The sequence below is a fragment of the Calypte anna genome, chromosome 11 (assembly GCF_003957555.1).
Source record: "Calypte anna isolate BGI_N300 chromosome 11, bCalAnn1_v1.p, whole genome shotgun sequence".
NCBI lineage: Eukaryota > Metazoa > Chordata > Aves > Apodiformes > Trochilidae > Calypte > Calypte anna.
In genome coordinates this window covers 2245245-2517575 of record NC_044257.1, presented here as the reverse complement: position 1 = coordinate 2517575, position 272331 = coordinate 2245245, and the positions used below count along the sequence as shown (strand labels likewise).

At 51.8% G+C, this 272331-nt stretch overlaps 16 protein-coding genes and 2 non-coding genes across 37 annotated transcripts; 12 read left to right on the top strand and 6 right to left on the bottom strand.

The window, feature by feature from the left end:
- Positions 1–7612: 7612 nt before the first annotated feature.
- CCDC102A (coiled-coil domain containing 102A) lies at positions 7613–14396 on the top strand. 3 transcript variants are annotated; one of them, XM_030457719.1, is made up of 9 exons: positions 7613–7666; positions 9373–9946; positions 11184–11386; positions 11497–11605; positions 11865–11981; positions 12059–12268; positions 12537–12707; positions 12784–12887; positions 13923–14333. In XM_030457719.1, exons 2-9 carry the CDS (start codon positions 9431–9433, stop codon positions 14047–14049), a joined length of 1557 nt encoding a protein of 518 aa, XP_030313579.1. In that variant the 5' UTR covers positions 7613–7666; positions 9373–9430; the 3' UTR covers positions 14050–14333. The 3 variants fall into 3 exon arrangements, with proteins under 3 accessions (XP_030313579.1, XP_030313578.1, XP_030313581.1); XM_030457718.1 differs by lacking the exon at positions 7613–7666 and adding an exon at positions 7793–7846 and having other exon boundaries at positions 13923–14396; XM_030457721.1 differs by lacking the exon at positions 7613–7666 and adding an exon at positions 8486–8657.
- Positions 14397–15257: 861 nt separating this feature from the next.
- DOK4 (docking protein 4) lies at positions 15258–20302 on the top strand. Of its 5 annotated transcripts, none has more exons than XM_030458037.1 (9): positions 15258–15396; positions 16128–16334; positions 17101–17208; positions 17446–17560; positions 17663–17782; positions 17874–18063; positions 18368–18503; positions 18588–18711; positions 18793–20300. In XM_030458037.1, exons 2-9 carry the CDS (start codon positions 16269–16271, stop codon positions 18915–18917), a joined length of 984 nt encoding a protein of 327 aa, XP_030313897.1. In that variant the 5' UTR covers positions 15258–15396; positions 16128–16268; the 3' UTR covers positions 18918–20300. The 5 variants fall into 5 exon arrangements, with proteins under 5 accessions (XP_030313897.1, XP_030313898.1, XP_030313893.1 ...); XM_030458038.1 differs by having other exon boundaries at positions 15289–15396; positions 18600–18711; positions 18793–20302; XM_030458033.1 differs by having other exon boundaries at positions 15289–15396; positions 18588–20300.
- Positions 20303–21264: 962 nt separating this feature from the next.
- Positions 21265–26367, bottom strand: POLR2C (RNA polymerase II subunit C). 2 transcript variants are annotated; one of them, XM_030458066.1, is made up of 9 exons: positions 26178–26367; positions 25948–25997; positions 25671–25739; positions 25537–25589; positions 25318–25446; positions 24628–24679; positions 23984–24152; positions 22267–22341; positions 21265–21740 (listed from the first exon to the last, which is right to left on the bottom strand). In XM_030458066.1, the coding sequence occupies exons 1-9, from the start codon at positions 26261–26263 to the stop codon at positions 21596–21598; spliced, it is 828 nt and encodes a 275-aa protein (XP_030313926.1). In that variant the 5' UTR covers positions 26264–26367; the 3' UTR covers positions 21265–21595. The 2 variants fall into 2 exon arrangements, with proteins under 2 accessions (XP_030313926.1, XP_030313927.1); XM_030458067.1 differs by having other exon boundaries at positions 25948–25976; positions 26178–26307.
- Positions 26368–26388: 21 nt separating this feature from the next.
- Positions 26389–35459, bottom strand: COQ9 (coenzyme Q9). The gene is made up of 9 exons (XM_030458062.1): positions 35361–35459; positions 34345–34507; positions 33654–33789; positions 33156–33298; positions 32811–32895; positions 30954–31058; positions 29104–29259; positions 28499–28552; positions 26389–26523 (listed from the first exon to the last, which is right to left on the bottom strand). Exons 1-9 carry the CDS (start codon positions 35422–35424, stop codon positions 26488–26490), a joined length of 942 nt encoding a protein of 313 aa, XP_030313922.1. The 5' UTR covers positions 35425–35459; the 3' UTR covers positions 26389–26487.
- On the top strand, positions 35459–43297 carry CIAPIN1 (cytokine induced apoptosis inhibitor 1). Of its 3 annotated transcripts, none has more exons than XM_030458065.1 (9): positions 35459–35552; positions 37593–37768; positions 37862–38014; positions 39288–39364; positions 39617–39779; positions 39989–40062; positions 40338–40453; positions 40975–41044; positions 41986–43297. In XM_030458065.1, the coding sequence occupies exons 2-9, from the start codon at positions 37612–37614 to the stop codon at positions 42094–42096; spliced, it is 921 nt and encodes a 306-aa protein (XP_030313925.1). In that variant the 5' UTR covers positions 35459–35552; positions 37593–37611; the 3' UTR covers positions 42097–43297. The 3 variants fall into 3 exon arrangements, with proteins under 3 accessions (XP_030313925.1, XP_030313923.1, XP_030313924.1); XM_030458063.1 differs by having other exon boundaries at positions 39617–39788; XM_030458064.1 differs by lacking the exon at positions 35459–35552 and adding an exon at positions 35698–36795 and having other exon boundaries at positions 39617–39788.
- Positions 43298–46090: 2793 nt separating this feature from the next.
- On the top strand, positions 46091–59925 carry GFOD2 (glucose-fructose oxidoreductase domain containing 2). Its single transcript, XM_030457970.1, is given in 4 exon segments — positions 46091–46174; positions 50075–50383; positions 50386–50415; positions 57690–59925. Coding segments are annotated over 3 exon segments (1155 nt in total). The 5' UTR covers positions 46091–46174; positions 50075–50157; the 3' UTR covers positions 58589–59925.
- A 6735-nt stretch (positions 59926–66660) lies between these two features.
- ENKD1 (enkurin domain containing 1) lies at positions 66661–80749 on the top strand. 2 transcript variants are annotated; one of them, XM_030458047.1, is made up of 9 exons: positions 66692–66808; positions 70976–71087; positions 71372–71593; positions 71931–72103; positions 72543–72644; positions 76559–76720; positions 77859–78028; positions 79285–79421; positions 79918–80749. In XM_030458047.1, the coding sequence occupies exons 2-9, from the start codon at positions 71003–71005 to the stop codon at positions 80076–80078; spliced, it is 1212 nt and encodes a 403-aa protein (XP_030313907.1). In that variant the 5' UTR covers positions 66692–66808; positions 70976–71002; the 3' UTR covers positions 80079–80749. The 2 variants fall into 2 exon arrangements, with proteins under 2 accessions (XP_030313906.1, XP_030313907.1); XM_030458046.1 differs by lacking the exon at positions 72543–72644 and having other exon boundaries at positions 66661–66808; positions 79918–80748.
- A 2023-nt stretch (positions 80750–82772) lies between these two features.
- LOC103530623 (partitioning defective 6 homolog beta) lies at positions 82773–87953 on the bottom strand. Of its 2 annotated transcripts, none has more exons than XM_030458117.1 (3): positions 87848–87953; positions 86586–86808; positions 82773–83843 (listed from the first exon to the last, which is right to left on the bottom strand). In XM_030458117.1, the coding sequence occupies exons 1-3, from the start codon at positions 87908–87910 to the stop codon at positions 83059–83061; spliced, it is 1071 nt and encodes a 356-aa protein (XP_030313977.1). In that variant the 5' UTR covers positions 87911–87953; the 3' UTR covers positions 82773–83058. The 2 variants fall into 2 exon arrangements, with proteins under 2 accessions (XP_030313977.1, XP_030313979.1); XM_030458119.1 differs by having other exon boundaries at positions 82773–83840.
- A 2338-nt stretch (positions 87954–90291) lies between these two features.
- HERPUD1 (homocysteine inducible ER protein with ubiquitin like domain 1) lies at positions 90292–97455 on the top strand. The gene is given in 11 exon segments (XM_030458116.1): positions 90292–90488; positions 91297–91338; positions 91340–91375; positions 91465–91539; positions 92169–92278; positions 92875–92997; positions 93588–93639; positions 93641–93854; positions 93857–93934; positions 95154–95260; positions 95871–97455. Coding segments are annotated over 11 exon segments (1068 nt in total). The 5' UTR covers positions 90292–90347; the 3' UTR covers positions 95961–97455.
- Positions 97456–102923: 5468 nt separating this feature from the next.
- Positions 102924–113404, top strand: CETP (cholesteryl ester transfer protein). The gene is made up of 16 exons (XM_008496197.2): positions 102924–103096; positions 104061–104175; positions 104939–105073; positions 105912–105982; positions 107000–107087; positions 107195–107264; positions 107539–107599; positions 108216–108307; positions 108534–108713; positions 109121–109171; positions 109487–109654; positions 111095–111162; positions 111287–111329; positions 111415–111484; positions 111814–111899; positions 111996–113404. The coding sequence occupies exons 1-16, from the start codon at positions 102952–102954 to the stop codon at positions 112068–112070; spliced, it is 1518 nt and encodes a 505-aa protein (XP_008494419.2). The 5' UTR covers positions 102924–102951; the 3' UTR covers positions 112071–113404.
- Positions 113405–122865: 9461 nt separating this feature from the next.
- Positions 122866–168590, top strand: CPNE2 (copine 2). Of its 4 annotated transcripts, none has more exons than XM_030457905.1 (17): positions 122866–122974; positions 129834–129913; positions 133186–133390; positions 140518–140697; positions 142508–142582; positions 145496–145567; positions 150114–150197; positions 153664–153753; positions 153997–154095; positions 154464–154550; positions 155263–155322; positions 157400–157533; positions 158147–158201; positions 162764–162815; positions 163367–163500; positions 166976–167212; positions 168023–168590. In XM_030457905.1, the coding sequence occupies exons 3-17, from the start codon at positions 133223–133225 to the stop codon at positions 168128–168130; spliced, it is 1635 nt and encodes a 544-aa protein (XP_030313765.1). In that variant the 5' UTR covers positions 122866–122974; positions 129834–129913; positions 133186–133222; the 3' UTR covers positions 168131–168590. The 4 variants fall into 4 exon arrangements, with proteins under 4 accessions (XP_030313765.1, XP_030313764.1, XP_030313762.1 ...); XM_030457902.1 differs by having other exon boundaries at positions 122936–122974; positions 129829–129913; positions 168023–168581; XM_030457903.1 differs by having other exon boundaries at positions 122943–122974; positions 129837–129913; positions 168023–168581.
- Positions 168591–171826: 3236 nt separating this feature from the next.
- On the bottom strand, positions 171827–185443 carry FAM192A (family with sequence similarity 192 member A). The gene is made up of 7 exons (XM_030457867.1): positions 185357–185443; positions 183306–183451; positions 183025–183123; positions 179225–179346; positions 175469–175590; positions 173592–173656; positions 171827–172566 (listed from the first exon to the last, which is right to left on the bottom strand). Exons 2-7 carry the CDS (start codon positions 183433–183435, stop codon positions 172349–172351), a joined length of 756 nt encoding a protein of 251 aa, XP_030313727.1. The 5' UTR covers positions 183436–183451; positions 185357–185443; the 3' UTR covers positions 171827–172348.
- Positions 185444–185791: 348 nt separating this feature from the next.
- Positions 185792–221157, top strand: RSPRY1 (ring finger and SPRY domain containing 1). The gene is made up of 16 exons (XM_030458043.1): positions 185792–185937; positions 198170–198329; positions 200573–201065; positions 204877–204929; positions 206024–206136; positions 207763–207889; positions 209284–209342; positions 209693–209759; positions 210425–210556; positions 211336–211451; positions 212295–212438; positions 214605–214716; positions 215659–215761; positions 217169–217321; positions 219371–219475; positions 220354–221157. Exons 3-16 carry the CDS (start codon positions 200722–200724, stop codon positions 220448–220450), a joined length of 1725 nt encoding a protein of 574 aa, XP_030313903.1. The 5' UTR covers positions 185792–185937; positions 198170–198329; positions 200573–200721; the 3' UTR covers positions 220451–221157.
- A 1956-nt stretch (positions 221158–223113) lies between these two features.
- ARL2BP (ADP ribosylation factor like GTPase 2 binding protein) lies at positions 223114–231598 on the top strand. Of its 6 annotated transcripts, XM_030458053.1 has the most exons (8): positions 223415–223548; positions 224555–224674; positions 225080–225247; positions 226775–226836; positions 227850–227956; positions 228384–228469; positions 229727–229823; positions 230986–231598. In XM_030458053.1, exons 3-8 carry the CDS (start codon positions 225243–225245, stop codon positions 231064–231066), a joined length of 438 nt encoding a protein of 145 aa, XP_030313913.1. In that variant the 5' UTR covers positions 223415–223548; positions 224555–224674; positions 225080–225242; the 3' UTR covers positions 231067–231598. The 6 variants fall into 6 exon arrangements, with proteins under 6 accessions (XP_030313910.1, XP_030313913.1, XP_030313909.1 ...); XM_030458050.1 differs by lacking the exons at positions 223415–223548; positions 225080–225247 and adding an exon at positions 223114–223403; XM_030458049.1 differs by lacking the exon at positions 225080–225247 and having other exon boundaries at positions 223415–223546.
- Positions 231599–247372: 15774 nt separating this feature from the next.
- On the bottom strand, positions 247373–251521 carry PLLP (plasmolipin). The gene is made up of 4 exons (XM_008495273.2): positions 251387–251521; positions 248568–248741; positions 248069–248188; positions 247373–247976 (listed from the first exon to the last, which is right to left on the bottom strand). The coding sequence occupies exons 1-4, from the start codon at positions 251507–251509 to the stop codon at positions 247863–247865; spliced, it is 531 nt and encodes a 176-aa protein (XP_008493495.1). The 5' UTR covers positions 251510–251521; the 3' UTR covers positions 247373–247862.
- Positions 251522–252677: 1156 nt separating this feature from the next.
- TRNAL-CAG lies at positions 252678–252760 on the top strand. Its single transcript has one exon. It is a non-coding gene; the product is annotated as a tRNA-Leu (tRNA).
- Positions 252761–252892: 132 nt separating this feature from the next.
- Positions 252893–252975, bottom strand: TRNAL-CAG. The gene has a single exon. It is a non-coding gene; the product is annotated as a tRNA-Leu (tRNA).
- Positions 252976–261565: 8590 nt separating this feature from the next.
- On the top strand, positions 261566–267434 carry CX3CL1 (C-X3-C motif chemokine ligand 1). The gene is made up of 3 exons (XM_030458060.1): positions 261566–261782; positions 263107–263227; positions 264549–267434. The coding sequence occupies exons 1-3, from the start codon at positions 261716–261718 to the stop codon at positions 265657–265659; spliced, it is 1299 nt and encodes a 432-aa protein (XP_030313920.1). The 5' UTR covers positions 261566–261715; the 3' UTR covers positions 265660–267434.
- Positions 267435–272331: the final 4897 nt, after the last annotated feature.

Here is a 272331-nt window from a genome sequence, read left to right as displayed (position 1 = left end):
AGCCTTTCACTGGCCTCCTGCCTGATAAGATGCAAAGGAAGGTGAACTGGAAGGTCTCCTTGGGAAGGTCAGATGGGCTGGCACTCACTTCTCCTGCTCTCAGTACGAGGGGCTGGGGGCACTAAGAGTGATGGGAGCCCACCTGCACACCCTGGGGACCTCAGGGGGTGTTTTGTTCCCACTCCTGGCATGGCAGAGTAGGAAAAGTGCCTTTGCTGCCCCTGGTCCCCAACAACAGGACAACAGGCTCAGCACCCCAGGGACCACCATGTCCCATGGGTGCCGTGTTCCTGGTGCTGAGTTCCCACTGTCGGGAAGCAATCAACCTAGCAATTGTTTTCCAGACACCACCAGATACCGGAATAAGATGTACTGGTGTGTTCACAGGCACCGGAGTGATTCACACCTTGAGTTCTGACATCTTGAGGAGGAAGGGGCATGGAAAGCACATCCGGAGTGTAACTGGGGGATGGAGCTGCCTCCAGCAGGATGTGACTGTCCCGTGGTGGGGCTCATGAGGGACAAGACAGGCCCCTGGCAACTTGCCAGCCTCCCAGGCTTCCCAATGAATAGCTGAAATCATTCACTGGAACGGTGAGACATGCATGGCTCATGGCCACGCAGCAGGACCAGCTTTTGTCCTGGCCACTGGCAGGAGGGATTGGAGCTTGGTGGCACTGGCTGCCCTTTGTGCATGGAACAAAGAACAAGAGCCAGCAGCTTCCTTTGCTGTCCAGAACCAGGCCCAGAGAAGCAGCTGGAAAGGGAAACACCAGGCAGAGTGGCATGGGAAGGTGGTGACAGGCAGTGTGTCACCCTGTGGAGCCCAGCCCCTGCCACCAGACCAGAACCAGGCAACACCAGTGAGCTACCAGCATGGAGCTGCCCTGCTGCCACCACAGGCAGACTCCCAGCCACGCCAGCATCACCACAGTGCAATGCTGCTCAGTATTCCAGTAGGAAGAGCAGAATGCCCAGCTCCAAAATCCCAGGCACCACGAAAGGAAAAAACACGGGTACAGCTCCAGGTCAATCTTGGTGCATGGGGATGCACTGGGGGCTCAGAACTGACTCATCACCTCCAACCAGTGCTTTGAATTCCCTCTATTTGTCCTTGCTATTTATTTCCCATAGGCTGCACTGCTTAAACCCCAATAAAACATTTGGTCATGTTGAGGAGCTCAGGATTTGCCTTCCCGGGTAAGAGTAGGGGGAAATCTGCTTTATCAGTTCATTTACTCACTTCCCACCCTCTGCTCCACTCCAGCATGGCCACCCAATGCCAAGCCAAAGTCCTGATCATCCCTTTGTCAGTAACCAGGGCTTTGTTGGACTCCATTCCCCTTCAGGGCAAGCAGGAGGGATTCTGGTGGGGTGCTGTGGTGGTTGAAAACCTGGGGTTAGGAGGGGTCAGGAGGGGTTGGGGGTGCCAGGGCCACAGTCTCCAGCCTGCAGATGGCACCAAACGGGCTGGGGGGATGTAGCCAGAGAGCCCCCACTTCTACCTGTCCTGCATGGGATGATCCAGTGACAGGTCCCCAAGAGGGGTCAGGTGTCCCTTCATGGCTATTAGGAGCTCCTCTACACTGTAACCAACATCACTAACTGGCACTGCTAACCAGCAAGGCTAACCAGAAGCACTAATTGGCACCACTAACCAGCAGCCCTACACCAGCACTACTAACCCACAGCACTAACCAACAGTACTAACCAGCAGCCCTACACTACCAGCGCTAACCAGCAGCACTGACCAGCAGTCCGGACCCTCCCGCGGGGCTCCTCTCGCCATCTGCTGGCAGCGCTCGGCCGCGCCGTGGCCGCGCCTCGGGGAGCGGAGTGCCCGAGGGTGGGACCCCGACCCTCCGGCACAGCCGCAATGAGCTGGGGCCTTAAAGAGATTTTATGTCAGCTCAGCAGCAAAGTCGGTGCTGATGGCCCGTGGTGGGGTACCTGAGGCTGGCAAAGGGACAACGTGATCCCCAGGGAAGGGTGGGGCTCTGGGTCCTGGCTGCACTCCCCCAGCAGTGGGAAGTCCCCGCTGCCCAGAAACCACCTTTGCAGCCCAAATCCTTACCTGGAAGTCACCCACACGGTCGGCAGCATCAGGTGCCCATACCGAGGAACAGGATGAAGCCCGTGCAGCCCAGGGTGTTGTAATGGGCCAGCGGTCTGGTAACCAGCATCTGAAGGAGGGGACTCTTCTGGGGACAAGGGCCAGCACTCCTGGGCATAGGAGGGGCCCAGTGGCGGGTGCCCCCATGCACAGACAGATGGAGATGGGAAGCTGGCAGACCTTGGGTCACCCTAATGTGGCACCTGGCAGAGCAGTAGCTGGGTCCTGCTGGCCCTTGGGTCAGCCCTGTGTGCCCAGGGTGCATGAGGTGCTTGAAGGGAGCAGGATGCACGGCATGCCCAGGGTGCACGGTGTGTCTGAGGAGCTGGCAGTCTCACTCACTCACAGAGTCACATCCCTGCAGCCTTCAGAGGTGCTGATGCTGCAGTATTTCACTGGCAGACAAAAAGAGCCACCATAGCCAGCACAGGTAGAACAGGGGACAGGCTGTGTGGGACTGTGCTGGGACAGCTGTACAGGTGACCACTCACCAGGTGAAGGAAGAGCTTGAGGAGGATGGAGACACCATAGACCTTGATGAGTGTTGGGAGTTTTTGGAAGAAAACGGACATGAACAATCCTGACTAATTAGCTTTAGCCAGAGTGAGCTACGGGCCTTGAGGCCCAGGTGCAAGGTTGTTAAAAGATCAGCTATGTGCAAAAGATAAGGGAATTGGCAGCTGAAAAGGAGAATAACAGGATGGGAAAGCATTGCATAGACAGCATATAAACAGTTGTATTTAACCAGTTCTCAGCCCGTGAGAAGAAGAAAGTTAAGGCAGATAAAAAGGTGCAAACAGGATGCCTGTGATCAACAAAGCAGGACAAGGATGATAAGCAGCACCCTATCTCAACATGACAACAGGTGTGTGAACAGCTACACGCAGCCAATAACATGAGCCACAAAGGCGCTAAGACCATATAAATGTAACGCTTTGCTTAATAAAATGGAGCTTAGTTGCTAACTCATATTGAGTCGTCTCTTTGCTCCACAAGCCCGCACCCTCTGACAGATGGGGAGGAGAAAGGCTTCTGTGACCATCCAGGCCAGGACAAGGAGAAGGCCAGTGTGCAGCTGGGTGGTGGTGACCAGAAAGGTGCTGGGCAGGAGCAGCACAGCCAGGAAGTACATCTGGGTCTTTGTCAGATTTTACCTCAGACACTTCCTATGAGAAGGGGAGAGCAAAGAATGCTGGATGCCATGGCACAGCATGGCACAGCACAGAGTGGCATGGCACAGCCCAGCATGGGACAGCATGGCATGGCTTGGCATGGCATGGCTCTGCCTGGGAAGCAGCAGAGCAGGAGGGTGCAGAGGGATCAGATGGTGGTGCTGGTGTATGTCAGCAATGTCACCAGGCTCTGCTCAGGGTGCCTGCCAGGACCTACCAAGAGGGTGTCAGAAATGGGAGGGAGGGGAGAGCTGGAGTCCCTCTCTGCTCTTTGGGGACCCCAGAAACTTCTGGTCTCAATGCAAAGAGGTGACACTTTCTTTTTCCCCAGATCCAGGGGAAATAACTGGTGCTGGGACCCTACTGGGTCATGCCCACAGCAAAGCCAGATCTCAGGAGGCTTTGATGGCATAAAGCACCCTTGGAGAATGATGGAAAGGATGAAGGACAATGTGAATAAGCTTCAGCCACCACCACAGTCCCCAGCACCTCCCACTGGGGTGGAGGGACAGAGGGGAAAAGGGGGTACCAACATACCCTGGGAACAGCCCCAGCAGTGTGGGGGTTCCAACCATCCTGCTGCTGAGGTTTAACCCCTTGAAGGGCTTGGTCGTTAACTTGAACACGTAGCTCTCTATCACGCCACCTGTGGTCCAGCTTCTTTTCCATGGGAAGGGTGTTTAGGGCAGGGTGCTGCAGGATTTGGCCCCTGTGGGTCTATGAGAGCACAGAAAATGATGGGAGATGTGTGGGCCTGGGGTCCAGCAGGGCAGGAGCCAGCATTCACCTCTCCCTGGCATGGAGAGACTGTGGCAGCCCTGCTGCAGCTCCTTCTCCAGGGTGTCCACCTTGATCTCCAGCTCCTCCAGCTCTGACATAGCCATTTTGGGAGCCACACTTGGGAGTACAGCACCCTGCCCCACTCCACAGACCACCTCAGCCCAGGGAGCTCCCATCGGCCCTGAGAACACCCAGCCCAAACCTGGGGTGGGTGACAGAGACCTTCCACTACTGTGATACCTCCTGCACCCAATAGGGCCAGGGAAGGAGGGTACAGGTTGAGCAGTGCCAGGCACAACCCCAATGTACAAATGGTTTTTCCTGTGGATCCAATGGTGGAGCTGATGCTTCCTGACATGTGGAATCCCCTTTGAGGTCTGGTGTAGCCAGAGCCCTTGGGGCAGGTGCAGCAGAGCAGGGGGCAATGCCATGGGCAGCTCCCTGCACAGGTCACCCTCTGACCCCACAAGGGACAGCTGCCACATCACTTTTAAGATGCTTTGCAATCAATAACTCCTTTACTTCTCATCAGCGTAGCACTCAGATCCCCAGGGAACCCAACATGGGTGCTTGCCCCAACCTCCCCTGACATCATCCCTACTGCCTCAGAGCCAAAGAGGACATCATTTCCACACCATGCTCTCCAAGAATAGTGCAGGTGTCACTTCAGGTGGGTTTTGTCTCCGTGAGGAGAAGCTTTGTGTCCCATTGAGCCTCCAGCATCCCCCCCCTCATTCCAGAAAAGCCCCTGCCCCTGGGACAGGAGCAGCTCTCAGTGCCAGCACCACCATGGTGGGGTCAACTGCTCTGGTGCTGCCTGTAATGTGGCAGGAAAGGAAGTGTTGATATGGAGATAAGCAGATTAAATCAAGAGAGATTTAAAATTATCTTTTTCTTACTCTTTTTTGCAGGCCAGTGAGGGACTGGGGTCAGAAGTAGCCCTGGCACCACCTGAGGACATGGAAGACAGCAGATTTCAGCATGGCCCAAAGGCAAACTGCTGTCTGATATAATTAATCTGCTGCCTCTGAGCTTCTTCCCACCACCAGTTCACCAGAAACCCCTGCTCTCCCATGGCAAGGAACCTGGATGACAGCTGCAGCAGCACCACAGCAGCAGCACCCAAGCTGATCATCACTGGCATGGTTTAATCAGTCTGGGAAGTCTGAGGGGGCTAAGCAGGGATCTGTTCAGATGGAAAAGGAACATGTATGGACACAAGGAGCAGGGAGAGGCAATGCATCAGGAAGAAAGTACATGTAGCCACAGCTTAAGTGTTCGAGCCAGCTATCACTGTCAAGGATGACAATAAGGCTTTCTAAAAATGCATCAACAGCAAAAAGGGGGATCTGAGATAACATTAGGCCATGGCTTGATGAGGTTGGTCACCTCAACAACAGGGACATAGGCAAAGTGGAGATGTTTAATGCCTTCTTCATCTCTTTCTTTAACACCAGCGATGGCCCCTGGAACCCCCTGTGTTGGAAGACCATGAGCTGGGGGGTGAGAAATTCCCAGCTGAGCCTGAATTTGTTCAGGACTTGTAGCTTCAGCTGGGTGTGCCCAAGTCTATGGAGCCCAACAGGGTACCTGAGGTATGAAAACAGCTGATGTTGTTGTGGGGCATTTGTCCATTTTCAGTGGTCTTGGGAATCTGGAGAGGTTTCAGGCAATTGGAAGCTGAGAAATGTCACAGTTTTACAGAAGGGTAAGGAGGAAGGCCATGGTGGTAACAGGCCTGTCAGTCTCACTGCAGTGCTGTTAAATGATGGGGAGAGTTCTTCTGTGTGCTACTGAAAAATATTTGAGCGACAACATGGTGATTGGTCATGGCCAGCACAGGTTTTTGAGGGGAAAGTCCTGCATGAGCAGTGTAATTTCCTTTTAGGACAAGGTCACCATTGAGCAGAGCATAGGAAGCTGGTAGATGTGGTGGGTTTGAGTTTTAGCAAAGCTTCTAATACTGTCTCTAACAGCATCATCCTGGACACCTTGCCCAGCACCCAGCAAGGCCGAGCAACTGGCTGAGGGGTCAGGCTCAAAAGGTGACAGCAACTGGGGTGAGAGCAGGCGGGTGACGGTCACAGTGGGGCTCCCCAGGACTCAGTGTCAAGAACAGTGCTCTTCAGTGTTGTTACAAGGGACGTGGATGTGGCAGTGTAAACAATACATTAATTGTTTGCCAGTGATAGTAATCTTGGAGCTGTGGGCTTTCTTGAGGGCAAAGAGGTCCTGCAGAGAGATACAGGCAGACTTGAGAGCTGAGCAACTACCCATATGACATTTGTCAACAGCAAGTGCTGGAGTCTCCACCAGGGATGGGGTAATCCTGGTTACTCAGACAAACTGGGGGAGGAGGGTCTAGGGAGTGGTCCCACAGAAAGAGCTCTGGGTGCTGGGGTTGACAGGGAGCTGAACTGGGCCAAGGTTTGATTGGCAAAACCAACAGATCCCAGGATGCTGCAAGACACCCTGAACCTGCCAATGCCCCTGAAATACTCACATTCATAAAATAGTAAAGATGCATTTGGAAAAAAACTTTTCCAGCTTTCAAGGCCTGGTTTTAGTCCTGGGAGCAGGTTCAACTCAAACCCACCAGCACACCCCAGCAGCTCTCGTCAAAGCACCTTCAAAATTGCTTTACTGGCTACAAATGAAGCGCCTGGAGCAAAATGCAGGGATAGGGGTGTGGGAAAGTAAAACATTCCCTGCCTCCAGCTTTTTGGAATTGTTTCCAGTGGGAAAATACTGGGCTTGGAGAAACATGCACGGGCATTTACAGTTTTGCTCTAATTTGGTTTATTTTCCCATGCTTTGCTTACTGCTGGAGGAGAAAAGGGTGTTCACAGCTCGTAGCTCACAGCTCCCCATCTTATGGAACACAAACCCTCTCAGACGCTTGTATTTCTTGATATTTTTGGCTAAAAAGCATCTGGAAAACAGGAAGTTACTGGGGGAGAATGGTGGGTTTGGGGCTTTGCTGTTTGGCTGGGAGCAGGACAGTCACTGAGATGTGTGGGGATGCAGGGGTAATGCTGTGTGACACCCGAACTCAGGGGCTGTGCTGAGGTCTGGCAGCTGCAGTCCCACGTGCATTCATTCCACTTACGCGCGGGCACACGCCAGTGTGCAAACACCCATTAAATGTATGAGCACGTACGTGTGCAAGCCCTGCTACCACCCTTGTGTGCAAACACGTGAGAACAGGAATGCTCCTGGGCACTCATGAGCAACCGAACCCCCGTGCAAGCAGCAGCGTTCAGCCCCTCACGTCCAAACACTTGTGTTGTCCCCAAACGACATCACTTGGGCACCACACTCGTGTGCAGGCCATGAAAACCCCCGCTACCGTGCACGCATCGCTTGAGGCAGCCACTTGCGGGATCCCCGGCTGCAGATCCCCACCACCACGCACGCCCCACGGCGGTCGGGCCCCACCCGCACGCGTGTGCCAGCCCCGCCAGCGCTTAGCGAGATACGCGTGCAACACGCACACCCCGAGCACGACTGCCTGGGAACCCACGCGTGCAAGCACGCGCCCACGAGCACCCCACCCTTTCCCCGGCGCTAAAAGCCCCCTTGGCATCCCCCGCAGTCACCGGTAATACACCGCGCACACGGGCCCGGCGTCTGCGGGACGGGCCCCGGCCCCCCCAGGGCGCGGGCGGGGGGCGGGAGCGGCGGGAGGAGGAGGAAGAGGAGAAGGAGGAGGGGGCAGAGGAGGAGACTCGGAGGCAGCGCCCGGACAGCGCGGGGTCCCTGCTCCGCCGCGCCGACACCGGTGAGGGCGCGGGCTGGGCTGGCGGCGGGACGCGGCACCGGCGGCACCGGAAAACTTGCGGGAAACTTTGGCGGGGGCAGGAGAAGGCGACCGCACCGGGCCGGGCCGAGCGGTACCGGACTGGGTCGGGCGGTACCGGGGAGGGACAAGTAGAGTGGTACTGGCCCTACCGGGCCGAGCCGGGCCGGGCGGAGCGCGACGGGAGGGGAGGAATGTGGCGAGTCCCGCCGGCCCGGGCGCGTCACCGCCGGCGGCGGAGTGGCAGCGGCAGCGGCCAATGGGGGAGCGCGGGGGGCGGGAGGACCCTCCCCCGGGGGGCCTGGGGCGAGACGGGGGGTGCTGCGGGACCGCGGGGGTTCGGGGGTGCCCTTGGTCCGCCTGTGTTCCCCGGGGTGTTGCATCGGAGCCGGATTCCGGGGGCACTGCATGACTGTGGGTGCTCCCGCGGGTGCTGTACGATGTGGGTGCTCCGTGCGTGCTCCCGTGGGCAATACAGAGGGAGCGGTGCTCCCGTGGGCGCTGCAGGAGGCCGATGCTCCGATGGGTGTTCCAGAGGTGCAGTGCTTCCACGGGTGTTGCACGGTGCTCCCCGTGGGCACCGCACAGCACACCCGTGCTCTGCAGGTGCCGGCTCCCGCCAAGATCCGGGTTTCCCCCCGCGGAGCGCAGGCCAAGGCTCGCCTCGAAGTTTTACCCAAAGTTCAGCATTCCAGCAAATACAGAGAAATTAATTTTTACCCCCACGCGCCACCGGCTGGTGCTCCCGTTGCTCTGGCACCAGCTCTCACTGCCGGGCCGGATTTGGCAGCAGGTCGGCTGCCCCCTCCGAAAAACCTGCCCGAGGCTGCGGGTTCGCCCAGCCGGACTCTGTACTTATCGAATTACGGCGAGGCAGCCTCGCATTAGGGTTTCCTGGGGCGGTTTGGCCGCCTTGGCCCAGCTGGGGTGCTAGGGCTGTGCTGGGCCTCGGCACACATCCTGCTGCTGTGGGGTGGCTGGATCCGGGCTTTAACCCTCGATGGAGCTGTCGAGGAGCTGGTTCCCCTCACCACAGCACCAGGGATGGTCTTGGAAGCCTGCAGATGATGTCATCCGGATTACATCATCCGAATGACATGTAGACGTTGTTGTCTCCAGTGTGCTGTCAGAGGTGCCCTGGGCCGGGATGGTGCCTGCTGCAATGTCTAACTGGGACAGCTGGCCAGGCAGGGGGCTGCAGACTGGGATGGAAACCCAGCTGGGGACCTCACTGCGGACCTCACCTCTGCAGACCTGGCTGGGGCCATTGCTTATTGCTGGGGTCATCATCAAGAGTCTCACTGGTGTTATCACCAGAGTCTTCTGCGGGGACCATGATGGGGCCATCACCAGGGATGTTGCTGGGGTCCTCACTGGGAGCCTGACTAGGGTTCACGCCAGGAACCTCCTCACTAAGTGTGGCACCCCAAAAACAGGGGCCATGTCCCCCTTCCCCCCAGCCACCTCCTGCAGCTCCCTGGCCCCCCTGACCCCGCCTCTCCCTACAGGTCCCTGGGCAGAGGTGCTGCCCCAGTGGTGATGGCCGTGCCCTAGGGAAGACCCACAATGAACCCAAGCGGGGCCTCACACCTCTCCAGCTCCTCGCCTCTGCCAGGGGGCTCGCTGCTGGCCCTGCTGGCCCCCGAGCCCTCCCCGTCCCCCCCCAGCGGGACACCTTCTCCCGGGCCCCCCCCAGCCCTGCTGGAAGGGGACTGGGAAGGGCGGGAGGAGCTGCGGCTGCGGGAGCTGGAGGAGGCACGAGCGCGGGCGGCCCAGATGGAGAAGACAATGCGATGGTGGTCAGACTGCACGGCCAACTGGCGGGAGAAGTGGAGCAAGGTGCGAGCCGAGCGCAACCGGGCGCGCGAGGAGGTGCGACAGCTGCGGCATCGCCTGGAGGCCCTCACAAAGGAGCTGGCCGGGCTGCGCCGAGACCGTGACCGCCCCGAGGAGCACCTGCTGCCCCAGGGCCCCTCTGGTGCCCATCAGGGCCCCGCCGGTGCCCAGCAGGCCGAGGGAGAGGCTGATCCCGAACAGGAGCCCGTGCGGGATGTGGGGGCTGAGGCTCCCCAGAGAACCAAGGTGAGGGCAGGGGCTGCTCGAGGCACCATGAGGGGCTCCTCACCCAGGGGTGCAATGGGGATCTGCCTGGAGCAGCTCTGGGGGGTTGCCCAGGGTGCTGTGGGGGACTCCTCACTTCAGGGTGCCATGAGGATGTAGAGCACCCACAGCAGCTGCCCCAAACTGCTGCTGCCTGTGGGTGCCTGTGGCATCACTGCCTGCCCCACAGACTGTGAGTCTGACCCCTCTGGGAGCAGCATGGGTGGGTGGAATTTGCCTCTCTCAGAGCAGTGTAGAGGGTCAGACTCTGCTTGACCCCTCAGAGCAGTTGTGGCATCAGGCTCCTCTTGGAGCAGTGAGGGGGTCACACCCTTCTTGGAGCAGGAGTTTAGGCTTAGGCCCCTCTCAGACCTCTCAAAGCAACCCTAGGAGTCAGACCCCTTTCAAAGCAGTGTGATGGGGTCACACTGACTCCTTGGAGGAGCTCCAGGGGTCAGACCCCTCTTGGAGCAATGTGGAGGGTCCCAGGTCCTCATAGCCCTAGGCAGTGAGATCACCTCAATGCCAGCGATGGTCCCTTTCCTAGGCCTTTCCCTTTGGATGTATTAGGCACAAGTCAGTGTGCTGGTAAGGAGATGGTGACTTTGGCACTGTCAGTGACATCTCCCAGGCACAGCTCGAATGCCAGCAGGTCTGTGCTGGAGGAAGGAGGACAAAGGAGGGGACACCAGAGCCACCACTGGGGTGCTCCCAGCTCCTCTATCCATCCCCTCTCTGCTGCCATCAGCTCTTGTCTTGGCACGTAAGTCACTGTTTGGGATGTCATCCTGTGCCAGTTCAGTGCACCTGAGGGCATGGTTGCCAAGCAGCAAATCCAAGCCTAATCCAGGTCTCTCCCACCATCTTCCAGCAATCTGTCAGTTCAGTCCCTGGGGACTTCCCATCCCCAGAGAAACCCTTGAAACTCAATTACCATGGGCTCATGGAGCCTGGTAGAAGATCACCCACATGGTGGTCCCAAATTCCCAGCAAGAGCAGGGAGCCAGCAGCAGAACCTGGTGGAGTATAGGTTCTCCCTGTGAGGATGGGTCCCTCTCCATCTGTCTTGGGATGTCCTTGGGGACCAGAGAGTTTGGCTGAAGGGACACTCTTGGTTATGGGGTGAAGTCTGGATGCCAGAAGGGGTGGGAAACCAGGGTTGCCCCTCACCCATGGGTAACTCCATATTCTCTGTGCTGGGCCACCTGTGGTGCTGCAGGAGCTGGAGCTGATGGAAAATGTCTTGACAAGCAAGCAGGAGGAGAGCTGGGAGCAGCGGGGTCCCCGAGCCTCCCTCACCCGCCAGGAACGGAGCCACTTACTCTGGGAGGACATCAGCATCATGAAGGAGGATGCCACCAAAGTCACTGCCCTGAAGCTGAGGCTCGATGAGTCCCAAAAAGTGCTGCTCAAGGAGCGGGAGTGAGTGCTCAGTGCATCATCCTCACAGGGTGCAAGCCCAGCCCAGTCCCCACTGGGATGAGACATCCCATGGGGTCCTCCTGGTTATCCCCAGCATTGCCTCTCCCCAGGGACAAGCTGGCACTCAGCAAAAGCATAGAGAAACTCGAGGGTGAGCTCAGCCAGTGGAAGATCAAATACGAGGAGCTCAACAAGAACAAGCAGGAGGTGGTGAAGCAGGTGAGCGTGGTGCCTGGGGACCAGGAGTGTCCTGGGAGGTGTCCTGTCCCCCACCATCTTGCATGTCTGCATGGCTGGACACGGTGACCCATCTCTCCATTACCAAGGTGCTTAATAAGGGTCTTAATTATTAATTATTTCTTAACTATTGAGCTGGTGGGTCCATTTGCAGAGACTAGGTGGGCGGGTGCGGGCAGGGGTTCGGCGGCACAGGGTGGGTGCTTGCTGCCCGCCTTGGGTGCTGTGTGTCCCCCCCCAGCTCAACATCCTGAAGGAGATCCACCAGGACGAACTGGGACGCATCTCTGAGGACCTGGAGGATGAGCTGGGCGCCCGCTCCAGCATGGACAAGAAGCTGGCTGAGCTGCGGGCAGAGGTGAGGCCGAGCTCCAATGCAGGGGGCGAAGGGAGTGGCGAGGGGGTGCCCCGTGCCACCCCGTGTCCCTGTCCCAGATGGAGCGGCTGCAGGAGGAGAACGCGGCCGAGTGGGGCCGTCGGGAGCGGCTGGAGACGGAGAAGCTGAGCCTGGAGCGGGAGAACAAGAAGCTGAGGGCACAGATAGAGGACCTGGAGGAGGTGCTAGCTCGCAAGCGGCGCCAGACAGCCAGCACTCTGGACACAGACTTCAAAACCATCCAGGCTGAGCTCTTCGAGAAGAACAAGGTGCTCTGGGGGTGCTCCTGTCCGCTGCCGCCCTCCCCCTGGGTGACCCTGTGACTTTAGCGGTGGTTCAGCATCTCCCAGGATCTCCTCAAGGCCAAACTCTGCCACCCCCCTTCACCCAAAGGGTGGTTGTGATTCCATCCTTGCTCCATTGTGTCCTCTGTCATGGGGTGGTGGGCATGGTCCCTGGGGAGGGAGAAGGGGGCACCCAGCAGTGGGGAGGGGAGGGCTTTCATGTGCTCAGCCACCCACTCTGTCCCCACCACAGGAGCTGGCTGACCTGAAGCATATCCACACCAAGCTGAAGAAGCAGTACCAGGAGAAAATGGCCGAGCTGGCCCACGCCAACCGCCGCATGGAGCAGCATGAGGGTGAGGTGAAGAAGCTGCGCCTGAGGGTAGAGGAGTTGAAGAAGGAGCTGGCCCAAGCTGAGGATGAGGTGGGAAAGGGGGCAGGGGTGGGCAGCTCCCCTCCTTCTGCATCTGCTTATGGCCCCACCCTATCCTGTCCTGCAGCTGGATGAGGCCCACAACCAGACACGGAAGCTGCAGAGGTCGCTGGATGAGCAGACAGAGCAGAGTGAGAGCTTCCAGGTGCAGCTGGAGCATCTCCAGTCCCGGTGAGCAGGGGACTGGAAAGGTACAAGAAAGGACCCAAGGGTGGGATTATGTTCTCCTTACTACCAGCCCTCAACCAGCATCTCCCTGGTTGAACCCCAGGTTAAGCGTGGCCAAAGTGCCTCCAGCATCTTCGGAGGGTGTGCAGCCACCCTTGGAGCATTCTTTGTCCCACTGCAAGCTGGTTGGCATTCACCTCCCAATTAAACCAACACCAAGCTGCCAACAGACCAGTAACCCCAGTTCCACACCGCTTGGGTTTTCCCACACCAGTACCCAGGGCCAGGGCAGGCCCCAAGCAGCCCAAGCTGCTGGAGAGGTGGGAGGTAGGTTTTATAGCCCTAGAAAATTTTTCTTGGTCTCAGTTCACCTCTCCTGCAGTAAAAAGCTGAAATGGCCATGGGAGATCAATACTATGTCTCCTGCAGGCAGAGGAGGAGGCTGTGTTTACAATCCTCCTTTATTTTATTGGGACATCTTCATTAAATCATAGAGGAATAATAGAGGCTCCATCTTCCACCACCACCACCCCCTAGCCTCTCCATTCACTCAGCTTTAAATAATTTATCTTTTCCAGTAAAACACAGCAAACAGGTCACATCTGATCAGGTCCTTTTGGTTTCGTATTGCCTTCAAAATTTTTCATCGAACTTTTGTGCAAGGGCGAGTGAGGAGCTGAAATCACCACAGGAATGGGAGACTCCTGGGTACTTTTGGGGGGAATCCCCATTTTGGGGAGATGACTCCCTCCTGCTCTGCACTCTCCCTGGTTCCAAGGTTCCCAGCATGACTGTGTCTGTGTACAAGACTGTATTGTACCCAGCAGCCCCCTTGTGCCAAGCATCATCCAGGGCTCCCTGGCCCCATGTTGAGGGGGTTGGGGGGCTGATCCTGCACCTTGAGCTCAACAGGGGCCCCAGGAATGAGGTCTCACTAGAGTGCAGCTGTGCTGGGGGAGTGTGGGAGGACTGGGATGGGCTTTGGCACCCCCCTGGGGCTGCAGCAAAACCCCCTACCCCAGCAGCTCTCCCTGGCAGGCTGAGGCGGCAGCAGAGCACCCCTCTCTTTGGCAAGATGTGCAGCGCCCGCTTCAGCCCTGATGACACCGGGGACGGCACCAGCGACCCTGATGAGGATGAGGACCTGCAGATCCAGGTGCCCTAGAGCCCAGAGTGCTGCCACTATGGAGACATCCCATGGCACTCTTCTGCCCTCAAGTGCCTGTCACCAGAGGACCCAGCCATGCCGTGACCTTTGTTTAGATGGGAAAACAGAGGCATTGCCTTCTGGACAGTATCCAATGCCCCTTGGCCACCAGATTTTCCTGGGACACAGATGTGGCCACCAAAGCTATCACCAGGCAGCCCAGGAGGAGCAAGAGGAGCAGGAGGGCAGAGAGGGGCAGTGGGCCCTGCTGCCAGCCACACCCTCCTGCCTACTTTTCTATATGTATTATATATATGTATGTATTTGTATATGATTTTTTTAATGAAATACAAAACAAGGAGGGGCCTAGGCTCTGGTGGTGGCTTGAACTCTGCTCTGTCCCCATGCAGGGAAGACATGCAGGACAGCACTGGGGAGACACAGCAGGGCTGTATGAGTGGCTGCTGCCATCGCCCTGCTGCCATCACTGTCCCCATGCTTGGGGACAAGGCTAGCTTGTGGGTGAGCTAGAAGCAGGGGCTGTGGGGTAGCTCCTGGTTGCAGGGGGGAGGCTGTGGCTAGGCAGGCATCAGTGTGTACCCACACGGGTGAAAGGGTGCTCACCCCTGGGTGCAGGGTGCTTTTCTGTGAGTGCAGGGTGCTCACCCCTGGCAGCTCTCCTGGAGGTGCTGACCCCCAGACCAGTTCTGCAGATCAGGACCTCCTGGGGTCCTAGAGGAGCTCAGACACAACCTTATTAAAAATTAATGCTGCAGAGAGCTGATGGCCTCACTCTGCCTGTAAGTGCTGGGCTGGCCACAGGTCTCTGCAGTGGGGGGGGGGGAGGTTAATGCCCCTTTATTTGTAGCGATTATTTATTTATGGGCCAACAAATGAGGCGGCGGGGGTGGAGGTGCCTGCAGGCAGCTTCAGTGGGGACCAGAGTTTTAGGGGGAACACAGAAGGGGAGACAGGGACGAGGAGACATCTGCCTGATCCCGGGGACAGCCCGGGCCAGCGCTGCCCTGCGGGAAGCACTCGCCGCGGGGCGTTCACTCCGCAGCCTGATGATGTGCGGGCGGGAAACCTCTTGGCAGGCAGCGGGGATGTGGCTCTGTCGGGGCCGGGCCGGGGGAAGCTGGTACCGAAGGGACGGGTCAGGCAGCCCGGGGTGGGGTTACCGGGGCGGGAGCAGGGCCTGGAGGGGCGGGGCCGGGGGGCGGGGTGGCTCAGCGGCGGAGCCGGCGGTGCGGGCAGTGCCGAGCAGCCCGGGTGCGGGGTGCTGAGCGCCCACCGGGGAGAGAGGTGTCGGGGGGAGCCGTCCGGCAGGTGACAGCGCAGGGGGGACGATGCCGGTGAGAGCGGGTGAGACTCGGGGCGACGGAGGGGCCAGGGGTGCCAGGGTTGGGGGTGGCCGAGATGATGGGGGCGGGGGGCAGGAGTTATCTTCCAACATCTCTGAATTCCGTCATGGAATGGCCGGGGGGGGGAGGGGGAGGTTCCCAACGGAGGGGAGCGCTGCCCTCAGTCCTCAGGGTGACACTTCAGTCCCCATCACCCCCACTCCCCCCTCCAGGGGCCACCCCACAGCAGCCCTCGTGCTCCTGGGGACACAAGCCATCCCGGTGGCACCCAGACGGACCGTGGCAGTGGTGGCATCCCTGGGGATGTCCCCATTCTTCCATAGGGGACTTTTCCAGCTGGGAAACAAACCTGGTCCCTGCTTGGTCTCACCACCGAGGGCTCGGGGTCCTCTCACATAGTGTGTCCAAGCAGGGACACAGCTGAGTGATGTCGAGTTGGCAGAGGGGCTGAAGAGAGAATGGGCTGTGCCGAGGAAGATGCCACAGCCAAAAAAGCAGAGAGGCAGGTCTGGCCGGGCAGGAGGTTAACACAGAGGCCTGAGGCCAGGGACATTCTGTGTCCTGAGGGAGTAGGCTGGGAGGAAGGAGGGGTGGGGATGGAGACCACCGCCGGCAGGCAGGGGTTAACGCTGGACTGTTCCACTTGGGTGGTTCAGACAGCAAAGGGAGGAGGAAGAGGAGGAGGAGGCAGAGGAAGATGTCACCCGTTGATCCGTCATTTCTCTCTCCCAGCCAGGATGGGGGACACCAGTAGCACCAAGCTGGGCTGGCCGTGAGGCAGTGGGGGTCCGGAGGAAGAGGATGGCGGGGGGGGGGGGGGGTGAAGGTAGCCCCCCCCTCCCAAAATAGCCCCCGCCCCATCGGACCATCACCATGGCGACGAATTTTAACGACATAATTAAGCAAGGCTACGTGAAGATGAAGAGCAAGAAGCTGGGGGTGAGTGCGGGGTCTTGGGGAATTGGGGGGATACCCATTGATTTGGCACTCTAGCAGCAACCAGTCCCCCTGATTTTGGATAAATAAGTGGCATTTTGGGCACTGCGGGGGCGGGGCAGGGACAGGCCACTTGTTGGTACCCAAATCATCCAACAGTCCCAGGGGGCCAGATCCTGCACCAGGTGGCACCCCCACGCCTGACACGTGTCACTGCAAGGATTAAAGGGGGGTGTCCCTCAGTACGTCCCCTCCCTCCCGTGCCCCCTCCACACCCAGTTTTGTCACTGGGAATGCCCAAGTTGGGGGGAGAGGGGGGGGGGCTGCTGGGTGCAAATTAAGGGGTGCTGAAGTGCAGCACCTGTAGGTGGGGGTCAGGTGAGCTGGGCTCTCACCTCCATTGCTTGGAGCGAGCAGCAAGGAGCATGCTGGGTAATTTACGCTAATTAGGGAGAACAAAGAGGTAGCAGGCTGGGGGGTGGGGGTGGGAATGGGAATGCTTTGGGACTGTGGACCTGACACACCCCAGAAGCCAGGGTTGCAGGAGAGGGCACGTCAGGATGGGGGTTCCCTCACCGATGCTCATTAATTAAGTTCTGTAATTAGTGTTGGCAGAGGTGGGAGGAATGATGGCAGCCCTGGGATAGCCCTGTCCCCAGAGTCCCCTGTGTCAGCAGGACTTGGCACAGGGATCCTGGGGGTGGTATGGGGACAGAGTGGGAAGAGGGAGCAGCACCCCATGCTGTCAGCTCCCTGCTCTGCCCCGCAGATCTACCGGAGGTGCTGGTTGGTTTTCCGGAAATCCTCCAGTAAAGGACCCCAGCGCCTGGAGAAGTACCCAGATGAGAAGTCAGCGTGTCTGCATGGCTGCCCCAAGGTGGGGGCTGCACATGAGGAGGGGGGGCTGTGCTGCCCGAGAGCTCCCTGTGGCTCACAGGGAGTGGAGCTGGGGTGGAGCTGGGCAGCTGGTGTGCTCTGGTGGGTGCAGTGGGGTCGGGGTGCAGCTCTTGGTGCAGCAGGGGCAGGAGGAACAGGTCTGGGTGCCGCCTGATCTCTGGGTGCAGGGGGCTGGGTTCAGGTGCAGCTCTCCATGACCCCCCCACCTCCTCTGCAGGTGACTGAGATCAGCAATGTCAAGTGTGTCACCCGTTTGCCCAAGGAGACCAAGCGACAGGCCGTGGCCATTGTGTTTACTGACGACTCTGCCCGCACCTTCACCTGTGACTCAGGTGTGGAACAGTGCTGGGGGGGAGCAGGGCTTAGGGTGCTGGGGCAGAGGGACCCCCTGTTTTGGGCAGGGTTGCCCAGGGGCTGATGTGGTTGCCTTGCAGAACTGGAGGCAGAGGAGTGGTACAAGACGCTGTCTGTGGAGTGCCTCGGAGCCTGCCCCAACAATTTAGGCCTGGGGGAGCCCGACCTGCTGGCACCCGGTGTGCAGAGAGAGCAGACAGGTGAGGCAGTGGAGCACTTACCTGGGGCTTAGTCCTCCTATGTCGTCCTAAATTATTGCTTTTTTTTTTTTTTTTTTTTTCCCCTTTCTAGACCGGTTTAACGTGTTCCTTCTCCCCTGCCCCAACCTGGACATTTATGGCGAGTGCAAGCTGCAGATCACCCACGAAAACATCTACCTCTGGGACACACACAACCCCCATGTGAAGCTGCTCTCCTGGCCCCTCTGCTCCCTGCGCCGCTATGGGCGCGATGCCACCCGCTTCACCTTTGAGGCTGGACGGTGAGATCTTACCCTGGCTGGGAGGGGCATCCACTGCTGGGTGCCTTTATCCTGCTGGGCACACCCCAGGAGTAACCCCAGGGCAGTCTGAGGCCAGGGTGATGGCCACAGCCCACATGAGGTGCCCCTCAGACAGAGGTTTGGGGCTGGAGCTGGTCCCAGCTCAGCATTTTGGAGGGGACACGGGGACAGCACTGAAAGGTGTGGGAGTGGGAAGATGGGTCAGCTCCTTGGTGGGGGTGTAGTATTTTTTTCATCCCTCAGTTTGGGGACGCTGGTGAAGGCCTGTGCCCTGTCCCTGCAGGATGTGTGATGCAGGTGAAGGGCTCTACACCTTTCAGACACAGGAGGGTGAGCAAATCTACCAGCGCGTGCACAGCGCCACGTTGGCCATCGCTGAGCAGCACAAGAGGGTTCTGCTGGAGATGGAGAATGTCAGGGTGAGCTGCAGCATACCCTGGGTACAGCTGGGGTAGGGCTCAGGGTACCCTGTGCCACCCTCACCCCCTTCTTATCCTCTGCAGCTGCTGAACAAGGGCATCGAGCACTTCTCCTACCCCTGTACTCCCACCACCATGCTGCCCCGCAGCGCCTACTGGCACCACATCACAGGCTCCCAGAACGTGGCCGAGTCCTCCAGCTATCCCAGTGAGTGTCCTTGCCCTCCACTGAGGAGCCCTCGGGGTGTCCCCTCTGCCCCCAGGAACCCACCCTCTGCTTCATCCCCAGGGGAGGTGTACGCCGGCGTGCAGCCCAGCTCGGACACCGACCTCTTCAACAGGTTCATCTTGCTTCAGCCAAAGTCCTCCAAAAGGGATGAGCCTGAGAGCAGGGAGCCCACAGTGTCCCCGTGAGCTGGCCACGGGAGGGACTCTGCTGGGGGTCACCGTTTTCATCCCCAAAGGGGGGCAAGGACACGAAGCTGTCTCTTGGAGACCCCAGGGAGATGGGGCTGGTGCATCCTCTGTGCCCGGAGCTCTTCGGGAGCAGGCACCATCTCATGCCCTGGCCCCACATTTTGGGAGGTGAAGGCTGGCTCTGCATTGACTGACCTGGAATATTATATTGAGTATCTATTATAAGAGATTTTTGCCTTCTCCCACAAATGCAAACCTCGTGGCTGCTGAAGAGCCCTCGGGCAGAGATGCTCAGAGTGGGTTTTTTGTTTGTTTTTATTTTTACTCCTGGCGATCCAGCTGAGAGGTGGAGAAGAGAAGGGGGGAGATGAAATTGGAAGGTGTTTTCTGCAAAGGAGGGGAGGCTGGAGTATCACCCTGCAGAACATGGAGCAGTTCTCGGGGAAGTGGCTGTGCCAGGCTTGAAGGTGCAGGGCCCTGGCATGTCACCCCCTCTGTGCAGAGCAGGGTGCTCCTGGGGATTCCCCCCTGGCAGCTGATTTTTGCACTTCTCGAAGCTGTTTAAACACTCGCTGTGGAACTGAGACGTCTCAGGAGAAATTGTTCCCCTTTTGGAGGGCATCAGCTGGGGCGAGTGGCCAGGCAGGGCTGAGCCCCTCCCTCCTTTACCCCCCCTGCCACCCCTCGGTCCTCCACCTGCAGCCACCAGTTTATCTGTTGGTGGGCAACTCAGACACTGGTTTTGGCCAGTGGTGTCCATCCCTCAAGGCTGTGTGGATGTCAGAATCCCTGGGCAGGGGAGCCCGTGCTGGTGGGGAAAAGCCCCAGATGTCCCCATCCTCACTGCACTGAGGCCAGGGAGGAGCTGGGCTTCATGTGCTGAACTCGAAAGCAATTGATTTTTTTCTAGTTCTCCTATTTATTGACCTCCTTTAGAAGGGCTATCTTTTTATTGCCACTCAGACTTGGTGTTTCTTTGGAGTCTTCTTTTGGTTGGGGTTGGGCAGTCGGTGGGTTTATTTCTGCCCTCCAGGCCTGTGCTTTGGGGACAGGGAGTGTCGTGATGTGGGGACCTGTGGACTGTAAATAATACTGTGTCTTGGATTTGTGTAGCTTGTGGCTGAGCCAGGGGAGCTGCTGGGGAGGCGGGGAGGGGGTGGGAGAGGTAAGGGCTGTTCCCCACAGCATGGACAGGCATGGAGGGGAAGCCAGCACCCCAGTGCCACCCAGCAGCATCTCCTCCCCCAGGTGAGAGGTGTAACCCACACTTTCCAGGCTATGCAGCTCATCTGGAAAATATTTAACATCTGTTACCAAAAATGTTTGGGGTTTTTTTGCTTTTTTTTAAGGAGCTGCTCAATGAATAAACAACCCTTATCCACCCTTCCTGTTTTCCTGTTCCATCCAAAGGCACTTGGGAAGTGTGAGTGGGAGTAGAGTCTGCCAAGGAGAAAAACACTGATGGGAGGAGATTTCCCAACATTCCGGCAGTGCTTGGCTCGAGGCTTTGTTCTGCCACCAGCCACAGCCAGAACGTTTGAAGTGAAGCCCTAAAACTGCTGGGGAGGGGAGAAGAGTGGAGGAAGTTGCCATCTTCCATCACCCCACCCCAAGTGAAGCAGAATGCCAGCACCTCACGTCACCCTGCAGCTCTCGGAGCATGCCAGGGCACTGCTGACTCCAAACACTCAGGCAAAGGCATTTCCAGGCGCCCCATCTCCCAGCTCTTCCAGAAATGTTCCAGTTATCCATGCCATGATGTCCCGTTGGGCACTGGCCTCTGAGACAGCTGTGCCTTTGCTCTCAGGGATGGGGACAGCTCTGCCACAGCCCCTGGTGACACAGCAGGGACACAGGAGCAGCAGCCTGGCTCCTCCCTGGAGGGGAAGGCAGAGCTGACTGAGGCTGCTCCCTCTGGCTCAGCTCCCTGAGCCCTTCCCATGCCCTGTTGTCTGCAATGGGACAAGCACAGTGGCACTCACACCTCCCCCTCCCTGCTGCCAGGAAGAGACAGATCCCTCCAGGAAAGCATTGGGAAGCCATCCCAAGTCCTGCCAAGCTGACAGAGGGGAGGAAAAGGGGTGAGCAGGGCAGTGTGCCAGGGGTTATTCCTGACAGACCTCTGCCCTCCAGCTTCTACCATCCAAACCTGACTCACCAGCCCAGCCTCCAACACCTGCCTGGACAGCAGTGCTGAGAGGGAATGTGCTCAGATCCCTGCTGGAAGGGGTCTGTCTCCTCAGGAGATGGTGCTCCAAGAATAATGAGGTCTGCTCTGAAGGGAGCATTGATTTAATGTCTATTGGAGAGAAGTAAATGATGCAACATCTCCTGCAGCCCCAGAGGAGGTCTCAGGGATGACAACACAGCAAGGAAGGCTTTATTCAGCACAGAAAGGAATGGACATGCCAATAAGATAGGTACATGTAACTGGGTACGTGCCTCCCAACCCTGTGGCCAGAATCCAGAACTCTGGCCTAAAACTCAAGGATTACTTGGATACAAAGCCTGTTTCACTGACTCCTTCCTGCTTCACCCCACACATCACGGTGGCTTTCCCTGGGAAGGATGGCCAGGGAGAGGTGGCATCAGCCAGAAGAGGTGTTCAGGAGAGGCAGAGGGAGGAACCTGCTGCTGCACTCAGTCCCTCCCAGGCACTCTCACAAGGGGCCACCTCAATTGATGGTGAGGACATCACTCTGGATCTCGTGGCTCAGCTGGGTTTGGAGGTCACTCAGTTTCTTCTTCAAGCCAGAGAGAGCAGAGAGGACGATGGTCTCTGGGCGCAGAGAACCACAGGACTCCACGTTGTAATAAAACCTGAGGTCACAAGTTGGGGGGATAAGTCACCATTTGCCCTGTGAGGAAGTGCCAGCACGGTTCTAACCATCCTGACCCAGTGCAGGGAGCTCTGCTGGGAATCCCAACCACCAGCACCATTCCCCTCCCAACTGGGGACAGCTGGCACTGCCCCTTAACAACTGTGACCCAAACACTTGGGCCTCCACAGGGATTTTGGGATTTCCACTGCACTTTGGGATTTTGGCACTTTGGGATTTCCTCTGCTCAGTGCTGTGTCCTGCAAACCATCCCAGAGCCCCACCCCAGGAGAGGGGGCACCACCAGAGCCCCACTCAGGTGTGTGTGTCCCAAACCATTTTCTCCCACAGGCCTCACCCCTCACTGAGTGCTGCACTGCCCTGGTTGGTAACACAAACTCAGGAGATCTGCCAAGTATCTCCCGAGGGGAAAACTGCCAGGTCTGGGAATACCACCTGTTATCCCTAGCTTCTGCTCTGCTTTTCAGGGAACCTGGGCTGACAAACTCCAGCATTCAGCTCCCTACCTCTCTGGCTTCCCATTGGGGTCATAGGGAGCCTGGGCATCCTCCTCGTCGATCTCTGAGTATTCACTCTTGGGCCTGGAGTCAAAGAGCAGAGGAGTCAGCAGAGTCTGGCAGGCAAAGGAGCAGCCATCCAACAAGTCAGGAAACAAACCTCAGCCCCACGGTGCCCTTCCCCAGCTCCTCACTAACACCACAGAGTGACACAGCAGTGCTGGAGGAAGAGGAGCAGCCCTGCTGCAGGCACTGTGGCTCCATCCACCCCCAGCACCAGCACCATCTCCCAGCTTATGGGGCACAAGGGCTTGAAGGGACTTTATCCATGACCCTGGGCACTCTCTGGGGAGCAATGGACCTCATCTTTTTTTTCTACTTCTCTCTGGGCCAGGAAGCCATGGGAATAATGCTCCAGCAGTGTCTGTGCAGCACAGCTGAGGGGAAGGCCCAACCATCATGTGCCCACAGGAACACATCTCCAGTGTGTCAGGCATCAGCTGAGCCCCATCCTGCACCTCCTCTCCTCTGCACACCCTGCTACCAAACTCACTGTGATCCCCATCCATCACCTTCCTACCAACTGCATCCCTCAGCTTCCAGAGTCCATTTGACTGAATCCATGTCAGAAAACCCAACTCTCAGGGCTGTCTGAGAAACCAGAGGGAAAAACCTTCTCTCCTTGTCAGGTCTCCTGGTAGCCTTCCTCACCCCCAGCAATGCCAGCACAGCCTGATCCCAGGATCCCATGGGCTTCCTCAAATAAAATCACACTCCTCAAACAAACCCTGTCCATAATAAACCACTGTAACAGAGCAATGAAGCATTAACAGAGCTGGGTCTCCTTGTTACTTGCAAAAATATCCTTAAGTGAGAACAGGGCAGAGGTTTCCAACACCACAACAGCTGCTGCCAGAGCCCAGCTGCCAGCAGCCTCAAAGCACATGAGGAATCAAGCCAAAACTAACAGGCAGCCTCTGAGAGCAGGGGCCTTTGTTCATCTTCCAGATGAACTTGGAAAGACAGATATACCACCAGGGAACAGGCAGCAACAGCAGCAACCTTCCTTGGGGATTTTTCCAACTTTTAGATGTATTTTGCCAAGAACTTCTCAAAAACTGTTTCCAGGTACCCAACCTGTTGTACAACACACCAGGGGCCTGAAGATGCAGCAGACTTTGCCACTGAACAGAAGAATCCACATCAGCAGCTGTCTTGGGCCCCCAGCCTGGGAAGTACCTCAGTGCAGAGGGACAAGCACCCAGCCATGCACCCAGGGCTGTTCTCCCTGACACCAATATCTCCAAAGGCTCAAACTTCCCAAAATTCACACTGTGACATTTCCTGTCCAAAAAGGGCTCAGCTGAGCAGCTGTCTGTCCACCAGAGGTTCAAAATGTGCCTGTCACTCCATCAGTGCCAGAGACTTACTATCCAGCACTACAGAAATTAAAACAGAATTTTTACAGTGCTAAAATAAAGCCCAAATTTTTTTTTTTTTAAATTCCATGTTGGAGACATTCTTTCTTCAGCACCCAATCCATCACCCAGACTGAACTTTGGGTCAGCTTGCCTGCCACAAATCATTTGCAAACAAACATCAAACCTCTCCAGTTCTGCCCCCAAGCCCCCTGGTCACCCAGGACAGGACAGGCCAGCACCTCAGCTGTTGTGGCACAGTGCTGACCACCCACCCAAGAGCCAAGCAAGCAGACCCAGGGACATACCACTCCTCAGGCTTGGGGTACACGGTGTGCCTCAGTGCATTGTCTGGGTCGTACTCAAAGGCCACTCCTGCTGTGGGGTTCCACTTGGCGTGCTCCTTCCCAAAGCCCTTCTTGGCGTAGGCTCTCAGCCTCAGCTCCTGCCCCTTCCGCAGCTTCACGATGAGGATGTCTGCAGGGACACACACCCCTCAGGGGGCTGCAGGGAGGGGAAAGTCTGCAGGACCCCACCACAAGGACAAAGGCAGGGAATTTCCGCAACCCAGGAAAATGTCAGGGCTTGCCTGGAGGAGCTCATTTGTGTCCCCAGAGTAGCTGGGGAGAACATCCTGCTAGGTAAGGAACTGCTGATCAACCCAGAGGCACCTCTGAGCCCCTGAGGCAGCAGACACCAGCCTGTCCTGCACCTCTGCTGTCCCCAGGCTCCCACAGGGACACAGCAGCACTCTGACACAGAGCCGTAGTTCTAGGGACAGCCTTCAGGAGGCATTAAGACAGAGTGTGAACTCCCTGCCACAGTGATGAACCAACTGCCAGATGTAGAGCTGCCTCATGGTTACAGCCAGAAAGGAAGAAGGAGCTGAAGGAGCCTGAAAGAAAACTTCCTTTCCTCCTCCAGCTCTTATTCCCAGTGAGCTGCTGCTTACCATCCTGCTCCACATAGTCATTGGGGTCATTGTCTCTGCTCCGAGATGTCACCTGCAGAGAACAAAACTGAATTAATGGGAAGATCATTAATGGGAGAAACCCCCACATCAAACACAGATCAGAATGCAGAGACAGCAACAAATCCCCCATCAGCAGAAGACCCCATCTGGATGTGACCTCAGCAGCATTTTAACACATTCCCCATCAAGTCCCTTTGCTTCGTTCTGCCTCGGTCTCCCCATGAGCCCCCCATGGTCACTGGGTAGGAGCAGTTTGGCAGCTCTGACACTGAGAGCCAAGAACCAGAAACTCAGAGAGCCTGGGGCTGCCCCTGCCCACGGCCAGCACCAGGCAGGAAGGAGAAGGAGCAGGGCAGGGGGATACAGTGAGTGTCTGGGCTGGGATGGAGGGGATAAAAGTAATAAGTAATAAGGGGGGGGTAAAGTATACAAGTAATAAGTAATTAATGAGTAATAAGGGGGATAAGGTGCCCCTGAGCTGAAGATGAGGGGTACAGGATGAGGCTTTAATGAGGCTGCTCCAAACAATGGGCAATGAGGTGAGGAAGAGGAGGCAGTGGCTGCTCCTGCTTTGCTCCCCCACTGCCTGCTCAAGGAAAGGTGCTGAAGGGCTTTGCCCACCCCCCTGGTGTTTGGCACCCAAGGGATGCAGGAGGGGACAGCACGGACCGGGATGACACGGGGGTTGTTGGAGATGAGGTCCCTGGAGGTGACGTGTCGGGTCTGATCCTCGTTGCACCTCACGTCGAGGGTGAACTCCACGGAGCACTCAGGGCAGAACTCGTCACAGGTGCAGTCCTGGGACAGACAGGGGGCAAGAGCTTCCAGCTTAAAATCAGACACCAGCCACCACCCAAACGAGCAGCCCCAACACTTCACTTGACTCACTCTGGAATATTGCATCTTATCCACGATGTCATCGCTGGTGAGGGGAATGAGACCTGTGGGAAGCAGGAGATCAGTGCCCTCCTCCTGCCTCCCCACCCCGACCCCGCCGGCAGCTCTGCCCGCCCAGCACTCACCCAGCCTGTGGGCAATGAACTCGTCATGGAGCACGGAGGAGTTGGCGTCAATCTGGACCCAGTCGATGGCTGTGGAGAGGAAAAAGTCACAAACTGGGACATTTCCGTGGGGAAAAGGTGACAGAGACCACGGGGAAGCTGGGGCAGCACCCGGAAGGAACCGTGCCGGTAACCGGAGGGTCGGGTGAGCTGGGAGCAGCCCGGGGGACGGGAGGGGACAGGGGTGAGAGCAGGGGGAGAGCATCCCGAGACCCCGATCCCGAGGGTGGGGCCGTACCTATGATGGGGACCTCGGCGATGAACACCCTGCGGATGGAATTTGCCACTCTGAGGAAAAGAAACAAGAAACACACGTGCTGAGGCGTCAGGGCCCCGGGACCGCGCATCCGTCTCCCCGCCCACACCGACCGCGACACGGCCCGCAGAGGCCGCTCCCGGCCCCGCACGGCTCCCGCCCGCCCCGGTCCCGCCCCGGTCCCGCCCCGGTCCCGTCCCGGTCCCGCTCACGCCAGGTCCGTGTTCTCGATGATGAACTTGACGTTCTCGTCCGTCAGCTCGGTGATGCGCACCGTGGGCTGATTGGCGTACGGCATGGCCGCTCCTACCGCACGGCCGCTCCCGCCGCCCTCCCGCCGCCCCACGCGCGCCCCCTGGCGGCCCGGAGGACCCGACCGGACCGGACCCGCCCCGCCCGGTGCCCCCCAAAAAGAGTCCGTGCTACTCTGTGAGCGGGTTTATTGGTGCCGGGGAAAGGTTGGGCCCGCCCCGGCTCCTCCCTCGCCCTCGGGTTTCTCTTCTCTCGCCCTCGGTTCTCTCCTCACCGGCGCTGGTTCATCCCCGCCAGGTTCTTGATCTGCGGGCAGAGGGAGGAGGGGGTTGAGCGGTGCCTGCCCCATCCCTGGCGGTGCCTCAGGCCGGGCTGGGTGAGGCCTGGAGCAGCCCGCGAGCTGCAGATCCGACCCGATGGGCCCCAAGGTCCCGTCCAGCCCCAACTGTTCAGTCCATTCCCCCGTGTGCACAAGAGATTTGCTTTAATTCCCGGTTCTGTGCAGAAGAGGGAGCAGGGAGGTTTTCCACAAAGCAGTTTCCCAACTCGCAAGTGCTACTTTTATACCCAAAACAGTGGGAAGGATCTTTTCTCTATAACACTCTCCTACCAGTCACACCCACAGTTGTTTTTAACTAATCCCTCCCTTCCATTTAAAGTGTCAGTTCCCAAAAATTCCCGTGTGTGCCCTGGGGCTCTTTGTTAGCAGGGGTCCCTCCAGCCTCTGGGTGGGGATTTTAGGATGTTAATAGCTCATTAATGCAGTAATGAATGTTAATACAGTGAGTCCAATTACTCAATGTTTTTTCTACCCAATGCTCAAGGCTGTAACCAAGGGAAGTTGTAGGGAGTTGTGGGGACTGCTCCTTCCAATCCCATTCCTCCCTTCCAGGTCTGGCTCCAGGCTATGGACTGCCTGGGATGTGTTTTTCTCCAACTGGAATCTGGATTTTATCTCATTTCTGCTGTTTCACTGTTATGTGAGCCCTATTTTTATTCTGCATGTTTCCTTTGTTCTCTTTTATGTGATTCCCCCCCCCCAAATATGATTTTTTTCCCTATAATTTTACTAATTTCAATTAATAACGGACATAAAAACCAGTCTGGGATTCCATGAGCTACTGGTGCCTGGGCCAGAGGCTGCACTCCCCTGGGCCTCTCCTTCCCCCCAGAGGTCTCATGGCTGCCAGGCATCCAGCCCTGGCCTGGCAGAGCCCTGGCTCGGGCTCAGCTCCACACTGGGAGCAGGGGCAGGGGGGTGGCAGAGGAAGGGGCCCAGGAAGGATCCAGGAAGGATCAGAGCCCAGGACCCACCACGAGTCCCCCCTGTTCCCCTGGTTCTGGAGCCTGGTTCTGTTTATGTGGCCCCACAGCCTGTGAGGGGCTCAGCTGAGGCCTGGGGAGCTCGGCACACCTGCACTGCCCCCTCAGACATGGAGGGAGCGTGGTGCTGAGGTGCCAGGGCACCCGTGGAGCAGGGGGATTTCTCTGGTGCAGAATTCTTTCTGCATATGCAAGTGTGAGAGCAGAGAGAGGCTGAGAAATGCTACAGACATGGAACAATTCGACCATAACTGCAGAGGGATGGAGGGGGGGCAAAGCTCTTGGGAGCTGCTTCATTCAGTAAAAGATATTTATGTTCCAGCCTGTTTGCCTGGTACTGCTAAAAGGAAAATGGATTTCTGATAACCAGGAAAAAAAACTTTGCTGCTAAGTGCAATTAAAGCTCTAAAAAAATAAAACCCCAGGGAGGCCTTGAAGCCCTCACAAACATTCCTGCACACACAGCAGACTGTTTTCTACCCCAGAGAACATGCAGCTCCTCCTGCACAGACACAAAGTCCAAGATGCTACCAAGAAGTGAAGGATTTCTTGGAAGGACACTGCAGTCACCTGGAACAGCTCAAGGACAGAACTCTGCTGTGTCACCTCCCTCCCAGAGGTCCATGGAGGCACAGACCTCCTGTCAAAGGGCTGACAGAGGAAGAGATCTCATTACAAGTGACAGGGAACACTCTATTTGTTCAGATCACCTCCATCTCTCATCCCTAAAGCTCACCCTGAACCTTCAGACTTCGTTTTTTACTCTTTTACAAGTCATTCCTCCACAAAACAGCAAACCAACCCAAAAGCCCCCAGAAAGCCATCCCTACATGTGGTTACGTTCTGAGGGAATATTCTTTTCCATGCTGTCCTCAGGATTTCAGAGGACAAGGATGCTGACATTCATCCTGGGAGGGAACAGAAACAACTCTGCCCTGCTGGTTTCAGCTTTACTCACAGTAACAGCAGCTCCCATCAGGCCCTGGACAAGCGCTTCTCCAGTTGATTGTACCTAAGGGACACAAGGGGACATCACCTTCTGCAAACACTCGTTTGCTACAGAAAGGTGCTGACAGAAGCCAAGCACTGCTGACAAATGATACCCAGAAACAAAGAAGAGGTCTCCTAGGAACAGAGGTCTCCTAAGCACGGGGCCAGTCGTGACAGAGAAGGCACCAACACCTCATTTTTTGAGAAAATAACATCAGCACTTATTGATGTCACATCACTGCACTCAGGCAGTTGCTGACCCAGGGGTGTTCTTGGTGGTCTGTGTGATGGAAAAGCCAGCTCAGGCTGCACACAGAATCGTCATAGAATGACAGGCTGGGCTGGAAGGGACCTTAAAGCTCATCCATTGCCACCCCCCTGCCATGGGCAGGGACACCTCCCCCAGCCCAGGTTGCTCCAAGCCCCATCCAACCTGGGCTGAGACACTGCCAGGGATGGGGCAGCCACAGCCTCCTTGGGCAGCCTGGGCCAGGGGCTCAGCACCCTCGCAGCAAAGAATTTCTTCCTAAAGTGTTAATCCTGGTGGATAAGGAGTTCAGGGGGAAGCAGTACCTGGTTTGCTGTGCTGCCCATGTTCATCACATCAGCCACTCTGTTCTCCAGGAAGCGCCACGTGTCCTCAAAGTCTGGGGATGAGTCCTGCAGCATCACCAGTTCTGTGGTGTTGTAGACACCAGTGAGCACAGCCCGGCGTGTGTACCAGTTAAACTGCCAGGGGAGAGAGACAGAGAGAGAGCTGGGACCTGAGAACACCTCAGCAGCCAGGAGAACAGCAAGGGCAACCTGCACAGCAGTGGCACATTCCCTGCACCCTTCCCCTCTGTGACACAGTGGCTGCCACTGACAGCTGGGACCACACGTGGGGACCCAGGGCACCCACACAGGGCTCAGAAGTGTGGCACCCAAGAGTGCTGAGCTCCCAGCTGCTCTGGCACCTGCAGCAGGCAGAAGGGACCCTCTGATGGTGCAGGAGGTGCCCTTGGCTTTGGGGCTGCCAGCCAGCAACAAAACCCTCCCAGTATGAACCTGGGGAGAGGGGGAAGCTTAGTAGTGAAGAAAGGGAGGGAATAGAGAACAGGACACCCTGTGCAGATGAACCTTCCCCAAATCCTGTCACTGCAAACTGTATGCTGAAGCACCAAACACTCAGAACACTGCAGGCAGCATTGCTGCTGAAATTGGTCACACTGCAAAGATGCACAAATAACTCAAACTCAGCAGTTTTTCCAGTTGCACTTACAAACTTTTTTTTTTTTTTTAACTTCATGTGCTGCTACCACAGGGATTAACCTATTTGGCTGCCTGAAGAAAATCCTGGTAGCTCCATTCACAATTACAAACCAACAGAGTACTGAGAACACTGGCCTTGATTTTGAAAATAACAGTTGGCTGGAAAGCTCTGCACAACAACCTGGGAGGTTTTGAGAAGGGGGAAACTTTGCTGCTTGCAGCTGGATCTGTCACGTGCTCCAGACCAAACTCTTTCTGATAATTCTTCTGCTCAAAAAAACCCCTACCCAAAGTAGTACCTGAGGCATGGGCACACCCTACCCAGCTCCAGGGCTGCACTGTGGGTAACATTAAACCCCTTTACTGGGAAAGTGGGAGCAGGTTCAGCATTCCAGCTGCCCAGAAAAACTCTCCCCATCTCTTCCTGGGAGAGGCAGGGGAGCCTTTAGGACCCTCTCAGTGCAGACACCACCTCTCACACACTGATTTGGCTTTCGTATCCCATAAGGGACTTGCTGTTCCTCACACAATCACAGCTTCTCAGTTCTCTTCTAGTTTATTGCTTTAATTTTTCTGTGACCTTATTTCTCACTGCAATAGCTTCTCTAGTATACTCAGACACAAGAAGCTTATCAAAGTAATTTGTTAAAATGGTTCTTTTAGCTTTCCCCATCTCTCCCAAGATTCATCTCTCTAGAGAGTTAAAGTAATTTCTTAATTGCTTTAATTAAAGTTGTAATTTTCTTTTATTTCCTCCCAGAAAGATGAAAGCTTTAATAAGCTACTGGTATTTTTAGACAGATTCTTTCAAAGTTTTCAAGCCACATGTTGCTAACAGTGGCAGACACAGCTGCTCCCTCAGAGCCTTGTGCTTGCTCACTGACTGCTGCATCAACTGCTTCATCTCAAAATCTCAACAATCTTCTCTGTGTCTTCAAAAAAGAAAATCTAGGAAAGCAAGTCTTTTTAATTTGCACTAATCCCACTGACACTCATTTGTGTTTATTCCCACTAGCTCCTAAATCTCTTTGGAAATAAGACTACAGCTTACAAGAGTGCTGCTGAAAATGTTTTCCTCATTCAACAAATGCCTTGATTTGAGAGATGTGACCAACACCTCCTGACACCCAGCACTTGGCAGCAGTGCCCACGTGGCAGGCACCAGGACTTACATCTGTGGACTGGTCTCCAGCATAGTGCCAAATGTCATCAATCATGCTGGTGAGGAGGTTGAGGCTGGATGGGATGTTGTGTGGGAGCAACAGGATGCTCAGAGCCTGTGAGGGAAACACAGAGACATGGGAGGGGGGAGCAGAGAAGGACCAGCAGTGTTCTGTTCTGTCACCTCTTCCCTCTTGCTGTTGATGTGCCCCCAGTGACAAGTCCTCTCTGCTCTTTCCAGCTAGCACCCATCTTGCCAAGCAGCGGGGGATGGCAGGCAGGGGATGGACAGGGCTGGAGCACAGAGCTTCCCACTCATGTCCAATTCCACCACACTGTCCCTCCTGAGCTGCCTCTCCATCAGGCAGCAGCTCAGGCTGGGCTGGGCTGGCAGACACTTGTGCTGGGCCCCCACTGTCAGGGAGTCAAAGCCCTCCTGAACTTCACCTGGAGCTCAAAGCAGAGTAGCCATAGAGGCCCTCACAGAATCATAGAATTATCCAGGTTGGAAAGGAGCTCTGGGATCACCAAGTCCAACCCCTGATCCACTCCCCCAGTGGTTCCCAGCCTGAGGGGAACACAGTGCCACATCCAGTCTCTTCTTAAAAACGTCCAGGGATGGAGAATCCACCCCCTCCCAGGGCAGCCCATTCCAATCCCTGATTGTCCCCTCCCAGGACCCTACAGCCTTTGAACCTAAGAACAACATGCCAAGGGAGTCACAACCCCACTACATCCTTCCAGGACATAAACAGACATAAAAGACAGGAATATAGTCAGGAATCCTGTCTTGTGTCTCTGTAGGAAGTGCTGGGTGCAGCTGCCCAGAGCCTGACAGTGACTGTGGACCACAGTGACCCCAGGCAGCCCAGAGTTGGGAAGTTGGGAATTCTCTGATTGTCACCAAGGCCACAATTCAATTCCCATCCCAACCCAGAAGAAAGACTGGAGACTCAGATCTGAATTTCAAAGCACAGAGGCTCCTCAGCTCCCAGATCTGCCCTCAGGTTGCCACGGGACTGTCATTCTCAGCTTCCTGCAGCAGAGCAGCAGGTCTGTGTTTTCAGGTACCATACAATATGGGTGTGGGCACTGCATGGAGCCTGACCTGCAGTGACACTGCCACGGGTTATCCCCGGGGATTCCAGGTGGGTGCAGTGAATGGCAGAGAGGTTTGTGTGCCCAGAATGGCAAGAAATAGGATGTCTCCGACTGCTGCCTCCCAGAGGTGCTCTCCTCTTGAGGGGTGTGAACCATCTGAAACCAGTGAGGGTTTCATTTACAGCTGCCATGGTTTGAGTGGACCAGGCAATTTTGGGTGCAAGGATCTAAAGAGAGGATCCCTAGGACTCGGAGAGATCCGAGAGGGACAGAAAAGTCAGTGTTCCCTCCCATTTCCTGCCCATCCTCTATAATATAAAGTCAGGAGGATGGGAAGCTGACCCCTTTTTCCTGCTCTCTTCCCTGTCATTCTCCTGTGTTCCTTTACCCTCCCCCCCAAGGCTGCCCCTGCTCTTCAGAATCCACATCCACTGCAGGGCCCTCAGGCACCTGTCCCTGCCCCCATCCAGATCTGGTTTGGAATATTTGTTCCTTATCCCATGTGTTGCAGCTCTTCTCCTGTCCTGGCAAACCTGTTCCAGTTTTAGTTTCCAATTATTAACTCTTTTGTCCTTATTCACCTTTCCTCTTCCTTCAAGAGGGTGGAAGGGAGTAAAACAGCAATTCCCCCCTCTGGTTTTTGGCCTGCCCAGACTGCTGAACTGTGACAACAACCTTCAGCTGCTCTGCTGCAGAGACTACATCAAAGGCCACAGGGTGTTCACCTTACAGGAGACAAGGAGACAATCTTGATATTCATTTTATACCTGGGGCCATTTCTCAATGTATGGAATCAGCATCCTCAGTCTGGCTTCCACTGCATCTCTCAGGAACTGATCCATAGGCTTCTTCCTGAGGGAGAGAAAATCAAAATGCAAATTTAAAGTACATCCAAGTTAAACTCCATTCTCAACCTGAAAGATTACTCTCCTGCCTGCCTCAGCTATAGATATGCAAGGTACATTTCATGCCTCCAGTCCAACTCTATATCTGGGAAAAGGGTTTTATCTGTAAATTACATTTTTTACTTGATCTGTGGCCCCAGTGGCCCCTCTGCCTATCCAGTTCCCCAGGTCCACCCACAAAGGTGCCTTTTCATGCCAAATACTCACTCTGCTTCACCCAGCTGCACCAGTTTTTGTTCCTGCTCCAGCATCTCGGACAGCTTGGTGTTGCACTGAGACACAAAGTGCAGGATCAGCTCACTGCCATCACTGTGAAACATCCCTGCAGCAGCACTGGAGAGACCCAGGGTCTGCAGGGGAGAAGGGAGATGACCAGGTCATCCACTGCTAAGCAGGATCCAGCTAGGAAATAAATTGTGTGTATTTTGTGGATTAATTTATATTACTTTAAACAAAGCAACGCTGCATTAAAAAGTTCATCCTGTACATATTTTGCTCTCTTTGGGATCACTACCCTACATTGTGCTTGTTTATCTCCAACAGGGTTATTCTGGAGCAGCTGGGAGGCATTCCTGCCCACTACCATTTGCTGAGTAGGGGGCATCACCCAAGAGTGTGTGTGGGCAGCATGCAGGCCTGGGGCTGTCCCTGGGACTTCAGCTCCATCCATTTTTCAAGGGGTTTGTTGCTTCTCTCCTCACATACCTTGGCTCCCTCTGCAATGGCTTCTGCAGTCCAGCCATGCTCAGGCACAAACTCCAGGGCTGCTGTGAGGATTCGATGCTGCAGCTGCTCCTCACTCTCAAAGTCCTCAGACTCCTGACCACCCTGCCCGGTGTAGCTGTGAGAAGGTGTTGGCACAGTCAGGGGAAGGTCAGCACCAAACATCACCTGCCTGGGCTCAGCTGCTCCCTGCCTGCAGGCACACCTTGAGAGCTCCTCACTTAGCATACACCTCTTGCCTCCTCCTTCCCTTTCCAGAAAAAGGATTTTTAACAAACTTTTGCCATGAGAGAAATATTAAAAAAAAAAATAGTAAAAGGAGGGCTCAATCTAGGTGCCCTTCCAGAGCACCATCAGCCTCTGATTCCCCCTCCTTTAAAGAAAAGCTGAACTATAAGCTATTCCAACAGGGGTTATACAGTTCCAGGCACACGGACAAAACATTGTCCAAATTTATTTTGTGCAGATTTACACAAAAATCCATCAGGCTTGCATTTTGCATACCAGAGTGGTTCCCTCTGGAACACAAGTGCCATCCTGTCTCCAGAGCAGCCACTGGAATTTGCACTGTCACAGCAAACAGCTGTGGATCAGGTTGTGTCCCAGCTTCACTGTGACTCTCAGGAAAGCAAAACCTCCTGGTCCTGCTGCTGGCAGGACAGCTGTGAATTACCTGGGGTGAGGGCCCCGAGATTCCTGCTCAGGCAGGGGACCTGGACCTGAATCAAACTGCGAGGAAGCTGCCCCCGGCTCCTTCTGCCGCTCATCAGAGGTTCTCCTCAGCACAACTGAAGCGTGGAGAGGACGCTGGGGTGGGGAGAGCGGGAACCTGAGCACTGAAAGGGAAAGCGGGAGAGTGAGACGGCTCCTCTTGACAGGGGGAAACACAGAGGGTCAGGGGGAAGGAGAGAGCTGCAGTAACGCAGCCGAAACCAACAGGAATTCGTGGAGTCTTTTGTTACACCCCCAAAAAGCACAGCCCTCTGCTGAGCTCAGCTGTGGTTAGTGGGAAAAAAAGGGAAAATGTTCTGTGAGGGGAAAATGGTGCAGATGGCAGGTACTGAAAACCGAACCGAGTTTCCCAATCCTGAGCTGGACTCCAGGCAGACAAACTCCCCCCAACACCCCCTGACCCAGCACCCCCTAACCCCACACCCCTTAACCCTAACCCCACACCTCCCTGCCCCTCTGTCCCTCAGGAAGGAGCTGGGGAGGCACCGGCCCGGAATGAGCACCCATGGGTGCTGAGCACCCCGTGATGGGCCCACAGCTAACGGGTGCTCTCTAAGAATTGTTAATTTAACCTTAAATTGTTAATTTAAGGTCTGGGGTTTGGGTTTGGTTTTTTTCACAAGCTGGGGTTGCACGGCCGGTACCGAACACCCCCTCTGCTTCCCTCACAGGGCAGGTCCAGGCCCTGTGGGCAAGGGCACGGCTTAGGGGGGGTTCCGCATAGTGCCGGGCGGCCCCGCCTGAGCCCCGGGGCGGGGCAGTGGAACCAGCGCCGAACCTGGGACGGGACCGGGACCCCCCAGCAGCGCCCCCTACCGGCGCCCCGCCCCTGCCCTTCACCTCACCTTCCCCCGCCCCACCCCGCGCGGCCCCGCCCCTCCCCGCCGGCTGCGCGGACGGCACGGGCACGAGCACGGGCACGCCCCTCTCGCGCCCCGCGCGCCCCCCGCCCCTCACCCGCGCGGCCCCGCCACAGCCACCACCCCGCGTGCCGCAGGCCGCCCGCCACCGCCGCCGCCATCTTGGAAGCGGGCAGGGGGCGGTGACGTCACGGGGCGGGAGATGACGTCACGGGGCGGTCGGTGTCGGTGACGCCGAGGGCGTCAAAGCGAGCGGAGCCGGAGGGAGCTGCGGTGTCGGGAGGCGGAGGTGAGCGGGGCCAGGGAGGGGGCTCCTCCCGCTTTGGGCCGTTGTATCCTTTCTCCTCTCAAACACCTCGGGGCCGCCGCTGGGCTGGGGGGGTTCCCGCCTGCAGTCCGTGTGCCCGTCCCTCCCGCTCCCGGCTCCCGTCCCTCCCGCTGGGTCTCTCAGGGTTTGTGCCGCCCTTGCCGGGGGAGGTGTTGAATGCGGTCGGTGCCGCAGCCCCAGGGGCTGTCCCGCTGTCAGGGTCGGGGATCTCCGCAGGCCTGGAAGGCTCCGGCACCGTGGGAAGCTCCTTCCGTGCCCCGTTCTGGGCAGTGCTGTTCCTGGAGGGCTGCTGAACGCGTGTGAAATGGAGATAAGGTCCCCGCTCCCCACATCAGCTCCCGAGCTTCCTCTGCCGCGGGATGAATCCCCCGGGACAGTTCTCCTCGGTGGGCATGGCGGAGGGCCGGGTGCCACGCCAAAGCTTCCCTTTTAATTAATTTCCACTTTATGCTGGAAATACAGAGCGAGAAAGGCGTCCCTGCCGTCACCACCCCCTGCACACGCTGTGCTGGCAGCAGAGTCCCGGCCTCTCCCTGGCCCAGGGCAGGGCTCACGTCTGGAGCACCACGGCAGCTTCTTTCTTTCCTTACATTGCATCCAAAGGGGCTGACGGAGGCTGCTGGGGTAGTTTGGGCTCCAAGTGCTCTTGAAAAATCACACCCTGGTGGCCTGAAAGCAAGATGTGACTGGATTTATTTTTTTTTTTTTCCACGTTAGTCCAACAACTTAGGTATCTTTTGAGCTTTTCAGCCTTCTTCCTGGGAAAGTTTCATTTCAAATGGGATTAATATGTGTGCCTATTACTGCTGTTACCTGTCGTAGTTGCTTAGCTTGCATTCCATGGCCAGCTGTGAGATGCTACAGCCTGCAGTGAACGCCCAGGATTTCCCCCTCCTTGCCTGGCTGGCGTGAGCTGCCTTAGCACTCATTCCTCCACCCTGCTGTGCCATCTGAACTTGTCTGCAGTTCCCAGCAGAGGGCGATCCGTGACACACAGAGTCAGAGGAACAGCAGCTTAAACTCTACTCCCCCCGTGACTGCAGGCAACCGAGTTAAATTTGGTTCAGCAGATCTGTGAGCCCTGCTTTGATGACACTGTGATGGCAGTAAGGCATTATTCAGGATGTGCAATATAGTGCAGAAATCAAGATCTTGCTTACAACAGACTCTCCTGAAGCAATGTGTGGCTTGAAGCTCACTGAAGGTACAGAGTGTGCTCCCGGTGCTCTCTGTGTCATGTTAAATGAGAAAAAAAATAGGTTTGTACTGGATGAGCAGAGTGAAAGAGGCTCAGAAATTTGTTTCAGTACCTGGTGCTGCTGTGAGGACAGGTGATGGTGTGATACTATTGTGACACTTCTGTAGTGCAGATTTTCTTCAAGCTTTGTCAGAAATGCTATCTTTTATAAAGTATTAGTGCAGACAGGTTTCTGAAAACTTCACCACTCTTCCCTTCCCTCCTACAACACCACAGATGACAGGAGCTAAAAGAGCCTCTGTCTGGAATTCTGAGAAAGCCAGAAGTTCCTTTCTTTTTTCTTCTAATGTACTGTAGGAGCAAACTCTGCTAGCTCACGTCCTAAGTAGGAAAAACAAGGCAGGATTTGATGTCAAGTAGTTGTCACTAGTCTGGAAATCCAGAAATCTGCTGTTTGTCTCTATTCAAATCTTTAAACAAATCTTTAAGGAAAGCAGGTAAGTTTTCATGTTTTTGTTTTCTTTTGTTTTCTTTCAAGCATGGTTTGCAGTCACTTTGCAAAACTAGTCTCTGAGCTAGAGAGAAACTGCATGATGTGTTTGAATGTAGGAGCTTCTTAACCTGGTGTTTATGCACAGCTTGTGGGAAGTCTGTGCTGGCAGTCCCCAGAAAATAATCCTCACTTAATGAAAACAAGTCAGCACTCTCATTTTAGAGTCCCAATCTGCAGAGGTTTGTGCTGTGCTTGGCTCTCACCCTTCCTCTCTGTCTTCCCACCCCTTTCCTCTCTGTGCTGCTCTCAGGTTTGCTGCTGCTGTGGAAATGGGGGAGTATGGAGTTGTGCCAGGGCAGCGTGTGGCCATCATCTGGGACAGCACTCCCCCGGCAGAAGCCCTGAAGGATCTGGTGGAGAGAATCCAGGTGCTGGTGGGAACTGAGAACCGTGTCTGCGTGGAAAACATCAACCAGCTGTGCCAGTGTAATAATGAGCTTCATTTCCACTCTTAGAGAGTGCTTCTGTTGTGTGAGCTGACCTCAAGCTGTACTGTTTTTCCTCTCCCTTTCTTCCCAGCGGCTCACCAGGAGTCCAGTGTCGATGTGGTTCTCTCGGGTGTGGTGCCAGGCAGCACCGGGCAGCACAGTGCCGAGGTTCTGGCAGAAATAGCTCGGATCCTGAAGCCGGGGGGACGTGTCCTCCTGAGGGAGCTGGTGGTGACAGAGTCAGGTGAGAAAGTCCCCATCAGCTTCACCTGCCTGGCAGTACAGCAGTTCTGTGGGGATTCAGCTGAAATTGAGAGGTCAAGAACTCATACCAACAGTCAGAGATTTTAATTTTCCTGACACGCTAACTGAACAGCAAGGCTTTAATCCTGTGTTCCAGCTGGTCAGTGTCAGCAGTCACGCAGTCCTATCAAAAGTGATGGATAGGCACTGGATAGCTGGATAAGCTACTCTGAAAAGCTCAGTGGACACTGATCTTCTCCTAGGGCATGTGATGTTAAATAGTTGCAGATGTGTTCCTGAAGAGCTTCTGAAGTTATTTTGAAAGCAGGTGACAAATGCTGAGAGAGGCTGTCCCAGGAGCCAGCTAAGAAGTAGAGGTCCAGAAAAATGTTAAGAGTGAAGACCACTGAAGAGCTGGAGGAACACTTGAGGCAGTGAATGCAAGGTTATTCTTCTGTCTTGCACTCAGCCGTCAGTCAGACCTTGCTGGCACAGGGAGCTGGTTCAGGATGGAAGAGGGAAAGGATTCGCCACCTGAGGAGAAGCATCTGTACTGCCAGGGGTTTTGTCAGCACAGGCTGCAGGGCTGCTGAAGTGGCAGCATCTTGAAGCTGGCAGTGGCTCTGTGGTGGAAGTGGTAGCACAGGAGCAGGGGGGAAATGCTTCTGCAACAGAGCAAAGAACATGCAGAGTCTGGGGCAGGGGAGGGTTCTGTTTTGCAGAGTCATGTGTGACAGGCTGGAATTTGGTGGACTTGGAATAAAGTGCAGGTGGGACTGGTGAGAGAGGATGAATGGGTTGTGTTCAGAATATTCTGAGTCCAAGTTAAGAAGCCTGTCATGAGTTCCTGATTAAACTGGGATCTTGCTTTTGCCTATGAGAAGAGGGCTCTGGAATGTTCCATTTTTGAACGTAATAATTTATTTAAGAGTCCATGTCTTGAAAATTTCCCAAGTTTCACTTACATTTGTGAAAATACTTCGGGAGATTTTGATGTCTGGGGTGATTTTTTTTCCTGTTTTTGAGGGGTGTAAATTGGGTTGAGGAAGGTTTTGCCATATATAGAAGTGATCTGGAGCTAGAATGGCTTTGTGAGCCCAGGCTGTTAATTAAAAAGCTGCTTGTGGTTTGTTGGTTTTTTTTATTTATTCCTGCTGTCAGCTAGAAAGAACCCACTTCTAAAGCAGAGGCTTGGATCAAGAATTTCTTTCTAAAGCTCTTATGCTTCTAGGTTTCTCTTGTTCTTCCCTACTTCCTGTTTTTGTGTCTTCCAGGAAAGAACAGCAGCATCAAGACTGCAGCTGAACTCCCCACAGCTCTGACCCTTTCTGGTTTGGTGAAGGTGAAAGAGGTTGGTATGTAGTAACCTCTTCCAGAAACTTCCATGAAACATAAATGGTGGTTCCTGGGGACCTGCTGGGTGACAAGGTGTTCAGTTGCCCCAGTTTGCTCTGAATGTACGTGGATACTTTCTGCCACAAACTGTTTTTACTGCAAAGATTGTGTTTGTCTTCAGAACTGAAAACATCCATTGTCTGTTTGCTGGAATGGGTGTGGAAAGAAGGGGTTCTGCATGAGGGTAACCAAAAATTTTCACTTGCAGCTGCAAAAGGAAGCACTGACTCCAGAGGAGGCACAGTCAGTCCAAGAGCATTTGGGTTACCAAGGCAATGACCTTCTCCTTGTCCAGATAGAAGGCAGAAAGCCCAATTTTGAAGTGGGATCCTCAAGTCAGCTCAGACTTTCTCTTGGCAAGAAGCCTTCAGGTCCTTCAGGTAAGGAGTGGTGCATGGCAAATGTCTGAATGCTCTCTGTTGGGAAGCATCCCTTGGAACAGGGGGACCACACTGCGGAGAAGAGGGTTACAGTAAAACCCTGCAATGCTGGGCTTGCCAGAGTTGTTTGAACTCTGTTCACTGGGAGCAGTTGGGGCAGACTGAAGTAACTGCTGTTTCTTCCTCTGTTTTGGCTCCAGGAAAGGCCTCTGTGGATCCATCTGCTGCCAAGCTTTGGACACTCTCTGCCAATGATATGAATGATGAAGAGATGGTATCTGGTCTTGTTTGTGAGGCTTTGCTATTGTTCCTTCTCTCTCCTTTTCTAAATCGTTTCAGTCAGAAAAACATCCCCAGGGCAAAACATGCCATGTGCTGGCTGAGGTCTTGAGAGCAGGGGAGGAGAGGAGACATGGATTAGGGGGCAGAGCTGCAGCACTTTAATGCTGGCACTACAGATAGCAGCATTTCTTTGGGCATAACAGAACAATGTCACTCCCTAACGACCAATCAGTTTCCTGCGTCTTATCTGCCTGGGTATTTTTTCAGGATTTGCTGGACTCTGATGAGCTGTTGGATTCAGAGGATTTGAAGAAGCCAGATCCATCTTCCCTCAGAGCCCCATCCTGCAAAGAAATGGGCAAAAAGAAAGCCTGCAAGAACTGGTCAGTGCTGGGATTAGCATATCAGCAAACCTCTTAACTGTTAGTTTAAACCCTTAGGGTTGAACAGTTTTAAAAGATTGTTGACACTTTGCTGTTCCTCAGAGCAGAATTCTTTTGCTTCACGTCCTTTTCATACCTTAAGTATTTGAATTTAAATCCAAACAGAAAGAGAACTGACTAGCCATGCCAAAACTGCTACAGTTCACCACACTGATGTGACCAGCAGCCTTCCTGAAGGTGGCTACTTAGTTTATGCAACCTTAACTAAAACCCTGGTTCCCTAGACTTCATATCTGGGAATAGCACACAATTTCCCTCTCAGTTGAAACCTGAGGAGTAAGTTGCAGCACTTGTTACACAGGCTGTGGTATTGAAGAATAGAGGGAAGAGCTTGAAAGTTCCAGTGTCAGGTGTGTTGTGTGACAGTGGGAGCTGTTGCCCGTGAGTGGGGCTGGAACAACTGTTGGTGACTCACAACCTTTAAGCAGAAAGATGCAGGTGGCTTCTTTATTTTTCTACAGCACGTGTGGTCTCGCTGAAGAGCTGGAACAGGAGAAGAGGAGCTCACAGCCCAAATCTGCCTGTGGAAATGTAAATAGTAATTTTTGTTTCTATACTACGGTTGGTGGTACATGATTTGTGTCCAAGAACTGTGTGCTTTGATGACTGCTCCTTGAGCTGGCTGACTGCTCCCAGCTTTCTGCAGCTTCTGCTGGGCTGCAGCCTGCTACCCTGTGCCCTCATGCTCACACCAGTGTGTGCTCTGCTCCAGCCCAGGTGCTGCTCTGCTAGGAGTCAGGCCAAACAGCAAGCCTGCTCTGGTACTCACCAGGGCTCTGCTCAGGAAAGTCACCAGATGGGGGCCCAGGCAGCATCTGCTGGGGTGGATCTTGATTTTCGGCTCCCCAGTCCAAGAGAGAGAGGGATCTACTGGGGAGAGTCCCATGGAGAGCTGTGAGGATGATGAAGGGACTTGAGCATCTCTGCTAGGAAGAAACTGAGAGCCCTGGGGCTGTTCAGCCTTGGGAAAAGAAGGATGAGAGGGGATCTTATTAATTTTTATAAATATCTGAGGGGTGGGGGGCAAGAGGAAGGGGCCCAGTAACAGGACAAGGAATCATGGGTTTAAACTGGAACATAGGAAGTTCCACTTCAACATGAGGGGGAAACTTCTTTCCTGTGAGGGTGAGGGAGCCCTGGCCCAGGCTGCCCAGAGAGGTTCTGGAGTCTCCTCTGGAAATCTTCAAACCCCCCCTGGATGCATTCCTGTGTGGCCTTCCCTGGGTGATCCTGTTTTGGCAGGGGGGTTGGATTGGGTGATCTCCAGAGGTCCCTTCCAGCCCCTCACATTCAGTGATTCTGGGGTCTTCCCCATGAGCACAGGGCCCTGCACAGCCCTGCTGAACAGGCATGTTGGGGAGTGTACAAGGGAAGCAGTTTCTGTGCTGCTACATGCTGAGGAGCACAGCATGCATCAGTGAAAACTGAAAGTTGACCCTGATGACAGAAGGTGCTTTTTTTCCTCTTGCCAGTGCTACCTGGGAGATGCGTTCCGCTGTGCCAGCTGCCCCTACCTGGGGATGCCTGCCTTCAAACCTGGGGAGAAGATTCTTCTGAAAGAGAACCAGCTGCATGATGCCTAACAAAGACATCTTGGGATGTCCTGTGAAGGACTTCTCTGCTTTTCCATCAGTCTGAGGTTCTTGCAGTCCTCCTCATCCTCAAAAACTCAAGTTCTCTGGCCAATATTCCTGCTGGGGAGGGACACTGCTGTGAGCTCATAATTTGTAATCAGTTTTGGGCTACCAGATAATCTTTGGTGACAACTGGTGTGGTGTTAGACTGTGTTAGACTTTGCATTGCACTTGGTTTTAGCTGGCTTGCCTTGATCCTGGGACACTGACCATCATCACGGCTGTCCCACCAGCAGAGGGGAGTAGAATCAAGTGTCAGGCTGACTTCGGGTGCCTGTGGCAGGGTCTGTTCTTCTCCCTGCCTATGTAGTACAGCTGTAATTTGCCTTGGTTTCCCTGATGAATCAGCAGCTCTGGCTCAGCTCTCCAGGTGGCTCTGAGCTCCTGCCCTGCTTGAAATTCGAACCAGCAGCTCTTTACCCCATGTTGCAAGCCAGGAGCTGTGAGTACACTTACCAGTACCTACTCTTTGCAGATTATGTGAACTCTTGTTCTGGTAGGCACGATGAATTTCCAGGTGCTTTGCGTTCCTGCCATTGATATCCCCTGCCCCCACCCAGTTCCATCCAAAATGACAGAGTCCCACTGAGAAAACTCCTACCCTTAAGGCAGGGAGCAGATTTAAGGAGATGTGTCTTGTCTCCCAGACCCTTTTGTCTTGCATGAGCTGGAAGCACAGAATGGCTTAGGTTGGAAGAGCCCTTAGAGATCATCTGCTCCAACCTCCCTGCCATGTGCAGGGATGCCTCTCAACTAGACTAAATTGCTCAAGACAAGGGAAAGCTGAGACTGTCACCTCTCCTGGTGGTTACCAAGTGAGTTACCTGCAGTGCCCAGTAAGTAAGAACATAGCAATAACTTGATTTCTAGGTGATCTGTGGTCACCATCTGCTCCTGCTCTGCAAGATACTGGTAGCTGTTTATTTGTGTAATTAATAGTGAAGCATCTTCCCAGGTGTTAGATGCAGGAGCTGTTGGAGGGAGAGGAGGCAAAGCCAGTGTCCCATGCTGCTTTGTTTAGAGCTCTTGCTCTGCAGGATGCCACTGCTTGGTGTGCCGAGTTACACACTTGCCTCATGGTTGGAGCTGGGATGAAAGGCTGTTCTTGAAATAAAAGTGACCAGTAGTAAAGTATGTGTTTTAAGACTGATATAAGTGATGTTCTAAGTGCAGTCCTCCTTCCATCAGCAGGATTCCACAGCCAGGAGGCTCTGAGGCTGCTCCCAGGGCTGGTGTTGAGGCTGGAGCTGTCAGTGGAGCTGGTCACCATACTGCCACCCTCCCAGCAGGGTGAGTGCCGGGCCAGGTACTGGCACAGCTTCTCTGCCCACAGCTCTGTGGCAATGGCCATGGGCTGCCACACAAAGGTCTCTGCACTCCCTGGCAGGCAGCTCTGCAGCTCCTGCACCAGCACCTCCTCATCCAGCCCATAGCTGCACCAGCAGGTCACAGCCTTGCCCTCTACCACAGCCAGGTCCCAGCAGTCACCCTGCAGCAGCCTCTCAAGTGCCCATGGCACCCACAGCAGCAGAGCTGTGATGTGAATTGTGGCACCCTGGAAAAAGTGTGCCCAGAGATCCAGAGGGAACTCCATCACCTGAGACCGAGGCACTGACTCCGCAGCCTTCTGCTCCCCTTCAGCCCATGGCTCTGCAGGGCCTGGGATGTCAGACATCAAATAATCATTATCTGACACAACGGAGAATGGGGTGGTTGTCTGGGCCCTGCACGTGGGGCAGGTTGGGTTCTGCTCCAGCGGGGACAGGCAAGACATCTCCTCTCCATCCTCACAGCTGAAGGAGCAGCTCCAGTGTCTCAGTGGCCATGCTCTGTGGGCAGCAGCTGGGACGAGGAGCTGCCCCCTAGCGTGCTGTAAAAGGGAGAGAGGCTGTGGTCACTCTGTCCCAGGGAGGGCAGAGCAGGAAGATGTGCCCAGGTTCCTCAAGAAGGACACCCTCCCGGCCTCACGGTCTCCCCAGCATTCCCAGGGCCATGCTGGTGCTCTGGGGCTGGCAGAGCCCTGAGCCCCCTCACTCACCTCCTGCCTGGCCTGGGAGGACCTGTCCCCACTCAGCTCACCTCCCTGCTGCAAGCACACCCGTGGGGCCCAGCTGCCCAAACAAGGCCAGGGAGACACAGGGATGGCTCTGGGATGGGCTCTGCCAACAGCAGCCCCCAGATCACTACCAGCTGCAGGAGAAGCCTCACTCAGCCCTCCAGACCTCACAGGCACACTCAGTCCTTGTCCAGGCACAAACCAGAGCGAGGCACCTGAAGAGAAGCAATGAGGGATGTGATGGAACCATAGCCCACCTGCCCCTGCAGCACCTGCCTGGGCAGTGATGTGGCCATCTTCCAGGGAAGGACTGTTCCCATTATAAAACCCACCATCCTTACAGAATCATCAAATCACAGAATTGCTTGGGTTAGAAAAGACCTTCAAGCTCACCAAGGCCACCACTAAACTGTGTCCTTCAGCACCACATCTACAGGGTATTGAAGTCCTCCAGGCATGGAGACTCTACCACTGCCCTGGGCATCCTGGGCTGGGCCCTGACAATTCTTTTGGGGATGCAATTGTTCCCAATATCCCCTCTAAACCTCCCCTGGGCAACCTGAAGCCTCTTCCTCTTGTCCTGTGATGTGTTCATTGGGAGAAGAGCCTTCTCCAGGGAGCTGTAGAGAAGGAGGTTGCAGTTTCTCAGCATCTCCCTGCTCCCTTGCACTGAACCAGGGAAATGCAAAAGATGCTCAGGAGCACTTGCCTGACATCCTGCGACCTAGGTCTTCCTCTCCTGACTTCTGCAGCACCATGCAGCTTGCTGGGAGCAAGGGAGGAGCGTCCTGTGCAATGCTGGGAGAGGATGAGCAGCAGGAGGAGTAGGCCTTGTCCACAGCTGGAGCCTGGAGGCTGTACAGGGGCTCTTCTTTGGATACCTTGTACCTGGGCTTTTTTGGGTGGACCTCTTGGGAGCAAGACACTAACAAGGATCCAAGGACTAGAGCACCTCTCCTGTGAGGATGGGCTGAGAGAGTTGGGGTTGTTCAGCCCGGAGAAGAGAAGGCTGTGGGGAGACCTTACAGCAGTCTTTCAGTACCTGAAGGGGCCTCTAAGAAAGATGGGGACACACTTTTGGCATGGCCTGCAGCAACAGGACACAGGGTGATGGCTTTAAACTGAAAGAGGGGAGAGTGAGGTATTAGGAAGAAATGTTTTACACCGCGGATATTGAGACAGTGTCCCAGGGTGCCCAGAGAGGCAGTATCTGCCCCATCCCTGGAAACATTCCAGGTCAGGATGGGCGGGGCACTGAGCAACCTGATCTGCTGCCTGCAGAGGGTTGGGGCAGACACCGTTAAAGGTCCCTTCTGCCCCACGCCGTGCTGGGATTGAACAAGGAGAGGTGCCATGTGCTGCCCCTGGGGAAGAACACCAAGAGCCCGGGACACGCTGGAGCCCACGAGCGAGCGCTGGGGTGCGGGTGGGCACCGGGCCGGGCAGCAGCTCCCGAGCAGCCCCGCGGTGCTGCTGTACCGGGGGAGTGAGGCTGCTACTGCCGGTTAACCCCCCGGGGAGCGCTGGGGACGGGGATCCCCACTCCGACCCCGTTCGCCTTGTACCGGGAAGCACCCCCAAAGTGGGAAGGGAAAAGGCGGGGGGCAGGCGGCTGTGTGGCAGAGGCTCGGTACGCGGCGGTGCGATGACGACACATCGTGTGATGACGACACACCGTGGGATGCCGACACATCACGGGATGAGGCCCCACCCCATCCCGCCCACCTCCTCCCGGTTTCCGGCGCTGTCCCTCGGCCGCAGCCCCGGGATTGGCCGCCCTGCACGCGGCGGGAGAAGCCGCTCCGGGCGCCGCCATTTGGGAAGGGGCGGGACCGCTGCGCTTGCGCGGGCCGGGCCGGGAGCGAGCAGCGGCAACGGGAGCGCGCTCGGTGCGGGGATGCGCGGGGGGCGAGGCGGGGCGGGGTGGAGGCGGCAGCTCCTGTCCCCTTCCGCTCTCCCGGCCGGCGGCAGGTAAGGGCAGCCCGGAGCGCTCCCGGCACCCTGCCCCGGCTCGGGGCGGCGGGGCGGGTGTGGCCGGGGCGGGGCGCGGAGGATCCCGGTGGGGCCGGTGCCTTGGGGTGAGGTGCGGTGAGGTGACGGGGGGGCTGACCTGTCCGGCCCACTGAGGTGAGCTGGAGGCTGCTCGGGTCGGGTCGGATGAGGGGGATCCTGCCTGTTCCAGCCTCGTTAGGGTCCGCACTTCAGGAGCAGCCGCCCCAGTCCCGCACCCAGCTCTGCAGGGAGCACCGCGGCCCTGCCCCGAGCTGTGCAGCACCGCGGAGCTGCCCTGGGGACCGCTCGGGTTTCCAGGCAGGGTTTTCCCGCTGCTGTTGTCTCTGGCACGGTCCTCGGTCCTCGTCGCCGCCTTTGCCCTCGGGCGGTCCCTGTGGAGCAGTGCCGGAACCGGGGCCTTTGCTGCGACTCCTCGGGTGCCCGGAGGACGGATCGCTGGGAGTGGCGGGGTTTCTGTGGGTTACGGCTCAACCTGCTGCGCTTCCAGTACTGAAAGCGGGTCGGTCCGTTTGACACCGGCACCTGAACCACGTGCAGGGGAAGCGGGACACACAGAGGTTCGGTATTGTGTGCCAGAAGGCTGCGAGCAGTGTGACCGGAGAAAGTGACACCACGTCTGAGGTGACCTCCAGCCTCTCGGGGTGATCCAGGGAAGTTCCCCCCCTCGGTTCCTGCGGGGACCTCACTGGGTCCCAGAGCACTCCCTGCCAGCATCGCTGTCACCTCTCCTGGGGTCCCTGCAGAAACCAGTCCTGGTTCTCCCAGAGTGAAAACCTCAGTGATTCTTATCTTGGTTTTGTCTGCAAGATTCAAAAGATTAAAACTGCTGATTTTGGCTTCAAACTCACCATGAAATTCAGTAAGAATGAAAATGTTCTGTGTCCAGAGAAAGGACTGGCAGCTAGCAACAATATTAGAGAGCTTTAAGTGCTTCTCTTTGAAAATATTGAAAATATAAGTTAAGACTGCTGCTGCAGGCATTGATTATTTGATCTCTGGGAAAAGGAGATTGATTTGTGTCTCTTGACATGCATTTTAGGCTTGGTGGGTCCTAGAGTAAATACATAAACATTGTACCCAGTTCTTTGCTGGTGCTGGTTGCAGTTCCAGGTGTTTCTTTCAGAGAGCTGCTTCCATGCTCTGCTAAATATGATTTTCACTAGTTTTCAGCTTAGTGACTTGTACTGGATGTGACCCTCAGGGGTGTCTTTGCAAAAGTGGTCTTTCTGCATCCTGAGTTACTCATGGCTTTGTGACATTTCATGACATCCCTCTTGGTTGCATCTTTTTCAGACTGAGGACTCTGCTTGCTTAGCTCATGCTTATGTAGATTTTGGTCACTTTTGTGATAAAAGGTTCTGCCTCTCCCCACCCCCAGCTTCTCAGAAATGCCAGTAGAGCTCCAGAGGACAGGACCCTGGGGACTTCTGTGGTGGCACAATGCTGTCATTTGGGGTTTCTGTTCAATCTCAGCAGACTGTGAATTACAGCTGCCTCTCTCCTCAGCTCTGGCCTCTCTGGAGTGGATTTTGAGATTGCTTCCCTGGGTTGGCCGAGTTTGGAATGTCTCAAATGCCAGCACATGAGTGTGTCTGGGAGGTGGGTGAGGTGATATTGCAGTTTCCAAAAGCTCCTGTTGGACCTCCTGTTACAGCTCCAGTTTACTCCAGTAAGTCCTGGGTGCTCTGTGACTCTGTGTGCAAGGACCCTGTTTTTGCTGCCCTTCAGAGAGCATCCACATCCATCCCACTGTGCCTGTCCTGCCAAACCAAGGCTTTCCAGTTGGTGAAATGCTGGGGAGGGGATGAGGGGCTGTGCACAGCTCTCAGGTGAAGGTGTTGAAGCAGTCCTGGCCAGTTCTGTTCTCTGCAGAGCCTGCTGGCTGCAGGGCTTGGATGTCACCCATGTCCTGACACCCCGAGACCCAGTGACTGCTGGGGCTGGGCCTGTGAGTTCTGCTTCGTTGTGGCACTCCCGGGGAGCTCCTGTCCTGCAGTTGTTTTACCATCAGGAGCTGTGGTGGGTTTGTGCTGGTAGCTGCTGATGATACCGGTGCCACAGCACCTCACACTGTGGGAATAAGTGAGTGAAAAAATAAATCCACCTGACTGAGATTCTTAAGAGGCAGTTGAATGGAAAATGGAAAAAAGTAAAGCTTAAAATGAGTGAGTGTGACAGAAATCATCTCATCTGAGTAGCAGGAGTCTCCCCTTTGCCCATGTTAAGTGCTGCAATGTGCTTGTAATGGCATTTTTGAAGATTTCAATCTTTTCTAAATTCTGTCGTGTAATTTTGACATGGTTGAGGACCTCGTCCTAGTGGGAGGTGTCCCTGCCCATCATGTTGGCATTAGATGATCTTTAAGGTCCCTTCTAACCCAAACCACTCTGTGACTCTATGGTGGTGCCATCTGGTGCAAGCAAGCAGACCCTCACCTGGTCTCTGTCTCACCCTGCTCAGTCTGTGTTTGCTCAGAAGATGGTGGTGCTTTACTGCCAGTGGTTTTTCTGCTTCCAGCTTGTCACCTGCCCCATAGAGATGGGTGAGGGAGCAGAGCTTCGGCAGTTGTACTCACTGTCCTTCCAGCTGCAAGGCTTGCTTTTTGGATTTGTTATTTATAGGAAACAAGCCCAAACATAAGGCATCCTTCCTGCCAGTAAATTACACTTTCACCTAGAATAGTAAATATTTTACTTTTAGTGAATGCTTACCTATTTGGTACCATCCTTATTTGAGTGTTCTGCTACAAGTTAGGTAAAAAGGAGTTAATTAAATTTTAAATGAACTTTGTTCGTGTTTTTAGAGACAGACCATGACCATATCACTGCAAACCTGACGTTGCAAAAACCATACTGAATTAGTTCAGTAGACACTTCATCAGGTGTTTTATTGCATCTGTAAACAGTTGTGTGTGTTTTGCAAAATAAATATTCACAAGCACTGCTGTTTGTTTCCCAGTGTCATGTGTGTACCACACAGACACCTGGAAGCTCAGGTGGGGTTGCAGCTTTGTACTGGTCAGTACTGGTCAGTATGGGCACTGCCAGGCTGAGGGAATGCTGGTTGCACACAAATTGTTCGAGGTGTGGGAGGTTTGATGAAATGGCATGGGGAGAAGGAGGGATTTGTGACTGTTCTGAGTTGAGTGGAATGTTTACCTCCCCACAGTGGATGTAGAGGAGTGCCCTGTCACTTTTTGATCACAGTTTTAAGGGCTGACATTCTGTCTCCTGCCCAGGCTGACCAAGCTCTCCCCCACAGGAAATGTTTCCTCCATGTTCTCTGGAGTGGCTGAACTATTTGCTCTAAAACCACTGAGCTCCAAGTAGCTGTATTCAGTTTGTGTATTTAGTTTGGAAGAAACATTTATATGCCCAAATCTTGCTTATTATTTGCAGCGATCTCAGTTGCTCTCACCAATGATGCCTCCCAAGCCTTTATCTCATTTAGGGACTGACATCATCACAACTAATTGCTTTTACTGCTGGTGCAGTAGACTCTGTGTACTTTCCCCTGGGTGCTTCCTGTTACTCCCAGTTTGTGTCTTGCTGGCTCTGGTTTCTCCTGGGATGTTTGTGTGTGTTTCTGTACATGCACACTGACTTTTGAAGCTCAGGAGATGCTGGTGACTTTGTCAAGCTGCTTTTGTACCATCCTCCTGCAGCAGGCTTTTTTGACCTCTCCCTTAATATGATTTCTGTATGGATTGCAAGTTTTGAGGGTTCTGGGTTTTTTTCATTAGAATCCCTGAAAATGTTGACTGCCATGTGAAGGACAGCAGCTGGCATTTGGGCTGGACTCATTGGATTTCAAAACATGCCTTTGGTTGAAACTGACTTGTAACTTTTCATGTTTTAGGATCTGCAGATGGGAGGGAAAGCTGAGGAGCTGAACATGAGACTGAAGACTTCTGTGTAGACCCTGATGCTGAGTGAACACGGATGAAAATGCTTCCTGGAGTGGGTGTGTTTGGGACTGGCAGCACTGCCCGGGTGCTGGTGCCCTTGCTGAGAGCAGAAGGCTTCTCCGTGGAGGCACTTTGGGGCAAGACAGAAGAGGAAGCCAAACAGCTTGCAGAGGAAATGAACATCTCCTTCTACACCAGTCGGACTGATGATGTCCTGCTGCACCAGGATGTGGATTTGGTTTGCATCAACATTCCCCCCCCCTGACCCGGCAGATCGCTGTCAAGGCTCTAGGTACATTTTTATCTTTGGAGTTGGACCAGAACCCCATAGCTCATTGGCAGGTTGAAGTTTGAAGCTGTTACCCCAGCACAGTTCTGGTTGCCCCAATGCACAAATGCAGTGCTACAGGGTTTGTGTGGAATTGGTAGCACCATCTATGAGAATGGTTACCTAGATCTCTTTGTAAAAATATTACTTATAATTGCTTGTAGCTTTGCAAATCTTGAACCAGTTGGGCTAAAACATTCCATGTCTTCTTCAGACTGAATGTGGGGAGCTTTTAATAAAAATGAGCTGTTGCAGAGATGATGAGGGGAAGAGTGTTCTTATGCCTGTTTAAAAAAAACAAAACCAACTTACGTTGCTTAATTAATTTCAAATCTTCCCATATTTTGCAATAGGAAACTGATATTTGCCTGGCTTAGGGGGTTTCTTCAGGTCTGTTTTCTTGGTTTTCCCACAAATAAAGCCAAGTTTGAAAGTTAAAAGTCTTTGAAAAAATGTTTGCATGCACTCAATGGGACCTGGTGAGTTAGGACCAAAATTCTCTGCAGCTTCTGCTTTTGGGCAGAGTGCTGTGTCCTGGCCACTCCTGAGGAGCAGCTGTGTCATAGCAGGCTGGGGTGGTCCCAGCTGCTTCCCCCTGCAGCAGGAGGGCAGTTGTTGGGGGAGAAGGAGATGTTGGGACAGTGGGGGGAATCCCACAGGATGGTCTGTGTGTGGATGTCCAGGACAGGATGAGCAACCCCCCCAAACTGGGAGGAGGGAGCCAACTGCTTGGCCCCCCTGAGGATTCTGAATTCTCCAGCATGGGAGTTTGTAAAGGGAATGTCCTCTCACAGAGTGCAGTGTGGGGCTGAGTGTGTAATTCTCTAAGTAACGAGTGTGATATTTTTATGGTGTTTACAGGACGTCCACAGGAGTTAATTTTAGGAAGAGTAATGTTCATCCCATGTGAACCAGGGTGGTTTGTTGTTCTCAGACTCTTTGCTACAAGCATTCCTTTTGGAAGGAAGCAACTTTCTGCCGGACATTTGCAGTGCCACTTAGATTTGCAGAGAGAGATTTCAGGCTTATTTTTCTTTCTTTCTTTCCTTCTTTCTTTCTTTCCTTCTTTCTTTCTTTCTTTCCTTCTTTCTTTCTTTCTTTCTTTCTTTCTTTCTTTCTTTCTTTTTGTTTTGGGTTTTGTTTTTTGGTTGTTTTTTGTTTTGTTCTTTGGTTTTTTTCACTGTTAGATTTGTTTCTTTACCTTGTTAGAGTACTGTCCTTTGAATTTAAGGAATTCTGAGTTCTTAATATTTGAACTGCTAGTTAGAATTGATCTCTTTAAATATGTCAAGAGTTCTTGTGATGATCAAATGAACAGAAGAGAGAGGATGGAACCTTCTCTGAGTTATTTACTGAAATGGATTGAGCTGCTTTCTTTGAAGGCTGGGTACCCCTAGGGTGGCATTGTCCAGAAGAGGAGAGGGGGATAAAGGTGGTGTAGAAGGATAGAGGTGATCTGTGTACTTGGCTGGAAGCACAGCTAAGTGGGAAGCTGAAACGGGAAGTAATGGATGAGGGAGCACAGGGTGGTTGAGTCTTCACTTCTGTCTGCCCTGAAACATTCTGATCTGCAAACTGACGCAGGCATCTCAGAGCCAGGGCTGATGCTGACCTTGGCTTCCAGCTCTCTGGGTTTGCCACAGTGGTTATAGAGTCACTGCTGGGTCTGTCATGACATATTGTCAGCAGGTGTTGGGGGGTTTGCTGTGGCTGGGCATTAGGGAGGAACACAAAGTCAGGACAGGGCCCAGGGGGGCAAGTATGTTTTCTCTGAAAGTTCAGATTGATGGAGTGATATTTATAATGGGGGAATTGTTGGCTGTGAATTGTATTTAATAGATTGGTGTTTATAAGCTGAGAGGCTGGGCTGTAGGAAAGATCAAGTGGGGGGTAGTCATAACAGTCTTGTGTGTTGTTGGGGTTTGTTTGTTCTGAAAGTGTTCTGAAAAATACACTATTATTACCTGTCTAATTTTTCACACTTCCTTTTTTTTTTTTTTCCTATTATTTTAAAATACACCAATATTTTTATGTATGGCAGGGAGGAGTGAGAGCCCTAGTTTTTCCAGGCAGTGCAATTTGCTTGTATGTTTTGTACTGACAGACATCCCTAAATGAGCCTGAGCACAGCTTGGGCATGAGAGGCAAAGTTGTGATGTTGGGTTGAGTTCATGAACCAGACAGATCAAAGCCTAGAGGGCAATGCAAATTAACACCAGAGCAATCTTATGGTTTATTTCCACAACAGGCAAAGCAAGTAGCTATTTTAAAATCTGTGCTTCTTTTGATCTTGGAGGTACTAAATTAATTTCACAAAATGTCTGTGTTGTCGTTCTTCTCCCACAGTTCAAATGTGTCCAGCTCTGCAGTGTGAGCACAGAGCAGAGTTCCTGGCTGGAGTGGAATGTAAAACATGGGAAGTTTGTGTGTGAGGTAGAACATGGGAAGTCCTCAGAGTAAAATTCCTTCAGGCTGCTGAAGATAATGATGCTGTGTGCACTGAGCCTGGCTGCCAACCAGACATTTGGTGGAGGGGCTCCAGAGGAACCTTTTATTTGTCTCTTGGTTTATATTGGTTGATTGCGATTTTTTAAGATCTCTTTGCAATGTAGATTGTTTGACCCCTTGATTTTGTGGCGTCCATACAAATTATACTATGTGGATATTAATTATGAAGGAGTCGGGATGGGTTTTATCGCTGCTGTGGGCTGGGACAAAGGCAGATCTGCTCTAGAAACAGGATGAACAAGCATGCTGTGAGTGCTCTTTGCATGCTGTCTCTGAACAAGTAGTGTGGGTCTTTTCAAACCATAGGCAAACAAGAAGTGGGGTGAAGGAGTGTGGTTTGGAGTGAGCTCACTGGGAGGCTCCTGAACCAGCAGGTTCTTTGGGAGGACTCCTCAGACTCTCCCAACTCCGTATGGTGAGCAAAGCAACATCTGGTGTGCAGCTGGTTGTGCATCTTCCTAGGAGCAGCCTCAGGGATTTGGTGCTGCTCAGGGACTGAGAAGAACTGGAGCTGCAGTTCAGTGGACACTGAACATGCGGTAAAGAGATGTAATGGTTTGAGTCAACATTATAACTGGTGCAGGGAAGGGGCAGGAGGTGGCACTTCAGCTGCTCCTGGCAGTGTCAGATGGGCAGCTGTGGCTCTGATAGCCAGGCAGAGCAGCCAAAGAGGTGAAGTGGTGGTTGTCCCAGGAGCAGGCTGTGCCAGCCCAGCACAAGCTGTGTGGCACATGGCCCCTCCTGACCCTGTCCCACAGGGACACGGGATGGCAGGACCTGTGCTGCCACCCTATTCCAGGCTGCTCCTGGGATCCCCTGGGATAGCGAGGACCTCCTCGATGGAACCAGGGAGCTGTGGTGTCTGTGTCCTTCCTGTGGTGTCCCAGTGCCTGTCCTCAGCTGATGTGCATGGTGATTGCAGAGAGAGCCAACTCTTTGGGTTTGGGCTTCACTTCTCCCCTCTTTTTATGCATACTTCCTCTCCCAAGGCCCCATCAGGATGCAGGGTCCCTTCCCCTTGCTCCTGTGCACCCTGGGACCCCCAGCCAGGAGGAAGGGGCAGGCTGGAGGCTCCTGGCAATGGCTGGGGCCTGTTCCATCCCTAGCTCCTTTCATGTCCCTGGGCAGCATCAGCCTGGTAGCAGGAGGAAGCAGTGAGTGCTCTGTGATTGCATTTTATCACCCAGGGCTGTAAAATATTTCACATATGGCAAGTTTGGGATGTGGTGTGGCTAAGGTGCTGTGGGAGAAGCCAAAGCTTTGTTGCTGATGGACAGTGGGGATCTGACTAGAAACCTAAGATTCCTGTAGGAGAAAATAGTCTCATGTAAGCTGCTGCCAGACACGCCTCATCTTACCTCTTGTTTTGATTGCTTCATTAGGGTGAGAACACACTTAGAATCTGGTATTTGAGTGAAGCCATGATTGGGCTATATTACATCAATGTGAGTTAAGAGACCTGCTTTCAGATGTCAAATTTATTTACTAAATCTGAAAAATCTTGGAATCCATCAGGTGCTTTTTCCCCTGACAAAAAGGTTAGGTGGGTTAGGTGGTTTGTGTAAGGACCCCTGGCAATAGTGACTTTTGTCTCTTGCTTCCCTCTTACTACAACAAGCAGTTAAACAGACAGAGGTCAGAATAGTTTCTCCAGTTTGGATGGTGAGTTAGCAGTCACTGTTGGGAAGTGTGGACCTGCCTGGAGGGGTGGTTCCTGTGTGCTGGGAGCAGAGATCAGGCTGTTGCAGGGTGCTTTGGGCAGGGGCTGTAGGTCAGGCTGTGTGTCCCACACGGGGCTGGCAGCCTTCTGACCCTCTGGGGACAGAGCTGCCACTGCCCTTCTGGGCTATGCTGAAGGCTGAAGCCATCCAGGTTTAATTCCAGTCATGAGAAGCCCAAGAGCTGGTGGAGAGCTGCAGAGCTTCCTGGAGCTTAGCTGCTTGTGTTAGGTGCCTTGTTACATCTTCAGCAATAACAAAAGCAGCACTGGGAGCAAGCAGCACTTCCCAGGAACTTAGAGGAGCTCAAGGGTGGTCCTGCAGGGTGGGCTGGCAGAGAAATGTCCATCTTCAGGACATGCAGCAGCACTGGCTGTTGTGAGGGAGGGCAGACACCCTGGACATCTGGATAAGGACAAAATGAAGTAAGTTCTAGGGAGGAAGATGGTCTCTTTCTATCATCTTGGGAGGGCCTGATTGGAGTGCTGGTGTGCAGCAGCTGATGTGCACCCAGGGTTCACTCTGAGGGCCATGCAGAGCAGTCCTTGGTGTAGGTTGCTGGGACAGCTTTCCATCAGCAGAGCTGCTGCTGTCCTTGCTTCCTGACTCTGAGGGGGGGAACCCAGCTCCACAGATTCACCTCCTCCCAGCAGTACAACCCCTGCTCTGGGCTCAGCCTCACCTCTGAGCTGCTTGAACCCATCTGCTCGGGAAGAGAAAGGTTCCTTTGCTGAACTGGCACATGTGGGGAGCTGAACTGGGGGCTCTGAGGAGCACCCCAGGTGCCTCTTATGTCTCCTGGCTGGTGAGGACCTCAACAGAAAATGTTGCAGCAGTGGTTTATGGTATGGAGTTCAGGTCATTAACGACCAGGAGTAATGAGGTGAGATTTCAAGTTGCTCTGCCTGTGGAAGCAGAAGGCTGAGCCATGGCATTGATAAGGGATCTCGGAGCCATCTCCAGCTCCATCCTCGTCCTCGCTGTGTGGCCTGGGGATATCCCCCTGCAGGATTATCCCAGGAGTGTGGTGTACCCAGCCCAAAGCAAGTGTGAGCTCAGCCTGCACTGGCAAACTGAGGTGAGGTGAGTTGAGTTGAGGTGAGGTGAGGTCAGTTGAGGTGAGGGTGGCAGAGCAGGGGCAGCTCAGAGGGGGTGGCTGTCCCTGTCCCCAGTGGAGGCCTCAGCCCACTCTGCCCTGGGTCCCCAGAGCAGACACTGACTGGCTCCTGGAAGAGCCAACTCAGGGCAAGAACCTGCCAGAAACAGAGCCAAGATGAATGAATATTTCCATGCCAGGTTTGCAGCCTAAGCTGGCTTCTGTGCCTCCAGCTCCTGTGGAGGGCAGTGGGGTTGGGTGAGGGGAAAGCAGCACTGGCCAGGCACTGCCTGCTGAGTGAGCTCTGCCACCTGTGTACCTGGATCAAGAGCTGGTTTGGGGTTTTGCCAGTTTTGAGAGCTGCAGATCTGCTTTAAAGGATGCTGGGAAGATCCTTTTGTGCTTTTTTTTCCCTGTTTTTTTAAAATGTAACCTGGCTTGGTGTCGGTGCAGTTTTAAACCTCTGAGTAAGGAGAAGGCAAATAAAGGATTTCAAAATGCTTCAGCTGGCCCTGCAGGGTGCTGACCAGAGCAGGGGTTATGAATAAGAGTCACAAATGGTCCCCAAAATAGGGGGTTACCCATTGGCAGCCAAAATGTTCCCACAAGTTTGACCTTCATCTTTGCTCTGTTGACTCACCTCTATTTAGGGGATTTCTTTGTAAGAGACAAGTAAAACTGCAGTCTTGTCCTTATCTGACTGAATTTTGGTCATTGCAATTAGAAATAGAGGCTTAGAGTTTTCTGTAGCTGTCATATGAACCCTGCCTGAGGTGGCCCAGGGACGTGTCATGGGAGCTCAGAGGGTTCCTGAAAGGCCTTTTGGGTGCAGCCAGGAGGTGAAGTGACAAGAGCAGGAGCTGCAGGGTGGGATCTGGGTCCCCTTTCCATTTCAGGGCCCCCTGAAGTTCTGGTACTGGTGTGACTGGGGATTATCAAGTGTTCTGACCAGGGAGCAGGCTGATCCTGGGTAAGGAGAAGCAATCAGAGATGTCCCTGCCCTCCTGTGTGGTGATTCCATCAATTCTTGGGCGGAAACTTGAGTATGGTGTGACCTCCAGGTCTGACTTCTCCAGGTAGTGTCTGGAAACTTCAAGGTATACTTCTGGCTGTTGTGTTTCAAATGTGTAGAGACTTATTTTATCAGCACAGATGTATATGGAAAAGTAAAGCCATGGCATGAGCAAAGGGTAAAGATAGGGGAGAAAGAGGGAAAACCAGCAGAGCACTGGGTGTAGGGATTTGCTTTGGAAGCTTGCACTGGGATGCCCTTTTGTGTTACTTTAATTCTGCTTTAAACTAAAAAAAAATTAAATACTGACTGCTGACATTGATTCAGGAGCACAAGATGAAGTACTTCATCAGCAATAAAACCACTGTTTTTTTAAAACAATCCTGCCAAAGCATTGTTTCTAATCCTTGTGTTCTGTTCAGAGGTCATTAAGTATCTTGTATGTCCCATTTCTATTAACCTATTTAAAATAATAAATTCATAATGATGGTGAAATGCAAAGTGAAGATAAAAACTCTCCTTTGCTAATCTCTTCCCTGCAGGGTATGTGTTGGTTTGGTTTGGTTTTTTTCTGGCTGTACAGGCATTAAAATAATTTCATAGCTACAGTATGGAAATTATATCTTGGTTTGATGCCAAGTTATGCCATTTGGCCGCTCATTTTTCATGGTGTAAAAATCCTCTCGTTTCAAGCCTCTTACTGTGGGAATCAGCCAGCTCTGCAACTGGAGCATCTTAGAAGCAGCTTGGATTCTTGCTGCACTTGATGTTCCTATTCTAGTTACCGGATCTTTGCCTTTGAAGCTGCAGCTGGACAGCCTGACTCTTAAGATCTCCCTGTCTTGACAACCTCTGGGGTGTGCTTCACTTGTGTGCTGTGTTACTTACTTATTTTTTTCCGCAGGAATAGGGAAGAACGTGATCTGTGAGAAAGCTGCTACCTCTGTGGATGCCTTCAGGATGGTCACAGCTGCCAGGTACTACCCCAAGCTGATGAGCATCGTTGGCAACGTTCTGCGTTTCCTGCCCACCTTTGTGAAGATGAAGCAGCTGGTGGAAGAGCACTACGTGGGCAAGGTGATGGTCTGTGACGTGCGAGTCTATGGGGGCAGCCTGCTCAGCCACAAGTACAACTGGATCTGTGACGAGCTGATGGGGGGAGGTGGTCTGCACACCATGGGCACCTACATCATCGACCTCCTCACTCACATCACCAGCAGGAGAGCAGAGAAGGTCCATGGCTTGCTCAAGACTTTTGTGAAGCAGAACACAGCTATAAGTGGGATCCGCCACGTCACGAGCGATGACTTCTGCTTTTTTCAGATGCTGATGAGTGAGGGTGTCTGTTGTACTGTGACTCTCAACTTCAACATGCCCGGGTCCTTCATCCATGAAGTCATGGTTGTTGGGTCTGCCGGCCGCCTCATAGCTCGTGGGACAGACTTGTTTGGGCAGAAGAACACTGCACTTGAAGAAGAACAGCTGTTTACAGACTCTCTGACTGTCATGGAGGGCCTCTTGGACAAGGGGTTTAAGGACATCCCTCTGCTCTACCTGAAGGGAATGGTGTACATGGTCCGAGCATTGCGTCAGTCTTTTCAAGACCAGGAAGACCACCGGACATGGGACCATGAGCCCGTCCGCATGGCAGCCTCTTTTGAAGATGGGCTGTACATGCAGAGCGTGGTGGAGGCCATCAAGAAATCCAGCAGATCAGGAGAGTGGGAGGTGGTGAAGGTGATGACTGAGGAACCAGATGCCAATCAGAACCTCTGCGAGGCCCTTCAGAGAAATAACCTGTGAACATCCTGTTTGGGGAGGCTGCAGTTCACACTTCTGGCTGTGATGTAAAAAACTTCTCTATTTTTAAGATATGTAGGTTCTTATTTAATAACCTGAGCTCCTTGGTTTTTTTAAACTTGTAAAATGTGTCATGCTACGATAGAAGCTGTTCTGATTTAAATTGTTTAAAGAGTTTTAAATGTTTCTGGGTTTGCAAATGTTTAATTTTTGTTTTGGAGACTGGTAGGAAAACTTGAATTGCCCTTTGCACTTGCAGTAGCTGAAGTGACACTTGGGATCTCTGCCCTTGCATGGCTCAGAACTGGGACACAACTCCTCTTGCACAGGTTGCTTATTTATTTTAAAATGAGAGCATGCAGAGCAAGATCAGGGAGTATTTGTTATTCAGATGCATTTTCATTCTCTCTTGGAGACTAAGTTTTACTCGACAGTTTGTAAAATTTTATAAAAGGGTTTAGTGATGTAAGGGGCCTTTAAACTCCTATAGGACAAAAAATAGAAGGAACAGATTAAAGCTTGTAACATAAGGAACAGCCTTTTGGCTTCCTGCAGGTGACAAAAGTCTTTCAAAGTAATTTAAATTAATATTTTATTTAAAAGATTATAGGAATTTTCTGTTGATGGTGTCTTGGCAGGAAAATGTTAAGGAATTCTGTGATGATTTATGCAATTCCACCCTATCTGTAGACATTATTCCTTCTACTCAAGAGGCTGCCTGCATCCAGCAGCTTTTTTCTCTAAGTTCTGTGTCTGTCAGTTGTGTTTACTGCCTGGCAGCACCACCACGTTCTCACTTCTGTGACTGGTTACAAATCCCTCTGGGGGTCCCAGGGTTTCCAAGGTGTTGCTGGTGACCAAGTTGTTCAGCATTAACCTCTGGGGGACCTTCAGGTGGGAGTAAGGAGATATTTCATACCTCTTGGAGCTCCCTTAACATGCTGGCTGGGTAATTGTCACACTACATGTGTCCTGGTAGTTGAGAGAATAGGAACTGAACTGTCCTGGGGTAAGTCTGCTCTTGATCTCAAACACTGGATATTAATTAGCCCTCTGGTCCTGCCCATCCTCATGTCCTCCTGCAGCTTGTGGAGAGATCTGTTGGCAGATCAGAGATGGAAGTTTGTTCTGCTTCCAAACCATTTCTCTCTGAGGCAGGTATGCAGAAGGGATATTCTAATTTTATCACATTTATGTTGTGTACTTGAAAGCTTTTTTTAAATGTATTTCCCACTAGATTGTAACCCTGTGTATTTATGTACATTAACATGCAAACTGCTGTTTCATAAGCTGGTCCTTCCTGAAAAGTATTTTTTTCTACAGAAATAAAATGTTGTGTTTGTTGAGGGCATTCTTTACGCAGCTGTATGCTTGGGTTTGATTTGGGTCATGCTGGAACCATCCTAATAAATAAAACCAGGAGACTCACAGCTGGGACTCGGCACCCCTTGAGTCCTTCCCTGCTTCTCTGCTCTGTTGCTGCCACCTGGAAAACTTCGGTGTGGAAAAAGTAGGAGATAGCTCTGTGCTGTCCTAGCAGATGTCTCACAAGAAGGTCTATTTCCCACCTCTTTGCTGTTTCTCTTGGACTGCCACTGTTGAGCAGCTGGTTTGGTGGATCTTGTTGCCTATCTGAGACTGCCTATGACAACTTCTGTGGTTAACAGGATCTTTATTTTTCTGCCTGACTCATTTTGGAAGTTGCTGGAAGATGCCAACTAAGCAGCAAAATCTCCACTGCCTGGCTGGGACAGCTTGCTTTGCTCAGTGTGTAAATCACATTCTTACCTTTGGGTGTTAATTTACTTTCAACATGGTAAAAGTGACAGAAACAAATCTACAGATGGGGTTTAAAGGGTCAGAGTATGGCTGATCCTGTGTTCTGTGCAATTTCATCTCTGCTGTGACCTGAAGAAGGAAGCAAAGGGTGTAAATTTATTCCCTGGCTCCAGCTGTAGCAGGTGGAGCAGTGGAAGAAGCAGCATCTCAGCAAACCTTCCTCTCAGGGTAGAGCACTGGCATTCCTGCCATAGCTTGAGCATCTGATGTCTGTGATGTCTCTGCTGTGAAAAGCAGGTGAGAGAACTGAGATCACCTGGAAATTGCCACGTTCATTCAGCAGAACAGCTCTGGCTTATTTCAGTCCAGTCTGGGATGTGTTTTGAAGTTGTCCTTGCCCTGAGACCTTCCCTTTAGTGCCTTTTTCAGTAGGTTTGTACTGGGCAGAAACGACTCCTTCTTGGGAGAAAAAGGAAGCACAAAACATCTGCAGGTGATTCTACCAAAGGAAGGAGGGTGAGCAAGAGACACAAGGGCAGAAGTGTCCATAGAGGTGAAATGTGCTTCTTGTGGGCTGGATGCAGCCTCCAGCTGCCCTGCACAGGCAGAGTGGGATGGTGACTAAAGGAGCACTCCTTTGGATAAGGCCAATCCCTGGGATAAAGCTCAGATTCCCCCATGGATCCCTGTTTGGGTAACACGGATGTGGTGTAAATGCTTGCATGCAAGCAGTGCATGCAGAGAGGGCCTGTGCCCCATTCTGCTGCCTGCCAGGCTGAAAGGCAGCACCAGTGTCCCTCCTGCAGCCCCTGCACAGGGTCATCCCCAGCAGCTGCTCTTGAGGCCACTGCTTTTCACACATGAGGAAGGTGTAACAGCACACATGTCCTAAGGCCAAGTGACATGCAGGTATGTTTTATAATGAAAACTGCCTTTTTTTAAAAATGAAAATTGCCTTTTTTTTTTTTTTCCTCAGGCAAATCAGGTTTTCTGCAGCCAGAGTAAAAAAAAAAAAAAACAACCAATCAAGTTGTCAGTGTGGGTGAGGGCACAATCACCACCCTTCAGGTCAGGCTGTAGTGGCCAAAAAGCAGAGAGCTGCATGGTTATTTATACTGAGGGAAGAGTGCTGGCACCAGGTGAGCTGCATATCTCAGCATCTTGTCGATATCGACCTCCACGGAGTTGCCACTCTGTCCTGGGGCTGGGACCTCCAAAGTGCTGCTGACCCAGCTGTCTGCAAGAGGAATAAGTGCATCAGTGGCCCAGCCACCTTCTGGGATGAAGGAAGTAGTGAAAATGCTAATATTTGGCAGGTGAAAGTCCAGCTGTAGCAATGACAATGTCATTCACAGTTTTCTTGGAACAATGAGTAAAGTGTGGTGTTCTTCCTAAAAAGAGGAGAGCATTACAGGATACAGTCTGCATCCTTCCAGTACATGAAGGGAGCCTACAGGAAAGGTGGGGAGGGGCTTTTCACCCAAGAGGATAGGGGCAGGACAAGGGGGAATGGTTTTAAATTGAAAGAGGGGAGATTTGGGTTAGATCTTAGGAAAAAATTCTTCACCATGAGGGTAGTAAGACACTGGAATAGATTGTCCAGGGAGGTTGTTGATGCCCCAACCCCGGAAGTGTTCAAGGCCAGGTTGGATGAAGCCTTCTGCAACCTGGGCTAGGAGGAGGTGTCCCTGCCCATGCAGGGGGGTTGGGTCTTGATGATCTTTAAGGTCCCTTCCAACCCAAACCATACTAAGATTCTAAGACTAAGGGCCCAGGGCCCACAGCATGGATGGGATGGCTGCTTTGGTTCTCCAGCCTGACCTCCTGCTTGGAGCAGGCCTCCAAGTTCAGGCTTTGTCCCACTGGGTTTTGGGAAACAGCTCAGGACCCTGGAGATTGTGGAGTCAACTGAGGAGTGCTGAGTGCTGTCCTAGAGCAAAGGGTCCTGCTGTGTTTGGCTGGGCCACCTTGGAGCTTCAAGAGAAAATCTAAGGGCAGAGCTGCTGCAAATGGTGACCCAGAGACATCCAAGATGCTTCTTGAAAAGCTAGGGGCAAGGGTAGAATTAAAAAGAACAAGGTGACAAAACCTGCATGGGCAAGGGCAAAGCTTCCATTTCTGGGGAGACAAGCTGTGGGGACCAGCAGGTCCCTGGCAGGACAAGCTCAGTTCCCTGGGGATACAGGAGCTGGGTGAACCTTGTTGGAGCTCACCCTCCATCTGTGGAGCAGGTGCCACTGTCACAGGGCCTCCAAGGACCTGGTTTGGCTGTGCTGGAACTTCATCTGCTGCTGCTGGCTGTGTCAGCTCTGGCATGTCCAGGTTGATGTATTCATACAGGGGTCGCAGACGTGGCCGTTGTCCTGGAGAGGAAGAAGAAGAGCCCTGTGCTGACACCTTCCCTTCCCTTCCCTTCCCTTCCCTTCCCTTCCCTTCCCTTCCCTTCCCTTCCCTTCCCTTCCCTTCCCTTCCCTTCCCTCCCCTTCCCTTCCCTTCCCGGCTGTGCTGTAGCTCAGGGGCTGCAGCAGCCCTGGAAGGATGGGAAGAGCCTTCCTCCTGCCAGGAGGGGGGAACTGTGCCCATGAGCTGAGGCTGAGGTGGCCAGGTATGTGTGGCCACATCCCGGAGCCAAAGAGCAGCCAGAGGAGCCCTGCTGGGCACCACAGTGCCTGGATGGAACCTCCCCAGTGGCAGTCACCAGCTGTGCTCACCCAGCCTGTCCTGGGATGTGGCCCCTCTGAGGAGGTGCAGGCTGTTCACAGGTCTCTTTCTCTGTTTCTTTTTCTTCTTCACCTTGGCAGAGGGGCCACCTGGCTCCTCGGTGGTGGAATGCACCCCCTGCAAACCTGGGAGCTGCAGCTGGAGCACTTGTAAGTTGACCCTGTGGGACAGAAACCACCTGTGGGGCATGGCCAGCCCTGGCTCTGGTGGGAGATGGAGCCCTGTGGCACTGCAGGGAGCTCTATGCCCTGGCCCAGGAGACCTGTCCAAGTCCAGCCTGTGTTCTGTGCCATGCTGTGCCCATGCCTGAGGCTGTCCAGACCCTGCTGCTCTTGGCTCTGCTGGTTCAGCTCCCTGGCTGGACCTGGACACAGCTAATGGTCACTGACTGCAGCTGATGGATGTCTTGGGGCTACTGCATTGCCACAGGTGCAGTTTCCCTTTCCACCAGGAGCCTCAAGACTCCCTGTCCATGCTTCTCTGGTTTATCTGCTCTTTTCAGCTCTAAGCACCTCTCAGCATTACTACAAATAGCTCCATGATTCCTTACAAAATTAAACCCAAAGCAAAACAATGTCCAGCCACAAATCCTGAATACTGTTTTCTTCCATCCCACACTCATCCCTTCCTCCCAGCTTTGTTTCACCCTTGTGCAATGCAGCTTGCCCAGGGCAGACCCAGGCCTCATGGCAGCTGCTCTTGGCATGGTGATGCTGGCTGGTTTGCAGCCTGGAGCTGGTTTGTAAAGGAGATGTGGCAGCTTACTTTGTTCCCTTGGGTTTGAATCTGTGGGCCAGCAGCCAGGCCTGAAGTGCTGAGACACAGACAGGATCTGCCAGCTCTGAGAAGAGCTCTTTGTTCTTCCCCATCTCCTCATACAGTTTGGTGTGAACAGGGACACCTTTCCCATCATCAGATCACTGGAGTGGGCAGGGGGGCCAACACTGATGAGCAACATCCTGCCCTCCCCTGCACCTGCTTTCCTCAGGCCCTGGCATGGGTGACTTTGCCACTGTGGCTTGGATTTTGCTGGCCATTGATAACCACCTGGATTTAAGTTTTATGTCCAGTGTGTTCCCATGCTCTTGCAGGCCACCTGCTCAGCTGGTGAGTGCAAACATCCTGTACTGCTGCACTGTCGGGTGGGACCACAAGGCCAGGTGGCCTCACGGGCTCTCCTGGGCTTCTTACTACCAACTTGCCCCCCATCATCCACAATGGCATCACTAAGCTGAGAGCAGTGGCTGAGGACGCCCTTGAGCAGGGTGCCACCAGGGCAGAAAACAGCTCCACAAGGAGCTGGCTGGAAATTATTCAGCTGCCATTTAATGCCGCTTAACTAGAAGCTCACAGATGAGTATTTGGGCTTGTTTACTCTCATTTGAGAAAGATTTGGCACTCACACCATGCCTTTTGTTTCTTTGGAGCAGAGCCAGTCTCAGGGACATCCACTCTCTGCAGAAAGGAGCTGTTCCCATGCCCTCCCCCTGCCCAGCTTTTGGCACACATTGGGACCCCCTGTTTGCACACAAAGCTCACACACGTGCAGGTGCTGTGCTCAGGGCACCTGGGAACAAAGCCTGTGGTCACTGTAACTCCCATGTCCACTGCAGCATCATCTGTCACCTCCAAAGCTTGACACTTGGATTCCCCGGGGCTGCCAACAGCTGAGTGCCCAAGCTCCTGGCTGCCATCCGGCCCCTCCTTGGGGCTCCTCACCAGGGCAGGAGGTTTGGGCATGGCAGATGCTCCAGGCTGCTGCTGAGCCCTGCAGACCTACATCCCTGTGAGTGTTTGGTGGTGTGAGGATCACTGTGACACACAGTGCTGTGCCAAGTGTGTTCCCTTCAGAAGGGTGTGAGCCCTGGCCACCTGCCCCTGCTGAGCTCTTACAGCTGCAGCACTTCCCCTCCCACTCCTCTGGGTCGTGGCTTTTCGGGGGCTCAGCTCTGCCCACCACAAGCCCCCCATCAGCTGCTCCAAAGCAGCTGCCCCAAGGAGCTCTCCAATGAGTGGGAACCTCCCAGTGCTGATCCCAACCATCTCCCTGCTCCTGCAGGAATCCAGCGGCCAATGCTCTCCCCACCCTGAGCAGACCCCATCTGCTCCAGCACACCTTGCACTTTGTGCCTCCTCCAGCCCATCCATTGCCACCTGGACCCTGGCTGAAGTCCTGGTGTTGCCTCCCCTTTCCCAGAGGAAGCAAAGGGGTGGTTTTTCTGTTTAACAGACACCCCAACGTGGTTTCAGCATTTCCACTGCCCAACAGCACCCCTGAGGAGCTGCAGGCACTGACTCCCCACCCACTGCTGCTCCCTGCACATGCACAGGACACTGAAAGCCACAAAACCCAACTGTGGGTGTTTTGGGCCATGGCAACATGATGAGCTGTGCCAACCCTCCCCTCTTTGGGCCTCCCCTGGGATCAGCTCTGGGGGACTCCTCTGAAGGTGCCAACTGGGCAGGAGATTCCAGAAAAGTGTTGATCCTGGGACCAGCAATGGATCCCCTGCTCTGGACTCCTGGATGAGGAGGAAGCTGGAGAAACCAGAGCTGGCCCAGAGATGGCTCCCTGGCACTGGGGGATGCGGTGGACCTGGGCCCATGGGGCTGGACATGATGGTGGCAGAAGTTCAGGGGTTCTGGGGAGGTCACCAGAAGGTGAGGAGTCTCTGTCCTCGGGGACAGCAGGGCTCAGTGGGACATGGCTGTGGCCACAGCAATCCAGCACTGGTGAATGTACATGGAGTGTCAGGGGAGACTGTGATGAGATCTTAGGAAGAAATTATTTCCTATGAGGATGGTGAGACACTGGCCTGGACTGCCCAGAGAAGCTGTGGCTGCCCCGTTCCTGGCAGTGTTCAGGATCAGGTTGGATGGGGCTTGGAGCCACCTGGTCTATCAGGATGTGCCCTTGCCCATAGCAAGGGGATGGGACTGGATGAGCTTTAAGGTCCCTTCCAACCTAAACTATTCTGGGATTGGATGACTACCAGAGGGATGAGGGACTTGTCCCCACAGCCATGTCTGTGAGTCTCTGAAGGCCAGCACCAAGTCCCATCCTTCATCTAACAGCCTGTAAAAAGCCAGGATTTTGTTTGGCTTTTGCACCCTGGAGCACTCAGGAGAGGTTGTCTGTGAGGGAAGGAGCTGTCTGCATGTCTTCATCACACCATGGCAGGAGGAAAGGGCTCCTGGCACAGCACCTCTGAACACCATGGCACTGCCCAGCCGGGAGCTGAGGGGTGACCCAGCCACCCACCTCCTCTGGTGAGCGGCAAACCCCTGAGATGTGTTCAGACACCCGGGTGGGGCAATAGCACCGAGAGGAAACGCGGGACAGGGACACGCTGCGGGGACACCCAAACACCGCGCTGCGGGGCTGCGGATGCGGGGGCACGGCCCAGGGGAGACGAGTCCGCCCGACAGCAGGCAGCTGAGCCTGGACTCGGACCCGGACCTGGACCCGGACCCGGACCTGGACCCGGACCCGAACCCAATCCCGGACCCGGACCCAGGCCGGTCTCGCGGCAGGCCCGCCCCCGCCCCGGGTCCCTCCCTGCGGAAGCGGTGGTTGCCGGGGAGCGCTGCGCGGCCGCGGCTCCGGCTCCATCCCGGCGGCCTCAACCCCAGCCCGGGGCGCGGCCTGCTCGGCTCGGCTCGGCTCGGCTCGGCCCGGCCCCAGCCCCGCGCCCCGGGGCAGCTTCCCCGCCGCCTCCCTCGGTGAGTCCGCTGGGGGAAGATCCTTTCCATGGCCCCAGCGCCGGGGTTTGTCTGAGTCTGCGGGGCAGGGGAAGGGCAGAGCAGGGGCCGGGGGCTGCCGTGCCCTTTCTAGGGCCGAGGGAAGGCCTGGGGGTTCCTCCCTCCCTCCCCCCGCGGCTCCGGGCAGACCCGGTTCCGACATCCCCGGGTCTGCCGTCCTGGCTGCGCTTCTTCCTCCTTCACCCCCTTCCCAGGAGCGAAGAGGCCGAAGGTTTCCTGGGAGGAGGTTCCAGGGGTATGCGGTGTTGCTCGGCGGGGTGCGGGACCCCAGCACCGGGTCTGTAGTGATGTCCCAGGGCAGCGCAGCTGCGGCTCCATGGCTGGGACCAGCATCGAAGAGCAGGGGGTGAATCCGGAGGGGCCTCTTCGGGGTTCTTCCTTGCTCTCTGAGCAGACCTGGCTGCAGCTCTGCGATGCCCGCACCGGGATCTGCCCTGGAGCAGCACCTGGGCCTGGACCTGGACCGGCACCAGCACCGGCACCAGCACCCGCCCTCCTTCCCCTCCCACTCCCGGCTGCTGCTGCGGGACAAGCCGGTTTGTTCCTCGAGGGCTGATGGTGCAGAAGTGCCCAGCTCCTCGGGAACACCCTCTGCATGCAGACACCAGTGTTAAACAGGGCCATGCCTTGTGCCTCTTTGGCTGCAGAGAGACAAAAGAGAAAATGTGTCTTGCAGACAGGCAGGTGAGGAGGAGCTGGTGGTGCCTGGGGGAACCTGCATGGGCAGTAGGATTAAAAGGAGAGGACTGATTCTCCGATTGCAGTTTGCAAGGGAAAAGTATAGGCATGGACCACTGGGTGGGTTCACAGCATCCTGACCTTGTTTCCTGACCCCCAGCTCAGCTGTAGGTACAGCCCCGGGTCCCAGAAGTTATCCTGGTGCTACTCTCCATTTCAGCTAAAACTATTGAGGGAAGAAGCAAACAGCCCCTGTCAGCTGCACAGAGTTTAGCCCTTTGATTTGCTACTGCTGACTTTCTCTGCTTATTACAGCTTATCACAGCTGCTGAATTTACTTTTTCCACATGCTTTTTGCAGAGGTTGGCTCCTCATAAAGGCATGAAGCTGCTCTTGCCTCAGCTCTGTCTGTGGTAAGAGCTGCCTGCCCAGGGACCCAGGCACAGGGAAAATGGGATCTCTGAGGAAGAGGAGGTGCTTCAAAGTCAGATGCAGCAGGTGCAGGGCTGTGACAAACACTGCCAGACACTTGTCCCTTCCCAGTTTCCTAAACTGCAGTGCTGAAAACAGGTCACAAAAGGAAGCTGTGGCTTGTGTGGCTCTGAAAGATCTGTTTACTGGGGGGATAAGGAGTGTTTTTACCATTTGGTAAGCAGGGGCAAAGGACACAAAGAGTCAAATGAATGGTTCTGAAACTGACAGAAACATTCTGGGTGGGGTAGGATTGGAGCTGGCATTGCTTGAATTCTAGGCCAGGATTAAGCAGTGGTCCTGGCAGGGAAGTGAGCAGCCAGTTAGGCTCACACAGTAGGAGATTGAGCAGTGCCAAAGTCATTGGGTTACTCTGGACAGTGCCCTGCACCTCTCCTGTCACAGGGGAGCAGGAAATGGGGTTGGTGGGAGCAGCATCCCTGCTTCCCTAGGGAGTTGTGCAGCCTGGCAGAGGCTCAGAGGAGAAAAGAATTGCACACACACCTGGCTGGTTACCTGGGCTTCACCAGGCTGTATCATAGCCTGAGAGCGCTCTGAACTTTTTCTGGCAGGTACCAACAGGTCAGGGACCATATTCCTGATGTTCAGGATTTTATCGGAGTGATAGAGAAGGTGCAAATGAAACAATGTGGCTGAGCCAGCGGCTGGGTCACTGCTGGGAAGGGCTGGCCCTGGCCTGTCTTCTTTCCTCCTCTGTTTATACACATGGGCTCCTGCTTGGTTTCGTTCCTGCTTGTGCCAGTGCTTCTCTGGTGCCCCCAAGGAGGTCACAGCCAGGTTGCTTTTGGACAGAAGGAGAAGCCAGCAGAAATCCATCCCAGCAGAAGGGACTCATTGCCTGCAGGGGCAGGAGATGAACCAGCTCAGCACAGGAGCATTTGCACTACAGAGGCACCACAAGAGATGACACAGAAGGCTGGGAATGGCAGGGACAAGGTCTGCATGTCCACTTATAGCAGAAGGGAGCCTCACTTCTGTCCCCTGGGTGCATCCCTGGTGCAGGAGCAGAGCAGCAGTTTGGGCAGCCTGTACACATCTTTGTGACTGAGGTTTAGCTGCTGCTTCTCAGGGCCAGGGGGTTGGTGCTGGGGGCTTGGGTCCCATCTGGGTGGGATCACTGGAGGAACCTGGAGAGGAAGGTACATGCTGATGATGAGGTTGCCTGATCTTGCAAGATCCCAATCCAGAGGCCATGTGACTTGTAAATCAGGGCGTGGGTGTCATTTGCAAATTCCCTGCAGCAGGACAAGGTGCTATTGGGATGTGAGATGTGTTTTGTATCAAGGGATAAAGCAAGCCTTCCATCCCCCACCTCCCATCAGCCTTTCCTCCTTCAGTCTCCCACACTAATTGCCTGCTCTGTTACAGATCTTGATTTCAGCCTCTCATTTTTGTGTGTAAATTAGTGGGCTTGAACATGAGTTTAGATCAGATGTGAATCTTGAGGCCAGTTGCTTTTCTGGAGTGATCTCATGGCAAACATTGTGTTTTGTTCTAGAATATGAGGGCCTCTTCTGGCTTAGTTGGAACCATTAGTAAGGAGATTAAATGATACCAAAACAATTTCCTTTTATCTCAGGGTGAGAGTCTGTCTGCTCTTCAAAAACAGCTTTTCCAGAGTTGCCAGGTACAGACCATGAGTACATGCTGGTGTGCAGTAGTCAGCATTGCTTATCTTGCCTCTACAGTCATGTCTGGGAGATGAATAACAGCTTTTTGCTAATGGGTCTCATGCCAACAGGGATTATTTAGCTGGAAAGGCTGCAGTGCATTAGTTGCTATGACTGGGCCTAAATCAGCCTTGTGCTGATCATTTATTGGTTTATAAATTAAACTGCAGCTCCTGCATCCCATCAGTGCTGGCATGCCAAGGATCCTGAAGGGGGTTGTCTCTGAAATCTTTAAATGACTACCTCAGGAGTGAGGCTTTGTTGGCTGTAGCCTCAGCTCTTACACTGTTGGCCCTGGTGCTTGTCAGAGTCATGGTGTGGCTCTTGTGAGGGATCAGGGGTGCTGGGGCTGTGTTGGGGTGGGCAGGGGCAGCATCCTGCATCCTCACTTTCTGCATGGGGAGCCACTTCAGCTTTCTTGTAGGCAATGAAATACTCCTCATGTTCTTGGTGGGTATGGTTGAGAAATAGATGCTGGCAGCTCCTGTGCTGTCAGAATCTCTGCTTCTCCTGCCTTGGGGAGGAGAGAGGCAGCAGGGACTGGTTGGTTTGGGCCAGTGCAGGGGTTTGTGGGTCTGTGCTGGTCCCTGTTGATCTGCATGGAAAAGTTATTTAGAAATGAGAGGTGATTTTTCTAAGCAGGTAACTTTACATTCTCCTGGAGAGCAGGGAGACAGCTGGGCTCTTTTACCCAGAAATTCATCATCTGCCCCTGCATGGTCCTGGAATGTTTTGTGTTGTGTCCTCAGGCTGCTCAGGGTGCTTGTGGCACTTGTGGGTGTTCCAGCAGAGGGTTCCTTGTGGCAGCATGCTGTGGGCTCACCTGGAGCTATTTGGAAATTGCTCAAGATGCAAGATAATTCAAATGTAAGGGTAAAATGTGTCAGGTGATGTCCAGCTACCCCTTGTTTCCTGTTCACTGAAGGCACAGCTGAGCCCCACCTATCTGTCTGCATTAAAGGTTTCCCTATGGGAAAGCCAAGCCAGGGAAGATTTTCTGTACAGATCTCAGAACTGCAGCAACCCTGTACAATTCAGGGTCAACACTGGTAAAAATGCTGCTTATCCCCACAGCAGGGACAGTGCTGCTGGATCCCTTGTCTCACCTGCATGGATTCCAGGGTGAGGTGGTTTCCTATCTGTAGGTCATCTCTGGAGGTGGGTGTGAGCTTTCTAATAAAGGTCAGGAGTTCACACACACACACACACACACACACATATATATATATAAATATAAATATGTTAAATGTAGCTTTTCAGTGGCTCAGCTGTTCATTTCTGTTCTCAGTGGTGTTGGAGGCAGCGTGACAGCAGGATGTGTGAAGGGCCGTCCTGGATTTCTGGACCCATTCCTCCAGACCCTACACTCTTTCCAAACTATTACAAACGCTCCTTCTCAGGTGAGTCCTTAATGCTTGTTAGGGATGTGTGGTTTTGCCAGACACAGTTTGCCTATTTGATGTCCTTCCTCTTTGGCATCTTTAGTGGTCTCCACTCACGCTGGTGCAGGTGTTTCTGCTGCCTCACAGATGGTGATCCTAAAAGTGTTCTGTACCAACGGCTGAAAGATGGGAAAGCATAAGGTGGAGAGAGGGTCTTTGGTGCTGTTCACAGGTTGTGGGTGAAGATAACCATGAGGTAAGACAATTTTCTGATAAATCTCCTCCTCTTTCTTTCTCTGTAGCTCGAGGGAGGCTGGAAGAGAATGCTCGGAAGCAGGATTTTACCTCTGGCTCCTTCCCAGTTCCCAGCCCATCCTCCACTTTGAGCAGTGCCCGTCAGGTCCAGCCAGGCCCTCGCATTCGCCCCAGTGGGAAGGACTTTCTGGAGAGAGGACAGAAGGGGACCCTCAGTCTCTTGCTACAGCTCGAAGGGATCTCCCTTGATGGGGGACTGCCAGCCAGGAGTGAGTACAGCTGAGCTGCTGCCGGCCTGGGTTGTGTTTGGGGCTGGGGATGGAGGATTTGGGTGGATTGCTTAGGGCTGCTACCTGAGGAGGGCTTGAGCTTCACAGGGATGGCACCTCATCTCTGTTTGTCCTGGCAGTGGTGTCCCATGCTGGAACCAGTGCTGCTGTGGCCACCCTGACTCACCTGGCACAGGTCTGGAATGGGAAGAGGTTGTCCAGCCTGCAGGAGAGGGGAGAGCTTGTGATTTCTATGGGTGGTTTGGAGCCAGTGCTCCCAGACCCTGCATCCCTTGTCAGTGTCTGAGGGGGGGCGGTGTCTTCCCTTGCTGTGCAGAGAAGGAGCCCAAGGACCATGAGAAGGAAAATGTGAAGCGAATAAAAGAGATTCAGAAGAAATGCAAAGAGAAGGAGCGAGCCCAGATGCACAGCCAGCCCAAGCCTGTGAAAGCTCTGTGGAAATCCCAGAAATATGAAAATGTGGAGTCAAAAGTGAAGGCCAAACTGCAGGTTTGTCCCAGCTGAGCTCCTGAACTCTCCTGGCCTGGGGTGTGGGTCAGCCACGATGTTCTGTGGGGTGGTGGAAATGAGGATGTCACAGAACCTCTAAGTCTGGGGCAACTCAGCACTGAAGCAAAGTGGGCAGATGTAACAGTGAGGCTGTGTGCCAACATTTGGCTTGGGTCTGGAGAGCAATTGCTGTAATAGTCAGCATCCTGCCTGACCAAGTACAGTTCCCCTGGAGGGGGACCTGATAAGAGGAAAATCCCATCTCTGACCTGCCCCTTCACTTGTTAGGGAACTTCAGGCTGTTCCTGGGGGTACAGAGCAGTCCTGGAAGCTGGATTCCCTGCCTAGAGGTACATCCAGCTGGCTTTTCGTCTTCCCAGTGTGTGGGGCAATGTTTGTCTGGGGTTTGTGCCAGAGGCCATGGTATTCTGCCCCACAGGTCAAGGTCCTTCAGGATGCCTCAGACCTCAGTCCAACTCTTCCCACCCTGTGGACCACCAGCAGGCCGTGTATCTCCAGTCATCCCCAAACCATTGTCCTGGTGAATAACCCCTGCACAGAGACAGGTCCAGGCAGTTGGGGTGGGGACCTGGAGCTCCAGCACAGCCCACCAGGGTGTCCTTACCTCCTGTGCTCCCATGCTTGTGGGAGGAGTGTGGGGCCCAGCCTTGTATCCTCAGCTTTCTCCACTCCTGAAACATTAATGGCTTCAGTTCTGAGTTAGTGTCTGGCTTTGTGAAAGTTTTAGATTGCTTTTGACTTTTTTTATTTTTCTTGCTGATGTTTTCTGCCCTGGTGGGTTCCTGGTGTTTAAATTATGTTTTGGTCAGAGAGCTTTGTAAAATGCCCTGAAGCAGCTGCCTAAGTGTACCTGTCTGTGCAGAAGGTGAAGTTAAGGCCCATGGGAAGAGGGAAGGAGAGCTCCATCAGTGTCTTTGGGTGGATCTAGTAACCATTTGATCTGGGAGAACCCTGTCATCCAGGTACCTCTGTGTTTAGTTGGCCTTTTCCTTCTTTTCAGAAGTAGGTACTGCAGCTCCCATTGACGGGGTGGGATCCCAGCACGTGTCAGGTTGTGCTCTCCATGATAATCACCTCCTGGGGCAGGGGCCTTGGGGTTCCTCTCCAGCTCAGCCTCAGGTGGGGGAAAGTCCCTGAGGATGAGGAGGTGCAGGGCTGCTGCTCTGGCAGATGAGCCTCTGGCTCTCTCTGGAGTAGCCTCACACTCTTGGCTTTGTGACCCTGCATTCCCATCAGGATTGTCAGCTGTGAGTCCCTGGTAACCTTCACACTTTACATCTCTCCTCTGTCTTTGCAGCCAGCCAGGCTGTGTGGACAGGAGCAACACAGGGAGCTGCTGCTTGTGCAGACAGTGGGTGTGAGATACCTCCAGCACTGCCATTTATTTACATGGGCCTTCTCTTAGTGCTCCCTTCCTGAGCAGGAGCCTTCAAGTTCCCCCTCTGCATTGCTTCCTGATGGTCTGTTGCCCTTAGGCCAATTTTGGACACTAAAAGTTATGTGTGTGTACATAACTGCAAAACTTGGTGAAATGGTGGTTCCAAATGCTGTGTCCCTTCTTCCCACTGTGCCACCAACCTCTGACATCTGTGATCCTGTCACACACAAAGCAAACCCACGCCTATCCTCCTGTTTGGCAAATTCCCTGGGTTAGAGGGAGATTGAGACAGTTTCTGCTTTAGTTTTTGGGAAGAGGGATGGTCTGTGCAGGCAGTTTCTGTGTGGTGCATTACATGTGCTCTGCAAGTGCCTCTGGAGGAGGTGGTGGGAGGCCCTGGTGCTGACTCACCTTGCTTTTACTGCTGTAAATTCAACTTGTTGTTTAACTGGGCTCTCCTAGAGCTGGGGTGTTCCCTATGAGGGAGCTGCTTCTGTGGAGCTGCTGCTGTTCAGAGCTCAGGGTGATGCTATTAGTTCCTGATGTCTGACACCAAGATCCTTCTCTCATCTGTCTCTGGGGCTGTTGTTGTAGCAGCTGCCTTGAAAAGGGCTCTGATGGTCTCAGGGCTCCTGTGGAGGCAGACAAGGGCAGATGCACTCTGCTGGCACACTCCTGAGATCACTTTGACTTCAAACCAACCACAGGAGGTAAAGGTGCTTCTGATGAACTCACCAGAGATGTGAGTCTCCTGGCTCTTGTTGAAACAAGACTGACCATCCTTGGAGCATGATCAGAGGGCATTGCATACCCTGCTCCTTACACCATGGCTGCTGATGTCCTGTGCTGTCCTGCTTCCCAGCTGCAGGGCTGCCAGGATAAATGGGCCAGGTGGCAAAAGAGGAATCTCTGCCAGGGGGACAGCAGTTCAGCTGAGAGAGCAGCTGAGCCCGGGGGTGCCTGTACAGGTCTGGAGGCTGCCCTGGATGGTTCCTTTCACTTCCAAGAGCAGAGTAGTGCTCTCGTCTTTACCGTACGATCACCCACTCGCCACAGCATCAACTCCCAGTTTTCAGGGTTTGTTTGCAATAAGACTGTCTGAGAGAATCCTCAGACTTCCCCTTAGACATCAAGTCGTGTGGCCTTGTGCCCATGCTAACCAGGACCTTTGAAGATGCCTTTCAGATGAATCCCACCTTCCCAAAGCTGCCAGACTCCTTCCCTCCCCACTTGTTCTGTCCAGAGCAGCAGAACCACAGATCCAGGGTGCTGAGCAGGGCAGCATTTCAGAGCAGCATCTGCTTTGTGTCAGTTTGCTGCAGCAGAGTTCTGCAGTGTGCTCTGGGTTTATGGGGTTGGGATGTCTTCCTCTGAGGGTTCAGGTGCTGCCAGGGAGGGAGACTGGAATGTCTCTTGATGTTCAGCACACTTACTCCATTCTGCCATTTTCCCTTTTCACAGGACGATTTCTGCTTTTTAAGGAGTCACAGTCACTGCCAGATGGACTTTCCATCCCTTTAGATTGTCCCTAGCTCTGCTTGGTCTCTGTCTTGGGTTCTCTGGTGCTGCTCTCCTTTCCTGCCTGCAGATCAGTCAGCAAAGGGAGACTCTTCAGTCAATATCAGAGTATCATAGCATGTCAGAGGTGGGAAGGGACTTCTGGAGATCACCCAATCCAACCCCCCTGGCACAGCAGGATCACCCAGGGCAGGACATCCAGGGGGGTTTGTAAAGTTTCCAGAGACGGAGACTCCAGAACCTCTCTGGGCAGCCTGGGCCAGGGCTCCCTCACCCTCACAGGAAAGAAGTTTCCCCTCATATTGAGGTGGAACTTCCTATGTTCCAGGGTAAACCCATTATTCCTTTTCCTGTTACTGGGCACCACTGAAGAGATTGGCCTCATCCTCTTGACAACCACCCCTCATATATTTATACATTAATAAGATCCCCTCTCATCCTTCTTTTCCCAAGGCTGAACGGCCCCAGGGCTCTCAGTCTTTCTTCCCAGCAGAGATGCTCAAGTCCCTTCATCATCCTCACAGCTCTCCCTTGGACTCTCCCCAGTAGATCCCTCTCTCTCTTGGACTGGGGAGCCCAGAACTGGATCCAGTATTCCGGGTGTGGTCTCACCAGGGCAGAGCAGAGGAGGAGAACCTCCCTGGATCTGCTGGACACACGTTTCCTGATACCCCCAGGACACCATTGGCTTCTTGGCCACCAGGGCACATTGCTGATCCATGGAGGATTTGCTGTCCACTGGGACTCCAAGGGCTTTCTCCATGGAGCTGTTTTCCAGCAGGACATTCCCTAATCTGTACTGGTGGTTGGTATTACTCCTACCCAGATTCAGGACTCTACTCTTGTCCTTACTGAACTTCATGAGTTTCATTTTGCCAGCTCTCCAGCCTGTCCAGCTCTCACTGGGGAGCAGCACAGCCTTCTGGTGTCTCAGCACCCCTCCCAATTCTGGATCCTCAGTGAACCTGCTGAGGGCACGCCCCATCCCCTCATCGAGGTCATTGATGAAGAGATTGAACAAAACTGATCCCTGGGAGCACCACTGGGCCTCCAGCTTGATTCTGCTGCTGACCATGACACTGAACTCCGTTGTTGTCTGTCCCACATTTCCTGAGTTTTGCTGTGAGGATCTTGTGGGAGAGCATGCCAAAAGTTTTACTGATGTCAAGGTGTATGAGACCCAGTGCTCTCCCTTCATCCACCCCTTTGGTCCTGCCTTCATAGAACACTCTATTACACGTGTGTTTGATCCAAATGTGTGTTTCTGCAGATTTTTCCCTTTTTAAGCATTTCTTTACAAAGTTCAGTAGCCAGGTCTGGATTGTTGCTGTAGGCAGCCTGCTTGGCCTTTGCTGACTATGTACAGATTGCTTTCCCTTAGAAACTTCTGCCAAGTCCTGGCAGAAAGAGAGCATTGTCATCTGCCTGCTGGAATTGTGTGGCTGAGCTTATTGTTGCCTACCCAAACTTCCCTGGATGGGTTTCTCTTTTCTGCAGCCTCCCCCTGCTACCATGTCTTGTCTTATTGCCTTTCCCAGGAGAGCTCCCTGCCTCCAAACCTCGAGTCTCTGAAATTCCTGAGGGCCTATTCTCGCTGTGGCCCTGGGATCAAGCCATGCAGACTGCCCAGCCCCAGACCTGCCAGCACCAAAGCAGGGGCAGATGAAGAGGCTCTGGAGGCACGTGGTGCTGAAACCAAGGTGAGTTGCACTCTAATTGCATCCATCCCGGGGCTTTCTGGCACTTATCCGTGGCTCCTGCTTTGAACTCTTCATGTGTTCCTCTAAAGTGTTGTGTCAGGTGTGCTGCATAAGCAGAAAAATCTGTAAGTACTGCCCTGGATGAAGGGAAGGAACAGGACCCTGGTCACTGGGTTGGTGAGACAGGTGATCAAGGTTTGCTCTTACTACACCCTGGCTTCATCCTTGCTCAAAGTGATCATCAAGTTTGGGGGTGATCATGAAGATCATGGCGTTTGAAAACCTCACCTTCTTGCTGTAGAAGTGCCAGTGATCTGAAATCTGCTCTTCCTAGAGCTCTGAAGGAGGTCTTGGGGATTGAGAGACTGCTCCTGGCTTAATCTAAGGAACTCTGGCTTCTAAATATTGGATATAAAAATTGGGAAATGGATATGCTTTTTAGTATGGAGACTTAAATTAATGTTAACAGTTAAACCTTTCAGGCAGTCTTGTCTGGGAAGTCCTAAAGTGCTCTGTGACACATCTCTAGCTAGCATGGTGTGGTTGATTCCCAAATGCCATGGTCTGACTTAATTTAAGCAGGATATAAACTCTTAAGGAGGAAAACCAAGAGAAGAAAACTTTACCCTAAGAACCCAGTGTTCCTCTCTGGTTCCTTGACCACCAGAGGAGCTGTGATAGAGGGTACTGTCTCTGGGAAGATTCTCCCAGGACCCAGCTAAGTCCCTGCTCTTCCAGGAGCTCTGTTGCCTTTACTGGTCTGGTGAGGACCTGACCAGTTTCCCCCCCTAATCTTCTGCCTGTTCCAGTGGGCTCAAAACACAGCAGTAGGAGCCATGTGGACCAAGTCCTGTTTCTTCCTGTCCTCCTGGCTTTGAGGGCATGGGGTCAACTTGAGGAGCTCAAAAAAGATGGGGTTTAGGCTCTTCCTGGCCTTTGGTGCTAAACCATGGCACCCAGGGGGTCTCTGGCACTGGTTTCTTCTCAAGCCATGGCCATGGCTCCTGAGATGGGATGGGATGGGGGAATGCCCATCCTGCAGCTCAGGATCTCCTCTGGGTGTCTCCTATGGGGACAAGGGCAGCTGCCTGTGTGTGTGTGTGTGTGTGTGTGCTGAGCTTGTCTCCCTGTCTCCCAGATCCAGGTGGAGGGGAGGAGCATTGACTTCATCAAGTACAACGCCTGCCATGCCAAGCGGGCCCCGCTGCGCCGCTCCCGCTCCCTGCAGAGCGTGGCTGAGCTGCTGGAGCAGAGGCACCAGGAGCAGGAGCAGTACAATGCCAAGCAGAAGGGACACGTCCCCAAGTAGTACGTATGCCCCTCTCCAAGCCGTGGGACTTTCTGGAACAAGCCCCCCTCACAGAATCAGTCTGGTTGGAAAAGGCCTTTATGAGCATCAAGTCCAGCCATTAACCCAGCTCTGCCGAGGCCACTGCTAAACCATGGCCCTCAGCACCACATCTGCACAAGTTTTAAACACCTCCAGGGATAGTGATTAAATTACTTCCCTGGGAAGCCTGTTCTGGTGTTTTATTACCCTTTCAGTGAAAAAATTGTTCCTAATATCTGATTTAAACCTTCCTTTTCATCACAACTTGAGACCATTTCCAATTGTCCTGTCACTTGTTCCTTGGGAGACTGACACCCCCTTGCTCCAGCCTCCTTTCAGGTAGCTGTAGAGAGTGAGAAGGTCCCCCCTCAGCTTCCTTTTCTCTAGGCTGAACACTCCCAGCTCCCTAAGACTTGTTCTCCTGACCAAACATAACTTCCCTTCACCACATCCCCAGCTTCTGCAGAGAAAAACAGGGCTGTGGGCAGGAGATTCTCTCACCATATGCAAGCTGTGAGATTTCATGTGGCCTGGGGAATAAATCCAATCTCTCCTGGGTTCTTGACTTAAGGAGCATCCCAGTCTGACTGGGCTCAGAAAGAATTTTGTCTCCTCCTCCCTTGTTTGCTGTCTACATTGAATCTCTGAGAAAGGTGCTTCCAGTCCTGCATCAGCCTTGCTCCATGGGCCGTAGCTTCAATATGAAAAGGTTTGGATTTGGAGGCAAATACCTGTCTCTTCCTCATGAGTGTTCACCCTGCCTGGGACCTGGAATCTGAGGAACACCCTCCCAGTGCCCTGTATTGAAAACAGTTTCTGGGTGACCCTGTCTAGGACTGACTGTGGTGTCAGTCCTTTGATTCTCTGCCATGCCTGCCATTCCTTGCCAGGTTTCCCTTCATTCCATCCACCTTCATTCTGTCACTGGCCCATGGATGGTTTTGAAAGGACTCAGTGGCCTGGACCAGAAGTGGCCCTTGTCCCCGAGGAGCTCAGGCTGACCCTGGTGTCTTCTGGCTGCCTTTTGTTACTCACAGAGCATGTTTGCTACTCCATGCAGATGGGCTGAACCAGGCTGCATCTTTCCCCAGCGAGGGCAGGTGCCAGCAGGGCAGGACTCTGTAATCTTCAGCAGCAACATGGAGATGATGAGCAGTGTTCCTGGCCCCTGCCTGCCTCCCTGGGCCACCTCCCATGCCAGATGTGCTGATGTTGCTTCCCTTTGCCTTGGCAGCCTGCTGGAGAGGAAGGAGCTGTGGCGCAGGCGGATGGAGGAGCAGCTGCAGAATCTGCCAGATCCCAACATGCCACCTGGTCACACCATGATGCCAGAGAGACAGAGACTGGAGACCCTTGGCAATCTGAAGCGGAGTAAGTGGGAAAAAAATGGGGATTCCAGCTCAGAAAAACAGGTGATCCTAGGCAGGATTAGAGAGAGGAGAGTTCTTGGGTGCAGAATTTGGGAGAGTTGCCTGGAGTAAGGGGGTAGCTGGGATGTTGCAGCACTTGAGCTCCCCGCATGAAAAGTACAAGCTCCTTCTGGCTGGTGGGACCTGCTGGTTACCAGCCTAGGTCTCTGGAGCAGCCCTGCCCAGTGGGCCTGATGTCAGGGTTACTATTGCTCTTAAAATGATACAAAGTTTTTTGTTGGAAGGGACCTTTGGAGGTCTCCAGTTCAACACTTCAGAAATGGAGCACATCCTCATCCAGCTGAGCTGTGAAGAGAGGGATGGGATGGGATGGTTATTCCAGGTCCTTGTTTTAGTGCTGCCATCATTTTCATGAGTGAGGATGAAGTCAGAGAGCTGGGAAAAGGATTAATTGCTTTGCTCTTCCACCTATGCAGCTTTTTCTTTTATGTTTACAGGCCAGGAGCAGCTGATAAAGGAGATGGTGATGCTGCCAGTGCGTGCAGACACCCTCAGCATGCAGAGGAGGCGAATGGAGCTGGAGAGGAATCTCTCTCAGATAGAGGAGGCAATCAAAATTTTCTCAAGACCCAAGGTCTTCATCAAGCTGGACACTTGAGCCAGTGTGGCTGAGTGTGTTGTGCTGCTCTGTGCAAAGAGCCTTCACTGCTGGGAAGGGACCAGTGTCACTTTGAGAGGGAAGGAGGGAAAGGCAAGTTCAGCACCCTGAGCTGTTTTAGTGTCCAACATGCAGCTGGTGTCTTTTGCTCACCCTCCAGTGCTGTGTGTTGTTCCCAGGAAAGGGAAGGAGGTACTGCCCTAAGATACTCTCTACTCTGTTGCCAGGAGAACAGTTGTCTCTGTTCTCTTGGAGATGAGCTCTCTGCTCTGGACCTATGGCATCACCTCTTATTTTCCCATCTTTTCCCACTTCTAGAACTGGTAGGAGGTCTCCTGTGCTGCTGCTGGTGGTGTTCCTTCTCCCCCTCTTTCTCCTGAGCTGGGACATGGTCTTGGCTGATTCTGAGGACCTGCACACAAACCTTGTGCATGCCCAGTCCTGAGCACTGACCCATCCTGCTCATGCAGCCTCTGCACCTGGGATCAGCAGCTCAGGGATAGCTTGGGGACAACAAGGGCACAGAGCTTCAGTCATTCCATCCTAGTGAAAAGCTGGGCTGGCTGCAGGGGGATCTGTCAGGGTGTTCAGAGAAGTCTTTGTGGGGTCTGTAGGGCAGGACATGCTTCAATAAAGCACTTTCCCTCTTTCAGTGTGTGTGCAGCTGCTGGGGGCTCCTCAGGGCCTGAGGAGTGGTGGTGAACAGCAAAAATCAGCAGCAGTGATGTAGTGCAGGTTGGGGGACAGCTGTGGGTCCTGCTCCCACTTTCTTCAGAAAACCAAAGTGGCCAGGGAGGTTTGGTCTCTCAGTGCTGGGGAGCTGGGACATGGTGGTGGACTGAGTGGAGAATGTGCAAAGTCCTGGCAGATCTCAGTCTGCTGGCTGGCAGGACACAGTTGGTCAAGTGCCATGATGGAGATGAGCTTGCTGTGTCCTTCACACAGGGACCTGTGACCTTTACAGAGATCCTGCTATGGGAAGCATACAAAGAATTAGCTAGAAGGGATCTCTGGAGGGCTGGATCCATCTCTGCTCAGCACTTGGCCATCTCCACAGCTCGGGGCCTTGTCCAGCTGAGATGGGAAAATCTGCAAGGATGGAGATTCTACCACCACCACTTGGCTGGGGCTCTGGCCCCCTCAGGGCAAATTTTTCCTGAAGTCCCAACAAAAGTTCCTGGTTGTAACCTGTGCTTGTTGCCCTGTCTCCTCCAGCTGGGTTGGGTGGGGATACTGTGTTACTCCATCCCCAGGCAGGATTTTGCTGGTTGGGACACTGCCAAGCACTTCACCCTGCCCTCAGCCCCCAGAGCTTTAAGGTTCCTGGGGTCGTCGAGGGTCGATGCTGCTGCCAGGGGCCTGGGAAGCCTTTAGCACTCAAGGGCTGGAGGGTAGGTGGCAACAGGAAAATCAGCCCATGCTCCCTGGGGCTGCCCTGGGACAGACTGGATGGGCTGGCTGGGTGAGGGTGGGCTGACAGCACCAGCCCCAGGCACCTCCCTGACCCAGCAACTGGGATAACCAGACCAGTGCCCTGCCCTGCTCTGCTCTGCTCTCTTCTCTTCCTCCTTTCTTCCTCTCCCTCTCCCTCTCCCTCTCCCTCTCCCTCTCCCTCTCCCTCTCCCTCTCCCTCTCTCTCCTCCTCTCTGCAGCACCTGCTCTCACATCTCACAGGCTTGAATCAGTGGGAGAGCCCTTGTGCCACACAGGGACTGTCCCCATGCTGGTGTCCCTGCCCCCCCAAGCCCGTGTCCAGCTCAGGTGAGCAGCCTGGCAGGGCAGTGTGCCAGAGAACATTTCTGCGGTGATGGTGCCCAAGGCTGGCACTGCAGGAGGGGGGACAGGCAGGGGCAAACGCTGATGAAGACAGCCACACATCTGTGGGAGGGTCACATCTTGGCAAGAGTGTGCCAGGCTTGTCTCCCAGGACAGGAGGAGCAGAAGCTGTCACCACCATGGGACCTTCCTGCTGGAGTGTTGCTCTGTCCCTCCCCACGGGCAGAAGGTGCTGGTTGGGGCTGGGCCAGCAGCAAAGCAGAGACCCAAGAACCCATCAGCCCTGCACTTCAGTGCTGGGACAGGGACAGAGGGTGCTGGGAGCAGGGCTTGGGTACAGCTTCCCAAGCTTTGGGCTGAAGGAGCGGGATGGAGCCATGCCACCCCCCAGCAGTGTTTATTGGGGCTGAGGGATGGCTTGGGTGCTGCTCCCAGCAAACTCACTGCAGATGCCATCGGGGTGTCCCCTGCATACCAAGGGCACTGCAGTTGGAACAAGACAAGGTGTGGCTCCTTGTGGGATGAGGCTCGTTGTGTTGGGCCACCATGCCAGGCTTGCTGAGCAGAACAGCCAGGACATGTGGCATGAGACAGGGATAGGACAGAGATGAGAAGGAACCCCTGCTCCTCCCCACAATGGGCCTTGCCCAGCACAGCAGCAAAGCCAGGACAGGCACCACAGTCCCCAGCAGGGTGAGGGGCCCCACCTGCTGTGCCTCTCCTCCCAGTTCACCTGTGGAATTGGTGGTGGGGTTCATGCTGACCCATGATGGAATGGGACACTGCATGTGGGAAAGAGCAGGGGGTGTGATGAGGGACATGCCTTTCCCCACCACAGGCACCAGGGCTGTTTGCTGTCCTACCCCACAGCCACTGGAGTCCGTCCTCCATGGTGATGTGAGACAGGGACAAGGGAGGGAGCTTTCTAGAAAAAGGTTTTACTGTCCATTGCAATATATTAATGGATGGTGCATATTTTGATAAAACAATTTTAAAAACCCACTTGGTTGAAAAGAGGGGATGGGACACAAGGGGGCTTGACAGGGCAGTGCCTGACAGGAGTGGGGACTGCAGTGGGACAAGGGGAGGCAGCGGGCAGCCCCCTCTGCCCCTGACCACCAGCCACGGCATCACTTCAGCACCCACAACAAGCCCAGCTGCACGGGAACCCATCCGGCACCTGAGGGCAGTGGGGACCCTGTGGCTATAGGGTGAGGAGGGTGCCGTCCTCCCGCCCACCGCCACGGCCAGGGCTGCCATTGTGGCTACCAAGGGACTGCAGGGATAACCTGGAGCTGCGCGGGGACAGGCTGCGCCGGAGGGGTCCATCTGTGGTGCCCCCATTGGGACATCCCCCCGGGAGGTAGAGCGGGGCGCCATCACTCTCGATCACCAGGTCGCCCTCCTCGTCGCTCTCGGCCGTGCTGTAGTTGCTCAGGTACTGGGAGGCAGGGCTGGGAGTCTGCTGGCTGGGGGTGCTGTCTGTGGAGACGCCGGAGCTGCCCGAGGCCTTGCTGCTGCGGATGACGTTGTTGCGCTGGTTGGCCGGCTTGACGGTGATGATGAGGTTGTGGCTGTTGGCCACCATCATGTCCGTCACCTGGTCCAGAGACTTCCCGGCCACATCGATGCCGTTGACCTCCAGGATCTCATCGCTGACTGCCAGCAGGCCCGTGCTCTCGGCCAAGCCGCCCTTCACCAGGCGGGAGATGAAGATGCCAGGCACCTTCTCGACGCCCTGTGGGGCCACGCGCACGCTGACGCCGTCGCGGATGTAGAAGCCCAGGGGCTTGTCGGAGCCGTGCTTGTGGAGCCGCACACGGCGGTGTGTCTCGGGCAGGATGTCCACGTCGATGATGGAGGAGATCTGCCTGAAGTCCTGGGGCATGCTGATGAGGAGGTGCTTGGCCCGGTACTGTGTGGGCCGCAGCAGCCCCTTCTTTTTCCGCTGCAAGGAGTTGGAGTTGAAGACACCAGCGTCAGACTCTGCTGTGGGGAGCGAGGGAGGAGGACACGGGTCAGGCACCACAGCGACCTAGGAACACTGCCACCTGCCCTTGGCCCCGGGTGTTAGTGGGGCTGGTGGGAGAAGTGTTCTGCTGAGGGGTCCCACCAGCTTTCCCTCTCTTGGAGCATCACCCTCGCTCTTCTGCAGCCTGTCCCTGCTGGGCCCATCTCCTGGGATTAATCCACCGTACACAAGGCTGGGATTAGCGGGCTGGAGGCGGCGATTCAGCCTTAATCACACTTTAAGCCAAACTCTGCAGCTTAACACTAGAGCTGACTGACAGCCCTGACAGCTTGGAAGCCATGGCTGTGTCCCAGTTTGGGGAGAGGGAACCTCTCTTCACAAGGCTCCCCTCCATGAAGGGGTCCTGCAGCAGCAGTGGGCTCCCTAAGGGCAAGTCTGGCCCTATGAGCCAGCACCAATGTCCCTTGTCCCTGCTGAAGCAGGGCCATCACTGGCAGGGGATGTGGATGGCTGTGCCATGTCCTGCCATGCCCAAGGATGGAGGCTCCCCCCCACTTGAAGGCCCATTCTGAGGCTGCAGCATCCCCAGGGCCCCTGGACATCCCAATGGGATTTGTGCCACTATCTCTTGTTCCACCATCGGGCACCTCTGAGTGTGGTTTGACTCTGTCCTCCTGAACCTGCGCTGGGGCTGCTTGGTGGGGTCCAGTTCCACCACACACCCCCTTTGGCCTCCTCCACCAGGTGCTGGGGAACATTCCCTGGGCTCTGGCTGGTTTCTCCCCATCCTGTTCCATGGAGGAGCCCAGACCTGGACACTGTGTTGCCAGCACACTCCCTGCAGTGCCTCTCACCAGCTGGACCCCACTCCAGCTGCAGGGATGTTGGGGATGCCCCAGCCCAGGGGACACAGGATTTCTCCCTACTAAAGACAGTCTGCCAGGGCTCCTGTGTTAAAAATACCTCCTTGCTCACACAGCCAGGCATATTTTTAGCTTGGGGAATGGCAGCGGAGGCTTTCCCACAGCTATTTCAGCTCACAGCTCTTCTCCTACAGGCACGGAGTGGCTGGGTCGAGGACCCCACGGAGGAGCCCACCAGTGGCCCTGGCAATGTGCTGGCTGTGAGCCAAGGCCAACTGTGGGGGGCCAGCACCCCTGTCCCCAGCCAGGCTGCCAGGCTTCACCCAAGGGCTCGATGGCACAGAGAGGATCCGAGCTGCAGCCTTTGCTTTTTGAGCCCCTGCATCAGGGCTGCCACGGAGCCCACTACAGGTGCACACCTACGTTCACACGCACGTGCTCAGCACCTGGCGTGTCAGAGAGGCTCTGCAGCTCTATTCCTTGCCAACCCTGACAGGTTCAACTAGAGCCCAGCCCCAGGGTGACCTGGATCCATTTTAAATAAGCTGTGACTCACCCAGGACTTGCTCCTGGCCTCCCCGCACACTTCCCGAGGTGCTGCTGGCCCCGCTCTCCCATGGGCACGGCTGGGTGCTGGGGTTTGCTGGCTCCTTATCACACTGCTGACACTGCCAGGGCTGTGGCTGCCCACCCTCTGCACTCTGCCACCTCCGAGTGGTCACCCATGGACCAGTGCAGGCTTTTTCCAGCAGGAGATAAGGTGGCTCTGGGAGCAGAAGCAATGCTCCCACAGCAATCCTGGCACGCCCAGCCCTGCGCCGGCTCCCCATGCCTGGGTCTAGGTGTTGGCCCAGGAACAGGATGGTTTGGTGCCAGCAGCGACAGCCCCTGGGGCACACCACGGGCTCTGGCTCTCCTCCCAGCAGCCTGGCTTCCTGCTGCCAGCCCCCAGTGCTCTGTAACCCTGAAGAAAATGCATGTCCAGGGCATCCCGCATCACCCTCATCTCAGAGCCTGGGAAAACTGGCACTGCAGCCAGGGCTGGCCACCAGCATCACCACTCACCCAGGGCCTTCATACCACTGACATGAGCTGGAAACACAGAGTTGCTCCAGGCTCTCAGACAGGGAAACTGAGACTTTTAGTGCAGGCTCCAGCTTTGTGCACTGGTGCTCAATAGTGCTACCGGAGAAAAATCCTCACAGGCTTTCTAAACCGAGCCAAAGGGAACATCCCAGCAAAGAGGAGACATAACCAGGATTTTTGTCACCAGGACACTTTTGTCCTTTCCAGGACACTGCTATCACAGTGACTTTGTGCTCCTGCGTGAGGAAGCTGCTCCCCCGGAACGCGTCACTAAGGTCAGGGAGAGAATCTGGGCTGCCAGGGAGGAGAGCAACCTCCTTGCACCACCAAAAAACTCAGCAGCACCCTGAGAGCTCTGCCCAAACATTGGCTGCCACCACCTCAGAGCAGGGAGCTGGACAGGGCTCCTGGCATGGCACTCACAGGAGCAACAGAGTGTTTTCCAGGAGCCCACAGAAGCCCTGCTGGAAAACATGACTTCAAAGAGGTGAATGGCCAGGATTTGCCTTTGCTCACCAGGATGCGTGGGGCTGGACTGGTGTGGGTGACTCTGCCATGGGGAAGGGCTGTTGGGGCAAGCCCAGGTGGGTGCCACAGCCCCAGTGGGGCTCTGGAAGCCTCCTGATGACACCCTCTCAGTATCCAGTCACTATAGTGGTGGCTGAAGGGTTTGTGACCAGCCACAACCACCACTAGCACAGCCCAAAGGTGGAACCTATGGTATGAGGGGTGTGGATCATCTCCCTGGATGGGAAGGATGGACCTAACACCCTTCTACAGTTCCAGAACTCTTCTCTGGCTCCAGCTTACCCTTCTTCTGGATGATGACTCTGAGGAGGGGGTTGGCAGAGGACAGGGCTTTGTGGTAGTTGTCATCATTGTTGATGGGCAGGAGGTCTCCGTGGATGTCTGTGTATCCCAGGAGCACATCCACCTGTGGGATCTGATGCACTGTCTGAAGCAAGCAGTAGAAGTCCTGGAAGCTGCCAGCACCAGAGCGCTTCATGGCAAAGCGGCGAAATTCAGCATCAAACTGCAGAGGAGGAGGAAGAGGAGGAAGGTGAGGCAGGGCAGGACTGGCTGAGGCTGACAGGACCCATGCAGGGAGGGCACCACGGGGAGCTGTAGCTGCTCTGGGGCAGGCAGAGCCGGGTGCTGCTGGGCATAGCACTGAGGTGGCAGCACCCATCGGCCACAGCCCATCCCAAAAGTAAAATAAAGGAACCGAACCGTTTCCCTGCCCAGCATCACAGTGGGGGGGTAGTGAGGTGCCCCGGCACAGAGGAAGGACCCCTCGGCTTTACTGCCAGCCACGGTGGATGCCAGGGCCACCAGGAGAGCCCTTCCCTTCAGCACAGGTGCTGCCATAGCACCCGGTGAGCAACAGCATTAATTATTGCCTCCTTCAGTCACGACAGAGACAAAGCCGAGGGAAACAGCTCAGGAATGCTGCGGGGACAGCACAGCCCGCGGGGATCCTGTCCCGGCCAGTGGCCCCTGTGCCCTGGGAAGGGGGGCACCAGGCACCCCGCGGGGGTCCGGGCAGGCGGGGGGAACACCTGGACGAGCCCTGTGTCAGCCGGGTGGGCACAGCTGGGACAGGGCACACATCTGGGCGAGGGTCGCATCTGGGCGAGGGCGGGCCAGGTGAGCGCACATCTGGGGGAGCCCACATTGGAGCCAAGGTACCAGGGCACGCACATCTGGGCTCGGGCCGGGGGGGGCTGACCCGGAGCTGGGCGTGCGAATCCGGCTGGCAGCACCGCCGGGAATTCGCCTGCCCTGGGCCGGGTACGCACCTGGGAGAGGCGCGCGCAGTGGGGGTGACCCGCACCCCCGAACCCCCGCATCCCCGGGGCTGCACCAGGGATGCCGGTAACACGCACCGGCCGGGCAAGCGATCTCTGATGCCGGACACCAGGGCGCCGGGACCCCGCGGGCACGAGGATGGATGGATGCAGGATGGATGGACGGACGGATGCTCAGGAGAGGGGCGGACAGAGGAGCGGAGAGCCCCTCCGTGACCCGGCGACATACCGGCCGCGGTACCGACATCACCGGCGGGTTCTTACCTTGCTCTTCACCTCGATGACGGGCTCGGCGGAACGCGCCGGTGTGCGGTGATGCTTGGCCATGCTGCGGGCCGCGGCCGGGGCCGGGCCGGGCCGGGGCCGTACCGGGCCACGGGGCCGCCACCGCTCCCGCGGCCACAGGGGATTTTCACCGGCCATGGACGTCACCGGCGCTGACGCTCCATTGGCCCGGGATGGGCGGGGGGAGGCGGGGACAGGGAGGGGGATCGGTGACAACGTCGCTGTGGCAACGGGGGCGGGGACCCCCGCAGCATCCCCGTGTCCCCCCCTCCCCCGCCATCATCCTCCGGGCCCGGCGGCGAGGGCAGGGCAGCGGCCGGACGGCTCCTCTGCCCCGGCGGGAAGCTGCCCGCCTGCCCGGGGTGTCACTGGAAGGATCCCCCCGATTTCCTGCCAGGTCGAGCCCCCCTCGGTTGAGCTCCGAGCCGGGGGAGCGCTGGGTTCCGAACGTTGTCCTTGAGCCGATGTTTTTTGCCGGCAGAAGGTTTGGGGTGTGGAGCTCTCCTTACTCTGTGTCTGTGAGAAACACGGGAGTTGGAGCTGGAGGCAGGATCACACCGGGAGTCCCAGCTGAGCCTGAGAACCTGGTTTGAGATCAGTATCTCCACAGCTTTACTCTCTCCCCGCCAGCCACTGAAGCCCTTTGGGCCCTCCAAGCACAGGCTGCAACCCAGAGAGCAGTAAAGTCACCTTGACCCTAACAGGGGACACTGGAGACCCAGGGCCCTGGGCACTGCATGTGCCTCAGGGCACGGCTCACAGCAAAGCAGGAACAGCAAAGAGCAGGAACAGCACCTCCTTGGCTTTGTGGGGACACAGAGCCCAGGCTGGGGAGGTAAAGCCCACCCGGGAGGAGCAACTTCCCCTCCAGAACGAGTCCTGCTGCTGCGGTGCTCGCTGTGGGGAAGGAAACACAGGAAAGGGCTCCACCAGCACCCTCCACCTTCAAAGCCTGTGCAGTCACGGAGGGGGTGTGGGGCCAGACATGGCCTCTGCCCATTTCTGTGTGATTTCTGCCGTGGGCTCCCTCGGTGGCGGTGCCCCGTGGCACAGCACTTGCGCAGGGAAGCTGCGAGGTGATGCATCCCCCATGGCAGAGCGTCTGCTGGTTGCAAAATCTGGTGTTGACTGCAAATTCGTCCATGCCTTTGGGTAGCAGGTCTGGCTGCCAAGGAACATTTGAACAGCTCATGAAACACGATGAGTAAATACATGTGGTGCCGACAGATAAACCGACTGCTCACATCCCTGTGGTGTTTTAAAGCAGCTGAAACACCCTCCTGGTGCAGTGGGATCATTGCCACGGGTTTTCCAGGTGCTGGATCGTACCTCAAAGGAGGCTGGCTCAGAAACTGCTCTTCTAAATGTTTGTTGTTGGTGGTTGGTTTTGTTATTTTTATTTCTTTTTTTGTGTGTGTGTGATTTCTTCATTTATCGTATTTTCTGAAGGCTCCTTTTAGCTGGAGTGTACCGTGTGTGTCCCGTCCCCACGAAGTCAGCAGCAGACCTGCGAGCTGGCTGCTCTGATCTGGCAAAGCAGCTTTGTGACAAAGGGTGATGGTTCACTGGGGACAGCCCTGCTGCTCCTGCGGGCGGAGGGGAACGGGACGAAGCCGGAGATCCCTGAACTTGGCGCTGCTGCCGCAGCTGAGGCGGTGGAGCCGGGAACGAGCCGGGAACAGAGAGCCCGGGGTGCGTAGGGGGCCGGAGGCTGCCGGAGCGGGCGGGGGAGGGACACGGACCGGGTGTCTGAAGGGTAGAGGCGGCAGAGCAGCTGTTACACGGCCCTCCCTCCCCGTTCGGTGCTGGAGGGGAGAGCAGCCCGGGCCCGGTGCGGCTGCGGCGCTGCGGACAGACTCGGCTCCCTCAACCCCGGAGCGGCCCAGAGGGTCGGGAGACCATGTCTGAGCGGTGCGAGCAGCGGGTTCGGGGGGGGCTGAGCCGATCTGGAGGGGCTGAACGGGACCGGGAGGGGCTGAACGGGGCCGGGAGGGGCTGAACGGGGCCGGGAGGGGCTGAACGGGGCCGGGAGGGGCTGAGCGGGGCAGGGGGGGCTGAGCGGGGCAGGGGGGGGCTGAGCGGGGCAGGGGGGGGCTGAGCGGGGCAGGGGGGGGCTGAGCGGGGCAGGGGGGGGCTGAGCGGGTCCGTGAGGGCCGGGGAGGGGGTGTAGGGGATGGAAGCTGCGCAGCCTGCAGGCCCCATGGTGGCTCTGGGGCCCTCTGGGTTCCTCCGCACCCCCAGCGCCGCCCAATCCGCTCTTCCGCCTCCACCGCCGCCCTTCCGCCACGCCGGACGCGGGGTTCCGTCCCATTGGTCCACGTAGAACCTCGCCCCCGCTCCCACCAATCAGCTGCAGCCACCGCGGCCCTGCAGCGGGGCGGGGCGCACCGGGACTCTATAAATATTGTGGTGGGGAAGCCCCGCGCACCGTCCCTGTCAGAGGCTGTGGCGGTGCAGGTGTTGGTGGCTCCGCGCACTCATGGCAGAGGCGATGCCGCTGCTGCCGCTGCTCGTCCGCAGCCCCTCGCAACGACACCCGGACCTGCGCCTTCGTGCCGACCCCACCTGGACCGTTCGCCGCCTTAAGGCCGAGCTGCGCCGCCTCGTGCCCGAGGCACCGGTGAGCAAGAGCCCTTCCGCGTCCCCAGCGCCTCGGGGTGGTGTGTCGGGGGGGGTGAGGGGGGTCTGACGCCCCGGGGAGCACCGCCGGGAGGTGTCGGGGCCTTCTGGAGCCGGCGTCCCCACGTCCTACCTTCCCGTGGGGCGTCCCTCATCCGGTTGCATCAGCTGCTGTTCGGGGACTTGGCCGGGGTTAAACATTAACATCCACCTCCTCCCCGACCCGGGGCCTCGCTGCCGTCGTAGCTGCGGAAAATGCCGAAGTTTGACCTCTGCAGCCCCGCTCTTGAGAGCTGTTGCTCCGCTACGCCCAGGGACAGGAGCTCAGCACCAGGAGCTGCTTTTCCGCCCCTCGCTTTCCCTCCGAACGCGGCGGTTCCCCAGGAACGCGTTCGCTCTGCTTTAACCCACAGCTGAGGGGGTAGTCCCGCACCTGCCGGGATGCAGCTGAGGAGGGGGAGGGGAGTGTAACAGTTTGATTTGACACCATCTTCAGTGCTCCTCGGGTTCGCTGGGACTCCAGACCCACGTTTCTAAGAAACACAACTGATGGTTTTGCCCGGGACTGCAGGAGACAGCACTTAAAGTTGTTTGGCTGAAGGAGTGCTTTAATACCTCCTGCTGTTTTAGACCTTCAGTGTTAGTAGTCCTGGCACTTCAGTATTAAATTGTTAGTTGAGTTTAGAAACGCACAACCCCCATGCACCTCAAGGTGCAGGCTGCTTCCAGCTGCGTGCCCCTGTCCATGTGGCTGCAGGTTGTGTCTGTGCAGGGCAAGTCATCCTGTTCTTTGTTTTCTTTATTCAAAGCCTGAAGATGACCAAAGGCTGATTTATTGTGGGAAGCTGCTGGCTGGATCATCATTATCTGAGAGACCTGCTGCCAAAGGTATAAAAAAAAAAATCTTACAATTTTATGATTGCTGTAATATATCAAGAAAAGTGATTTTTATTAATATGTCTTCCCTTGCATTTTAGCAGGGGGAGCTGCATGCTCTTCATTTGGTGTACAACTTAAAGACTCCTGCAAATCTGCAAGAAGCCAATGCAGAGGTACTCAGACAAAAAACTATTCTGAATCTTGGGGTTGTGACTAAAAGGGAGAAGTGTTGAATGGCTATTTTAATATTCACTGATACTGCAGCTTTTTCCTTCCTTTTTCTTAGTTGCAAGTGGATGTGCTAATGTGTCCTAGGGGTGTTTGCAGACAATTTAGCTTATCCTGTGCATCAGGTGTTAGCTAGATGTGAGCCATCTGTGGTCTGGATACGTCACAGTCATCACAGAACGCTCCTGAATTCAGCGTGCAGCAGTTGTGTGTGTGAGTACTTTGCTAAGAAGTCAAATTGTCTTGAGTGCAGTTTCCTCTGTTTATATCAGTTGCATTTTTCTAACCACAGGGGATCTGTCTCTATGTGTTAGAAATCAATAAATCCAAGGTGTAGATCTAGTGAAAGTGAAGAGTAACGTCCAGTCAGTCTTCCATGGCAGCCTTTTGTAAAGGAGTTTGAACATGCTGCTGGGGGTGCCTGTGGTGGGGTGCCCAGAGCAGTGTCATGCTGCCTCAGTGCCTAGAGGAACAAAGTGCCAGAGCTGTGTAGGAGTTGTAAAATGAAAGCATGTTCAGTGTTCCTTGACCTTTTTGCATGAACAAAGCTCAGTGACTGCATTGCTACCCCCAGGTTAGAGCTGCTGCAGCCAAAATCACCCATTGGGAGCCAGTCCAGGACGCAAACTTCCTCAAACCAGAGACCTCTTCTGGGAGCCCATCTTCAGCAGAAGCCAGTGACAGGTAGATACAATTATATACATCACTAAGGTTGTTAAAACTTTGTGTTGAATGCAGCTCCTTATGCCACTCATGCTCTCTTCAATTCATAGAACATGGGCCAAAGGTGAGGAGGTTGAATATAAAAGCTTCAGTCAACACAGAGGAAAAGGCACCCCCGGGGGAGGTTTAGGTTGGAGATGAAGAAAGAATTTCTTTCTGGAGAGGGTGATCAGGCATTGGAATGGGCTGCCCAGGGAAGTAGTGGATTCTCTGTGTCTGGAGATCTTTCCAAAGAGCCTGGATGTGGCACTGAGTGCCATGGGCTGGGAACCACGGGGGGAGTGGATCAAGGGTTGGACTTGATGATCTCTGAGGTCCTTTCCAACCCAGCCAATTCCATGATTCTATGACACTGTTGTGTTAGTTGGAAATCTCCCTTGTATTCATGGTGGTCAAAAGATTCTTTAATACTTTAGAAGGAATAATTTTGAATTTAGATGCACAAAAATGGCAGAAGAGTTACTTGCATTGTTCTGTAATGAGACTTTATTATGACTCTTTATTATGACACTGGTGCTTTATGGATTTGCTAACAAATCTGTTGAACTTTTCCCAAGGTTTCAGCCAGCTCACCACCCTTTCCAACCTGTCACCTCTGGCTTCTCTGCTTACACAGCCTACAGCATGCTTCAGATCTCCTGGCTTCAGCAGCTCTATGCAGGACAATATTACATGCAATAGTAAGTTGTTTGTCCAAGTTACCAGTGAGAAGTAGAAACTAATATGAAGAAAGCTCTTTTAGTGGTAGTATGATTAGGAGACCTTGTTGTAACTTAGGTGAGTGGTGTTGGGATGTCCCTCTGACTGAGGATTGCTCCATGGTTCAGGACAAGAGGTTTGAATCTTGCACATTACAGCTCTGAATCTTAGGGCTGGGAGGTGTCTGTGTAGTAAACATAATGCTGCTGCTGAGGGTTGCTCTTCATGTTTTGAGTGCTTGAAGTAGGACACAGAGCACTGGAAGTTGGTAACAAAGGTGAAACTGGGACTTGCAGCAGCCTTCCAGGCTTCTTCAGATTGCTTTAAAAAGTTTTTTGCAAAGTTTTGAAGTTACTCTTTATCAAGTGGAAGGTGCCTGGTTTGGGCTTGAAGTAATTGTGCAGCTGATGTCATGGGTAGAACTGAAGCTTGGTTTTAACCCTCTGTAGCCTCTAAACTTGATGGTTTCTACTTGTATGACTGAGTGCTTGAAATGGACAAATCCTCTGTGTCTGTGCAGTGTGAAAGGGTTTGACTGAGTCTTACTCTGCACTTTGTGTTCTGGTTTCAGCTTGGCTTCTACTGCTGCATCTGCTGACCCATCCCATGCACAACGTTCTCAGAGAGATACCAGTGGCCCCAGTGACACCCCCAGCTCCTCTCTCACACCCCTTTCCTCCACAAAATCAGCCTGGAAACCAGGATGCTGCTGCCCAGGTTAATGCTGGCAGCCAACCCAAACTTGAGGATGAATGCCCAAGGGGGCCCCTCATGGAGGAAGAGGAGGAGGGAGGCAATCGAGATTGGCTGGACTGGCTCTACTCAGCAACACTCTTCTATGTTTTGTCAACATTATCTATTTCTACTCCAGTGTCAGCAGATTCCTCCTGGTGATGGGTGGCACTGTGCTGATTACCTGTAAGTGCATGGTGTGAACATTTCTGAGTTGTTTTATGGCAGTATTGAGCTCTGGCCTGTGATCAGTTGAGCTCACAAAACTCTTGTACCTGAGAGAGGGAACCATTCCTCTGTGCTGGTGTAACTTGGTGTTTGGCAAAAATACCAGACAGCACTGCCCAAAGGAAATGGAGAATGGCTGAGAGCAGGAGACCTTACCTGGCTTTTTGTACTAACACACTGGTGTGGCTGGCTTCTTTTTAGAAAACTACTTAAAACCCAAGTAGCTCTGGGTGTAAAGCTCCAGCAGCTTGGCAGTGGCAGGGCAGGTGTGTGGATTCCAGGTAATAAATGATTTGGTGCTTGTCAGGGAAATGAGTGTTTGGGAGTCTGCTCAAAAGAGGGGTCCCACACTTGCTAGGTCAGTTACCCAGGTGGATTTTTCTGCTGTGTGGTGGCTCCCTGCAAAGCAGGCAGAGCTAAACTGAATGTAGTGACCTGAACCACCTTGGAGCCTCTCTAGCAGGGAGAGTTTCCAAACTCTTCAGTTTGGAAAAAAATCTCAGACACAAAGATAATGGGCCCTCAGCTGACATGCTTGGTTGTCTTGTCTGAGAAAGATGATCTGCCCCCCCTCAGATTCTCTGATCACTGTTGGAACAGCTACGTAGGGCCTCTGAATATCTGTGGGTAAGTCTAGGAGGGCAGCCCCAGTGATCAGCTTTTCCAGCTACTGTGCAGACTTGGAGTGAAGGTTAATTGATTCATTTTTAAGTCCTTACATTCTACTCTTGGCAACTCTGAGGTGTAACTGAACTCTTTATACTGTGGGTTACAAGGTGCATGTGCTGTCGGGATACAGACCAGGGGTCTCAGTGGGCTGTTGTGTTTTGGTGAGATCCTGCTGTTTTGTGCCTTATTGTGCCCTTTTTTCAGGGTGCAAATCCCATGGGGAGCCAGCAGGCTCTCTGTGCCTCTGGCAGCATTCTCAGCAGGCTGAGCCTTGATCACCTCCATACAGACCTGGATCTAGTGCTGCTTATTCTGAAAGTGAGCAGATGTTTGGTCTTCCCTCCTGCCTCATAGTTTGTTGCTAGCCAGAAGGCTTTGAAAGGGCTTGCTAGGTCAGGGCAGAAGAGACCTTGAAGTGCTTGTCTGCAGCCTGAGCAGTTGGGTGTTACTTGCTCTGTGTTGGTGTGACAGGACAGAGTGTTGAACCTGTTTTCCATTGCTTCCCCAGGCAACCGTGTTGGATGGCTTTCCCTTCAGACAGAGAGCAGCTCAGCCTTCCCAGGCAATGCTCCTCCTCAAGCTGCTGTAAACCAGGACCAGAACAATAACTTGCAGTACTGTCTTTAGTATTTTTTTTAAACAATGAGCATGAAAAACTGAAGTTGTACTTCCAGTCTGCTAATAAAATGTGGGAGCAAAAATGTTATTCTATAAACCTCCATCAGAAACTTCCAGCCTTCATGGAGGAAAAATCCCCAGCCTGATGCCTCCTTTCTACTTTGACTCTAGAAATTACCTCAAGCTGAATGTGTCTTCTGGCATTTAGGGTGTTGTGACAGAGCTGTTGTGTCAGCCTGTTACAGGCTGAGGAGGGTCTGTGATGAAGGAAGAGTTGAGGAGTTCAGTAGTACCTCTGGTAGGATGTGAGTGCACAACAGTATGATCTCAGATTTCAAGCTGACACTGGTGGTTGATGGCAGTGGAAGCTAATTAGTTAATTGTCACCTGATCAGGTGCTACCTGGCCTTGACAGACTTCTTGGATGCACAGCATGAGTTAACCAGTATACCAGTGGGCAGCTTTTTCAGCTTGGTTGCCTGGGGGGTTTGCATGTTTTTTGTATCTGGCAGAGACATTGGGTAACAAATGTGCTGTTTGGCACCTGTTTGATTCATTTGTCATGATTCTTGCTTACCATGTAGCCTTTCTTTCTTTCTTTCCCCAGGGAGGAGATGCAGAGAGAGCAGATGAAACTGAGGCCCCTCCTGAGGGCAGGTTTTACAAGAACTGCAGCAGGCCAGCCCCTCACTTATGAGCACAGCATGGGTTTTTTTCAAAGACTTTCTTTGCATCCCTCCTTCCAGAAGGGCCTGGAGTGTTCCAGAACTGACTCCTCACTGATCTGCTTGTCTGGAGAGGCAGTGCTACCAGAGGGACTCAGACACCAGCTCCAAAACAGAAGTGAATGTGGAAGGAGTCTCTGGCTTTCACTGTCCAACCAACCAAGCCTTAAGTTGTTGCAGCCTAGAGGCAAAGATGCTTGCCCCATTCCAAGGAACTTTTTTCTGTAACATTTATTAGGTACCTGTGTAGAGGCTTGGCATTGTTAACTTGAGCACTAAAAGCACAGACTGAGGGGATGTGCTAAAACATTAAAGAAGCAAATTGCTTCTGTGCAATGTGATTCCTGTTGGAATGTTTCAAATGCTATTTAAATTACACTGAGTGTAGGAGCTCAAAAATATACCAGATATGCATTAGATATTTAGGAAAGTTCTGTTGTTAAATTGCTTCAGCAGTTTGAATTTTCTGTGTAAATATTTTCTGATGAAGGATGTATGGTGCAATTTTCTGTGGAGGACTGCAAGACAGTGACCTCTTGATGAGCAATTACCTTGGTGAGTTGCAGGTTAAATGTCATGGTTCCAAATCAGGATACTGAAAGCTTAATTCCCCCCTGCCAAATCATGGGAAGAGAGTTGTTCAGCTCTGTCTAGAAAGAATGCTTGCAAGTTGTAAACTTACATACCTGCTTTTGGATACAAAGCTAAAAGAGTCTAATGCCTGTACTGATTTATTCTAGCTCCATTGTGTTGCTGATTAGTTCAGCGGCTCTGATTCCAATAAAGTTTGCAGACATTTATATCCATGCTTGTATCCACTCTGGCCATGGGAAGGCTCCTTGTGCAGAGCACAGAACACACAAGATGTGTTACTTGCCTTGTAATGCAGGAGTCATGATAAATGAGTTGGGATTTGAGAGGAGGAGAGGCTGACAGAGCCTGAAGCTCAGCTGCTTGCCCTTGGCCTGTGCAGCTCCATTGCCTTGGTGTGGTTGTAGCTTTTATTTGCTGCAGGCACAAAGGCCAAGGGCATCCTAAAGCTGGGAATTCTGCAGGTGTTTGGGAAAAAGTCAGAGCTTGGTGCCCTGAGCACGGGTGGCTCCTGGTGGCTTTGCAGTTTATCTTGGCTTGGGGATTTAACTTGGCTGGAAATGTCTGAGGAGAACAAGCAGCTTGTGCAGCCTCTGAAGCTTGTCCTCAGTGCCACCTGCTGCTGGTGAACGTGTTCAGCCGTTGGAACAGCCCAACTGGCAGTGCTTGGTTAGGCATAGTTATGGGCACCTGCAGTAACAAGTTTCATTTTACTGATTTTTTTTGTTTGTTTTGTGTGTGTGAAACCATTTCCTTCCAAGCTCTTAGCAAGTAGTTATTCTGCCACATCTCGTTTGCTGGGGAGGATGGGTAGGACAAAGTGGTTAAAAATTGGCAAATAAAGTCAATATTTATGAATAAAATAATTTGAGAGGAGGTGAGTTTGTTACTTTGTTTATTCCACACAAGCCTCTGAGGATGTTCTCTGAGGTAGTGGCCCCTTCCTGTCTGTCCTGTGGGGGGTAAGTGCTGATGCTCAGCACTGCATGTTGTGGATGATGAATTTTTTTTTTCTACAGAGTGGATCTGATCATCACTTGGTGTCTCAGCCATGTCCTCATCATCTGGGATGTTCCTGAGCCCAGTCTCAGGAGCAGAGGGGATCTCTTGGCAGCCAGAGGTAAACTGGTCTGGTACTGGTTCAGGCAGCAAGCAGACTGCTGGGCTACTTGTGAAACTTTTGATCTGAGAAGTTACAAGACACTGCCAAGCAACTGCTGTTTTGGGGTTTTTGTGCCTCCCCATAAGCAGATTGGTTTAAATTTAGCTGGAAAACCAATTAAGCATAGCTAATGTCACGGGGTGGTGTGGTGAGGTCCTGAGCATTAGGATATTTCCTGCCTGCCTGCAGTGTGCATTGCTGTTTGGGTTTGGGGTGGCAGGAGGCTGTGACTGCAGCAGAGGATGCAGGGCACAGTGTGGAAGTGGCACAGGGAAGCAGGGAGCTGGGCTTGGCTGAGGGTGCTGAGCACCTCTGGGTGACCCAGCCTGGGGCTGCTGGAGTGTGGGGCAAGACCTGAGCCTGTCCCCAGCCCTGGCTCCTGAGCCTCCCCTGGGGCAGGGAAATGGAAACATGAGATGCCAAGAGGGATGGCAAGGAAGGGGTGCAGCCTGGGTGCCAGCTGGGGGGTGCATGGGGTCTGAAATTGAGGGCCATTCAGGCTGGACATGAGAAAAAGCCCTCAAATTCCAGAGCAAGGCTGCTGAAAGAGCATGGGAATCTCAGAGGTTTCTGGAAGCATCATGACCCGAGGGCTGCAGTTACAGAGAACAGAAAGGGCCCCCAGGCTCTGGGTTAGGAAAGCTGGGTTTGTCCTTGGCTCATGTGTCAAGCTCTGTTGTTTGGCTCTCAGTTTACATCCCCTCACACCTGCAAGCATCTGGCCATGGGTGTGCTGTGCAGGGCTGCCCTGGAGGCATGAGGCTTCTGCTGGTGGTGATGGGCACAGGGTTAAACCTGCTCCTCAGCTTCCCCACATGAGATCTCCCTCCTTACTGGAAAATCACTCTGTACTGGCTGTCTTCTCAGGGAGTTTTCACTGTGGAAGCTTCTAGCATGCTGTTTATTTAGGGAGACACTTGAAGTCCTGTTTGTCACCTGCTCCTGTCCCTCAGTTCATGGAACAGAAATCCAAAGAGCTGGTTCCCTTGAGCACATGCTCTTGTCCCTGGTTTTGGCAGCTGGGACATCCCAAGGTCCATGCACTTACCCAGCAAAGTGTTGAGAACCTCCCTCTGGTCTCTGCTCTGTGCTCCCCTTCCAGCTGTTCCTGGCTGGATGGGTCTGCAGAAGCTGTGCATTACAGAGGGTCCCTCTCCTCAGGGACAGGTCCAGGGCACCCCAGGGTCTATTCCAGCTCACTTCATCACTTCATCTCAGGTCCCTCTGCTTCAGGAGAACAGCTGCAGAAATGTCTGATGGCATTCGTATTGTTGGATATCAAACAGAATGAGAGCATGGGGTTAAAAGCAGGCCTGGTCTACAGCCCAGCACAAAACTGAGGGGAGAGGGCTCAGCTGCTGCAGAGGAGGGATGGACAAATGCTTGGAGATGCTGTTTTCTAGGCCTCTGTCTTGTCACTGGTTTATGCTGCACAATACAGAATTTTTTTATTAGCACTGAAAGCTGTATTTGCTGCTAGTTCAGTCTGGATGTGCCCTTGCCAGCTGCAGCTGTAGAAACCCCGGTCTGACCCAGGGCCACCTATGTGTGCCAACTTGTTTTTTGGCTTTTGGAGGTTGTTATGGGTGATACTCCTAGAGAACAGAAGAAATTTGGTTGGTTTCAGGAGAATTTAATGGAAAACCATGTGAAATTTCATTGTTCCAAAGAAACCTCCTGTGGGTGGCTTACCCTTCCAAGTTATAGTCTGTTAAAATCTCGTAATTCATGAAGTGGAGTTTGTGAGTTTATTTGCTGCCCAACATCTGTGCCTGCCATGATCACAATTTTTAACATCTCTTCAAAGCTGAGTCTCTTTCCAACCCAGGGCTTCTGCTGATGGGGCTGGGCAGTGCTGGACAGGGCCTGCACTGCTGCTGGTGGTGTGGGACTGACCATGGCCTCGTGCTGCTGAGTGTGGGATTTGTGTAAGGTGGAGGCAGCCAAGTTTGGGCACATCCTCCTGTAGGAGTCCTGAAGGAGGTGCTGGACCCCATCCTGCTGATGGAGCAGAATTCCCAGGCTACCTGGGAAGCTATCTCAGGAAGCAGCTGCAGGGTAACACTGAACATTTGTGTCAATGCAGCACAAAGATTAATGGCACTGTGATGGACCTCTGCTCTGGAGAGTGTGGGGAAAAACAACCCCAGCTCTGCAATAACCCATAGCAAGGTGGTGAGTGTGCCTGCATGGCCCTGAGATACAGCCTGGCACAGCACATGCTCATCAAAACACCTTCCAGCACCCCCTTTGCAAGGGCCACACATCAACTTGGGCATTTAACCTTGGGTTTTAAAGCCTGCCCTGCCTCCTCATAGCCGAATTTAACCTTTCTGAAGGTTTTTACCTCTGACCTGCCTCCTGCTAGCCTGACCTTGCACTGGGAGGGGGTGGGCTGCTGTGCACTGCTGCCTTGGCCTCTGCCTGGTTACTCCAGGGCAGGGATGCTTGCAGCACCTCCGTGTTCCCCACACTTTTGTGATTGTAGGCAGAAAAGTCTCCAGCCTTCCTGTTCTTGCTGGGTGGAGGTCAATGCCCGGCAGTCCCCTGTCCTCACTTGCTCTCAGCTCATGTTGTCTCTCAGCAGCAGCAGCCTCTGAAGTGGTGATGGGGCCTGCAATGCACATCTACCATGACCAGCTCCTTGGCTCTTTCTGTCTTCTTTCTACCCTGGGGCACTGGTGACAAATGCCCCTGTATCAAAATGCTCTGGTTTTCCCTTTCCTTCATCCATCCTTCAACTGCTGCCCAGGGCAGAGGGGTGGCTGTGGCCTCCTGGTCCCCCTCATTCCCATTCACAGTGACTGCCAGCACTGGGGCTGCTTCCCTGCTGCAGGCTTCTCCAGATCTCTGCCAGAAAAACCTAAACTGCAGGCAAGACTCCCGAGTTTGTGTCCTGCTCTGAACAGGAACGTGTCCTTCCTGTGTCACGGGCAGGGTTTGTGTGACACTCAGCAGCACTGGGTCCCTCTCTACCTCTGGACTTTGTGCTGCAGTGCCCAGGGATGCCCCCCCCAGGCCCTGGAGCTGCTGGGGAGGGTGGGCATGGGGAGCCATGAGCTGGAGGACAGCACCCAAAGCTGTCACCAGTTTAAAGCCTTTTGGATATAAATCCTTTTGTAAAAGGCTGTGCCCGTTGCAGCCTCCCAGTAAGGAACCTCCCAGGACAGGGAGGACACAGGCGAGGTGCTGGTGCTGGGCTGGCTGTGGGTGCCCACCTGAGGTGGGTATGGGTGCTGCTGAGGTTTTCCATCGGTGGGACAGAGCTGTCACTGCTGTCACCCTGCAGCACACCGGGAGAGGCCTGCAGTGTTTCCCTCGGGGGGTGAGTGACCGACAGTGCCTCCCGGGGTACCCGAGGCCGTTCACTTCTCAACTCAGGAAGAAAACAGAGGCACAGGGTGGGGGCTGCGGGTGGGGGGCTCCCCGGAGGAAATGTGCTCGGCACAGGGAGGACAAAGCATCTGCCAGGCAGGGCAGGGAGGCGGGCACCTCGGCTTCCCAGCGGCTGGAATGTGCTCCTGCTGCCTTGGACATCGCAGGCTCGTGGTGAGCTCCTCATCAACCCCACGTCCTTCTCCTCAGGACTGTTTCCCAATCTCACCTATCATTGACTGGTTTGGGTTGGAAGGGACCTTAAAGATCATCCAGTTCCACAGCTCCCACTTGGCCAGTGGTTGCTCCAAGCCCCATCCATCCTGGCCTTGAACACTTCAGGCATGGGGAAGCTACAGCTTCTCTGGGCTCACCCAGGCTCACCCTCACAGGACAGAATTTCTCCCTAATATCTCATCTCAATTTCCACTCTTCCAGTTTAAAACCCTCCCCCCCTTATCCTGTTACTCCATGCCCTTGCAAAAAGTCCTTCCCCAGCTTTCCTGTAGCCCCTTCAGGTACAGGAAGGTGCTCTGAAGTCTCCCTGGCTCCTTATTTTCTGCAGGCTGAGCAGCCCCAGCTCTCTCCCTGCCTGTCCCCATAGCAGAGCTGCTCCAGTCCTCAGAGCATCCCTGTGGCTTCCTCTGGGCTCACTCCTATAGCTCCATGTCCTTCTTGTGGGGCGGTCCCATAAGCTGGACCCAGCAGGGGGGTCTCACCAGAGTGGAGACAGAGAATCCAGTCCTCACCTGCTGGTCACACTGCTGGTGATGTAGCCCAGAGCACAGTTGTCTTTCTGGGCTGGCTCATGGTGAGCTTCTCATCAACTCCCAAGTCCTCCTCAGGACTGTTCTCAAGCCATGTTCCACCCAGCCTCTATTTGTGTTTGGGATTCCCCTGGTCCAGGTGCGGCCTTGATGAGGTTTGATGAGGTTTGCATGGGCTCAGCTCTTCAGCCTGCCAGGGTACCTCTGGATGGCATCCCCTGCTCTGTCAGTCTTTGCTGGCAAAAATGGTTCACAGGAGCTGCTGGGAACTGTGTTGCTGAAGTGAACTCACTCTGTTTGGTCCTGGAGCTCATTTAGGGATGGGCCCAGCACCACTGAAGAGGAATGGTGGCATGCAGAGCAGCCATACACCACGTGTGGATGCAAACTTTGTTCTGATTTTTCCTAAATAGCAGCTGAGGATAGATGCAGAAAAGGCTCCAGCTTAAAAGGTTTTTCCCTATCTGGAAGGTGGCAAAACAAAGATGGTCCACAAATCTGGCAGAGAGCACCCCAGCTCTCTGGTCACAGAGCTCTCTAGGGATGCTGGAGATAGGAGTTCACTCAGCAGTACCAGGAGAGAGATCCTCCCCAGGAGTGTGCCTCAGTTTACCCACACTGTGCCTAAAATTGGAGGGGTGGGGGCACTGAATAATGTGGGTACCTTTCAGAGAGGGCTTTGCTGGGAAATTGCTGCAGTGATACAAAATATGGGATGCTGCTGGTGAACTGGCTGGAGGCCAAGTGTGAGGCTTCTCCCTTGACTTTATACCCTTCTCATCTCTACCCCCCTCCAGCCTTCTCTGCCCTCCTCAACACGTCCATGTCTTGGGTTGAAGCAAACTTGGCAGGAGAGCCAAGTCCTTCATCCTGAATGCCTTCTGCAGGAGGAAGGCAGCGTGCAGCTTGGGGGGTATTAAGGAAACTATAGGAAGATTAGGAAACGTGTGATGAGTTTTGATAAGTGGAGGAAGCAGGTCATGTCCTGCTTTGAACAAGCTCTGCTTGGAGGTATGAAAGCAGCCTTTGCCACGGTCGAGAACCAGTTGAGCTCCAGTCTGGCTGAGGATGCTCTGGACTGGCAGGATGAGGCTGGAGAATTTCGGGATCTTGGTGATGCTTTTCCATGCATCAGCAGCCTGTGAGTTTGGGCCCTTCCCTTACAGTGCCACAGGGATCGTCTGCAGGATGACCAAACCCGCAGCACTGCTCTGTAAGTCCTGTGCCCCCCTCCCTCTTAGGAGAAGTTAAGGCTGAGAGATTGGCCAAGGGAGGGGTTTTCTTGCTTCCCCAGCTCTTGTGGAAATTGTTTTGGATGATGTATTAATATCTGCCTGGGAGCGTGGGTTAAAGCATGGGCACCTCAGCTGAATTTCTCACAGGAGCTGGGAAAGCATCCCAAAGCCCTCTTCTCAGTCAAAAGTTTTAGCAATGCTCCTTGTTGAGGGCTTGGAGCAAATGTGTGATTTCTCACCTCACTGCAATCTCAGCTCCTGGAGTAAAGGGTTTTTTTTTACTGCTGTGCTTTTATTTGCAAAGGTTTTGGGTGCTTGCAGGTATGGGGAGGAACAATCAGTGCTTTGCAAAGGCTGGGAACAGGTCTGACCCATCCCCTCCTACAGAGCTGCATGCAGAGGAGGGTGCTGGGCCAAACTAAGAGAGGGTAATCCTGGAAGGAAAAAATCCTGTACAGGAATGTGCCTGAGGCTGGAATGTGCTGGATAAATTTAGGAAAATGGGTACAGGAGCTTTGATCCCAGGAGTTTTCATTTGGAGACCAAAAAGCTGACTGCAACACAAGTGAGCAGCAACCAAGCAAAGTGCTGGGGTGGAGTCAAGAGCTCATGTGGTGTAAGGATGAGCACATCCTCACCCTTTCCAAAATCTCTGCTTCTGAGGTGTGTGAAAGCTGGGATGGATTCCCTGGTAACAGTCCTGGAGGTGACTAATGAGCTACACACACTGCTGTGTGCCCAGCTGTCATCAGCTGTTCAAGTTACACATTTTTTTTTTTTTTAATTTACTCGGAAGCTACTTCTAGTGCTTTCTTAACCAAGTGGAAATGCATTGGATAACACCCTGCCACAGTGCTTTCATCCAGGATGCAGACCCCCACCGTGCTTTCATCCAGGAATGATTGCAGTTTGGTGTCTTTGTCCTTTTTTTTCCACCGGCAGTGAACCAGGAAACAGCACAGGTCATTCAAGCAGCGTTCAGAAACGCCAACTTCCCAAACATCACCGGGGAAAAATCCATGCGGCTCCTGGGCAAGGTGGCTTACGGGCTGACCAAGTGAGTGTCTGTGTGTCTGTGTCTGTATCTCTGTGTCTGTGTCTCTGTGTCTGTCCCCATGTGTCTGTTTCTCTGTGTCTCTGTCTCTGTGTCTGTGCCCAGGGAAGTGTGGGGCTGCTGCAGAGGAATGGGAATTCTCCTTGGAAGGAGAGTTCCAGGGTAAAGCAAAGAGCTGGAGCGGGGCAGATCCATTTTTTGAGTTTTGCCTTGCAGACAGCCCGCAGGCTGAGGTTTCTGCTGCTGCTGTGTTGTTATTTCAGAGCTGTCCCGACTCGGTGGGCAGGGGGGAGGCGGTGCGTGGAGCACACCGCGGACACACGTGGCGGGTGGGCTGGCACCGACAGATGGCACCCGAGGTGCCTCGTGTGGCCCCGGGGAGCGGCTCGGGCTGCCCGGCCACCCGTGGCAGCTGGATGTCATTTGGCCACACGCTTTGTGACAAACAAGGCTGGGGTTTGCTGCCTCGCTAACTGTCATTTGGGGAAAAAAAAAAAAAAAAAAAAAAAAAAAAAAAAAAAAAAAAAGCGTGGTGCAAACGAAGGATGGAGTTCCTGGCCCAGAGGAGAGCTCCAGGTTTCCTGTTCAGAGCATCCCTCCCCACCCGTGTCTGAGTATCGCAGGGCACCACTGCTCCTGGGCAGCCCCCGGGCTTTGCAAAAGTTCCGGAGTCAGCAGAGGCCCCTTGGAGCCCCTACCTCCTCAGGAACCAGCCACAGAAAGTGGCCCTGAAACTGGGGACAAAGTGGGTTTCTGTCGTTCCCAGCATCCAGGTCAATGACTTGTCCATAGAGCAGAGTGAGGTGGAGCTGAGGGAGGACAATGCCATTCACATCACCATTAAAAATGTGACGGCCATCTTCAAAGGGACCCTGACCTACGGCTATGCTGGGGCCTGGTTGTAAGTGCTTGGGGGTGCCTGGAGATGCCTGAGGGTTCCTCAGGGTGCCTGGAGGTGCCTGGGGGGGTGCCTGGGGGTTCCTCAGAGTGCCTGGAGGTGCCTGGGGGGATGCCTGGGGGTTCCTCAGGGTGCCTGGGGGGGGTGCCTGGGGGTTCCTCAGGGTGCCTGGGGGTGCCTGGAGGTGCCTGGGGGTTCCTCGGGGTGCCTGGAGGTGCCAGGGGGTGCCCGTAGGTGCCTGGGGGGGGTGTATCTGGGAGGGTGCCTGGGGTCTGCCCAGCTCAGCTGCCCCAGCTGTAGCTGCTGCCCACAGGCAGGACATGCTTATGGCATGAGCAGATGTGGAGGGGCTGTGCCCCTGGGCAGCAGCATCACTGCTTGAGCCAGGCAAGGTTTTACCTGCCAGCAGTGCTGTTGACCCCCTTGCTGCTCTGCACATCTTGCTCTCTGCCTTCCCACCCTCACCATCACCCCCTGCATGAGGAGGCAAGGTGGCCAGTACATACAAATTGTCTCCTTCATTCTCTTCTGTCTCTGAGTGGGGATAAAAGGGGCTTAATGCTTCTGTTTGCCCAAGTGCTGCTCAGGCACAGGGGGTTTGCAGTGATGTAAAGCTGGAGGGTTTGGGAGGGGGAGAGGGGCTGCCATGTGCTGGGGTCTGCACAGTGCAAGGCCCAGGGTGATGTGTGGTCAGGGAGAGGCTGGTCCCAGCAGCTGAATCTCCTCTCCTCTCCTCTCCTCTCCTCTCCTCTCCTCTCCTCTCCTCTCCTCTCCTCTCCTCTCTCCTCTCTCCTCTCTCCTCTCTCCTCTCTCCTCTCTCCTCTCTCCTCTCCCCTTACAGTCTGAACCTTTTTCATTCAGTTGACTTCGAAATTGACTCTTCCATTGACCTCCAGATAAACACTGAGCTGAGTAAGTACCCACTGGGGGTGGGGGGGTTGTGGGCAGGGGGCAGCAAGCCCTGTCTGGCTCTGCTTACCCCTGTGGGGATCAGATGGCATCCAGAAGCTGGAAGTAGATCTCTGCCACCCTGTGCACATGGGATAGGAGACGATGTGGCCTTCAGAGACCTTGGTTTAAATGGATCAAGCAGTGAAAGCTGGTACAAATCATGTCAGCAAAATAATGCTGATTTTCACCAGCAGCAAGTGAAGAAAAGTCTGGCCTTTTGGACTCTTCAGGATCCGCTTTCATCTCCTGCTGTTCAGGATAATCTGAAAAAAACCTAAGGAGATATTTCAAAAGATTTGAGCCAAATGAGGTTGTGGTGCAGGAGGCTGGAATGTCCTTACAGTCCTTACAACCTTTTCAGTTGTCTTCAGGTCAAGCCCACAGTGTGCTCTGGAGAACGAATCCTCTTCCTAAGGAAGGTCTTAGACTAGAAAGGGACATAGGCATCTGCCTCCTGTAAGGAGCGAGAGGAACATGACTTATCACAGGTGCCTTCAAAATATATTTTCCTGCCTCAAAATACGTTTTCTCCCAGTGGGAGAGGTGCAGTGTGAATCTCTCAGTGTCAGCATGTTGCAATTTTCAAGCTTTTTGCAATACAACTTAATTCCCTCCTTGCTCTGGTTTGTGGGATTACACATTCTGCCCTGGTTCTCCTGGATGATGTCAGGGGACAACTGAGTCCCTGGTGAGAGAAGCAAGCAAAGCACACAGGTACCCAAGTGAAGGATGAAGAAGGGTGTTTGGTGGGTCAGCTGAGCTGGAGCTGCCAGGAGAAATTCTCCATCCAGGTACAACGTAGCCCCATCTGCCCCCACTCTGCAGGGCCTTTTGGAAACATTCCCCAGGAGGGGTGGGCAGCTCTGGCTGCCCCTTTGCAGTGATGCCCTGCTCCAGGTCTGTGGTGTCTGCAAAGTGTACTTTGTCTTCTTTGTCTGAGTAGCAAATTACCCACTTTTTTCCTTTCCTCCCGCGCAGGATGCCAGAAGGACAAAGTGGCTGCTGATGCCTCAGACTGCTACCTGGCTTTCCACAAACTGACCCTGCACCTCCAAGGAGACAAGGAGTGAGTCTGTACCCCTCCAGCCCGGGGCTTCAGCTGGCCAGGGACTGGCACTGCCCACCATGGGGCTGCTGGGTGGTTCCTGACTCTCTGCTCTCTGTCCTGCCCAGGCCAGGCTGGCTGAAGCAGCTCTTCACTGACTTCATCTCCTTCACTCTGAAGCTTGTTCTCAAGAGAGAGGTAAGGGCAGCAGCTGCCTGGGGGCAGAGAAAAGGTCAGGTTTATGCCACACACTCCTCTGCTCATGTACATCCACAAAATAATGGCAATAGAATTTTAGTATGTGCAAAAAATAAGACAAATAAATAGAACCCACAAAAAGACCCAGCTTGTGTGAGATGGGGGTTGCACTGACACTGTCTCTGATGGTGTGAACTCTGACCCACAGCTCTGCTCCACAACCCAAAAATCTTACCCCCTCACCTTCAGTTTCTCCTCTCTTTTCCTCTTGCAGGTGTGCAAAGAAATCAATTTTCTTGCCCAGATGCTGGCAAATTTTGTTCAAGATTTAGCAGGTAAATATCTTTTCTTTTTCTCCTTTCTTTTTTTTTTAATTAAACTTTTAACATTTGAGCCCCAGCCACATCTATCCAAAAAGTCCTTTGCAAATGTGTGTGGGATCCTGAGACTCCACCCAGCAACAAAACATAATTCAACAGTGGTATGCTTTGGATTTTCTGCATGAGGCTGATTTTTAAGTGTGATTGCACTTGTTGACAGACACATTTCTGTTTGTAAGTTGTCTCTGCTTCATTAAGTAATGACCAGAGGGGGAGGATTGCTGCAGATGGACTGATGTTGGTTAGAACAGGAGCAAGCATTGGAGATTTGGGGCTGAGATCTGTGTCTGCCTGCTGAAGATATTCCCATGGTTTCCAGTCCCAAAATAGCAGAGAAGAGGAGCAGAATGCAAAACTGAGAGTAAATACCCATATTTCCCAGTAGAGAAACCGAGTCAGTGAGCAGTATCAGGATCAGCACTAGCACCCAAAGTGGGACAGCCCAGCTCTATCTCTGTGTCCTTTTATAACTCCAAGTCACCTTCTGCAGCAAGTCCTTAAAGCACCTGTCTTGAGAGCCCTGTTTCTGGTCATATTTCTGGTATGAAGTTTTCGTGTTTTCTTCCTGCAGAAAACTTTGTCCAGGATGGGGATATCAAACTCGATATCTCCCTTGCATCAGCTCCTTTAATAAAAGCCAATTACCTAGAATCACATCACAAGGTAAAGTAACTGGGGCTGTTCAGAGAGCACAGGTTTCTGGTGCTGATGGCTGCTGGAGGAGCAGGGGGTACTTGGCTGCTCTGCAGCATCACCCCAGCATTTCCCCCAGCTCAGCACCTTGCTCTGCTCTCACTCCAGCCAGCCAGGCCTTTGCCTCACAGTGACAATGACATTTTGTCCTCTATCCCTGCTGTTTGTGGCCCAACTCACTTGCTTTTCTTCAAAGGGCCTGGTACTGTACAAGAACTACTCTGGTGCCTTCAGTGACTCTGTTTTCTCCCCGTCGCTGCTGACTGAGTCCCGGATGCTCTACTTCTGGCTCTCTGAACACATCCTCAACTCCCTGGCTTTGGCAGCTTTCTTGGATAAACGCCTGGTGTTGACCATCCGAGGGGAGAAGCTGCAGGTGACTGTTCTGGGGATGATTCCCTCCTTACCTCATACAGCACGTTCTGGTGAAAGAGTAAAAATCTCTCCACTGTTTTTTGGTGGGAGACAATTTCTATCTAAGAAAGAATCAATAGGAGTCACCATATGTGATCCTGGTCAGAAATTGGTGCGTTCTTAGCAAGCGTGTGCTGCCAGGTGGCATCATCCCTTAGAGCAATGACATCAGCTGACAGTGACCTGTCTGCTGAGCTGTGAAGTGATGTGATTTTCTGTGGGAATGCTGCAGCAGACAGGAGGTGAGCTCAGGAGGCACTCAGCTATGCCTTCAAACTGGCCACCCCTCAGCACTTCAGTCCATCCAGCCTGCACCAGAGCCAACCATAACCCCCTCTCTCATTTTGCTATTTCTGTGTTTTTCTGAAGGCACTGTTTGAAGCAGAGGACACTGAAGAGCAGCAGAAGGCGGTGCAGATGGTAACTGCATTTTATCTCAAGGGAGAAACTTCCCAAATGGCTTCTGTTGCATTGTCACATCTCATGTGACAATTCCAGAGTCTTGGGTAGGGCTGGTGGGGAAAACCAGGTACTGATGGAGAAACTGCTGGGCTTTGCAAGGAAGAGTTCTCCACCCTCCACGCTTCCTTCCCTGGAACCTGGCTGAGTTATTTGGCTTCTGGGAATGCTGGAGGAGGCATTGGGGGCTACAAAGAGGATGCAGCTCTGGTGGCAAGTTGGTGTGCAATTGTTATAGAAAAAGCCTGACTCTTCTGTTGTTCCTTTTTTGGTAAGATTTTTCAAGGCACCTCCTATAATGACTCAGTGGCCAAGGTGTGGAGTCTTTCCCATCCCCAAATCTCTGTTCAGACTGAAGGGACAATTGTGAAGTCCTTGGTAGCAGTGGAGGTCAGCATCTTTCCTCCAGGAGAAGATCCCAAGATGGTTCTGTACATTGAGAAGGTCAGTTCCAGCTTCTCCTGATTCTGAGGACCTTGAGACAGGCTCTGTCCTGAGTCTGGACCACTCCTGATGGTTATGGACAGGGATGGAAAAGAGCCCTTGGGAAGGGGGTGGTGGCTAAACCACGGGAGGTGAAGGCATAGGAATTCCTTTTAATGCTTCCACCTCTCCCTTGTTACCTGAGTCTGGGAATGATGACAGTGACCATGTTGGCTCAGCACCTCCTCTGTTAGGGTGGGCCAGGGCTTCTGTGCAAGGTGGTCAGTGCAGCACCAGAAACCTCTGATGAGCCCCCATGAAGCTTCATGGGACACAGTGCAGCTCCTTTAGTTGAGGTATTTTAGGAGAGGATGAAGGCACCAAGGTAATGTATTTCTTTTGAAATCCCCTTGCTCCCAAATTCTGTCTCTGGCCCTCACTTAGAAAGTGGTTGTCTCTGAAATGTAGATACAGCTCTGAAGAGTGCAAAGCTCCAAATGTAACCTTTTCATCTCTGTGTGCCTCTATGAAAGTTCCTGCTCACACTGTGTTTTACCCAAAACTGCTCTATACTGAAAGGAAGCAGGCAGAAAAAAAAAATGCCAACAGCCTTGCTGTGATAGGTAATGTCCCAAGAAAGCAGTGTGTTTGTCCAGCCTTGTAATTATGGGCTGGTACAGACACTAAATACTGCACAAAAGCAAACCTCTGCCTGAGGGCAGAGCAGTATGTTTTTAAAGGGCTAAACTGTAATACTCTGCAGGGCTGGAATAGGGAATAGGGACCTCCTGCCCCTTGTATCCCATGTTAGTAGGGTGTTAGGGGAGAATATGCACTGCTGGTTTCCATGCATGGTGATACTTTGAAGCCAATTTCTGATAGAACTCCAGAAGTACTGAACCAGAGCTGGTCCCTAAAATGGTGGCTCTCAGGATGTCATCTGCTCCTAGCCTGCCAGTCCCCTGTCTGTGACCTGGGACCTGTTAACACAGGAACATTTGCACAGAAGCAGAGGTGAAAAAATGAGCCCAAATGAGCAGAATGCAGAGATTGATTTATTTTAAAATTTAGTTGCGAATGCAAAAACTATCATAAGAATATTTGTGGTAGTCCTGGCTGCCCTGGAGATGGTTTGTCCACATCCAGTCTGATAATCTTGCATGTTATGTACACCCTACGTAACCATTCCCTGTGCAGGATTTGGGTCACAAAATGGCAAAGGCATCAGCCCTATGGATGAGCCAGTGTAGAGCTCCAGAGGCTGAGGCTGCAGGCAGCAGAGGGGAGTTTGTTGGATGTGAATGGATAAGGGAATTGCTGACCTCCTCTAATGATATCTGGAGGTAAAGCCAGGCTGATGTTGAACTCTGGGCCATACAGAGTAACCCAAAATTGCCAAATGCAATCCCTGCTACGAGGCAAGATGAGCTGCATCTCAGCTCTGCTGTTACCTCTGTGCAGGAAACCACGGTCACCATCCAGGCTGCCTATGCAGAGAAGAAACTCATCTTGCACCCTGTGGACTCCAGGTTGGTCTTGTGGTCTCCCGAGGGCTTCATTGCCCATTTTAGTCCATGCCTGAGAACAGCAAAACAAAAAAAGAATCTCTGCAGTCCTTAGTGACCTTTCCTCCCTTTTTTTCCTTCCCTTTAGGACAGAGTTTAAAGCTTTTAAATGCACAGCTGATCCAAATGGGGTAAGTCCTACAAAAGTATTCTCTAGATCATTTGTGGCTAAATAATGTCTTTAAAACCTTTCTGTATGAATTTTCTGGCTTTTAGAATGACCCATCACTAAGAAACTTCCTGCAGACAATTATCTCAGTTGTTGGAATCCCTGAAGTGATTTCAAGTAAGTGTTCTCTTTGGGGAAGTACTGACCCAAAGTGTCCAACATCAGATCTCCTAAACCTAAGCACTAAAAAACACACCAATAACCCTGACAGCTGGGGGTAGGGGACCACATTATTGATGTGAATTTCTGTAGGGTTCACCTGGGCAATGGGGATCCCTTTGTATAAGGCTGGGACAAAGGAAAAGTGAGGTTTCCATCAGGCTGAAGGTGGGGGGGTCCTGGGGCACAATTGGCTTTTGGCAACAGGGAAACAAGGCTGGAGGAGGTGATGAGCTGGAAGCCAGGATGGCTGTACCCATAGCTGGATGGGCTTATTGATTTCACAGGTATTGAACTGACTTTGACTTCACTGTTGAACAGCAAAGGGCTTCACCTATTTGATATAAAAAATCCTGAGATCATCACAAGAGAGGTAAGCAGAGTTCAGAAACAAATGGCTGTCAAAAGTCCTTCTGGGGAGTGTGGCATAAGCTGATACAATATTTTCTTCTTTATCTTCCCTTTATAGGGATATGTAATTGTACAACTTGACTTTAGCTTCCCAAATCATTTGCTCCTTGGTTTTCTTGAGGAAAGATTATAGAGCTGATCTCATCATAAAGCAGCACTAGAACTTGTGTGAAAACAGGAAGATTGTGGGTGAACCAACTACAAGAGGAACTGATTTAAATCATCTTCAGATGAATTTTCTTTTCCTGAGTAATGCTCCAGTTTTATAAAAACTGTATTTTCACAGAACCTTTCTTCTGCAAAGATCTTGAAGTCTGCACCTCTACACATGCTGCCTTTTCAGGATCTTTAGAGGACTTGTGTGTTAGGAATATGGGTTGGACTCTGGGTCAGTACTCAGGGGAGGCAGCAGAAACAGGCTTTGTGTCCACCTTTTGGCACCTCTGATGTTAAGTTTTGGAAATGTTAACACCTTCTTCGCTGACCCAGGGTTTTCATTTCCACCCTCTGAGCCAAGAGGATCCTAATTTTGACAAGACTTAAGCAATTCAAATGATACTACCAAAAATCTGAGAAAGCTCAGAACCAGTTATGCTAAAGACATGGGTATGGCTGAAGAAGGTAAATGGGACATGAATATTTCTTTCTTTACAGAGCCTGTGACCTCTGTTTAGAGATAAATTGCTATGACCCTGATGTAAAAACAGTGGGAGCAAAACTTGAGAAAATCAATGAAAATTATAAGGAAGTCAAAGAGATTATAAGAGAAAGTCTGAGTGTCTTGTCAGGCAGCAGGTTCCTGTTCCTTCCTACTACAGCACCTTGATCTGAAGTGGTTCTGTTACCAGATGTGCCAATCCACACAGAGCTGAGATATTTGCTTTAATTCCCAGTTCTGTGCAGAAGGGGGAGCAGGGAGGTATTCCAAAAAGCAGGCTCAATTTCCCAAACCACAAGTGCTACTTTTATACCCAAAATAGTGAGAAAGATCTTTAACACTATTCTACCATTCACACCCACAGTTTAACTAATCCCTCCCTTCCATTTAAAGTGTCAGAACTCCCAAAAATTCCCATGTGTGTGCCCAAAGGGTCAGGGGCCCTGTGTTAGCAGGGGTCCCTCCAGCCTCTGGGTGGGGATTTTAGGATGTTAATAGCTTATTAATACAGTAATGAATGTTAATACAGTGAGTCCAATTACTCAATGGTTTTTTTACCCAGTGCTCAATGCTGTAACCAAGATAAGTGGTGGGCAGTGCTCCTTCCCATCCATTTCATCTCTTGCAGGTCTGGCTCCAGGCCAGGCTACTGACTTCTTGGGATATGTTTCTCTCTGACTAGAATCTGGTTTTGTCTGATTTTTACTGTTTCACTGTTATGTGAGCCCTATTTTTTATTCTGCATGTCTCTTTTGTTCTCAAATGTGATTTTTCCCCCCTAAAGTTTTACTTATTTAGTTAATAGCTGACATCAGTTCACTTGTTTTCCTATGCCAATTCATACTTCCCTTTTTAAAATGCCTTTTCACTTGGAAGAGGTGTCAGGCAACCAACCTCAGGGAGGCAGAGACTGATGTTCCCCTCCCACACCAAGCAGTATTGAGGTCGGGGCTCCCACAAAGAGCCCTGCGAGGCTGGTGGCAGAGTGACCCCCACTTCTCAGGCTCCCAGCACATGGTGGTGACTCCCTTGGCACTGCATTGGGTGTCCTCCTGAGCCAGACCCCTCTGACCCTGTCGTCTCCCACCCTCAAAGCCAGAGGCCACCGAGCCCTCAGGAGAACACAACACAACCCATGCTGCACATGACTTCTGGGTTTAACATTTCTGCAGTGTCCGTGGTGCCAAGGATGGCAGAAATGGCCTTGGCACACCGAGGAAGTTGACTTTTCTGGTTGCTCCATGGCAGCCAAGGAAGGTTCATTTCACAGGGTCTCAATCAGCTGTGTCCACATCATAGCAGGAACCAGGAGGCAGGAAAGACATGATAGCATTGGTGTGGCCAGCAGTGGCCCTGAAGAAGCCCTGGTTTAGTGGGCAACTTTCCACCTCTGTTCCTTCCCACCATGTTCCCATCGCTGCCTCCATCAGCTGCCTCAGGGCTGCCTCAGGCCTTGCCTCTGCCCCCTCCTGCTCTGAAGTCACCAGTGCTCCGGTGACACTGTCTCTCTCTCCCTGGCAATGTCTGCTGAAGGCTATGGGAACCAGCTTCTGCCAAGCCAGTGTCGTCTGGTCCTCCTGAATGACACCCCACTAGAATGATGAGCATTAATAAAAAAGAAATTGCATGAAAAATGCCTTTTCTCTGCCCCGCTGCCTTGACCCACCAGGGGAAGGTGTCTGCTGGGGACATTCGTTGGTGGCAGGCCCTTGGGGCTGGGAAAGATGTCTGCCCTTGTACGGGGGAGCAGGGAGCCTGTTGGAGGGGGAAAAAGGCACAGGGAAGTGACTGGGTGTCCCCGCAGCTGGTCCTAAGGGGGGCTGCAGTGAAACCACAAAATGGGGGCCAAGCCCCATGCTGAGGGGCACCAGGCCTTGCTGGGAGCCCTTCCACAAAATGTCGGCTGAGTGCTGAGGGGCACTGGGCCGGTCACTGCACTCCTGTGTGCTGTCCCAGGGAAGCGCTTTGCCCCCTGAACCCTCAGATTTGGGCAGCCATGGAGCCCTCGCTGCCACTGGTGTGGGATGGCGTTGGGATGCAGCACCGGCTGCGTGAATGCCATGGGGTGTGGGAGGCTCCATGCTGGGCACCTCGAGAGGGGCATGAGGGTGCATGGCTGAGCTCTCTGATTCCCCACGTTCAGGCCTAAGGAGGTTGGAAATGTTGCTGGAGGGGCCCTTGACTGTTATCAACATCCCAGCTTTGAGAAGCCAGAGGAGATTTGGGGTTTTTGAGGCAAGGAACTGCCAGGTGAGCTACAGAGGGGCTGAGGTAAGGGTGCTGTGACAGCTTCTGGTCTGGAGGGAGCAGCAGAGGGAGGGGAGGTGGTGGGTTGTCCAGGTGAGGTGGTGGGAGGCCCAGGTGAGATGTGAGATGGTGGGAGGCCCAGGTGAGATGGTGGGTGGCCCAGGTCCAGGGCAGAGCAGCTACGGGTGCTGCCCCTCACCTCCCCATCTGCTCCTCAGCACCCACCGTCCTCTCCAGCCACCCTCGGAGCCCCCAGTGCCCCCTGCATGGAGAGGCTCATCCAGAGCTCTCCTTTCACATCCAGACATGTGGAATGCTGCTGGACCTCTTGTTTGGTTTGGTTTTGTTTTCTGGTTTTATAGGTAAATGTATTTTCTATCAGTGCTGGGTGCCACCTTGCCTTGTCTGGGACTCCACTGCAGATTGTATCTGTTTTTCCAGTGTAGCTTCTCTGGCATATGAAAAAATAAAAATATTGGAATGTTTGTTGCCACCCTATCTGGCTAGATCTGGAGATTTCTGTGCACAGAGTTCTATCTGGAAACCAGGGATTTTCCCTCAAACCATTCACTATATTGTACAACATTCTTCCTGAAAGCTTGTCTAAAGGAAGTGCAGATTGCTTTTTTCTCTCAGGTATGATGGAAAAGGTAAATATATATTTCCCTGTGTATCACAGTAATCAGACAAACACATATAAATAAATTGTTCACACAGCTTTTTGTGGTTAAAGCACCGGCTTTAGCCACAAACAAATCAGAGTTCAGAGAGTATTTGCCTCCAAGTCCCATTTCTTTGGGGGTCTCCCCCAAAACTGCAGCTTAATTATCGTCCAGCTATGGAGTTTAGAATTGGTGACATTCTTTTGCTGTTCTGTTTGGGTATTTTTGCTCATCTGACTGTTTTTACCACAGGTGAGTTGCTATGGGGAATTCTGAGCTGGTGTGACTTTCATTTTGTTCAAGGGTCACAAAAGGCACTGAAGGGCTGCATCCCAGACAGTGGCGGGTTAGCAGCCTGCTGGTTTCAGTTGTGGTTGCTGCCTAGAGATTAAAAGCTCCACAGCTGAGCCCAGGATCAAAGGCAGCAGAGCTTCTAGACCTGGGACCTGTGTAATTGCCTGTGCCCTTTCATGCCTACATTCTGTTCTGCTGCTGTTATCTGCACCCACTGAGACTCTGCATGGTGTTGGGGTGTCACTGTGTGCTGATAGCTGCCCTAGCAGCTCAGTTCATCATCAGGTTATGGAGCAGAAACCAGCTTTGCATTTGACACCTGAGAGGAGGCTGACCACACAACAGTGCAGGTAGGAGACTGTATGTACCTGGATTTGCTGTGGAAAAGAAGTGGAAATGGAAGGTGATGTCACCAAAGAAGAAATGACTTGCTTGTTTCCACAAAACAAGCAGCAAGAACTGCTGCCTGTTTGTACAAGGAAATATCTTTCTCTTAGAGTCTCATGCCTCCCCAGAGGTCCTGCTGCATGTGAAAGATGCCTGAGATGGCCTCTCTTTTGTCAGGTGGCCACTGCAGCAAAACAGATGCCAGCAGAGCCTCCCCCTGGCTGATGCCTCCTCCTGTCCCCTGGCTGTGTCAGGCACTGTGGTCCCTGCCCCACGGAGCAGCTGGGCTGGGGTTTGCTGTGTGACACGGGCAGTGTAAGGCAGAGAAGAAATGCTGGGTTGGAGCTGGGGGGTAGGAAAGCAGATCAGGTCATCGAGGGCTATGCTAGCTGCTTGACAGCAGGGCTGTGTCAGTGAATATCTTTTGCTCCACGCCCATCTCTACCCTTCCTGGGTTCATCCCTCTATCCTCCATTTCCAAATGGTAATCTAGACCTGGAAGCAGCTGTGGCAAAGACCTGCCCCAGCTAGTGGAGTTCCTTTGTCACTGTCCTGAGTGGCTTGAAGTGAAAGGCAATCTTAAAAAATGAGGCAAAGATTAAATTAATGGGAAGTTTTCACATCTTTCAGGCTTGTCATCAAAAGAATATAGGACCAGCTGAACCAGGTGGAGCTTGGGTGCAGCATAAGCAGGATGGAATCCTGCAGTTTCTCACAAAGCTGGCAGCCTCTCATCTGACAGGGCCTAAGGTCCTTGAGCTCTGACACTGCACTTCTGAAATGCAAGACATCAAATTAGCCCAGCACATCAGAAGCCTGATGAATTTCAAGTACAAGTTTAAAAACTTCAGGCTGACACCTCTGGACATGTCAGCTTTGGCATTCGTCATCAACTCAGGCTTGGATTTGACTCATTTGAATTTTGCAGGGTGTCTAATGGACTTTGATTGGTTGGAAGTTCTGGCCAGCTGCAAAAATACAGAGAAGTTGACATAAATCCGTAGAATGCTATGAGCTGGTGGGTGAAGAGCAGGGCTAAGGGGTGAGAAGGGCAAGCCTGGTGTTAGGAGAAGGGAAAGGGAAGGGAGAGAAAGATGTGAGAAATTCTAATCTGAACAGCATAACTTGGATACTGAAGGACTTTATGAAATTATGAATTTGTGAGTGATTGAAAGATATTAAGATGATAAGTCCATTCTGGCTATATTTTCATGTATGCTGCTCTCTTTTGACTAGAACAAACAGTGAGAATAAATCTGTGTGCAGCTTGCAGGACAGTTGGATACAGGATCTAGAGGTGAAGAGAAGAAGGTGCTGGACCTGTTTTCCAGAATGGAAAAGCTGAAGAAAACCAAGTGAGTAAAAATGGCTTAAGCCTATGAAAAACGGTAGTAGCAATAAAGCCAAGCATAGCATCAGAGAGAGGGTTGACATCCTCGTCAGAGCAGAGTTGCTAGATGTCTCTCTAAGGGGTGACACTCACTTTTAGAGACGCCAGTGGAGGACACACACAGTGGTGTGTGAAGCTGGGGCACAGACATTTCAGAGCAAGCAGGATGGTGCTGGAGGCCTGGCTCAGTCTGACACTCAGCCTCACTGTTGTTACCCAGTTGTTTTAAAATAGTTCCAAGGGAATTATGGCCTCAATGACACCTCCCCAGGGATTACAAAGCGTGTGCTCAGCTTGGTGCCTGGCATGACTTTCTACCTCCTCCTCAAGTCTCTTCCCCTTGGTCAGGCTTGGATTGAGAACCTCTGCACAAGAGAGGTTCCCTGTCTTCACAGCCTTTTTGTTAGTCCTCCTGTACTCCTGTACTCCTTTTAACACTCCTGTAACAACAGTGCTGAATGAGAGAGACAGCTGCCAGGAAACCCCCCTGTATAGATCTGCATCTTTTTAGGTGGAGAAAACCACCTTGATTTGTGAAGGGATGTAAAGGTTTTAGAACCCCAGCAGGGGCAGTTGAAAGAGCAGCAGGCAGAGCAAAGCAGAGCAGAGCAAAGCAAAGCAAAGTAAAAGCTGCTGAAAGTGTAGGAGTTTCAGTGTAGTTTGCATTAGAAGGGAATGGTGGCCCCAAAGCTGTGCTTTATAGCTTGTGTTTGTTGGCAAATCAAAGTCAACAAAAATCAATTTTAATCTTTCTTGTTTTCTGTTTGAAATAAAATTTGAATTAATTATATTAAGGAATTTCTTTTTGTATTTTAATAGGTTATTTTATCCATTGCCTGTGAACTGATTTACAGGGTGTACTACTTCTTATATAGCAGGATTTAAGTTGCTTTTAAGTTCTGCAATATATCAACTAGAAAATTATTTACCAGCTAGCATAAACTTGCTATATAAGTCAGCTCAGTTTACTGAAAAGGTATGGGTTTAGTGAATTGTATGTGAAATAAAATTGTATGTGAAATACCTGTGATTTGCAGGCAAAAAATTGTAATATGTGGTTTTGTTTGCTTCACAGCAGGCTCCTTTTTATACAGAATTGCCTCAGTTTCTTAGTAGGAACTTCAGGACTTTTAAAAATTTCAAATCATTGCCTCAAAATGATCAATATTTATCCTGCAAGAACATGGAAAGGCTGATATCATCTTGCCTTTGAGAAGCTTTAAAGGGATGGTAAAACAATTTGGAAAAAGACTGTGATTATTCTGCGTGAGGGGATGTGTGCAGCGGGCTGTGTTCACATGGGATGCTCTAGACTTTTGTGGAGGTTTTGGAAGACTTGATTGCACTGATTTCTGTGAGGTGAAGCCAGTTAGCTTGAAACACTGACCACATGGTGTCCCTTGCAGTCCCCTGAATCCTAAAGCCTGTGTGTCACTGGGCAATGGATGTTGGGCCTGAAGAAACTGGGGAGATGGAAGCGATCTGATTTGGGCAGGGCAGGCACTTGGAATGAGATAGGAATGCTGGGCCAGCAAACCTTCTGGCAGAAGATGTGGGCAACTGGTGCCTGCCCTCCCTGGGGGAGCCACTGCTCTACTTTAAAGACCACCATTGGGCTCTGTGAGTCCTGACACTGGTGTTTAAAGGTGGGACACATTTTGCACACTCTGAAAAGGATTGGAAAGCAACAACAAAAAGATAATGCAGTGAAATTCCTTATCAGGCCATAATTCAATGAAATACTCAAGTACCTGAGATTGAAAGACTGGCACTTAGGAAAAGTTTCACCAAACGTGGCTTTCCTTTTCATTCAGTATTTTCAGATCTAGTTTGGCAGATGCCAGTCTGAATAGTGCCCATCTGAGGAAGGTTGTTGTCTGTTGGATCGAGCATTAATTTGTTATTACCTGTGAGAGAGTGGGTCTAAAGCATTATGTCCATTATAATTGTTATGGGTTATGTACTGTTAAGGTAGTTATTTAGTGGTATATGAATTAATGAAACGAGGATAAGAATATGTAATGCAAGCTTTACATAGTGAGTAAGTCAAAGTTGTAGAAGAGTCCCCATATATGGGGGGAGGAGGAGTATATGAAGTTGGTTCTGTAGTTGAAGAGGACAACGGTGGCTTTTCAAGCCACAGGACTTGGATGGAGGCCAAGTAGAAATTATGATACACTTTATGTTATTTTTGGGTCTGTGTTCTCTGTTAGGGGGGCTGGCGGTCGCATCTAATCCGTCCCCCTATTATGGGGTTGTTGGCCTGGTGCTGTCTTCTGTTGTCGGTTGTGGGTGGTTGATGAGTCTTGGGCTTTCTTTTGTATTGTTAGTGCTGTTTATAGTTTATTTGGGAGGGACGTTGGTGGTTTTTGTTTACTCTGTCTCTTTGGCAGCGGACCTGTTTCCGGAAACTTGGGTGGATTGATGGGCTATGGGCTTGGCTTTGTGTTAGTGTTGGTTTTAGGGATGGTGATGGGGGGTCCTATTGCAGGGTGAAAGTTTGGGGTGGGAACTGTTGATGGGATGGAAATATTTTTTGTTGGTATGGATTTTGGCAGGGCGACGCTGTTTTATTCTTGAGGAGTGGGGTTGTTCTTGGTTGCAGGGTGGGGGTTACTGTTAATGTTGTTTGTTGTTTTGGAGCTTGTGTGTGGTTTATCGCATGGAGATATTCGGGCAGTTTAAAGCAGCTGGGGGGGTGTCAGAGAATAGTTTAATGGGAAATGCCAGCTTTGGGAGTTGGAGATAGAGGTTTAAGTCCTTTTTTTCTGATAGGGTTTTGGGTGAACCCAAAAGGCAGTGTCATTAGTTACCAGACAGTTTATTTTGGTGCCTTTAGCTCTTCACAGCTTTCAAAGTTTCTCACCAGGGCTTTTCTCAGGCCCTGGGCTCCCAGGACTTCATTTGGAAATGCAGGAGGCTGGACAGAGTCTGCAGTAGCAGTCTGTTTTGGTCCAGGCTCTGAGCTGAAAAGTCATTCTTTCCTGCATTGAAACCTCATTTTAGTAGGATAAAGGACTGTGTGTGATAAGTAATAGAGACTGAAGACAGAAGGTAGTGGGACTGGACTTTTAAATATACTTTGTGACAGCTATTTTGTCATCTTCAGTAGCAACCAGAGCCTTTTGCTGTTGCCACAGGCCCATGAGCCAGGAGGAAAAACAGAAACTACCACTGTCAAACAGTTCTTTGTTCAGCTCCACTGAATCATTTCCTTGATGCCACTCACTCCCGCAGCTGCATTTGTTTAGATGTCATGAGAATTCATTTTTCTCCTTTACTTTTGTGAAACGTGTTCCTGCTTATTGTTTTTCCTCTTTTTTTTGATGGGTAAAAATATGCTCCTAATGCTATAAATAAAAATGCTGCTTTCATCAGTGCTTGGCTGCTGAAGTCAGTTTCGTTTCCTGGGTCTTGGTTGCTCACTCTAAATGTCTGCCTTGGGTAAAGAAAACATTGTAGAGAGACATCTTGGGTGTGGATTGTTTTCCCTTGCAATGAAATGCACTCTTTAAAAAACAAACGAGACCTGAGATTGCCCCTTGCAATTCCCCTGACTCCTGAAGTTGGGAAGCTGATACATCCATACCAGGAGGTTTGCAGTAAACAAGGCGTGCTGCAAATACTGCTGCTGCAGCACTTCTCTTGACTCGAGATGTTAAAGAGTGCCTCTGGAATCTCAATGCCCACCTGGATTCCCAGGCTGTCTCCCGCATGCAGGATCAGCTCCCAGACCCACGTCTGTCCAGCCGCGCAGAGCAGCGATCCCGGCAGAACCTGGGAAGGGACTTGCAGCATCACAGCACCTTTTACAGAACACCAGGTGTCAGCAAAACCCCAAAAATCGGAAGCGCTTCTCTGTAACCAGTGATTTTGGCTAAAACCAGGTTCTGCGCGGTCTTTTGAGTGTGTGGGTTGCGTTTTTTTAAAAAAACTGGGGTTTGGGTTGAGCTGTGCATGAAAAGCAACAGCGCAGTTGGTCCCTAGTTTGTTTCTTCCAGGGATTAACAGGGACTTGTGGGCTGCCTTTCCCCAGCCTGCTGCTTATTTTCATTGCTCTGCTTATGTCCACACGGCAGCTTGTGATGGTGTCTGAAAGTTTCCGGGGGAAACCTGGAGGTTTCGTCAAGTTTTGAGGGGTAAAATGAACCTTCTAGTACGCAGGAAGACATGAGGCCTTTGGGGACCGGGTGAGACGGCTGAACACCAAACCGATTCCCGAATGGATAATTAACATGGTCCATTTTTAGAGCTGTTACTATTCCGTTTCGGATTGCCCGCACCCCCCTATTGTCTCCAGCTGCCTTGCAGAATCCAAAGGCAGTGTCTGAGCTCCTCAGTACGGCTGTCACACACGGGAAGGGTTTTGGCCCCTGGGACCAAACCTTTCGCAAGACTCTGCTGCAGATAAACACAGTGCTGGAGGGGGTGAGGAGCCCGGGGTGTGTGCTGGGGAGCAGCCGGAGCCACCCCGGGCCCCGCCGGACACCCCATGGCAGCACCGCTCCCCCTGGGGTCCAGGCAGCACCGGACCGGCTGTGACTCGGGCCGGAGAGAAAGCATGGGGGCAAAATGTAGCGGGAGGAGCCATTCTTGCTCCTGATGCTCGACGAGCTGCTGGTCTCTTCCAGGACTCCAGCCACCACACAGCGCTTCCAGGGTAGAAGTGTAGTGGGAAGAGCCTTTCTTGCTCCAGAGGCTCGACGAGCTGCTGACCTCTCCATGCCTCGCACCAGAGTGAGCTGAGGTTTTTTCTGTGGGTGTGTGTCCCACCTTTATTGGCCCCCTGGCCTTGCTCATGCCCAATAGGGGCCTGTCCTAATCAGGCACAGGTGGACTCACACCCACTCACTGGCAATTCGAGGCACCTGATTTATCTTATTTCTCTACAGCAAAACGCATTTTGGAGCAAACAGGCGCAGTGACACTCATGAAACAGGGGCTGCCTCTGCCTCTTCCCCCCAAAGTGACATTTTAAGCCTGGAGCGGAGGCAGGAGGAGGGATGCAGACCCCACCTGAATTCCTCTTTCGGGCCCTGACCCTTCCTGCGGTGGTTTTCTGGGTGGGTTTCCACAGAAAGGGCTTTTCCGCCTTAAAAACTCGGTTCCGCTTTCCGTTCGATGCTGCTAGCGCTGACCCGGGAGTGTTGGGGCCCCGCGGATCCCGCCCTCTGTTCCGCCGTCCCGGCCCTCGGAGGCGGGAAGGGCCGGGGGACCCCTCCGGGCTGAGGGGACGGCCCAGCATGGCCGCGCCCGACATCACCGCCCACCCCCCCGCACCCCCCTCCTCGGGGCGGTGATGGCGGGGGGCGGGCGGCGGGCGCGGCCGTCAGGAGGTGGCAGAGCCCGCGGCCCCCGGGAGCTGCACGGCCCGGCCCGGCCCGGCCCGGCCCGCGGCGGTGAGTACCGGGGGTAGGGTTCGGGAGGGGCATTAGGTTTGACACGGGATCGATGTCCCGGGGAGGTGAGGGGGTTCAAAGGCGGTTGGGAGGGGGGGGACCGCGGGTAACCCGGGGGTTGGGGGACACTGTCCGGGCAGTGTGACTCCGGTGTCAGCCCCCCGGAGGGAGATCCGCAGAGCGGTGTCACCGCCGGTGTGTCCCAGGGATGTGCGGTGGCCTTTGGCTCTCCATCCGCTGGGAGAGACCCTCCGTCCCCTCAGAGAGACCCTCTGTCTGCTTGGACAGACCTTCCAGCCCCGGGATCTGACCCTCCAGCCTCTGGGACAGACCCCTGACCCCGTGGACAGATCCTCTACCCTCAGGATCAGCCCCTCCAGAGCCTGGGTGAGACCCTCTAAACCCTCAGGCAGCTCCTCCGACCCCTCAGACAGACCCTCTAACCATAGGATCATACCCTCTAACCTCAGGATCAGACCTTCAAACTTCAGGATTAGCCCCTCCATGCCCTGGTACTGACCCCCCCATCACTTTAACCCCCCTGTTCCCCAGCCCCTGCTCAGTTCATGCACGGTGTAAAGTTGTCCTTGCAGTCCCAGACCCTGCATCCACATCCATTCCTACAGATGCCACCCAGAGGTGTGACCCCCAGGGAAGTGCCAGGGTCTGGTGGCCTCGCTCCCCATGTCAGGGTGAGGGTTACTGGTGAGGGTTATTGATTAGGGTTATTGGTGAGGGTTATTCCTGGCAGCTTCCTCAACCCTCTCCTGCTCCTCCAGCATCAAGTTTTGGGGGGCTGAGGGCTGGGGGAGAGCACGAGTGCTTCTCTAGGAGCTATTTGCAGCCCAGTGCTGCTTTGTTTTGGTGACAAACTCCTTTGTGCATCGTGTCTGAGGCGGGGGAGCAGGAGGGTTTAGGGTCCTGGATGGGCTGCCCCTCTCTCCTGTGTACCCAGCAAAACTCCTCATACCCTGGGAGAGCTCTGAGGGGCACTCTGCTCAGCAGCATCAGGGTGCTGGGAGGGTGGCAGGGAGGCAGGGAGTTGTTTTCCCATCTGCTCCACCAGTCCAAGGACCTGATAAAAGAAGTCTTTGAGTGAGTAACCCTAATTCAGGCAAGTGGCTGGATTAAATCCCATGGGGCTGGAGTACACTGTGGGCAAACAGCCCTTTGGGAGCTTGTCACAGCGAGGAGGGTGGATCAGGAGGCAGAGGTGAATTGAGAGCTGAGCTGCTGTGGCAGACTGCTACTGATTCCCTGAGACCTTGAGCTGCTTTGTGGGAAGGAATGGGGAGGATCCCTGTAAACCTCTAACCCCCAAATTTGGAGCCTCCTGGAATGCACTTGAACCTTGCTGGAGAAGCTGGAGTCAGAATTGCACCAGTGTGAGCACAGCCCAGGGGTGCTCAGGTGTGACATTGCTCCTCTGTTGCCAGTATTATGATGGTGTGGGATAGCACTGTGCTTTCTGGGGTCAGAAAATGCTTTATTAGCAGACAGAAATCACACCCCATTGAGCCCACGGTGGGGGGGGGGGGGGGTAGGGAACAGAGCAATGGGAGGAGGAGGGCTGGGAATAAATGCTTGGGGCATGTCAGAAGAATCTGTTTTGAAGAACTGAGTCAGTGGAGGATGTTTTCCTGGCATCACATCAGGGAAATGCTGCGTTTGCTTTGGTTACAGCTGCGTGATGGCCTGGGACATATGTTTTTTGGTGATGTGCATTATTGTTCCTCTGCTGTTACCTCTGGAACATCCTGACTGGGATGAGGTGGAGGGAAGGCACCTGGTGAGGCTTCCAGGTGTCCCCTAAGTGCCCCTGTTTGCAGTGTTAGCAGCCAGCCCCTAGCACTTGCCTTGGGCAAACAGGCGATCCTGGAGCTCCTATCCCAGAGCCCAGTGCCCATCAGCACCCTGGGGAGCAGGTCTTCCTTCCCAGGCTTCCCAGGGCCACGTCTGTCCCCAGCAGCACCAGGACCTGCTTGGTCAGGGTTGCAGTTTGCATCTCCTGAGCATTCTGCAGACATCGTGCTGTGGCAAGGTGAGGGTGGGCAGAGCTGTACGGCTGCTGGTGTCTGAGATTGGCTGTGACTCTTCTTCCTCCCCCTGCCTTTCTGAGGGTGGTCTGAAGAGAAATGAGATCCTCTACAGCTGGACATCTTGTCTTGGGGACATCTTTTCCTCCTGGGGTCTGCCCTGGTGGACAAAGGACCCTGTGCTATCTCCTCACCAGCTGTTGCAGTTTGTGATGCTGTTGCTCACAAGGGATGCTTGGCCAGTCTGTGCTGGATCACTGGGGGTTTCAGTGTGGAGGAATTCTCTTAGGGTTCAAGTGCTGGAGCTGAGCTGTGGGTGAGGATGCTCTTGGTCCTGGGGGGATGTCTCTGCTGGCCTCTCTGCTCTTCTCCTGGAGATTGTTGTTTTGCCATTTCCTGTGCCTCAAATCAGTGGGGTAACACATTGCCAGAGTGGCTGCTGCCAACCCCATGATTTACCAGTCTGCCCAGTTGTATACTGGAATTGCATCAGCTTCGTTCTCCTTTTAGCGGTCTCACTGTGGCATGGGAGGAGTCTGGGAGGAATAACTCCTTCTTGTGCTCCTGTTACACCCGGTGGAAAGAGTTTCCCACTGACTTCAGTGGAAACCTCTCCCCTGGTTTGAGTTGCTCGTGCACCATAAATCAGGGCTTGTTCTGCAGGAGCTGTCAGCGTGCTGAAAATATAATACCTGGGTAATTGATGAAAAAGTGACACTTGCAGCCTCGTGTCGTGGTTTGGGGTTGCTAGGTCTCATAAGGAGCTCTTTATGTGAGAGCCCTGGCTTGTGTTCAGAGGCAGGGTTTGGGGGAAAGGAATAGAAAAGCCAAATTTTCTGGCATGGTGGAGTAGCCAGGTGTTAGAAAAGGTTCTGGCAGGATGCAAAACGGTGTGGGGAAAAAAAAACAACAGTGTAGCACTTCCCCCCCAAACAAATACTCTTACAGTTTGTCTTTTAAACCTCTGTAAAGTATTTGTTGGGTGAGCTGAGACATCACTTTTTGCTGCTTTGGCTCAGTTTCCTGGCAGATGGCTTCGTGGGGTTACTGGTTTGGATCACAAGAGCAGGGGAAAAAGTAATTCCTGGGAACTCAGATGAGCTTGGAGAATATAACAATATTGTTAAAATATCAGAAAAATTAACAAGTGGTTAACTTGTAATATTCATCAAGAAGGACTCCACGTGTTGTTTGATGCTTTTGCTGAGGCTTTGGGTCTGGGAGCTGTCAGATTTTCTGCCTGTAGCCAGCAGGAAAAATCTTGCGTCTGAAACAGTCGCCTTTTCCCCAGCCCCGGATTTTCCATCATCACAGAGTTCCAGAAGCTGAAGATTCAGGAAAAAACATGAGCCGTCACGAGGCTGGCTTTCAAATTGAGTCAAGCTGTGAACACAAGTTTTGCTGTTCAACAACAAGCCCAGGGCTGTGCAACCATTTAAACCCAGTTTGTATTCCCCTGAGTGGTGCCTACAGCTGTTGGGAAGGAGCCTGGGTTAATCCTCATTACAAACTGCCACATTTTTTGTGTTGCTGGCATAAAAATCTGTCTCAGGGTGAAGCTTCACACCTCAAGTGGCTGCATCTCTCTGCTGCAAAGCAGGCTGAAAAAATGATGTTTTTTAGGAAAAGCTGGGATCATTGTGATAGGAATCTGCTCCGTCTGGGGGAAAGGTCCAGCCCTGGGAGACATCAGCTCTGCTCTTCAGGGCTCGATGTTGGTGTGCAAGTGAGCACTGCATGTAACTGCCTATTATTAATTAATATTTATTTATGTTATCAGGGAGAGGCTCAGAAGCTCTGTCTGCAGAGCAGACCTGTACATTTGTCCTCCCTCTGGAGGGGCTGCTGGTGGGGCCTTTCTGGAACACTTGCCATTTTGGCACCTGGTTAAGTTAGCAGTTGGTTAAAGATACGTCTCATTACCTAAGTGGTGAGTTTTGGTTTTTTCCCCTTCTCACTTGTGATACATTGTGTTGGCTGGAAATAGGAATTCAATTAAAATTCAGAAAGCCAGTGGTTTTGATTTTAATAAGAGAGATAAGCCTTTAATAAGTTAAACAGCCAGTATACATCCAGTATACTTAAACTGTTGGAGGCTCCTGTGAAGGATCTTGGCTGGGTTCACAGCCCAGCAGCCATCCTCCTGGGGCTGCCCTGCTCCTTTACATTTCCTGGGGTCTTGCTTTGCTTTCATTAAGTCAACTTCTTCCTCCAAATCTGCAGAAAGATTTGCTTCTTGCTTTACTGTCAAAACAGATGTACCCCCACTCCCCCACCATGAAAGCAGCTTGTATGGCTGCTGTAGGATTGGGCTGAGTAAGTTTTAATGCAGTGATCGGCAACTAAAATCTGCTCTGAAATCCTGTGAATGCCTCGTCCTCCTGATTTGCTTGTTTGTCCCACCTGGAGCTCGTGTCCAGCACAGAATCCCAGACTCATTTGGGTTGGAAGGGACCCTAAAGCTCATCTGGTCCCAGCCCCTAGACCAGTTTACAGCATGAGCGTCACTGGGCTGCCTGTGGCCATGGTGATGCCTGTGGTGTGTTGATGGCAAAGGATCATCCCCTGCCAGTGAGCAGTGTGGGGCTGTGCTGAGCAGTGTGGGGCTGTGCTGGGCAGTGTGGGGCTGTGCAGTGTGAGCAGTGTGGGGCTGTGCAGTGCTGAGCAGTGTGGGGCTGTGCAATGCTGAGCAGTGTGGGGCTGTGCTGAGCAGTGTGGGGCTGTGCAGTGTGAGCAGTGTGGCGCTGTGCTGAGCAGTGTGGGGCTGTGCTGCAGTGGGAAGGGAAGGGTCTGCCCTGGGCAATGGGTGCAGAGCTGGTGTGTAAACCTCCTTGAGCCTGTTCTAGGGCTGTTGTGGGAAGGGTTTGCTGCCATCCCCAGGATTCACAGTGACATCGTGATGTTTTCTGCCCTGAATCACAGATTTCCCTAAATTGAGCCCCAGAGGAAAGCTGCTCTCCAGTGCAAGGATGGCAGGCCCTCAGCAGAGCTCAGCCAGACCTGCCCTTGGCCCTGGAGGCTCAGCAGGCTCAGTCTGTGCTGCTTGGCCTGGATGGGGACTCAGTTGTGGTCCCCTTGTCCTGCCCCTCACTCTGTCTCTGCCAGAAGCTGCCACGCTGCAGCCCTCCCTCTCTTTTCCCTCTGCTTTCAAGGCAATGGTTTGCTGTGTACTCTTCCCCGTCCTGGTCCCTGAGCACTCCTGACAAACTCCATCTCACAGCCGTGGTGCCACCCCCCTCACAGGTCACCCTCACCCCTGGTGTGCAGGAGCTGCTTTTGCTTTCACTTGTGAGAATCACAGGAAGTTTCACTGTTCCTGCCAGGGCCCTGCCCTCTCCAGAGCACTCAGCCCTTCAGCACTCGTGACTTCTCCGTGAGTGGCTTTAGACACTTGAGGGGCTTCAGGCTTCATCCAGAGTGGGCAGGAGCAGGAATGGTGCTGCCCTTTGCTGCCCCAGTGCCAGCAACAGCTCTGCCTGGGGCGGTGCTGGAAGCACATGGAGCTGTTTTGGGTCAGTGATGCATCCCTGAGCTCTGTGGGATGAGTGCCTCCTCTGCAAGGACGTGGGTCCTGATAGGTTCTGGGTTCTGATGGGTTCTGTGGGTCCTGATGGGTTCTGGAGCAGTGACTTTACAGCCCCTACAGCTGTGTCCCTATAGCTCTGGGAGGACACATAGGACTGTGTCCCTATAGCTCTGAGGGTTGCTGGCAGAGGTACAGAGAGGTGCAGGGGCTCTTGCTCCCTTCCGTGTCACTGCCTTGGGGACAGTAGCTCCCTGAGTCACAAGGCACCTGCTTGGGGCAGAGCAGCCCCAGGGACCTCCAGGTTCTGCTTGGCTGGAGGAGCAGCCAGGGGGACAGGTTCAGGTGGTCCCATGGGGGCACCCTCAGAGGTGTTGCTGGGACTGCAGGAGGAGGGGTGATGCTGGGTGGGATGGGATGCTGGAGGGGCCTTGCTCCTACCCTGTGGGTCCCTCATCACTGGTTTGTTTCTTGGCTCTCTCTGGCACCCATGATGCCACACAGGGAGTGATTGAGATGCCAGAAGGGGGTGGATTTGTGCCTGACCTCTGTGGCAGCTGGCTGGGCTCTGGGCTGGGCAGGGGAAGTGTGTTGGGGTGGCTTTTACAGGGGTTGGTGTCTCCCAAAGCAGAGGAGCACTGGGGAGTGCTGTGCCTTAGAGCAGCAGAGGAGGCCCCATGCTCAGAGGTGTGTGTCAGGCCATGGGACTCCTGGCTTCTCCAGAGCATCTTCCCTGCCTCTGCCTCTGCCTGCCAGCAGCCCTCCTCAGGGCATGGAATTCCAGCAGGCAGCAGGGCTCCTTGGCTTGGACCCTCAGGTTTGAAGAGATGGAGAATGGCATGGAGCAGCTTTGCCAAGGAGGTCTGTAGGGAATGGTGGCCCTGTCCTCTGCAGCCACAGCTGAGATCAGGGCTGGGCTGCATGGGCAGCAAAAGGAGCTCTGCCAGTGACATGAACTGAAAATAATAAAAATGACTCCTAATCCCCTTTCCTTCAGGGTCTTACACACTTCACCTGGTGATGTGGTTACACTGGTACCCTAGAGATGGTGCTGGAGTGGTACCTGCCAAGGTCCTGACTCCATGGGGCATGAGATGGGCTGGGAGGTGGCAGTCAGGCAGGGGATGCTGCTGTCCCCTCTGCCTGGCCCCTGCATCCTGGCCACTGGGCTCCCAAAGGACATCCCCAGGCCACCCAACAGTGGGACCCATGGGTGGGACAGGCTGTGTCACAGCTCCTGTCCTGCTTCAAATGTGCCTGGCATTCCCTGCGAAAATAACTCTGATTTCTTTAAGGAAAGAAGATCACTGAAGTTTAATGACACTGTCATCAGGAGTTTGGTTGCAAAACAGGGAACTCCTTCCCTTTCTCCTCTCCCAGGTAAGAGCAAAAGAAAAAATGTCAGGACTTCTGGCCAGCTGCTAGCCAGCTGTTCTGTATGTGTTCTGGCGACCTGTTGTGGAGGTCTGGGTGGCGTGGTGGTGGGAATGGGGTGAGGAGGATGAGGAGAACATTGATGTGTTGCTCTGGGGCTTCCATGTGTTCATCTCAGATATTCTGAATGGCCCCAGGGCTTGTGCAAGCCCCCAGCCTGGAAATGCTGTGGGACATTGTGGACATGGAGGAGCTTGGAGGCAGCCAAGCAAGGGAGGAGAAAGCACTTGGAAGTTATGAAGTTCAAAGATGTGTCTGACTAAGAAAGTCCTGGAATCTGGAGCCCAGAAAGGATTTGGGGACCTTGTCCCTCTGCCCTGGTCTTGCTCTTGTGACACTTCTTCAGGCATGGCCATGGCAGAGGGGAGGTGGGCAGTGGGACCTTCATGCTTGTCCCTGAGATCTCTTGTTGGCATCCTATCTGTAGACAAGAAGAATATTTGGCCACAGATGCTGAGCAGGTCTCAGGACTTTAGGGCAGTGAATGTGGGGAGGGGAGAACAAAAAAGGAGCAGAGATGAATGCAGGTGGTGGTGAGCCATCCCTTTTGGAGCCAGCCCAAATCCCCCTCTGAATTTAAAGCCCTGCTGGGAGGTCGCAGTGCCAGGGGCTTGCTGAAGCCTGTGGGGGGCTGTTCCCCAGGGCAGCATGTGTGGGGGGTTGGTCATGGTGCCACTTACAGACGTGGCCGTGGCCTGGTGGCATCACCACCTTCTGCCACTGCCACCTCTGGAAGCCTTCCTCTTTCCACAGGGTTGTTTGGGGGCCAACCTGGCTGGGAAAATTACCTTTTCATTTGAATCAATTGTTTTTTGGCTGAATCAGGATGGTGACTCTGCTGAAGGTTTTATACCAGGACTGGAGATGAGGGAAGGAGTGGTCTGAGCCAGGATCTGGGGGAGCTGCCCATCTCTTTGGCATCCCCATTCCTGGTGGGCTGGCAGGAGCAGCAGCTCCTCATTGGAAAAATCTGAGATGGTGGGGAAAGGGGTGGTGGCATTTTCCTTCTGCCTTTTGGGAAGGGGAGAGCTGCAGGATTTTGTGCTTGGCAGCCCTGAGATGGCATCAAGCTCTCCAGGATGGCAGCTGTGGGAGAGGCCAGCACCCAGTCCCTGATTTTGGGTGCCCTCTCAGGGGAGCATGGCTGGCTGAGTCCAGGGGCTGGGGCACAGGGGATGCTCAGCATGCCAAGAGGATGTTTTGGTGCCTGCCAGCCCTGGGAAAAAGCTTTTTTCCACTGAGTCATTTGCTGCCTCTGCTTTTTGTGAGGCAGCACTGAGATTTGGGGGAAGGGGAGGTGGAAAAACCCAGCCCTGGTTTCAAGTAGGACCAGGTCCATTCCAGCACAGCTGCCCCATGTTTGCTTTTTGGAGGGAGCAGCAGACACACAGCAGCATAAATAGCAGAGGCCTGGCTATTTTAAGGCACTGCTTACATGATCTGTGCATTAAGGAAAAGAAATAAATAAAATACCACTTTTAGCTGCAGCTGGCAGCATGTGCTCAAGAGGAGCAGAGGCAGCTCCAGAGGGAACTGGAGTTTCAAAGCCCTTGCAGCCACAGAGGCATCTCCTAGGGGATGACCTGGGAGGACTTTTACTTCTGCCTGTGTTTCTCCTTAGAGCTGCAGTGGGAGGACAGCTGCCCATAGGTGCCACCACCTGGGTGTCCCCACTGCCACCGTTTGGGTGCCACTGCCGGGGGTGGGGGCTGAGGGCACGAGGTGGGCTTGGTCTGGGCAAGGGGAAGCTGGTGGGGAAGGGATGGATGTGGGTACTGTTTTGATGGTACCCAGCTATGTGTGCAGCTGAGGATGCAGATTTTCTTCTGGAGATGTTTCTGGGTTCCTATGGAGCTGAAATTATTGCCCTGCTCTTGCCCTGAGCTACGATGAATCACGGAATCCCAGACTGGTTTGGGTTGGAAGGGACCTTAAAGCTCATCCAGTCCCAACCCCCTGCATGGGCAGGGACACCTCCCACCAGCCCAGGGTGCTCCACGCCCCATCCAGCCTGGACTTGAACACTGCCAGGGATGGGGCAGCCACAGCTCCTGTGGGCAACCTAGGCTGGGGTCTCACCAGCCTCACAGTAAAGAATTTCTTCCTAATAGCTCATCTAAATCTCCCCTCTTTTAGTCTGAAACCAATCCCCCCTTGTCCTATCACTATGTGACCTTATGAAGAGTCCCTCTCCAGCTTTCCTCTTTGAGCCAATTCCTTACTCACTGAGTGCTCCATCCATCAAGTCCACGTTTCTACAACTGAGAGACAAGGATGTGACGTGGGACAGTGTCAAATCCTTGGCATTTGCTGCTGGGGGGTTTAATATTAGTCTTGGTTTGGGTGCCTGAGTTCCAAGCAGAGATCTTGGCAGGTAGGAAAGGAAGGCTCAGAGCCTTGGCAGTGGGAGCTGTTTCACTCTCAGCTGGCACTGAACTCTGTCTCCCAGCTGTGCTGGGATCACCCATCCCTGTCCCCCACCCCCCCGTCCCAGCTGGAGAAGCCATAAGGGAAGAGGGCAGCAACCCAACTCCCAGCAACCCGTGGGTTTGTGCCCAGGTTAAACAAACAAATATTGATCTGGGGTTCAAAACCAAACATCAGCAGATGGCTTATCGAGGTGGAGGGAGGACATGTTTGAGGTTCTCAGATGAAGTGGATGAGCCAGGAGCCGCTCTTGAAAAAAGAGGAGAAAAGGTACTGAAAGCAGCTGCTGAAAATAGCTCTCTCCACTCCCAACCCCAGCCATGAACATCTATTACTATAAATTAATTTGAAAATGCTTTTTCTTCTCTTCCCCCTACTCCCTATTCCTCTTCTCTGCTGAGGACCTTTGATGTTTTTTTGGTGGCCATGTGAACTGCACATCAGAAGGCAAAAGTGTGGTGTGGGGTTTTGCACTGGCAATGGTATAAACCACAAGTATTGCTGTAAAATGGCTTTGGGAGCAGACTTTTTATGAGAGGCTGGGGACCCCCAACTCCCTCAGGTTGGGGGTAAGCAGAAGACATTACTTTTTCTTGAAAATCTGTTATTCATGCAGCAAACCCAGGCAGGTTGTAGGTGTTCTCCTGGGGTCCCTCTCAGGATGTCTGCCTGGTGTGGGGACTGGGCAGGGGACTGGTTTTGGACATGAGACTCTCTCTGTGCCCAGCCTGCTGGTGCCATTTGCTGCCTTTCCACCTGCACTGAGGTTTCTTTCTGTTTTCCTGTCCCAGAGCCTGCCTGGAGCTGCTGCTGGCACTGCTGGAGTCCATGGCACACACCATGCCCCCCACACCAGCGGGGCCCCTCGGCTCCCAGTACTGCGTCTGCAAAGTCGAGTTGTCTGTCTGTGGCCAAAACCTTCTGGACAGGGATGTCACCTCCAAATCCGACCCCTTCTGTGTCCTCTTCATGGAAGTCAATGGGAAGTGGGTGGAGGTAAGTCCTGGGGATTTGTGGATTTCCTCCTCTCATGGTTTGCCTGTTCTGATGTCTCCTCTCTCCACTACAAAGCTGATCCATGCTCATCCCTAAGAACCTCCTCCTTCTGCATGGTGCTGTTGAATCTGTTTTTCTTACCCAATCCTTTCCCTGTCAATTCTTTCTGCTTTGTGCTGAGGATTAGATCTCACTGCAGACCCCAAAGTTGGTCTCTGGCAAGGCACATGGCAGGACTGAAAACATTTTGCCACCTTCAAAGGGGTAGCAGCCCTTTCTCAATCTGCTGTAACCAAAGCATGCTTCAGATTTGGGGCCCTAATTTCCTACCTGACCCTTCTCAGGTGTTCCTATGCTTTCTAAACCATCACTAACCCTTGCCTCTTTGTTTCCCACAGTTTCTCTGTCAACTATCACAGCTGAGATAGTAGAGCAAGGGTGTTTGCTTACCATCCTACAAACCCTGGCATGATATCCCCAGACTTATTCCTAGCAGGCCTAGTTTTATCTCCTTTCCCCTACCCCCTTCAAATTTATAGTCCTTTCCAACCCAACCCATTCTGTGATTCTATGATTCCATGAGAAAGACTTTTGGCTATGGGGGAAAGACTCTGGGCTAAAATACATGGAGAAAAAAGTGGGGATTTCATGCCATAACTGCAGTTGTACAAAGCATAAGGTTGATCTGGGAGGGACCAGATCAGCAGAGCATGGGGGGTGATGGGTGGATGGATACAGGTACCAGTGCTGGCCCCATTTTGTGGTAAATGAGGTGGTCTCATTTTGCAGTTGCTTGGACACTGAGTCTCTGAGCACTTGGCCAAGGAGCTGCTGATAAATGGGCAGCACCTCTGGTGTCCTGCAGTTGATCTCTCTGTCCACGGGGCAAACCTCCCCTCACCATGGCCTGGAATTAACTTTGCTCAGCAGTCTGGAGGAGACTAATGGACTTTCCAGCCATGACAGATGTTATTTCTCTGAGCTGACTCTACTTTTCAGGAATTTCTCTTTCTGTCAGCAACATCTCAGTCCAGAAGTTTTGATTCCACAGCTTGTTTTACAGTACAACTGTACAGTTGTACAGTGTTACAGTACAACTGGGATTTGTTGTTTTGGGTTTGGTGGTGGTTTTTTTTTTTCCCTCTGCTATTTTTAGCTTCTTTTTAATTGGCATGATAGGCACTGGCTGCCAGCCCCTTGGCTCTTGGTGCTTCAGTGCTGGGCTGTGGTGTGATGTCCTCACATGTCACAGAGCTGCCCCTGTCCCCCTGGGAGCACAGCTGGGACTGAGACCCCCTGCACCCAGAGGTGGTGGGGGGTTTGAGCTGTGGGAGGTGTGCAGGGAGGGCAAGGGGGGTGGGCTCACCCTGTGAGCCTCTCTGGCTGGGACAGCTCATGCCAATGTGGCTCAGAGCTCCCTGGGGGTGCCAGCATTGTCCTGCACTGATTTTGGCCACATGCCCCTTGCCCGAGAGGAGCCTTCACAGCACAGCTGAGACAGAGAGGAGGGCTGGGGGCAGCAACAGCTCAGTGGTGTGAACCCATCCCACCACATTGCCCCTGCATCCCCTTCCCCAGGTCAGGGACACATCTTCGCCTGCTCAGGAGATGGGGCTCCTCTTCCAGGACCAGCACCAGCCGTGGTGGGGCCAGCATCTGTGCTGGGTGGTGGCACCAGCTGGTGCCCTTTTCTGCTTGCTGTTCTTTCTGGCTGTCACATTTTTTCCCAAATACAGTCATTTTGCCTTGCTGAGCTAAATAGGAATTAAAGAAATCTTTGTGAATCAGCCTTGGAATGGGGAGGGGAGGGAGGGGCAATAAACCCCAGGCTGAGGAGTGTCATGAAGATGGGTGATGATCAGATGTTCTGCATGATGATGCAGGCTGCAGGACCCATGAAGGACCTGGCCTGTGATGCCAGGAGCAGGGACACATGGCTCATCCATGCTGCTGCTTTCCTGCTACTCTGAGTCCTCTGGCTGGCCCCACACCTTCACCACAAGCTTTCCATGGCACTGGGGAGAGCCTCTCCCACTGTTGGAGCATCAACCATTTTCACATGATGGGGATGCTTGAAGATCTCTCACCACCCTCCCTTCAAACACTGGAGGACACTACAGCTGCATTCATTGAACACAAGGGCTTTCACTGGAGGTGATTTCCCTTTTTCATGCTTGATTTGTAATATCAGGACTCCTACCCAAGCAGGTCTCTCTAATTTGCCTGGTTGCCTCTTGAAAGCCCTTGTGCTTTTCTGCTCTTGAGTGACAAAGCCACCTCTGCTCTTTGTGGGGAATGCAGACCTGTAAGGGTTGGGGGAAGGAGAAAGCAGGAGCTGTTGGAGGTTGTGTGAAGAGGTCTTGTAGGTGATGGTGACTGAAAGTGACTGGTGCTTACCAAGGCAGAGATGATGAGTCCTTGCACATGCCTGGTATTTGACTGTGCTTCCTGCAGGCAGTGGGCAGAAGATAAAGCACTTGGTTTCATCCTGGTGTTGAAGGAGGCTCTGTCGCTCCAGAGGCTTGGAGCTACAGACACATTGGTTGGATTTTACTTTCCTTCCCTGGGCCACCTGTTCCAGAGCAAAGCTGGAGACAGGACCTCAAGTTACCTCCTTTGAACCAGTGCCTGGGAGCAAGAGGATTGGTTTCCATTGCTCCCTCTCTGTCAAGCAGTTCAGAGAGCATGGAAGGAGCTAAAATCCATTTCTGTTGCCTGCAGTCTCATATCTGAGGCTTGGAAGAGGGTATTTGCCTGTGTTGTGCTGCTGAAAGAGGCCGAGGGAGCTGAGGCTGTTTAGACTGGTGAAGAGAAGGCTCCAAAGGGACCTTTCAGTGCTTAAAAGGAGCCTAAAAGAAAGATGGGGGCAGAGCTTTTAGGAGGGCCTGTAGCGGTAGGACAAGGGGTGATGGCTGTGAGCTGAAAGAGGGGAAATCAAGGCTGGATGTTAGGAAGAAATGATTTCCACTGAGCGTGGGGAGACCCTGGCCCAGGTTGCCCAGAGAGGTGGGAGATGTCCCATCCCTGGGACCACTGAAGGTCATTTGGACAGGGCTGTGAGCAGCCTGTTCTGGTGGGACTGGGTGACCCTTACAGGTCCCTTCCCACCCAAACCATTCTGTGTTTATGCCTCTCAGCACAGCAGTGCTGGGGGTGCCCACTGCTCCTGGTGCCCCACAGCAGAGGTTGGCATCCTTGTGTTCAGGATGGCAGCAGAGAGGGAAGGATCCAGCAGTGTGGGTGTGTTTGACTCCCTGCAGCACAGCAGGTGCTGCTCTGGGCACAGCAATTCCTTTAATTGCTTTTTGGCAATTAAGAGAGATGAAGCACCCATCTTCAAAACCCCTCTACCATACATGTTGGTATCTACAGCTATCTACAGCTCCCCCATGTTTCCCTCAGACCCTCCAAACCCCACCTCTTCTGCTGAATGAGCTTCTTTGGGACTAAGGTGTACATTTGCTATTTTTTTCCTTCTTTTTTTTTTTTCTTTTTTTTTTTCTTTTTTCTCCTCTGCTGTCCTGGCTCTTGGCACTGCAGCATAGTGCTGCCCGGGGATGCTGGCCCAGGGGCTGCTTTCCACAAAGGTCTTTCCCTGGGACCAGGGCTGCTGCCAGGGTTTACAGCTGGGCTGGCACTTAAACAACTGAGAGATGCTCTGTATCAGCCCTGCTCCTTCCCAGAGGGAAAGGGGAGAGAATAAGGGAGAGAGGCTTAGGGGTTGGAAGCTGAAGTACACAACGTTAATGAAGCAGTAATGAGGAACAGAAAAAACAGTGAAAAAGGAACAAACCAAAGAAAACAACAAAACCAACACTCCCCAGTAATGCTGATATCAGCTCTGAGGCCCTGGGACAGTCCTGGACTGGTCTCAGTGTCAGGTGGGAGCTGGGTGCAGGAACAAGCAGGTGAGGATCAAAAGCAGAGGAAGAGATGGTGTCATCCTCCCAGGATGCTGCCTGGGATGAAGAGGTGATCCCTCAGTTGTATCCTGAGCATGACTTGGGGTCATGATGGAATGATGGAATCACAGAGCAGGTGCTGGTGGTGGAAGGGGTGGCTGTGTCTGGAGGGCTCCAGTTAATGCTGAGTCTCTTGGCTGACACTGGGTGCAGAGCCTCAGCCTGGTGTTGTGGTGCTAGGTGGGTGCTCTGATGGGCTTGGCAAGGAGGAGGGGACCCCTGGTATGGGGGCATGGTGCTGGGGGGGCTGTGCTGGAGCTTGTTCCTCTTCCATGGGTCCTTCTCAGTCTCCAGGTGGGCTCCACCTCCATAGGTTCCATCCCCTCAGCCTCTGCCTCCTCTTGCCCCTGCTCTCCCTGGCTCAGAGCTGGGCACACACTCTCCCCACTGCTCTGCTCCCTCTTCCCACAGGCACCTGGCAGCCTCACAGCTCAGCTCAGACTCAGGCAGTGAGGTGATGTGTGTGGCCAAAGATGGGAGCTGGGGGCCTGGAGGAATGGCTGCTGGGGGAGGAGGTGGGTGGAAGGGGGTGATCCCCCCCCCTCCTGGGGATCTGCCATTCTGCTGCCCTTGGGCCTGCCCTGCACCTCCCCTTGGGTGCTGGGCTTCAGCCCTCTCCTTATCCCACCCTGGGGTCCCCTGGATGAGACGGTGGAGGGTTGGGTATCCTCAGGGACACCCCCACCTGGCTCCTTTCAAGGGTCCCAGCCCCCCTGTACCCCAGAGCAGGGGCAGAGCTACCCTGGTAGCTTCCCTACCCCAGCAGGCACCCTGTGCCAGGGCTCCCAGGGGTCCATAACAGAGTTGCCAATTGCCAAGTGTTGTATGGGCCCTTTCCTTTCTTACTACCCTCACATTAAAGAATTTCCTCCTAATATCTGGTATAAATCTCCCCTTTTCAAATTTCAAACCACTGCCCCTTCTCCTCTCACCACACAGCCACGCAAACAGCTCCCAACCCCAGCTCCCTTGTAGCCCCTTCAGATATTGGAAGGTTGCTCTGAGCTCACCTGGGAGCCTCCTCTTCTCCAGGCTGAACAACCCCAATCCCTCAGCCTGGCTTCCCAGGGAGGTGCTCAGCCCTCTGAGCATTTCAGTGGCTCTGCTCTGGACACCTTCCAGGAGCTCTGTGTCCTTCTGCTGCTGGGGACTCCAGAAGTGGACCCAGCACTGCAGGGGGGGTCTGAGCAGAGCAGAGCAGAGCAGAGCAGAGCAGAGCAGAGCAGAGGGGGAGAATCCCCTCCCCTGACCACTCTCTGTGCTTCTGTTGATGCCCCCAGGACATGGTTGGTTTCTGGGCTGAGCACACACTGACAGCTCATGTTGAGCTTCTGCTCCACCACCACGCCCAAGCCCTTCTCCTCAGGGCTGCCCTCAAGCCTTTCTCCTCCTAAGATGGATTTGTGCATGGGATTGCCTCAGCCCAGCTGCAGAACCTTGCACTTGGCCTTACTGAACTTCATGCAGTTTCCATGAGCCCACTTCTTGAGCCTGTTAAGGTCCCTCTGGATGCTTGGACCTCAATAAGGTCTCCCCAGAGCATTCTCCAGGCTCAACAACCCAAACTCTCTCAAAGCTTGACCCATAGCACAGGTTCTCTGGCCCTTTGAGCACCTCTGCGGCCTCCTATAGGCTCTGTCCAGCCTTGTTTCATCACTTTGGGTCACCTATCTACTCTGCTTTTCTCCACAAGAGGGTCAAAGTTGTGACCCTTTTTGTCACTTTTGTTTCTGGCTCATAGGAAGTGTGGCAGAGCCCTTGGCAGTGCCCTTGGTTCTTTGGTGATGGCCATGGAGTGCTGTCACTCCTGGAAGCAGACACTGACTGAAAAAGCTGCTGTTAGTTTCAGAGAGTGCAGTTTTAGAAGAGACTTAACTGCAAAGTAAAACAACTAAAAAGAAAATTAGTTCTGTCCTGGTTTAAGACAGCACAGGTGCACAAGCACTTTGGTTGGGTTTTTTTGGCTTCCTTTTCTGCCACTTTTGCTACAAGGATGGGTGTTTGTGTGAGAGCACAGTGGGAGCCCAGCTGGTGGTACTGTTCTCACGAGGATCCTGAGCTCTGAGCTATGGGCTCTGTGACTGCAGGGCAGCATCCTCACATCTCCTGCCTGCCTCTCCCTGGGATATTTTGGTTCTGGCTTTCTGCCTGCCTGTGCCATGCTGCATTGTGAACCCGCCCTCACTGCCTGACAGGTTTCCTCTGCTCCTGGCTGTGGGATGCCGCAGAGTGCTCTGGTGGTTCCTCTCCCAGGGCAGGTTCCTCACCCACCTCCCCGTTTCCATCATCCTCCAAGCACTTGCCCCTCCAAGGCATGGGGGACATGTTTTCCTCCTCCTTCTCACAATAACTCAGCATGACAAAGTCTATTGAAATCTTGTCTTCTGGGTCCTTCCAGCCTCTTATTTCTCCCAATGCTTCATGAAATCTGTGAAAAATGTCCTGCAGTGGTTTGACTTCATTTCTCTCTTTCTTCCATGGAAGGCCAAGAAATAAGAACCACATGGAGATTTTGGGTTGAGGTCTGGAAGGAAGTGCTGGAGGGTGTTGTTCTGTGACATCTTTTCTCATTTTGCTTGTCCTTGCTGTTTGCAGCAGAACCTGAAAGAAACAGGTTTGGGATTCAGCAGTGAGGGTCTCCTGGAGGATCAGAGGTGTGTGAGAGCGTCAGCCCTGGGGATAAGGGAGCTCAGAAGCAAATGAAGCAGCTCTGCCTTCTGTGAGCCATGAGACCAAACTGACCTTGGCTGAGTGGGTGCTCCTTGCCTGGCAGCTGCCTGGGATGGGTTTGCAGAGGGATGAAATAATTTTGGTTGGAAAAGATCCTTAAGACCATCAAGTTCAACAGTTAACCCAGCACTGCCAAGACCACCACAAAATCCTGTCCCTCAGCACCACATCTGCTTTGGAACCCACCCAGGGATGGGAACTGCACCACTGCCCCAGGCAAAGGGAACTTGCCCTGTGCACCCCATCCCTGGGGATGCAGCTCCCTGTAGGCTGTGCCATTACTCAGTTGGATGGATCTTGGTGCACTCACTCCCTGATGGCCATGGCAGTTTCTGGATGGCTCTGGCTGAAGTCAGAGAAGAGACATAGCAGTGTCTCAGAGAAGAGACATGGCAGATGCACATGCCTAAATGCCCCTCTTTCTTTTCTCTACAGCTTGACAGGACAGAGACAGCTGTGAACAACCTCAACCCAGCTTTTGCTAAGAAGTTCATTGTTGACTACCACTTTGAGGAAGTGCAGAAGCTGAAGTTTGCCCTGTTTGACCAAGACAAGTCGAGCATGCAGCTCTATGAGCATGACTTCCTGGGTGAATTCTCCTGCACACTGGGCATGGTGAGTATCTGATATCCCTGCAGCTCTCTGTCCTCCAGTAAAAGGAATCCAAATAACAGCAGCCACAGGACATGGAGGGATTTGAGCTGCCACTCTTGCCACTCTTACCTACTTTAAAGTTTGCTGGCTTCTTCCTGGGGAAGCTTGAATCTTATCATGCTTCAACTGGTGAGGTTGAACCATTCCACATGAGTGCTCTTGGTTACTTGCTGAAGTCTGAAGTCATAGCGTGGGCTTCTGCTGGTACCTTCAGAGACATCACCTGAAGCTTTTAAAGGAGGTACCTGGGTCTCACCATGGCTTTCAGTAAGAGCCCTGATGACCAGCTTGGACTTGGGCTTGGTCAACTTCCAGATGAATAAAGTTAGGATGCATTGCAGTCTGCTTTTCCATCTCAGTTTTGGTTTTGTTTTTGAAAGATTTGTCCTTTGCTGTTGTGTAGGAAATCATATTCTGTTCTAGTGTGTTGGTTCAGGAATGTCTCTTCTGCTCTTTCTGTGGAAAATTTTACAGGGCACAATCCAACATAAGTCTTTAGAAGATCTTTTCTTTCATGAGCCCAGACACTGTTGGCAGCTCTGTTCTCCAAATGTCTTTGTCCTCTAAGCTTGCTCTGACTCAGAGGCAGGGAGTGAGGGAGATTTTTTTTTCCATTCTTTTGCAGCATCCAGCTGCTCAGGGCTGCTGTGGTACGTGGCATGGGCTGGGAGAAAACACCTCTGTTGTGCTTGGAGGTGGGAACCAGGAGGAAGCAGACACTGGTGGGTCAGTGTCCAGTTCAGGGTGTTCAGGGGAGCTCCTGAATGCAATTGCTTTACAGCACAGACTGGAACATGGTCCTGACCGTGGCACAGGGGCACAAGGGACCTTGCTGTTGCCAGCTCATGAGCTTGATGTGGGAGAAGGGCAGTAGCATGGGCAGCAACAGCCACAGAGCTGTCTCGCTTTTCAATTTTGAGTTTGCCTCAGATGTTTGCCAGATTAGCCACATTCTTTTATTGCAGCTAATTAGGTCTGTGGGACGAGTTAAAGGGACAACTGGATCATTGTGGGTCTGTATTGATCTCTGTGGCCAAATGAGATGTAGCACGGATCAGACTGTAGGTGGGAAGGTGTCCCTGGCTTCTGCTAAATGTGCAGTTGTGCTGGCTGGTGCCTCCTGTGCCTTCTTGGATCAAAGGCACCAGGACAAAGCTGGATGGCCACAGTGGGAAAGGGTTTTTTCTTGAAATTGCAAGATTCTTGGATCACAGAATGGTTTGGGTTGGAAGGGACCTTTAAGGGTCTGTCCATCCAGAATTTACAGGGGATAAGTGCCTTGGAGGTGCTGACCCCTGTGTCTTGCTTGGCAGCAGGTCTGCCAGGGATCCAAAAGGATGCTAAGGGAGAGCATCCAGATTGTAACTGGGGTTTTTACATGGAAACGTGGCCTGGAAGCAATCTGCTGGCAGAGGTCATGTTAGAAGTGTTTAAAATGGGGTTTGAAAGGTTGAATTGTGCTCTTGCTGGAGGCAGATGACAGACCTGCAACTGTATGAGGCCCTACTGCCTGGCTCCATGCCAAGGGCTGGTGGTGGTGCCCACAGGAGATGATGCTTCTCCTTGCACCATTGCTGCTGCTGCCCTCTGCTCCACGGGCTTGGGAGATGGGGGTGACATTCACAGTGTCCCCATCACCCCCCCGTTGTCTTTCTTCTACTGTTGCAGGTGTTTAAATAGGAATTGACTAAGGTGAGCAATGATCAGTTGGTTATGAGTCTGCTTTTCATCATTTGTACGATCACAATTTTATTTCCTTTGGTTTCTCTAGATTGTCTCCAGCAAGAAAACCACAAGGAGCCTGCTCCTGGGGAATGGCAAACCTGCTGGGAAGGGGATGATAACGGTATGGTGACTCCTTTCCATTCCCTATTCAGCATGGAAAGGGGGAAAGTAACCCAGGGGCAATGTTGGATGCTCACCTGCCATCCAGAAGATTTTCTCATGAGCATTTTCCCCTTTTCCTCCTACTTTCTTGCCCACTTCGGTCTGTCTGAGGGATGATGTATCCGGGGCAGGACCCATCATGCACGATGCCCAACGCGGGGATTCTTCAGCTTCTGCTTTGGTCTCTGAATTAAAAAAAAAAAAACAAAAAAAAAAACCTCAATCTGGAGGAGAACAAAATAAATCTCTGCAGCTGCTGTTTGTTATCTGGTACAAGAGAGTGGCTCAGCCCTCCCTGGATCAGTGGGAGGCACAGGGCTGGTTCCTTTGCACCGATGGGTGGTTTTGTTTGGAGAGAGAGGACAGGAGCTGTGCCATAGCAACATCTCTCATAGCAACAGCCACTGCTCCCATTGCAGACCCCTTCGGGCAGTGACCTTTCTGCTGCAGAGCTCTTTGGTGACAGGCTTTTTTAAAAAACAAAAGGCTAAATTTAGTCTTATTTTGCTTCTGCCATCCGTTTTGGATCTCTTCTGTGTTAGGGGCTTGGTGAGATGTGCAGCCAGGCAGCAAAGGCCATCAAGGAGCTAAACTTCCATCAGGTTTAAAAGCACTGGAAGGGTTTCAAAACTCAGGATATCTCCACTGCTGTGTGCTCTGGAGGTTGGGAAGACGCTGCCACCTTTTTGCTCTTAATTTCTTCAGTTCATCTTTAAATGCAAGAATAAGAGCCACAGTGATGCTCACCAGTTGTGCCTCCTGTCAGGTGCCATCCCTGAGGAGTGGGCTCTCCAACCCTCAGGTGGGAAGAGCTGGGCCAGATGAAAACTTCCCAGTCAAGTTCAAAGGTCACAAGTTGTTAAAAAAGGGAAGTCTTGATCTGACATCTGCTTCATTGATACCATTTTCTGATCTGTTGGGGTTTTTTGGGGTTTTCTTTCCCTAGTGAGATGATGACAACATTGTCATGTGTGGTGGGCACCTCTCTTCACTGCCTGCCATGGCACTGAAGCACAAGCTGTGGGCACCAGCCAAGGAGCCGGCTTCTGCTAGGGATTCTCTGACATAAAACATGGAGTTGGGAGCCAGACCCTACCTTCCTCACCTCCATCCCCTTCAATTCTGCCTTTTTCTTATCTGAGATGCCAGAGGGGTGAATGTGACAGAAGAACCCTGGTTGGCTGAACAGGATCACATGGGGGTCCCCAGGGTTGAAGAGATGGAGAAAATCCCAGGGAGCCACTGTGCAGAAATCAGACCTGAGATCTTGCCACGTGCCTCTGCTGGGCACAGCACTGGGGATGCTGTTATTGTCCACCAGGAGATGACACCAGCAGTGGCACAAGGACACACACCCCTGGCTTGTCTGCATGGTCTGGCTTTTACACAGCCCTGAAATGCTGCACACCAGCTTTGTGAGTTGGTGGTACAACAACTTTGTGAGTTGGTGCTTTTGTGAGGATCAGCAGAGGGCAAACTTCATCTGCTTCCCTTCAGCTCCTTTTCCTCATGTTGGTCTTGGTGACAGTATATTCCCCCCCCCAAGGAGCACATGGGGGAAAAAACCTGATGGCTTTGCAGAAAATGGTTCCCTTGGTTTCTGCCTGGTTTTTTTTTTTTTTGTTAAGCCTTTCTGTGATTCCATCATGTAACTCCAGCAGACAAGCAGCAAGCAGCTGGGGTTGGGAGCACCATGGGGGGAACAATGTCCACACCATGCTCCTGGCTGTGCCAGTCCCAGATCCTGCCCAGCTGCAGGCAGGAATGCTGGGACACAGCTCAGCCTGGCCTGGGATGCTGAGAAGGAAGAGGTGGGAAGCAGATGCTTGGGCAGGACACATCCTTGAGGAAAAACATAAAAATTATTCAGAAAATGCCTGGTAATAGAGGTGTATGAATGTGGGCTTTGTTATAAACATTCCCTTTTTTAAAATACCAAGGCACTGATCAGATCATGTTCCAGAGAAAACTGGCCCACTGGTGGCTGTCAGCTGGAGCCCTTCTGGAGCCTGTGTCTCTCCAGCTGAAGTAGGGGAAGGAATCCACACTGCTTGGGAGCAACACTGGAGTTTTCATGCTTTAGGCTGTGACCCTGCAGAGACCTGGCTTGAGTCCTGGGTGCTCCCAGCATCTCTCTCAGGGAGGGAGCAGTGGCTTTGTGCCAAGACCATCATGGAACATGGAGGACAAGGTGGCACATCTGGCTGGCAAGGCTTTTATTGTTCCTCCTTCCTCATGGCTTGTTTCTTGGAGATTCCACCAGGTCCAGGGGCATGAAAAGCCACCTGAGACCAGCTCAGCTGTGGCACCCAAGAATAGGGATGAGTTTCTTCCTAGAAGCTTCATTTTTATTTAGACCTGGGGGGTAGGAGGCTGCTCAGGGTGTCCTGAAACCTCATTCTCCCTTTGGGTTGTCCATTCAAGATATATAATGGTACCTGTTGAGTTCCAGCCCTGCAAGTTTCACCTGGATCAAGCCCCAGTGATGAGGCTGTGGAGGGCAGGGGGTGTCCTGGGGGCATCACAACTGGTGGCCTGCTCAGGACACCTCTCCTGTTTTGGTTTGAAGCTTCTCTGTCACCACCTTGGCACCACCAGGGTACATGGCATTGCCTGTCCAGGCTTTTTCTCCACCCTTCTCCATTATAGGGAAAAGTTAGGAATGAAACTTGAGTCCCCAAATTGATCTGCAAAGGTAAAATCATTTTAACACCAGTGAAATACTGTGTGCAAGAGGCGATCCCATCCCTTTGCTTGGGAAAAGGGTTTTGCAGGAGTTGTGTGTATGTCCTCAGGGTCTGGATTCTCATCTGCCTTGGTGTTGACTTCATTATTGTGCTGAAAATTAATGCCACTTTCCCTTGTCTTCTAGATAGCTGCCCAGGAGCTCTCAGATAACAGGGTGATTACTCTGAGCATGGCTGGCAGAAAACTGGACAAAAAGGTGAGTGGGGCTGTGTCTGAGGATAGAATGCCAAATGCCTGACCTTCTGGCCAAGGGATCTAAAGAAACCTCTGCTCTTGGGTAGAGCATTGACAAAAATAGTCCTACTGGAGAAAGCATTAGGGTGAGACAGGAGGGGTTCAAGTCCTGGCAGTGCCACTGAGTTCTGGGTACGCCCGTGCCTCAGTTTCCCTGTTGTCATGGTGTTGCACATGTGTGGCAATGGAAAGATTACATGTTGCACAGGCTCTGTGTACTGCAGGTCTTAAAGACAAGTTCAGTGGAGCTCCAGCTTCAGCCCCTCTGGTAATGGGGTAAGCATCTGCTCAGTATCAAACTGATTTCTGAGAAGAAAGCATTGACCCCAAAGGCAGGTAAAGCTTGAGTTCTGGTTTGGGTTCTGAACCTTTCTGGACAAAGCCAGCTAACCTTCTTTACCAGGCAACCAGAGATATTCCTCTTAATCCAGAGCTGTTGCTAAGCAATTGATGGGAATATTATTTTTTTGCTTCTTTCTGGTCTCTCCAGAGCTGGTGTGACTGAGAGGATGGCCCTTGGTTTTCAAGGCAGGGTACAGCAAGCATCCAGGCAGGAGGGGATTTGCTGGGGAAGATGTGGTTGGTCCAGTCCCAACTGGGTGGATTCTGGTTCATCCAAGTGTTTTTCCTACCTGTTGAGAAGTGTTTTCTCACCCTTCTTACCCTGCCTAGTGCCAGGAGCCAAGTGTTAAGAAATCCCCAAATAACTGCATTTGAGTGATGGGCTGGAAGTTATCTTTGAACTGATGGCTTCCTCTGAAACTTGGGTCCACCTCGTGCACATCAATGGAGACACCCTCAGAGCAATCATTTTCTTACAGCACCCCAAGAAAATGCCTCTGTTCTCTAGCAAAACAAGGCTGGGATGGCTCCATAAGCTTGGTGAAAGTGTTCTGAGTCCTTCTGCAGGGTCCCTGTGGCCACTTGTGAATATCCAGGCCAAGGACTGGGGTCCTCCCATGTTATGTAGAGGGGTCTGAGCCTGCAGGGTGGCTGCTGGACACCCTCTTGTTGAGTTGCAAGGGTCAGACTGGACCCCCCTGCTAAGAGTGGGTCTGGGTATGGATGGGTCCAGTCCTAGTCCCAGACTGGGTAAAGAGTGTCTGAAGGATTTTGTGTGAGAGGCCATGAGCAGAAACAACACTGACCTGTTCCAGAGCCCCCCAAGGGCTTGTGCAAGGCTGAAAACACAGAGTGTATTGAAGTGACAGATAGAACAACTTTGGAATTGCCTTTGATATATGCACTTAACTGCAAAAATTACTGCCTGGGTTGGTATTTCCCACATCTCATATTGGCAGCTCTGCTGATGGCATCACTTGTTACATGGGCAGGAGCTGCAGAGCTTTCTAAGCTGGTTTTCAGCCAAGCTGCTCCATCAGGTTATGCAAAGGTGACATCTTTTGATGTTCTTTAGCCAGGACATGATACCTACAGGTACAAGGTACAGAAATTCATCAGCCACCTCCTTATGTTGGGATAAAGACTATGAATAATCCTCCCCTTCCTGGGTTTCTCTCCAGTTTAGCTATAGGTGACAGCAGAAAGGTCCTTCCTTGGTGACAGCAGGCAGAGCTAAAGAGGTTTCTTTGCTGATTCCCAGAACACAGCTAAATTTAAGTCCTGCTAAGGGGCAATGGATGTTTGTGTCACTTTGTGCAAATTAAAACCATCTCTGAGTGAGGACACTGAAAGAGGATGAAATGCAACTGGTGGGGCTGTTTAGAACTTGTTTAAGCTTAATGAAGACAACAGAGTTGGCCAAGGTAAAACTTGCAGGGGTGAGGTGTTAGGGCAAGGAGGCTGTGAAGGGATCCAGCAGAATTCCTGTGAGGAAGGGCTGAGGGAGCTGGGGGTGTTCAGGCTGGAGAAGAGGAAGCTCAGGGGAGACCTCATCACTCTCTACAACTCCCTGAAAGGAGGTTGGAGCCAGGAGGGTGTCAGGCTCTGCTCCCAGGCAGATATCGATGGGACAAGAGGGTAAGGGCTTAAGAATTTTTTCCTAATATCCAACCTAAACCTCCCCTGGCAGAGCTGGAGGGAGCTCTGCCAGGGGAGGTTTAGGTTGGATATTAGGAAAAAATTCTCTCCAGAGAGGGTGATGAGGCTTTGGAATGGGCTGCCCAAGGAGGGGGTGGATTCTTCATCCCTGGAGGTTTTTAAGAAGAGATTGGATGTGGCACTGAGTGCCATGGGCTGGGAACCACGAGGGGAGTGGATCAAGGGTTGGACTTCGTGATCTCAGAGGGGTCCTTTCAAGCCAATCAAGTGATTCTGGGATTCTGTGACTGCAGCTTAGGGGGATAACACCCTCCTGCATCCCACAGGATGTAGCTGGGAAGCAAGACTTGGGGCTTAGCCATGAAAATGGACCAGATCTCTCAGGATTTCATGTTGAGACCATGGGATCATCCTGATTCCCACAGTGAGCTGGAGCTGTGAGCATCCCTTCCTGTAAAACCCAGCCTGGAGCCATGCTCCATCCCAGGCAGCTTCTCCTGAGACTCCTCAGAGGCTGGGACCTGGCGTCCTCCTTGCCATCACACCTCCAGGGCTTCTCCACCTGTGGCTCACTAACTTGCTTTAAATGCCAAAGCTGCAGAGCAGGAGGATGTCAGCAGCAGAACCAGCTTGAAGCCCTTATCCCTCATGTCACATCAGCCCTTGGGAGGGTTGATAACTTCCAGGAGAGTTGTTTTCACCTGTGACCAGCACTGGTGACCTTGGCTCCAGCATTGTGTGTGTCCCCAGAGCTGTAGGGATGGCAGGAGAGCAGTGGGGCCTCAGCATGGCTGGGAACAGCAAGGGCTGTGAGCCAGGACTGGTGCTGGAAGCTGTGGTCCAGGGAAGTGTCACCTCCACCCTCCTTGTCTGTGCTGTTCCAGAACCAGTTCTGATGTTTTGGGTTCTTGGACCAGATTGATCTGATCTGCTGACCTCCTTTGGTTGCTCAGTTTCCATCCCCTGCCAGGCTTGCAGGGTGAGATGTTTGTGGGTTTGACAGTTTAAATTAGCAGCCCACAACACTGAGGCATCTCCCAGCCTGCTCTGTGGGGAGTGAGGCCCTTGTGACCTGGGCTGCTCTGTGTGGAATGGCAGCAGAACCCCTCCAAACCTCCCTGCCACTGCCTCCACCAGCCCACCATGGCTTGGAGGCTCAGGCAGTGTAGGTCAGGTACCCACGGAAAGAACAGCTTGGTGACCTCTCCTACAAATCTGGGAAAAGGGGTGGGAGAAGAAGAGCCTCATCTCAGCAGAGAGCATCTCTGCAGGCCTGAAGAGTCTGCTCCTCTGGCAGAAGGGTTTGGGCTGAAGCAGCTTGGCTTCTTCAAGCCCAAACACTTTGCAGTGCTGTACTTGTCTGGCTGACTTTGGGAACAGGACTTGGAAAATGTTAACAGGTTTTCTTCTGGGGCAACACTGGAGTCTGTGTCCATCCAGCCACCACCTCTGGGATTGGCTGTGAGCAGGGCATCCTCTGCTTCCTCTCCTGGGGTGTCCATGCTTCCTCCTCCACAAGCATCCCCTACATCCCCACTGCATCCTTTGGAAGCCCAAAAGGCTCCTGGTCAAACCTATAAGAAGCTCCTCCAGCTCTCTGCAGGACCCAGGCACCCATCTACCTCCAGCTGAACTGGCTCTCAGTAATTCATTGGGGATATTGAGGGTCTAGTTTCATGTCAGCCCCTTTCTCATTTCTCTGAATGGGAAGGAAGTTCTGCTCAGCAGTTTCCCTGGGTTGGTGCCACCTCCTGCCCAGGCTGCAGGTGCCCTGACCCAGCCCCATGCTGGGAGCCAGCAGGGCCCCATGTTGGCTGTGTGCATCCTGCTCAGCAGCCTTTATCAGGGGAATATCCACAGGGATGCTGGCAGGGAAGGCAGCAGCACATGCTGACTCAGGGCTGTGGATCTTGGATGGTGTTACATGATCTCTGTCAACACCAAGGCAGCTTGTGCCTTAAACATTTCCTCTGCTTGTGCTTTACTGCTGTGTGTAGGAGGGTGGTTGTTTTTTTCCCTTTTTCCCCCAAGACACTCGGGTGCTTCATAATTCTGCTTTTCCTTTGAAGCTCTAGCTGTTTTTCCAAGCCCAAACTCAGCTGCCTCCCAGCTGGGGTTGTTTTCTGTGGCATCTGTGCCTGGAGACCTTGCCACTGCCAGCAGATTGTTGTAGCTCAGACTGGTCTGGGTTGGAAGAGACCTTAAAGACCTCCTGGTTTCAACCCCCTGCCATGAATAGGGACACCTTCCACTAGACCAGGTTGCTCCAAGCCCCATCCAGCCTGGCCTTGCACACTTTCAGGGATGGAGCAGCCACAGCTTCTCTGTTGCTGTCCCACCAGACCCCTGCCAGGGGTCTGCCCTGCCTGCTGTGCCAGTGCTGCAATGAGAAATGTCAACAGGGTTTGCCTGACCAGGAGAGAGGCAGCTGGCAATGTGGAGCCTGTGGGCAAGGAGGGGCTTTCATTGTCACTGAGCACTCTGTAACTCACCCTGTTCTCCCCCAGGACCTGTTTGGAAAGTCAGACCCCTTCTTGGAGTTCTACAAACCAGGTGATGATGGGAAGTGGATGCTGGTTCACAGGACAGAGGTGAGCATGAGTCTGACCTGAGATGCTGAGACACCACCACCCTTCAGTCAGTTCCTCACACCCTTCATGCCATCATCTCATCTATCACCCATAAAGCAGAGTGGGATCCAGGGATTCCAGAGCCTTACAGCTGCCTTCTCAGTGTCTAGCAGAGGCTGCTGGACTCCAGCAGATGAAGATTTACTGAAGCCAGCAAGGTCTTTATACCTTTTCTATCCTACTTACTGCTGTATCTACCAAGCAGAGAGGGAGGTGGTCTTCCAACCCATGTTAATCCCTAGCTCAGGCTCAGCCCTGGACCAGACTCCTTCCACTTGCAGAAGCAGCAGGATGGGGAGATGGTGGAGAGAGGTGATGGAAGGTGGCTTAGAGAACAGTAGTAGGGACAGGTTCAAATGAGCTTTTGCCAGGTCCTCAGCTCACCTGAGCTCATTTCCAGCATCTGTGCACAAGTGTTTGGTCTCATGTCAAGCAGAGCTGGAGCCCCATCGAGGGGGCAGAGATCTGTTCTGAGGTCCTGATGGGTACCTCCAGGGGCAGCCAACCTCTCCCTGTCCCCCGCTGATCCCTGCTTCCATATTTTGTTCCTGTTCTCAAGCTCACACTTGGAATGTGGTGGGTGAGACACCACGGGCCGGCTGCCTCTGCTTTACCACCAGGCCAATAAGTACTTTTCAATCCTTTTTCCCCTCCTCAAAGTTAGTTTTTTTTTTTCACCTATAGTTCCTGGCAGATGGCAGGAAGAAGAGGGGGGTGATTGCTGCAGGAAGGACTCAGTATCCTCTGCATCAGAGGAGGAGGGGTCCAGCCCACCCCATCTCACCACTTTTTCTCCCACTGATGCAGAACTGAAGCAGAGTGGTATTTATTTACAAAGTCCCTCTGTATGTTGGGTTTCACCAGTGAGGGTAACATCCAGGTGGATTCCCCTCCCTTGCACACCCACCTTGGTCTCACCCTGTGCCCTGTCCCACCAGCATGGGCTGTCCATTGAACCCTGGCTCTGTTGTATCTTTTTCAGTACTTTCCCACTATGTTTAATTTATACCACCCTTAGTATTTCTCTGGTATTTCTGGAAGCAGGCCAGGACCTTCTTTGGTTGGTTCCTCCTGTTTTAGCACGGGTAGCTGGGCTTTCACTCAGCAAGGTGTAGTTCTCAGACATGGGGATTTTGAGTGAGCCCCAGCCCTTGATCCTGGGAGAGGCCTGGGAACTGGGGGCCTGACTGTGCCCCAGTCCTTCCTGAGTCCCAGCTGGAAGCAGGTCAGTTTATAGGGAGCAGATGGATGTCCTGGTTTTTCCTCTGGGTTGCTGCCCAGTTCCTCTCCTGTCCTGTCTCACTGGAGAAAGGTCTTGGCAGGTTTGGTTTTAAATAAGAAGAGCTTCAACATCTTACCAGCCCTCAATGTATCCTGCTGCCCTCAAACAAATCCCACACCAGGAGGTGACCATCTCTGTGTTTTGAGGCCAGACACAAAGAAATCATAGAATCCTGAGACCCCAGACTCCTTTGGGTTAGAAGGGACCTTAAAGATCATCTAGATCCAAACTCCCTGCCATGGGCAGGGACATCTCCCACCAGACCAAGTTGCTCCAAGCATCATCCAACCTGGCCTTAAACGTTTCAGGGATGGGGCAGCCACAGCTTCCTTGGGCAACCTGTTCCAGTGTCTCACCACCCTCGTAGTGAAGATTTTCTTCCCAATGTCTGATGTAAATATCCCCTCTTCCAGCTTGAAACCATTCCCCCTTGTCATATCCTGCAGCCCCTTCAGGCACTGGAAGTTGCTCTGAGCTTTCCCTGGAGCCTTCTCTAGACTGAACACCCCCAACTCTCTCAGCCTGTCTGTAGCAGAGGTGCTCCAGCCCTCAGATCAGATGCTGGCCTCCACTCAGATCCAGTGGCCTCCTCTAGACCCTTTATGTCCCCTTTGTGTCAGGGGCACCAGAACTGGACACAGCCCTGCAGGGGCTTCTCAGCAGAGCAGAGCAGAGGAGGAGAATGCCCTCCCTGGCTCTGCTGGCCATGCTGCTGGCCATGCAGCTCAGGTTCTCCATTTTTCCAGCTCCGAAAGGAGGAATATAAGCAGCACTCAAGTTGGTGCTGGTATTTCTTGTGCTACAAGGGAAGTGTCTGGCAGGGGAGGATTAGGATGCTCATTTAGACACAAGTGTGAGCACCCAGCTGGGCACCACGAGGTGGAGGTGCCAAATCCTCCCCCACCAAGCCTGGACACCTGGAAGCCTGTGGGCACCATTTGGGGTGCATGGGCTCCCTCACTCTCCCTGGAGAAGATGTTCACAAACTCTTGACTAAACTGTGCTCATGGTGTCAGGGTTTCCCCTGGGCTCATGCAAGAGCCTGTCTGTAAAACCAGATCCTCCTTGCAGGTTCCCACAGCTGTTTAGTGGCAGTGGCAGCTATGGACCTCTCCATCAAATCATTGAATCCTCACATCTCTTGGGTTGGAAAAGACTTTTGAGATCAACAGGTCCAACTATTTACTCAGGACTGCCAAGGCCACCCCTGCCCCATGTCCCTCAGCACCACATCTCCAGGGCTTTGAAACCCCTCCAGGGATGGGGACTCCACCACTGCCCTGAGCAGCCTCTGCCCAGGGTTGTTCTTTTTTAGAGAAGAAAGTTCCTCACTGGGAACTTTCTGCTGCTCATGCTCCAAAGCCCCCAGAGCCCCCACCCCAGGTGTCACCATCTGTACCCTGCTCAGAGAAGGGTTCATCTACTGCCCAGTAACCAAAATGCAAAGCTCAGCATGACCCAGCCATGTGTACTGGCAGCCCAGAAACCAACCATGTCCTGGGCTGCATCCCCAGCAGGGTGAGGCTCCCACCCCTCTGCTTTGCCCTCCTGACACCTCCCTGCAGTGCTCTGTCTGGCTTGGGGGTCCCCAGGACACCAAGGACATGTAAGTGCTGGCCTGAGTCCAGAGCTGCTCAGAGGGCTGCAACCACTCTGCTGTGGGGCCAGGCTGAGGGACTTGGGCTGTCTCAGCCTGGAGAAGGCTCTGAGGAGACCTTAGAGCACCTTCCAGCACCTGAGGGGGCTGCAGGGAAGCTGGGGAGGGACTTTTCCAACCAAAACCAGTCTGTGATTCTGCAGGCAATGAGCAGGGGCAAGCATTTGGATGCAGAGGGCATAAACAGTAACTGCTGGCCTTGAACTGGTGGGTGAGTGGCTGTGCTGCCAGTCTGCTGCATCTCTTTGCTCCAGCAGGTTCTTTTCCTTGCCTCCAGAAGCTGATGAAGCTGTTGTCATGTGGGACAGCCTGGGGAGCAGCTAGGGAGATGCAGGGTCCATGTTGATGAGAGGGCTGAGATGGGCCACAGAATGTGGCTTTACCTGAGACCCTTACCCAGTGTTTCTCTCAGGGACATCCCTGCTTTGTGCCAGTCTCCCCCTTCAGACATGCCCATCGTGATGGTTTCCCCCATTCCTACCCTGCAGGTGATCAAGTACACACTGGACCCTGTCTGGAAGCCCTTCACTGTGCCTTTGGTGTCACTGTGTGATGGAGATGTGGAGAAGCCAGTCAAGGTAACAGGGGGCCTTGTGGTTTGTGTCCTGGTGCTCAGACCTGGAGATCAACCCCTAAATATATAAACCCCTGTGGCTTGTTTATTAAGAAAACCCAAACAAACTAAACTAGAACAACTCCCTAAACAACAACAACAACAACAACAAAAGCCCACCTTGTTTGGGGTTTCCAGCAGGAGAGGCTGAGAACTTTAGCAGGTTTCCTTTCAGGGGATGGTTACTGAAGCTGGGTTGTGCTCCTAGGTGATGTGCTATGACTATGACAGTGATGGAGGACATGACTTCATTGGGGAGTTTCAGACCTCAGTGGCCAGGATGTGTGAAGCCCAGGATGCCTTTCCAGTAAGTGCCAACGTGCTTTTGGGAAAGAGGAGGTAAGGTGCTCCTAGGGGCTGGTGGTGGATTTTGGAACTTGCACTGAGATCCTCAGCCTGTACTCAAAAATCAACTCCCACCTGCACCATGAGTGACTCCCAGGCCACTGCCATGGCCAGAGCACCTGAGCTGGAGATGCCCATCTCCTGGGCAAGCTGGAAGCAGCCTCTTCCCATGCAAGTCCTGTGCCGCCACTTCCATCACTAAATTCTGGTAGCTTGCTTCCAAGGGCTTCTTCAGCACTTGGAAAGGTGTGGAGAGAGGATGACTGCAGGATGTGGCTGCTGGTGGCATCTGCAAAGCCCAGCTCTGTGTATCCATCTTGTGTGTTGCAGCTTGAGGTGGAGTGCATCAACCCCAAAAAGCAGAAGAAGAAAAAGAATTACAAGAACTCTGGGATCATCATTGTCAAGTCCTGCAAAGTGAGTTCAGTGCTGCTGGGATGTTTTCTTCTGCTCTTGGTCAAGCTTGAGTCTTCCCAAGCTCTCACCATCCTTTCTGCTTTCAGTGCCCTTGTGTTCCCAAGCACAGGTCCTTTAGTATGGCTAAAAGAGGGATTTCCTTCCTGCTTGGCTTTCTCTCCACTTGGAGCATGTGCTGCATGAAGTTGCTGGTGCCACCCCACACCCCAGGTGCCCACAGATCCAGGAGGAAACATCCAGCATGGGCAGCCCAAGCTGTGGGTGCTTCCCAGCTGTTTGCTGCCTCCTTGAGGGCAGGGATTGAGTGCAGGAGGGAGGGAGAAGGCCCTGGGAGCTGAGGTGTTGCTGAAGTCCTCCCTTCATATAATAGCAGCATAGCAGTGAAAGCACCAACATAGCTCTGCCCACAGCAGATCTGCAGGTGCTGGGAGCACAGGGAGAGGATCTTCCATTCAGGTCACCAGGATGGATGCTTCCAGCTCTTAGGGATCCCTCTCCAGGCTCCCACCCCAGCCTTGGACCAGTGTGTGATCTTCTTGGCCCCATGTGAAGTGGCAGCAAGTGGTTGTTCCCATTGCTTTCCCGTGTGACTGAAGGTCCCCAGAAGCCCAAGGTCACAGTGGCTGCAGGCTTGGGTACTTCCAGGTATTAATTTTTGATCTTCTGAAATTGTGCAGATTGCTGAAACACATTTTGGGGGGTTTTCTTTCAGATCACAAGAGATTTCTCCTTCCTGGACTACATCCTGGGAGGATGCCAGCTGATGTTTACAGTAAGGACATTTGCTTCTCTTTGCCCAGTCACAGTAACCTGTCTGTAATGGTCAAAACTGGGAAGGGAGGTTCTGCAGGAGATTTGGCACTAACTTGGGTGCTCCAGTGAGGAGCTGTCTCATTTTGCTGTTAAACCATGTGGTTTGGGCGGAGTCATTACTGTGATGCTCAGGTAAGGAGGGACCTGGCACTAGGTCAGGTTTGGACAAGGACTTTCTGACCTTTCACAAAACATTACTAACTTCTTGGCTTAACCACCCCCCAGTTTATTGTGGAAACTGTCCTTGTTTGAAGCCATCTGAGAGGCTTTGGGCTGCTCATGAGTTGGTTCTCTGCATTTTTACTGACATTCTCACCTTCTTCCATGCTGAACCACAGCTTATCAAGAGTGGACATCACATCCCCAGGAGAAACTGCCCTGATGCAGAACTGGGTTTATTTAATTCCTGAAGCCTTTCCTGGTGCAGTACTGAGAGAGCTGCAGGCACTCAGTGTTTCAGTTTGTATTTTGTTGTTTTGTCTAAAAACACAATGGGGGGAGAGTAGTAGGAGGAGGAAGAGTTGCCATAGGAACAGGAGCAATTGGGAGAGCTTTTTGTGATTGGGAGAGCTTTTTGTGTGCTGTTCTGCCACTGAGTCCTTGGTGCTGGAGAGCGAACAGAAGAGAAAAATACTAATTTGATCAAATTTAGATAAAGATCCACTGATTTTTGTAGGGTTTTTTCCCCTCCCAAGTCTCCTTTGGTCCAAAGCCCTGGTACAACACTGCAGAAAGGCCTGAGCCAGGAGGAGGATGCTGCCACATCCACCCTTTCAATTCAGAAAGGGCACTGATGTCCTCCCCACCAAGGGAGATGGGGGAAAGAAGGGCTGAAGCCACAGAGAAGGGGACACTTTGCCCAGCTGCTTGCCTCCTGATGCTGGGGACAAACCAGTTGCCTCCACTGAATTGTTTCTGGAGTGCTTCTTGGTACCATCACTTGCAGAAATGGGTCCTGTGCCTCTCTGACACCCCTGAGCTCCCTTCCCCTGCTTTGGTTTCCCTCTTGCTCCCTGGCGGTGCTCAGCAGGAGCTGGGCACACAGGCACAGAACTGAACCACAGGTTGGTGAGGCTGTAGGGCTTCTTGACAAAGAAGTTGGCTTTTCATAGAACTATAGGGTGGTTTCATTTGGAAGGGACCTTTGAAGATCAGCAGTCCACCCCCCTGCATGGTCAGGGACACCTCCCACCAGCCCAGGTTGCTCCAAGCCCCATCCAGCCTGAACTTGGACACTGCCAGGGATGGGGCAGCCACAGCTTCCATGGGCAGCCTGGCCCATTGTCTCCCCATCCTCATTATACAATATTTATCCCATACCTCCAATCCAAACCTGCCCTCTTCCAGGTTAAACCTGTGTCCCCTTGCCCTGTCAAGTCTGTTTTAGCAGTCACCCTGGCACAGGCTGGTGCCATGTCCTGGACTTAGATGTCTTTTTGCTGCAGCCAGGCCAAGGTCCCTTCTAAGCCAAATTGCAGCTCATCTTCTTCCCTTACAGTTCCAGAGCCAAGTCCCTGGTGAATTCCCTGAGCCCAATTTGGCTGCTGGGGTTATTCTGGGTTTTCCTGTGTGATGAGCAGCAAACAGAGGCACAGTTGCCTCTTCCCGACTGTCCCTTCCCAGTCACTCCCAGTCAGGTGTGACTAAATTTAACTGGGGCTGAGGCTGTCAGCAGAACACTTTATTTTTCTCCCTCCTCAATTAGGTTTTCTATTTAAAGACATTTGTAGAAATGCCCAAGTCCCCTCAGAGCTCCACGTGTGTCGGTCCCCAAGGAGTCCTGGGGAAGAGTGGCTGCAGGGGAAGAGCTGCTCAGGGCTGTGGCTCTGTGGGCATGAGGGTCAAATGCCCAGGTAGCCCTGGCTGCTGTGGGCTCTGTGCTGTTCCTGAGCTTAACACCTGGGAGATGAGCAGTGGGAGTTTGTGATGGAGCTGATGCCTTGGGGAACAGGGGCTGCATGGGGACACTTGTGGGGTGCTCTGTGGTGGAAAGGCTGAAGGAGGCGAGGGCTGGGCTTCTCTCTTCTCCTCCCCAGGTTGGGATTGACTTCACAGCCTCCAATGGGAACCCACGGGACCCCTCCTCATTGCACTATATCAGCCCCATGGGGACCAATGAGTACCTGTCAGCTCTCTGGGCTGTTGGACAGATCATCCAGGACTACGACTCGTAAGCTCTGAGCACCCCCACTCCCAGCAGAGGTTTCCCTGATTCCCCAGGGCTCCTGGGATGGATGGGCCTTGGCTTCCTCTGGGCAGAGCAAGGGCTAAATGTTGCCTTGGGAGAAATGGCCCTTGGGATGCAGGAAGGGGAGAGGGTAAGGACAGGGCTGCTGGGGACACCTGGAGAGCAGCCCCTTGGGGCCTCACCTTGGTGTTTGGTCCCTGGCCACCCTGAGATTGCAGCAGAGGGCATCATCTCAGGCACCAGTGGAGGGGATACAGGGGAACTCTGTTGGTCTTACCATAGTTGCTCTTGTGACTAAAACTGGGAGTTATTTTATTTTTAAGTCTCCATGGTTACACATCTGCAAGAGACTCAGGTGTCTGGGCAAGAGGATGCTACTGATCCCTGGGGATGATGAAGCAGAGCTGCACTCTTTTCTCTCTGAAGATCAAAAGCCAAAGGGGAACATCTGTTCTCTCTCTGTTCAGCTCTCATTATTTTTAAAGCTCAGATGTTGCTGGCTGGCATCTGTTTCAGTTGTGCTTGGGCAGCTGGTTGTGGCCTGAGCTGTGTGAGTCCATGTTGGCACCTACAGGTTTTTCTTCTTCTCTTTTAGAGACAAGATGTTTCCTGCTCTGGGATTTGGTGCCCAGCTCCCACCAGACTGGAAGGTGAGTTCTCGTGGCCACCTGCATGTTTGGGATGGGTTTGTTCTGACATTGCCTGGGCTGGAGCAGAGCTTCCCAACTGGATCTGTCAGGGAAAAGGTGTCGGGCAGAGGGGGATGAGGGTATGAGGGATTTCAGCTGATGGAGAGTGAGATGTGACAGGGTGGGTGGGCAGCAAGGTGGAGAGGGGCTGGTGTGACAGCAGCAGCTCCCAGGCATTGAGGGGCAGGGCCAAGCTTGGATTAATTTTCCTGGCAGGAAGCAGGAACAGTTCTGGGGAAGGGAAAAGGCCCCTGGATGAACACATCAGGTGGCAATGAAGTCCAAGAACTGGGTAGGCTTGAAGTGGTGTTGCATGGGCAGAGTCTGGAAGGGCAGGGGCAGAGGAGCTTTCCAAAATCCTTTCCCAAATGCCACCTTGATCTTTTGTTGGGATTAGGTGCTGAAGGGGTTAAAAGCGCCTTGGTCCTGCAAGGGGCAAGGAGGATTCTCCTCCTCAGGTGGACAAGGGTTGGGGCTGTGAAGATGCCCTGGGACACCACCACCATCTTCCCTTGCTGGCTGGGTCTTTTGGCTGCTCTTTGCTCAGGCCCTTCATGTGCATTTTCTTTCTGCTTGCTGGTTCTGAGAAGTTCCCAGCTTTGGGCTGGGGTTGGATCTTGATGAACCTTTGGTATTCTTTGGGAGGGGAACTTAGCACAGCATGGCACATCAGTCATGAGTGGCTGTGGATCTGTCTGGGAAACTGATGAGTGCCAGCCCTCGAGGCTGGGGATCTCCTCCCCACTCTGGCTTTGTGCTTTTCTCTGCTCTCCCAGCAGCCAAAATTCATGTGACTCAGAGGAGGTCTCTGCTTGCCAGGCACCAGAGGAGATCCCTCTGCTTGCACTTTGGAGCTGATTCATTCTCCTTGGCCAGCAAATGTCCCTGGTCTGTCACTTCACCATTTCTAGGCAGCTTCCAAGGACTAACAGCCAGCAGGCACCTGGGGAGAGGAATGGGACTGGAAAGCACAGTGGGGATGGAGATGGTAATGGAGCTCAGGATGCAGGGGATGAATTGTCACAGTGTCCATCACTCAGCAGAGTGACAAAGGGGAGATGGGGACTGTGCCAGCTGCTCCTCTGCCCACCCCACACCCGCCTGCTGCAGAACTGCTTCCCAATGCTTCTTAAGTGCTACCAGCAAAACCACCTTGTTGTCTCCCAGATTGATGTCCAAGCCCATGTCAACACTGGTGTTGACCCCTACCCAAAGGTCACAGAGTGACCCCTCAGCTGTTGGAGTCCCTCAAGCATCACCCTGCACTCCTCCAGCTGGGGACTTCATCCCTCTCTGCCTTGCCTGACCACAGGGTCTGTGTTCCATCAGCACACATCACACACATCTAGGATTTTTTTGGCAATTTTGGCAATCATTGGGTCGTTTCCAATGATGCACAAATTTGTGAAATAGTCTATATTTTTTAGGCCACAGAGACTGACCAAGGGCTGGAGAGCCTTTGCTGTGGAGCCAGGCTGAGACACTTGGGGTTGTTCAGCCCAGGGAAGGCTCCAGGGAGACCTCAGAGCAACTTCCAGTGCCTGAAGGAAAAGGAAAGCTGGGGAGGGGCTTTGAGCAAGGGCCTGGAGGGATGGGATGAGAGGGGGTGGGTTTAAACTGGAACTGGGGGGACTTAGCTTGGATATTAGGAAGAAACTCTTCCCTCTGAAAGTGGTGAGAGAATGGCCCAGGTTGCCCAAGGAAGCTGTGGCTGCTCCATCCCTGGAAGTGTTCAAGTCCAGGTTGGATGGAGCTTGGAGCAACCTGGGCTGGTGGGAGGTGTCCCTGCCCATGCAGGGGTGTGGAATTAGGTGATCTTTAAGGTCTCTTCCAACCCAAACCAGTCTGGGATTCCACAATTCCAAGGCAAAGCAGCAGTGCTCCATTGAAACCTGTGCCCTGTGTCCCAGCAGGCAGGCTCCAGGGAGCCACTGATCTCTCTGGGGGGACACAGCAAGGGGCAGCAGGTATACCCCCAGACCAGAGGGAAAATGGGGAAGATTGTTAAGAGGTAAGAATAGTATAAATGGCACTTTCTGCCTCTGTTGCCATGGCTTCCCCAGCATTTCCAGGCACCCATCAGAGCAAGATGTTGTGCACACAAAAGTCTCGTTGGAAATGTCAAAGAACATCTTGCTGTGTAACAGCTCCATACAGAGCCCCAAGCAGTTTCCCAGTAGGGAACAGGAGAGGGAAGCAGATGGGATGCAGTTTCTGGGGGATGAGCACATGCAAGGTGGCAGCAGAGAGGGTGAGGCTGAAAATCTGAGCTCCACCACTTGTCCTGAGTTTGGGAGGTGGAATCATTGAATGGTTTGGGTGGGGAGAGACGTTTGCAGGGCATCCAGTCCAACCTTCCTGTAGTGAGCAGATCATGCTCACTGGATCATGTTGTTTAGAGACTGAGCAGCCTGACCTGGAATGGTTCCAGGGATGGGACATTTCCCATCTCTCTGGGCAACCTGGGCCAGCGTCTCACCACTCTCAGTGTAAAAAAATTCTGACCAGTATCTAGTCTGATGGGCTTGGACAAAGGAAATGCCTTTGTTCCCACAGAGCAGCTTTTCCAACATGCCACCTCTCCAGGCTTTCTCTCCATTTGCCTTGTTTTTCTTACATAGGGAAACTGAGTCATGGCAGGGGGGGTTCACTGGGGGAGATGGCAGAGAACCTTCAGGGTCAGTTCTCTGGCACAGGCTCTGGCTGGGTGGTTGTGAAGTGCATCCATAATTCTTGATGGGAAAAGATGGAGCTACAGCCATTCCCATTCAGGAACAGCCTGGATGGGACACAGCCTGGACAAATTGTGAACCTTTGGGCTGGTTTGAAAGAGTTTCTTTTGCTGCTCCATGTATGTTTAATTGGACTTCATGGGAACTGTTTTACAAAGTGTAAACTGATTAAGGAGTCAGATCCTCTTTTTTGTTGTTATTTTCGAAGCCCTCCTGTTGGATTTTTTTAGCAGAGATATATAGATATAATCCCTAAAATTCCTGAGGAGGTTTTGCAATGCTCCTGGCAGACAAGGTGTCTGCTCTGCAGCCAGGGAAGAGCACAGCTCCAAACCTCATCCTTGCTGAAGAAGGTGAAACCCCTCTTCTGAAGTGCAGAGCATGATAATGCTTTTCCTTGCCATATCTATAAATACTTGCAGAGCAGAATGTTGAATATTTTCTTAAAAAAAAAAAAAAAAGTGAAAGTAAAGGAATTCGAGGAGTTAAACCTCCAAAACTGAGGTTTCTACAAGAAAGGGCATGTGCAAAAGAAAAACAAAAAAAGTGCATGTTGCAGCCCACCCGTCTGCCCCAGGGCACTGGTGGTGATGTTGGCCTGGCAGCTTTGCAGCACGAGGAGGACTTTTGGGTGGACCTGCTCTGGTTTGGTTGCTGTTTCCCACCCCACAGCCACTCACCAAAATAACTTCTGCTGCTTTTGACACAAGGGCCCTGTACAACTGGAAAATCTGAATCAGATCTGTGTTGCTTTTGCAGACTCAGGAGGAACCTTCTGCTTCACAGGGCACTCAGAGGACAGCCATGTGTCCAGCATTAGGAATATCCATGTCCCCAAGCAATTCCCTGACCCAGCAGCTCAGCAGACCCCCACCCTTCCAAGAGGGAGAAAATTCCTTTGTTTGGTCACTCTGGCATGAGCAGAGCAGGAACTTTTTGTTCTGCGACCCTTGAGCTGGTGGCCTGAAAGCCCAAATCATCCCCTTCATCCTTCAGAGGGTCTGGCAGAGGCAGCTTTGGGTCCCCAGGGCTGCTCTGGCACTGTCAGGAGGATTCCTGACCCACGGGTGGGCCACTGAGCTGCCCCTGCTGGTAGCCATGGCCTCAGAGCAATGGGTGCCCAGTGTATTGTGGTTCCTGTCTGCAGGCTCTTCCCAGGGGAAGAGATGAGGAACGTTTGGTGGTTTGCAGGCAGTGGAGCTGCTTGGTTTCTCTGGCTGGGGAAGTGCAGCAAGGCAGGGACAGGGATGTGCAGGGTCCTCCAGGACCTCCCTGTGACGAGAGCATCTCCCTCAGCATGGGAGGAGGTGGTGAGGAACCTGAGGAATGCAGCAGCTGCCTTGGAGGAGGGGTGGTTTCTGGTCATGCTGGGACCAGCTCCCCCCAGGCAGCCATGTCTCTGTCACCCTCGTGGTGACACAGACGATGAAGGTGGCTCTGGCATGGCAGCTGACACGATCAGGTCTGCAGCCCAGCTTGCTCAGGGTCTGCCTCCCTCCTGCTTTGGGGAGCCACGTGGGACCAACCTGCTCTGAGAGCTATAGAAGAATGTGAGAATTTCCTGTGTCACCATGATGGGTGACCTGAGGCCCCACTCCATCCTCCAGTGCTCAGCCATGACCACGTTGGTAACTGCTGCTCCTTGCTGTTGGGTGGCAGAGGGCTGGGAGGTGCTGCTGGATGGACCATGAGTGACCACTGGGTTGTGCCCCCCAGGAGCCTCAGCCCCAAACCAGCCTTGCAGCATCTGCAGTGACCTGTGGGTTCATTTTGGTTCTTTCTTCTCCCCAGGTATCTCATGAGTTTGCCATCAACTTCAACCCCACAAACCCCTTCTGTTCAGGTAAGCATCTACCAGGACTCCTCAGGTGTCTTCAGAATTTTCTCCCCTTCCCTCAGCATTTGACCAACAACACCTTGGAGATGTTTCCAGGTCTCTGCTGCTGTGAGGGCTCTCCCATGACCTGTGGATGCCACAGCTGGGAGCTCCAAGGGTGTTTTTGGAATTGTTTTGTTGCTCTCCACTACCTCTGCTCCATGGCTGTCTGGTTTTGGGTTATGCTCTGAAGCCAGGAATTACTTAGGAATTGCTTAACTTTTGGCTCCTCCTCTTTGGCTGATTCCAAGATTTCTGCAGAGCCCTGGGAGAAGCCACCTCTGCCTGTGGGCACTGCCTCCTTTAGCCCTGAGAGCTTGGGGCCCCACTACAACATGAGCAGAGAGCAAACCCCTGGTGTTAGGGGATTGGAGCTGAGGTGGATGGAAGATGTAGAGCTGGATGAGCTGAGTGAGGGGAAATACATCTTAACCCATAACAGCTGAGCTACTGGTGGAGCTTGTGGTGGGCCTGAGCTGTGGTTCCTTATTCTTCCTGACTCCTCTGCTTCCCCTCAGGTGTGGAGGGCATTGTCCAAGCATACTCAGCCTGCCTGCCCCACATCCGCTTCTATGGACCCACCAACTTCTCCCCCATCATCAACCACGTGGCTCGGTTTGCAGCTCAGGCCACCCAGCAGCAGGCAGCAGCTGTGAGTCTGTAACATCCCATAATAGTGTTATGGTGAGCCTGTGGTGTCATGGTGAGCCTATGGTGATCCCTTAGTGTGGTGGTGATCCCGTGGTGATCCTATGGTGTGATGGTGATCCCGTGGTGTGATGGTGATCCTGTGGTATGATGGTGATCCCATGGTGTCATGGTGATCCCATGGTGATCCTGTGGTGTGGTGATCCTGATGGCTTTGGGCAGGGGAAGGAAAGGCCTGGGCTTTGTTTCATGTCTTTCCCTCTGTGGGCAAGGAGCCAGACACTTCCCACAGGGACAGTCCCTGGGGTCCCTGCAGCTGTGGGCTCTCAGCTGGCTGTTGTCACTTCAGTGCAGAGACATTGCAGAGAGTTCTTAGGAAGAAAAAAACAAAACCAAACTCAGAAACTTGACAACAGTCAACTCCACATCAGCTGTGGCACATCAGCCAAAGCTTTTCTGCAGATTTCCCACTTATCCAGCAAACGTTGGAGTTCTTCACAAGCACTGCTTGCAGAGCATCTGATCTGTACAGCCTGAATGGGTTACATGAAAGTTTTGTTCCCCTAAAAGGAGGGAGTGATGGTTCATAGAATCCCAGCCTGGTTTGAGTTGGGACCTTAAAATCTCACCCAGTCCCAATCCCCATTCCAGAGCAGGGACACCTCCCACCAGCCCAGGTTGCTCCAAGCCCCATCCAACCTGGACTTGGACACTGCCAGGGATGGGGCAGCCACAGCTTTCATGGGCAACCTGGGCCAGGTTTTGCTGGCCAAAAGCAGCTCAGTTTGGCCATCAGCACCTGTGTACCAGGAGCTTCCTGTGGGTAGAAGCTTTCCGAATTCCTGCCTGGAACAAAGCGGGATCACACCTGAAACCTTCTCCCCAAAGGGAACTTTTCCAGCCTTGGCTCAAGTACTGTTGCTTTTCCCAGACCCGGGCACAAGGAAATAGGAATTTAGTTTAATTCAGCACAAATCCAGGTCATTCCTCATTTTTTCTGTTGTCTCTCAGCATCAGTGGGGGAGGGAAAAGCCCACGGGCTCTGCGGTGAGCAGAGGCACTGATCATATGCAAATTGCACCCCTCTGTTAGCACTGATAATTTAATGGGAGATTTTAAACAATTGGCACTGGCAGTGCCTTCAGAGGCAAGTCTGTGTTGGCTTCAGCTTTTTTTTGGGGAAGCACAAAGTGTTATTGATGAGGGGTCTTGCTCCCCTGGGGTCTTCTCTCCCATCCCATCCCAAGGTGTGCAGCAAATCCTCTCCTGGTGCCCCTTCCCAGTGGCTTCCTGGACTTTCCCTCCTCTTCCTCTGGAACATTTCAAACACGAGACAAACCCCACCCCCCTGGAGCTTTTCCATGGCAATGCAGATGACAAACATTGGAGCCATCAGTTCTTAAGGGATGAGAGGACTCAAATGTGTCCCGAGGTGGGGGGGATGGTGAGGGATTACACACGATTTGATTATCAGGGAATTAATCAACTTTGAGGAATTAAAACACACCTTTCCAGCAGGGTCTCTGCAGCCACCCTGCCCCTTCCCTCACTGAGTGCTGCTTAATGCAGCCTCACCACCTCCTCCTGAAGCAGAAATCATCCCCAGAGCCCCTGCTGGATTCACCAGTGAGTAATCTGGACAAAAGAAAACTGAGGTGAAAGGGGGAGGTGCTGCCAGGTTGGTGTGCCCATGGATCCCAGGGGGCCCTGGCCATGGGGCAGTGCTGGTGGTGACTTGGCAGATGTGACACCCTGGCTGCTGCCTCCACCCCTGACATTTTCTGCCTCTTCCAACTCTGCCATCACTTCCTGGGGAGAACCCTGGGGACCCTGACCGGGTGCCTGCTGCCGGCAGTGATGCTCTGGGCAGCTGCAGCCCCCCAGTCTCAGGGATCACACCACCAACAGTTTTTATTCCTCTGGAATAGATCCTGATGAGCTTGCTCCCCACTCTTTTCCTGCAGACTTTCCAGCATTTTTCTCTGATCCCGTTACAGATTTCCTAGAAAAAAGGGAACACAGGGAGCTTGGCCCTTCTGGGTTTCCTTTTTTTTGCCCATGCACAGAGGCAGTTTGGGCACTGATTTATTTATTCACAACTAATGGCTGGATGGGGAGGAAGGGGTCAGCTGAAAGTCTCTCCCATCCTCAGTGCTCTCCTCCAGGTTTCTTCCTTCTTCCCATGCCCATTCTGACTCCAGCACTTGTCCTGCTTCCAGTGCTGGCCACCAGGCAGGACTATGCAGGGCTTCTCCTAGACTTAATTTTACTCTCCAACTCAGATGTTTGGCTCCTGCTCTTTAGACCTTTGTCTCCATGTGATTTTTTCTGAAAAGTTTGGATGTAGTAAAAAAAAAAAAACACCCCAAACTCTAAAGCCTGGGCAGTGCTCTGCCAGCAGAACAGACTGAAAGGGGTCAGGATGGGGCTGGCTTCCTGCCCAGCCCTCACCCTCCTCCCTGGGTTGTGTTTAAGCTTGACCCAACCTCCTTGGTGCTTGGAATTTATGACTGGAGAGTGTCAAGGGAGAGCAACGAAGTTTTCAGAAGATGTGGGCTGGAGGAGAACCAAGGAAAGAAGCCTGGGGAGGTGTTCCCTCTCCTGCTTTCCCAGAATGGCTGCACTGGCAGAGGAGTTTTCAGAGGAAATGGAAAGAATGAGGAGGGGAACAAAGGGCTTTAGTGCATTGAAGTGCTTGTTTTTGTCATCTCTCCAGCACATGCAGGCTCCATAATGTGCCAAAATTGAACCATTCCTTTCCCCTGAGGCAGAGGAGATGAGGTTTGGGGGCCTGCATGCGCCAGATTTGCTGAGCTGGGTCCAGCAGGGCTGTGTCCATCTGTGTATCCTCTGGATCAGCCACGCTGCCCTCCTTTCCCATGGGAAGGGGAGCAGTGCTGCTGCTCTGCCATCCCCCAGCTCCCTGCTGCTGTTGGGGTCTCCACTTTCATCTCCCAGTTGGGCTCAGGTCCTGGCCCCAAACTCCTCCTGGCCCTGACATGGAGGTCTCTGTATAGATTCTTGGGGTTTTTTCCCCATCACAAAGTGCAGTACTAACCAGCAAAATATTTTGAGGTAGGAGTTGGTTTATTGTTTGCTTATCATCTTTCAAATAGCAGGGGGAGTGGTAGTATCAGAAATTCCTGGGTGCTGGTGGCTGCACCATCCCTGGAAGTGTTCAGGGTCAGGTTGGATGGGGCTTTTAGCAGCCTGGTGCAGTGGGAGGTGTCCCTGCCCGTGGCAGGGGGTTGGAACTGGGTGGGTTTTAAGGTCCCTTCCAACCCAACCTGTCCTGTGGCTCTGTGCAGGGGGTGATGCTGGCAGGCCTGGGGAGGAACCTCATGCTCCCAAATTCCACAGGATCCTGACTCCCCACCCCAAAGTGTGGAGTATCCCAGCCACTGGCACCCCACGGGCCCCAGCTGTGGTGTGAGGGTGCTCCTGGTGGGTCTGACCCTCCCCCTCTCCTCCCCCCCCAGCAATACTTCATCCTCCTCATCATTACGGACGGGGTGATCAGTGACATGGACGAGACGAGGGACGCCGTGGTGCAGGCATCCAAGCTGCCCATGTCCATCATCATCGTGGGGGTGGGCAATGCTGACTTTGCTGCCATGGAGTTCCTGGATGGGGACAGCCGTGTCCTGCGCTCCCAGACAGGCGAGGAGGCCCTGAGGGACATCGTGCAGTTCGTGCCCTTCCGCGACTTCCGCAACGTGAGTGTGGGCAGGGGGAGATCCCGGGCAGGAGGATGCGAGCCTGAAATGGAGCAGCCTGGGTGGGAGGAGGCTGACACCCACCCAGACCCTGGCCCTGAGTGCCACAGGCCTTGGCAGTGCTTGGGTGCTGTGCTCTGCAGCTGGGTATGGGCTCCAGCTGATCACCCCCCTCCTCTCACCACCCCTTGTCAAAAACCCCACCCAAAAGTTGATTGCAGCAGGGTCATCACAGCAAGCTGGGGTGGAACTGGGCTCATGCCCCTCACCATGGTCTCCCATCTCTGGCCCCTGGGATGTGCCATGCTTAATGGTGGGGGCTTAATGACCGATGCCCTGAGTCCTGGGGCCCCGAGACCCCCTGGTCCCCTCCCTGTGGCTCCAGCCCTGCATGTGTCCCCTCTGCAGGGTGGTTTCCCCACCACCACTGCCCAGCCCGCTGCTGGGCTCAGGAAAATGTCAGTGTGAGAAATGAAAAAAACAAAATCCCAAGTGAGCTGCAGCTCTGCCTGACGGGCTGGGCCTGACATTGCCAGAGGATGCAGAAAATCAGCCAGTGCTCATTTTCCCTCTTTTTGCAAGTCATCAGTGTGTTTCCATTCCTCCTGCTATTACTCAATACCTGTTTTTCCCAACCCACTGAGGATGTTTGATTCCTCCCCACCAGTGTGTCACCTCCTGAACGGACAGTGTGGCACAGAATGTCATCCTGGGTGTATAAAACACTGCTGCTGTGTGGTATGAAAACCTTTGCTTGGCTGATCCTCCACAACCCCCCCTTACACCAGCATTTGTTCCCTTTCCCCACAGGCCCCCAAGGAGACTCTGGCCAAAGCCGTGCTGGCAGAGCTGCCCCAGCAAGTGGTTCAGTACTTCAAGCACCAGAACCTCCCACCCATCACCTTGGACCTGGGCTGAGCCAGGCTGTGCCCCCTGCATGTCGCTGGTGCCCATTGGTTCCACCAGCAGCAAATGTTCCACATGCTTTTAAAAGAAGAACACCCTCCCTGAAACACTTTGTACTTCTTAATTTAATTGCTAAGTTCTTAAAATTCATCCCAGAGAAGTGTCTGGATCCATTTTGTACAGTCCCAGATCAATGTAACCTGAAGTGGCCAGGCCTGGTCCTGTTCTCTTGAGTCACTTTTCAGTATTGAATGTACTTTGTATAACTTCAGTGGAACAGGATACAAATTTTACAATCAAAACTTGCTTTTCCCAAGCCATTAAGTGCTTAATATGTTACCATCCAATGAACTGGCCATTGTATAGTTGTACCTGTTGTACCTGTACCTCTGTCATGCTCTATGTTCATTTTTATACTGTGTACATGTTATATTTGTTATACTCAGGTTAATAAATAATCTTGGACATTTAAGCTCAGGGTGTCCTAGATGGGAAGGTCTGGGAAGGGCACTTGAGTCACCCTGAGCCAGGCTGTCCCTGTCCCCAGCCCCTCACCCTGTGCTCAGGGCTGCTGCTTGCTGCTGCTCTGGCACCGGAGGTGGGGAGCAACCCCTGAACATGGGTGGGTGCCCAGGAGGGTGGGGGGCACCTCCTCACTGTCCCCCTCATGCAGATGCCCAGGGCACCACAGCCTGAGCAAGAGGAATGGGCAGACCCCAGGAACCCCAGCAGAGCAGCAAAGCAGCTCCATGGCACCTCCCCAAATCCAGCAGCTCCCTGGAGGTGTGGGCTGGGCCACAGAGTGCAGCTCTCCATGTGCCATCCTCAGGGCTGCCTGCTGCTTCCTTCTCTGTGAGGCCTTGAGAAGATGGCAGCTGGAGGCAGCCCAAGGGCCTTGCTGCCCCCTCAGGGCTCCCAGACCTCCCCCCTTCTCCTGCAGGCAGCAGAGGCTGTGGTGGGAGCCTCTGTGCTCTGGGGATGTCACTGTCACTGCTGCCACCAGCTCACCAGCTGCCCCACAAGGTCCCACCGCTGATGGCTCCCAGGTCACCTCCAGGCATGACATGGGGAGAGGATTCATCCCTTGGGAGAGGGGGGATTGGGCCATGAGGAGCGGGTGAGGGAATTGGGAGTGTTCAGCCAGGAGAAAAGGCTGAGGGGAGACCTCAATCCCTACAACTCCCTGAAACCAGGCTGGAGTGAAGGGGGAGTCAGACTTTCCTCCCAAGGAACAAGAGGAAACTGCCTCAAGATGCACCAGGGGAGGTTCAGATGGGATGTTAGAAGAAAACTCTTGACTGCAAGGGTAATGAAACACTGGCACAGGCTGCCCAGGGAGAGGCTGAACCCCCAGCCATGGAGGGGTTTAGAAGCTGGGCAGATGTGGTGGTGAAGGACTGGACTCAGGGGTAATGCTTGGTAGAGTTAAGATCATCAGCCATAACCTAAAGGTCTTTTCCAGCCAGAACAAGTCTGTGACCCTGTGACACAATGGCCTTGCAAAGCCCCTGGAAAGGAAAAAACCCAACCATCCCCCCACCTTTTCCAGATGGAGACTCAGCCTTTCAAGAGTGACTGGTTTAAAAATAATGCTGTGTACAGCTCCACTTCCAGATCAAAGTCTGCAGCTCTGGAAATTTATTTTTTTTTCCATAAGACCCCCACATGCAGCCACCCCAGCAGGATGGACCTTCTGCTGGGAGACTGAGGGGACTGACTGGTTTTTTTTAACATCCCTCTGAAGCTTTGCACAGACAACAAACCATTCATGAAGCTGTCCCTGGGGAGGGGAGGAAGCACACACGCTGCAGTCATGGCAGAGAGGGAAGAGCTTTAAACAACAACAAAATGTAAAGGCAGCACTGGATGGTGTCCCAGCTGCAGGAACCCTGCCCCAGCCCTGGGCCAGGCTGAAGCCACCACTGCCCTCTCCAGAAGCTTTGAGTTAATTCTCCACCCCTTGCAGGCTTCACCTCCCAGTTCAGGTCTCAGTATTTTAACATCAGAAGGGTCCTGGGTGGCAGGAGGTGAACAGGATCAGCAGAGGGGGTGAGGAGCTGGGACAGCTCTGCAGGATTTGTTCCATGGTGGCTCAGGGCTTGTGTGAGCAACACCCGAGTGCCCTGACCCCCCGTCTGATGAGAGCAAGAGGAGGGTCTCACAGGGGGTCTCACACTGAGCTGTCTCCTGGCCTTGCATGGGTCAGCACAACCACCAGCACCCTCTCCACCCCAGGGCCACCCCTCTCCCCCTGCTATAAATTTCTGTATAATCAGCCATGATTGACTACAGTCATACACAGTGTCACTCAGGAAAACACCCAGGGTGCTGACAGCCAGGCCAGGCTGCTCTGACTCCAGAGGGGTGGTTCAGTGCCAGGGATGGGCACCCACACTCATCCAGCTCTTCACACATACCTTATAAATGCAGCTTTTGAGAAAAAAATGCACCAGTTGTGTACCACCTTTGTTCCACTCCATAGCTAAGTTTGATGAAAGACATCAAAAGAAAAGCACTGGGGAGGCAGCAAGAGATCTAACTATTAGTTTCCACCTGAAAACACCATAATTAGAGCCTGTAAAGAAGAGGGAGGAGCAACTCGGTAGCAAAGAGGTGTCAGGCAGCCCAGGAGAACTGGGGAGGAGGAAGCATGGCAGGGGCTGCGCTAACAGGAAGAGGGAATTTGGCCAAGGATAGCTCCAGCATGAGTACAACTCTCCTTGTTTCCTTTGGGAAGGTTCAACAATCAAGCCAAGACATGAATCCTCCTCCTCAAGGCCTCCAGGTTTCCCTGCTTTTGTCCCAGCTGCTCCCTTGCAAGCTGCTCAGCAGCACAGAGAGATCAGGCACACACCCACCAGACCCTCAGGGCACACAGGAGCAGAGAGGGGACTCACACAAAGACCCTGAGACACCTCTGAGCAGCCGAGCTGAGCCCAGCAACCTCCTGGCAGCACCACGGGGCTCTCTGCTCCACACCATTCCCAAACATGCCCACAGCAGGTTTCCTAAATCAATCCCAACTTCCAAACCCACAGCAAAGGACAGCTGAGCTCTTCAGCTTTTGCCCAAAGGCATTTGGCTCAACCAGAGCATCCCACTCAGGATTCATGCTCCTCAGGACACTGCTTCCTTCTCTTGAGAAGATGGCAGCTGGAGGCAGTCCAAGGGCCTTGCTGCCCCCTCAGAGCTCCCGGACCTCCCCCCTTCTCCTGCAGGCAGCAGAGGCTGTGGTGGGAGCCTCTGTGCTCTGGGGATGTCACTGTCACTGCTGCCACCAGCTCACCAGCTGCCCCACAAGGTCCCACAGCTGATGGCTCCCAGGTCACCTCCAGGCATAACATGGGGGGAGGATTCATCCCTTGGGAGAGGGGGGATTGGGCCATGAGGAGCGGGTGAGGGAACTGGGAGTGTTCAGCCAAGAGAAAAGGCTGAGGGGAGACCTCAATCCCTACAACTCCCTGAAACCAGGCTGGAGTGAAGGGGGAGTCAGTGGTGACGTGTCAGTGGAGGAGCCTTTGAGCAGAGCAGCCACCTCAGCCTCCTCTGAACTCACCCAGAGTCTCCCATCACCATCTCCACACCCGTGGGAGGCTGGCTCACACTTCTTCTGGATGGCAGTTTGAGGAAGGGGCTGGTTGGGTAGAGCAGAAATTGCTTAATGGATCTGGAACAATTATGAATGGCACAAGCCAAGAAAAAAAAAAAAAGCATTCAGAATGTCTTTAATCATGTAACACTAAAACTTCTTTACAGTGTCATGGCAATCTACACTTCACCATCTGCTTGATTTTTGTTCTTCCCCCATGTCTCAAACAGAATAAAAATGACATTTTAAAAACAGAACACATGGTTGCTTCTATAAGATTTCACTGCTTCAAGTGAATATTTTTTTGCCTGCTAGTCTTGTACAAACTTCTTAGATCATCAGAATTCATTCTTTCCTTAAGAATTTTAAGATAATGCTCTCACCTTCCTACCCTCAGGACCTTCATTACCAGGCACGCCTTCTGGTTTTGGATGGCAGCCTTTCTCCCAGGCTCAGAACACATCCCAGAAATGGAAAGTTGGGAGGGGGGGGAAGATATAATGAGTTATTTTAGGTATCTGAGTGTATTAAAGTTGAGAGGTTAGCTAGAAAGATTAAAGTTGGGGCAGCAGGATGCATCAAGCATCCCTCAGTGCTTCGGGAGCTGCTCTGCACTGCATTACACACACAGAGGGGCTTTGTTAGGGACCATCAAAGAAACTGTTGCTGCGAAAGACAGAGGAGACAATCTTCCCAGTGGAGTTGATGGTGCCCTCACTGTCTGAGCTGGACTCAGAGTCACTGCTCCCAGAGTAGGCCCCCAGCCCGGGCAGGATCCCGATGCAGACAGCGGCCGAGGGACAGTGGACGCTGGAGCATCCCACAGAGCTGCTCCCCAGGGCTACACAGGAGGCTTTCTCTGGAAGGAGGGCAGAGGAAAAGGCTTTAATTAGCTCAGGAACTGCCAAATTCCATTCATTCACCTGCTCTTGCCACATCAGCGGAGGCTGATTGCAGGATTTAATTAAAGCAGAAGGCAGCTTCCTGCTGCAATAAAGCTGTTCTGACAGGAAGCACTCACTACCTCAGGGGATTATTTTTTTTCCTCATCACTGGTATAAGCCCAGCTCCGTGCTGGCATTACAGATTTTTATTCTAAAGTTGTCAGCTTGATGCTTGTCAAGTACCAAACTCACTAAATAAGAATAAACAGCTCTGTTTTGTATAACTGAATATTTTTTGTGATATAATAGCATAGTTAAAGTTTCGTTCCATTGCTCTGCTAGTCAACATCCCCCATCTTCCACAGCTAATTAATTCCCAGTGTTCAGAAAGTTTACTGAACAGAAGGAGAGTCAGGAAGCACCTTAGGCTGTCATTTATGTTGAGTATCTTGACAGCACATCAATCGTGGCCCTGATAACTGAGACTGAAACACAACTTCATTTTCCTCTAGTTCCCCACAAATTTCTGAAATGAATTGGTTTCAGGATGGACAAGATCACTTCACAGCATGAAAAGGTAACAGTGGGGGTACACAAATCCATCAAATCCTGCTGTGAAGGGGGAAGGGATGGTCTGTTTGTTCTCCATGTCTCCTGTTGACAGGACAAGCACCAGGCTTGAAATGCAGCTGTGGAGACTCCAACTCATTATCAGGCAAAACTCTTCAAGGGTAAAACCAGTTCAGCATCAGAATAAACTGCCCCAGGAGGGTGCAGCACCACTTGCTGGGGAGAGTCAAGAGAGCTCAGACAAACATCTCTCAAGAACGGGTTGTGCAGGACCCTGCAGAGGTTCCCTCCAGCCCTTTCCATGAGGTTCCCACCTCTGCTGCTCTAAGCTGCAGCCTGAGCTGCCTTGCACAGCAAAGGAGCAGAAAAGGCAGATCCTCACTCCTCAGGTGAGGCAGACAGCTTCCCACATGCAGAAATCAGGACCTACCTTGATTCTTTTCATCATGATCAGTATCTAGTTTCAATCTCTTCACACTGTTACCACCATCTGAACTGTGGAAAGAATAAGAAAGTGTCTTGTTCCTCATAAGCAACCACTGAATTACTGTGGGGGTAAAAGTGACATCTCACAGCAAGTCCCCAGTGACCACCACCACTCAACAACAGCTGAAAACTGGGGCTCCTTGGGGAAAGAGTCAACGCCTACACTACAAGCATCACCCCTTAACCTGGGAAACAGCAAAATGCCTCTGGGAACCCAAGTCAGATCTCACATGGGGCCCCTGAGCTGCCTGCTCACTGGAGGTGTGAGACCAGGAGGTGCCTCAGCACCACAGCCTCAGGTGTGGATGGGTGATTGCCATGCTTGAGGGTGCAACACCCCTGTCTCACCCCTTCAAGGGATTTCCTTCTCTTCCTTCAAGCACTGGGGAGAGCTTGTTCTAAAGCATCCATGTATCTTTCACCCAGTAAGAAGGTTGGTGGGTTTTACAGCAATCCACACCCTGATCCAAACTGCTGTTGGAGGAAAGGACCATTACTTGGACTTCTGAATCCTCAGAACTTCTACATCTCCTCCCTGTCCTTGCTCAGTTTTTTCCATCCCCCCTGGCATGGTCCCAGTCCTATGCAATCCACATAAACGTTTTCCAGTGATGAAGTACAAGCATTTCCATACATTAATTCTTTTCTGTCCCTACCAGAACATGCATTACAAGTGAACAGTTACTCTGTGCAAGGAGTAACACATCATTTGCTGAAAATGCCAACGCTCAAAAAAGATGTTGAGCTCACCCTACACTTGGTTTTGGCCAGTTTGTAATAAAAGGTGGCAAAACCAAGAAACTGCAAAGCAAGGCTCTGATGGCACCGTGGTGTCAGTTCAGATGCTGTCTCCTAACAGACGCCATCTGCAGACTTCAGATCTGACACTAAGCTCCTTCTCTACATTCTGCTGGGTTAAGTACTAGTATTAACAAGAAAAAAACATCCTTGGCTGCTTGTGATCAGTTCAGTTTCTCTTCTCTGCCCTCTAAAACCCCAAACAACTACAGAGCCCCCCCCTTCCCCCTCATCAGGTGGAGGAAGTGCATATTTTAGTTTCCAGACATGCAATTACTGCTGTACTGGGAGCTAAACATCCCCCTACAAGATAAGCTTCTAAAATAATCTCTCCTTCCCTAGGACAGATTCAAAAACACTGACTGAATTTCAAGATGTCAGTAATCATCTAAAGTACTACACTGTGGGAAATAACCTCTGTGGAAAGTAACTCAGGTCCCACATGCCTGGTTTCTTCTCACCACAGCTGTGTTTGCAGGTCAAGATCAACCCAGCAAACACATCTCAAACTGAACTGCCACCCCCCAGGATGGGAAGGGAGAGGAGGTACCCGTGCAGATGAGTGAGCAACAAGAGGAATTTGCTTGATGCCCTCAAATGTGATCAAATTGGAACACAAAGTTCTCTCATAACCCGCTGTCCTCAGCAGAAATTCAACATTTTAGACACTGATAAATTAAGCAAACCCAAATGAAATTACATGTGTGAGGTGACTCTGCAAATAGAGATGTAAAAACAGATTCCCTCTAGGTTCTCAAGCAGGACTTTCCAAGCCTGGCAGGCTACAACAAAGAGTCTACACACTTGCTTGACACACACTTATCTATTTGAAACACTTCATGTTTTCCCACAGGTTGTGAGAGCCCACAGAAACAAGGCTGGTCTTTTCTTTTACCTCCCCCCCCTTTCTTCTTTAGGGGCTAAGGTTCACACCCAGCTCTCTGGAGGCAGTTTTGGCCTCCTTCCCTTTACACAGGGAACTGGGTTCCGTTCCTCATGAATTTATAGAGGTGTGAAACCAACCTTCTGTGTTTCACAGCTCCTGCCAACAGCTTTGCCTGAGAGAATTTGTTCTTGTTTTCCACTGACTTCATGGGCAATTTCTTCTCAGTTTCCTTCTTTGGGTCCACTTTGGTGAGAGTGCTGTGAATTAAGGGTTAAGGATCAAGCAGGAAAGAATGGGGAGCACAGACACTTCCTCTCTGATACCTTGAGCCAGCTCTGCTGGCAGCAGTGACCAAAGTTCATTCACATTTTCTATCAAAATAAAATTCTATCAAAATAAAATAAACTTATTTGTAATGACATTTAGCTGGCACCTTCAGCCAAGACAGTAAAGACTTCACCCACTGGGTTCAGAGCTCTCTCAGCATCAATACCAGCTCCTCCTGCAGGGATGTCCAGGCAGCAGACCAGGAGCTGCTTCTCCTAAGTCAGAAAAGTGCAACACACACCACATCCAGTACCCATAAACACACCTAATGTCCTGCTGCTTCCTAAAGGTCTTGGAAAGGCCAAATGGTTAGAATGGACCACAAAAAAAAAAAAAAAAAAAAAAAAAAAAAAGGCAATCCAGGACTTCCCCCTTCTACAAGGATCAACACATTTGTAATTTAAATTTACTGCTTCAATACCTAATCCTGCTGATCCTCATCACCAAAACCAAGCAGCAAGGTGTGGGCTCACTTCCCCTTCTCAAACCCTCCTTCTCCTGAGCCCAGCAGACCTCAGCCCACCAAAACAGAGGGTTCCAGTTCTGGTGTGGTGTTTATCACCCTAACTTTCTAGCTGATCTCTCTGTAAGGACTTCAAGGCTATTCACTGCTGTTTTGACCACCAGCTCCAAGAGGAGCCAGGCAGATCTGATCAAGGGTCTATGTGGTCCAATATTCACCCAAAAAGACTGTACAAAAAAACCTAAGCAGCTTAAAACAGTGGATGGGATGCAGCTGAAACTTGTGATGAGGTGGCAAAGCTTAAGCAGGTTCTCAGACAGGATAAGCAGCAGCCTGGTCTGTTATTAAGGAACACTCCCACTAAATATCTCCTTTTGTGGAGTGGTGTCCATGGTACCTGAAGCAAGGTCCATCAAAGCCCCTGTTTGTTACTGAGGTACCAGGGGAGTCACAAAATCTTCTGCAAAACTTTTAAACTGCACACAGCAAAGGCAAATCGACCTCATTCAAAAGGACATTTGCTTGCAATGCTGAATTGAGTTTTCCTTTCTATATCTCACTGTTCAGAGGACAGAGCCACAGGTTGGAGCTCCACAGGGGCTCCAGTCACTGCAGATGAACCCTGGACATGAATTTCACACTGATGGACCACATGTCTGAAGTCAGAGGGGAGGTTTTTTCCTGTACATCAGCAACTCTCACCCCTCCCTCTAAGGGAACACCTCAGGACCGGTCAGATGCCACTCCTCACCTGTGGTTTACATGGACATGGAGTTACCCAGGCTGCTCTCTACCTCAGCTGGAAGCCTTTCCAGCAAAAAGCAGCCTGCCCGAGCTCATTTCTCTTTCCCGGTGGCACAGGAGTGCCATCCTGTGGCTACCAGCAGCAATCTGAAACCTCCACACCCTCCTTGCTCCTGGCATTCCAAGAGAGCACTGTCTGAGAATCCCAAAGACTTTTCTTTTCAAAGATGCCTGACTGTGGGCTTCTCACTTCCATCTAGGATGCAGATCTCCAAACACTCCTCAACCACCAGAGATGTTGCAGACATCAGCAAAGGTGACATCACATCAGGCCAAGTGTCCCCTCTCAGGGAGACAAAATTAGGGGTAAACCTCTCCATCTGAAATATTAACTGCTTTTAAGAAGCTGCTCTATAGTAAAGCCTGCATCTTGGAGGGGCACTTTCCCTACATGTACATAAGATTCAGGACAAGAGGATGCTGTTCTCAAACACTTTTGAAACTGGCTTTAAAAAAATACCTGTTAATCTTTCAGCACTGTCAGACCACTGGAGTCAGGATAGGATAAGAAGCATAAAAACCCCTAGTTGTTCATGTAGGAGGAAGTAAAAATCCTGTGCATCCATGCATATAAATTTCTTATGCTTGAGAGCACATGAAAACATCCCAAGGCATGTTTATCCTTAAGCTAGGATTTCATGATTGTTCAACCTAAAAAATGAAGAAAAAAAGAAAAAAACCTCTGTATTTGAATACTGACATGGGTTTTACCATGACATTGTCTGTGTAGCTTTAATTGGAATGTATACCAGGAAAAAGACCAAATATTCAAACCCACTGGGTTGGCATTCCTCCTATAAATGAATAAGTAAAACTTCCCATTAATAATAATTACAATTATAAATTAAAAATACCTCAACAGTACCTATTGATCCAGCACATTTGCCTAGTGCCCACTGCTTTTTGCCACTGCAGTGACAAACCATTAGTAACAACCTGCAGGTGCAAAACCATTTTGCATTGAAATAAATACCACCAAAAATTCCAAATGGATGGAATTTTGCAAGCTGGTGAGGTTGCCTGAAATATTATGGTTAAACAAATAAACCAAAAGAATGGGCAAAACCTCAAGATTTTTGGTGAGATGACCTGACTACAAACTATTCTGCCTTCCCCCACCTCATCAGCACTGAGTTCCACAGTTCATTTACAGCCAGACCTCAGATCCAGAGCAAAGCCTGGGGTCAGCTGTGCCTGCACATCCTGCAGAAGGATCCCTGCTCTGAAAATTCAGGGATCAGTGCTTTATGTGCCTCAGGACACTGCATGGTTCATCCCAGACATGTGTGACCTGACTGGAGCTGCTCCAGCAGCACAGCCTCACACTGCACAGCCCTGCACCAGCCATCAGCCAGTGAAAGAAATCCCATGAACAGCCCATTCGTGGATCCAATAAAAGAAGAAAAATATGCCAAAATCATCTACCAACCCCAGTCTACTTCTGAAGTGAAAAAATGCATCAGTGTTGCCTTTTCACAGACACAGTGCTGAGATAAATGCTCTTCAGGGAGTGATTTGCTCACTTAAAATCAATGGTTTTGATTCGGAGGCAAAGCAATCATCAACTTCTGCACAGATTCCATAAACCTCAAAAAACCATTTAATTTTGCACAGAAATCCCCAAATCATTCCAATCTCCCTTGACTAGCACTGATTAGAGAGAAAAATGTATCCTATTTTCTAGCACATCTTCATGAAAATTGGACATTTAACAGCAAAAATCAAACTGTCCTGTTCTTAGTACTGCCCAAGAGTCTGTATGAACCAAAAGCACCACAAGTCCATGAGCCCAGCTGCAGAGAGCTCACGTGTTTAACCTCTCATCCTGCAGTTACCATCAAGGGAGAAAGGGTCCCTCCAAGAAGAGTCAGAGAGGGCAATTCAAACATTATTCCAAAAGGCATGATACATCCAGCCAAGGCACTGTTAAAGGAAACCTAAACAAGAACATTTCCTTTTCAATAAGAAGACAAAAGCTTAGCAGTTATATCCTGGGGTTTGCCTTTACATTCTCTCTTTTTTTAGCTGTGTTTCTTTATGCCTCAGTAATGAAAACAAACAAAAAACCCACAGCAAAACAACCAAACAGAAACATCAGTGGGGAGGGTAGAGAAGGAAAGAAACCAAGCAAAGCCACGTGGGGGCTGAGGAGGAGAGCATCAAACATCACAGCAGGAGGCTCAAGCTATAGGGAAAATATTCAAGTTTAAGTCTATCATTGCTATGTTGTGTGAAGCAGCTGTACAGAAGTGTCAGTGACAATAAAACCTCTGTCCAACCACCTGAATGCAAAGGATATTCTGTACTCATTGAGTTCTTTCAGCTCTTCTTCTCTCCGTTGCTTTTCTAGGAGCTCTTGCTGTCGAGAGACCTCATCAAGGAAATGTGTCTCATCTTCATCTAAGCCTCTCACCATGTTTTCTGAATAAAGGACAGAAGGCACAGTGACAAGCTGAACCCCCCTGGGGAGCACTCATTTATTCTGCATTACACTTCACCATTCTCCTGTAAGATGCTCCAAGGATGTGGAAATGGTGGTGAGTGTGGGTGGGTGGGTGAGCAGCCCCCACTGCCACATCCAGCACCCCCAGTGCTGCAGGAGGAGCAGAACAATTTGCACAAAGTGAGGGAGGGGGAAGGCAGGAGTGAGTCCTGGAGACAGTGAGCTGGGTCCTGCAGCAGTCAGATCCTCTGCTGAGCAAAGGGCACAAAGCAAACTCCATCAGGTATCAGCTGGGATCTGTAATTAAGGAGTTCAAATCACAGAATCACAGAAAGTGAGGGGTTGGAAGGGACTTCAAGAGATCCTGGAGTCCAACCCCTGGCAGAGCAGGGTCACCTCCAGCAGTCACACAGACACCTCCAGGGGGGCTCTGAGACTCCACAACCCCCCCGGGCAGCCTGGGCCAGGGCTCCCTCACCCTCATAGTGGAAAAGTTTTTCCTTCTATTTCTGTGGAACCTCCTGTGCTCCAGTTTGTCCCCACTGCCCCTTGTCCTGTCACTGGACATCCCTGAGCAGAGCCTGGCCCCATCCTCCTGGCACTCACCCTTTCCATATTTATAAACATCACTGAGCTCACCCCTCAGTCTCCTCCTCTCCAAGCTGCAGAGCCCCAGTTCCCTCAGCCTTTCCTCACCAGGAGATGTTCCACTCCCTTCAGCATAAAATAAAAAATACTGTATATCCATAAAACAGCTCCAGTTAACAATGCTGGGTGCTAACAAGCCAAAACCTACACACTGCAGCACCCAAACTACAACTGAAGTTTGAACACAACACTACAGCCACAGAGAAAACAAGGACAGAGTTCCTGGGGAATTCCTGGGAAATGCTCTCCTACTTGACACCAGAATGAAGGAAAATCAACAAAGCTTTCACACCAGCAGCCTTTGTGCAGCTCTGGAATGCCATTTGGAACAGGTTACACAAAACTAGGAATAAACACACGAAGCTGTTTGTTGGTTTCAGAGCTGAAGCCTGGCTCCTCAGAAACTGTTCTCAAACCAACCAATAACTGGAAAAAACTTATTGCTTCTCCCCATAAATCTTGCCTTACCATAGAAACTACATGATCTTAAAGTAAACCACCAGTAACTTGGGACTAACTTGTTTTTAAAAATAACAGAAAAGTAGTAGCAAGACGATTCCTACCTTCCAAATAAAATTAATTCTAAACACCCTACCCTTCTCTGAGGAAAGTACATACAGGTGCAGGAGGAGGGGCATTTATGTTCTGCAAATGTTCAACATTTCTTAATCAAATAAAAAAGAATAAAAAAATTTTTTAGAAAACCAAGTCTTACTGTTTGTAGTCAGCCTGGAAAATCTTAACCCAAACAGCACCTTTAGTTTTCATTAGAATTTAACTCTGTAAAATGATTTGTTTTCCTATTTTTTTAATCTTCACCCCCAGAGCCAAGTCCTGCTCACTGTAATGAATGCTAAGAAATCCTTTTACTCTGATAATTGGCAAGCTTCTGCCACTGACAGCAAAGCTCTAGAAAACCATTATTACCAGAGGTTACACTTAAAGGCTGAGCCCTACTGTTTCCAGCTGCAGAGGTCACCTGTGAGCCTCTGAACAGCAACTTTGGCATTCACTGCTGCTGCTGGGGGCCTCTGCAGAGAGGAAGCCAGAGCAGGGACACTGAGGGCACCTCCTGCAGTGAGGGACAGGAATTCATTTCATCCTCTGCCTGCCTGGCCTGCAAACCAAGAGAAGCAGCCCCAGAGATCCTCGTGGCTGATGGGACTGAGTCTGCAGGAGGTGAGCAGGGATCTGTGATTCCCAACCAGCTGTGGCTTCCTCCTGTCACCCCTCAGAGGTGTCACCCCTCAGAGGAATGCCTCTCACTCCAGCACTTGGCTTAGAGGTTTCCTGAAGCAAACAGCAGACACTGCAGGTCCAACATAACAGAGCAGGGGAAGCAATTAGTTGAGAGTCATTAGAAGCCTTTCCCAGCCACTTTTCTCTTGGCTACCTGGACAAGAATTGCTTAGCCACACCACCAGAGATGGCTTGGATCAAAAGTTACTGAAATAAACTGGAAGCTCTCCATCTGGAAAGAATCCTGCAGGTACAGCTGGAGACTTGAAAGCATTAATGCTGCTGTCTGCACTTCCTACCACAAAAAAACCAAAACCCAAGCAAAACTGAGGGGACAGGAATTAACTTCCACTTATCCTTATTTTGGTTGCCATAATCATTCAGGAAGAAAATTTTTTGAACTTTGGAGAACACCAGAGTCATTTTTCACCTAAAGTGCTGTAACAGTCTATGAAAACTATTTAACTTTAAAAATGAAGACATTCTTGCAATGCTGAACAAGCCAGCAGGAGAACTGCCCCCCTGTATGCCAGCTTTGTACCAACACAAAAGGTTTGAAGCAGCTGACTCTGCAGGTTTGTGCACACACAATTCTCCCCAGGTCAGATCACCAAACCTGGCAGATCAGAACAGCACTGCATGGGCCCTGCTTCCCACTCACCCAAAACTCCCAGGGGCAGAAGGAATTCTTCAAGAATTTTAGAGCAAACTCACACAGACCAGGGGACAAATGTCACCAGTGGCTGAACCAGACTGGGCTGAACCAGTGGTAACCCAGCAGTCCCCCCAGCACTGAGGAGTCAGCTTCCACTCACCTTCCCCTGAGGAAATGGACAGGAGGGGGTTTAAAGGAGGTGCCAGGGCACAGGAAAGGGGATCAGGGCCACCAGAAATGCCCTGGGTAATTCCTGCAGAGGCACCTGGGGGCATGACATGACCCAAACCCAAGGCTCTGCCACACTTCCTGGTGAAACACTTTTGTTGCACTGCAGAAGAGGAATTCAAGGCAGGGTCTGGAGCTGAACACACACAACAGCAGCAGGGGGAGGCTTCCAGCTAAAGGACCAAAATCCATCAGAACCCACCTGAAATGGAGGCCCACAGTATCAGCCTCACTTCTCTTTAGACAGAGCCAATTGCTCCCTTTTTCCCAAAATGTCTAACAATTTTCTAGTTCTCAATATCCCCTTTGCAGCACATGGACTGGTGATACAGTGCAAAGGGTTTTTCTATAAAACCAGAAACTCATGCATCAGTAGTAATTAGGTTTCCCTTTCATTAGAAGAGTTAAATGTTTACTTTTTGCATCAACTCCCAGATCTTTACTTCATCCAAACACTGGGGCCTCAACCCACATTTGTGTCAGCTCATTATGGCTTGGCTGGAGGAGCTGCTGGAACAGGATTTCTCTTTATTGATTCACATATTGATCCTCATGTTCAAGCACGAGCTCCATGTTACATTTCCATGGATCAGGACCAGGAATTATTTTGATTTTTTGTGCACAATCAGCCTGGTATTCCCCATTTCACAGGATGCAGCTCCACAACTGCAACAAACTTCTGAGCTGTGCATGTCTGCAGTGCTGTCTTGCTGGAGTTTCTACCCCCCCTGAGAACCTCACCATTCCAGGAACACTTCCCTGGGTTCTGTTTCTCTCTGGGAGAGGCAGGCAGGACACACAGGTACCTCCAGTTGCACAGAGCTGTTACACACAACACATGCAGCTGGCTGGGGTTTGCTGCAAAGCAGCAGCTGCTGGTGCTTACTGAATTTAAATTGCTCCTCAAACTCCTGCTGCTTCTTTTCCCTCTGTTCCTGGAGCCTTTCATACAAGGAACGTGGGTCATAGGCCTCCTCTGGGCATTCTGAAAGGAAGGAGAACAGGGAAATCAGAGCATAAATTACAAACACTACACCACCAACAGCTCCTTCCCCCATGCAAACCCCTTCTGGACCTGCAGAACACAAATTATTCCCTTTCAGTTCCCTTTCCCACAGAAGTGAAGTGTTCTCCCCCCCTGCAGCTCTTGGGATCCACCCCCCATACCTTCAGGATCCTCGGGTTTCCGGACCTTTTCCCACTCCTCTTGCCTCCTCTTCCTCCTCTCCTCCAGCTCTGACTCAGACACAAACCTCTTGTTGATCACCAGGTCAGCAGCACCATCACCCCCATCCATCCTGGAACAGCACCTCCTAAAAATGCAACAGGAGACCCCCCAGGGCCTGATGGGGGTGGGCAGTGCCAACACTGCCCCTTCTGACCCTTCCTCTCCCCTTTCCTGTCATTAACATTTCCCCTCTGAGCTGCCTGCCCCAGACACCTTCTAGAAAAGTCACAGTTCAAAGGAGTTTTGCTCAGCCCACCTTGGGTCTTCCCTGCTAAATAAATATAAAACAAATAAATTAAAACAAATTAAAACCAAACCACAACAGACCTACACAGACAGTCTTTTATTTCAGTCCTTGCACCTGGCTGCTCTGCAGAAAGACCCTGACACTGCTCTCCTCACTCCACCTCATTTCCTCCCCCCCACTCCCAGAAAACTGAGGAAAATTTGCCTGTTTGCAGGGATTTCAACATAAGATTTCAGAAATTACCCTCTCCAACACCCAAAAGCACCCAGAGGGAGCTGTGTCTGTTTGGGTGCTGCCTGCCAGGAGCACCTGCAGCTCAGGAGGGGAGAGGAGAGGGAATTCCCTGGGCCCAAGGCAAGGCTGGGATCAGAAACCAGGAGCAGAACCTCAGCCCAGAACTCCTGGGAGAGCCCAGAACTCCTGGGAGAGCTCAGCCCCAGGAGCAGCCAGGGAGAGGCACAGGACCAGGCACAGGGAGATGCTCCAAGGAGCCACCTGGGATTTGGAAAACTGCTGTTCCCTGGGTGCCCAGGAGCACACAAATGGCTCATCCCAAGGCTCCTCCTGCCAGCTCCATGCTCTGGAACAAACCCCCAGTGCCTGGAGCTGCTGCCCACACCCCACAGAGAGCTGCCCAGACTGACTGCTGCACAGCTCCTTCTCGTTGTCTTCTGTAACCTCATCCCATGCCCCAGGGACTGCAGACAACCATCCCCTGGACACCCAAGTATTCTGCCTTTAGAATCTCCCCCTGCCTGCAGTTCAGCCCTGGAGAAGCCCCCTGTGCATTTATTCTTGCAGCAGGAGAGGGATGGAGGCAGCCACACAATGGACAGAACCAGACTGTCACCCTTCTGTCTGCCACCAGGAACCCCTCCTGCAGGAAGAGTCCTGGGATCCCTACCCCCCCTGGTGCTTTCCTGGGGACTGGGTTGTAATTCAAACGAGAAGTTGAGGTCCTGCAAAAACTCCAGGACTGGAGACACAGCAGGATGCATTCCAAAGGTTGGGAATGACCAACCAAAGGGTTGGATCCTGGGCACAGCTCCTCCTGACACAGCCACCAAAGCTGCCTCCACTTTGCCATCTCAACTCCCACCCAGCAGAGACAAAAGTCACGCAAACCACTGACAGGGGGGTCAGGAGGGGCACAGGACCCCCGGAGCCTCTGGCTCACTCAGTGCGCTTGGCCAGCGGGTGCTGAGATCCAGGGAAAGCCAAGGGAACACCCGAGGCTGCTGCTGACTGCCCGCTGGGGTCAGACCGGAGCCCGGAGCCCTGACAGCCCCGGCCCGGGGCACCGAGATGGGGAAAACCCCGCAAACCCCTCCCGTGTCCCCGCCCGTCCCGCCGGGACCCCCCCTGCCCCTGGCCCAGCACATCGGGGCCGCTCTGCTCCCTTCCTGCCCGGTCACCGCGTTCCGTGGAGCTTCCCCGGGGGCACCGGGACGGGCAGGAACGGCCCCGCTGTGACCCCCCCCCCCGGTGTGTGTGTGGCTGCGCACCGGAACCGGTACCCGCCGGACCGAGGGCAGAGCCGCTGCCCCAAGGCGCCCTCAGCCCGAACCCGCTGCCGGCTGCTGGTACCGGGCCCGCTCCCAGCCGGGCCGCCCCCGCCGCTCCCTCCCCCGGCTCGGGCTGGGGCTCCAGTCGCGGCCTCTCCCGCGGCCCGGCCCAGGACGGGTCCCCCCTGCCCGGCACCCCCGGGGCCGCTCCCCGCCCCTCCCGTCCCCCCGCTCGTACCGCGGCCCCGTCCCGTTACAGCGAGAGGCGCAGCCCAGCCCTGAGCGCCGCCATTGATCCTCCGCGCAGGCCCGGCCCGACCCCGCCCCTTCCGCCCGCGAGAGCCAATGGCGAGAGCTCTTCCTGGGGCGTCCCCGCGCCCCGGCAGCCAATCCCCGCGGCTCTTACGGGAGGCGGAGCAACGGCCGGCACGGCCGCCGCGCGGCAGCAACGGGGGAGGGAGGGGGCTGGCTGCCGGGTGACGTCAGGGAAGATCCGGGCTGCGATTGAACGAACCGCTCAGGGGGCGTGGCCAGTCGCGGGGCGTGGCCAGTCGCGGGGCGTGGCCAGTCGCGGGGCGTGGCCAGTCGCGGGGCGTGGCCAGTCGCGGGGCGGGGCCAGTCGCGGGGCGGGGCCAGGCGCGGGGCGGGGCCAGGCGCGGGGCGGGGCCGGCGGGTGCGCGGTCTCCATCTTCCGTCAGTGCGCGGCTGCGGCGCACAAAGGAGCGGCGGGGCCGGGACAGGGACACGGAGCGGCGGGGCCGGGACGCGGGGGGAGTGCGGGCCTCAGGGCCGCCCTGTGCGCCTCCCCGTAGGGCCGAGGTGAGGTTGGGGGGATGGGAATGGGGACGGGGACGGGGGAGTCGCCGGGCTGAGGGGGAGCGCGGCGCGTCCTGTGCTGAGGCGGAGGGGCAGCGCCCAGCGGGGCTCCGGCGGCGGGCCCGAGCATCGCTGAACCGGGGGGCAGCGCTCACCCCCATCCCGCTCTCCTGGAGCCGGGCGTGCCGCCGGGGCAGAGTCCCGCTGCGTGAGAGCCGGAAAGGCCCCGGGGCGGGGTCGGGGCCGGCGAAGCCCGGGGCCTGGGGCAGCACCGGGTGCGGGTCCTGCCCGGGCTCTGCGGGACCCCAGGGATGTCCCGCACCCCCGGGAGGCGGGGAGCGGCCGTGCTGCCCCGCTTGCCGTGTGCCGGGGCAGGGTGCTGCCGGGGCTGGGCAGGGAGGCCCCGGGGCTGCCGAGCCGAGGCTGCCCAGTCCCAGCAAACCCCTCTACCCCCCGTTTCGGTCCCGGGAACCGGAGGGTTCGTGGGGACCCGGCAGCCCGAACCGGCGGCTCCCCGGGTCACCGAGGGCTGACAGCTGCGGAACGGCGCCTCCGGGAGCGGGTCCGGGGGCTTGTGTGACTTGCAAAACAGGGGCTGGGTCAGGGCGGTTCGGAGCGGACTGGGGCTGGGGGGAGAGGGGACAAAGTGACAAAGTGGTCCTGAGCCCCGGGGGAGCTCCGGAACACGGGGGAGAATTTCGTGAAACCTTTCGGTGTTTTTGCATTAATGGGAAAAGTCTGAATGCTGAAAACTGTGTAACCATGGGATGGGATAACAGTTGTGCAGTGTAAGTTTCCTCACTTCTGCAGAGAAAATAAAGAGGTGTGGAGTGAGGTACCGAATGCAGTGATTGATCTTTTTTTGCATGCTCAGGCAGGAGATGAGCAGTGACACCTTTCCTGTGGCATGGTGACACCTCGGTGCTGCTTTCTCTCTCAGATGAGTGCTGGGACATCACGCCTGCAGCTCCTGGGTTCTGCCCTGCTCATCACCATCTTCCACATCTCTGTTCTTCCCCTTCCTTCCCCTGTTTCTTATCTCCTGTTCAGCAGCAGTAGGCACAGTGTCACTTCTTGCCAGAGTCTTGTGGTAGGAAAGCTTTGCTTTCGTTTTCGAGTCTGTTTTTGAAAAATGCAGATCTCTGGATCTCCCAGGACCAGCCCCAGCCCTGGGTTCATTTTGGTGCTCAGCCCCTGTTTGTGAGCATTTCTGAAGCAGCAGAACTTTGGTCCATGAGGAAACCTTTTCTCTCCTAAGTTTATTTGGCCTTCTGGATACCACATTGTTTTCTGAACACTGATGTGTTTGCTGGTTTTTTTCTTTTTCTGTCTGTGTCAGGATTTGTTTCCTTCAATGTAAGTAAGAGATATTTTTTTTTCCCCTTGGCACTGGTTTTGCCTCAGGTTTTTTAATTTTTCTGTCCTCTAGCAGTGGGTACCTTTCTTTGGTTTGGTGGTGGGGTTTTGGTTGGTTGGTTGGTTTTTTATCCCCATGCTGGTCCTCAGACCTATTTTTTTGCTCTACTCATAATTTTCTGTACATCCATCAGTGCTGTGAGTTTATTGTCATCTAGAGATCTGCTGACATAGGAGTTGTGAATCTCCCCCCACTGTGTATCAGTATTGTAACCTTTGTTATTTCTCTGCTAAACCAGACAAACCTTTTAACAGTTCTCAAAACCTGTGAGCTGCCTGCTGCATCCCTCCCCATCCTTTCTCTGGGATTGATGGATTTGGCCATGGGTTGCTGGAGGATCATGCAGCTTCAAAACCTTTTGGATCACTTTAAGTTTGGAATGCTGTTCAATTTGTTTCTTTTTTATTTATCCACATGAGAAGAATTGATCTGTTGTTTGCTCTGATCTAAATCTGGCCCATTCTTCTGCAGGAGCTTTCCCATGTGTCTCTTTCTCCTCTAGCAAAGCCCACTCAGCAAGAGGTCCTTTCTCCTGCTGGCACCCTTCCTGTGTCCCTTCCTCTAGGACATTGCTCTTATTGTTTTGTGCCCCAATCTCTGCTGTTTGTTCTCATTTACAAACCTGGCTGTGCATTTCTCTTGTTGTGGTTTTCTTTGTTTTCCCAGATGTCTGAAACTCCAGTTACATGATCAGCTCTCCCTCTATCTTCCCTTTTTCCATCCAAATGCTGTCTCTAAAAGTTTCCAGCATCTCCTGCCTGGCTGAGAAGCTCCTCCAGGACCAGGGCAGTGTTTTGCACCACGCACATCTCCTGCTGATTGCCAGCTTAGTCTGTTATTTACCTGCTCCACATCTAATTCAGCTGCTCCACACACTCCTTTCTCTTCAGCAGGGGTATTGGTGTGGGGGGTTTTTGGTTTCCTTGGATTCTTTCATGTTCCTTTTGTGGGGTTCAGCTGCAGTGCCTCCTGTTTGCCACTCTGGTGTCCTGCTCTCTGCCCTCCTAACTCAGGGATCACTCAGTGACCCCATTTATCTCACTGCTCTCTTGTCCTGTGCTTTGCTTAATGCTCATTTCTTCTCTTAGAAGGGACATGAGGGTTTTCTGCACAACTTCTTGGTACCTTCTCAGCATTTCTGCCTTGGGGCTTGGCTCTCATGGATGGGCTGGAATAGGTTTCCTCATAATTTGGTTTCCCCATATCAAGTAGGACATCTCACATGCTCTGCCTGTCAGCTGATATCAAAGTCCATTTTCCTTGTTTGTTGAAATTAAGGAATTGGAGGGAGATATTTAGTAGCTGAAGTTAGTGATAAAGGTGGAAATTTGTCATGGAATCCTTGCTGGCCTGTTACTCTTTTAGGCTCCTTTGCTCAAATTCCCTTTCACATCAGCATCTTCCCTGGCTGGTACTGCATCACATTTTGAAATGTCTCCTGTTGATCTGAAGTCACTGGGATTTGTGTTGGGATCCTCACAAAATGCAGCAGAGCTCCTTGTGTGCACTGGGAAGTTGCTGCTTCTGTGTCTCAAGGGGCACCTGAGGTGTTGTCACCTCCTAGGAGGGTGACAAGCTTGAAGGCAAGCTGGTGTGATGAGTTTTGTCCTGTTCTGGTGTGGGTCCATTGTCATTATGTTCCATTCAGCTTTTTGGAGTTTTGGGGTTATGAATTAATTCCTTGCTTTTTGAAGCAGTGCAAGCAGAGGTCCTGTCCTGGGACTCATTGTCTTTCAGGCACCTCATTTGAATTGTGCCATTTTGTGCTTTGTGTTTCCTCATGTCCTAACAATACATTTTGTTTTCCCTTCCTGGCTGACATGCAATGGCTGTGGGGCTGGCATGGCATGGCAGCAGAAACTTTTTATTTCTTTTTCTGTTCTTCAACATCATCTTCAACAGGATGAGGTTCAACACGGCCAAGTGCCGGGTCCTGCACTTTGGCCACAACAACCCCATGGGGAGCTCCAGGCTGGGGACAGAGTGGCAGAAAGGGACCTGGGAGTCTGGATTGCCAGGAAGCTGAAGAGGAGCCAGCAGTGTGCCCAGGTGGCCAAGAAGGCCAATGGCATCCTGGGCTGGCTCAGGAACAGCGTGGCCAACAGGTCCAGGGAAGGGATTCTGCCCCTGTGCTCAGCCCTGGGGAGGCCACAGCTTGAGTCCTGTGTCCAGTTCTGAGCCCCTCAGCTCAGGAAGGAGATTGAGGTGCTGGAGCAGGTCCAGAGAAGAGCAAGGAGGCTGTGAAGGGATCCAGCAGAATTCCTGTGAGGAAGGGCTGAGGGAGCTGGGGGTGTTGAGGCTGGAGAAGAGGAGGCTCAGGGGAGACCTCATCACTCTCTCCAACTCCCTGAAAGGAGGTTGGAGCCGGGGGGGGTTGGGCTCTTTTCCCAGGCAACTCTCAGCAAGACAAGAGGGCAGGGTCTCAAGTTGTGCCAGGGGAGGTTTAGGTTGGAGATGAGAAAGAATTTCTTTCTGGAGCGGGTGCTCAGGCATTGGAATGGGCTGCCCAGGGAAGTAGTGGATTCTCCGTGTCTGGAGATCTTTCCAAAGAGCCTGGATGTGGCACTGAGTGCCATGGGCTGGGAACCACGGGGGGAGTGGATCAAGGGTTGGACTTGATGATCTCAGAGGTCCCTTCCAACCCAGCCCATTCTATGATCTTGCTGAGATCCAATGCAAGTCAAACATTGTGTGACTGACCAGTGCATCCTGCTCTCTCCTCAGCTCTGCTTTGTCATCATCCAGTACCTTGCTCTCCCAGTCCTGTAGCCAAACGTGTGCTTTAGACATTTCCCCAGCTCTGCCATGGGAACTCTGGTAGATTTTGCCCATTCAGTACCAGAACTTGCTGGCTCAGAGTCTGGGCTGAGGTTCTGCTTGTCATTTATTCATGGGAGTTTGGCAAGTCCCCATGACTGGTGACCAAAAATCCATCCTTTACCAGCCACATCCCTCCCTTTGGAGAAGTGGGGGTATCTAAGCATGCAAAACACTTGCAACAGGAGTTATTTTTCACCCCTCCTAAGGCTGGTTTGGTTTTTTTTGTTGGTTTTTTTTGTTGGTTTGTTTTTCTATAGGAAAAGCATCACTTTTGCTTTAATTTTTTTAGTATCTGAATGTTTTCCTGGGCATGAAGAGAAGGACCAGAGCTGGGGACATTTTGATGTGAAGCATTGGTGTTTGCATTGCTTGCTTCAGTGCCTGTGCACAAACTGATGTTAATGCAGCTTGAATCAGGAGTTAGAAGACAGCCAGTGAGCTACATGCCAGAAGGCTCTGCCATCCCTAGGTGTGTTCTACCTTCCTGGAGACAGTGGGGCAAGCTAGAAAGCAATCCCAAAAAATAAAATGCAGCAGATATGCTGGGCTTTTTTCTAAAAGTGGAGCTGGTGGCATGGAGAAAGCCATTCACCTAATAGTGAATGAGGAATCCTGCCTGTGTTTGCACTCAACTCTAGTCAATGTATCAGTGCTGGAGTGAAAGATTAAAAAAATATATATAAATTTAAACAGTGAGTGAGTTGTTCTCTCTTTAGAGCTTTTACCACTACATCTAAATGTAATTCTCAAAAGAGTTTCATTTTCATTCTTCTGAAATTCTCCAGGGAGTTCTTTAGGAGAAGCCCCAGATGACCACCATGACTGTGTTCCTCAGACTGGTACAGGGTTTTGAAAGCTGAAATTCTTGAGCTCTCAAACTTTTTTGATGTACAGCAATAAGAAACCAAAACTCACTCTTACTCAAACCATCATCAGGCTGCCTTGTGAAACACACACATGCTTGAGTCTCTCTCTCAAGCAGTCAATCCCCTTCCTCTTCTTGGCCACAGGAGTTCTGAAACCCATTGTCCAACATTCTCTGAACTTCTTCATACAAGCAGGGGCCTTAAAACACCATAAAAAAGAAAAAAAAAAAAAAAGGAACCTCAGCTCTGTGGTAGGAGCCAGATACTTGTGTGGCTTGGAGTTACTGACTGCTGCTTGACAGGGCTTTAAAAAAAGCTGGGGACAAACTCTAGCAGGACCTGTTGTTGCAGTGGGACAAGGGATGATGGTTTTAAACTGAAGGAGGGTGGGTTGGTTTTGGGGTTTTTTTATGCTGAGGGTGCTGAGCCCCTGGCCCATGGAAGCTATGGCTGCCCCATCCCTGGCAGTGCTCAAGTCCAGGCTGGATGGGGCTTGGAGCAACCTGGGCTGGTGGGAGGTGTCCCTGACCATGCAGGGGGTTGGAATGAGAAGATCAAACCCAAACCATTGTATAAAACCCCTTCTATATGAAATATTTGTGTTACACATGGTCACCAACCCAACCCCAGGAGCTCTCCCATCCCATGCTTTCTTGCTAGGCTTGTAGCACGGGATAGAGAAAAAATCCTCAAGGCAGAACCTGAAGAGACAAATGTGTCAAAAAGAAACTGTGTGTTTTGTGTGGGGTTTTTGTTTTGCTTTTTCATAGCTAAGAGGTTCCAGCGACCTGCCCAGAGCTGTGCATCAGGTTCTGTAGCCTCCATCTCTGGAAGCCCCAGATCAGTTATCACACTTCCCAGGAGTGCCTCCGAGGCAGCTTTCCTAACCTAGTGACCTACATGTCTGACTGAGAGGCAGAGCTTTGAGGAGCTGCCACGGGATCCACTTACAGGAGGAAAGAGAATTGGAATTGTGCCCTTTGCTCTGCCAGGCACAGAGCTGGCACAGAGCTCCTGGCTCCCCAGGGCTGGCAGGGCAAGGTCACTGAGCTGCCACCAAAGGGTTGGCCATACCAGTGCTGCTTGAATTAACAGGAGGGGGACTTCCTTCAGCCTGTTTCCTGCCCCACTGCTGGGTTTTTTGTGTTTGAGATGATAGCCATGAAGTGACAGATCTGGTGAGGCTCCATCCTTGGAAATGAAGCCCAGCTCTGACCAAGCAGAGAGACAAAAGCACCAGGATCAGCTGAATAATGAGGAACAGCACAACTCCAGCTTGTCACCATTTGGGCTCTCTGACAAGAAGCTGATGGTTTGCCCACAAGAATCTGCTCCTGCTCCCAGTAGTCCCTGCGTGAGAGATTTTTGGATGTGATTCCTCAGATGCCCCTGTGCTAGCCCTAGACCTCTGTCTCGTGGTGGGGCTGCAGTGTGTGACTCTTGGAGCTGCTCAGTGTCAGTTTGTCCCTCAAAATGGTTTTCAGGTTTATTTCTTTTTAGTGTCTAAGGCACTTTTAAGTAGTATTATTGCAGTTTACTACAATGAGTTGATATCCCCATAATCTAAGAGAACACTCTCACTGTTTTCTGCATTGTAATGTAGGTAAAGCCATATCCTTTCTGGAATTTACTAGAAAAGCTTAAAAAAAATGCATTGGGTTTTTTGTGGTGTTCCTTTGTGGTTCTGCACCTCTTCTTAATACCCAAAGAGTCCACCCTTTCCTCTCAGCTGTCTGGGAGCTGTCTGTTCTGGAATTACTTGGTGCTTTTTTAATTTTTATTGTGAATCTTAATATGAACATTTTTGTCAAAATTTAGCATATTTGTTTACTGTTGATAACCTCTTTAACTTTTGGGGCAAAAGGGAAGATTAACTTGAACTAATCGAAGGATTTGTTTACAAGCCTCCAAGTGGCTGTCTGTGCCCAAACTTAATGTGGTTTAGCTAATCAACTTTATTTCACGTGCTTGGATCCCTCTGGCTGGCAGGATTAGAGCTCCCTGCCATCTGCAGGGCATTACCCTCTGCTCCTTGGGCCCGTGCTGAGCTGGTGCAGCTCTGCCACGTCAGCCTGCTGGAGGGCAAGTCCTGCTCAGCTTCCCCTGAGCTGTCAGATACCACTGTGCTTTAAAAAAAAAAAAAGATTATTATCTTGGAGAGGTATTCACCTGCCTCAGAGCACAGCTTTGTCTCCGAGGAGAAACGTAATGATCCTTCTGCAGTTCCTGAGAGAGGGGACAGGGAAGGGATGGATGTTCTGCATGGCTGAGGGGGTGCTGAGGGTGTGGGGTGGGCATCCAGAACACCAAAGTGCAGCTGAGGTTTTCTGCAGGCCTTGGCACAAGGGACACCTCCACCAAAATGATCCCTCTGTGCCCTCTGAGGTGGAAGAAGCTGGGAGGGAATAAAGTTTCTCGTTCAGCAAGAACTGTTCCCAGCAGAACAGCCTCTGAGCAGCAGTGTCCTTATCCAGAGGGAAAGGAACCCCTGAGCAGGGCACAAGTCCCTGTACCAGGCCAGCTTTAAAGACATCAGTTTGAGTAAGACCATGAAGGTCCATGCTGCAATTTTAGTGTTCCTGTACCAGCTTCATAACATATTTAAGGGAAGTAAAAAGGCAAAGTCGTCCAGTGTTCAGATTACTACAAAATCTGACTTTCATAGTGAGTCTACAGAACAAAAAAAATCCCCAGACACCTACTGTGGTGTTAGGATCTGCTTCTTTCTGCCCTGACTGTTACCACCTCAAGCTGAAACAGAGAGCAGATCCTTCAGCTACTCCACGTTTCTGACCCAGCTTTAGTTACCTAGAAAACTGCAGGGTTGAGGCTAAGTTATCTGCATAAGCCCTGTACATCCTGAGGGTTTTCACTGACGAGTACAGAGCTGGAAGGTTTTTGAGGTCTCTTGCCCTTTCTGTTAAACAGGCATGATCAGGGTCAGGCTGCTTGTGGTTTAGGGTTCTGTTAAACAGCAAGAAAGGGAACAACGGGGGCCATGGCCTGGTCCTGCTGCTGGTGACACTTTATGCCAGGAAATGCTGTTTCCTTTTGAGCCTGGACACGAGTCTTAACCCTTTGGGATATTTTCAAATAAAATAGAACTGAAGGTTTGCTTCAGATGACACAATGTGGCTTGGGCAGTGTGTGCAGCAGAACCAGCACAGTGCTGGCTCCCTCCTGATGCCTCTAGTCCATTTCTCCACATGGCTGCCAAGCTGCTCTTTCTCTTTAGTTGCACAAACCTTACAGCAGAGAGGGTGACCTCAGATCTCCATGCAATCTCCTGAGAAAGTCTCCATTTCACATTACAATGGGATTCCATTTACTGGAAGTTCCAGGTTTTCATTACCTGCCCTGATGACCTCAAAGCTGAGATCCTCTCCATGCTATAAAAGCACACAGCACACATAACATGCACACAGCCTGTTCCCCTCTCTTATTCCTCTCTTGGTTGCAGTTGATTATCTTGCAGTGATTCAGAGCTGTGTTTCCATCTCCTGGTAGTTGGAACTTTTCATCCAACTGGCACCACAAATATTTCCATCTCTTTTGTTTTAGGAGCATCATTTCTTTGGGAAAGAAATGCTGAGGAAAGATTTGTAATTATTTTATCTCCTTAATAAGAAATTGCTGCCCAAACCTCACAGGTTTGCATTTGAAAAGCTGTCACCTTTACTGTGTGGTTTGCTGCCTGGGCTGTGTTGCTGTGCAGCTGGGGGGGAGAAATAACCAGTGTTCCTCTGGTAATGGTGGCAGAAGCTGGGAAAGTGGCTCTGGTGGATGAAACCTGCCTGATGATGTGCACAGAGGTTTGGGGTTTTTTGCTCACTTGGCAAGGTGCTCCATTTCATGGGAAGGAGAGGGATTTTCCATCATGTTGAGGTGTTATGGTTGGTAACCAAATATTGGAGGGGATGAATCACTGACTCTTGGGCTGCTTATTGCAGAGCAAATGGGGCTGATTCCACTTGGAGCTGTCTCCTTTGTTGGGTGATCCAGGGGAGGCCTCTCTTGGCATCCCTGCTGCCAGGCAGGGGTAAACCCTCTCCAGGACCATCAATTTCAGTGGCCAATGAGTTCATCTTTCCCACCTGGACTTCCAGCTCTGGCAGGCTGCTCAGCCTGTGCAGCTTCTCCATGCATCCATGGATATCCCTGAGCCTGCCAGCAGAGTGGCTGCTTTGCTGGTGGGGATGGTCCTGCTGGAGATGCAGGGATGTTCCCAAAGGAGGTGTGGGGGGCTCTGGGGGAGGGGGTTACCTTTCCCTCTGTGCACCTAAAGGGTGTCTTAAGCCTAGTGCTCTGTTTGGGGGGAAATGTGCCAGGGTGAGTGCTGGGTGGGTGTCCTGCAGGTGCTCTCCAGTGGAAAGAAAGAGGTGTTGGGCACTGGTGTTCTCTGCAGTGTCTGCTCTGAGGGAGGGGTATCAGTACCAGGAACTTCTTATTCTCTAAGAACTTAGGTTTAGATCATGTATTTGTCAGCTTCATGGACCTGCATCTCAAAGTAGCATTGGATGGTCAGAATTCAAAATGAATGGATGACCCTGTCTGTACCCAAGCAGGTAATTCCTGCTGCCTTCACCTCTTCTTGCACTTAAAAATGTGGGGTCAAGCTTGTGTTAAAATACCATTGTAAGGTAATGTAAAAGTGTTACCACTTCTGTAAGTCTGGCTGCTGCTGTGAGCAGCTTTCACAGTCTTGTTATCACTTTCTAAATTTGCTGAACACTGTTCTTGGGGCAAGTGCAAAACTGGTGGGATGGGGCTTTCTGGCACTGCAGAATATCTGAATGACACAAAATGAGGCTAATCATGGGGAAAGTGGTCACAACCTTTAATATGGAGAATTTGTTTTCTTTCAGTCCTGCAGCTCAGCTCTTGCTGGTATTTTCATGCTCAGTTGCTTCATGTCAAGTCTTTCAGTTCTACTTGGACTTGCAGGAATTGTTTAACAAAATGGTGTTTGCACAATGTCACTGTAGCCTGGAATTAGTCAATAGGTTTCTGTTCCTTTCAGGGCAACTTGGTCTTACTCCTGTGCTGGTGTTTAGATGAGTCTTAACTGCTAGCTCATGACAGATTTATCTTAAAGAGTGTTTTGATGTGATATTAAAACACAAAAGGTAAAAGTCACAAACTAAGTGAAATTCTCCAGCAGAATAATTTTTAGAAAAACTGGCCCACTTTGGTAAACAATTCCTCCCAACATTTTACTGGAAGTCTGAACTTTAAAAGCAGTTGCAGGGAGTGTTAGCTGTGTGACTGCTGAATAAGTATTTAAATCATGGATTCTGAAAGATTAATTCCCTCTCAGCTCTTCTCAGTTCCCAGTTTGGGGCTCCCCAGTCCAAGAGAGAGAGGGATCTACTGGGGAGAGTCCCATGGAGAGCTGTGAGGATGATGAAGGGACTTGAGCATCTCTGCTAGGAAGAAACTGAGAGCCCTGGGGCCGTTCAGCCTTGGGAAAAGAAGGATGAGAGGGGATCTTATTAATTTCTATAAATATCTGAGGGGTGGGGGGCAAGAGGAGGGGGCCCAGTAACAGGACAAGTAATCATGGGTTTAAACTGGAACATAGGAAGTTCTACCTCAACATGAGGGGAAACTTCTTTCCTGTGAGGCTGAGGGAGCCCTGGCCCAGGCTGCCCAGAGAGGTTCTGGAGTCTCCTCTGGAAATCTTCAAACCCCCCCTGGATGCATTCCTGTGTGGCCTTCCCTGGGTGATCCTGTTTTGGCAGGGGGGTTGGATTGGGTGATCTCTGGAGGTCCCTTCCAGCCCCTCACATTCTGTGTATTCTTTGCTGTATTTTAACAGCAAAACAAACGTGGGAGCTTTGTCTCAGGAGACTGAACTCTCAGGTGAGCTCATGAGGAAAGAGCATTTTCTTCTTTCTGGGATGCTGCTGGTAAGCCCAGCTTTAGGTCTCTGACAGGAGGCTTATCCTGGCCTCTCTCCATCCTGCTTTTGTGATATGCTTGGTTTACTCCTTTATTTTTATTTCTTTTAGACAAAGTATTCAAAGAGTATTTTTTTTAATTAGCACAATATTTGCAGGCAGACTGGTAAGTATTTTTGCCAGTAAAAAACCGTATTTTTGTTAAGAGTAGGGATTAGAGTAAAAATCAGTCTTCAAGTTAAAATTTCTTTCCATCTCTGCATGCAGAGATTGTTACCCCTTGTTGAAACCATAAATTATTTCATCATTCATGATGTGCAAAATGCTTTTGGCTTTGTGTGTTGGTTGTGTCCCTGAGGACTCCAACTTGGGACAGAAGCAGAATTGTTCATGCTCATCCCTTGTCTCCCTCCTCTCCTGCATTCCCTGTTCCACCCTGCAGCTATCCCAGGCTGCTCTGACATCTCCATCTTTTTTACTTCAGCAGTGAGAGTGAGGGAGCTGGGATGGCCACCAAGCAACCTAATTCTGTAGCCACAGTTCATGATAATGCTGCAAAGCTGTACTTAAAAAATATGCCAGCTCAAATGCAATCTAGTTTTTAAAGATTTGTCTTAAAAAGCTTTTCCTTTCCTCTTCAGAACCTCTCTTCATGCATTCATGCTCTGTCCAGGCAAGCAAATCTGTAGCAATACCATTTTCTACCCTAGGGTCCTAATATTTAGGTTTTCATTTTGTTTGAGCTTGACAAGGAACTCCTGGTACCTGGTGGTAAGCAACAGCCACGAGCATGCTGTCAGCATGTTTTATTTATTTTGTTTTATTTATTTTGTTTTTTTTATTTTATTTTATTTATTTATTTTGTTTTATTTAGCTCTTTGCTAAATAAGGGGAGTTTATTCTGCAATTTCTCTTTTCCACTTTATCCAATCAGCTTTTATAGTGTACTTTTATTTTCTGCTGTCCCTACTCGAGAGGGATCAGAGCAGATATTATTGCTTCTCTTCTTCCTCCTGTAAGGAGTAATTTCTGGGTTTTCAGTAGCTGTGTCTAGTCCTAAAGGCAGCAGGTTGTAAACTGGTTTTGGAAGCCTTGAGAGAAATTCCCCTGTAAAAACTGGATATGGCTGAAAAGAACAGCCTGGCTTGATGTCATGATGGGGGTGGGGAGGAATGCACCTGCCTGGGAGGCACTTTCAAGTGGATTGTTCTTTCTTTTCCCTCTGCTCTCAGGGACTCTTCAGCGTGGCTCCTCCAGGTGAAAGCAGAGTCAGGTCTCATGGCTCAGAGCCCCTGGTGATGCTCTGGTGAGTGCTGGTTCCCTGGGTGCATCTGGGACCTGTGGGTGCTGTGTGAGGGAGCTGACCTGCTCCTCAGCCAAACACATGTACAGGTGAGTTCATCCAAGCACTTGGCTTTAATCAGGCTCCAAGTTGTGAACCAGAAAACATAGGTTTCAATAATTAGTTTTCATCTTGACTTATGTCTGGTTTTGTTTCCTTAGGTAGGTTCTTACTTGTTGCTAATCCCTAAAATACAGCTTCTCCATGTGCATTTTGATGGCAAGGTAGAGTCACTGTCTTAACATTTTTTAAGCCACAGAACAGCTTGATGCAGATTCTAACTGTGTAATGCTTTTACAGTTTAGTACTATGTTACTGAAGTGGCCTTAAATGCTATGGATTCATAAGTCCATAGTTTTTCCCTGGAAGACATTTTGCCTTTAATATAATTAACTCTTCCCCCCCCAAAAAAAAATAAAAAAAAGAAAAACTAAAAAAAGAAATAACCCTTAGGCCACAGCCTTTTAAAGTCGTTTGAACAATTCTGTGTGAGATCTCTGTAATCTGTGTTTGCACCCTTGCATCTACTTTTTACTTGCTGGCTGAGAAAAGAGCTGTGTGTGCTCTTCTGGAAGGGCTCCTGTGCCACCCCTTGTTCTTACAGCTTACAGAGTGAGGCAGGGACCTTGTGCTCCTGAACCCTTTGTAATGATCTTCAGGTGCTTTAGGAATTTCTTGTCCCAGAAGTCAAGACCCTGTGTTTTTTTCCTGTTAATTTTCCTCAAGGGATTTTTGTTTTTCCCAGGTAGCCCTCAGTTAATTTCTTAATACTAAACATTTCACTGTCCTAAAAGAAGGAAATGCACGTCCAGCTACAGAAGAGTCTGTGAGAGCTCTTGCAGTGCTTCTCCAGTGACACCTGTACCTCCAGGGACTTGCTCACAGGACCATTCTCTGCCTTCCCAAATACCATGGTTATGATCTTGTCCCAAAAGGCAGCCAGGAGTTCCTGGTTAGCCCCTGGCTCTGAGGGCAGGAGGCCTTCCACATTTGCAAGGTTATAAATATCTTGGAACATTTTCTTCAAATGTTATGGTGATGCCTGACTGCTATTAAATAGATCATATAATATAACTGTAGAATAGCAATAACTTGCTGCAGAATATTCACCATAAGTTCTCGATTAAATGTTTAACTTGATTCTTAAATTATTAACATGTTTAGTCTTGAAAGCCACTTATTTATTCTTGCTTGCATGCTTAGAGTACAATTTAGTGAAAAGTAGTGCAAAGTAGTGAAATGGTGCCTTTTGTAGGGCTTTATTTTAGCCAAGACTTTATCATAGAATCATAGAATTGGCTGGGTTGGAAGGGACCTCTGAGATCATCGAGTCCAACCCTTGAACCACTGTTGCGGTTGCTAGACCATGGCACTGAGTGCCACATCCAGGCTCTTTTTAAATATCTCCAGGGATGGAGAATCCACTATATATAGATTATATAATACTCTGTAGAAATACACCCTGTGATATGAAAAATAACTTCTAATGAAATGGAGTTTTAACCCTTTTGCTAGCATTCTCAGGTCAGTGATGTGGAGGGACTGCCCCACAGTCTCTAGTGGGCCTGTGTTTGACCCACGCCATGTGAATCAAGAACAAAAGAATGTCTGAGAGTCTTGGTTTCCAGACAGGGAAGACTTGGTGCTCTCTCTGAAGAAACATAGAAAAAAAAATCCCTTTCAAAATCCCACTTAGATTTGCAGACATGAAAATGCTGTTTGTAATTCCTATTATTTTCAAAGTTGGTCCATGCTGCTTCTTTGGGTGAGAATCCAGGTGATACAGGCACGTTCCAAAAAGACATGTTTATGCCCAGATGGACCAGACACTCAATTCACTGTTGCATCCATTGTTTGTTGAGATAGTAAAAATTTTAAAGTGCTAGTCCTGTAATTTTTGTCTGGAAATGAACATTCCTGATGTGAAATGAGAAACGTGCAGCCTTTACTTGGGTGGCTTGAGCTGTAAATCTTTATAAAGGGTAAAGAACAAGTGAAACTGTTTATGTTCCCACTTAAACAGTAGCAGTGTGCTAGATTTGAGGATGCAGTTGCTTCTCTGCAGCCAGAAGCCGTGGAGGAAATGGGAAGTAAGAGGTGGGATAGAAAGGAACAGTGGATGGGTGGGAGCTTACCTGGTGAATTTCCCCCTTCCCACGCTGAACTTCAGATGCAAACCTTCCACTTCCCAGGTGCTGTATCCACCAATACTGGTTCTGTTTGCTAAAGCAGGAATCGTTCTGTTGTTATTAGAATGGTAACACTGACTTTTGTTCTGGGTTTGCTTTTCCAGGCCTCCCTCTGGATGACCAATGTACGTTTATAACCGATGATATCAGAAACTGTCTCCAACTTCCCACTCGTCCCAGCCGGCAGCAGCGCTGACAATGCAAAGAAGTCACGATTCAGGATCACACAAACATTGCTCTTGAAGCATTCTAGATGATTGTAGTTGCTTTGGCTGTGTTCTATGCTAGCAGAAGCCTTTTTCAAGGTTTGCTGTTGACTCTAGAGCACCAGGTTCCTGGGCTGCTGGGAGCCTTGGCCGGCAGCATGGGGAACTCCTGCGTTTGCCGCGATGACAGCGGAGCAGAGGACAACGTGGAGTCCCAGAGCAGGCAAACAGAGAACAGCAGAGTGCACATCCCTGAAGCAAGAACCCACCCGAGGGACCCTGTGCGCCCACCCAGGAGGGGCCGAGGGCCTCACGAGCCCAGAAGGAAAAAGCAGAATGTGGACGGGCTGGTGCTGGACACGCTGGCAGTAATACGGACGTTAGTAGATAAGTAAGTACCTCCTGAGGAGTCATGCAACATGAATGAAAATGTTCTTGTCTCCTCTCAATCTGTGGCTCCATCCTGTCACCGACCTGCACCCAGCCCTCCCTGAAGCAGCCACATGTTTCCAGCTGGAGGCTGAGGAGAGGAGCACCTTCCATAGGTAATGGAAGTAGCTCCTGAGTGCCCAGGAGCTTCTCTTCCAGGAGCTGAGGAGCCTCCTCACAGTTCCTCTTGGGGTGAGGAGCATGCTCAGTATTTCCTACCTGGCTCAGATACACAGTTTAGGAAGTAATGAACACCTGAGAGTTTGGGAACTTCTTTCCTAAAAATTGGTTGTTGTGCTAGTTTTCTCTTTTCAGGCTGTATTTACTTTGGAAATGGTTAAGCAACATGGAGAGCTTTGATCTTTTAACTTGTATAAACAAACTGAGGTTTTATTTCCAGTTATAAGTCTGACTGCTTTTTAAAGCCTGCGTGTTGTGTCTGTTCAACTCCTGATCCCAGGATTGCATTCTTTGCACACTCAAAGCATCCATTAAGGGTATGGGGGATATTTATGGGTTCATCCTTTTGTTTGTTTGCTTTATGTTGCTTTGTACAAAGCTTTGCAAGGACCTTTAAAATGATGGGTTAAGTTAGCTCAAGGTAGGTCCAGGCAAGGAATTGGGCAGGCCAAAACAGAAGGAAAAATCCTATTGTAGCATCCCAGCTGGGGTTGGGTTTGAAGTGGCTGAAGCTGATAGTGGGAGAGCCTTGGTTCCTACACCTGCACTGGTACTCTGGTGTGTGCCTGCAGAGGCAGAGCTTGCCTTCCTGCTGTAAAATACTTTCAGTTGAAATATTGGGGCTTTTTTTGCCCTGAACATTTAAATCTAAGGGGTTTGGGCTTTTTTTTAACAGGTTTTATTTTAGTCTGTCTTCAAATCATTAAGGTAAAATAATGGCAGATTTTTTTCTACTGTCTCCCTAATCTTGCAGACCTTCCCCTTTCCCCCAAGTTCAGCTCTTTGAGCTGTTTCACAACACTGCTGTGTAGTTGATTCTGTTCCTGTGGGTCTTGCAATCTGTTCAGTAATCTCCTAAGTGCTTTCCTATGCTGCTGAGGGACAATAAGCATAGTTATTTCACTGACCCTGAGTCCTGTTTCTGACAGATTCCTGAAGCTGCTCATTTTTCTATACAGAGCCAGTGAAATACTCCCTCAGGCTCACAGAATCACACAGGTTGTGATTATGGATTTCCAGAGTTCATCCATTCCACCTTCCTGCTTAAACCAGGTCTGGCTGGAGCAGGTGGCTCAGTGTCTTATCCACCAAACACCTTCAGAATATGGAGATTCTGCACCTCTTTGGATCCCTGGATCCCAGTGTTCATCCATCCCCATATTTTAAAAAAATAAGTAAATATCTTTAAAAGTTGGAGTTTCCCATGTTCCAACACATCCTGGCTCTCTCCTCTCTGCTTTTCACCCTCACATAGTCACAGACAGCAATATTGTTTCCCCTCCTTCCCACCACCCCCCTTAAGGATGAACAAACTTTTTCTCTGAGCTTCTTGCTCGTGTTTCATATTCTCCAGCCCTCTGCTAGATGTGCTCCCTTACCCCAGTGTCTGTCTTTTCCTGGAGTGCCCAAAAGTGGCACTTCTGGGTATAGCTGGCTTCCCTTGTTTTGTGTTAAGGCAGTAAGATGCAGCTTCAGATTAAAAGCTGCTGGAGATAAGACCAAGACCTACAGCTCTGAATGATGGAAGGTCTGCTGAAGAGGCAAACTTCACCTAAATACCTATGAAAAAAATTGAAGGACTCTTTCTCCTGGACATGAAGCTAATGAAAGCTCTTTTTAGATTAAGAGGAATGCTTGCTTGAGGAGAAAAGTAATAATCCATGTCTGGAAATCTTGGTTTTCAGTGTGATAGACGGTAGGAATAAGCATGCACCTTTATCACCTGTTCTTCCTAGAGTGCTTTTCCAGTTTTACAAACACCCCAGCTGAAGGTGACAGACCTCTGTGTCAAAAAATAGGCAAGAATAAGGGCAAGCTAAAATGAAAGTGTGTAAGTAGCAGCAGGTTGGAAATTCAGGCTTCAGAGTGATAGTCCAGCTTTGAAAAGCAAAAGGTAATGAAAGGAAAGCAAAGCCCCTTTTTTTGGCCATTTTTTTTTCCAAATTTGAAGGTAATACGTGTGGCTGCTCTGAGGTGAGTTACAAAGCAGCTTCTTGTACTGTGATCTGCAGTGAGCCATTGCTTTCCATGTTTGCTGCTTTTTTGGGTTTTCTTGAATTTTTTTGTTTCTTGGTTTTATCAGTTCTGAAAATTAAGACCTAAGACATCTCACAACTGCTTTTTTCCTCTTGTGTCTAGAGATAATAATGCCTTGCTAGAAGGAAAGGAGTTAAATTTCATTCCCTAGCCTAGGAGGAGAAGTCCTAATTTTTGGAGTTGATAACAAGTGCTGCTTTACAAGCTAAGAAATGAGCAAAATAATTGTTTTGTTCCCAGATGAGAGAGGTGTGTGCTGGAAGGGATGTGGGGAGGTTAAGTGGTTAAAATGGCAAATCAGTGGGACAGAACTCTGCTGTGCTCAGTGCTGACACCTGCTTCCCATGACTGAACCAGAAATCTTGCTGATAAAGATCTCCTCCTTTTTTTGTTGTAGCCTTTACTTGCACTTCTCTTATTTGTTTCTTTATTTGAGTCTCTACACCCTTTCTCTCAAGGTAATCCTGCTTGCAGCATTGCACTGCTTTTTCCTGCTGGGCAGATTGGCTTCCAGAAGTAAGGCAAAGAGATGAGTGGGATCTGTTTGTTTCCAGTATTGTGGCAATACAAAAAATGTGTCTCTACTTTGCCCTTTTCTTGTGCAGATGTTTGAGTGTGTTAATTTTTTGTTGAGGAAAGCATGTGTTTTAATAATTTTACATAAAACTGAGACTTTTATCATGGATCCCTCCAAAGTAGGTAGCTTTATTATCTGCATGATTATTCTGTGTTGAAATTTTCTAAACTTTATCTGTATTTAGCGTTTCTGGTTTTATTTCTGAGGTGTGTGTGGGATAGAAATGAAGTGTGAAGCATATTCTAAACCTCGGGGCAGTTCCCAAAGCATCAGCAGTGCTGAACATGCTGCTCCAAAAGCTTTTTCTGGACCTGGAAGTGCTCACTGAACAGGATTTTGAGCTCTTGCTTTGGGTCCTTTCAGTGCCTGCTCAGGTGAGCACTGTCCATAGGTTCTTCTTCAGCCAGCTTGAGGAACTCTTCTAATTTAACTTCTTATATTTCTTGTGTTGGAAAGGGGCACTTGGTTAAATACCTTCTGTTAAACTGCATTAACTGTTTCTTACAACTCATTAACAAGAGTCTGAAGTCTGTGATGCTGTCAGGTGGCTTGCCTTTCAGTTTTGTGGTTTTATAAAAATGCATTTCCAGGTTCAGCTGAGAATTTTCTGTGGGAAATGCAGTGTTTAAGCAATGTCCCTTGGTTCACTTCATGACCTCTGACACTTGTTCCTCTTGTTGTGTACTCAGAGGAGCCCTGCAAATGAACAGCTCTGCACCCAAGCACTGTGCTGGGCTTGCAGACATGGCAGGGATGGATCCTGTAATTTATCAGCTCCTGTAGATCTGGAGGGGTTGATTTGGAGCCAGAAAAAGTCTCACCTCCCATCTGTGTGCCAGATTGGAAAGCAGCACTAGCAGTCTGCAGCCTCTAACTTTCTTCTGTTAAATACTTACTGGATTGACTTTGTGTATGATCATCTTTGGTGTATTATATTGATGACTGTCACACGTTTTGATCTGTGTCATCTCTCTTTCAGTGACCAGGAGCCTCCTTATTCGATGATCACATTGCATGAGATGGCAGAAACAGGTACCACAGCCCTGTGCTGCCCATTCCAGTTGACTCCAGATCACTCAGATCTCCCTTTCCTTTGCCAAGAAAATTGATGTTAGCTGCAGCCCTTCTGGCTGGCTGTAGCTCTGGGACACAGCTCTGCCCTTCAGAAGCTGCAGTGAGCTGGCTGCATTTGCCTGGGGTTTTATGAGCTCTGTTATCTCCAGGAGCTCTCCAGAAGCAGCCAGGGGATGGCCCCAGACACAGCATTGAACTCCAATCCATGGGCAATGTCTCTTTGCAGAGACATTAAAACTGTGTGCTCCAGTGTGGGGGGGTTTTGCTCTCCTTAGACCTCCACTTTGCAGCTCCTACAAGCTGAGCTGTGTTTGCTCTAGGGCTTTTTGCTTTTTTCCTTTGTTATGGTATGAGAAATTCTTCCAGTCGAGCCTCCACCAAGTTTCTGGTGTAGGTGATTTTTTAAATTTTTCTTTGTTTGTTTTAGAGTTGGTACTGGTCTTAAGAAATGTATTTCTGTATAAAAATAAGTTAATCAGGTGATTAGATATTACAGCAGTTCATTAAAATGTTTTCTGGGGAATGTGCTACCAAAACTCAGCCTCTGATAAATTACTTACATTTACTTGTCACTGTTGAAGGGAGCACTGAGTCTCTCCAGGTTTGCTTTCCTGTATGCAGTTACAGACTCTGCTTTCACTTCAGAGGGAACTAATATCTTGTCATAAGAGTTAGGAGATGACAATGGACACTGAAGCCTTGAGTAGCACACTGAGCAAAGTGTTTGTACTCATCCTGAGTTTTCCTTCCTGATACTGGTGGGGACTCAAGGATGCTCTGGCCTGGGCAGGATTGTTCTCCAGACAACAGAGGGGTTCACTGCAATTTTTTTTTTTTTTTAATCCTTGAATTTAAACTTCTGAACTACTGCAAACTTAGACATTGTTGTAAAAAAGTAAACTCTTCTTATCCTTTTTTTTTTTCTTTTGTTTTTTTCCTTGTTTCTGTAAACTCCCTGGGTAATTTTGAGGATTTTTCAGTTTACATTTATTTCAAACACTTCAGCATCATGGTGTTAATGCTGAGCTTTATTTCTGTTTTGTGGTTGACAGATGAAGGCTGGCTGGAAGTTGTCCAATCTTTAATTAGAGTTATTCCATTAGAAGATCCCCTGGGACCAGCTGTTATAACACTGCTGCTTGATGAATGTCCCCTGCCAACAAAAGTGAGTTTAAAGCCTCTGGGTTTCAATTCTTTGTGGCTGCCACACCCAAAATACTTCTGGGTGGGTTTCACAAGTGATGCAAAACTGGGCTGGTCTGAAAATGGGTATAAATTGGAACTTTGGGTAATTTGTGGTGGCTTGGTATCTGATTGCTGCTTAATCCTGGAAGCACCATAGGGGGAAAAAATAACTAAGATCTGGTCCATGGGGAGGAGCAAACAAGTGGTCTTTGGTGTTTAGCTGCTTTTATTACTGTCCTCCTGCTGTGTGGTACATTCTGTGAGGCAAGGGTACAGGCTCAGTGCAAGTTCTGGTGTTTTCTTCTCAAGTTTGGCAAGTTGCAGACTTACAAGTCCCTGCTGAAACTTCCGTGCCCTGCACTTCAGGAATGCAAGGCAAGTGGGTGTTAAGCAAACAGTGTTTGTTTTAAACAGTACAGTTTTGACTACTCTGAATACTTCTTTTTTTACTGAGCACTGGTCTGGTGTTGGATGGAAAGAGGACCAGAGGGGTTCAGACTCTTTTGGTACAGGAGTTGTAGTGAGAGCTTTAAGTGCTTCGGGGTGTGAATCCCTTTGAACATGATGCTGGTGCAGAGAGCTTGTCTGTCTCCAGATGCTCATTGCTACCTCATTTCATCAGAAACTGATGATATAATTGCAGCTTTCATTTCTTAATCTACTATTTCTGCTGCCTCTCTACAAACACCAGGCTCTAGAGCAGTGAAATGATGTGAGTGTGGCTCAGAACACAATTCAAAAAACCTTATCAGGTTACTCAGTTACAGCAATACTTGTTTTGTTTCTCCAAATGGCCTGCTGATGACTTCAGTGTGAGGAGCTCTTCTGTTTTAATTATATCCTAGCCTGAAATGATGCAGTTTCAGTCTGAAGCAGCTGAAACTTTCATGCAGCCTGGAAAGTTGAGGGGGATTTTGGAGCTTTTTGGGGTGGGATTCTCCCTGTGGCATAACTTGTAGATTAACCCCTAGCTGCTCTGAAAATGGAAGGGATGTTTGAGATCTTTCTTGAATTCTCTCCACACCAAACTGCCTGAATGAGGCAAGTCCAAGCATGGCATTTCAGATTTATTATCCTCATTTAGTGTGACTACAGAAAGCCATTTGTGCACTCAGGAACACAATTTATGATGTCCTGTAAAGCTGGCAGCATCCTAAATTTGTGGTGGAGATGTGGGCTCTTTTTTTGAGGCATATCTTTTCAGTCCCCAATTCTAAGGTCTGAAACAGCTCTTTTTTTGGCAAAGGGTGTGAATTTTTTAAAACTTTATTTTAGGCCTCTGGAAACAGATGAGATGGCAGTAGTGCCAGAGGTGCTGGTTGGTATTGTTGCCTTTGCCTGCTCTTCAGATTTATGTTGCTGTAGGCAGCTCCCTTGTGTAATCCAGAGATGTCACAAGAATGAGCACCAATCTGGTGGTAATTAAAAGTTACAGATCTTGGGGATGTTGAGTTTTATCTCCCTGCCTGCTGTAGCCATGCTGTCTTTAATGTGGTAACATTAAATATGGGTAATATAGTGTAAGAATAACTTGTACTCTACTGAGTTAGGGTGAAAACTCTACCTGTCAGTTATGCTGGAGAGATTTCTAATTGTTCTTTTTCAGGATGCATTACAAAAGTTAACAGAAATATTGAACTTAAGTGGAGCTGCTGCCTGCCAGGATGCTTCCCACCCTGCCAAGCACAGGAACACAACTGCAGTGCTGGGCTGCTTAGCAGAGAAGTTGGCAGGTAAGGAATTGGGGTTCTGCTGGGAGCTCTCAGGGGCCTCCTCACAGCACCTTCTGCCTCAGGTCTGCAATGCAAACTCCTTCAGAAATGTTTCCAAATGCTCTGCAGCTCAGGGAGACCTTGGGTGATTCAGATGTTGAACAGTCACTGGTGTGGGTCTGAATGAGCCATTCAAATTCCCAGATAATTAAAAAGAACAAATGTCTCTGATGCCCAGTTATGGATTGTGGATGTGGTTGTTTATGGTACGTTGTCTTTATCAGGTTTTTTTTGTGTGTAGACCTACCCTGGCTATGTGTGAATTGCTGGAAATACAAAGATCTTTAACCAGTAGGCAGGAATACAAAGTTAGTAGTCTTGGAATCTGTGTAGAAACAACAAAGGAATCAAGTTCCTTCCAATAAACATGTATTACCCTATTGCAGTTAGCAGGAAAGAGTCTCTGTTCTGTGTTACTTGAAAGAAAATTGCTGGGATTCTAATTTGAGATGATTTCTCATACAGAGTTGTTTAGTCCCTTGTCATTTCTAGTACCCTGCTGGAAATTATCAAGTTTCCTTCCTGCTGATGGTTGGGTTTCTATCTGGTTTTTTGGTCTTCTTCTGAAAGCAGACAGGAAAATGAGGAAGGATTATCTGGTGTCACCTAATGGTTATTAATTTTTTTTTACTATTTCTGTCAAAAAAAAAAAAGGCAAAAACAAGGGCAGGAAGCATTGTTGTATTATAATGTTTTACTTGCCAAAATCAAAGCCTGTATCTACTTTTGTCTTAGTGGCCACAGAGCAGATCTTGCTGTATCAGCAGAGCAGTTAAGGCTGTGCTGGAATCTTTTGCACCTTGTTAGAATCCATAGATACCATAGAATACCATAGATCCATAGATACCATAGATTGATAGGAATTTATTCCCTTGTATCTGTCTTGTATACAGTATTTCAGGGCATTTTTTTTACCATTGGCTGCTTGCCATGGTGCTGCTGCAGTCAGTGTAATTAACAAGCAGGCTGCATTGGGTGCTCAGGTTTGCTCATTTGCGGCTGCTAATAAGTGGAGCTCATCTTTAAACCTTGACTCTGGCAATTAAAGGGGAGCAGCCTCATTCTGAGAGTAGCAAGCATGGAGATGCTAAGCAGAGACTAGGAGAGCCTTTCTTCAGAATCTCAGAGGTGTGATTGGAACTCTGTCCATTCACAGCAGGTAAACTGAATGCTTGTCACTTGACAGTACTGGTAAATGTCACACCTGCAGCAAATATTTGGCTGGGAACAATGATAATTGTTGTATTTTATAGTTCTGCTTTGCTGCAAAGTTCTTAGTGTGCTGTGATTCCTTGTGTGTGTGATAAGTACGTGGTGGTTCCCATGCATGGATTTAATTTTTAATGTTCCTGTAGGTCCTGCAAGCATAGGCTTACTCAGCCCTGGTATATTGGAGTATTTACTTCACAGCCTGGTAAGTGTGCTTGGTCCTTTTGTTTCTGTCCATGCTGAGCAGTTATGATGCAGTTCATTTTTATTAGGATTATTGTTGTGAAAAATGATGGTCACTACCTACTGGTAGTGGATGTTATAGGGAGTTGAGATGCCAGTGAGGCTGTGGAACCTCCATCCTTGGAGCTCACCAGGAGCCAGCAGGACAAGGTGCTCAGCAGCCTGATCTGCTCAGACCAGCTCTGAAGGGGAGGGTGGGATGGGTGAGCTCCAGAGCCACCCAAAGCATTCTGTGACAGACCAGCAGATTTTCTGACCCACCTGTGCTTATTGAGTGTTTATTAAATAACCTTTCTTGCTGTCCATGTTTAGAACTTCCAGTCCCACCCCACAGTGATGCTTTTTGCACTCATAGCACTGGAGAAGTTTGCACAGACAAGTAAGTACCACCCTGAGCAGCCATGCTCTGGCTTCTCCTGCCCCTTGGAGCTGATGGCACTTGGGGATTGGTGGGAACACAATGTTTGTCCTTTACAGGCAAGGAGGAATATTTATTTATTATTTATTTATATTTATTTAGTATTTTTTATTTATATAAGGGGTTTTAGTGATACCCCTCAAAACACTTCTGATTTTTGAGGGACTCAGTGCAGTTCTTCCCAGGTAGAAATAACTCCAGAAGGACTTGTGACACGAGGCCTTTGTCACTGAAATAAATCTGTGCTGGTGATGGAGAGCAGCTCTGGCAGCACACTTGTGGGCAGGAAGCAAAGTTTATTGCTGGAGTGACATCCCCACCCACAAACCTTTAAAAGATTTCCTGAAACTCAGTCCTCAGCTTAGAAATTGCTACATAAAGACTTCTGACAGGAGACTTTTGGTACCTGAGAAATAAAATAACCTGTACTGGAGAGAGGGAGAACAGCTGTGATTGCTTATGTTGCACCTCTGTGCTGAGCAGTGCTGAGTTAAGTCCATGGCTGTTTGGGAAAAGAAGTTCATGCTGTTTTTAATATTGAGGTTTATATTGTAAAATGCTACTCTTTGTACCCAAACCTGTCCCTGGTTTATAGCAATGAATCATTTTTTGCTCTTAAATTGCAGGTGAAAATAAAATGACAGTTTCTGACTCATGCATCAGTGACCAACTGATCTTGCTGGAGAAATGGACAGATAACCCAGATTATCTGAAACGCCAGGTTGGGTTCTGTGCCCAGTGGAGCTTAGACAATCTGTGTAGGTATAATGAAGCAGTAGATTAATATTAGTCATTATTTTTAATGCTAGTAATTATTAATGTAGTAATTTCACTTCTCCAAAGATGCTGAGGACTACTTTGCTTTGTGTAAGAGTAAATATACCTCTTCCTTAAAAAAAAAAAAACAAACACAACAAATCCAGTGTACTTGCATGGGACTAAGGGTTTTTCAAGGAAAAGGTCTGTGAAAGGAAGTGGTTTGTACTCTGCAAGTTGGAGCGGCAATGAAAATTCTCCTTTGCACCACGTGTCCTGTAACCCAGGCTGCAGCAGGCAGGCAGAGCAGCTCAGTTGTGCTGCTGTCTCCAGGTGGAACAGCTGAATTTCTGACACACCCTGGTGAACATCAGACCCCAGCAGTGCACAGGCTCAAGGAATTATTGAAGACTTTAAAGACAGGGTCTGGTGATCAAAAGTGTCTCAGAAACTGCCAGCTGGATATGCAAATGCTGAATGAAAATGTAAATCCTGAAAGAATGGCATTTTGGTGTGAAGTTGGATGCTTTGCTTTTGCCTGTGGAATTCCTGGGAGCAGTGATGAGGTTGGGGAGGCTTTATTCACAGGCACAGGTCGTGTTCTTATGTTTAGAGGGTATTTGACACCCAGGGTGGTGAAAGGAATGCTGTTTTCATACTGTCACTTTCCTTGGGTTATGTCAAAAATCAGCTGGGTCCTGGAGAGACTGATTGCCACTGTGGGAAATGTCTACAGTGAGATTTTGCTGCAGCACTGATTAAAACTTGGTTTATTTTGCAGTTTTAAAAGAAGGCAGGCAGTTTACATATGAGAAGGTTGATTTGACCAACATTAGGGCTATGCTGAACAGTAATGATGTCAGTGAATACCTGAAGATCTCACCACATGGATTAGAGGTAGGAAATAATTTCATGATTTTGACCTAAAAAGGAGTCTGTAGAACAAGGCAGGGTTTAACTATTTTTGTTTGCTACTTGCTCCTGTGATTTCCTAGAATGAATCAGAGTTTTCTGCCAGTTTTGAACAGAAAATTTGCTTTGTCCAAGGGTTTTAACATTGCTACACCAATCTCAGTTGTACAAATGTTCACAGTAAAAGCAACACCTGTACCTGTGTTGGCTTTCCACTCATTTGCCAAAAATTCTTCACAAAGTATAATTCTTATTTGTTTATCCTGTCTGGTCTTGAAAGTCCCATAGCAGTAGGATTTTTCTCAACCATATGTTGTTTTTCCTTCCTCTGCTACTTTTTTTAAAAACTTGTTTGCCTACTTACAGATGGGTTTTCATGAACTAACTTTGAATGTTTCTCTGTCCTTCACACCAGGACTCAACAGTGACTTGAGTCTTCCTGTCTTGGTCTTTGTCTTTAAATCTTAAAATGGACTTTTACCAACTCTTCTTTGCTCTCCCCCCTTTTTCTTTGCTCTCCCCCCTTTTTCTTTGCTCTCCCCCCTCTTCTGCTTTGCTTTCCCCCCTCTTCTTCTTTGCTCTCCCCCTTTTTTTCTTCTTCTTTGCTCTCCCCCTGTGCTTTGCCACTGAGCAATTCTCAGTCTCCCTTACTTGTTAGTGTGACAACTGTTGCTACAAATAAAGGTCAGTTTCTGTCTAAAGTGGTTCTACAATCATGTTGCTTTATTCTTGCAATGCTAGTAACTTGATCCAGGGAAGAAAGGGCCTTATTTGATGTTGTTTATTGCATTTTTTTGTGGGAAGTTAATTTCTGTTTGGTTTTGGTAGGCTCGGTGTGATGCCTCCTCCTTTGAAAGTGTTAGATGTACCTTCTGTGTTGACTCTGGAGTCTGGTACTATGAAGTGACAGTCATCACCTCAGGAGTGATGCAGATAGGATGGGCTACCAAAGACAGCAAATTCCTCAATCATGTGAGTGCATTTAATGTCATCAATGAGGTAACTCCAGTATTTTCATACTCAGAACCCCTGTGAAAACAGCTCTGGTTATTCTGTGATAGTAACTGAGCAACTTGCACCTTTCCCTCGCTTTTTCTCTACTTCCATGAAGCTCTTTTTGCTGCATTTATTGGTCCAAGAAAGGGCTGGATTGTCACTGCCAGACAGACACTGCTGACCCAAGCCCTGCACTGACAGCTTGCAGTAGACTTGCTGCTGTCTGAAAAGGGAAATTGCTTATTTCTTGTGCCTTGGTCTTTTCTTGGAAGTTCTTTGGATCACAGCAGTGGGTACTGTTTAACTCTGCTGTATGGCTGTTGTCAACTCAGGATGCTGCAGCATATTGGCTTTGGTATTTCTGTGACACTAAGAAAGGGTAATGGTGGCTTCCCAAAAAACCTCTCTGCTTCAGCTTACAGAGGACTTTCCATATTGCCAGCTTTCCAAACACCCATGAAAGGGCAAGCTAGAATTCCACTACAAAAGCTGTGTCTGACACAGACTCATGCCACTGACCAGAGCTGAAATACAGTGCTGGGATTTTCAGTTTGGGCTTCTGGCTGGCCTTGAGAAAGAAATGTGCTCTTAGCCCTACTTCAGTGTTGTAATTTCGTGGCTTTCTGTTCCTACTTGGAATTCAATTTAGGGAAAGAATTATACATACAAATGTAGAGATAAGCAGTTAAAAGTGCTCATTTCCCATCATAGCAGAACTTGTTGTGCAGCTGAGTGAAATGCAGAAGCTGATGTGAAGAGAGGCCAAATAATAGGAGTAAATATTGATGGGGGGGTATGAGAGAAATGCATCCAGATAAAACAAACACCAGTGGCAAGAAACCCAGCAGGAATGAGAGAGTGGCTTTTCTCACCACTTAATCCTTCCCCTGAGTTCAGTGGTCTTGCTCCATTTCTTCTAATAATTCATGGAAATAGCATTGTCTGCTCCAGGTCTGTAGCATGCACATCTCTCTGCACCACATCCAAAGCCCAGTCTCACATATCAGACACAGAGTTGCAAGTGTGATTCAAATTAAAAACAAAACAAAGGCAAAACAACAAGAAAAAAGCAAGCAAACAAAGCCCATATAAACAAAATCAAAAAGAACACAAATAAAAATACCATACAGACCCATCCCGAGCACAGGCAGTGTAGACATTGAGTATTATGGAAAATAAAAGGCTCTGTGTCTGTCTTTAGACTCTTAAGAGGCTTAAAAGATTTTTCCCATTTCCAGTTGAGCAGCTTGGTGTAAATGCATTTTTCTGTCTGTGCTTTCTGTACAAGGCATAAAAGTAGGAGCTGTTGCATCTCTGAGCAGGGTAATTTTCTGTTGCTACAGTTGTTTTGCAGGTGGCTAAATGCTACTGTTCTTTCAGTTCATCAGGTGTCAGCCTGAAATTCCAGGATATCTTCTGGGTATATCACAGGCAGGGTCAGCAGGGCAGCCACATGCCCTTTATTGACAGGGTAACAAAAAGCCTAGGCCTAAATATTCCATTAAACACCCATTAGCCAGGCTTAGCTTCAGGCTGGCACATCAGAGGCTTCTCTCTCAGATGCTCTCCAGGATCTGCACTTTGATTTAATCCATGCTGAGCACAAGGAACTTCCCTTCTATGACACTCCTGGCTTTCACATTTGGACTCCCTGCATGACAAATTCTTCTCACACTCTGAAACTTCTGGTTTTGCATTTATCTTGGACCCAGGAACTGAGGGAGGGTGGCAGGGAAAGGAGCACAATATGCAACAAAATCAGGGAAGGGACCCTGGGTTTGTTCTTCTGGGGGAAGGTACTGCAAGTCTGGTACTGGGACTTCAAGATAAGAGTGGTTACACTTCTACATTGACTTTTAAGATGCAAAAAGTTGCCTATTTAGGTACTAGCCTGCTAGTTTAAATAGTTCAATAGGAGAGATTTGAGATCAGAGAGAGTGAAAAACACTTTGGAAATGATATTCCCTTCTTCCCCAACTAATTCCTTTTGATGTGAAAATGAATCAAAGCCAAAGTTTAAAAAAAGGGGGGTGGGAGGACCCCTCCTTCCTCTTGGAGGAATGGTTTAGTCAAAGAACAGCAGAGTTGAGTCCTTCTGTGTGAGGAATGGCTGCAGTCTGATGCTTCACCCTTGTTCTGAAGGAAGGTTATGGCATTGGGGATGATGAATACTCCTGTGCATACGATGGCTGCCGGCAGCTGATCTGGTACAATGCCAGAAGTAAACCCCACTCCCATCCCTGCTGGAAAGAAGGTATTCACTCCTCCTTCTGCTCTTTGTCCTTGTGGGATTTCTGCACACTTTTTTTTTTTTTTTCTCCTGCAGGTGTCTAGAAACCATCTTTTTTAGTAGGGGTGTACTGAGAAGTTACTGCTTAGTCCTGGTGATGCTTAAGTTTTAATTATTGTGCCTTTCCTGGTGTTTGCAGTGGTCTAAAAGTCTGAAGCAGGCACCATGCTGCTGTTCCTCAGTCTGTGTAAAGAGAACCTGGTTGGTTAAATGCTTTTTCTTTTCATAGGCAGAGTACAAATCATAGCACCAACTAACAGTGCTGGACACTGAATCATAACTGGTTTCCAGATGTTGTAGCTCTACAAGAACAGAGTTAAAATGACTCTTTCTGGGTTGAAAAGGTTGCTTTAGAGTGAGGGGAAAAACCTTGATCTCTGAATTAGGCTTTTATTTCTAAGGAGGAATTGCACTGTCTTGCTTGCTTTAAATTTTTGGATAACTGCTTGGGCAGCAAAGCTCTGTCCTTCATCTCGGGCATGCCAGGCTTGTGTGAACTGTGCCACCTTCTCTTACATTAAAAATTTCTCCCAAGGATGGCTAAATTGAACATTTAGGACAAATAAATAGCATAAGCATATCAGAACAGAATTTAGCAACTATGTGTCCTAATGATGCAAAATAGTGAAGCTTTTTCCTGACTTAGTCAAATATTCTGCAATACTACAATTATGTAGTTTTAATACTTTGGCAGAATAAAATACAGGGTTTTTTTACTATTTTGTCCTGGTTTTCTTATTTCTTTGTTGCTGTCTTTATCAATATTTCTTCCTTTTATGCTGTTGCAAACAGTTCCTTTTAAGAGAGACAACTCATAGTGAGATTTGTGATACTTAAAGCAATAACTGTATCAGCTGGTGGCATCTAAGAGAAGTTAAATATATTTATCTTTGTTTTGTGTGTAAGGAGACACAATAGGATTTCTACTAGACTTGCAAGAAAAGCAAATGATCTTCTATTTAAATGGAAACCAACTTCCTGCTGAGAAGCAAGTATTTTCATCTGCTGTGTAAGTATGTGCTCATTTGGAAGGACAGTGACCTGTGGGGGTACCTGTTTTAATCCTATAAAGTATTTCCCATTTGAGATGTAAATTCCCTTTTGCTTCCCTGAAGCCATCGTTAGGCAGGTTTCCCAATTGAAAGCTGCTTAGAAATCAGTGAGAAGGATATAATTTTATAGATGGTTTTCAGGGTGTAAGGCTAGGTTCAGCTTGATGTTTTCTGCTGTCAGACCAGCACAGCATTGAACAGAATGAGTCTGTGGCAAAGGGAACACATTTCTATTAGTGCTTGAGGAATTTTATGTTTTAAAAAGTCAACCCTCAGTCCTGTAACTGCTGCAGACTGCCTGTTAATTGCTGCTATTCACTGGGCACAGTTTCTGTAGTAGCAGGGGAGCACATCTCTTGGTAGCAGTGCAGAAAGGTGTTAGGCTTATTTTTCCAAATCTGTTAAAATTAACATGGCTCACTCCTCTCATTCTCATGGAAAAAAAATCAGTCTTTTACTTCTGGGAAGATAAACAGGTGTGATAATTGCAAAAGAAGCTTCTTATACAGCTTAATAAAATGTTACAGTGATTTGTAAATTAATGTTACTGTGCTAAGAATTTAATTTGTGTTTTCTTAAAGAAAGTTGCAGATGCAAGCAAAGAGCAGTTCAAAGAGCTGCAGGGTACCTTGGTCTCTTCAGCTTGCAGTGCTCTGCTCTGCCCCTGGAGAGGTGTCACCTGGAGGGTGTGACCTGGATGCTCACCAGATTGTGTTACTTGGTTGGGACTGAGGGTGTTGCTCAACTTGAGCCCCTTCAGTAAATAAAATGGAAAGAGGTGATATTTGTGGTATTCTTCCAAGGTGTCTGTGTGGCTGTGACACCAGTCCCAAGGTCATCCTGCCAGGGTAAGGAGGAGCTGGCAGGTGCTGTGCTAGGAGAGCTCAGACCTTGCCTCATGGGTCCCACACAGCCCAAACATCTCAAGTTCCTCAGATTTGTGCCTGCTCAAAGGAAGCAGAGGAGGGGTGGACATGGAGATGTCCCTTGCAGTTGGTATTTACTCTTCACAGCTTTAAAAACCAGCAGCACAGTTCCTCAGTGTCAGAGGATCAGGTTCTGGGCTGTTCAGGTGTGTGTATCTGTGACTAATCCTAGTTGTAGAGTAGGCAGCCTTTATCAATAGTAAATTACTCACTAGTAAATCCTGATAAACCCTAACAGTCAATTCAGAATGTGAGAACTAAACAAGGAAAGTATGTGCAGCTGAAAGAGGGTGTGTTACAGGTTGTTCTCCCACTGAATGTTTCTATTGAAGGAACTTTCTGTCTCAGGGTGGATTTGTCTGGCCATAGCAGTCACATGTCTGGAAAGCTTTACTGTTGTTGAAGTCACTGACATGTCTGCTGTTCATCATATTGCAGGTCTGGTTTTTTTGCTGCAGCTAGTTTCATGTCCTACCAACAATGTGAGTTCAACTTTGGGGCAAAACCTTTCAAGTACCCACCACCAATGAAGTTCAGTACCTTTAATGATTATGCCTTTCTGACAGCAGAAGAGAAAATCATTTTGCCCAGGTAATCCTCCTGTCTGGTTTGAGTGTGTTTGCACACAGAGAAATAAAATGCTTCACTTCTGAGTTGCAAAGTTGTTTTTTATGGGGTCACTCATCCATAGGGCTCTTCAGAAAAGGAGCAGACTGTCTGCTCCAGGGGAACCTAATGAGCAGGGCAGGAGAGAAACAGCCAAAATCCATTCAGTTAATTTTTCTTTTTTTTTGTAATATTAAACTAAGTTAAAATACAGCATACTATAGCACTGCACAAGAAACTGTTTCTAGTATAATTGCTTTCTGCCATCCAAGAATGATTAGGCTGGTCAAGGAAGCATAGTCCTAATTAAAAAAAAAATGTTGTATTTAAAATTGATCTAATTATTGATGTTGACAGTGTGGAGGTACTGAGTGATTGTAAGACTTCAAGCTGTCCTTCTTTTCTGACCCAGATGAAAATTTCCCTATTTGTAAATGATAGTACTGACAAAGGTTATACAAATTTAAATTGTTTTCTCACCTAAATCAAGCCAAACAGAAACATTTTTCCTGTACTTAAAAAGTACAAAGTCCTTGCAGGAACAAAAAGCAAAAGCTTTTCTGATCTAGGTCACTGGTAACAAAATAATTTACTGGAACACTGTCAGTAACACTGCACAGTGTGTCATGCAGCTGTACCCCAGATTTGTAGCTTTGTCTGAAGATTGTCCTTGAGCAGTGCTCAGTGTGGCTGGAATCATCTTTTGCTCCTTCTGATTAAGTGGGGGGAATTTGTTGCAGGTGGCTATAATAAAACTCAGAGGCTGGGTCTGAATTATCCAGCTGCCTGGCCAAGTGTACTTGAGGTACTTTAAGTGTCTCAGTGTTTAAGAATAAACAAAAAAAATACCTTACTCTGAGTCACACAGGGCAAAGTTTGAGGCTTTTGTGTTTATGCACAGGAAATCAGATGCTACTTGCACTGGGTAGTCCCAGGCAGCTGGAGTAATTTACACCTGGTTGTGACTGCAGGAGCTTTCAGTGAGAAGTTCTGACTGAACTCTTTAAGATGATGTTAATTGTCATTCCTGGTCAGTCCCCTTTTCAAACTGAGTGTTCTTCTGTCTCATGTGTGTTGTGCTCTAGGTGAGGGTTGGTTTTTTTTTTTGTAGTTTTTAGCTGATGATCAGATGTCATTGTTAGTGCTATCACTCTGGCACTTCTCTTGCAATAATTAAGCACTACCAGTTAGAACTGTTACCTGATTTTGCCAAAAGGTGCAGAGAGAAACTGGGAGGAAACTGGTTTTGTGGTGATGCCTGACTGGAGGCAGAGGCTGTTTGCTATGCAAGGGCACCAAGAGGCTCCATTCAAGGTTGGACACTGTACACAGAGATCATTCTGCAGTGTTGGGAGACCAGAAGCCAGTCCTTAATAAAAAGATAGTTATGAACTTAAAAGTGAAAGGGAAAAAAAGGCCAGGGCCTGAGTTGGACCCTTATTATCCCCCCCTTCAAGACTTGACATGAATCCATGCAGAGTTGTGCTGAATTTCATGCATGGTGTGTGGGGCACAGACTGGGCCAGAGCTGTCACCCTGCCATTGCAGTTCTGATTGGTAGTGTCTGTATTCCAAACAGGAAATGTCCTGGTCCATCAAACTGGGGGATTTTTATCCATTTCCTCTCCCTTGTGGCAGGTGGCATACCAAGTCGTTGATTTTCTTTTCCATTTCTATTCTGTGTGTTACAGAATTTAGGGTTTCTGCATTTTGTTGACACATGGGTTTGTGCAGTTGTTTTTCTTCTTAGCTCTTAAAAGCCCATAGATACTAAAGAACAATTTTCATTTTGAAGTGTTCAGCTGTGGGAGCTGGAAGAATTGTAATCTAACACCCACTTTGTCCCTCCCTGGCAGACCAGAACAGGGAACTGAAGATGTTCTGAACATCCCTGGGTGTGTAAAGCCTTTTTTGTGGGAAGCTGTGATTGATTTTTATCAGCAGTGGTGCTGAGCAGCACAGGGCAGTGCTGCAGGTCCTGATGCAGGTCCTGAGCCTTTGTTCTGAGCCAGACTCCTCTGTCTCTCCCTGCAGACACAGGCGCCTGGCACTGCTGAAACAAGTGAGCATCCGGGAGAACTGCTGCAGCCTCTGCTGTGATGAGCTGGCAGACACAGAGCTCAGGCCCTGTGGGCACAGGTAAAACCTCAAAAGCAACCCCAAAGAAAGCCAGGGAACGGGAAAAGGGGCGTTGGGCATTCAGCTTAGGTGAGACCAGATGCAATCCCTGCCTGTCCAGGTTGAGTCCCCAGCATCAAGGCAGGGAAACCTCCCTTGAGGGGTGGGTTAAGTACAGTGGTTCCATTATTCCCCTCACCCCAGCCATGAGCAGGTTCAGTTTCTCATTGTGTGGGTGTTTGGCATTGGAGAAGTACTGTGGCTACCAAACTTTAATTCCCTCATATCAAAAGTTTTACCTTCTTACTCCTGGTGCTGTGAAATCCAAGTTATGTGAGGAGAGCAGAGAATTCATTACATAATCAAGTACTCATCAAATGTTCAACCAGTGGACTGGGTCAAGCCACAAATCTAAAAGATCAAACAGGATCTTTTAGGCAGCAGGACAGGAGGATGGTTAATACCATAATTACACTTTCCTCTGTTTAAAGAGCTTCCTGTGAAATTAATCCAGTGAGGTCCAGTCCCTTGGTGGTTTCAGAGTGCTTGTGGAAGCAGTCTTCTTGCTTGGGTGGTGCAAAGGTGGAAGGAGATGTGCCCAGTGTGCCTCAGCAAGAAGTGGAGAAAGCTTCACACCAGGCACTGCTGTTCTCCAGGTCAATAAAGTGATAAGATCCCTGACAGCAATCACACTTTTGGGTCTGTCAGTTGCTCTTCCTGGGGCTGCTCCTCCCAAAGCCTGGGGATCTGCAGCCCTTGCAGTTCCTAATCTCTGCACAGAGCCTTTCTTGACCATGTCTCTAGCAGAATAAACAAACTGCTTAGTGCTTGCATTTTTTTTTCTTTTTTTTTTTTCGTACAGTTCATGAAAGTTTTAACTGCTTTTTCTTTTCTTCCAGTGACCTGTGCATGAAATGTGCCTTGCAACTGGAGACCTGCCCTTTGTGCCGACAGGAAATCCAGACCCGGGTCAGACAGATCTCTCACATTTCATGACACACGGGGAGAACCACCCCAGATTTGTTTTCACTGAACTCCAACCAACACTGAGAGGGGAAAGCATCTCTAACCAACCTTATGCACACAGAACCACAGCCACGGCCGGGTTCCATGCTAACCTGGAATGTGTTTATCCCAGGAATGGAATCCTTCAGGAGCTCTTCCCAGTTGGCAGCAACAGGAGCTGGTTCCAGCAGGAAGGAGCTGGAGGTCAGGGTGCTGCAGGGTCCTGCAGGCAGGGGCACAGCAGGGTCTCCCCCTCTCTCTCTCTCTCTCTCTCTTCCCCTTTCTCACCTGTCCCAGGTACTGAAAAAATGGAAATATCTCCCAAACCAGGGCCCTTCTGTCTTGTGCTCCAAAGTCTGGTTTTGGCAGCAGCCAGTGCTGAAAAGAGGATGCTGGTGTTTTCCTGTAGCTCCTGCTGGTCAGACTCTGTGTTCTCCAGCAGTGGATGTTCAGCTGCTCCCAGATGGAATGTGCACAGGTGGGTGGGAAAAGACCCTGTGGAGACTGCAGAGACACTCACGTGTTTTAATACCTTGGTGATTCCAAAGAATGTCCTGATTTGTTTTTTAATGTTAAAAGATGGGTGGTATTTTCAAGTAAATATTTCCAATGCTTTTAACTTCAGTACCCACACTTTTTTTTTGTGAGAATATAATTTTCAGCAGGTATTCTTAACTAATTATAAAGCTGGACTGGAATTAATTTGATACTCTGGGTATTTTTTTAAGGTATCATTGAACATCTTTTTTAGGTTTTGAAAGTTTTATTCACTTTGGAACTATTGAGCTATCTTAGATTGGAGGAGAATTTTGGGCCAGGTTATTTAAAGAAATGTTATTTGGATAGCAGGTAACTCTGTAACTTTTAAAATGCACCTTTTTTGCCAAGCAGGTTTGGGGCCACACTTCATGTTTTTGGTAGCAATCATGGAGGGGAAATGTATGCTCCAGTTTAATTCCACATTTGTGATGTACATTTGTTACAAAGCATTTCAGCAGGCAGCTTTTGGCTGGTTTACTGGGTTTCTACAAGGAATCAGGGTTCCCAGCTGGTGTCAGTGAAGCAGCACAAGAATCAGTGGAGTTATTCTTATTTTGCACCAACTGAGGATATGACTTGGTCCCTTCCAAGACTTGTTCAGGTTGCTGTTTTACATTATACTTTACTAAATCACACACAGCTTGCACCCAAACCATCCCACTTCTTGGTGGTGACTCAGCAGCAGTTCTTGTTGAGTCTTCTCATGCTGTGATACATCTGATTGTTAAAATCCTTGATTATCTGAATTGTGCTGAGGCTGCTTCTCCCTGCTGACCACTCCTGTTTCCTACTGACCTAACCAGGAGCAGAGCCTCCTGCACACAGATCACCAAACCAAGCTCTCCAGCAGCTCCTTTCACCTTCTGCCTTTGCTAACTCAAGGCTGCTGACTTACATCCCACCCAGAGATTTTATTTAAACAAAACAAAGGGGGGTAAATGTCTGCATTCAACCTCTGGAGTGCAGTCTGTGAATTAGGGAAGTTCTGTCCATCATCTTGCAGACTTTTTCCCAAATACAGACTGGATCCACCAGTGGAGAGCTGGTTAGAGTCTCTTTGCTGAAATGAGAATTCTCTTCCCCCTTGGATGCCTGTTTTGGGCTGGCAAACCTCTGCCAGGGGAACCTCATTTCCTCCTGCCTCTCCTTCCCCCTGCTTTGCTGTGACCCAGGTTGCCAGTCAGGGCTGAGCCCTTCCTGCTGGCTGCTGAGTGAGCAGAGCTGAACACCAGCACTGCCCCAGGATCCCTCAAGTTCAGAATCCCTGGAGGTTTGAAACGTTTCCAGATGCAGGGATGGGGCTTGGTGCCTCATGGCAGGAGACACATTGGGGACGAGGTGGGACAGAACCATTTTGAACTCTGCCTTAACAGATTCCAGGAACTTCAGGGCTTTGCTTTCTTTCCCTGGCCAGGATTAACTGAGGTAAAACTTTCAGAAGTGCCTGATCTGTGTCCACTGCTGGATGAGATTTAGCTCTTCAGGCCAGGTCCACAGAGGCTTCCAGGTGCCTGCTGTCCCCTGAACCAGAGGTGACCCAAGTGCCTCCCTGCCTGTGTGGACACGGGGCTGAGTGCCTCTGGTGTTTGTTGGAAAGATGTAAACGCTTTGGGAAGTTTTGCCCCAGAGTCTTCCGTGCAGCTGGTGCTGGGCAGAGGAAGGCAAAGGTTCTGGAGGAGAGAGCTGTGCTGCAGAGCCCTGTCCCGTTCCTCTCCCACGGGCTGGACAATCCCACGGGCTTCCTGCCGAGACCCACGGGGGAGGAAGGGGGGGAACGAGCATCTCTGTAAAGCTGGATCCTCCCTGCCCGGGCCGGGGCCTCCCTCTCTCCTCGGCTGCCCCCAAGGCTGTGTCTGGGCCGGGGAGGCCGTGGCTCCGGAGCCCCTCAGAGGGGGCACTGAACCGTAGCCCGGTCCGTTCCCCCACAAACACCTCCGGAGGGCTCTTTGTTGTGCTCCGGTTCTGCCACCGCCGGCAGGAGATGGGGTCACAACCGTTTCGGCACCAGGGGGCGGTGCAGGCAGCGTGTGGAAGGGAAGAGCCGTCCCCGGAAGGCGCCGGCTCTGAGGCAGAGGGGAGCCCGGCCCCGGGCGGGGCTTTGCGGTTCTGTCACCCCCTGGAGCGCAGCTTCCCGCGGGGGTCACCCCCGGGACGCGCCCGTCAGGCGGGCGCTGCGCTCCTGCGGCCTTCGCTGTTCTGCAGCCCTCGGGACCTCGTTCCGCGAGGGGAAAACCCGGTGGGGCAGGAGCAGCGCGCACGCCCCGTGCCCGTTCTTTGGATCGGCTTCCCGGGAGCGGCTCTGACGGAACCGAGCCGGAACCCAACCCCGGGCCCCGGGGCAGCACCGCGCCTCAGCCCGCGGCCCCGCCCCTGCGCTCCCATTGGTCCTTCTGAGTGTGGGCGGGTACTTCTCTGCGCTCCCATTGGTCCTTCTGAGTGTGGGCGGTCCCTCCTCGGCCGTTCCGCTCTCCGGGGGCAGTGGGCGGGGCGGAAGGAGCCGTTTCCCCGGTGACGGCAGCGCCTGAGGGGGCTCTGAGCGGGACCGAGGTGTGAGGGGGGATGTGAGCGGTACCGGGGTGTGAGCGGTACCGGGGTGTGAGCGGGGATGTTAGTGGTACCGGAGTCGTGAGCGGTACCGGGGTGTGAGGGGGGATGTGAGCGGTACCGAGGTCTAAGCGGTACCGGGTTGTGAGCGGTACCTGGGTGTGAGGGGGGATGTTAGCGGTACCGGGGTGTGAGCGGTACCGAGGTATGAGCGGTACCGGGGTGTGAGCGGTACGGGGCTGTGAGCGGTACCGGGGTGTGAGCGGTACCGGGGTGTGAGGGGAGATGTTAGCGGTACCGGAGTCGTGAGCGGTACCGGGGCGGCCCTGAGGGGCGGTCGGTGCCGGGCAGGACCGGGCCCCCGGTCCGTTCTCGGTGTCGGGGGGAGGGGGCCGTGACACGGGCGGGGTCCGTGAGCGCCTCGTGGAGCGGGAAGGGGAGGGCAGCGGCGGGGCCCTGCGGGGAGGGGATGAGGCGGGCCGGGGCCCGGGGGACAGGGCCAGGGCTGGGAGCTCGGCTCTCCCCGGGGCTGCAGAGGGAGGGGAGGGAGGTCGGGGCTCATCCCTGGAGCCCCTCTGAGGGGTCCGGAACCGAGGGCTGGGCCGGGACACGGAGCAGGCCCGGGCAGGGAAGCTGCGCTGGCCCACGGAGCGCTGCCCGGTGCCTCGGAGCTCTCCGGGCTGCGGAGGCAGCTGCCTCTCGGCTGCCTTTGTGTGCTGGGGTCTGGACAAGCATCAGTGCCAGGGGTTCGGGAGAAAAGATCCAAAGGTGACCTCCTGCCCCTCTGCAGGGCCTGACTGAGTGAGTGAGTGCGGGGTGAGCAGCTTGGAGCCTTTCCTCTGAGGAGGGGGAGAAAGGGACTGGAGAGTCAGGAGGGAAAAGAACCAGGGGTCGGTTTGGAAGAACTGGATTTTTTTGAAATTCTTTGATCTAAACCTTAAAGCTTGTGGAAGTTCAGGGTAATTTAACCGTGGAATTCCCATTAATGCCAAGTCCCATGTTATTCCCCAGTGTTTTGTCCCTGAGGAAGGAGTAAGCACTCCCAGCAGCAACACAAGGGGTGGCCTCCAGTCCAGGAGCTTGGGCAGGAGTGATGGAGACTTCTGATGAGGAAATCTTCATTGCAGCCACGTGAGTATGCTCCATCCAGTGTCAGATTCTCAGTAAGCTACTGCTAGTTAAAACATAGCTTAATAAAAATATAAATACCCAGTTTATACCACACTGAGCAGCAGATTCTGCCTCTTGGGAGAAAAAAATTTGCCCAGGATACAAAGCTCCAGGAGGGGATAACACCAGAATCTGGGTGAAGTCAGAGTGCAGTGAGGGTAGTACCAGATAGCCCTGACTGAGTGATCAAAATAAACCCTGTAAGGCTGAAAACTGGGGGTTTAACTCTAAATTAAAAATTTCTCCTTTTCAAGTGCATATATTGTCTTATATTATAGATTCTAAGCAGAGGCTCTGTGTGAAGGTGCTCCTTTGAGACATGGGAGACCTTCTACAGGTGACCTCAACCAAATTTTCCCCTGGTAGGTATTAGGCCAGTGCTTGGCCCCCCATCTGCTGACCTCCTCTTTTCCTGAAGCTCCTGGCAGAAGGGGATGTGTGCCTGTGCCTCTGCTGCTCTAGTTCAGAGACTGAATTCTCTCAGTGCATCACAAGCTGCCCTGTCCCTAAGGCTGGTCCAGGGTGATAAATGAGGTGATAAATGCTGAAATCACAAGGTTTGGGAGTTTGTTTCTCAGGGGTGTGGATGTGGGTGTGTTGTGTGAGGACATGGCTGCTGCTTCAGCACAGAAAACTCCTTCCTTTGTCTCACAAGCTTCCACTGGAGTTGGAATTAAGACTTAAAGTTTCTGTTGCTGTTAAAATAAGCTCTGAACCCAACAGTTTTGGAGGGGGTGGGGGGGAAGCAGAAGTTATCCCTGGTGAAGCTGCCTGTCCTGGCATGGGAAAGGCAAATGCTGAGCCCTGATTCCTCAAGTCGGGAATGGGATGCTCAGGGTATGGAGTGCTGGTTCTGCCAGCTCCTCTCCTGGTGCTGTCCTGCCCTCTGCTGGAAAAACACTTTTCCAGTCGCCTCAGCTTTGCTGTCTCCCAAGGCTTCCCAAGTCAGAAATGTTGCCAGAACGTCTCCTGGTGATCAGATGCCTTTTCAAGTCGAGGATCTTTTCACTTTTCATGATCAGAATGAGTCCTGTGGCTCCTTACAGCCAAACTCTCAGTGAAGCTGTGACTGGATTCATTTCACTGCACTGTTATTCAGTAGCAAAATAACCTTTAGTGACTTTTTAAAAATTGAGTATTCTGCTCTGTTTACTAGGAGTAATTTGAAAGAGAAATAGACATTTTGATTTAATTTAAATGTTGCTTTTGCTGACCAAAGCTGACGTTTTGCTTAAAGACAAATGTCCTGTGTGAATGGTTTCCCTTGTGTGAGATCAGCCTTCCATCTGCTGGATGTATGGAAGGAGCTCATCCCCTCTAATGCTGAGCTCTGTGAAGGCCAAGGAGCTGCTGTGGAGCATCTGATGAGTCTGCACAAGCTGCACAGGAGTGGATTTAGCAGAGGGATCCAGAGTCCTGAAGAACTGAGGGGGCCCAAAGGTTTCTTCCCTGGATGGCTTCAGACCTGTGATGGTGCTTAGTGTTTGCTCATAACAAAACTGCCTTAGGAGATTATACCATTCATTTTTAGATTATAGGATTTTTTCTGGCATAAGAAAAGCATTTAACTTTCTTCAGTTCTATGCTACTTGTGTATATACTGAGTTTTAAGAGGTTTCTCAAGCCCAGGTCTTTCAGAATATTCTCAAGTGTCTGGAGTTGTGTGATCACAGCAAGTTACACAAGGAAGAGAGCAGAAGGAAAGCTTGTGGTAGCAGCTGGGATTTGTGAGTTGGAAAGTGCTTAATTGGCTGTTCTGATTACAGCCTGTGCATCCTTCTGCACCAGGTCTGGAATTACCTTAACAGTCATGCAGTAAAACAACATCAATAGGAACCTATGTGGGGAAAAGGCAGTAGAGCCCTGATGAAAATCCCATCAAGCAGTCTGAACAGTGCTGTGGATTATTCTGGAGGTTGGAAGGAGGAAATTATTCAGTTAACTTGTACTTACCAGGATTATTCATGCTTAAGCTTTTGCTAACACTTGTTTAATTTTTACTTTAATTTCTGCTGTGGTTGAAATACCCATTTATGCAGCTCCATCTTTCTTTGCTTTCAGCTCCTCCCCTTCTGATGCAGAGTTTGATGCAGTTGTTGGGTGTCTGGAGGATATTATCATGGGTAAGCTCTGCAAGCAGTTAGAGATGACAAGATGGGTACTGAGCACATCCCAAACTGCCCTTCCCTGAGCAGGCACAGAGTTAAAACATTCCCTGCCTGCCCCAGTGTCCGGGTGTGAGCAGGAGGAGCTGGAGCAGGAGATGGACAGACAGGGACATTTTTCTGCTTTAGCCCTTAGCTCAGTGCCCTCTTCTAGTCAGTCTGCTTCCAGGTTTTTTAATTTCCAGCTTGAAGTCTCCAGTCTTTGCTCCCCTTTTTATCTTCCCTTCTCTCAGGGGGGTAACAGAATAATTCTGCCCTTTGGTTTTTGGTCTGCCCAAAGTGCTGAGCTGGGACACTCCTGACAGCTCTCCTGCCTTTGTTCCCATCACTCAGCACAGTAACAACACACACACGAGTCCTCTGTGTGCTTTTGGGTCTTCAGAATTATTCTTTGCACTGCTGCCTGCACTGCACACATCAGTGATAAAGACACCTGGAAATCTCATGTAGAAATCAGTGTTTTCTGGGACTGGTTGGGGATGAGGACTTCTCATGTGAGGTGGAGCAGGAGATTGACAGAAATGCATATTGAATTCTTGTAGGGAAGAGGTTTTGTATTGTTTCACTTCAATGAAACAATCCAGATGTTTTGCTGACTTTATAGCCTGAACAAAAAGGGGTTCAGAATAAACAGCCTTGTTCAGGAAGTGTAAAGCAGGGGGACTTTGTGCTAACACTGAGTGCAAATGAAAGCTGCAAGAAGCAATTGCAGACCTTGGCAGGGGTGGGATGTTCATCTTGTTCCATTCTGAACACAAAACTCTGTCCAAGCACCATCTGTGGTGCTGCTGCCCTGGCTCCACCTGCAGCCTCCCCACAGCTGGGTCAGAACTGGTGCTGCTGGGACTGACCCTGCACGTGTGCTGGGCCCTGTGGTTCTGGGAGGGAGGGGAGAAGCAGTGAATGGGGTTTGTGTTACAGAAAGAATGACTGAGCTCCTAACTGGATGATGCATTTTGGTTGTGGCCCAGAGAGTGATTTCCAGTTAATACAGAGGACTTTTATGGAGAAGCACTACCAGGAGTTTGAGGACTCAGAAGAAAACAAGCTCATCTATACTTCTGTTTTTAATGAATATGTAAGAAACTTTTCCCTCTTCTTTGTATGTGTTGCTCTTTGGTTTTCTTAAGGCAAACATGAGGTCCTGCATTCCTCCCTTTATTAAATACTGGGATTACATGGAGCAGAGCCACCATGCTGCCTGCTGTCTTCTACATGATCTGTGAGCAAGAAAGGGTTTTTTTCTGGAGCTCTGGGTTCCTTTTTCTTTGTTTCACCTGAAAACTTGTCCAGAGGATTTGTTCTCACCAGTATTCCCAGCAAAAAATGTTGACTAACTGGATGAGCATTGGCTGGCTGAGGACTCTGCAGTTGTGTGCCCATTTGGATGACCCCAACTGGGTAATAATGGGTCAGGAAGGTGTCAGTGGGAGGAAGATGTGCTGGTTTTAAACCTGCTCCTGAAACCTCTTGTGATGCTGAGGTGCTTTGGGTTTTGTTTTCAGATCTCTTTGGTAGAGAAATACATTGAAGACAAACTGCTTGCTCGGATTCCTGGTTTTAATATGACAGCTTTCACCATGTCACTGCAGTAAGTCTCTGCTGTGCCTCTGGGCAGGGCAGGTTATGGACTTCTCAATGACCTCTGTCTAGATTACAACTCAGCTTTGACCATTCTGCCTTCAGGCAGAGAGGTTCCTGTTTAATTCATAAGAAACAAGTGTTCCTGCATGCAAGTTCCTTGCCTTCAGCATGTTGTGCTACTCAATTTCTGAAGTGTCAGGCTGAAATAGATTTGGGTTAGGGGGCAGGAAGAGAAATCAGAGTGTGACCACTGAAGGCTTTTCTCCATCAGTGTCACTTGGAAGCAGACCCTTCCCAGGTTGAGTCTCATTTATCACTTTCAGGCTCTGTGTTGGACACTGAAGTGCCCTGATGCTCTGAAACAGCCATGTGATGTAATGTCTGTGTTGTAGTTTTTGTAGAAAGCATTCAGAGAAAAGTTTGCTTGGTCTTGGGCTTTTTCACTTGGTCACTTCAGCTTAACCAGCTCTAGGGAGGGGTCACTTTTGAACAGTCCCTGGTTTTCTGGTTTTCCCCTTGAATAAGAAACTCAAGTCTCATTGGGAGCTGAATATCTTACAATAATTGATTTGTTTGTTTGTTTGAACAAAACATTGGGAGGTTACTGTGAATGCACCCAGTATGCTTACATGATAAACTCTTTAAGCCAAAGTTCCTTCTGGTAAGAATTAAATCATAAAAAGGAAAAACCCAGCCCCTGCCTGTGAAGAAAGCTGTGCTGAAATCCACTGATGTGGGGTCACAGAGCCTTTGACTTCTTGTCAGAAGTCCTGTGCCAAGAACTGGACTTCCCTGGACGTTTCTAAGGCCAGGCTGGACAGGGCTCTGAGCACCCTGATCCTAGTGGGAGGTGTCCCTTCCAACCCTGAAAATCCTATGGGATGTCAGCAGCCTCCCCTTTAGGGTCCATGTGAGCATCCTGTGCCCCTCCTCACCCTCTCCCACCTTTCAGGGGACTGTCCAGATGTTCCAGTGCTCAGGATAAATAAAGAGATAAATGCCAGGGAATGGTGCTTCTACTTACAGATCAGTGTCTGCAGACTGGTGTGATACTCTGAGGTTTTAAATTTAGATAAATACAATATGTTAAAAATACTTGGATTGGGAATACTGCAAGCTAATGTTTGGGTAATGTTTTGTTTTACAAAAGACCCATAATAATGTTCTTGTTTAAATTCTGATCTTGTCCTTTTGACCTCCTCCCATTTTAATGTAAGATTTGATTTACCCCCCAGTTTTCTAATTCTCCAACTTCTCTCTGTAGACAGCACAAAGATGAGATGACAGGTGATTTATTTGATATACTTCTCACTTTTACTGACTTCCTGGCATTCAAAAGAATGTTCTTGGATTACAGAGCTGTAAGTATGTCCTGTTCTTTATTTTCATTGGCATAATGGCTGTTGCTTTGTGTAGCTCTGCCTGAGAGTACCAAAGGCAGTGGTGTAACAGTGGTGTAGCAGTAGGTAGCAGCATTTACTCAAAGGCTGAAGAGAGTCAGAAGGAAAATCACTTCACTGGGGGGAGGCACTTAAACTCAAAATACATTTAATAATTTCTGGAAAACATGAGTGAAGCTGATATGTGGAACAGTTTTTCAGAAACATGCTTTGTGCCTCTGTAATCACCGATTTCCAGCTGAGCACCAGGAAATACATTTTTCCTGTGAGGTGGCCAAGCACTGGCACAGGCTGCCCAGAGAGGTTGTGGAGGCTCCATCTGTGGGGCTGAGGAGAAGCCATCTGGACCTGGTGCTGAGGTGCCCTGCTTGGGCTGGGGGTTTGGGCCTGACGACCCCCAGAGGTCCCTTCCCACCCTGACTGGTCTGTAATTATAGGATGCATTTCTTTAAGTATGTTTTCCCAAAAAAATTGGCTCTTTAAGCATTTGCATTTCTCCTCCTTTCTGTCCAGGCTAGAGAAACAAACAAAGCAGCATTATGGGTTTTGAACCATCTTTTTCCTAGGGAAATGAGATCCATACAAGTACCCCCCAGTGTCTCTGGCATCTGACAAGGGAGCAGAGGAGTCAAAGCTCTGCAGGGTGTTGTGTCCCCCGCTGCCTCCCCCCACCCCTTTAAGCTCAGTGAAAATGGGGCAGATGGAGGAGAACAAGATGGGCCCTGGCAGTTCCTGTTGAGGTTTGTCCCTCGAGGGACAGTGGGGAGGCAAACCAGAGGAGGTGGTTTCAGAGTTCCTTGTGCTCCGTGAGCCTCCTGCCTGGTGCTCCTGAGTGCTGTGACCTGGGCCAGCATGGCAGAGTGACAGCCACCCTGCTCCAGGAGTCCTCACCCAGCTCTTCTGGAAGCTTGGGTCCACCTAAGGATACGAGTGGGAGGAAATAAATGCTCCAGCAGTCATTGGCAAGTCTCACAGCAAGCTGGATGCAGTCACCGATGCTCAGTTTTGTATTGAGTTGATGTAACAGAACAGGAGTTGCCACTTTTAGGGTTGGGTTTTTTTTTCCAAACTGCTTATTCCCAAACAGCACTGATTTACATTTCTTACTCTTTCATGTTTCTAGGAAAAAGAAGGTCGAAGTGTGGATTCAAGCCTTGAGTTAGTGGTGACTTCATTAAATAAATCATCAATATCCTCCTCCTAGAACAGTTCCTGCAGTGCTTTTCTTCTCCACAAGTGCATTTGGACATGAAAGTGCTGAGGGTCCTGGGAAACATGGTGCAATCTGATGGAAACTCATTCACCCTCCAGACAGCACCTTCAGAGGCCTGATCCTAAAAACACCTCTTAGCCAGGTCTGGTTGTGGTCAGGGACCAGAGAATCAGACATTTCTGCCTCTACCAGAGCACTTGGGTTTGGTGGGCTCCTTCCCAGCTCTGCCCCGAACACAACTTTTCCATGAGCACAGAAATCAGTGCTCGGGCACACATGGGCAGTCGGTGAGCAGAGGAGCTGCTGGTTCCCAAGAAGAAACCAGAAAACAACAATAACAACAAAACATTGTCATGTTTTTAACAAATCAGATGTAGCTCCACTGCTATGGGAATCCTAAGGGTACAGCCAGAGAAAACTAAACTTTAAAATCTCGTTGTTTTTCTGCTGACAGTGTATGGACTGGAGCTCTACACTTCCCAGCTGTGTAACATTGACTTAGAATGTCAGGAACATAAAATTTTAAAAGAATCCCATTTGCTTTTTTAATTGTTCATTGATGAGCTAAAGTAATTATTGGCAGCTAATTTTTTTTTCTTGTTTTAAAAGTAATTGTGTTATTTTCCTATTACAATTGTTCCAATTAATTACCTGCACTCGGGGCACAGAGAAGTGAATCCCTGCCAGGGTTTGAGCGGGAGGCCGCGGGTCAGGAGGAGCTGCCAGGCTCTGAGAGGGGCGGCACACAGAGGGCTCCATTCCCTCCCAGCCCTGCCCAGACTCTCTCAAGCTCAGGCAGACCCCCGCCCCTCCTCTCTCCCGCCCGCTCCCTGCTTGGCTGCTGTTCCCCTGCGCTCCTTTACCCCCCGCTGCCCCTGTTCTTCAGAATCCACATCCATCGGGTGCTGGGCAGAGCCCTGGAGCCCTCTCCTGAGCCGGCCCTGCCGCAGGGGCCCTCAGGCACCTGTCCCTGCCGCCATCGAGTGCGGGATGGGCAGAGAGTGACACACAGGGACAGTTTTCTGCTCCAGCCCTTAGCTCAGTGCCCTCTTCTAGTCAGTCCGCTCCCAGGTTTTTAATGTCCAGCTTGAAGTCTCCAGTCTTTGCTCCCCTTCTCATCATGGTCTCAAGTTGTGCCAGGGGAGGTTTAGGTTGGAGATGAGAAAGAATTTCTTTCTGGAGAGGGTGCTCAGGCATTGGAATGGGCTGCCCAGGGAAGTAGTGGATTCTCCGTGTCTGGAGATCTTTCCAAAGAGCCTGGATGTGGCACTGAGTGCCATGGGCTGGGAACCACGGGGGGAGTGGATCAAGGGTTGGACTTGATGAGCTCTGAGGTCCCTTCCAACCCAGCCAATTCCATGATTCTATGATTTTATGATTCCCTTCTCTCGGGGGGCTAACAGAATGATTCTGTCCTTTGGTTTTTGGTCTGCCCAAACTGCTGAGCTGGGACAGAATCATTGGTGCCCCACGTGGAGCCCGAACCAGGAGGGAAGGGGCAAAACACGGACTGAAGGATGCTAGAATTATTTATGGGGAATTCTGGTTGTTACGGGTGTGGTGATGGGATGAGGGGTGAATTGTAAATTATCTGTTCTCCTTTATTATTGCAATGCTAATTTTGTTGGGGTTTTTTTTGGGGGGGGGTTGTTTGGTGTGGCTTTTTTTTCATGTGGAATAAGTTGTTGAAATTTTAGTTCTGAATGTTGATTTTAAAACCAGTTCTTGAATATGATTGGCAGAGGTGAGGAATGTTCTGGGTCGATGCGGTGCCGGTTTTGGTAGCAGGGAAGGGGTCCCCTCCCCAGGGGGGGCTCATGGAAGCTGTGGGAATGGCTCTGCCTGCTCCAAGGGGCTGGGACCTGCCTCAGGCCAGCAGGGAACAAAAAGATTTTGGGCTCTGGGATTATCAGAGCCAAAAAGGGGAGATAGATACAGGGTGGGTGAGAGCAGGCAGAGGAGAGGGGAAGGTGAGAGAGAAGAGGAGCAGAGCAGAGCAATGGCGGAGAGCAGAGAGGCCAAGGGCGGTGAGGAAGGAGAGGGAGAAGGTGCCTGAAGAGATTTCTCTCTCCATGAAAGGAGAGGTCAGAGGGCAGCCCTGTCCCCTGCAGCCATGGAGGAGCCCCTGGAGCAGCCCCTGAAGGCCCAGGGAGGTGCAGGGGTTGTGGAGCTGCCGCCCGGGAAGGATCCCGCTGGAGCAGCTGTGGAGCTGCAGCCTGTGGAAGATGAGGGAGCAGATGTTGTGTCCCTGCAGCCATGGAGGGGACTGTTCCCCAAGCAGGCCCTGGCTCCGTGGGCCCCCCGTGCTGGAGCAGTTTGCTCCTGAGGAGCTGTGCTCAGGGAGGGACTCCCGTTGGAGGGGTTCCTGGAGGACTTTGTGCCCTGGCAGGGACCCCGCGGTGGAGCAGGGGAAGCCTGTGAGGAATCCTTCTCCCTGAGGAGGAAGGAGCAGCAGAGAACAACCTGTGAGCTCGGGGCTGTGAACCCCACTGCCTGTCCCCTGTGTGCTGGGCAGGAGCTGGAGGTACCCAGAACAAAGGACTTGGGGCTGGGGAAGAAGGGAGGGGGAAGAATTTAAGCTCTGGTTTGTGTTTTCTCTCTGCCCTTTTAGTGGTCAATTAAACTGATTTATTCCCAGGTTGAGTCTGGTTTGCCTGTGACCATAATTGGGGAGTGGAGCCCTCAGAGCCCTTGTCCTGACCCAGGAGGTTTTAGGTGGATTCCTCCTCCCCATCCCAAAACGGGGCAGGGGGAGTGAGTGGAAAGTTTCATCTCAGATAAACAATAATATTAGAGGGGTTGGACCAGGTGATTCTCGAGATCCCTTCCAACCTGACACTGACGCCATGACTCTGATTCTGATGCAGGCTGGGTGGTCTCAAGACACATGGACAGAGCTTTGGCCACACTCGTCTCTGCCACCAACTGGGGAAGAGGAGGGGGCTGCTTCCTACCTGCAGAGAGCCTGGATGGAGAGGCAGCAGGGGCTGGTCGGACAAACCAAGCTCAGCCTGGGAAACCTGGACAGCAAAACCTGCCCAAGACATAAAGGACTGGAACTCCTGAGCTCTGGGTCTGAGTATGGCATCTCTGCTTTCCCGTGACCTGCCTTAGAGCCTGATCCAGGCAGCCCCAAGCTGCCTCCAAGATGAAGGCAAGGGGAGGCAGGAAGGTCTCACCAGAAGGTGGCTCAGATCTTTCCCTTCCTCTTGCAGAAACTTTTCTGTGAGAGCAAACTACACCCTGAAACTCTTGGAGACCTACCACATGCGTCGGGAAGAGTGGAGCAGGAGAGTAGAGCAGAACCAGCAGAGGAATCACCAGGAGAAGCAGCTCTTCTGGTAAATCTCTCCAGCTGTGGATGATGTCTCCCCATTCCCTGCCATGCCCTGGCCTCCACAGCCAGGAGAGCCCGGGGAAGGGGGTCCCTCACAGGTACCCCTTGTGGGAGGGCAGCAGGCGTGGGATGAAGCACCCTGCCACCCAAGGGACAGCTTCTGGGGACCCTGGAAGGATCTCGAGGTGACACCAGAAAGTCACGGGTAGCCAAAGGAAAAAGGGTCTTTCCATTGTTTTCTACTGAGACACTGAGACTCCTTCCCTGCTGGGGTGATGCCTCTTTGATCCAAAGTCTCCTCCATTGCCCAAATAATCCCTGGAAGTGTCCAAGCCCAGGCTGGATTGAGTAAGGAGCAGCCTGGTCCAGTGGGAAGTGTCCCTTCCCATGCAGATGGGCTGGGACCAGAGGGTCTTTGAGGACCTTTCCAAGCTGAACCAGTCTGGGATTCTGCAGTCCCCAGGCTGACTGCCTGCACAGGGAACCCTCTCCTTGCCTGGGATGCCAGAAAGCACAGAAATGCCTGATAAACCAGAACCCGGAATATCCAGCCTGAACTAAGAACATGGCATTTCTGCATCCTCCTCCCTTCCTGCACAGTAACACCAACCTGTTCCTCCTCAATGTCACAGCATTGGACAGCAGATACCTCTCCAAGATCCAAGGGAAAGGTGTCCAGACTTCTGGCAGAACCAAAGACACAGAGATACGATGATGACTCCTGTGAACGTGATCCTGATCTCTCCCAAGCAGGGGAAACCCCCTCCTCTCCCTCTCTTCTACCTCCCTATTGAATCCTGTCTCCATCTGTCTTCTGGGTGGCTGCACCTTCTCTTCCAAGCTGGTGTGCTGAGCCAGGATGGGCTCTGGGTGCTGTGTACATTTCCAGGGGACACGGGTGACTCTGGGGGCTGCAGGCTGTGCAGAGATGCCCATGGGGGCTCTGGGACTCAACAAAAGGCTGATGGAGTCAAGGGAGAGGCCACCCGGGAGCCCTCGGGTCCAGGCAGGGCTTGGGGGGATCAGAGTTCACCCACGGCATCTCCCGTGGAGCGTGTGGAGGGATGGGAAGGAGGAAGGGGATGGGACATGGAGCAGGGAGCTCTCCCCCCCATCGTGTCCCACTCCAGCAGTGCTGAGCCCAACCTGTGCCAGGGCCACAAACAGCAGAAGCAGCTCTGGCATCACCAAAGCAACCTCTGGAAGGAGGGAAATTGGGAGGTGTTGGCGTTGCTTTGCTCAGTAACAAATACAAATGTTGTGTTTGAACACGGGGATGAAGAGCACAGAACCCTCAGCCATGGCCCCCACCTGGGCACAGGGCTTGGGCACAGGGTGGCCCCAACACAGAGCACAGGGGACCATTTGGATGTCCCTGTTTGGGAGCCAGTGAGCAGCAGCAGAGGAGAGAAAGGCAAGGACAGGAGGGCTCAGGGACAGCCACCTCCAGGCCCTCTCTGTCCTTGCCAGAGTTGAGGCCACCTCAGAATGCCCAAGGAGAAAGCCCTGATGGGGAGAGAAAGGGAGAGCAGATCAGAGCCATGGGATCCATCTGGCTTGGCTCAGTGCTGCCCTGGACTATCTCATGCCAGCCATTCATGGTGCAGACCCAGTCATAAAGAGGATAAAACCCCCAGAAAATCAGATTTCCTCTCTAAACCAGGCCTAGAAGAGGAAAGGGAAGGGGAGCATTGACCAACACACCCCATAGCTGGGCTACCAGAGGGCAAAAAGGGGATGAGGGAAGGATTAAAAGGGCGACAGAAGCAGATGGAGGGCTGGGCTGGGGAGAAAGCCAAGGGCTGAAAGGCTTCGGTGTCAGCTGAGGACATGAGCTGGGAGGACAAGAATCCAAACCAAGGAGCCCCAAAGGCTGAGCCCAGCCAGGAGACACAGCCCAAGCACACTGCCTGCCCCGGGCTGCCCTCTGCTCGGCAGTGTCACCGGGGAAGGATTTCTCTGCACAGCCACGGCCAGGCAGGGAGGTGGCACTGGGACCCCCAGGGCTTGAGGGGCTCCGGGAGCATCCTGGCTGAGCCAGAGCTCCCTGCCCAGGGCCTTCCACAGCATCACTCAGCTCCCCACGGGGAGCCTTGTGCCATTTCTTAGGTTTTAAACTGGATTTACACAGATTGGCGATCGGTCTCGTCCCGGTGGGAGCGGGAGGAGCCGGAGCGGGAGGCCGCGGGTCAGGAGGAGCTGCCAGGCTCTGAGAGGGGCGGCACACAGAGGGCTCCATTCCCTCCCAGCCCTGCCCAGACTCTCTCAAGCTCAGGCAGACCCCCGCCCCTCCTCTCTCCCGCCCGCTCCCTGCTTGGCTGCTGTTCCCCTGCGCTCCTTTACCCCCCGCTGCCCCTGTTCTTCAGAATCCACATCCATCGGGTGCTGGGCAGAGCCCTGGAGCCCTCTCCTGAGCCGGCCCTGCCGCAGGGGCCCTCAGGCACCTGTCCCTGCCGCCATCGAGTGCGGGATGGGCAGAGAGTGACACACAGGAACAGTTTTCTGCTCCAGCCCTTAGCTCAGTGCCCTCTTCTAGTCAGTCCGCTCCCAGGTTTTTAATGTCCAGCTTGAAGTCTCCAGTCTTTGCTCCCCTTCTCATCATGGTCTCAAGTTGTGCCAGGGGAGGTTTAGGTTGGAGATGAGAAAGAATTTCTTTCTGGAGCGGGTGCTCAGGCATTGGAATGGGCTGCCCAGGGAAGTAGTGGATTCTCCGTGTCTGGAGATCTTTCCAAAGAGCCTGGATGTGGCACTGAGTGCCATGGGCTGGGAACCACGGGGGGAGTGGATCAAGGGTTGGACTTGATGAGCTCTGAGGTCCCTTCCAACCCAGCCAATTCCATGATTCTACGATTTTATGATTCCCTTCTCTCGGGGGGCTAACAGAATGATTCTGTCCTTTGGTTTTTGGTCTGCCCAAACTGCTGAGCTGGGACAGAATCATTGGCTCCTGACATGGGGCACGAATTTGAATTTTTATTTTTCTTTTAATTGAAAATATTGGAAAGTCGGGAATTGAAAAAAAAAAAAAAAAAAAAGTTTTCTAAATGGGCTGGGTGCAAGACCTGTTCTATGCTGCTTTTTTGAATTTACTCATCCATGCCTGTTGCTCCACAGTGCCCCATCTCCCAGCCACGTTACTCTTCCAAGCTCTGGTTCCTGTAGGAATGATTTCAGTTGGGAATCGGACTGGGGACTTTGGGAGCTCTTAGATGAACACGTTCCCGACCCAAAATGATTCTGCTCCTTCCTGTGCCGAGTTCGGCTTGGCAGAGCCTGGAGGCCTCGGGGTTGTTCTGGTTATTCCTCTGCCTGAATGTGTTCCAGGTCAGTGCTCGGTGTTTTTGTAGGAAAACTGCCAGGGACACCTCCCCCTCCGGCTCCGAACTGGCCCGGGCCGCCCCTCAGAACCGCAGTGTTGCAAGTAGCGAAAGTAAATAGAAATTACAAGTAGGAAAAAGAAAAAGAAATAGAGATTTCAAAGTAGTTAGGCTAAGATTTGAACTGGTCAGGCAGGCCGGAAAGTCAAACCCTGGGAACAAGTCTTGGGGGAACCGGCAAGGAATGTGCTAATTCCAGTGATTCATGATCAAAGGGGTCAGTAGGGCATGTGAAACGTGTGGAAAGAGTTAAACTGACACTTTGTACGAAAAGATAAGAGATGTTTGTCTATTGTTATCTACATGATTTATGTAGTTGTTTGTGACCTGAACATATGTAATTCTGCACGTAGCCTCACAATGTAAAGAGTATAAAAGCTAAACCAAAAGTGAGGGTCTTTGGAATCCTGACTTGGGACGCTAGTCCTCAGGTTTCCCGGGCCCTGAATAAAGCACCGCATAAACTGACTCTGTTGGTTTGTGTCTTGACTACGGGCAACAGTTTTCTGGCGACCCAGATGGGACTCCGGGGGTTGCTGGGGCGGTTCACGTGCTGATCCACTCCAAGCCGGCACCAGGTGATTCCTGGAGGAGACATCAACCCGTGCCCGACCCCGCGCCCGACGGACGACCATGAGGTAAGCCCGAAGGTGCTTTATTCCTTATAGAAATAAGTTAGTATTAGGATTGGTTGGTTGGAAGCCTAGGCGCTGGTCGTAAGACACAGCAAGTAGAAAGCTGTGCAGATCCAGCACTTGCCACTCGCGGCGACGAGTATAGGCAAGTTTGGTATTTGGTATTGGGCGCTGGTCATAAGACACAGCAAGTAGAAAGCTGTGCAGACCCAGCACTTGCCACTCGCGGCGACGAGTATAGGCAAGTTTGGTATTTGGTATTGGTAATCGGCCGTATATTGGTTTTGTATGTGTGTGTGTGTGTGAGTGCGCGCAAGTATAAGTGTCAGCATGCTGCCGTTTTAAACTTTCAGAGCTCTGTCTTGTAATGACAATGATGTTCCTGAGGATTCGCCTCTCGGCTGTTAACAAAAAAAAAAAAAAAAAAAAACAAAAAACAAAAACAACAAAAAAACCCCAAACAAACAAACAAACAAACAAAAAAAACACATTGGAAAGAAGGTAATTTTGGGCAGGAATTGCGGAGGAAAACCTTGACTGATTATTGTAATCATGTGTGGCCTGAATATGAAACGGGGGGAATGCAGTGGCCACGGAATGGTACAATAACCCCTGAAATATTGAGTCTTATGATGAGTTTCTTGCGGGAAACTGAGAAATGGGATTGGATTTGTTCTATTATCTGAAAGGAAAACCTGAGTGGCAAAAGGCTTGTGGATTGTTGGTGTTAAAAACCATGAAAGTAGAATGTGATAAATGCCCTGGTTGTAAAGAGCGTAAAATACGGTTCTCGGAGGAGGATGTGTCTTTGTTGGTCTCCCCGAGTGCGCCGCCGCTTCCACCTCCTGAGGCTCCCCCGGTAAATACGGCTAGGGTCCCTCTTCCTTCCCCATCCGAGGAGGGGATAGAGCAGGAGGATTGGGTTGATCAGCCGAGAACGCCGCTTGCGGAGCGGACTCGGAGAGGGAGGCTGGAGAAAGGAGGCGGTTTTTCGCAGCCTCAGTTGATGGCTCCGCTGCGAGGGGTAGTGGAACCGGATGGAGGGAAGGTGATGATAAAGGTTCCTTTTTCACCGAATGATTTAATAATATGGAAACAATCGGCGGGGGCGTACAGGGAAAATCCTGAGAAAGTGGCTCGGGTTGTGAAAATGGTAATAAAAACTCAGAATCCTGATTGGAATGATTTGCAGATGTTGCTGGACACTATTATGGATTCTACAGAGAAGGAGAAAGGGCGCCGGCGGCGTCGGGGGGGGGGGGAGGCGCGGGCCTCTCCCTCCGGTCACCTCGCACGGGCGGGCGGCTGTCTGCGGGATCAATCGCCGGCCGGGCCGCCGTCTCCCCGCCCGGCGGCGGAGGCAACGGTCCGCGAGGCCGGCGCGGCTGGGGTGCCTCGCAGGCCGCGGCGGGCAGATGCCAGAAAGCCTGCCCGGGCCTTCGTCCCCCTAAATGGAGACTCGGGGAGCGCTCCGAAGCTCCCCGCTCCCGGAGCGCCCGCTCGGGCAGAGCTCGTCCCGCTCGGGTCGCCAGGGTTGACGTCGGGGCCGGTGGGGCCCGGCGCGGCGGCCGGGGAGGTCCCTGAAGGAGAGGTGGCGCTGTATTGAGGAAAGGCTTCGGGGGCTTTGGGAACCAGGGTACAGGGGGACGCGGAAGGTTAGGACCTAACCAGTGTGCCTTTTGTAAGGGACAGGGACATTGGAAAAATGAATGCCCACTTAATCAGGGAACCCCGATGGGCGGAGGCTTCCCGGGCAATGGAGCAAACGGAATGAATCCGTTCGCGGGAAGGCTAGTTACTCGGCAATGAATAAATTAAAGGGACCTCTAAGCGACTCTACAGTATTGGTTGTTGGGGTATCTGGGGAAGTTGAAGAAAGAAAATTCCTGCGGCCACTCGATATAAAATTTGGGGGAAGGGAATTTGATCATCAATTTCTGTATATGCCAAACAGCCCGGAGTCTCTACACGGGAGAGACTTGCTCTCAGTATTGCAGGCAAGAATAATTTTTGAAAAGGGTAGGGTAAAACTAGAAATACCAGAGGAAAACCTGGCAAAATTGTTTGTAATTAAAGAAGTAGGGAAGGGAGAGATACCACAGGAAATTGAACAAGCAGTCGTGCCATGGGTTTGGGAAACAGGGACCCCAGGCAAATCAAAAGCGGCAGTACCAGTGGTAGTGGAATTAAAAGAAGGGGCTCAACCGGTGAGGGTACGGCAATACCCCATCAGTTTGGAAGCTAGGAAGGGAATAGCCCCCATGATAACTCAATTTTAGGTTTAGGAATTTTGCAGGAGTGTGAATCTGAATTCAACACTCCTATCTTCCCGGTCAAAAAGCCTAATGGCAATTATAGGTTAGTACAGGACCTAAGGGCAATCAACTCTATCACCAAAGATATACATCCCGTGGTGGCAAATCCGTACACATTGTTAACATCTGTTTCTGAGAAATTTCAGTGGTTTACAGTAATCGATTTAAAGGATGCCTTCTTCTGCATACCCCTGGCGCCTGAAAGCAGGAATATCTTCGCATTTGAGTGGGAGAACCCTGACACGGGACGGAAGCACCAACTAACATGGACCAGGCTTCCCCAAGGATTTAAATCCTCGCCCACCATATTCGGTAACCAGCTGGCCAAGGAACTTGAGGAATGGAAGACTACCCAGGTAAAAGATTCGCCTTTCTCTTATGTGGTGTTGCAGTATGTGGATGATGTTTTCCTGGGTACCACAGAACAGGGTCTCTGCCTCAAATTAACCATTGCATTACTGAATATGCTGGGACAGGCTGGATACTGGGTATCCAGAGAAAAGGCACAGCTGGTCAAACAAAAGGTCATCTATTTAGGATGTGAGATTTCACAGGGAGTTCGTCGTTTGGGAGTAAATCGCATACAAGCCATATGTGCAATAACCAGGAACTAAGATCTTTTCTAGGAATGATCGGCTGGTGTCGACTGTGGATCCCCGACTTTGGGCTGACAGCCAAACCAATGTATGAGGTTGTGAAGGAACCGAGATTTAAGTGGGGACCCAGGGAAGATAAAGCGTTTCGGGAATTAAAACAGGCCCTCAAGGAAGCACCTGCCCTGGGCCTGCCGGATCTAACCAAGGACTTTCAACTGTATGTACATGAAAGGCAAAAGTTAGCCTTGGGGGTGCTCACTCAAAAATTGGGGTCTTGGAAAAGGCCGGTTGGGTACTTTTCTAAACAATTGGACTCAGTAAGTGGAGGATGGCCAGGATGCCTAAGAGCAGTGGCAGCCACAGTGATCCTGATCCAAGAAGCACGTAAGCTAACATTGGGCAAGCACATGACAGTTTATGTACCTCACATGGTCATAACAGTATTGGAACAAAAGGGGGGCCATTGGCTCTCATCAAGCAGAATGCTCCAATACCAGGCCCAATGGAGGGAACAGGATGATGTGGAGCTGAAAATAACAAATCATCTTAACCCAGCAGAATTCCTCAGGTCCACCCAGGAAGAAGGAGAGCTGGAACATGACTGCGTGGAGGTAATCGAACAAGTGTACGCCAGCCGGAAGGACCTGAAGGATGAGCCACTGCCGGACCCTGATTGGGAACTGTTCACGGATGGGTCCAGCTTTGTGGAAAAAGGTACCAGGTATGCAGGGTATGCAGTGGTCACCTTGCAGCAGATAGTGGAAGCAAGGGCATTGCCCCCGGGCACGTCAGCGCAGAAGGCAGAAATTTGGGCTCTGGTAAGAGCCCTGTTGTTGAGCCAAGGGAAGAAAGTCAACATATGGACTGATTCCAAATATGCATTTGGAGTAGTACATGTGCATGGGGCTCTGTGGAAGGAGCGGGGACTTCTTAATTCACAGGGGTCGTCAATCAAGCACAGGGAAGAGATAATTATGTTACTGGAAGCGATTTACAAACCATCGGCAGTTGCAGTGATGCACGTCAAAGGACATCGGAACGATCCAGGAAAAGAATTCCAGGGAAATCGACAAGCGGACCAAGTGGCAAAGCAGGTTGCCAGAGAGATATGGACCCAATTAGCTTTGCTACCGGCTCGGGGCAACCCTGCCGCTGCACACATGGAGGACAAACCACATTACTCGCCAGAGGACGAGAAGCTGGCTCGGATGTTGCAGCACGAAAGAACATCAAGGGTTGGTATGTGACCCCAACAGGACAGGTGATCCTGCCGGTAAGGATCATGAGGATAGTACTGGAAACTGAACACAATAAGTGTCACTGGGGTGCGGAGGCAGTGGTAAAATTTTTGAAAAACGAAATATTCTCAAACCAGATGTTAACATTCATTGGCAAAAAGAGTAAACGCAATATGCCCGGTGTGTATCAAAAACAACCCAGTGGTAAGAAGGCAGGTACAAATGGGTAAGTTGCAGGTAGGTCCCCAACCAGGAGATTATTGGCAAATAGACTTCTCTGAGCTACCAAAGGCTCAGGCATACAAATATCTGTTGGTGTATGTGTGTACATTTTCAGGATGGCCAGAAGCTTTCCCTTGCAGGACCAATCAGGCAAAAGAAGTGGTAAAAACACTTTTGAAAGAAATTATCCCTAGATTTGGAGTGCCATTAGGGCTATCATCTGATAGGGGTCCTCATTTCACTGCAGGGATCGTGCAGGAGATTTCTGTAATGTTAGGAATAACTTGGAATCTGCACACGCCCTGGAGACCCCAATCAAGTGGTAAGGTAGAGCGGATGAATCAAACATTGAAAAATCAAATTAAGAAAATTTGCCAAGAAGCAAAAAAAAATCCAGTGGCCGCAGGCGTTGCCTTCAGCTCTGTTAATAGTTAGGATTAAACCAAGGGAAAGGATAGGAGTAAGTCCGTACGAAATTTTGTACGGCAAACCATACCATGCTGCTACTTACCAGGGGGACCCTCATTTGGTGGGGGATCAGGTGATACTAAATTATGTATTGTCTCTGAGTAAGACTCTTACAGCACTCCGAGGAGCGTTGGAACCGACCGTTACCCCTGGAAAATCCGGCCCACGACATCCTTCCAGGAGACCAAGTCTACATAAGGAACTGGTCAGTGGAACCACTGAAGGAGACATGGGATGGTCCTCACCAGGCGATCATGACCACCTACACGGCCGTCAAGGTCGACGGAGTCGACAACTGGATTCACTACACCAGGGTCAAGAAGGTCCCCACGCAATGGTCGGTAGAGCCCTTGTCTCCAACAAAATTAGTGTTCAGAGGCAAAACATGAGAATATTGGTCTTTCTCAATTTAATTATAATCGCAGAAACTTTAGTAAAAATTAATGTACCTGAACCTTACCTGTCAATAGTAGAAGGAGCTGATGCTAATTTGACTTGTCTATTTACTGATAATCAGAAAGCTGGATCCACTGAGGTAATAGCAAGATGGAAATGGGTAACAGGAGATAAGGTAATCATGGAAGGGGTAAAGACTACTTGGGATGAGTCACGCCAGGAAGGGACAACTATCCTGCAGATACCTAAAATAGCTAAGGAAAAAGAAGGAGAATATATATGTATAGTGTTAATTCAGGAGAATTTTGGATATGCGGATGTACATATGAGCATTAAGCCTTCCACTAAACAGGAAAGGAGAGTAACTAGGCAAGCGATTGATGCCGAGGAATTAACAAAGGCTAGAAGTCAGGAAAATCTGGTAGTTGGTTTAATTAGGGACTTTGGTCTTATGCAAAATGTGACGGAAATCACAGCCTGTTTACCCCTACCCCAAGCAGCAGGTGACCCTATACCATGGGGAATAATACCAGTGACAGAGATGCCAGAATCTTTAAGAAATGTTTCCTGGACGTGTCAGTTGGTCCCTAAAATAGTAATGAAAGAAAAGGATGTGTGTAAAACGACTCGAACAATGACAGAGGTGGATTGTAAAGGAAAACCTAATTATTTTGGGTGGACACAAAATACTAGAAAGTGTATAGTCGATTACCCTGGAGATGAGGCGTGTGAAAAATTTACTATAACAACCAAATCCACAGAAAATGAAATGAGTTGTCAAAATGTTACTCAAAATTTAGATGCCTGGAAAGATTGGAAGACGGTATGGGGACCTAGTATTTTGGAACGTTATACCTATCTCGGAAAGATAAATTGGTGTATTCAATGGTCAGGGAATAGAAACCAATCGTACTACAGGGCATATATTACATCTACCTCCTCCAGACAGTTACATGCTCAAACGGAGGAATGGAAGTGTACAAAAGTATTTACATGTGACACCCCGGAAGAACAAATAGGGCTAGCACCAGTAAAAATGACACTAAAGTGGGGATGTGAATGTAGGGGATACAATCATACCATAAGTATAAAACAAGGGATGGAACCCATAGATTGTAGGCACACAACGGTTCACAGTCCTGGGAATTTAGTATGGGTTTTGGGACATGGCCAATGGACATCTCACCTACCATTAGATGGACTAACCACGCAAATTACTTTGGGTGTACCGACCCTGTGTCCATTTTGGAAAGAATCAAAATCAACATCAAAAGAGATAAGAAAGAGACAGAGAAGAGATAGCAGTAGGGACCTGAATACTATAGGATTGGATGAAGATGGGTGGCATGAACCCTCGTCAGGGGTCAAAATTGGGTGGGTATTGGAGTCCTTATTTGCACCTATTTCCACTTATCGGAACAGGGAAATGTTGTACAAATTATTAGGACAAACAGAGCGGCTGGCAGCAGTGACGAAGAAAGGATTTAGGGATCTAAATCTACAACTACAAGCTACTACGAGGATGACTATACAAAATAGAATGGCCTTGGATATGATGTTATTAAAAGAACATGGTGTTTGTGGGTATCTGCATAACAAAGATGGACACTGTTGTGTACACATCCCAAATGTCACCCAGGAGGTAGAAAAGGATATTAGTCAATTGGAACAAATCGAGGACGAGGTTCACGATGTTCAAAAGGAGGCAGAACACAATTGGGTTAGAGCAGTATTTAGTGCATTAGGGATCCAGGTTTCTGGTTGGATATCATCAATGGTACAATACGGAATTATGATAATAATAATTGTCGTAGTTGCTTTAGTAGTATATAAATGTTTGTTAGGAATGATTGCCAGAGAAACTCAACACACTCGAAGGGTAATGAAGGCAATAACTCGAAAAGAAGTAATATTACCAGAAGATATATTGCCTCCACCTGCCTACCAAGAAGCCTAAGGGTTGAGCATCCTTGTGAAAAAGTCAAAGAATGCTCAAAAGGGGGGACTTGTTGCAAGTAGCGAAAGTAAATAGAAATTACAAGTAGGAAAAAGAAAAAGAAATAGAGATTTCAAAGTAGTTAGGCTAAGATTTGAACTGGTCAGGCAGGCCGGAAAGTCAAACCCTGGGAACAAGTCTTGGGGGAACCGGCAAGGAATGTGCTAATTCCAGTGATTCATGATCAAAGGGGTCAGTAGGGCATGTGAAACGTGTGGAAAGAGTTAAACTGACACTTTGTACGAAAAGATAAGAGATGTTTGTCTATTGTTATCTACATGATTTATGTAGTTGTTTGTGACCTGAACATATGTAATTCTGCACGTAGCCTCACAATGTAAAGAGTATAAAAGCTAAACCAAAAGTGAGGGTCTTTGGAATCCTGACTTGGGACGCTAGTCCTCAGGTTTCCCGGGCCCTGAATAAAGCACCGCATAAACTGACTCTGTTGGTTTGTGTCTTGACTACGGGCAACAGCAGGAAGCACCTAAAGAAGTGGGAGCGCCCGGGGAGGGGTGAGGATGGTTCAGAGACTGAGACACCAGAACCCCTGATCAGGAGGGGCAGGAAGGACACAGGGGGTGATTGGAACCTGAGAGAATTGTCCAGAGTGTGTTGAGAGAGATGAAATGTGAGGAAGGAGGAAGGTGGGGATGGGGGTGAGGCCCTCCCTGCAGGGATGCTGGGACCCTAAGGGTGCCATCAGAGAAAAATAAACTTTAAAATCTCATTGTTTCCTGCTGACAGTGTATGGACTGGAGCTCTTCATTTAATTTTCCAGCTGTGTAACATTGACTTAGAGTGCCAGGAACAGATCTTACCAAATTTTAAAAGAATCCTGTTTGTCTATTTTAATTGCTCATTGTTGAGCTAAATTATTTGCAGCTAAAACTAAAAACATCCCTATCATTTTTTTTAAACTGTAAAAAAATTTTCATTCTTTTCCTATTACAGTTGTTTCAATGAATTACTTACACTCATGGCATATAGAAGTGAATACCTCAGGCTGTTATCTTCTGAAGGGAGCTCTGTGGTGTTTTGAGAGAGGTGTTTGGTGATCCCAGGGGCTAAAAGGCATTATTCAGGATGAATTCTTATTTTGAGGGGAATTTTATCTCAAGGCTTCCTGCAATGCCCTTCTGCCCCTTCTGTCTGGGTTTTCTGTGGGCTGCTGCTCGGGGTAACTCATCCCTCTGTGACCCTCCTGTCACAGCTGTCCCTCTCCAGTGCCTTTCTTTAAAGATATTATATTTCGCTATAGAATGGACTCTGTGCAACTCTGACACATTTCAGGAGTTTTAACTGCGTTGCTACACACAGTGGACGAAGAGCCTCATTTTCTTACTGATTTTTATAGATACATACTCTTAGTTGTGGAAACCTGACCCTTTCCTGAGAAGAACTGAGGGAGATGGCCAGGGCAGGCTGGCCAGGCCTTCCCAGTTCCCACCTTTAACAGGTAAATTTCCTGAGCCTCTCAGGACAAGTTGCTGATACATTTCCCATGCAGAGCAAGCAATAGATTTTGCAGTGTCACTCACTGTGCACCAGCTTTCCTGTGTAGAAATACCCAGAAAGAAATTGGACCCATTTAATCTACTATTAGCATGTGCAAGGAGGATCTAAAGGGAAGAGCTGCTGGGTATCACCTTTAGTTCTGACAAGCTTCACCCCACGTCCCCAAGAAATCAGAGCTCAATTTGTTAGGAAGATTTTATTTAGAGCATGAAATTTGTGCTCTGAATTGTTATAAATCAATACAAGGAGAGTTTGGACTGCTTCCTTTGCTGGGCCTTCATCTTCCAGCTCTGCCAATGTTTCTGTGTGCTGTTAATTGGAATTAATTACGCTGCAGCTGGCCTGGCCTGAGCCAGGAGCCTGGTTTAGTGGATGTTAGTGCTGGAGTGAGCTGACGTGGCTGAGCCCTTCCACGGAGCTGCTTCAGGCAGGATCCAGATGAACCCCAAGGACGAGCAGGAACAAATCAGTGTCCTGCCAGTGAGCCTGTGGGTTACAGCAGTGGTGGCTTTGTGCAGACATCATCTGGAAGCATCGGCAGGGACCGTGGAGCAGTGTGGCTCTGACCTGCTCCTGCCCATCACTGCCCATGCAGGCCGGTCCAAGGGCAAGGTGGCAGCAGGTGAGGTTGCCAGCCAGAGGCCACTGTGAGCCGGCCTAGGGTGTCCCGGGGCTCTGCTGCCAGCTCCTCAGGCGTGGTTGGTCACTTGGCTGGTGGCTGCGTTGCTGCCCAGCCCCCTCCAGGCGCGGAAGCTGAAGAAGGTGCTGGCCCCGTAGGCGACCATTGCCAGGCAGGCAAAGAACTGCAAGAGGAGCAGCCCCCAGGCAGGAGTGTGGGAGTAAGAGGGGTGAGAGGCCCCAGCACCACAGCCCTCCCCTGCACACTGCTACTCACAGCTGCTGCAGCTCGCCGGTTGTAGTCCCACTGCCGCCACGACGTGGGCTGCACCGCAGCCGCGCATGTCACGAAGGCGCTGACGTAGAGCACGGTGGCCAAGGCATTGAAGATCATCAGCTGGGAAGGCAAAGAGGAGGCTGTGGGGTCTGGGAGGAGGGGTGAACAAAATGTTTCCTGTTCCTCCCCCATCCTTCCCCAGGGGAAAAGCCTCACCCCGGGAAGAAAGCTGAGGTTAAAATCCGATCAATGCACCCCCAGGGGTGCTGGTGTGGTTGGCTGACACCGTGACTGCTGTAACTTTTGGGGTTGATGCAGGGTTCCCTCTTCTGAACATTTTCTAAGCATTTGATGGGTGGAATGACACAACGTTGTGTGCAAGGTGCAGGGGACTTTGTTCCACCAGCCCTGAAGACCCTAAAGCTCCTCTCAGAGCATCTCTCCAGGATGCTTCCCACTTTGGACACCCCCCTCCCCTTGCTCCCTCTTGGCTGCTTACCACGAGGGGCCAGGGGATCACGTGGAACTTCAGCTGTAGCTGCAGGAGGTAAGTCACGAAGAAAAGCACTGTTACTATCCAGAAGAAGATGGACACAAACAACACCCAGCTGTATGCTGCGTGCAGGTAGTACGTCGTGTCAGCAATGAGAGCCCACACCAGCAAGCCAAGGACCTGCAGGTGAAATGGGAACAGGTTCAGGGGATGCTTCCATGAGCCCAGGCTCACCAATACCCACAGATCCATCCCCCTGGCTCCAGCAAAGGGAGATGGACATGCAAGAGCTGCAGAGCTGGGGGACAGCTCAGGCTGGGGAGTCCCCCAGGGACCCTCCTTGCTCAGGGTTGGGCTCATCCCTGGTATTGCTGATCCAGGAGCTGGTGCAGGGATGTCCTGTGAGGTAGGATGGGTGAAACCAGGATGTCCTCAGCACCAAAGGTCCCTTCTCACCCAGCAGCCTCATGCCCGGGGCCAGTCTGTGCAGGTGCTGGGGCAGTGTTTGGGACATCTCATGGGCTGGAGGACAACTGGAGTGGGGGCTCCTGGGGCCCCAGCTCAACCTCGACCTCCCCAAGGTGCAACATCATATAAAACAAAACTAAACTAAACTAAAAAAAAAAAAAAAAAAAAACACAAAACCAAAAAAAAACCACAATAGAAAGAAAAAAATGAAGCTTCTCAGCTCTCCACTGCTTGGTCTGGTCTGGTTCATCTCTCCTGTGTGTGCAGATTCTAGGGCTCCCCTTTCACTGTTCAGCAGGTTTAGTTACAGAGCAATGGGCATCATCGTGTTCCTGCAGAGGCACCTACAGAACATCAGGTGGGTGAGGCTGTGTCTGGGTCTGCTCAAGGGGAACTCAGCACAGCCACTGCCTTCCTTCCCTGCAGCCCCTGCCTGAACCTGCAGGCCAGCAGCAGGGGATGGAAGGGATGGAAAAGCCCAGCCCAGGGTATCAAATTTAACTTTTTTTCTTGTTTTTTCCTTTGTTGTTCCTTTGTTCCTTTCCCCCCATCTTTGGCCTCCTGACGAGGTGCTGCCCCACTTTGCCAGCAGTGATGGTGCTGTAGAGCAGCCACACTCCAGGGAATGTCCTGGAGCAGCCATGGCAGGGAGGTTTTTTATTTCAAAGGCTCCTAGCCCATGATGGAACGTATAGCAATGGGGATTAGACAAGAGGAATTTTTGCAAAGGAAATGTCGCTTTCTGTGCTTTTCCTCAACCACAGCCCAGGTACCAGGACACAGAGATAGGGCTCTGGCAGCTGCTACTGGGATGCTGATGGGATCAGCACCACCAGTCCTATCCTAGCTGGACTAGTTGAAAGCAGGGGCTTCTCAAGGGGCAAGGAGGGTCCAGTCCTCTAGCCTCTGCATTTCCCAGCAGGACCGAACATCCCGAGGGGATAGATCCCCCTGGCACAATTGTGGGGGGATGCAGCAGTGGCATCTTCTGGTCCCCAGCTGGGGCTGGGATCTGTTTGAGCCAGTGAAGCCACCACCACTGACGGGCTCTGTGCTCACCCCCGTGCTGTCAGGGGAACCCCGGAGTCGTCTCCCCCCAGTGGGAAGGAGAAGGGCTCTCTGGAAAGCCACTCTGCCCCTGACTAAGCCCTCATTGCTTATTGTGAAGGGAGAAGCACAATGGCCTTTGTCCTGCCTGAGTCCAGCGTCCTGGTGGTTGGCTGCCCCAACAATGCCTCCTTGTCTGCCACAGACATTTCTAACATTCGTGGTGGCAAACATGTGACAGGGAGAAAGCTGGGTAGGAAAAAACCCGGTGTGCTGAGGGGGCAGCAGTGTGTGAGCTGCCCTGCTCCAGCTGTGGGGGGAGAAAAGTGGAAACCCTTCAGAGGGAATTTCTGGGGAGCAGTGGGTCTTGGTGGATCAGAACTGGGCTGTTCAACAGGGTGGCTCTGGCAAGGGGCTGGAGAGGTGGAACCAGAGCTCCTTCTGCTCCTGGCTCTGTCCCTCCCTCCTGATGCACCTGCAAGACACTCCCAGCAGCATCCTGCCCTGACCTATCCTCGAGTGTTTATTCCTGTTTCACCACCAGCTCCCCATGCCCAGGGGTCGAAATTTGGAGCCGTGAGCCAGCAGCTCTATGGCAGGTGTTTCAGGGCACGTCCCACTGCTGCCGAACGCTGGACAAGCAGCAGCACCGTGGGCAAACACCAGGGCAGGTCACGCGTGGCCCCGTACACAGCTGAACATGCCTAAGTGCACACGTTGCTCTTGAGGTCCCGGGTCCTAGAAGAGAGCAGCAGCAGCAATTTATTCTGTGGTTGCCTGCAGCGCTGAAGTGATGGAGAGGTGATGCTGCAAAGACCCCGGGGTTTGTCTGAGAACAGCCACCCAAGACAGCTGAGCAGACAACAACTTGGAGGGCTGAGTGCGTCCAGAGAATGCGAGAAGCCCAGGAGCAGCCACACACACTTCAGTCGAGGCCACCGTGGTTCATACATCCCCCCCTCCCCAGACACTGCCAGGGGCTGTGGGTGCCAGGACGGGACCCATCGGCTCATGTCCCACAGGGATGTGATCGCGGACTCGCCTGGTGCTGGGAGCTGTCGAGCCCAGCTACAGTCGGCAAAGGGCGTGAGGACAAGCAGCCAAATTCTCTGGCTTTAGAGAGGGATGGAGGAGAGTTGGGGGCTGCGGGATCTCAGGGTTAGAGAGCTAGGATGGGGCGGAATGGCAGCCGAGGGAAAATCTGACTGCTTCCAACCGGGGCAAGGAAGAAAACCAAAAACCACTCCAAGTGGATGACGTGCACGGACCCCGCGGCCGAACCCCCTCGGTGCCCCCTCTTTGGTACTCACGGCCTCGGCGCCCATCAGCCCCCCGAGCGGGGAGCGAAGGAAGGCGGTGTCCGGGGCGGGCAGGGCGGCGGAGGGACCCGGGGGACCACGGAGGTGCCGCGCCGAGCCGGGCAGCCCCGCCATTCCCTGGGCACCGGCTCCAGGACCGCCCCTGGACGGCCTCCGCTGCCTTCTGTCCCTCCTCGGGCGTGGCGGGTGCGTCCTCCCACTCCCCACCCACATCCCAGTATCCTAGCATCCCAGCATCCCAGCATCCCGGGTTGCGGGGGACGCTCCGGGCCGACCCCTCGCGGCTGTCCCGGCCCCCCGAAACCGCACCGCGGGGGAACCTCAGTCCGACCCCGTTCCCGGAGGACTGGGGATGCCTCACCCCAGCGCCCCAGGGGGGTTACCGGCAGGACACCCATCCCGGGCAGGGCTCTGCCCCCCGCAACACCGCGGGGCTGCTCGGGAGCTGCTGCCCGGCCCGGTGCCCACCCGCACCCCAGCGCCCGCTCGTGGGCTCCAGCGTGTCCCGGGCTCTGGGTGTTCTTCTCCAGGGGCAGCACATGGCACCTCTCCTTGTTCAATCCCAGCACGGCGTGGGGCAGAAGGGACCTTTAAAAGGTATCTGCCCCAACCCCCTGCAGGCAGCAGATCAGGTTGCTCAGTGCCCCGCCCATCCTGACCTGGAATGTTTCCAGGGATGGGGCAGATGCTGCCTCTCTGGGCACCCTGGGACACTGTCTCACCACCCTCAACTTCCGTAGGTTCCTGCTGGTGGATTTCTCCAGCTTGTCCGGGTCCCTGTGGGTGACAGGACAACCCTCTGGAGTATCAGCCACTCCTTCCAGTTTGGTGTCACCTGGCAGCCTGGTGTGGGTGAGGGACCCAGCGTGGACAGCCAGGGTACAGCAGTAGTGCTGTAGTGCACATGGATTTCATGTGCAGACTCCAGCGGCTTGTCTGGGAGGATCCTGCGGTGTTCATGGCCCCGCACAAGTCCCGGTGGATAAACTCTGCTGCTCTCCCCTCATCGGCCGTGCCTCTCATTTCCTCACAGATGTTTATCTGGCTGCTCTGCTCCCTCAGATGCTTTTGCCGGTTGCTCCTGGTGGTTATCACCTGCCTGGGGATAATTCCCGGGGGGTTCCATCACCTTCCCGAAGTGGAGGTGAAGCTGCCCGGCCCGTGGCACCCCGGCTGCCATGGGGTGACACCCACGTTGGGTCCGACACTTCCCGCGGTTCCCGGGGGCGGTTCGGGACCATCCTGGCGCGGAGATGGAGACGAGTGGAGGACGGGTCTGTGGGTCAGGATGGCCGAGCGGTCTAAGGCGCTGCGTTCAGGTCGCAGTCTCCCCTGGAGGCGTGGGTTCGAATCCCACTTCTGACAAGTCCCTTTTGCGCCTCCTCGCGGCCGCTTTTTGCCTGGGGAGGGGAGGGGGCTTGGGGCTCGCGTGGGAAAATGATTGGATGAGCTGCAGTTTGGACCGGACCGGAACCGCGCGGCAAAACGGAACCACTCTGTCAGAAGTGGGATTCGAACCCACGCCTCCAGGGGAGACTGCGACCTGAACGCAGCGCCTTAGACCGCTCGGCCATCCTGACAGCTACGATAACGGCGTTCCGCCCCATCGCCAGATGGGTGAGCGGCCCGGGTTCTGGGCAGCGCGGGGTTCGGTTCTGGGCACCGAACCGCAGGGTAGGAGGGACCGGGAAGTGATGGAGGGGTCAGAGAAGGCAATAAAGCTGCCAGGGAGGGCCTGGAGCACAAATCCTCTGAGGAGCTGAGGAGCTGGGGTGCTCGGTGTGCAGGAGGCGAGAGGAGAGCTTCAGGACTCTGTGCAGCTGCCTCAGGGGAGGGAGGAGAGGAGGGAAAGAGCCTCTGCTCCTGAGGGATGGGATAGGAGGAGAGGGAATGGGTGGAAGCTGTGCCAGAGGAGGGTTAGGATGAATAATAGGAAATATTTTTCCCTGAAAGGGCTGTCAGGCGTTGGGGTGGCCCAGGAGAGTGGTGGAGTCACCATCCCTGGAGGCATTTAGAAGGCGTTTGGACCTGGTCCTTAAGGACATGGCTGATTATGGTGTTGATCAAAGGTTGGACAGGATGAGCTTGGGAGGTCTCTTCCGACCCAAACATTGTGTGACTCTGTGATTCCTGGGTTGCTGAGACCCTGAGGGTCCCCGGGTGAGGGCTGTGAGGTTCGGGCACCACCACTGGGCTCCTGTGGTTCTGCCTCGTGTGGCCACCGAGGGCCTGGACCTGCTGGGGGTGAGGGGCTGCAGATCCCCTCCTTGCAGGCTGGCACAGCCTTGGAGGGGTTTGTGCCTCATGTCACCTCTGCCTTGGGGATTTATGACAAATTCACCAGGGGCAAAAAGTGTCCCAAAGGTCCCGCTGTCCCTGGTCCAGTCTTACAACCAACACTCACCACACAGGAGAGAAGGCACCATGGCCATGCCCAGGGCAGCAGCAGAGAGGATGCCACCACCTCCCCCCTGACAGAAACACCACAGGGATATCCTCTTGCCAGGGCTGGGGACAGGAGCAGGGAGGTCCATGGCCAGGGCCACACAGTGGTGGGAAGAGTCTGTCAGCCACCCATTCCTGATGGGATGCAGGGAAATGCCACCAACAGCCCTGCACACTGTGCACCTCCTCCTGGCTTGAGTGCTGAGAAAAGGAGCAGAAATAGGTGGCACTCCCTCTCTGAGGATGTGATGGAGGATGTGATGGAGGATGTGATGGAGGACGATGTGTTGGAGGATGCCTCTTCACAGGCCAGGCACAGAGAAGTGAGAGAGTTTGGGTTTCTCTACAGAAAAACCTGAATCCTCTCAGCACCTCCTGGTAGATCTTGTTGCTTCCCTGACTATATTTAATCTCTGCTTTATACAGAATGTGCTGTTAGGTGTTCTGGAGGGCAGATAGGGGTTGCAGGAGGTGCCAGGATAGCTGTGACACAGGACCAGGAGATGGCACTTTGTTGTGCATTCCTGCAGCTGAGCCCCTCAGCCAGTGCAGAGCCCCTGAGCTGGCTGCCAGCTCCTGGATCTATCCTGCTCCAGGAATGCCTTTTCCTTCCAATCCTCCAGCTGGCAATTTGGAGCAAGGTTAGTGCTGAGCCTGCCTGTAGTGAGTTGTCACTGTGAAAGGACATTGGGAGAGCAGGCAGTGGAGGAAAGAGTAAAATGGGGGGCAGAAAGGGAAAAAAGCCACATCCAGAATGGCACAAACAGCCAGCAGAGAAAGCTGGTTTTTTAACTTTTCCATGAGCTCATTGTCCTGTGGTGAAAGTCTTGGCAGCCTCATGTCCCTGCCCACGTTCTGCATCTTAATGAGCAGGAAATGATACAGCAGCGTGGAACCATCTCCACGTGGCCCCTTCATGTGTGGGTCCAGCTCCTGCTTGGATCCTGGTACCTTTATGGGCTATGGGCTGGACTTTCCCAGGAGGCCCCTTTCCTTCTGAGGAGGAAAATCTCAGCCTCTGGAGGTGTCCAGGACCCACAGGGAGCTTTGGCAGCCCTGGTCCACCCAGACCAACTCTCCAGCACCAGCACTGCTCAGAGCATCTCCTTGGGCAGACACTGGCAGGGCAGAGCGGTTTGCTAAATAACTCTGGGGATAAACTAACAAGTGCCAGACAATGGCAGGGAGAGGCAGGGGCCCTTCCAACTCGGGAAGCTCTGCAGGAGCCTGGGGGAGCCCCTGGGGGTGAGTGGGGTCCTTCCACAGAGCAGGAAAGGATGCACGTCCCTTCCTGGTGACCCCCGTGTCACAGCCAGGGGCCCCGCTGGTGGGCCAGGAGGTGGGGGCACTTTGAGTGGGTTCCTTTTGCTGAGCCATCCGGTGGGTGCCCGGGGGAAGCTGCACATCCTGTGCTGCTCCAGAGCCTTCCTCTGGGAGGATGCCTGGAGCTGGTGGCCAAGGGGTTGGTGGGGGCCAAGCTCCACCACTGCCTTGCACCCCTCCTGCAGGCAGCCTGGGCTTTAGCACTTCTCAGTGTCCCTCCTGACACAGCTCAGGGGTGTCTGCAGCTGGGCTGGTCCCTAAATTCCCCCCTTCTGGCCCCTGGTGGGTGAGCTGGGGCTGGATGGGGAGGATTCCCCACGGGGAGGTCTCTGGGCTGTGGAGGGAGGCAGAGGCTTGGCAGCTCTTGGCACCAGTTCAGTTCCTTCCAGCAGGTTTGGGCAGGACTGCTCTGCTGTGAGATCAGCTCTGTCCTGGGGGGGAGTTTTTTCCCTATTCAGCATTTTGAACCCCAGGAATGCCTCATGTCCATCCCCCCTTTGCTGCCTCTTGGCCTTGATATGAGGAATCAAGGCCCAGGTCTGGAATTTCCCTTATCCTTACTCCCAGCAACCCCTTCTTTATCTATCCCCAGCCAGCAGTGCTAAGGGCAGCATCTGTAGCCTGTTGTTCTTTAGGAGGTGGGATCACTGCACTGACCCTAAAAACACACAACCTCCCCAGCCCATCAGGAGCCCAAGGAGCTCTTGCAGCTGATGGGGGGGCACACGTGGTGCTCCCTGGAATAAAGTTTGGGTAAGGAAAAAGCATGTTTTCCTGGGATCAGACTGGTGAGGGAGGGGCTGCAGCCAAAACCTGCCAGGATATTGGAGGCTGTGGACTGAAGCAGGGAGGAGATACCTTGTCTTACAACATGAGGTGCAGAAAAGCTGGAGTGGGAGTGGGGAAGGGGGTCTGGGGACTCCATGGTCTCCCAGCTGAGCCAGCAAGGCCTGAAAAGGGGTCAAAACCTGGAGAGAGGGCCTTGTGTCTGGGTTTGGTATCAGCCAGGCAGCCCCAGCAGCATCACTGGGGAGGTTTTTTTTACCTTTCCTTCACCCATCATCACAGCTTCAAGATCAGCTCATGTTAAACTGGTCCCACAGCTTCTGCTGGGAGGCACACAGCCTGCTGCTAGCCAGAGGGGATGGGGAGAGGTGAATCCTTCCGAGAAGGCATTAAATAGAAATCCTTCTGGTAAGCTTCTTTCTCAGAGACTGGCAGCATCCATGTGCAAACATGTCTGGGAATGTGGGCAGCCCCTGAGGTTGCTGCCAAGAGCTACATGCACCTGCTACTCCTCTTCCTCCTCCTCCTTCTCCTCCTTCTCCTCAGCCAGGACAGCAGGCACCAGCCTGGCCCTGGGCTCTGGCAGGGGTGAACTGGCAGAGTGCTTTTCCTGCTCAGTTTCCTGCTCCCACAGTGGCCTTGGTAGGACCAATGCTCAGGATGCAAAAGAGGGCAGAGTCCCCTGTGCCACCCCAGCAGCCCGGCAGCTCCTGCTGTCCCCTGGGCTCTGCCATGCCCACACCAGCCAGCCCTGCTGCCACTCTTCCCTGCAGTGCAGTGGTGCCAGAACACCCTTTGGGGGTTCATCTGGCTCCCTGCTCTGGAAATGTCTCCTCTAGGGCCTGCAGCTGCAGAGCATTGCAGCATCAGGATGTGTCTCCACCTCCACAGGGACCTGGCAGGACCCAGTGTGCTCAGGCAAGCCCATTCTGGCCATGTCTCAGCATGTTCCTTCTCCTGATCTGCAAAGCTGCTCCAGTTCTATTCCAGGCACATGTCCCCAGAAGAGCCTTCCCTGTCCCCTGGGCTGGGGCAGAGCTTCCAGCTGGTGGCTGCATCACTCTGGGGGGGGGGGGCAAGTGACTCTGCTCTGTTCTGGAAGAGCTTAACTGTGGTGCAGACTGACTGCCTCTGTGTTTATTTCTTTGCAGACCATCCAGCTTCATGTTTGTTTCTTTGCACGCTGTATTTTCACCCAGTTTAACTCCTGTTTCTTGTCAGTCTCCGTGGGACAGTCACAGAAGGAGTTGTCCTCAGTCCTGGCTGCTCCAGCTGCCAAGGAGAGGCATGGATTCCCACTGCAGGTGTGCACCTTTCCGTGGCATCTCCCTGGGATCAGCCACCAGCTCAGATGCCATGCTGCCAGGGGAAGAGTTGTGCCCCAGAGCCTGGCAGGGCTGGGATGCTGGCCAGGACACATCAGCATTTTGTACTCTGCACTGAAGCCCAAACTTGTTCTTATTCACAAGTAAGGAGGAAGTCACTGTGTTCAGAGAAGTGAAAGCCTCTGTGATGTCTCTGCTATTTTAAAAAATGTTTTCTATGTAAAGCAGCTTCTTAAAAACCCAAGCCCTGGACTGCCCAATACTTCCCAAACAGGAGTTGTTCTATCCCCTGTGGAAGCATTGGCTCCAGCCAGCCCCAGACATCTGTTCCTCATTTCCTGTCTTTTTCTTTAATGTGAGAAAATTCAAAGTTGTGTGGTGCCAAACAGATTTTGCTGTGTCCTCTGCCATTTCATGCTCTCCCTTGTTCCACTCATGGCTCAAGAGGTCCATGCCAAGCACAGGCTGAGGGCACCTCCAACCTGAGGGGCAGCCTTTAGGGAACAAACACCTGAGTCTGGCTCTGGCTGCCTTGGCTGGGAGAGAGGAAGATGCTGGATTGGTTCTGGACCTCTTTGGGCCACACCACTCAGTGCAATGTCATTGGAAAAGCTCTCAGGGTTTCTCCAGATTCAAGGATGGGAACCTGGTCCCATGGGTGCAGGGAATGGCTGCACACATTGGCCTCATCACCCCCAGTCTCCACCTCCTGGCTCACAGCTGCATGGCTGTTCCCCAAGGAGAACCTGGAGAAGCCCAGCTCTGGTGAGCATGGAAGTTCTGCTGCAGGAGTGGGGCTTGAGCTGAGTTTACCACCTTTGGGCTGCAGTAAAAGATGAATGTATGGGAGTGGTGGCTGAGCTGCCAACCCTGCTGAGGAGAGGGGGTTGTAGAGCCAGAGCTGGAAACACAGCTGGGATCAAGAGAATCTCACCAGATGCCTGAGCTGGAGTCCTGGGTCAGTCTGTCTGTCTCCTTTGTAGCATGAAGACTGCCTGAAAGCTGAGTGTTCCAGCAAGCCTGCAGGAGAGAGACCACAAACAGCATTATGGACACCAGAGGCTGCTGTTAATGCCTGCTGGCAATGGTGCTGGGCTCCCCTGCTCCAGGAGAACCTCCTACTGAAGCCTTGGGAGCTCCTGAACAGACCATGAAATCATCAGCATTCTCATCTGATCAGCTCTGGCATCTCTTTCTTCCAGGTCACATACAGCCTTCTAGGTTCCACTGATTTTTATTTTCTCTCCAGTCAGCCCTTGGTTTCCAGGAATAAAAACCTCTGTAACAACCAGCACAGTCCTTGCATGGAGAACCATGAACAGCCAAGGAGCACAAGTGCCCAACATGGAAACACCCTACAATACTTCCCATGTTCTGGGGCAGTTTCCTGTTTGAGGCAGAACCCTTGTTATCTTTGCATATTGTTTAGCAAATGGCCTTTGTAGGGTCAAGTTATTTTTAGCCCTGGGGAGCAATTCCCCTGGCATTAGTCACAGATCCCTCCCACCAGCAGGGACCTTGGCCCTGGGCACAGCTGAGATCCTGCCCTGGTAGAGCTCGTGTCATGGAGAAGATAGGATCTGGCCCTTTGGCCCATGGTATCTGTGGTGTGGAGCAATAAACCAAGCTCCCAGCTAACACTGACCAACCAAAAGTTTGGCAGATGACATGAGACCAGACTTCTGAGCATGCCTGGTGCTGTCACCAGCATCCAGAGATTGTTCTGTGTGTCCCTGTCTCAGTGGCAGGACACCCATCCTGCCATGGAACTGCTCTTGGAAGAGAGAGGAGCCCAGACTGCAGCCTTGACCCTGAACTCTCTGCCCCAGACACAGATTTTTTGGGGGTGCTGAGGATCAAAACCGGAGCTGTGTTCTATGGCCCAGCCCCACGGGTGCCCAGTGCCCCGTGGATGGTTCCGTGGCCCACAGCCCATAGCAGAGGCAGAGATTTATGATCTCCACTGGTCCTCGTCTCTGACTAGCCTCAGGGCCTTCCTCAGCCATGCTACACTTGAACTTACATGGGGGGAAAAAATAGTCTTCTTCCTAGGATCTTCTGATTTTCTTTGGTGTTTCAGAGAAACTCTGGGTGCTCAGGATAGCTTCTGGAAGCTTCCTCCCAGTCTTCCTGGGAAAGAGTGGGGCAGGGCTGTGATAGCTGCTCCAGACCACACTGGAAGGATGTGACCTTCATGGTGGGCGTTCTTCCTCCTTGGCCTTGGTCTGCTTGGTTTCATTTTTGTGCATTTTCTTAGCACTGTCTGCATTCTCTCGTTCCCAGAATTTTTTCTGCTTTTTTGCCTTGAAATCTGGTTGTTCCTGCACCTCATTGCTTGGGTGCTTTGATTTGTGTTTATGGCCTGGAGCTGCTGCCCTCATCCACAGCACAGTTTCATCTACAGTCCCCAACCCACACTGAGTGACTGCTTTCTGTTCCTACAAACTAAAGTAAAACTAAATCAAATTAAGATAACAACAATTTCCTAGACCATTTCTATTGTGGCTAAAGAAGCAAAAATCAGCTGAAGCCAAGATGAGCCTCAAGAATTCCTGAGATCCTTCACTGTTGGGTATATCCAGCACCTGTGGTTTATCACTAGTGACAGGAGAAACATTTCCTGGGCCACAGTGGATCCTCTGACTCTGGGTTTCTCATTCCTGCAAGGTCAGTGAGTGGCTGACACGGGTGTGTTGCAGGGGCAGACATACAGGGGGAGGGTTGGAAGGAAGGTTGGTTGGGACTGATGATTCCTGTTTGCTGCCAGCTTCATCTCTGTCACCCCCAGCAGAGCCAGTGGCTGTGCCTCTGTGTCCTGCTTTTGGTGGGAGCTGCAGGACTTGCTGGTGGCTCAGCCCATGTCTGTACAGCACCTGAAGGCTTCTCCTGTCCCACAGAGCTGAGGCTGCTGCTGCCCCCCCTCCTCCTGCTGCAGGACCTCCTGGGACAGTTGTCACCTCCAAATAATCCAGCTGCCACCTCCAAATCCAGCTGCCACCTCCCAGTTCAGCTGCCACCTCCAGATCCAGTTGCTGAGCTCACTGGGAGCAACAGAAGATCTCTGAGAGTGTCCTGGGGATAAAATCCACCCCAAGCAGGGAAAGCTGCTGCCTTATGGCAGGGAGGGAAGGGTGCCTGAGGCAGGCCATGCCTTTAGCAAACAGAGCACCCACCCTCCCTCTGGATGTGCTGGTTTGGGCCTCTCTGCAGGCTCGGCCTTTGCAGAACCTGTTTCTTCAGGGGAGATGCAGTGTGTGGGTTGACCCATTAGTTCCAGCAGCCAGGGTGCCCTGCAGCCTTGGGCAAGGCCAGTTCCTGGAATTAAAGCATTTTCCCGTAAATCTGAGGAAACAATGTTTGAGGAAGGGGTCAGGAAGCATCCCAGCAGATGCAGAGTGTTCTGTTCTGGCTGGATCAAACACATCTAAAATTGTATTTTATTTGCTTTAGATAGTTTTTATCATCTGTCACAATAAAAGCGATGGATGGGGATTTCATGAAATTGTTTTAAACACCAGCATACAGAAACCTGGGTTTTTTTAGCTTTCACGAATAATATGCCATGGGGAAATGCTGGAATTCCCCACAGCACAGAGATGCCAGGTTTCCACCAGCCCTAAGAAAAAAAAGGGTAAAAAGGATTGTGAAGGCAGCCACACCACTGCAGCCTTCATCTTATCTTCATCTTTCAGATGGAGGAGTTGGCAGGGGCAGATGGTGATGGGATCTGCAGGGATCTGAGGTGAAAGAGAAAGTCGAGGTGCAGGATGTGGCTGCTCTTCCCCTGGGTCTGCCTGAGGCCTTGGCTGCTGGGAGCCCCTCAGCCAGATCTGGGGGACCCCTGCGCAGGGCTGTGAGCCCCTGATGGCCAAGTGCCTGCTGTGTGCCCAGGGGACATCCTGGGGGTGTCCCTGCTCCCCCTCTGCTGCTCACCAACATCCTGATTCCCAAATTCTGCCTCTTTTGGCCTAAAAAAAAAGGAGGGGAAGAGCTGCATTTGCCTTCGGGGTGAATATTGAGCTTGCTGGACATGGTCCGCGGGTGGGGAGGTGTGGGGGATGTCAGGCCAGCAGTGGGGGCTGCCTGGCACAGGGACAGCTCTGCAGGAGGAGGATGGAGCAGCCGGCTCCCGAAAATCCCTGCTGGAATCGTTTCCCAAGGAAGCTGGAGCTGCCCGGAAAAAAAACCCGCGGGTGAGTGCAGGGGGAATTCCAGGAGGAGTCAGAATTCATCCCTTCCCCGGTCCCGCTCTGCCCTCCGCCTCCCGACGTCACCGTGGGACGTGTGGGACAACAAACACGAACCCTGTTCCAGGGCTTCAGAACCCGGGAATGAGCCACGGCAGCCGCCTGGCTCCGAGGGATGCCATAAACCTTTGGGAGAGGGAAAAATCCTGCCCGGGATCCTTCTCTGTGAGCCGGAGTCAGCTTCCCACGGGAAGATGAGAACCGTGCCGCTCCTGGTGCTCTGGGTGCTGCGGGTCCTGTGCGTGGTGACCCCGGGGGGAGGTGAGTCCCGGCTCCCGGGACACCCCTGGAGGGGTGGGGAGGGGGTGAGGGAAGGGGGGGATGGATCAAACACCAAGGGACCTTCCTGGGCTGGGGGGGAGCTCGGAGCAGGATCGGGCTGGGATTGGGAAGGGGTGAGGGTGACCCTGGCAATGGGGAGGTCCGGGGAGCCCCGCGATGGCTTTTGTCACCCCTGAGGGGACCCCAGCCTGTCCCAGGCTGGGAGCTGTCCACGAGTGTCTGTGTGGGGCTGGGGTCTGTCCAGGGGAGCAGTTCCTGTGGGGGTGGGTGTCCGTCTGGGAGTGGGTGACTGTCTAAGGGTGGGGGGGGGGGTGTGTGTACGTGTGTGTGAGGGGGTGTGTAAGGGTGCTCTGTGTGTGTTCATGTGTGTAAGGGTGTGTGTGTACATGTATTTAAGGGGTGCTCTGTGTGTGTGTATGTGTGTAAGGGTGCTCTGTGTGTGTGTGTACATGTGTGTATAAGTGTGCTCTGTGTGTATTCATGTGTGTGAGGGTGCTCTCTGTGTGTGTCCATGTGTGAGTGTGTGTGTACATGTGTGTGAGGGTGTGTGTGTGTGTACACGGGTGGGAAGCCCTCTCCCCTTTGCTGGACAGGGACCTCTGAGTGGGGCAGAGGAGGTGGGCACAGCTCCCCCCAGGGTGGGCACAGAGCAGCCCTGGGGCAGGGTGGGTGCCAGGCTGCTGGATTTTCTGGAGGAAATGGAAAAGACAGGTCTGGTATCCAAGCATGCTGTGAAGCCAGGCACATCTACAGCAGCAAATTTTCACCAAAAGGTTCTTTCTCTGCACCTTTTCTCTGGGTCAGAGACCATGTCCCAGCAGAATCAGGATGCTGCTCTGGAAGCGAGCTGAGATAGGGAGGGTACAAGCATCCTACCCTCTGATCTGCTCCAGGAGCCCACTGGTGACAGTTCCAGCAGATCTTCTGGGGGTGAAGGAATGTGTCTCAGGGCCATCATGCTGAGACCAGTCCTCCTGTGACCCAAGGAGGAGAGGACTTGCAGGTCCAGGTGCTGGCATAAACTTCTAGCACATCCTGCAAGGCCATCTGCATGGTGTCCCAACAGCTCTGCAATTTTCACCGTGCATTTCCTGCACTTTTCTGGGTAGTTTATCCCTGTTTGGGTGGTACAAACAGTCATGGCCCTGAGGGGCTTTGTCTCCATCTCATTTTAGTATGGACTGGAAGCTTTCACAGCAAGCTCTGGACTCCTCCCTCGAGAAGGGGGAAAAGAAACAGTGGTGATTTCTGTAGCACCTCATAACACCCCCCAACATTTCCTCTGTTGAAACCTTTCTTTCAGGGCAGCCCAAAGCACCCCTGAAGTGCTCAGCAGAGTGCAGGCACTACAGCTCCCGGGTAGCGGAGAAGCGGATCAGGAGCTACCGCCTGACCGAGCCCCAGTGCTCCCAGCGAGCTGTCATGTGAGCATCACTGTCACCCCAGCACACCCTGGGACCCCCCCTGAAACACCTGCCAGGAAAAGTCCCCTGCAAGCAGCAGTCTGGGAACAGAACTCTAGAACTGGTTTGGTTTGACAAGGGCTCTAAGATCATAGAAACCCAGTTTGGGGTGGAAGGGACCTGAAAGGTGCTCTGGACACCTCCCACAGCCCAGGTTGCTCCAAGCCCCATCCAGTCTGGAGCTGGACACTGCCAGGGATGGGGCAGCCACAGCTTCCCTGGGCTGCCTGGGCCAGGGACTCAGCACCCTCACTCATAGGGAAGAATTTCTTAAGATCTCATCTCAATCTCCTCTCTCTCAGCTTGGACCTGTTCCTCCCTCATTCTGACACTCCACATCCTTATCCCAAGTCCCTCTCCAGCTTTCCTGGAGCCCCTTCAGGCACTAGAAGGTGCTCTGAGTTCTCCCCATTGCAGCCTTCTCTTCTCCTGGCTGAACACCCTCAACTCTCTCAGCCTGGCTGGACCAGAGGAGCTCCAGCACCTCCTGGGTCATCTCCATGGCCTCTTCCTGACTTGCTCCAGCAGCTCCAGGTCCTCCTTGTGTTCAGGGCCCCAGAGCTAGGCACAACACTGCAGTGGGGTTTCAGTGCTGCTTTGCTGGTGCTGCTGGTGCTGCTGGTGCTGCTGGTGCTGCTGGTGGTGATAGAGCCCACCACAGGGTTGGCTTTCTGGGTCACCAAGTCCAAGCATTAACCCAGCACTGCCAAGCCCAACAAAGCCAACACTGCTGTTTATTTGAAGGATGGGTGGTTTTTACCCCTGTTTAAAGACCAGCAGCCTCCAGGTGGGATGAGGGGCTCAGGCACAGAGGGTGAGGGGGATGAAGGGATGGGGGAGGGACTGGAGGATGCACTTGCTGGCAAAACTGAGTGGTGGAAGCAGAGAGGTTGACAGCTCACGTTTCCTCTGGAAACTGAGAAAACAGATTCAGAGTTTGTCTGGAGATGAGAAGAGCTTCACGTTTTCCCCAGGGTAACTTGGTTTGAATTGACCCTGTAGATGAGGTACCACTGAAACCACTTCATTGCAGCCCAAGAATTTGCTCCCAAGTAAATCTCCTGGACTGACCTTGCAAAGTCTGAGGACATCAGAGGGATTTGTCTGCACACACCTTTGCCCTGGTGCAGCTGCTCATCACATTTCAGCCCTGCCTGAAGGGATCCGTGCAGCCCACACAGGGGTGTTGAGAGGCAGCACTGCTGCCCCCAGACCTTCCCCATCACCCCCCAGATCAAACAGGCTTTTCCCTACCCAGTCAGTCATCCCTTTCTGTTTTCAGATTTACTACTCTGAAGTCCGTGGAGATTTGTGCAGACCCAGAGGCAGAGTGGGTGAAGAAGATAGTAGAGAAACTGGACCAGAAGAAAGCTGCAGCCTCCTCACTTCCACACAAAGTCACCTCAGCTGTGGCACTGGAGGACCCTGGTGTTTTCCAGAAACATGTTGGGCATACAGCAATGGCTCCAGCTCAAGCCTCTGCCCCTTCTGGTTTCTTCCAAGGGACTGCCAGGTCCCCACCAGTCTCTCAGGACACCAGCCAGCACCATGCAGAATTCTCCCCTGGGACACAGGCAGGTGCTGCCCACTCTGCAGTCACTCCAGAAGCAAACAGAGATTCCTTAAAATCTCCTGAACCTTCCCCAACTCTTGCAGCAGACTGGGTCTCCAGCCAGCCCACCCCACACCCCACAGATCCTCCTCATGGCTTTCACAGTGCCGCTGGATACACAGCAGGACATTTGGGCCATGGCACAAGTGCTGTGGGTGCTGTTCCAGGCATCACCTCTAGCTCAGATTCAGGCCCCGTGGCCATTGCTGAAGTATCAGACCATCCCCAGCCCAGCAAACCCCTGGAGCATGGAAGATCCCAAGCACCAGCCCCTGTTCCTGGGACTTTTCAGTTCCTGGGCAGCATGGAGACCACCACAGTCCCAGCCACACCACTTCCACCAGAAATTCCTTCAGTTTCTGCTCAGAACTCCACAGCTGCTGCAGACAAAGGTCCTTCTGTCCCTGTCAGCAAGGTTGGCAGTTCCTCTGCAGATGCTTTTGTCACCAGAACGTTTGATTCTTCATCAGCTGCAGGGAAGGAAGAGCCCCCAGGTCCATCAGCTTTCCCTGGCCAAGGGTACCCAGACCAAGCTGGTCTGCAGGTGAGCACAGAGAGAGCAAACATTCTGCCTCCTCCCAGCCTCTGGTCAACAGCTCAGACACACTTTGTCATCCCAGGGGCTGTGGCTGCTGGTCTGATAGCTTGCAGTGCTGCTGTGGTGTGGTTGTATCTGAAGTTTGGAGTCAAAGCAGAAGAAACATCAAGAGAAATGGTACAGGGTTTGCTCTACCAAAGGGAGAGACAGCAAAGCAATGTCTACCCCATGGCAGTAATCTGAATGCTTCATAGTCTGGACATTTTGGGGCTAAACTACCCTTGTGTTGCTGCAGCTGCTTAAGCTGAGCAGGTGACCAGTACGAAGCAGGGCAGGCAATAAAAATGCCAGAGGAAACTGATGTTTTTCCAGAGCAGAATGTCTAAAAGTGTAGATAACTGATAACTGAGCAATGGGGGTATTTGGGAAATATGAATGAGACTATTTTTTTCTTCTGGCACTTTTACAAAAGATGTTGCTTGGTGGCTCTTTGCCAGGGGGGGAGCCAAAGTGAATTTCCAGATTGCTGTTGGGAATTTCCCTGTGTTTAATCATGGCCCAGCTGAGGAGTTTCCCACACACACACCCCCACACTGCTGGACTTGAGCTCAGCTCCCTTGAACAACCTGGACACCAAAACCACACAACTTTCACTTAGCAAACTCCACTGCTTTGTTCCTTGCACTTCCCTGCTCTGTATCCAAGGCTGATGCTGGTGGTCAGCTGGGAATTGTCTCTCCTGGGGCCAAATCCCCCACTGACTCTGGCTGGGGGCACAAGGGAAAACCTCTGCAGACACCCCCAGCCGATCCCTGGAAGGAAAGTTCCACATCCAGAGGAGCTGGGAACCCTCAGTTCACCTCCTCCACCCATCTCAGCCCAGCAGTTGCTGGAAAAGCAGTTTCTGGGCATCTCTTCCTGCAGGTTTGGTCTGAGACCTCGTTTGTGGCAAATCAGCTGCAATAAAACCCTTCTGCCAAGTGATGTGTCCAGCAGCAGGGCAGGATGCTGTGGATGAGCCTTTGCAAATAGGAGGGAACAAGAAGTCAGACAGTAATTTTGCTGTTCCTGTGACAGTGTTGGAGGGATTTTGCTTTCTCTGGAAGCACAAAGCCCAGGAACCAGGTCTCCTGGAGAAGCTGAGTGCACTTCTGGGTTCAGTCATACAGGAATGACCCCACTGCAGCAGATGGACATTTCCTCTGCTCCAGTGTTCTCTCTAAGGACATTTGCTGGTCCACAAAAAAAAGCATAAGATGCTTGACCAGGGTCCTGTGCTCTGCCCACAGTTTAGGTTTTCTTTCTTGTACAGCACTGATTACCAGGCTGTTAAAACCCCAGAACCATCTCAGGCTTTTTTAACCCAAGTTGGTTTGGATTTTTACACATCCAGACATTGCTCTGTGTGAGCATCACCTGTGGTCAGCTCCTGAAAGCCCTGAAACAGTGACCTCAGTGTGCATATTGCTGGAGCATGCAGAGGCTGCACAGTATGATGCTTGGTGTTAGAGAGATCTATCAAGGGTCAGATCCTTCTCCAACCAACCTCAGTGGATCAGATCCCAGAGTATAAACATGCACATAGAAAAAGAGAAAGCAAAAGCACATAAATAAGCCAGATAATGAAAGTGAAAAGGCTGGGCCAGCAGTAAAGCAGAGCTGGAGGAAGGTGTCCTGTTCCATCCATCTGATCCCACTGTCAGGGACAGGATCCACCCTGGAGCTGGAGCTGGGAGGCTCCAAAGTGTTTGTTTTCTGCTTCTCTTACTCCTGCATTTGGTTTGCTTGAGCAAGGGGAGCCAGGGCTTTGGCTCAGGCTGTGTGGGTACAAACTGCAACCAGATGGATCCCAACCAGGAATTGGGGCGGAAGCTCCTCCTGTGCAGCTGTGTCCCAGCACCTGGGGTGAGTTACCTGGAGGGTTTGTGGCCCAGAGGTTTGTGAGGCTCTGTGCCAGGGCACTATTTTTATATGAAACACTGGCAATCTTATTTTTGTAGTAAAGTTTTGTAGCCGTGTGAATGTCTGTGGTGTCCTGTGCTTCCTGCTGGAGCGTGGCAGAGCTGAGACCTTCTGGGGAACTGTGTGAGTCAGTGTTCCTTGTCTGTGCTCCTGCTGCTCTTGGGTGCCTTCTGCATGTCCCTGGGAGCTGGGAGATTCTCCAGGCACTGCAGCCAATGCAGGGGGAAATCTCCAGCTGGGAGTGATGCTGGGGAGAGAAATGTGCCCCAGGGAGATCTGACCACTCAAAATCCCACCCTGGTGTTTGTTAGGGCCCTGGGTTTGGCTCCATGGCTGTTTCCTACCACCTGCCAGCTGCTGTGGGCATCCTTAGGGATGCTCCAAGGGCATCCTTGGGGATGTCAGCTGCTGGCATCCCTCCTGGGGGGGTGGCTGCACTAAAACCCCAGGCAGGGGGGGACCACAGCCCCTCCTTGCCTTATGGGCAGTCTGGGAAGGCAGAAGGTGGATGTTGGCTCAGGAGCAGGGGGTCTGGGGCTCTCACTGGGTCCTGGGGCTTAAAATGTTCTTTGGTGTAGGGACCATAAGTGCTGAGTGTCACAGGGTTTCATTTGTCTGTGGGGTACCCACAGGGGTGGGTGCAAGGGACGTGTTCTGTACCTGCTTTAGAAGTAAAATTGTCAAAGTCCTTATGTTAAAACCTCTTGTCCCTGGGGGAAAGGGGGTGGTTGAGCCCAGGACTGGGTGCCCACACTGGGTGCCCTCAGTGAGGAAGGTGGGTGATGGGCTGGAGGAGCTGGCACAGCTGATGTTCTGCACTGCTCGAGGGCTTCAGACTTGCCAAAAAATTTAATGGGATGTGTTTTGTCACAGGGCCTCACGTGTCCCATCCTGCTAAGCCAATACTGAAAGAAAACAGCTGGGTTCTTACTTTGTTTAAGCAAACAGGAACCCACAGAAAATAAAAGTCACACTCCAAGTTCTGTGAGGCAGCAAAAGGCTGAGCCAGGGTTTGGGCTGCCTTTGTGTCCTTCTGTCCAGCACTGGGGAGGTGGGAAAGGCAGGGAAGGCAGGGAAAGACAAGAGCCAGTGCCCAGAGACCTTCCTGGAGTAGGGAAGTGGATGGAGCCAGGGGGTCAGGGCAGAGCATCTCCCCTGCATCCCAGGAATCCTCAGCCCCATCCCCATGCTTTGGGGAGCATCCCCAGTGTACTGGGAGCATGGGGGGGTCTGAAATCTCCCTCCTCCCCCCAGATGAATCACCAGGCCAGAAAGGTCACCCGGGGGATCAGAACCTCTGCAAAAACACTTTATTTTCTTTCTTCCTCTTTGGCTTGAAGAAAGGGCAGGCAAGGGAGGGGGAAGCTGTGTCTGAAAGGCCACCCCAATAGTGATGAAACTTTTCCAAGAGCAGAGGAACCCCAGACACTGGTGTGGGGTCACCCGGGCAGGCTGTGGGTGCCTTGTCTGGGTGCTGGCTCCCTTCCCTCTGCCTGACCTTGCATGGATGCTGCCTCACCATACACCTTCCCCTGATCCTCCTGGAGGGCCATGGGCTGCCCTGGGTGTAGAATTTGGCCCAAGGTACAAAGTTTACCACTGCTCCAGGGGGACCAGGTTTGCCTGCACCCTGCACACAGGACACAGCCTGAAGGTTTCCCCACAGGAGGTGGGGTCCCTGCTCATGGTGTCCCCCCCCTGGTGCCCACACCTCTGGTTTCCCTCTCCCACCCCTTCATTTTCAGCTCCTCTGGTGGGCCAGGGAGTCACTGGGCTGGCAGCAGGACCAAGCCCCATGCCTGCAGGGTCCCTCAGGTGGCACTGAGCCCCTCATTGGCCTTAATGATGCTGCCCATCCTCACCCCCACATCCCCACCCTCTGCCCAAGCCCCATGAGCCCCATCTAAGCCCAGGTTGGACCCCCTGGTCCCTGCTGTGGCTGGGATGTGGTTGGTTTCCTGGCCCTGGATGGATGGATGGACCCTGTCCCTGTGCCCACCTCCTGCTGCTGGACATCCCCAACCCTCCCAAACACATCCCAGCTCTGCTTCCTCACTTTGGTGGGTCTGGATCTGTTGATGGACCAGGACCTGCCCTGGGGTCCCCCAGCTCCTGGGTCCTTCCCTCTCCCTGCTCCTGAGCTCTGAGCCTGGCAGGGACATTTCTGCTCTGGTCTGCTCCAACCCTGATGGATGGGGGCATGGATATTCCTGGGGAGCAGAGACCCTGCAGGGACCATCCTCTGGTTTGGGACTTGGACTGTGACTGGTGACACCACTCAGCACGGTGGTTATTATGGGAATTCTTCCTTAATCACACTTGGGCTTCAGTCAAGCCAAGATACAACCAACCAGCTCAACCAACCAGCTCAATCCAACCAACCAGCCAGCTCAACCAACCAGCTCAACTAACCTGCTCAGTCCAACCAACCAGCTCAACCAACCAACCACCTCATCCAACAAGCTCAATCCAACCAACCAACCAGCTCAACCAACCACAGCCAACCAGCTCAACCAACCAGCTCAACTAACCTGCTCAATCCAACCAATCAGCTCAACCAACCAACCAACCAACCACCTCATCCAACAAGCTCAATCCAACCAACCAACCAGCTCAACCAACCCAACCAACCAGCTCAACCAACCAGCTCATCCAGGTGGGCTCAGACCCCTCTCCCAGCCTCCCCATAATTCCATGTTTTCTGGCAAAGGCCTCACCCAAGATGTCCCCCATGCTCCCCTCCTCCTCCTCATGCAGAATCAAGAGGCTGCTGCTGATTTTGTACATAAAAACCCAATTTCTCTGGGGCCCATTCCAATGTAAGGGAATGTAGCCCAGCAGTCCCAGTGCTCCCCAGCTCCCCCTCCCAAAAAGCAAAAGGATAAACACCGAAGGGTCTCCAGGGAGCCAGCCCCATCTGAAGGGAGGGTTTGGCATTTCACCGCCAGCAAGAAGCAGGATTTTGGGTGGAAAACTTGTGTTTGCTCCCTTAGGAACATCCCAGAATGTGCCTCAGTTTCTGGGGGATGTGGTATCCTCCTCCTCTGGAGCTTTCCCTCGCCACATTCCTGTTGGCTCTGGGGCTGAAAAGTGGCTTTGGGCAGGGACCCAAATCCCAGCTCTGCCCTTCCCACCCCCACCTCCTCCATGGGAATTCCATGGGGTTTTTCACTTCCCTGCTGGATCCTTTGGCTTTCCCACAGCCCCAGCTGGGTCCCTGCTCTCTGCTCAGGCTCTGCAGGGATGAGCTCTGTGTGGAGTCCTGAAGACCCCACCTGGCATGGAAACCCCCTGGGGCTTTCACTTGAATTTGGTCACAATTCTTTAGAAAAGGGCAAGGGTGGGGAGTCAGTGGGGAGGGTGAACTGAGGCTGAGCTCAGGGCTGTCCCAGAGAGCAGCAGAGCTGGGGCCTTGCCAGGAATCCCTCAGGCACCCACCCTGCTCAGTGCAAGGACAGTCCTGATGCTCCTGATGTTCCTGATGCTCCTGCTCCTCCTGCTCCTCTTGATGCTCCTGCTGCTCCTGATGCTCCTGATGTTCCTGATGTTCCTGATGTTCCTGCTCCTCCTGCTGCTCCTGATGTTCCTGATGCTCCTGATGTTCCTGCTGCTCCTGCTGCTCCTGATGCTCCTGATGTTCCTGATGTTCCTGCTGCTCCTGCTGCTCCTGCTGCTCCTGCTGCCCCTCACCCATGGGCCCATCAGATGGGGTTGGGGTTATCCTCCATTTTATGGAGTCCCTTCAGGTGGCTGCAGATTGTCAGGACATCTGTTCCTATTCTTTTGCCCTGGGCTGTGCAGAACCAACAATTGGTGTTATGGCAGCACAACCCCCCCCTCCAGCCTCCAGCAGACTGATTAATGCTGATTGGGTTTGGTTCACCATGGGAGGTGGGAGGGCTTTTTGCTGTCTGCCACAGTGCTGGTAATACCATGTCCCTCCAGACCTTTGCCATCCCTTTTCCCTGTTTTAACACTTCCAGCTGTGGCAGAAAGGCCCTGCTGAATACATAAAAGTTGTTTCTTGTTACAGAATCATAAATCCATTGAAATGTTTCAGATCATCAAGTCCAACATTTAACCCAGCACTGCCCCATGTCCCTCAGCACCACATGCCCAGGCTCTGAAACCCCTCCAGGGATGATGGGGACTCCAGCCCTGCCCTAGGCAGCCTGGGCCAGGGAATTCTCTCCTTTACAGGGAGAAATTGTTCCCAGTATCCCATCTGAAGCTCTGGTGCAACGTGAGGCTCTTTCCTCTTGTTCCCTGAGAGGAGAGCCCATGACCACCTCACTCCAGCTCTTTCCAGGGAGTTGTGGGGCACAAGAAGTTCTCCTCTCAGGCTCCTTTTCTCTGGGCTGAACACCCCCAGTCCCTTCAGTGCTCCAGACCCTTCTTCAGACCTTTACACTTTTCCCTTTGCCTTTTCAGCCATGGCTGATGGGAATTTGGGTTCCTTCAGAGAGGGTTTTGCTGCCCTCAGCATCAGGGACCAACATCCCCAGCATGCAAGGGCCTCCCTCCTGCCCTCCCATTCTCCTTGGCATTTACCACAATCACAAACCCTGCTAAACTCTTTTTATGGTTTCCCACTCAGCACCCAAACCCCTGGATGGGTCAGAGAATATTTCCCATTTCTGCCTTTATTTTGTTAGTGCTGCCCCATTTTAATGCCTGGAGCTTTCTCCCAGCAGCATCCCTTGGCTCTGCTCCCAGGAGCTGCTGGGATGCTGATGGATGTTGGGATGTGAGGGATGGGGTGGGAACTGGGAAGGGGAAGACGGGGGATCCAGGATGGGGTGGTAATGCAGAGGCTGTAGAAGTGGGCTCAGGGAGCTGTATCTCCTTTTTCTGGGAGAAGGTGTGTTTAGAACCCAGCAGTTCCATGCCCTGCTCTCCTCATGGCCACCAGACTTGTGTCCTGCACTTTGCACCCTCCAAACCAGAGCTGTC

Coding starts and splice junctions, on each gene's coding strand:
- LOC103530623 (XM_030458117.1), bottom strand. CDS start 87,910: ATGGCCAAGCATCACCGCACACCGGCGCGTTCCGCCGAGCCCGTCATC. Junction 86,809..87,847: donor TCATCGAGGTGAAGAGCAAG/GTAAGAACCCGC, acceptor CCTCCTCTGCAG/TTTGATGCTGAATTTCGCCG. Junction 83,844..86,585: donor AGTCATCATCCAGAAGAAGG/GTAAGCTGGAGC, acceptor CGCTCCCCACAG/CAGAGTCTGACGCTGGTGTC.
- CCDC102A (XM_030457718.1), top strand. CDS start 9,431: ATGAACCCAAGCGGGGCCTCACACCTCTCCAGCTCCTCGCCTCTGCCA. Junction 12,269..12,536: donor AGCTCTTCGAGAAGAACAAG/GTGCTCTGGGGG, acceptor TCCCCACCACAG/GAGCTGGCTGACCTGAAGCA. Junction 12,708..12,783: donor TGGCCCAAGCTGAGGATGAG/GTGGGAAAGGGG, acceptor CCTGTCCTGCAG/CTGGATGAGGCCCACAACCA.
- CX3CL1 (XM_030458060.1), top strand. CDS start 261,716: ATGAGAACCGTGCCGCTCCTGGTGCTCTGGGTGCTGCGGGTCCTGTGC. Junction 261,783..263,106: donor CGTGGTGACCCCGGGGGGAG/GTGAGTCCCGGC, acceptor CCTTTCTTTCAG/GGCAGCCCAAAGCACCCCTG. Junction 263,228..264,548: donor TGCTCCCAGCGAGCTGTCAT/GTGAGCATCACT, acceptor TTCTGTTTTCAG/ATTTACTACTCTGAAGTCCG.
- CIAPIN1 (XM_030458063.1), top strand. CDS start 37,612: ATGGGGGAGTATGGAGTTGTGCCAGGGCAGCGTGTGGCCATCATCTGG. Junction 39,365..39,616: donor GTTTGGTGAAGGTGAAAGAG/GTTGGTATGTAG, acceptor TTTCACTTGCAG/CTGCAAAAGGAAGCACTGAC. Junction 40,063..40,337: donor ATATGAATGATGAAGAGATG/GTATCTGGTCTT, acceptor GTATTTTTTCAG/GATTTGCTGGACTCTGATGA.
- CPNE2 (XM_030457905.1), top strand. CDS start 133,223: ATGGCACACACCATGCCCCCCACACCAGCGGGGCCCCTCGGCTCCCAG. Junction 162,816..163,366: donor CACAAACCCCTTCTGTTCAG/GTAAGCATCTAC, acceptor GCTTCCCCTCAG/GTGTGGAGGGCATTGTCCAA. Junction 163,501..166,975: donor CCCAGCAGCAGGCAGCAGCT/GTGAGTCTGTAA, acceptor CTCCCCCCCCAG/CAATACTTCATCCTCCTCAT.
- PLLP (XM_008495273.2), bottom strand. CDS start 251,509: ATGGCGGGGCTGCCCGGCTCGGCGCGGCACCTCCGTGGTCCCCCGGGT. Junction 248,189..248,567: donor TGATCCCCTGGCCCCTCGTG/GTAAGCAGCCAA, acceptor TTGCCTTCCCAG/CTGATGATCTTCAATGCCTT. Junction 247,977..248,068: donor ACCGGCGAGCTGCAGCAGCT/GTGAGTAGCAGT, acceptor CTCCTCTTGCAG/TTCTTTGCCTGCCTGGCAAT.
- FAM192A (XM_030457867.1), bottom strand. CDS start 183,435: ATGGATGGGGGTGATGGTGCTGCTGACCTGGTGATCAACAAGAGGTTT. Junction 183,124..183,305: donor GAAACCCGAGGATCCTGAAG/GTATGGGGGGTG, acceptor CCTTCCTTTCAG/AATGCCCAGAGGAGGCCTAT. Junction 175,591..179,224: donor AAGAACTCAATGAGTACAGA/ATATCCTTTGCA, acceptor CCCTTAATTCAC/AGCACTCTCACCAAAGTGGA.
- COQ9 (XM_030458062.1), bottom strand. CDS start 35,424: ATGGCGGCGGCGGTGGCGGGCGGCCTGCGGCACGCGGGGTGGTGGCTG. Junction 33,790..34,344: donor TCTCGGGGCCCTCACCCCAG/GTAATTCACAGC, acceptor ACCTTCTCACAG/CTACACCGGGCAGGGTGGTC. Junction 28,553..29,103: donor TGGGCAGCACAGCAAACCAG/GTACTGCTTCCC, acceptor TGTGTCCCTTAG/GTACAATCAACTGGAGAAGC.
- ARL2BP (XM_030458050.1), top strand. CDS start 224,637: ATGGAGACTTCTGATGAGGAAATCTTCATTGCAGCCAC. Junction 224,675..226,774: donor GAAATCTTCATTGCAGCCAC/GTGAGTATGCTC, acceptor CTTTGCTTTCAG/CTCCTCCCCTTCTGATGCAG. Junction 229,824..230,985: donor TGTTCTTGGATTACAGAGCT/GTAAGTATGTCC, acceptor TCATGTTTCTAG/GAAAAAGAAGGTCGAAGTGT.
- CETP (XM_008496197.2), top strand. CDS start 102,952: ATGCTCTGGACTGGCAGGATGAGGCTGGAGAATTTCGGGATCTTGGTG. Junction 104,176..104,938: donor GTGGCTTACGGGCTGACCAA/GTGAGTGTCTGT, acceptor TGTCGTTCCCAG/CATCCAGGTCAATGACTTGT. Junction 107,265..107,538: donor AGCTTGTTCTCAAGAGAGAG/GTAAGGGCAGCA, acceptor TTCCTCTTGCAG/GTGTGCAAAGAAATCAATTT.
- ENKD1 (XM_030458047.1), top strand. CDS start 71,003: ATGTGTGAAGGGCCGTCCTGGATTTCTGGACCCATTCCTCCAGACCCT. Junction 76,721..77,858: donor CACGTGGTGCTGAAACCAAG/GTGAGTTGCACT, acceptor CCTGTCTCCCAG/ATCCAGGTGGAGGGGAGGAG. Junction 79,422..79,917: donor CCTTGGCAATCTGAAGCGGA/GTAAGTGGGAAA, acceptor TTATGTTTACAG/GCCAGGAGCAGCTGATAAAG.
- RSPRY1 (XM_030458043.1), top strand. CDS start 200,722: ATGATTGTAGTTGCTTTGGCTGTGTTCTATGCTAGCAGAAGCCTTTTT. Junction 209,343..209,692: donor AGTATTTACTTCACAGCCTG/GTAAGTGTGCTT, acceptor GTCCATGTTTAG/AACTTCCAGTCCCACCCCAC. Junction 219,476..220,353: donor CTCAGGCCCTGTGGGCACAG/GTAAAACCTCAA, acceptor CTTTTCTTCCAG/TGACCTGTGCATGAAATGTG.
- DOK4 (XM_030458033.1), top strand. CDS start 16,269: ATGGCGACGAATTTTAACGACATAATTAAGCAAGGCTACGTGAAGATG. Junction 17,209..17,445: donor GTCTGCATGGCTGCCCCAAG/GTGGGGGCTGCA, acceptor CCTCCTCTGCAG/GTGACTGAGATCAGCAATGT. Junction 18,064..18,367: donor TTCACCTTTGAGGCTGGACG/GTGAGATCTTAC, acceptor CTGTCCCTGCAG/GATGTGTGATGCAGGTGAAG.
- POLR2C (XM_030458066.1), bottom strand. CDS start 26,263: ATGCCGTACGCCAATCAGCCCACGGTGCGCATCACCGAGCTGACGGAC. Junction 25,740..25,947: donor CGCCGAGGTCCCCATCATAG/GTACGGCCCCAC, acceptor TCCTCTCCACAG/CCATCGACTGGGTCCAGATT. Junction 21,741..22,266: donor CCCAATGGGAAGCCAGAGAG/GTAGGGAGCTGA, acceptor TTGTGACCTCAG/GTTTTATTACAACGTGGAGT.